Source organism: Mus caroli, unplaced genomic scaffold (genome assembly GCF_978045245.1).
Source record: "Mus caroli unplaced genomic scaffold, Mus_caroli_1 scaffold_11, whole genome shotgun sequence".
Lineage (NCBI taxonomy): Eukaryota > Metazoa > Chordata > Mammalia > Rodentia > Muridae > Mus > Mus caroli.
Window position 1 is genome coordinate 87353090 of NW_028227266.1, and position 222413 is coordinate 87575502.

At 41.3% G+C, this 222413-nt stretch overlaps 4 protein-coding genes and 1 non-coding gene across 19 annotated transcripts; 1 reads left to right on the forward strand and 4 right to left on the reverse strand.

The window, feature by feature from the left end:
• Positions 1–12115: 12115 nt before the first annotated feature.
• On the reverse strand, positions 12116–104365 carry LOC147002090 (5-formyltetrahydrofolate cyclo-ligase-like). 5 transcript variants are annotated; one of them, XM_085827839.1, is made up of 4 exons: positions 104212–104343; positions 98997–99258; positions 37419–37475; positions 12116–12369 (listed from the first exon to the last, which is right to left on the reverse strand). In XM_085827839.1, exons 1-4 carry the CDS (start codon positions 104326–104328, stop codon positions 12257–12259), a joined length of 549 nt encoding a protein of 182 aa, XP_085683965.1. In that variant the 5' UTR covers positions 104329–104343; the 3' UTR covers positions 12116–12256. The 5 variants fall into 5 exon arrangements, with proteins under 5 accessions (XP_085683965.1, XP_085683966.1, XP_085683967.1 ...); XM_085827840.1 differs by lacking the exon at positions 12116–12369 and adding an exon at positions 35845–35962; XM_085827841.1 differs by lacking the exons at positions 12116–12369; positions 37419–37475 and adding an exon at positions 67429–69818 and having other exon boundaries at positions 104212–104365.
• A 450-nt stretch (positions 104366–104815) lies between these two features.
• LOC147002091 (uncharacterized) lies at positions 104816–191220 on the forward strand. 4 transcript variants are annotated; one of them, XM_085827847.1, is made up of 27 exons: positions 104816–105000; positions 128985–129055; positions 129893–129917; positions 132419–132532; positions 135987–136051; positions 136723–136830; positions 139714–139827; positions 142617–142687; positions 143237–143261; positions 148140–148253; positions 162042–162112; positions 162821–162845; positions 164627–164740; positions 171993–172063; positions 172800–172824; positions 174572–174685; positions 176930–176991; positions 177698–177719; positions 180310–180423; positions 184445–184512; positions 184969–184993; positions 186412–186452; positions 186872–186896; positions 187112–187183; positions 188060–188116; positions 189666–189793; positions 190686–191220. In XM_085827847.1, the coding sequence occupies exons 7-26, from the start codon at positions 139719–139721 to the stop codon at positions 189767–189769; spliced, it is 1329 nt and encodes a 442-aa protein (XP_085683973.1). In that variant the 5' UTR covers positions 104816–105000; positions 128985–129055; positions 129893–129917; positions 132419–132532; positions 135987–136051; positions 136723–136830; positions 139714–139718; the 3' UTR covers positions 189770–189793; positions 190686–191220. The 4 variants fall into 4 exon arrangements, with proteins under 4 accessions (XP_085683973.1, XP_085683972.1, XP_085683970.1 ...); XM_085827846.1 differs by having other exon boundaries at positions 136723–136747; XM_085827844.1 differs by lacking the exon at positions 104816–105000 and adding an exon at positions 126603–126677 and having other exon boundaries at positions 136723–136747.
• LOC147002092 (5-formyltetrahydrofolate cyclo-ligase-like) lies at positions 139768–197937 on the reverse strand. 8 transcript variants are annotated; one of them, XM_085827852.1, is made up of 6 exons: positions 197785–197935; positions 193737–193998; positions 183936–183991; positions 180664–180822; positions 180055–180201; positions 179241–179256 (listed from the first exon to the last, which is right to left on the reverse strand). In XM_085827852.1, the coding sequence occupies exons 1-4, from the start codon at positions 197899–197901 to the stop codon at positions 180811–180813; spliced, it is 447 nt and encodes a 148-aa protein (XP_085683978.1). In that variant the 5' UTR covers positions 197902–197935; the 3' UTR covers positions 179241–179256; positions 180055–180201; positions 180664–180810. The 8 variants fall into 8 exon arrangements, with proteins under 8 accessions (XP_085683980.1, XP_085683979.1, XP_085683976.1 ...); XM_085827855.1 differs by lacking the exons at positions 179241–179256; positions 183936–183991 and adding an exon at positions 182796–182909 and having other exon boundaries at positions 197785–197933; XM_085827853.1 differs by lacking the exon at positions 183936–183991 and having other exon boundaries at positions 175337–180201; positions 197785–197934.
• On the reverse strand, positions 146481–146606 carry LOC147002093 (small nucleolar RNA SNORA17). The gene has a single exon (XR_015044585.1). It is a non-coding gene; the product is annotated as a small nucleolar RNA SNORA17 (small nucleolar RNA).
• A 3697-nt stretch (positions 197938–201634) lies between the features above and the next one.
• Positions 201635–207831, reverse strand: Bcl2a1 (BCL2 related protein A1). Its single transcript, XM_085827863.1, has 2 exons — positions 207286–207831; positions 201635–201861 (listed from the first exon to the last, which is right to left on the reverse strand). The coding sequence occupies exons 1-2, from the start codon at positions 207703–207705 to the stop codon at positions 201763–201765; spliced, it is 519 nt and encodes a 172-aa protein (XP_085683989.1). The 5' UTR covers positions 207706–207831; the 3' UTR covers positions 201635–201762.
• Between the last annotated feature and the right edge of the window lie 14582 nt (positions 207832–222413).

Consider the following 222413-nt stretch of genomic DNA (forward strand, 5'->3'; position numbering starts at 1 on the left):
GTATGCTTTTGCCACTGTATGGAACAATATACAGACAAAGAAAGCTGTTGACATCAACTGAAAAATAGACTTTACTGAGAAAAAATATGTGTATGAATACCTTCTGGTTTTTGTGAACGTTCTCAAAATAGATAAAAGCTTTTCCCTGTAAAAATGAAACTGCTCACATAGTCATCAAGAAAAATTAAAGAAAATTTTTCCAAGGTTCAGAGTGCCAAAAGCAATAGTGTCAGATAATGGCCCTGCCTTTGTTGCCCAGGTAAGTCAGGGTGTGGCCAAGTATTTAGAGGTCAAATAAAAATTACATTGTGTATATAGACCTCAGAGCTCAGGACAGATAAAAAATTAGTTTAAAACTCTAAGACAGACCTTGACAAAATTAATCGTAGAGACTGGCACAGACTTGGTGTTCCTTCCCTATGCCCTATTTAAACGTACTAGAAATACTCCCTCTTGATTCAGTTTTAAGATCCTTTATGAGACTCCTATGCCCATCATAGTCTTAAATGATGTGTTTAAACCTATGTTGTTATAATAATGATCTGTATGTTAAGTTAAAAGGCTTGCAGGTGGTACAGAAAGAAGTCTGGTCACAACTGGCTACAGTGAACGAGCTGGGTACCCCAAGGACATCTCACCAGTTCCAGCCAGAGATCTGATCTACGTGCACCTACATCATGCCCAGACCCTCAAGCCTCGCTAAAAGGGCCCCTGCCTAGTTCTGTTTACTAATCCTTCTTGTTCTGTTTTTGTTCCCATGTTAGAGAAAGAATAAATGCAACAATATCGGGTCCTCCAAGAGGCCGAAAACTTGCTCTAAGATTAGAGCTATTTACTAGAAGGAGTGGGGAATGAAAGAGGAAAATTACTGGACACCTGAACTCTTTAACTCAGAATCCTCCTACCCCTCCCATCTAGAGATTGTTCCCGGAACACACCTGAACTTTTTACCCCAGAGTACATTCCTGAACTCTTCACCCCAGAGTCCGACCCCCTCCCAATTGAAAACTGTTCCGAGAACATTTTTTAGATAAGGGTCTCCTGGAACAAACCTAGTCCTACCCCTCCTAACTGAGGACTGTTCCAAGAACATTTTTGAGATAAGGGCCTCCTGGTACTACCCCAGAATGTTCCAATAGATCGGGTACATTGCCAAAATATAGGACACGACCCCTTGGTGACGTAAAACTTGTACTTTTCCCCTGGCTTTTTCCTATAAGAGCCTGTAAAAATTTGGGCCGGGCGTCGATTCTCCTCTACACCATGCTGGGTGTATGAGTTTCGACCCCAGAGCTCTGGTTTATGTGCTTTTTATGTGCTTTCTTGTTGTTGCTTTATTAAATCTTACTCTCTACATCTTAAGTTCGGTCTCAGTGTCTTCTTGGGTGCGCGGCTGTCCCGAGGCTTGAGTGTCTGCCCTCCGGGGGTCTTTCAGTAATAGCTGAGGAAAAATGTCCTCCTAGAGGTCAAAACTTGGAGTGCAGCTAAGTACTTACATAGGAGGAAACATGAATGTAAAGAATATAAAAGTTTGCCGGGCAGTGGTGGCGCATGCCTTTAATCCCAGCACTTGGGAGGCAGAGGCAGGCGGATTTCTGAGTTCAAGGCCAGCCTAGTCTACAAAGTGAGTTCCAGGACAGCCAGGGCTATACAGAGAAACCTGTTTCAAACAAACACACAAACAAAACAAAACAAAACTGTTTGGAAGTCACTCCTTGTTAAATATGAGATCATCCTGTGAAGAAAGTCTCTGTGAATGGAGTCACTGGGGAAATGCTCTGGGAGAAGTTTCACCTCAGAGACTAAAAGAAGTCTTAGTGTTGGTGAACATCGTTCAGAACCTTTCACCCCAGAATTTATCCTGTTTACAAGTAATGTGGCATACGGGAGGGAGCAGAGACTGAGGGAATGGCCAACTATTAACCAGCCTAACTTGAGACCCATCCCGTGGGCCAGCACCAATCCCTAACACTATTAATGATACTCTTAGGCTTGCAGACAGGAGTAAGTTATCCTCTGAGAGGCTCCACCCAGCAGCTGACTCAGATACAGACACCCACAGCCAAACAGTGGATGGAGCTTGGGGACTCTTATGGAAGAATAGGAGGAAGGATTATGGGGGCCGAAGGGGATAGGAATTCCACAGAAAGACCAACAGAGTTAACTAATCTGGGCCCTTGGGGTCCTCAGAGTCTGAACCATCAACCAAAGAACATACACAGGCTGGACCTAGGCCTCCCTGCTTATATGTAGCAGATGAGCATCTTGGTCTTCATGTGGGTCCCGAACACCTGGAGCAGGGGCAATCCCAAAAGCTGTAGCCTGTTCAGGATATGTTGTTCTAGTTGAGATGCCTTGTCTGACCTCGGTGGGAGAGGAAATGCCCAGCTGTGCAAAGGCTTGAAGTGCCAGGGTTTGGGGATGTATACCCAGGGGGCCACCCACCCTCTCAGAGGAGAAGGGGATGAGGTGATGGGAGAAGGATTGTGGGAGAAAGTGACTGGGAGGGGGTGGTGAGTGGGATGTAAAGTGAATAAGTTAAAAAATTAAAAACAAACAAAAGAAACCAATCATTGGCATATATCACAAAATGCACACAAAGAAATAATACTGGGTAGCAGAGTAATTATGTGGCCCCCAGAGACTATTTTCTTATCTCTGGAAATAGGTGACAACTTTCAGCCTCCACTTGTGGCTATTACAATTTAAATGAGCTCTGCTGGGAGACTCTGAACTCAATTGATGAGTAGTACTAGACTTGCCAGTCTGCGAGATGATAGCAGATAGTGGTCTTCAGGTTCTTTGTCAGGTCGGAGTGAATGCTCATGACCCGAAGGGCATCTTTGTAGAAGTGGGTAGGAGAAAGTTACTGCAGGTTAAGAATTGTTTGATGAAAATAGATCTCTAACCTTTATCTCTGTGCCATGTATCTGGTGCATTAGTGAGAAATAAATGTATAATGTTTAGTCTTCCCAACTGTGATCTGTTCTCATTATATTACCAAGAACTCATTATTGGTAATTCATTTTATAAATACAGAGAATCTTTCAGAGAGATGTGAGTAGCCCTTTATCAGCACATTCATACAGAAGAGAAGCCTCCCTTGAGTCCCAGGTTAATTGTAGAAAAATAAAATGTGGAAAAAAACCACAGTGAATCATTTTGGGGAATGCTTTTTATTATGTGAGTGTATCTCATTGAAAAAAGTAGATGTCGGGCTGGCGAGATGGCTCAGTGGGTAAGAGCACCCGACTGCTCTTCAGAAGGTCCAGAGTTCAAATCCCAGCAACCACATGGTGGCTCACAACCATCCGTACTGAGATCTGATGCCCTCTTCTGGTGCATCTGAAGACAGCTACAGTGTACTTACATATAATAAATAAATAAATAAATAAATCTTTAAAAAAAAAAGAAAAAAGTAGATGTCAAATGTTTTTATAGTATTTCCAGGTTTTTTTTTTGTTTTGTTTTGTTTTTTTTTGTTTTTTTTTTTTTTTTGGTGTTTTGAGACAGGGTTTCTCTGTATAGCCCTGGCTGTCCTGGAACTCACTTTGTAGACCAGGCTGGCCTCAACTCAGAAATCCGCCTGCCTCTGCCTCCTGAGTGCTGGGATTAAAGGTGTGTTCCACCATGCCAGGCATGTATCCAGTTTTATAAAAAATTATAATACATAGAGACATACCAACTCATGCATTATACATATGGATAGAGGTACTGTTAAATTTAACTTTAACAACAAATATTTGAATATTTACCAGACATAAAACACATGGAGTAGCTGGGCAGTGGTGGCACATGCTTTAATCCCAGCACTTGGGAGGCAGAGGGAGGCAGATTTCTGAATTCCAGGCCAGCCTGGTTTACAGAGTGAGTTCCAGGACAGCCAGGGCTACACAGAGAAATCCTGTCTCAAAAAAACAAAAACAAAACAAACCCCAAAACAACAAGCAAAAAAACCAAACAAATAAACAAAAAACCCCATGGAGCTGGGCAGTGGTGGCGCACGCCTTTAATCCCAGCACTCCAGAGGCAGAGGCAGGCGGATTTCTGAGTTCGAGGCCAGCCTGGTCTACAGAGTGAGTTCCAGGACAGCCAGGGCTATACAGAGAAACCCTATCTCGAAAAACCAAAAAAAAAAAAAAAAAAAAAAAACCAAAAAAAACCCAAAAACAAACAAACAAACAAAAAAAAACCCATGGAGTGATAATAGTCTGTGAGGATATGTGATGGCATTTTTTTTTTTAGGTTGAAAATCCAAGATCAGGTAGTTTCATCATTTTAGCTTCTTCTGTGGGCCTACTTGACTGTTTTAAACACATTAGAGGGTCAGAACGGGATCAAGCTAAGTACAGAAAGACAAAAACATGCTTTGCGTTGCATTAAAAATAATACAAGAAGCCAGTCATGGTGGCACATGCCTTTAATCCCAGCACTCCAGAGGCAGAGGCAGGCAGATTTCTAAGTTCGAGGCCAGCCTAGTCTACAGAGTGAGTTCCAGGACAGCCAGGGCTATACAGAGAAACCCTATCTCGACAAAACCAAATAATAATAATAATAATACAAGGGCTGGAGAGGTGGCTCAGTGGTTAAGAGCACTGACTGCTCTTCCAGAGGTCCTAAATTCAAATCCTCGCAGCCACATGGTGGCTCACAACCATCTGTAATGAGATCTGACACCCTCTTCTGGTGTGTCTTAAGACAGCTACAGTGTACTTACATATAGTAAATACATAAGATAAAATTTTTAAAAAATTACAAGAAGCCAGGCGTGGTGGCGCACACCTTTAATCCCAGCACTCTGGATGCAGAGGCAGGCAGATTTCTGAGTTCGAGGCCAGCCTAGTCTACAAAGTGAGTTCCAGGGCTACACAGAGAAACCCTGTCTCAAAAAACAAAAAAGAAAGAAAAAAGAAAGAAAGAAGGAAGGAAAGAAAGAAAGAAAGAAGGGAAGAGAAAAAGAAAAAAGAAAAAAAATACAAAATTTTGGGAGTAACCACATGAGCAGTACTCTCTTTTGTGGTATTTTCTAATGATCTGGTTAAGATCTTGGTTTCCTTATCATGGTATGGTAGGGATTCACTCACCTTTCAACTTTTACAACACAATTAGCCAAGTTTTACTTAGCATATGAATAAACTGGGCATTGATGGTAACACCTTTAATCCCAGCTCTTGGAGGCAGAGGCAGGCAAATTTCTGAATTCAAGGCCAGCCTGTTCTACAGAATGAGTTCCAGGACAGCCAGGGCTACACAGAGAAACCCTGTCTTAAAAAAAAAAAAGAACCTTTTGAAAGGAATTTTCACATTAAACACACAATAAACTCCATAGACTCAATGAAACAAAACTAGGAGGGAGGGAGGCCCAAGCAAGGATGTTTGAATCTCACTTAGAAGAGGGGATAAAGGGCTGGTGAGATGGCTCAGTGGGTAAGAGCACCCGACTGCTCTTAAAAACCACTCCCAGGATGCACCAGAGGTAGTTGGGGGAGGTTTTAGCGTTATTTATCTTTTTCACCTGTTGGCATGACTGAGTGTTCCTCAGACCTAGGGTGCCATTGTGAGAAGAAAGCAGAGGAGACTGGAAGCACCAAGGAGCCTCAATTAGTGTCACATGGGTGCAGATACAGTAGTTGGTGTGTAATGTGCTGGACAAGATAATGTCTGTCAGGGTCTAGTAAATGATCTGTCTGGGGCCTGGAGGAAGAAGTTAACTGCGGTTCTCCATTTTGCTTTGTTGGAGTTTGTCAAAAGACCCTCACTCACAAAAATCACAGAGACTGTTATTGCTGCAAACTGCAAGTGGATTTTTATTGATCCAACAAGTTGGGGACCCCCTCTAAGCACACGGGCCAGAGGAGAGACTGAGAGCAAAGAAAGAAGACACTTTTTATACCTTGTAAGGGGCAGATTTGGGCAACAGGGTAGCTGGCCTATTCTCATTGTTGTAGCAAGTAACCCTTTCAGGCATTGGTTGGTTTGCATAGTGACTACCTTTGGCCTAGTGACTCACTTTGACTGCCCCTATGGTCGGTTATTATGATTTGGTCAACAAAGCAATAGTGCATTTTGAACTTATGGGTCTGCTATTAACATCACAGCTATTAACATCACAGCTATCATCAAGGTCAGGGCGGTTTGTAATCTTTCTCAGAATTCAGTGTGGGGCAGGGTGGGGGAATTTCCCTAGGAACTGCTATCTTGTTATGGTTATTTTTCTGAGAACTGCTCATTTTGTTTTGGCAGCTGTAGATTTAGTCATTTTGACAGCTATGTTGCTGAGAGTCACTTCAGAGGGGAAGGCGCTAGGTGGTCTTCAACTTATTTTGGATATTATAGCTTCCCTTTGCTTTTGGGGGGATGTCAGAATGCCAGAAGCTATTGGAACGTCAAAGAGTTGATAGTGGGAGGTGGGGACTGGGAGCAAGATCTTTAATGGTTAAGGTAGCCTGATTGAGGAGGAGCCACGGGTATATATTGTGGAGGCTGAAAAGTGGTCCTGGGCTGCCTGGGGTTGCACTCTGCAGCTGTTGGATAGTCCTCCATTGACAAATGGATTGGTTGACTGAGGCTGTAGGATTACTCTGTTTGAGGGGCCTGAGGTAGGTCCCTCAAGCAGTTTCCCTTGTTTGCTAATATTCCTGTATCACTAGAGATTACAGTAGCACCTGATGAGAGGTTAAGGTGCATTATATAAGGATGGATCCTGTTTTCACATCCATTCTATTAGCCTGTGTCTTTCTATTGGGGAATTGAGTCCATTGATAGGGAGAGATATTAATGACCAGTCATTGTTTTGTCCTGTTATTTTGATGTTGATTGTGTTATTGTTTGTGTGTATGTGTGATTTTCTTGTTTTTGTTGATATGGAATTACATTTTGTGTTTTCTTGGATGTAGTTATACGTCATAGGTTGGAATTGTCCTTCTAGTATGTATGCTCTGTAGGCCTGGATTAGTGGATAGATATTGTCCAAATTTGGATTTGTCTTGAAATATTTAGTTCTCTCCATGTATGTTGATTGACTGTTTTGAGGGTATAGTCTAGGTTGACACCTGTGGTTTTATAAAGGTTGCAGGATTTCTGCCCAGACCTTTATAGTGTTTGGAGTCTCTTTTGAGAAGTCAGGTACAATTCTGATAGGTTTGCCTTCTATGCTATCTGGCCTTTTTCCCTTTCCACTTTTAATTTTTTTCATTTTTTATTAGATATTTTCTTTATTTACATTTCAAATGTTATCCCCTTTCTTGGCTTCCCCTCTGAAAAATCCCTATCCCACATCCCCTCCCCCTGCTCACCAACCCACCCACTCCCTCTTCCCTGTTCTGGCATTCTTTTACACTTGGGCATTGAGCCTTCACAGGACCAAGGGCCTCTTCTCCAATTAATGTCCGACAAGGCCATTCTCTGCTGCATATGCAGCTGGAGCCATGGGTTCCTCCATGTGTACTCTTTGTTTGGTGGTTTAGTCCCTGGGACCTCTGGAGGGTACTGGTTGGTTCATATTGTTGTTCTTCCTGTGGGGTTGCAAACCCTTTCAGGTCCTTTGGTCCTCCATTGGGGACCCTGTTCTCAATCCAATGGTTGGCTGAGAGTATCCACCTCTGTATCTGTCAGGCTCTGGCAGAGCTGCTCAGGAGACAGCTATATTAGGCTCCTGTCAGCAAGCACTTGATGGCATCCACAATAATATCTGGGTTTGGTGACTGTATATGGGGTGGATCCCCAGGTGGGGCAGACTCTGGATGGCCTTTCCTTCAGTCTCTGTTCCACACATTGTCTCTTTATCTCCTCCTGTGGGTATTTTGTCCCCCCTTCTAAGAAGGACTGAAGCATCCACACTTTGGTCTTCCTTCTTCGTGACCTTCATGTGCTCTGTGAATTGTATCTTGGGTATTCCAAGGTTCTGGGCTAATATCCACTTATCAGTGAGTGCATACCATGTGTGTTCTTTTGTGATTGGGCTACCTTACTCAGGATAATATTTTCTAGTTCCACCCATTTGTCGAAGAAGTTTATTGCCTAATGAATTCATTGTATTTAATAGCTTAGTAGTATTCCATTGTGTAAATATACCACATTTTCTGTATCCATTCCTCTGTTGAAGGACATCTGGGTTCTTTCCAGATTCTGGCTATTATAAATATAGCTGCTATGAACAGTGGAGCATGAGTCGTTGTGGTATGGTGGGCCATCTTTTGGGTATATACCCAGGAGTGGTATAGCTGGATCTTCAGGTAGAACTATTTTCAATTTTCTGTTTAATGGCCAGATTGATTTCTAAAGTGGTTTTATCAGCTAGCAATCCCACCAGTAATGGAAGAGTATTCCTTTTTTTTTTTTTTTTTTTTTTTTTTTTTTAGGTTTTTTGAGACAGGGTTTCTCTATATAGCCCTGGCTGTCCTGGAACTCACTTTGTAGACCAGGCTGGCCTCAAACTCAGAAATCAGCCTGCCTCTGTCTCCCAAGAGCTGGTATTAAAGGCAAGAGCCACCACTGCCAGGCAGCCATTTTCTACTAGAAACCTGAGCTGAGCACAAGGAGAAAAGATCCAAGAGGAGAAAATCAAATACTACACTGAAAACTAGGCCCCCCACTGAGATGCTATGAGAGTGGTACAGAAATAAATAAAAATCGAGAGAAATGGGGATGAAATTGATAAAATAAAATAATGGAGCTGAACTTTTAATTGTTCTTTTTAAAGAAAATGAAACTCTTTTATTATTTATTTATTTTAGATCTGAAAGGGAAAGAATAATCAAAGAAGTAGTAGTGACTTAATTAGGGTTTCTATTGCTGTCCGAAGGCACCATGACCACAGTAACTCTCATAAAGGGAAAAGATTTAACTAGGGGCTGACTTATAGTTCCATTATCATCATGGTGGGAAGCATGGTGATATTCACATAATATGGTGCTGGGGAAGATCTGAGAGTTCTACCTCTGGATCAGCAGGCAGCAGGAAGACAGAGAGATATGGATGTGGCTTGAGCAGCTGACACCTCAAAGCCCAACCCCAGTGACACACTTCCACCCAAAAGGATACAACTACTCCAACAAGGCCATATCTTCTAATAGTGCCACTCCCTATAGGACTATGGGGGCATTTTTGTTTTGTTGTTGTTGTTGTTGTTTTTAGATTTATATATTGTTATATGTAAGTACACAGTAGCTGTCTTCAGACACACCAGAAGTGGGCTTCAGATCTCATTACAGATGGTTGTGAGCCACCATGTGGTTGCTGGGATTTGAATTAAGGAAGTTTGTAAGAATAGTCAGTGCCCTTACCCACTTAGCCATCTCTCGAGCCCCAATGGGGGCATTTTCATTGAAGTTCATCCCAAAATAAGTCCCTGGGAAAGAAAAGAAGTGTCCAAAGTTTGTAGAAGAATGGACTTCTTAGTTGGTCCTTCCAGGAATGAAATTTATTCTCAAAACTGGATGTAAAATCTTATCCTCACACTGGCACCTAGAGGACCAGAGGTAGATGGGATCAGAGAATAGAAGGGGGACCAAATGCACACCTGCTGAATACTGGAGGCCGATGGCTTAGCTCTCCTCCATCCTACATAGTGCTCTTATCATAGGCTCCACCAACAGCTCCACCAACAATAGCATTTTCACCTCCAATCAACTTGCTTTGATTTTCATGGCTGGAAGAACTGGCGTCTGGGGTTTATTTGATTTCTTTTCTTTTTCTTTTTTCATTTTTTCCCCTTGTTCAAAGTCAATTTTATTTATTTTTCATTTATTTATTTATTTATTTATTTATTTTATATTTGCTTTATATCCTGATGGCAGATAAGCTGGATCACTTCCTATCCTTGTCTGAAACTCACCTAGCTCTGTATTAGTTTGACTTCTAGAGAGCAGATCTTGGATGTTTGTAGAATGTTCCTCTAACTTTAACTTGTATAAAAATGCCTGGGGAGAGTTGTCAAAATGCGTATTTCCAGTATCTTATCCCTCTGCATTCTACCTTAATGTGCAGTCTACAGAGAGCTGCTTGAAAACCATGTTTTAGAATACATGCTGCTGGGCAGAACTTTCTTCCATGAGTAAGTGTCCTATCCCTGGACTATTCAAGTGTGGGCCATAGTCACAGCTATTCTGTGGCTAACGGGGCCAAGGAAGATGGTTTTAAATGTAAAATTTATGAAATTAATTTTTTAAAATTTAAACTACCATTTAGGATAGGAGCAACCATACTGGTGATTATGTCTTGGAATCTAGCTAGTCAACTGTAAACTAAATGTCTGAAGTGCAGACTTTGAGGTCATACCTTGAGACAACAATTAGACTAGCAATCACATTTTAACCTGATTCCCATACCAATAAAGTCACTATCTAGTTTCTGGAATGTTTTGCTGCCTCTTTGATATTTTTATTCTGTTATATTTCTATTCTATTGTAGTAACATGAGCTCTTACAGTTCTCTTTTTTTAAGATATATTTATTTTATGTGTATGAGTACACTGTTGCTGTCTTCAGACCCACCAGAAGAGGGCATCACATCCCCATTACAGATGGTTGTGAGTCACCATGTGCTTGCTGGTAATTGAACTCAGGACCTCTGGAAGAGCAGGCTGAGGTAAGGCAGAGCTAGGGGACAGCTCAATCTGTAAAGTGTGTGCTGCACAAGAGCAGCCTTCTTGCATTGGAGGATCTGGGAAGGTAGAGACAGGCAGAGGCCTGGCGCTTGAGGTTAATTAGCCTAGCCTTCTTGTGAGCTCCTGGCCAGTGAGAGACCCTATAAAAAATGTGGATGGGCCGGTCGTGGTGGAGGCACACGCCTTTAATCCCAGCACTTGGGAGGCAGAGGCAGGTGGATTTCTGAGTTTGAGGCCAGCCTGGTTTACAAAGTGAGTTCCAGTATAGCCAGGGCTATACAGAGAAACCCTTTCTTGAAAAAACAAAACAAACAAACAAAAAAAGAAAACCAAACCCAGTCTATCAAACAAACAAAAAAACCGTGGATGGTTCCTGAGGAACAACAAACATCTGAAGTTGACCTCTGATGTCTACACACATGTACACACACATGCAAGTGTCCCATATGATCAACACACACACACACACACAGACACACACACACACACACAGATAAAATCGGTATATCTCAAAATACTGTAAAAGTTTCCAATCCCTGCTGGAGTGGCTTCTTTGACTGAACTCAGAGAGTGGCATTCATTCAATAAAGGACTAACATTTCCAGGGGAGAAATGCCGAATGAGGCAGGCTTCACTGATGTGCATTTTATAAAATCACATTTTAAAATAAGTAATATATTTACCTTTCTTTGTGATATGCTGAAAAATTTCTGACCTTTATGGACTATAATGGTAACTGGTCAATTGCTACTTAAGCAAACATTTTCCAAATATAAAGATATGCAATTTGACTCTTTCAGGTAAATAGCCAAGTTCCTTCAATGAAAACTACTTTCCAAAGAGGTTTTGTGACTGAGGATGTGGTTCTTGGAAAGAATGCTTGCCTTGCATGTGCAAGGCCCTGAACCATATTTCCACAATGCTGTGGCAGGGCCATGGCCCTTATCACCTTTGTGTGAGGACTGCGCATCTGGAGTGTACTCCCAGGACCAAGCCAGCTTTTGAAGAAGCACCCCTGAAGTTGGCTGTCTTAGACTACTCAGGTACCCAGTGGATTTATGAAGAGGCTCCAGAGGAATGGGACCAAAGGTCAGCTTCCAGAATTCAGGCATACTACATGGGATGCACTACATAGGATTCTCAGGGATGATGTCCCCCTCTTGTAGACAGTTTTCCTCTTCTCTTTGGTGTTGGAGATAGTCTGTGAAAGTACATTTAAACCTGTCTGAATCTGTGGCCAGATCCTATCTAAATATCAAATGGGCCTTCAAGATGGAGATGTAGGTGCTGAAACAGTGGCTCAGTAGCTAAGTATGTTGGCTGCTCTGGCAGAGAACTGAGTTCAGTTCTAAGTCATCACATTGGGAGGGGGGGGTCACAATTACCTATCAGAACAGCTATTTGATACTGTATTCTGGACTCCATAGGAATACTCAGACTTAAATAAAAAACAAAGGGACTCAATGTATAGACCTTTAATGAAGCTAAAAGCACATAGAAACACAAAGTTCTAAGCTATTAAAAGCACTTAGGAACATTAAAAAGAATATATTATAAAGAGATGTTAATTTGCCTAAATAGGCAGGGCAAATAGGGACCTGAAGTTGATCATGGAGATGTGCTTTGATCTATGCAGACAGCTGGTTGAAGTTACTCTGAGGCTGGTCCCATAGATTGTTGTTCATAAACAGACCAGGTAGCAGCATGTGTCACAGGTGCCCAGAGCCGGGAAGTCTGGTGTCTTCTACACGATACTATTAATACTAGAAAGGAAGAGAGAAAGTTGAGCTCAGGAAGGGAAAGATGGTGTTAATTCTGCCTTGGAAGGTTCAGTAATTTGCATCTGTCCTGTGTCTCCCACTGTTTATTTCCTCACACCCTGTGTTCCTGTGTGCTATCATATGCATGTGTGTACATCACCAACCCTATGCACTTGAGCATAAGGTATTAAATTTCTCATAATTAAGTTTTCTTAATGAACAAGTGGATGTCAAAGCCCCAGATATACAGCATTCTTTGAGAACACAGGAGTTGGACTGTATCATTGAGTTCTTAGCCATGTGACCCTCCAAAGACACACACTTTGGAAATTATTCACAATCACCACAAACTTACCTGAAATGGGACTGTGGCCAGACTAGAAGGTACAGTCTCCCTGTATTATACTCATAGTCAAGACCAGAAGAGTGAACTTAGATCATCTGAGTACTTTGAGTTATCAGTTCCAAACTCACTGAATTTACTATTTAACTAGCAGAGTTTTGTCTAGGAAGGCTAAATCTAATTTATTTTTATATGACATTTAACGACAATTATTAACAGGTTGTTGGACACTTACAACATCCAAAAATGCCAGGGCAATATGGTACCACTAGAGCCCAGCTATCCTACTATAGCAAGCCCTGGATACCCTAACCTAGCTAAAGCACTAGAAGATGACCTTAATTACAATCTTCTAAAGATTATAGAGGCCTTTAAAGAGTAAATGAATGAACCCCTTAAAGAAATACAGGATAATATATTCAAACAGATAAAGGAAATGAATAAAACTGTCTGAGAACAAAAAAATGGAAATAGAAGCAATAAAGAAAATAAAAACTGAGGGCAATCGTGGAGATGGGAAACCTAGAAAATACAACAGGAACAGTAGACACAGCATCACCAACAGAATACAAGAGATAGAAGAGAGAATCTCAGGTGTAGAAAATAAAATGGAAGAAAATGATATTTCAAAGAAAATGCAAAATCTAAAACGTTCATGACACAACGCTCGCATCAAGGAATTTTGGAATGCTATGAAAAGACCAAGCCTATGAATAATAGGAATAGAAGAAGGAGAAGATTCACAGCTCAAGGATTCAGAAAATATCTTCAACAAAATCTTAGAATAAAATTTCCCTAACCTAAAAGAGATTCATATAAATATAAAAGAAGGTTACAGAACACCAAATAGACTTGACCAGAAAAGAAATTCCTCCTGCCACATAATAATCAAAACACCAAATGTACAGAACAAAGAAAGAATATTAAAAGTTGCAAGGAAAAAGACCAAGTAACATATAAAAGCAGACATATAAGAAGCACACCTGATTTCTCAACAGAGACTCTAAAACCAGAAGCACCTGGGCAGATGTCTTGCAGACCCTAAGAGACTACAGATGTCAGTACAGACTAATATATCCAGCTAAACATTCAACCACCATAGATGGAGAAACCAAGAGATTGCATGTCAAAAGCATATTTAAACAATATTTTCCCATTAATAAAGCCCCACAGAAGACTTCCATCCTGATAAGGCTAACTACACCCAACAAAATACAAGAAATAATAATTTCATACCAGCAGAACCAAAAGTAAAGAATCCCACCACTTGTCTCTTTCTCTCTCTCTCTCTGTCCCTCGCCTGCCCTCCCTCTCTCCCCCTCTTCCCCCTTCTCTCTTTCACACACACACACAACCCACCACCAACATCAAAATAACAGGAATGAACAATTATTGGTTAGTAATATCTTCTAAAATCAATGCACTCAATTACCCAATAAAAAGAAATGGGCTAACAAAATGGATGTCAAAAGAGGATCCATCATTCTGCTGCTAACAGGAAACATACCTCAGTAAAAAATAGATATTACCTCAGAGTAAATGGCTAAAAAAGATTTTTTTCTAAGCAAACAGACCCAAGAAACAAGCTGTAGTAACCAAATATTATTTTAAAAAGACAGGGAAAGAGATTTTAAATTCATTAAAGGAAAAATCCACCAAAATGATGTCTCAAGTCTGAATATCTATGCCCCAAATGCAAGGGCACCCACAGCTGTAAAAGTAACATTACTAAGGCTTAAATCATACTTTGAAATACACACATTAATAGTGAGAGACTTCAACACTCCATTCTTGTGGAAAGCCGCTCCCACATTCGCCATTACAAGATGGCACATGAGCTGGGTGTTTGAACAAGTAAAAAGGCTTACTGCACATGTCTCTGGATAGTCCCTGTCCGCGAGGACATACATCCGTTAAGTACGTTATCTTGTCCGTTTGGAAATGGCCCTGTGAGGATGCGCCACGTCAGAGGCGGGACAAAAATTCTATATAAGGCACAGGGCTGGGTTCCTCAGGGTCTTCACATCCGTGTGTAAGCTTATGCTCTCCCTCTCAAGATGCATTAAAGCTTGGCTGCAGAAGGATCCTACTTGTGTGCTGTGTCGTTCTTGCTGGTCGAGTCGGACGCGCGCAAGAAGTGGTGCCGAAAACCCGGGACTTCGAGACATCGTTCGCACCACCGGAGACCCCTCAGCGTTGAGGTGGATTCAGAACTGCAGTGGACTCCACCCGGAGAGGTGTGTTGGATTTTTTTCTAATCTTGGTCTTCAACTGTCTCCACCTTGGGAGGGTTTGCCCGAGGCGGTGGTGTTAGTGATCGGAGTCTTCTTCCTTTTCTTCCTGGTGTTGTATTGTTGAGGGTTGCGGATAAGTCCGACGTAGATAAGCGGCCCTGCGACCGTTGACATTTCGGCCGTTGATCTCCTGCCAAATCTCCTGTCAAATCTCCTGTCAAATCTCCTGTCAGATCTCCTGTCAGACGGATGTAGATAAGCCGCGAGGAGGTAGAAATCTGCCGTGCTACGTAAGTCGGGTGTAGATAAACCGCAGGCACCATCTACAATGGGTTCGTCCCAATCTGTGGTTCAAGCCCTTGATAACCTTCTTAAACAAAGGGACATTAAGATTGCACCCCGCACACTTAAAAATTTTGTGAAGGAAGTTGACAGTGTGGCGCCATGGTACGCCTGCTCCGGATCACTTTCCCGCGCCTCGTGGAAAAAATTGGGAAAAGATCTAGATAGAAAACTGTTAGAGAACGATCTTCGCCCTGGGACCAAGGCCATTTGGAAGATGGTTAACAACTGTCTAGAGGATGAAACCTGCGGTCCAGTAAGACAGGAAGGCCAGCACACGTTAGAATCAGTCCAAGATAGCATGTCAGAAACCGAGCGGAGTGAGAGGTTGGGTGCTTGAGCACATACAAAAGGGATATCCAAGAAAAGAGAAAAGGGACCCCCCGGAAAAGGTAAAAAAGGGGGAGAGAAGCCTGATCAACCTATAAGGTTGGATCACCCTTCTAATAATGATAAGAAAAAAGGGGAGAGTATCTACCCAGTAAGGGAACTTCAAGAACTGAAAATTAGCTCAAGTTCGAGCGATGAACTTGACTCCTCTGAGGAAGAGGACTTAGAGGAAACTGCAGCTAGATATGAAGAAGAGAGGTATCACCCTGATGAAAGCATCCCAAGGTATAAAAATAAAAAACAGCCCCCACTCCAACAACGCATGCAGCTTACCCCTACTGCCCCACCCCCTTATGGGGCACGACCCGCATCTTCTTCACTTCTTTCTGAAAAAACCCGCCATAAAGTGACACAAGCCTTCCCCGTTTTCGATAATGGGGAAGGAGGTAGGGTTTATGCACCCGTAGAATATAATCAAATTAAGGAACTTGCGGAGTCGGTAAGGAAATATGGGGTGACGGGGAGCTTTACATTGATGCAACTAGATAGATTGGCCATAAATCCGCTCACTCCTTCAGATTGGCAGATGATTACCAAAGCTGTTTTACCAACCATGGGACAGTATATGGAATGGAAAGCCCTATGGCATGAGGCAGCCCAAAATCTAGCTAGGTTTAATGCGGCAGCACTCACCCCGGAACAACGCGATTGGACCTTCGACCTGTTAACAGGGCAGGGCCTGTATGCGGCTGATCAAAACAACTATGCATGGGGAGCTTATGCGCAAGTTGCACATTCTGCTATTAGGGCATGGAAAGCTCTATCAAACAAGGGTGAGGCCAATCAACAATTATCAAAAATTATTCAGGGCCCCCAAGAGCCCTTCTCCAATTTTGTGGCAAGAATGACAGAAGCGGCTGAGAGAATTTTTGGGGACTCTGAGGCCGCAAACCCCTTAATAGAACAGTTAATTTTTGAACAAGCCACACAGGAGTGCCGAGCAGCTATCGCCCCTAGAAAGAGCAAAGGCTTACAGGATTAGCTTAGAGTTTGTCGTGAGTTGGGGGGACCCCTTACTAATGCAGGCCTGGTGGCTGCAATTCTTCAGTCGCAAAAGCAAGCAACAAGACAAAAGGGACATAAAACATGTTATAATTGTGGCAAGCTTGGCCATCTCAAAAGAGACTGCAGGGCCCCTCCTCGTGAGAGGAGGGTCCTTACCCTATGCACCAAGTGCGGTAAGGGTTATCATAGGGCAGATCAATGTCGGTCTGTCAGAGATATCAATGGCAGGCTACTTGCACCACAGGAGGCTAATGATACTAAAGAGTTTCCTCGTGTAACAAAAAACGGGAAACCGGGCCCCCGGTCCCAGGGCCCCCAAAGATATGGGAACCGATTTGTCAGGACCCAGGAAGCAACCAGAGAGGAGGCCCAGGAAGACCCTCAAGGGTGGACCTGCGTGCCGCCACCGACTTCCTACTAATGCCCCAAATGAACATTCAACCGGTCCCGGTGGAGTCTGTATTATCTTTGCCCCTGGGGACCATGGGCCTTATTCTTGGTCGAGGTTCGCTCACCTTACAAGGCTTGGTGGTACACCCAGGAGTGGTGGATCGCCAACACTCTCCTGAGATTCAAGTCCTATGTTCCAGCCCTCGGGGCGTCTTCTCTATTAACAAAGGGGACAGGATTGCCCAGCTATTGCTCCTCCCTGATAACGCCAGAGAGGAGCCTGTGGGACAGGATGTGAAGAAAATGGGTTCCTCCGGAAGTGATTCGGCCTACTTAGTGGTATCGTTAAATAGCAGACCTAAGCTCCGCCTTAAGATAAATGGGAAAGAAGTCGAGGGCATTCTAGATACCGGAGCAGACAAAAGTATAATTTCCACACATTGGTGGCCCAAAACTTGGCCCACCACAGAATCATCTCATTCGTTACAAGGTCTGGGATACCAATCCTGTCCCACTATAAGTTCTGTTGCTTTAACCTGGAGATCCCCCGAAGGTCAGCAGGGAAAATTTGTACCCTATGTGCTCCCGCTCCCGGTTAACCTCTGGGGAAGGGATATCATGCAGCACATGAGTCTCGTCTTGTCTAATGAGACAGTTTCCTTAGAAGGCAACTATTCAGATAGAGCAAAGCATATCATGACCAAGATGGGTTATAGAGATGGGGAGGGACTGGGTGCACAAGGACAGGGATGAATAACGCCTATTGCACCAAAGGAAAATTATAGAAAACAGGGACTGGGTTTTTCCTAGGGGCCGCTGAGATAGCACAACCTATACCATGGAAAACAGAGGACCCGGTGTGGGTTCCTCAGTGGCCTTTATCCTCTGAAAAATTAGAGGCAGTAACACAATTAATAAAAGAACAGTTAAATTTAGGACACATCGAGCCGTCTGTCTCTCCTTGGAATACTCCCATATTTGTTATTAAAAAGAAATCTGGAAAATGGAGGTTGCTTCATGACTTAAGGGCCATTAATGCACAAATGAAGTTATTTGGCCCCGTGCAACGTGGTTTGCCGGTGTTATCTGCCCTGCCGTGAAAATGGAATTTAATTATTATAGATATTAAGGATTGCTTTTTTTTTATACCATTATGCCCTGAGGATAGGCCTCGTTTTGCCTTCACAGTTCCCTCATTCAATCATATGGAACCAGATAGAAGATATCAATGGAAAGTTTTGCCCCAGGGCATGTCCAATAGTCCCACCATGTGTCAGCTTTATGTACAAAGGGCTCTTAGCCCAATAAAGGAACAATTTCCTTCTTTAATTTTAATACATTATATGGATGATGTTCTTTTGTGTCACAAAGACCTGAGCCTATTAAAAAGGGCATACCCCTGTTTGTTGGACACTCTTCAACGGTGGGGTTTGCAAATAGCTGCAGAAAAGGTGCAGGTTTCTGATACAGGACAGTTTCTAGGGTCGATAATTACCCCAGACAGGATTGCACCCCAGAAAATAGAAATACGGAGGGACCATCTTCATACTTTAAATGATTTTCAAAAGTTGCTGGGAGATATTAATTGGCTTAGACCCTTTTTGAAAATCCCCTCGGTGGAGTTGAAACCTTTATTTGAAATATTGGAAGGGGATTCTCATATTTCCTCCCCTAGAGACCTTACTCCAGCTGCTGACCAGGCGTTGCGAGCAGTTGAGGGGGCTTTGCAGGAGGCCCAATTGCATCGCATTAATGATACTCAACCTTTTGATTTGTGTGTTTTTAAGACAACCCAATTGCCGACTGCAGTTTTATGGCAGGGTGGACCTCTACTGTGGGTCCACCCAAATGCTTCCCCTGCTAAAATAATAGAATGGTATCCTAATGCAGTTGCACAGCTTGCCCTTAGGGGCCTGAAAGCAGCTATTACCCACTTTGGAAAAAACCCAGATACCCTAATTGTGCCTTACACCGCTGTACAAGTTCAAACTCTGGCAGCCACCTCCAATGACTGGGCAGTCTTGGTTACCTCCTTTGAAGGACAGATAGATAATCATTATCCCAAGCATCCCATCTTACAGTTTGCCCAGAATCAGCCTGTTGTGTTTCCACGTGTGACATCTAAATCCCCACTTGAAGATGGGGCCGTGGTATATACTGATGGGTCAAAAACCGGCATAGGTGCCTATGTCCACAATGGGGAGGTCACCTCTAAACAGTTTGGTGAGAATTCTCCTCAAGTAGTGGAGTGTCTTGTGGTCCTGGAGGTTTTAAAAACCTTTTCAGGAGCCCTTAATATTGTGTCTGACTCTCATTATGTGGTTAATGCTGTAAATCTTTTAGAAGTGGCTGGGGTGATTAGGTCATCTAGCAAGGTTGCCCATATTTTTCAGCAAATACAGCTAGTCCTATTAGCCAGAAAATTTCCAGTCTATATTACTCATGTCAGGGCCCACTCGGGCCTGCCTGGGCCCATGGCTCAGGGAAATGATATGGCAGACAAAGCTACAAAAATGGTGGCTGCAGCCTTATTGTCTCCAATAGAAACTGCCAGGAGGTTTCACAACAAATTTCATGTGACGGCTGAAACTCTGCGTCGTCGCTTCTCCTTGACAAGAAAGGATGCCCGTGACATTGTCATTCAGTGTCAAAACTGTTGTGAGTTTCTGCCAGAACCCCACGTAGGAATTAACCCACGTGGCATTCGACCCCTACAGGTCTGGCAGATGGACGTTACCCATGTCCCCTCCTTTGGCAAACTTCAGTACCTCCACGTGTCCATTGACACGTGCTCGGGTATCATGTCTGCTTCTCCCCTAACTGGAGAAAAGGCCTCACATGTGATTCAACATTGCTTTGAGGCATGGAGTGCTTGGGGGAAACCCAAACTCCTTAAGACTGATAATGGTCCAGCTTATACATCTCAAAAATTCCAACAGTTCTGCCGTCAGATGGACGTGACCCACTTGACTGGACTTCCATACAACCCTCAAGGACAGGGTATTGTTGAGCGGGCGCACCGCACCCTCAAATCCTATCTAATAAAACAGAAAGGGGGAGTCGAGGAGGCTCTACCCCGAGTACCAAGAGTGTCTGTGTCTATGGCACTCTTTACACTCAATTTTTTAAATCTTGATGCTCATGGCCATACTGCGGCTGAACGTCATTACTCAGAGCCAGATAGGCCCAAAGAAAGGGTTAAATGGAAAGATGTTTTGAATAACAAATGGAAGGGCCCGGATCCCATATTGATCAGATCCAGGGGAGCCGTATGTGTCTTTCCACAGGATGAAGCCAATCCTTTTTGGATCCCTGCCCGCCTTACGAGAACAATCCATCAGGCGGAAGAAGAACCCATTGCGACGGAGCTGGACATGGATGATCCTACTTCTGGAAATGATGACACTGGGAGGAACTCAAAGATCAGGGAGTAACCCACATCAGATCTATAATGTGACTTGGACTAGTTCTAATTTGTTTTTTTTTTTTTTTTTTTTTTTTTGGTTTTTCGAGACAGGGTTTCTCTGTATAGCCCCGGCTGTCCTGGAACTCACTTTGTAGACCAGACTGGCCTCGAACTCAGAAATCCGCCTGCCTCTGCCTCCGGAGTGCTGGGATTAAAGGCGTGCGCCACCACGCCCGGCTCTTTTTTTTTTTTTTTTTTAGTTCTAATTTGTTAACAGGAGTTGTTGCTAATAAGACTGTTTTGCAGGGTGCCCTAAAAGAGGCTTTTCCAACCCTTTATGTAGATTTGTGTGATCTGGTTGGTAACGAATGGGATCCCTCTGATCATGATCCATCTGGAGATTATGGATGCCAATATATTAATCAAAGAGAATTTACCAGAGAATTTGACATCTATGTTTGCCCTGGTCATAAGGTGTCACCTCATTGTGGGGGTCCGGCAGAGGGCTATAGTAAAGTATGGGGGTGTGAGACCACGGGGCATGCCTATTGGAATCCCTCATCTACATGGGATTTCATTACTGTTAAGAGAGGAAATACACCTGGCTATACTTATGGGGGGAGAGGAAAATGGAAATGCACGAAGGATGGAAGGAGGGTTGATTGTGGCCCCTGCTATGATTCTTTAAAAACTAGCCATATCGGAGCCACCCCTGGGGGCCGATGTAATCCATTGGTAATTACCTTTACTGAGGCAGGAAAGAAAGCTAACTGGGATGGCCCAAAAAGTTGGGGTCTGAGATTGTACCGTACCGGTCATGATCCGGTCGCCATTTTTTCTATAAGTAGAAGTTATACAAATATATCTTCTCATTCCCAGTCCTCTGGCTATCTTGTCCCGCCAGAAGGGACTTATTGGGCCTGTAGTGCTGGCCTTACCCCCTGCGTTTCCCTTGCTACCTTAAATTTTACCAGTATTCTTTGTGTTATGGTAACCCTATGGCCTAGGATTATTTATCATCCCATAAGTCATGTTGTGGAAGCCTATGAGAATGCCGGCCCCCGACGTCTTAAGAGAGATCCTGCTTCTATTACCTTAGCGGAGTTATTGGGAGGCCTGGCCACAGGCGGCATCACTGCTGGTATAGGCACAGGGGCGGTAGCGCTTAATAATATTCATCAGCTCAAAATTTTGCAACAAGCTATGCATGAGGATATAAAGGAAATTGAAAAATCAATTACTAATTTAGAGACGAGTTTATCCTCTTTGGAAGTGTGCCACCCTAAAAGAAGAATGCTGTTTCTGGGTCGATAAGACCGGATTAGTGCGATACAGCATGGCAAAATTGAGAACTCACCTTGCACAGAGACAAAAAATCTTTGATGCCGATAAAGGATGGTTTGAGGGCTGGTTCAGTCAGTCCCCCTGGATGACAACTTTGATTTCCACACTCGTGGGATCAGTTGTGATGCTTCTTTTGATACTTATGATAGGATCTTGCCTGTTTAAAAAGGTGGTGTCTCTCCTGCGGGAACGTGTACAAGTGCTTGAGATAATGGCTATGTATGAACGCCTTTAAATGATGCTGTTTTATTTGTTGCTAAAATAGGATTGCTGCCTATGAGAGAGAGGATATTAAGAATAACCAGCATTGATTGCGAAATTGCTTGAGGCTGCAGAAACCTGGAATTACCTCAGAATGAAGACAGGAAAAACGAAGAAAGGGATTGTGGGAGGCAGGGTGGATTGAATAGGATTGTCCCGGTGGTTGAGCGTGGCCAATACTCACAGGGCATTCAAAATTTCAAGATTTGTCAGGAAAGAAAGAAAGATACTATTACCATATCTTATGAGGCTTGGATGGGGACCTTCTAGAGAAGTGTGGAGCCGAACTTGGACCCAGTATGTATAGTAAAAGGTCGCTGGCCACTCAGCTCTTGCACCCCACGAGGCTAGTCTCATTGCACGGGACAGAGTGAGTGTGCTTCAGCAGCCCAAGGAGAGTTGCGAGGCTAAGCACTGCAGTGGAAGGGGCAAAGCGGCTGTTAAAACCTCTTACAGGAGGGCGTGTCATCTATACGAAGGTTATATGTCCAAGTTTCCTTCTCCCAGGAAAAACGACATAGGGTCAGGCCAGGGTTCCTCTGGGCGAAGAGTCTAAGAGGAGGACCCTGTGTAAGACCTATCTTGCACACTGGGAATTTGACCTCCACCCTCACTCTCGATCGCTTGGGTGGCCTTAAAATTAAAACAAAAGGAGGAGATGTGGAAAGCCACTCCCACATTCGCCATTACAAGATGGCACATGAGCTGGGTGTTTGAACAAGTAAAAAGGCTTACTGCACATGTCTCTGGATAGTCCCTGTCCGCGAGGACATACATCCGTTAAGTACGTTATCTTGTCCATTTGGAAATGGCCCTGTGAGGATGCGCCACGTCAGAGGCGGGACAAAAATTCTATATAAGGCACAGGGCTGGGTTCCTCAGGGTCTTCGCATCCGTGTGTAAGCTTATGCTCTCCCTCTCAAGATGCATTAAAGCTTGGCTGCAGAAGGATCCTACTTGTGTGCCGTGTCGTTCTTGCTGGTCGAGTCGGACGCGCGCAAGACATTCTCACCAGTGGACAGGTGACTGAGACCGAAGCTAGACACAGAAATAATGGAACTACTAGACATTATGAATCAAATGAGTCTAACAGATATCTAAAGAACATTTCACACAAACACAAAAGGATATACCTTCTTCTCAGCAGCTCATGGAACCGTCTCCAAAACTGACCATACAACTAGACAAAAGCAATCAACAGATACAAGGGACTGGATAACTCAATCAGATCATGATGGATTTAGATGGATCAGATCAAACCTGAGACTTTAACAACAGAAACAGAAAGCATGCAAACTCATGGCAACTGAACAGCTCTCTATTCAATGACCACTGTGTCAAAACAGAAATAAAGAAATTAAAGACTTTTTAGAATTCAATGAAAATAAGGCACAATATACCAAACTTATGGAACATAATACAAGCCATGGTAAGAGGAAAGTTCATAGCACTAAGAGCCTTCATAAGGTGACCAGAGAGGTTTCATATTGGAACCTTAACAGCACATCTGACAGTTCTACAACCAAAAAGAAGCCAACCCACTCAAGAGGAATAGACTGCAGGAAATAATCATACTCAGGGATGAAAAAAATCTATAAATTAAAAACAAAGAGAATAATTTAAAAAATCAGTGACACAAAGAGCTGGTTCTTTGAAAAAATGAGATAGACAATGCTACCTCCACTCCAGTAGTGACTCATGTGACAGGCCTAGAAACCTGGAAGCAGTCCTAAAGCCAAGAGTTTCATGGAAACTTAGCCCCCTGGAACCTTGGCATTCCCATATCATGTATCCTCAGAACCTTTCCCCGCATTAGTCTGGTGTATGGATCTGTCTGCTCTCTTTCAGTATTGTTTTATTATAAGTGCCTTTTAGGATTGATTTTCACATATAGCTAAGTTAGATTAAGCCTCCACAGTGTTCCAATGTCCTGGGACATCCTTGAAGCCTACCCAGAGTTTGGAATTCAGTAAGAATGTTACCTATTCAGTAACATTCAAATTTACCTCTAGTAGAGGCAGTGAAAGTAATCAGGTATTACAATTTACTTGAATAAGAGCTAGGAAGCTCAGGGATTGTCTACATAGTAATTACTTAGAACAATAGCCGAGTCAAACCCATACACAGGAATACACAATGGCCTAGGAAATAGGTGGGTTGTAGTAGTATTTTTCCTGAAAGGCTTAGTAGAAAGAAAGTCCCCTGATGTGGGTTTTTTCACTAGGCCCAGAGGAATGGCATAATCAGGTATTTACTTTAGGACCCCTGGTGGTGGGTTTAACAATAGACTAGCATTGCATCAGAGCATTCACCTGGCTCCTGTGTTAGCTGATCTTAATTAAGGGTTGTTCCTATTCTCAGTGGTAAACACAGCCTGGCTCCCACCATCTTTTTATTTATGCATTTTCTTTGTTTTGTGTTGATGTACCTTGTCGATGTATCCATCTGTTTTTCTTGTTTTTCTTCTGAATTAAAAGTATGGTGTTTGCGTGGAAAAACTACATTCAAATAGACACACTCTTTGTGTCTGTGTCTGTTTGTCATCCACACCAACTCCTTGCTTGCCTGGAACTGGAACTCCTGATTTCTCCCACGGATTGAGGAAGGCCAACTGAGGCCAGTCCTAGGCAGACAAACCCTTAGCTAATCTAACTAAAAAGCTAAGAGGCATTATTTAAATTAACAGAATCAGAAATGAAAAGAGGGACATAACAACAAAAAGTGAGGGAATCCAGAGAATCATTAGCTCTTACTTCAAAAGCCTGACTACAAAATTGGAATATATAAAGGAACTGGATTATTTTCTTAATAGATTCCACTTCTAAAAGTTAATAAATATTAGGTAAACAATCTAAACTACCATATAACTCCTAAGGACCTAAGGAAATAGAAGCAGCCATTAAAATTCTTCTGATAAAAAACAAAAAGAAAAAAAAAAAGGCCAGGACCCAATAATTTTAGAACAGAATTCCACCAGACTTTCAAAGAAGAGCTACTGCTAATACTCTTCAAACTATTCCACAAAACGGAAATGGAAGGAACATTGCCAAACTCATTCTATGAGGCCATAGTCACACTGAAAGCTAAAACAAAAAGCCAACAAAGAGTATTTCCGACCAATTTCTCTTATGCAAATTGATGTAATGATAATCAATAAAATACTCTCAAACCAATGATAATCAATAAAATACTCTCAAACCAATGATAATCAATAAAATACTCTCAAACCAAATCCAAAAATACATCATGAACACCATCTACCCTGATCAAATAGGATTCATCACAGGGCTTAAAGGATAGTTTAATATATAAAAATCCAATCACATAATTCACCATATAAACAAACTGAAAGAAAAACCCCTACATGATCATCTGATTAGATGTTGAAAATACCCTTGACAAAATCCAACACCCATTCATGTTAAAGCCTTGAAGAGATCCCGGGATACAACACACAGAGCTTAACACAATAAAGACAATAATATAGGAAGCCAATAGTCAACATCAGATTAAATGGAGAAAAACTTAAAATATTTACACTAAAATAAGGGACAAAGCAAGGCGGTTCATTCTTTCCATCTCTGTTCAATATAGCACTTGAAGTTCTAGCTACAGCAGTAAGACATCTGAATGAGATCAAGTGAATTCAAATTGGAAGAGAAGTCAAAGTATTGTTAGTCACAGAGGATATGACAATATATGTAAGTGACTCTAAGAATTCTACCAGAGAATGCCTACAAATGATAAATGTCTTCAAAAAAGAGGCAAGATACAAAGTTAACTAAAAAACAGTATCCCTCCTTTATACAAACAATAAATTGGCTGAGCAAGACAATGTAGAAACACACTTAACAATAGCCACAAATAATATAAAATACTTTGATGTTGAAGAAGTAACAAAATTCTAGGCCTTTAGGATGAGGCTTGGGAATGTGACCTTTGTGACTCATTGCTCCAAGGTATGCTAATCATACCTTGATAGCGACATTCCTTCCTCCACCTACCTGCTTCCTGGGTTCAAAGAGTGTTCATTCAAAGAAAGTCACCCTGACCAACACCGGAAACTGCCATGCAAATGTGCTATTGTTAGGGGCTCTTAGAAACTGAGAGTTAACCAGAACAATTACCAGGTATTCTCTGTGACTCTTGTGACTTTGCGGAAGTGACTCTTAACTGGTACCTCCCCACTTCCTTGAGTTGTGGTTTCTTCCTTTAAATACCCCCTTATACAGCTACTCGGGGCGCCATGGTCCTCTACCCCTGTGTGGTGTATGACCATGGGCCCGAGAACGCTCTTGAATAAAAATCCTCTTGCAGTTGCAGCAAGACTGTTTCTTGTGTGATTTGGGGTGTCGCCTCTCCTGAGTCAGAACGTGGGGGAGTCCTCACGTTGTGGGTCTTTCATTTGGTGCGTTGGCCGGGAAACGCGACCACCCCTCACACCCAAGAACCGACTTGGAGGTATGGGGATCCCCTCTTGTGTGTGTGCCGGCCGGTGTCTCTGTTTTGAGTGTCTGTTTTCTGAAACGAACATTGGAACATGTGCTTGTTGTGTTGGGTTGTTTGTGTTTTGTCCTATGTTTCTGAAGCATGGCGAAATCTGAGTTCGGATCCATCTTAGTTTATTGAATTTGTGTCTTGGTTTTCGGGTTGCGAGATCGTGGGTTCGAGTCCCACCTCGTGCCTTGGTTTTACACCTGGCAGACTGAGGAACAAGTGTGCTTCTCTGGTTTTGGTCATCTAGGTAGAAATGGATGCTGGTGTTTGTAGACGATGGGGTGATGGGGTCTGAAATGCGCGCGGTCGGTATTTGCAGCTGTCCTTTTGGGCCGTAAGGACCGGAGAACTGTGGTCGGCAGACGTGCTAGGAGGACCACAGGCTGTGGCCCCCGGGGGACGCCCTGGGAGGTAAGGAGAGCCAGGGACGCCTGGCCGTCTCAGGATCGGTCAGAGAGACCGAGTTCTGTTGAAGCGGAAGCTTCCCCCTCCAAAATCGTCTAATTCTTTTGCCTGCTTGTGGAGGACAAGAAAGGGTCGAATGTGTCTGGATCTGTTGGTTTCTGTTTTATGTGTTTTTGTTTATGTGTTTAGAGCTATGTGAAAATCTAGAAAAGCAAAGGTAATTCTCATAGGTGCTTTATACCTATGTGTTTAGAGCTATGTGAAAATCTAGAAAAGCAAAGGTAATTCTCATAGGTGCTTTATACCCTGACTAGAGATAGTTTACACCTGAGATGTGAGAAAATGGGTTTTGAAAAAAGCAGTACTCTCCGACTATCTGGAGATAATTTGGTAAAAAATAAAATAAAATAAACAGTATTAATTGGTCTTTGGGGCCCTGCACCTGTAGTTAGGAATCTAGTGTGGCTAGAGAAGCCCTGCTAGGAGCTGATTATAAACGCTGCTCTTATAGGGACCACCAGCTTCTCAAGTTCTTAAGTTCTATGGTAAGGGAACAAATGGCTGTTTTTCCTACAAAAATCTCTGTGCTTGTGATTATTAGATTCATCAGGTGACAAGGTGCTCCTCTCTTGAAATTACAGCTAGAAAAATTAAGAATTTTGTTTGGTTTAAATGAACAAATGTATGCGGCCATTTCATTTTTGTTTCTAAATAGTTTCAAAAGTATAAATATGTTTTTATATGTCTTGGTTATAGATTAGTGGCTCATAAGTTATTAGTTATGATTAAAAATTTATAACATTGGTAACAAAAAGTTGACTTAAAACTGGTAACTCTGGGTTAGAGTAATTTAGAACTACAACATGCAGCATGAGACAACCCATGGGAACAGGTCTCTAAAGATACGCCTGAATTGGGTAATATTCTATGTAATTCTTATCCTAGAAATCTGATTTATAAAAGATAAGATTTAGGGTAGTGTCTTTTTGAAATATTGGCGGCTACACCTTCTTGTGTTTGTGTGCAGGAACAGGCAGCCAAAATTTATAGCAAGTAATGTTTTTAGAGTTCATTTTTAAAGAAAAAACTAGATTGTTTTCACTGTTAAAATTGGTTTTTGCTTCTCAAAATTGTGGTTGTACTCTTATGTTACAAGAGAAATTAAAGGTTTCTCCCAAATCGCAGCCACCAGCCAATTCGGCTCCTCCAAAATCTATGAAGCCTCCTGAGTGGCCTAGTCCACAACCTTCCCCTTATCCACAGCCTCAACCCCAGCTGCAGAGAGAACCCTAAACCCCTCGGGGTGTCGAGAGGCGGACCGCTGCGGGTACATGGAACTGCAGAGCACAGAGTCCGGGCGGACTCTGGTGGACCCGCCCAAACTTTAAACCCTTCAGTACTGGTCATTTTCCTCTGTTGGTATTTATAACTGGAAAACTAACCACCCCCTTTCTCAGGATCCCCAACGCCTCACAGGGTTGGTAGAGTTCCTTATGTTTTCTCATCAGCCTACTTGAGATGATTGTCAACAGCTGTTGCAGATGCTCTTAACAACCGAAGAGCAAGAGAGAATTCTGTTAGAGGCTAGAAAAATGGCCCAGAAGCCAACGGCGGTCTACACAGCTACAAAATGAGATCGACATGGGATTCCTTTTAACTCGCCCCAGTTGCGACTGCGACATGGCTGAAGGTAAGGAGAGCTTAAAAATCTAACGCCAGGCTCTGGTCTCCAAGGTGCCTCAAGATGGGCCCACTAATTTGGCTAAGGTAAGAGGTAATGCAGGGGCCGATCGAACCTCCCTCAATGTTCCTTGAAAGACTTATGGAAGCCTTCAGGCAGTTCACTCCCTTTAATCTTACCTCGGAAGCCCAGAAGGCCTCAGTGGCCTGGCTGGCCTTCATAAGGCAGTTGGCCCCCGATATCAGAAAGAAGCTTCAGAAAAAAGAGGGAGACAGTTAGGCGATCTAGTGAAAGAGGCAGAGAAAGTGTGTGTGTGTGAGAGAGAGAGGCGGGAGGCAGAAGAAAGAGAAAACAGGAGGGATCGTAGACAAGAGAGAAATTTGACTAGAATCTTGGCCACAGTGATAGGAGAGAAAGAAAAAGACAGGATCTAGACAGGAAATCTGGGCAACTGAAGACTGAGCCTCAGCTAAAAAGGCTCAGCTGTGTCAGACTGAAGGTACTTATTTGAGAGACACCCTTCGAGACGGGAAGTAGTGGCTAACTACACCAAGGCAAGTAAGAAAATTCTTGGGTACTGCTGGCTTCTACAGACTCTAGACACTTGGGTTGGCGACCTTAGCTGCCCTGTTGTACCCCCTAACCAAGAAAGGGGAGGTGTTTTGTGGATCCTGGATTGCCAGAAAGCCTTTAAAAAATTAAAAAGGCCCTCTTGATGGCCAGCCTTTGCCTGACCTAACCAAGCCTTTCACTCTTTATGTGGAAGAGAGATCAGGGGTCGCCAGAAGAGTCCTTGCTCAGACTTTGGGACTTTGAAAAAGGCCAGTGGCTTACCTATCCAAAAAGTTACACCCTGTTGCCAGCGGGTGGTTTTCTTGCCTGTAAGCTATTACTGCCATAATCTGCTTGTCAAAGATGCTGATAAGCTCACTCTGGGACAGCAACTAGCTATAATGGCATCCCACGCTCTTGAAAGCATTATCTGAAAGCCCCCTGACTGATGGATGACTACCAACGCTCCTGTGACACATCAGAACTTTTTGTTGACTGAACGAGTGACCTTCGCTTCATTCCACCTGCTGTCCCACTGTGTGAGACTGCACCTACTCACCACTGCGCTGAAATGATCTGAAGGATCAGATCAGCCTTGGCCTGAGGGTTCGAGCTGGTACACTGATGACAGCAGCCTCAAGGTTAAAGGTAAGCAGAAGGCGGGGACAGCAGTATGGTGGTGGACAGAAAGCAAGTGATCTAGGCCAGCAGCCTCCCTGAAGGGACGTCGGCCCAAAAAGCTGACCTTGTGACTTTGAGACAAGGTCCATAAATGGCAAAAGGAAAGTCTACACTGACAGCAGGTATGCTTTTGCCACTGTACGGAGCAATATACAAACAAAGAGGGCTGTTGACATCTGCAGAGAAAAACCTAAGATGCTATGGCTAAAGAAAATCAAATGGCAGATCTAACCACCAAACAGGTGGCCCAAAGAGCAATAATCCTGGCAGTCAAGGAGCCTAAAGATTATTATGACATCAGAGAGACCAGCTTTACATACACCCCTGAGCACTATCAAGTTTGGACAGTATTTGACCCACCTGGGGGCCAAGAAATTCAAAGGTGTGGTTAGGTCCTTTGACTACTATGTTACAGGATTCTTTGACTTGGCAGAAGAAATAGTCAAAAGCTGCAAGGCCTGTGCTATGACGAGGTAGAATTTACAGAAATTAAGCCAGCTAGATATTGCAACAAGTACTTATTAGTGTTTATAGATACCGTTTCAAGATGGATAAAAGCTTTTCCTACCAGGACTGAAGATCCTAAAAGAAATCTTCCCAAGGTAATAGATCTGCCTTTGTTGCCCAGGTAAATCAGGGACTGGCCAAGATATTAGAGATCGGTTAGAAGTTACATTGTGCATACAGGCCCAAAGCTCAGGACAGGTAGAGAGAATAAATAGAACCATTAAGAGACCCTTACCAAATTAACAGCGGAGACTGGCGCTAATGATTGGATAGCTCTCCTACCCTTTGCTCTTCAGGGTTAGAAACACCCCTGGACAGTTTAGACTGACCCCCTTATAAATTACTCTACAGGGGGCCCCCTCCACTAGTAAAAATAGCCTCTGTACATAGTGCTGACATGCTGCTTTCCCAGCCTTTGTTCTCTAGGCTCAAGGTGCTCCAGTGAGTGAGACAGCGAGCAAAAAAGCAGCTCCAGAAGGCCTGCTCCAGAAGACCTGCTAGACATCTCCACGCAGAAAACCTTGAGACTCGGGTGAAAAGGCCCTTATCTTGTACTCTTGACCACCCTACTTTCTACCTTTATGATACCCCTTTTGATTTTGCTTCTGCTTTTAATTATAGGTCCATGGGTGTTAAATAGACAAGTCACCTTTATTAGAACAAGAATTAGTGCAGTGCGGCTTTTAGTTTTGAGACAACAGTACTATGCCCTAAAGGATCAAGTATGTCAGAAAAAAGATAGTGTCTAGTTCTAAGATTAGAACTATTAACTAGAAGAAGGGGGGAATGAAGAAGTAACAAAATTCTAGGCCTTTAGGATGAGGCTTGGGAATGTGACCTTTGTGACTCATTGCTCCAAGGTATGCTAATCATACCTTGATAGTGACATTCCTTCCTCCACCTACCTGCTTCCTGGGTTCAAAGAGTGTTCATTCAAAGAAAGTCACCCTGACCAACACCGGAAACTGCCATGCAAATGTGCTATTGTTAGGGGCTCTTAGAAACTGAGAGTTAACCAGAACAATTACCAGGTATTCTCTGTGACTCTTGTGACTTTGCGGAAGTGACTCTTAACTGGTACCTCCCCACTTCCTTGAGTTGTGGTTTCTTCCTTTAAATACCCCCTTATACAGCTACTCGGGGCGCCATGGTCCTCTACCCCTGCGTGGTGTATGACCATGGGCCCGAGAACGCTCTTGAATAAAAATCCTCTTGCAGTTGCAGCAAGACTGTTTCTTGTGTGATTTGGGGTGTCGCCTCTCCTGAGTCAGAACGTGGGGGAGTCCTCACGTTGTGGGTCTTTCAATGTAACTCTAACTAAACAATTGAAAGACATGTATGACAAGAACTTCAAGTCTCTGAAGAAAGAAACTGAAGACATCAGAAGATGGAAAGATCTCCCATGCTCATAGATCCATAGAATTAACAATAAAATGGTCATCTTTCCAAAAGCAGCCTACAAATTCAATGGAATTCCTATAAATATTCTAACAAAATTCTTTACAGACCTTGAAAAAAAATTAGCAACTTCATATGGAAAAAGGAAAAACCCAGTATACCTAAAACAATCCAGTATAATACAATATCATCCGGAGGTATCACCATCCCTGATTTCAAGCTGTACTACAAAGCAATAGAAATAAAAACTCCATGATATTTTGTATAGAAACTGACAGGCTAATCAAAAGAATCAAAGTCCCTGAAATAAACCCTCACAATTACTGACATTTAATTTTTGAGAAAGAAGCCAAGACCATACAGTGGAGAAAAGGAAAGCATATTCAACAAGTATTACTGGTCTACCTGGATGTCTGCATGTAGAAGAATGCAAATAGATCCATGTTTATTACTCTGAACAAAACTCAAGTCCAGGTGGATCAAAGACCTTAACATTAAATCAGATAAGATAAATCTAATAGAGGAAAGTGGACAATAGCTTTGGATACAGTGGTAGAAAAGACAGTTTCCTGAACAGAATACCAATGGCCCAGGCACTACAATCAACATTTCATAAATGGAACCTCATGAAATTGAAAAGTTTCACAATTGGAAAAATCTCACCAACTCTACATCTGAGAGTGGTAAAATATCCAAAATATCTATGGAACCTAGGAAGTTAGACACCAACCTAATAACCCAAATAAAAAAAATGGAGTTCAGAGCTAAACAGAATTCTTAATAGAGGTATCTTGGATGGCCAAGAAACACTTAAAGAAATGATTCATGACCTTCATCACCAGGGAAATGCAAATCAAAACAACTCTGAGATTCCATCTTATACCCATTAGAAAGGCTAAAATTCAAAACTCAAGAGACATCACATGCTAGCAATGATGTGGAGCAAGGGAAACACTCCTCCACTGCTAGTGGGAGTGCAAAAAGCTACTCTGGAAATCAATTTGGCAGTTCTCAGAGTAGTTCTAAATAAATATGCAGCTGTATCACTCCTGGGTAAATACTGAAAAGATGCTCCACCATCTGGCAAGGACACTTGCTGAACTGTATCCATAGCTGCTTTATTTGTTACAGTTAGAAACTAGAAACAACCCAGATGTGCTTCAACCAAAGAATGGAAAAAGAAAATGTGGTTTATGAACATAATGGAATACTACTCAGTTATTAAAAACAAGAACATCTTAAAATTTGCAAGCAGATGTGTGGAACTAGAAGATATCATGCTCTGTAAGGTAACCCAGACTCAAAGGGACATGCATGACATATACTCACTTATCAGTGGATTCTAGCCATAAAGTACAGGATACCCATACTATAATCCACAGACCCTAAGAAGCCAAGTAACAAGGTGGGCCTGAGAGAGGATGCTTCAATCTCACTCAGAAGGGGAGAAAATTTGTGATTGGGGATGGATGGATTGAGGAAGCAGGGTGGGAAAGAGGGTGAGAGAGTGAACAGAAAACAGAGGTAGATGGGATAGCATGATGTGGGGCAGGGATCTCTAGGAGGTGCCAGAGACCTGGGGTGGAGGAGACTCCAGGAAGTATATGAGGGTGACTCTAGCTGAGACTCCTAGCACTGGGGCATATAGAGCCTGAAGTGGCCATTTCATAGCTAGGCAGGACTCCTAGTGAAGAGATAAGAACACCAAACTACCCACAAATCATTTCACCTAAAATTTGTCTTGTGTACAAAAAGTTTAGGGATAAAGATGTCACAGAGACTGAGGGAATGACTGGCCCAAATTGAGAACCATCCCATGGGCAAGAGCTAATCCCTGAAACTCTTAATGATACTCTGCTATACTTGGAGAGGCAGGAGCATAACATAAGTGTCCTCTGAGAAGCTCCACCCAAAGACTCACAGCCTAAGGATGCTGATAATGGAGATTCAAGACCAGCTCAGGATCTTGTGGAAGATTTGTGGGAAGGATTGAGGTACCTGTAGGGGATATGGACTCGAAATTAAAACCAGCAAAGTCAATTAACCTGGAACCTTGGCGGCTTCCAGAGACTGAACCACCAACCAAAGAGCATACAAGTACTGGGTCTAGCCTCCCTGCACAGATGTACTTAGTGGTCTTCATACAAATGCACCAACAACTGGAGTGGTGGCTTACCAGGACTCTGCTATCTACCTCTGGATCCTGCTCTCCTAACTAGGCTGTCCTGTCTGACCTCAGTGGAAGAATATATACCGAGTCCTGCAGTGACTTGAGGTGCCAGAATGGGTTGGTTCCTGTCGAGGGAACTCCCCCTTCTGAGAGGACAAGGGGAGTGGGGAGTGGGGTAAGGGGCCATGTGAGCCAGCGAGGGAGGACTAGAAGAAGCTGAAGCTGAGATTGGGTTGTAAGGTGAATATATAAATTAGTGGAAAAAAAAATAAAGAAAGAAAATGCTCTATGGGTGGATCTTATGCAATCATTTTCTCAATTGAGATTTCCACCTATCAGATAACTCTAGATTGTGATACAAGCTGACAAAATGAGCCAACACACCTCTGCATTTTTATAATTATGTTTGAAATGACAGAATAACCTCGGAAGCACAGTATCAGTAGGATTAGGGGTCTAAGGAGGCTGGCTAATAGTGGAAATTCAAGAGTAAAGCAAGGACCTAAATCTTACCAGATGCTTTACAGGTGACAAAGCCATTGTCCCTGGATTCAGAGACCTGGAAGAAGCTTTGTACTAAGGTTGTTCTGGCCATTGCTAGCACCTCTCTGATTCCAGCTACCAACCCCTCCCCCCATTCATAACTAGGCCTGGAGCTTATGAACAGAGAAATAAAGGGTTATATCAAAAGACACGAAACTCTGCAGTGGCTGGACAGCCCTTTCCTAGGCCGCCCATCTGTCATAGTTGTGAATATCCACTTTCCTATGTTCAAGGTCTCTTTCCTGTCTGTTCCAACTCTCCATGCCTCCAGTAACTCATACCTAGAGAAAACCCTGGCAAGGTAGAGTTGTGGTTTCTAGCTGAATGGCACCACAGATCTTTGAGACTTTGCTACCTTGAAGTGGAAAGAGCTCCTGAACAGTCACCTTTTTCATTCCATCAAATCTCTTCACCCCTGTACTGGGTGTTATTGAGTCTGGCCTGGCGAGGTTTGTCCACTCTCACCTCTCAGCCTTACTTCCCAACTCTGACTCTTGATGCTATTTATACATTCTTTGACATGATTAGTACCACCAACCTTATGGTACTTCATGGCTTATGTATTTGCCTTTCACTCTCATGACCTTAGTCTTCGCTATTTTAACATCAACATGACACAAGCTAAAGTCATCTGAGAGGAGGGCGCCTCAGTGGAGAAATTGCTTCTACAAGACCAGGCTGGAGGCAAGCTTACAGATCATTTTCTTAATTAGTGATTTATGTGATAGGCCTCAGCCTATTGTGTGTGGGACCATCCGTAGAGTCATGATCCTGTATTCTATATGAAAGTGTAATGGCTGTAAAGCCATTAAGGAGTAGTAAGCAGGAGTCCTCTATGGCCTCTGCATCGATGGTGCTCCCAGGTTCCATCACTGTTTGAGTTCCTTAATGAGCTTCTCTCAACGGTCTGTGATTAAGGATATGTAAGCCAAATAAACCCTATCCTTCCCAAGTTTTGGATGGTGTTTCATCACAGCAATAGTAACCCTAAGTAAGAAACCCTCCATAGGGACTTTCCATGTTCTGTTGGTTTCCTTCGATGTCAGATTCCTTTCCACCTTGGGATTTGTACCTCAGATTGCTGTTCTATCTTGTTAACATTGTCCTTCCAAACCCCAAACCCCTCACCATCAGCCCCCCTGCATCCATCATTCTTTTCTTAATATCTCCTGAGAAATCTACAAGGTTTTGATATAAAATTTCTTTATCCTGGTAAACTGGAGGCTCAGAATGTCTGTCTCTGTTTCTGTTTCTCTGTGCCCTGCCCCTCAACCCCTTCAATGTTTTTTAAGTTCCTGAAGCCTCTGGGTGTGCTGTACTCACTGGAGCAATATGGAGGCTTTTAATTAGTAATTGCACCTCCTCTATTTCCTTCTCTTCTCCCTCTTTATCGGGACATAATCTTCATCTTCTGATGTATTTTCTGGTGGTAATAAAATGTTGACCACTGGAAATAGAGTAGAAATAGGTTCAAAATAGTAAATGACTTGTGGCACAAAGCTCTGGGACCCGGTTGGGGATTTCTTGCAAGGATCAAGTTGACCTTACTAGGTAAGTGACTTCAAACACATACCCTACCTTTCTTATATAAACATTGTCTGGGAAAAAAAATCTTTTGGTTGTTATTTTTTTGTTTGCAACTTTTGGATGTTCCCTTTGGGTCTCCTCTTACATCAGAAACAAAGCTTTGCTTTCTGACTGTGCTGTGCTCAGCAACCCTGTCCCCAGTCTGTTCAGCTCCCCTGCTTTCCCCAGTGGGGCAAATACAACCCTTCCCCACTGTTCCACAAGGGAAGGCATGAACCAGATGATCCGGTAAGATTCAACTATGTCTTACTGAGCATGTTCCTAAGCAATGTCCCATTGTATACACTTCCCTTTTGTGTTTTTGGCTGTCCTATGAACTTTTTATGGGATTCAAGTGAGCCCAGATTTCAAGGGAAGAGTACAACTGAATAAACTTAGGCACAAAATATAAGGGAATGCAGGGAACCACATATTAGATGGTTAGGTCACATCCGGTGGCAGTACAATCCAGTTAGCAAAATCAGTAACAAGGTAGAAGGGTTTTTATGGATTACTAGGCAAAAAGTATAGAGTCACCATTTTACTACAGGAAATAGGGAAGAAGCTGGGAAAGGCTGTGGATAAGAGACAGAATCATGGTCAGACAATGTGGCCTATGAGGTGGGCTCCTGCATCTCTGTGGACACATTGATCAGAAAGATGAGTCCTTGAGTTTACACAAGGCAGAATCAGTGCATCCAAAGTAGAATACAGGACAGTCAGATAGACAAACATATATACATACATACATACATACATACATACATACATATATACATACATACTTCCCAATAAAGTAAAACCTGACCCCACTGCATGGTATTCACAGAAGACTTTGGGGAATATACTCTCCATTGATTCATACTCTAGACGAGAGAAGACTGGTGAGAAATGTACTAAGCATGAAGTACACAAAAGCCCCAGAGAGCTCAGAGGAAAGTTGTGACACACAGGAAGACAAAGCAAGGAGATCTGATGAGACAAGGCAGGAAAATGAGGTTCAGACTCAGGCAGGAGGACAAAGCCAGAAAGGACACTGGAAATATAATACAAGTGGCCATGCCTTTTAAATCCTGGAAACGTATGTGCCCACTCTGAACTAGGAATGTCTGAAAAGGAGGTCATAGCTGGACCAGAGTTCTAGATTCACTGTCAATTACTAGGCCACAGTTTCCAATACAGGTGTCAACATGTTCTTTGACCCATTCACCCTACAGGTCAGTTCAGTGTGAAGAGAACAGGCTGGTAATGAGCTCACATATAGCCTTCCCTCTATGCTTTTCCCCTTCTGACACCTTCCCCATATGACAGTATAGATTGAGAATGCAGTTACCTACCAGGAGCAACAGTTTTTGATGTCTTTCTTATCTCCCACTGCTGTACTTCAATGGCATCTGCAAGAAAATAAACAGAGTGGCTCACTCATTTCTGGCTGCAGAAGATATAGCCACATTGGTTCACACCAGATTAGCTTCAGCTTTCCACTGGCTCATTGACTCCTCATGTTACAGAGGGTGCTGCAGTGAGGCCAGACCACTCACTCTGCCATCCACCCACAAAGTGCCCTTTATAGAGAGACTTAACAGGCAAGAGAGGACCATAGAGGTGCTGTGATAAATCCTGCAGGACCAGCTGGAAGAGGATATCCTTCTTTGGCATTATTGGGCCTGCACTTCATGACCTTTGTATTCAGGTTCATATCAGTGACTATAGAGAGTTGTACTCCACTGATAATTCTATCATAAATCAGCAATCAGAAGTGAATGCCAGATGTCAAACAAGCAGTGCACAAGGAGATCTCTGACTTACAATCAAAGGCATGGAGCTTTGGCATCGTCAGAGGCAGGGGGAATGCTTTTATTTCTGAGTTTATTTCAGCTGTATTGCCTGCACATGAGTACCTGTGTACCATATGCATGCAGTGCAAATCAACATCAGAGGAGGACATCAGATATGCTGGAACTGGCCTTTCAGATGGTTGTAAGAAGCAATGTGGGGTGCTGAGATTAGAATCTCATTCCTGTGGTAGAGCAGTCAGTGCTCTTGCTTAAAAAGCCATTCCCCAACCTCCCCTGCCTCATCTTTAATTGCCAGTGGGGTTTGCTGTGCTTCTATACATTATCATTACGACTGGAAGGAGAATCAAACAAACCTATATCTCACTGATGCCCTTCCCACTGCCATGGCCTGGCAAGCAGAACCAACCCGACTGCTTCACGAGCCCTTTCCTGTTGATCTCCACACGAAAATTACTTACCAGGAAAATTCTCTTTACTATCTAGAGCTTTTTGTTGTCGTTCAATATCTATGTCTTTCACCTCGGCTATATCTGTAAGAAAATCAGAACAGTGGGTGCTACATGAAGTCACACTGGCTTGCATGAAATTAACCCCAGTTCTTCTTGGGATTTTCTATGGAGCTTCTGTAAGCTGTAGGCCGGCCTCTGTGTCCTAAACCAGGGATCTGGAAACGGCGGGAAAACACTGAGGGATCGCTGTCTTATGTGTGGGGCCTCACAAGAAGGAAAGAAAAAGATGATTGCTTCGGGCACAGTGAGCAACAGGTATTTATGCCAGTGCTGGTTTTAAACTTCATTTTTAAAGTGTTGCTGGAGGTGCGGTAGGATATGGACTTCGTTGGAACAGTGCTGACCCAGCACTGATTCCACTTAGGGTTTGGCAGAGAAGGACTAGAAACTTCAAAACAGGCGGTTGTCTGCAGCTTTTAAGAGCTGCTTCAGGCGAGAGGAATAGGGTTTAAAATAATAAAACAGACGGTTGTCCACAGTCAAGAACTGCATCAGGCTAGAGGAATAGGGTTTAAAATAATAAAATAAAATAAAATAAAATAAAATAAAATAAAGGAAAATGGATTTTGAAATTCTCCCAGAGATAAAGAGAAATAGGTGGATGCCCTGTGTTATTCTCTCTGGCCCCTACAGCAGAAGTTCTCTGCCCTCTTTGTGTTGTCTAATATCTGGTGCATCAATCCGTTTGTGTGTCAAATCAGGTGTGTTTTGTCTCATTGTCTGAATGACTGAATGTTCTGTGTTTCATGTTGGAAAATAAAAATGGCTAAAACTTTATCTGCTGGTTCAGCAAAGCCTGAGAGTGGCCCACACTTTAGCCAAGAATCAAGCACAGCAGGAGAGCGCCTGCTGAAAAAAAACTGCTTTTAAAGAAAAGGAGTCTGCACCTTCTTAGTTTTAAGGTAAACAAACAAACAAACCCCAAAACCAAACAACAAAAAAACCCCTGATAGTTGGTTTTTTTCTAGAAAATTCTCTGCGATCATAATTTTGTGTTTAGCAAGTGGCAAAGTGCTTTTTATCTTATAGCTAGAAAAAGTAAAATTCTTTGATTGGTCTAAATTTATAGGATTCCTGTAGCCTCTTAATTTGTGGTTTTTTTTTTACTGGTCTTAAAGGTATAATATGCTCTGTGTTGTCTTCATCACAGAATATTAGCTTATAAGTTATTGGGTATGATTTAAAAGGTGTAACATTGGTAGTAAGACAGCTTTAAATTGGTAACTCAGGTTTGGAGTCTTTCAAACATGTGGCATAAAGCAGGCCAAAAAACTAGGCCTCTAAGGATTCTTCTAGTTGAGATAATATTTAATGAGATTCTTATCCTAAAAGGTAAACTTAAAGATAAGATTTAAAACAATGTCTCTTTAATGAAGCATTAAAATTTGCACTGTTATGCATTCATAGGTATAAGTTGGCAGCTAAACTTCATAACACGATAGTGATGTTTCTAATATTGATTTTAAAGATGATAAATTGTTTTGAAATTGGGTTGTGCTTTCCCAAGGTTGTAGATATTATCCTGATGTTGCAAAAGAAACTTAAAAATTATGAGTAAAATTGCCAATGTTCCATTGACTGCAGCTTGCAGTTTGATCGCAAATTTAAGAATTTCTACTCACCCATATATTGTTAATTAAGATGAGTAGAAGAGTAATCATCTTATGAGAGCAGTAGTACAGCTCTCTGTGGCCATACAGCTATACAGTGCTCAGAGCAGCCTCAGTGAAGCTTGTGTGGCTTTCTTTTGTTTTGCAAACAGTGCCTAGGGGAAGTTCTTGCCTGCCTTCAGGGGAATTTCTTTTTAGCTAAAAGAACATTGTTGCAGATCTATCCAGATGTTGTTCTAAATAAAGTTCAAACTCAAAGTTTATAAAAGGTCAATCAGACTGTAGAACTTATAAAGACATTACAATCTGGCTTGCCTTCTTCATGTAAAAGTTATTATAGATTTAAAGGTTTGGTTTTTCCTTTGCATCCTGATAATTGTAAAGGGTTTGCTTCTAGTTATCTGGTGATCACTGGAAAAATTTTGCCTCTAGGTATGGCTAATATAGCTTTACATTATGTAAGCAAAATTTTTATTGTCTCTGCTTCAATACAAGAAGGTGAGATTTTGAATCTTTCAGAGTTTGAAATTTTCAGTGTATATTGTTTCCTAAGTGGAAAATATTTTATTAGCTAATGCCTCTAAAGGGAAGCTTACTTCAAATCTTTGCTCTCACACAATGAGCTTTAAAGTTCTGGGGGGTAGCTGTTGCACCAGAAAAGATTCAGAGGCAATATCTTTACAATATTTAGGGTTTTAGTTATACTAGAAAATTATGGTACAGAAAATCTAAGAACAAAAAATTGATTTGCTTCAAAATTTTATTTTCAAAAGCTTCCAGGAAATGTTAATAGGCTAAGACCTCACCTTAAGGTCTTAAAGTATCTTAAACCTTTGTTGGATGTTATCAAGAGAGATACAAATTAATTGGTAAAGAACAAAAGGCTTTTCAGAAAATAAAGGAATCTTTTATAATTGTTATCAATTATAATCAATGGTAATTAAATATTAGCTGCTTATCTTATTTATGGATATTAAATGTGCCCACAGCAATTCTTTGGAAGGAGAAAACATTAATGTAAAATCATCTTTCTTCACCTCAAAGTAAAGTCTTAACATCCTATTAAGGGTGCTGTGGTGCTAATTAAGAATTGTAATGAAAGATCCAGACAGAATATAAAGGTCATAGAAGTCCTGAAATTGGCAAAATAGATTTCATTGTTAGCAGAACTAGCTTCACTGATTTAGAAAAATAGAGGTGCACAATGCTCTGGTCACTCCTTGAACCCTTGTGTCTCCCAATGTTTTGACCGTTTCTTGAACCCATGTGTGTGCCCACTGATGAAGCCCATTGCCAGGTGTTTGTGATATTGGTTGCTGGGCAAGAGTTGGAAAATCTCCCCAGCAACCACAGCCGGACCAATTCTGTGTTGTTACACCTGCACCAGACTCTTTCCTTGTACCCCTCCCATACCCATTTCTTGAGAATAGACATTGTTTAGATCTGGAAATCCCCTACTCCCCCCCCTTCCCCTTTCCCCCATGAGGGCCTATAAAAACTGGGACCTCTTTCCCCTCGAGGTCGACTCCTCTACCCCTGTGTGGGATATGAGTCATCCCCAGAGCTCTGGCTTTCCCTAAAGAAGCCTCATGTGGTTTGCATTAAGCTTGGTCTCTTGTGAGTTCTTGGGTGTCTGCTATTGTCCTGAGGCCTGAGCAAGGGGTTCCTCTCAGAGTCTTTCATTTGGGGGCTCATCCCGGGATTGGTGAGACCACCCACATCTCTGAAGACCCACCTGGATGTGAAATTTTTTTTGTCTAAAAATATTTCTGTGAGCCAGGGAGGTTCAGTGTTGAAATTTGCAGCCACTCCTTTCGTGAGAAATAGAGACCTCTGCTTCGGGATGAGGCACTGAGTGTGAACAGCAGACATGCTGGAATTACCAGCTGCTGCTCGCTCTGGGGGATGCCCTGAGCCAGGGGAAGGACTCCAGGAGTCCGTCTGGGGCAGGAAGTGAAGAGTTGGTAGTCTTCCTAGATTGGAAGACTTATGTACTTCCCCGACTTTTTTGCATTTCTGAATTGGTTTTGGTTGTCCATTAGAAGATGGGCATTGGTCAGTGTGTGTTTGTTTTTTGTGTCTGTTTCCAGGCATTCATCAGTGTGTGTGTGTTGTGTCTGTTTTGTGTTTTCCGTGATATTGGATGATAGTACAGACTGTAACGACCCCCCCCCCCAAGTTTGACTTTAGACCACTGGACTGAAGTTAGATCAAGGGCCTCCCGAGTGGCCAGTGTCCCCTCCCCCTCCGCCCTATCTTCTGCCTCTGCAGGTCCCTGTCCTCGGCTCTGGGATTGCTGGTGCTGGCGGTGCAATCAGATGACTGAGCGAAGCCAATGAGCCCAGACTCCCCCAGCAGAGGGAGCTCCTGACACCACTTCTGCCTTTTCCTTTGCGAGCTGTGCGCAGCCAGCTCACAGACCCGCAGTCTCTGCAGACCCTCCAATATTGGCCTTTCTCATTGCCTGATCTATATAATTGGAATGCTGGGTTCCCTCTAGACCGGCCAAATTACAACTACAACATGGCTCAAGGTAAGGAGAGGTTGGCAGTTTACGCCGGGCTCTAGTCCAAGGGAGCAACAAGACACCCCACCTATTTGGCTAAGATAAGAGAGGGAGAATAAGAGAGAGACAGAAGGAAAAGGGATAGAAGACAGGAGAGGAACTTAAGCAAGATTTTGGCCGCAGTAGTAGGAGAGTGTAAAGGAAGGAACAGGCCAGAAAATAGACAGACAGGGTACCTGGGCAACAGGGAACCTAGACCTGAAAGAAGAAGACCAGTCCAGAAGACTTTAGAGAAGGACCAATGTGCCTATTGCAAAGAAAAAGGACTGTGACTCAAATACTGGCACCGGCTACTCCAAGACAGGTGAAAGAATTCTTGGGCACCACTGGGTTCTGCAGACTTTGGATACCTGGGTTTACAACACTGGCTGCCCCCTTGTACCCTCTGACCAAAGAAAGTGGAGAATTCAGATGGATATCAGAACATCAGAGAGCCTTTAAAGAGGCCCTGTTGACTGTGCCAGCCTTGGCATTGACAGATCTAACCAAACCATTCATCCTCTATGTTAATGAGTGGGCGGGGGTGGCCAGAGGAGTTCTTACTCAGGCTCTAGGGCCATAGAAGAGGCCCGTGACATATATGGTTAAGAAGCTAGAACCAGTGGCCAGCGGATAGCCCACATGTTTAAAGGCCATTGCTGCAGTAGCCTTACTTTTTAAGATGCCAACAAATTAACTTTGGGACAGCAAATAACTGTGGTAGCCCCCTCCCTCCCACTCTCTTGAAAATATTATTCACCAGTCCCTAGACCGATGGATGACAAATGCCCAGATGACTCACTACAAGAGTCTGTTGCTGACTGAATGGTCGTGTTTGCTCCTCCTGCTATCCTCAATCCTGCTATCTTCCTGCCTGAAACGGATGACTCCTTGCCTGTTTACTGCTGTGCAGACATCCTTGCGGAAGAAACTGGGATCCATAGTGATTTACACAACCAGCCATGCCCAGGCATCCCAAAATGGTACACAGAAGCAGCTTCCTAGAAAGCCGTTCAGATGGCTGAGGGGCGGCCCATCAACGTCTACACCGATAGCAGTTTTTATAGATACCTTTTCAAAGTGGGTAGAGGCCTACCAAATGAAAAAGGAAACTGTCAATGTTGTGGTTAAGAAGATCCTAGAAATTTTTCCATGGAATATCTAAGGTAATAGGGTCTCACAGCCTTTGTTGCCCAGGTAAGTCAGGGAATGGCCATCCAACTGGAGATTAATTAAATTTTACATTGTGTTTATAGACCCCAGAGTTCAGGATAGGTAGAAAGTATAAATAGAACTCTAAAAGAGACCTTGACTAAATTGACCTTAGAGACCGGCGAGAATGACTGTACAGCCCTCCTTCCCTTTGCCTTGTTCTGAGTCAGGAACACACTGAGATAATTTAATAAGCTCATTCCATATGAAATCCTGTATGGTGTGGGGGCTCCCCAGCTCACTGAAATGGGGAAAATGTTAGATCCTCTAGAATTTAACCCTGGTCCTTCATTGTTTACACACATGAAAGCCCTAGAAGTGGTCAGAAACACTGCCTGAGAGCAGCTCAAAGAGGCCTATGAACCAAGAGATTTAATGGTACCACACCAGTTCCAGGTGGGAGATGCAGTTCTCGTCCAATGATATTGAGCTGGGAATCTAAAACCTTCTTAAAAAGGCCCTTACATCATGCTGCTGACCACCCCCACTGCTGTCAAAGTAGAAGGCATCTCTGCTTAGATTCATGCCTCTCACGTAAAGCGAGCTCCTGAAGAATAAATCCCCTTAGTTGACCACCCTCATTTCTACTCTGATGGGCCCTCTAATAATTTTGCTCTTACTGCTGAAATGTGGCCCGCTAATTCTTAATAAATTGATTAAGAATTTTAGACCTCTTTGTTAGAAAAAAGATTGGTGCCATCCAGCTGTTGGTACAAAGACAAAACCAGTCTCTGCAGAACCTTGAAAAAGAAATTGCAGTTTAGTTCTAAGATTAGAACTAGTAACTAGAAGAAGTAGGAAATGAAAGATCCTGACAGAATATAAAAGGTCACAGAAGCCCTGATATTGGCAAAATAGATTTCATTGTTAGCAGAACTAGCTTCACTAATTTAGAAAAATAGAGGTGCACAATGCTCTGGTCACTCCTTGAACCCGTGTGTCTGCCAATGTTTTGATCGTTCCTTGAACCCATGTGTGTGCCCACTGATAAAGCCCATTGCCAGGTGTTTGTGATATTGGTTTCTGGGCAAGAGTAGGAAAATCTCCCAGCAACCACATCCGGGCCAATCCTGTGTTGTTACACCTGCACCAGACTCTTTCCTTGTACCCCTCCCATACCCATTTCTTGAGAATAGACATTGTTTAGATCTGGAAATCCCCTACTCCCCCCCCCTTCCCCTTTCCCCCATGAGGGCCTATAAAAACTGGGACCTCTTTCCCCTCGAGGTCGACTCCTCTACCCCTGCGTGGGATATGAGTCGTCCCCAGAGCTCAGGCTTTCCCTGAATAAAGAAGCCTCATGTGGTTTGCATTAAGCTTGGTCTCTCGTGAGTTCTTGGGTGTCTGCTATTGTCCTGAGGCCTGAGCAAGGGGCTCCTCTCGGAGTCTTTCAGTAAGATAAATTCATATATTTTAGAAAAACTATAACAAAAACATTTGTCTTAAAAACCTGATAAAGTGTCTGTTCCTTGTTCCAAACAGCAATTAAATTGGTTATTGCAGAATATTGATATTATTTGGCCTATTGCATACCATCATTTTAAATAAAATTAATAATCACTAAAGATAAGTTAAAGATTGTTTTTATGCATGCTTTTCTATCTTCTATAAATTCATGCATGCATGCATCCCATTTACTGTGTTTAAAAACAATCCTTCTATGGGAGAAAAGTATATGTGAATTGGATCACATGCTTATTCTTTTGAGTTTCCTCCTGCTTCAGCACAGATAATTAAATTGTGTGCTGTAGATGGTGTTTTAAAATATTGAATAATCAAGCTTTGTTTTGTTATTTATCAATATATATCTCAGAGCCTACAATTACTTAAAATTGTTCATCCCTCAGATACTATACATTCTCTAATTTGCAATGGTTTATGCATATAAAACTCATAAGAAAAAATGCTGTCCTTTTTAGAAGACTGTTTTTGGACATTTAAAAGTTTGTTCTAGATTGCCTGGAGAAGACCCCTTAAGGAAATGCCATGCTAGATTTATATCTCAGGCAGATTACAGGCCTTACATAAGAATAATCTCCTTCTTTATTTCTTTTTCTTTTTGTTTTTTTTTGAGACATGGTTTCTCTGTATAGCTCTGGCTGTCCTGGAACTCACTGTGTAGATCAGGCTGGCCTCGAACTCAGAAATCTGCCTGCCTCTGCCTCCTGAGTGCTGGGATTGAAGGTGTGCACCACCATGCCTGGCTGAAAAAAATTGTTCTTAATGTCCTCAGTTCCTACCTGTTTCCACATAATGGTTTTAACCCTTGAGGACTTATACTTAATCAATTGCTGGCCTTACAAGTGGAAAGAGCTATTGAAGAATGATTTGTCACTTAAATAGATTACTCTTTGCCTTTACATCTGTTAATTTTTAATACGATTCATATGCCTACAGGATTGTTTTGGCAAAAGGCTCCTCTAATGTGGATACATTTGAGGATTTCTCCTAAATGTAATATCCTGCCATATTATGAAGCAGTATCTCAGATGATCATACTTGGAAGGAAACAGACACTATCTTATTTTGGCAAAGAGCCAGATATCATTGTTCAGCCTTACAGCGCAGAACAAGATACTTGGCTGAAGCAGAACAGTATGGATTGTTTGATTGCTCAAATAGGATTTATAGGAACTATAGATAATTATTATCCTCAAGATAGGTTGATAAAAATGTTAAGTGTACATGAGGTGATATTTCCTAAAATGACTTCCTTACAGCCTTTATATAATGCTCTATTGATTTTTACTGACGGCTCCTCTAAAGGGTGAGCTGGATATCTAATGAATAATCAACAAATAGTCATAGAGACTCCTGGCCTCTCAGCTCAGTTATCAGAACTGACAGCAGTACTGAATGTCTTTGAGTTTGTAAGTGATGCTTTTAATATTTTTACTGATAGTTTATATGTTGCACAATCAATTCCCTTATTGGAGACGTGGTACGTTTAATATGCCAGTGGGATCTCTGTTTGCAAAATTGCAAAACATCATTCTTGCCTGAAAACATCTGTTTTATATTGGTCATATACGAGCTCATTCTGGTCTTCCTGGACCTTTAGCTGCAGGCAATGATTACATCGACAGGCACTCACAAGGTGCATACACATAAACATAGGTAGGCAAATGATTAATACACATAAGAAAAATAAAGCTAAAATATGTTTAAGGTCCAGTGTCTGTGAGTCCATGTGTACATGAGCACGCAAGTATCCTCAGCTTGTGGTATATGCCTTTGAGTGAGTACATGTCTGTGCCCATATTCTTGGAGGCCACAAGAGAGTATCCACTAGTCTGCTCTGTTGTTCACTTCTCTGATTTCTTCCCTTCAGCAGGGTCTCTCACTGAAGCTCAAGTTAGGCTGGCAGAGATGTGCTCTTGTCCCTACCACAGGCAGTGCTATGGTATAAGCACAGACATATATGTCTGGATTTTTCTATATGTGTCTTATTGAGTTAGACTCAGGTCCGATTGATTTCATATCAAAAGTTCTTTCAAGACATTATATGGCCATGCAGTGGTGATGCACTCCTTTAATCCTTGAACTTGAGAGGCAGAGACAGGTGGATTTCTGAGTCTGAGGCCAGCCTGTTCTACAAAGTGAGTTCCAGGACAGCCAGGATTATACAGAGAAACCCTGCCTCAAAAAAAAAAAAAAAAAAAAAAAAAAAGAAAGAAAGAAAGAAAGAAAGAAAGAAAGAAAGAAAAGATATTTCTGCATACAGAATGATGGTGTCATATATTTCTAATGTTAAACACCACATATCCAGGGTGTTTGTAAATAGAAAAATATTTTGATTTTTAATATTCTACATACTTATCCATTTTATTTATTTATAATAAACATGTTTCTGGTTGCTATAGTATTTCTAGGATATCCAGTATACTTTTGAGTTCTTTGGATTAGTTTTTGTTTTCCTTCTCTTTTTTTATTGTCCTTTTAAGGCAGGATTTCTCTGTGTAGCTGTCCTGGAATTCGGTCTGCAGTCCAGGCTGGCCTTGAACTCAGAGAAACACCTGCCTCTGCCTCCCAAGTGCTGGGATGAAAAGTTGAAAAGTGTGTGCCACTACACCAGGCCATTCTATTCTTTCTCTCATCTGTCTTCTCTCTCTCTCTCTCTCTCTCTCTCTCTCTCTCTCTCTCTCTCTCTCTCTCTTCTGTCTCTGTTTCTGCCTCTCTTTCTCTCTGTCTCTCTCCAGATGCTAAGGAAGCCCAAGATCCCATGTATTGCCAGGCATAGTAGAGCTCAGAGTCAAGGTGGTATTGATCAGGAGGAAGATGTTGTAGAAGGACAAGAGAAAGAGCTTATAAGGTGTCAGGAGAGTGAAGAGCGTCGGCTGGAGGAGAGGCCTGGGTCTTTATGGAGCACACTGCTTAGAAGCAGGAGCCACTGAGATTACAGTGAAGACAGAATCTATTCAAATTACACAGATGGCAAAAGCTAGCAGTACACAATGAGAATGCAGGAGAACCAGATATACCTCATTACACCTACTGAAGTCATTTGAAGAAAATGGACTTCTTATTTGAAGAGTGAAATATACAAGTACACTAAAGCATAGAGGATAGACAGGCAATGTCCAGATAGGTCCTAGGAGGGTTGAAATAATGTTCCTAAGCCCATGGATACTAGTTCATGGGAACTATCAAATCCACCCTCTGCATCTTATAGATTGATCTCAGAATGCATGAAAAAAAATGCCCAAAGCTGGGCCAAAGTCAAGGTTCTTCCTCATGTACTAGATCAGTGGTTGTAAGACAGGGCCAGCTCTCTAATCTCCATTGACTTTGTCATGTCACATGCCAGTCAGTGCATGGTGAGAAAAGAGACTGCAAATGAGTTAAAAATCACACAATTGACATTTATTTCCCAGGCCAAACTCAAAAGTCTTTCTCCCGGTTAAGCTGTGCCATTCTCTGGGTGCTCTTGAAACAGGTCTAAACATTGACCCGTAATTATAACATGACACCACTTTGGACTTCTCTCTCTTTATAGATACTCAGCATTCTCAAGCTAAGGGGCAAATTAATCCTTTCATCCCTAGGTTGTTTTTCTTAAAGTATTTTGTTAAAGGGGGTGGAAAATAATTTAGGTATCATTTTCATAGACAGCTACTGCTTATCCTTATGCCTCTGAAAGAGGAAAATCAAAGAAACTTTCTGTTTTCCTTGTCCTTATGATTTCTTTCCCACTCTCTCATTCTCCCAAACACAGAGTGTAACATGACCACTGCTGGGACCCTCTCCCACTCAATCTGACCAAGAAGGATTTTTATATAATTCACCTCTACTCTGGAGATTCTTCAGATCTAATCCACATGGATCACCCACATGTGGGGGCAATCAGTACCAAGAGTGGCTCACCTTGTCCTGCCTACATTAGGTGAAGCACACTGGCTTATCCAACATGTGATCCATCCAATAGCTGACTGTGAGCATCCACTTCTGTGTTTGCTAGGCCCCGGCATAGTCTCACAAGAGACAGGAATATCTGGGTCCTTTCAGCAAAATCTTGCTAGTGTATGCAATGGTGTCAGCATTTGGAAGCTGATTATGGGATGGGTCCCTGGATATGGCAGTCTCTAGATGGTACATCCTTTAATCACAGCTCCAAACTTTGTCTCTGTAACTCCTTCCATGGGTGTTTTGTTCCCAATTCTAAGAAGGGGCACAGTGTCCACACTTTGGTCTTCATTCTTCTTGAGTTTCATGCGTTTATCAAATTGTATCTTATATCTTGGGTATCCTAAGTTTCTGGGCTAATATCCACTTATCAGTGAATACATATTGTGTGAGTTCCTTTGTGATTGGGTTACCTCACTCAGGATGATGCCCTCCAGGTCCATCCATTTGCCTAGGAATTTCATAAATTCATTCTTTTTAATAGCTGAGTAGTACTCCATTGTGTAAATGTACCACATTTTCTGTATCCATTCCTCTGTTGAGGGGCATCTGGGTTCTTTCCAGCTTCTGGCTATTATAAATAAGGCTGCTATGAACATAGTGGAGCATGTGTCCTTCTTACCGGTTTGGACATCTTCTGGATATATGCACAGGAGAGGTATTGCTGGATCCTCCGGTAGTACTATGTCCAATTTTCTGAGGAACCGCCAGACTGATTTCCAGAGTGGTTGTACAAGCTTGCAATCCCACCAACAATGGAGGAGTGTTCCTCTTTCTCCACATCCTCGCCAGCATCTGCTGTCACCTGAATTTTTGATCTTAGCCATTCTGACTGGTGTGAGGTGGAATCTCAGGGTTGTTTTGATTTGCATTTCCCTGATGATTAAGGATGTTGGACATTTTTTCAGGTGCTTCTCTGCCATTCGGTATTCCTCAGGTGAGAATTCTTTGTTCAGTTCTGAGCCCCATTTTTTAATGGGGTTATTTGATTTTCTGGAGTCCACCTTCTTGAGTTCTTTATATATATTGGATATTAGTCCCCTATCTGATTTAGGATAGGTAAAGATCCTTTCCCAATCTATTGATGGTCTTTTTGTCTTATTGACGGTGTCTTTTGCCTTGCAGAAGCTTTGCAATTTTATGAGGTCCCATTTATCGATTCTCAATCTTACAGCACAAACCATTGCTGTTCTATTCAGGAATGTTTCCCCTGTATCCATATCTTCGAGTCTTTTCCCTACTTTCTCCTCTATAAGTTTCAGTGTCTCTGGTTTTATGTGAAGTTCCTTGATCCACTTAGACTTGACCTTAGTACAAGGAGATAGGAATGGATTGATTCGCATTCTTCTACATGATAACAACCAGTTGTGCCAGCACCATTTGTTGAAAATGCTGTCTTTCTTCCACTGGATGGTTTTAGCTCCCTTGTCGAAGATCAAGTGACCATAGGTGTGTGGGTTCATTTCTGGGTCTTCAATTCTTTTCCATTGGTCTACTTGTCTGTCACTATACCAGTACCACACAGTTTTTATCACAATTGCTCTGTAGTAAAGCTTTAGGTCTGGCATGGTCATTCCACCAGAGGTTCTTTTATCCTTGAGAAGAGTTTTTCCTATCCTAGGTTTTTTGTTATTCCAGATGAATTTGCAGATTGCACTTTCTAATTCGTTGAAGAATTGAGTTGGAATTTTGATGGGGATTGCATTGAATCTGTAGATTGCTTTTGGCAAGATAGCCATTTTTACAATGTTGATCCTGCCAATCCATGAGCATGGAGATCTTTCCATCTTCTGAGATCTTCTATAATTTCTTTCTTCAGAGACTTGAAGTTCTTATTATACAGATCTTTCACTTCCTTAGTTAGAGTCACGCCAAGATATTTTATATTATTTGTGACTATTGAGAAGGGTGTTGTTTCCCTAATTTCTTTCTCAGCCTGTTTATTCTTTGTGTAGAGAAAGGCCATTGATTTGTTTGAGTTAATTTTATATCCAGCTACTTCACCGAAGCTGTTTATCAGGTTTAGGAGTTCTCTGGTGAAATTTTTAGGGTCACTTATATATACTATCATATCATCTGCAAAAAGTGATATTTTGACTTCATCTTTTCCAATTTGTATCCCTTTGATCTCCTTTTGTTGTCGAATTGCTCTGGCTAGGACTTCAAGTACAATGTTGAATAGGTATGGAGAATGTGGACAGCCTTGTCTAGTCCCTGATTTTAGAGGGATTGCTTTAAGCTTCTCACCATTTACTTTGATGATGGCTACTGGTTTGCTGTAGATTGCTTTTATCATGTTTAGGTATGGGCCTCGAGTTCCTGATCTTTCCAAGACTTTTATCATGAATGGGTGTTGGATCTATATGAGACAAAATAATTATCAACCACTATACCCAATTAGAAATCCCACAGTACCTTTATCATTCTTTACTGCTGTTTTAGCTGAAGGAACGCTACTTGTGGTCCCTTGACCTCCGAAGGGCCCATACCCTACTTCTTTTTAATTCTTTTTAATAGCGCAGAAGCTAGGAATACATTTAAAAGGAGGAAGTTGCATCAGCCTTTTGGTAGAAAACTCAAGCAAACTAACAACTACTGAGTATTTGTGCATTTGATCTGACAGCTTTTTCCAGGTGCAGTCATTAGAGTGAGACTGGTGCTTCAGGAGGATCACTGTATATTGTGTACAATGAGTTAGGCATTGAAAGGACTTCACAGGAATCTCAGTTAAAGCCTAAACATAGATGGATATGAAAACACAGAGGGAAGAGTCATATGACTGAGCATGCTGTGTGAGTGTGCTGCCCAATGGGCTTCACTCTAACCCTTCTTAGAGCCACAAGCACACAGCGACACCCATGCAATGCCTTCAGCCACCAACTCTTCACTATAACACAAAGACTTCCTTCTTAGTTGGTGGAGAAGGACTTCTCATGAGACTCACTAGACTAGAACAGATCAATCTCTTTAGTGTATACTGTAGGAAAAGCACAGGCATTGCTGGAGTGCCCTGTGATGTCTGTGACATGCCAGAGGACCTCAGCTACATAGGAGTAACTGTACCTGGACTCAGGGATGCATTTATTTCAGAACATTGTAGAACACTTCATTCTTACCAACTACATCTCAAGGGCAATGTATGGCATAGCCATAGTGGGATGTAGGGGAGGTAAGAAGCTGTGAGACCCTGTGACTTTTTACCCAAGGTTACAATGATAGCTGCATTCATGCATCAGTGGCCATCTTCCCTGACAGATCCAACTGAAGGTACACATACCTTTCTACCTTTCAGCCCAAAAGAAGTTGTGGGTTTCCTGGATCAGTAAACAGGTCCTTCCTTCACCACCCTCACACTGTCAACTGGCTCTCAGTGACTGAATCTGGTCACTGAGGAACAGAATCGGGAGGTACCAAAGCCTGCAGATGTCCCACTGATGACTCAGACTCCAAGTTAGGGCAACCCCGTTCTCACATGAAGGTGTGCAAAAGGGAGTTTCTTGTTATCTGGTCACACCTAGATAAACCCTCAACTGGAGGAGACTGGAAAGGCAGCTTGGTGTCATTGTAGATTACAAACGTCACCACATGCAGTGTTGGGATCCCATCGTCAGAATCTGTGGTCAGACTAGAAGTGTGTGGGATTTCTATCTCTCATGCTTGTGGATGTATGTCTGCAGGCAGATGGAGAGCAATGCCCTGGCTGTGCCCACTGTGGTAATCATGGCAGAGTCTGCACTCTCTGTGATTCTGACCTACTGAAGGAAGATGCTGGGAATATGGAATATAGGCATCACTAAGTCCTTGCTCCACAAAGTGTCTGTTGATCTGCATGGAGAGCCTCGTCACTCACCTCTGTGCCCTGGTTTACTCCTCACTAGACTACCACCATAAAGAGAGAAATGTGATAAACTTTCAACTCATATTTTTTGATAAAATGTGTATCCTATTATGGTAATTCAATAGCTTCTCACTAGAGATTGGAGTGGATAATCTGGATGACTATCTTGGAAAAAACAGGTTTAGATGCAACCTGGTAAAAAACCATTCCAAACTAATTACAGGGAGCATAGATGGATCCAGTGAGTCTACACAAATGCCTTTAGCCTAATTTTTTTTAACTTAGGAAACTACTATTTTTCAAAACAAAATCCAAATTCTTCTCAAGAGGTAACTTAGATTATAGTGTTGCATTCACATCTAAGTTTACCCAATATTAATACAATTTGTTTCTAAAACGTGTCTTAAGACACTTGGCAATACATACTGCGTCTGCGTTTTCTATCTTCCACCTGAAATTTAAAGGAGAGAAAAGGGTATGCAGTGCAGGTCACACTAGTTTCTGTTTGCATGGGTCTTTGAAAAATATATCAACATGTTCATAATGCCAATCAGCATAGGTAAGTATCTTTAAGTGACAGATTATGTATTAGTATATTCTGTGATGGTACCACAGAAGACTGGAATTTCTTAGTTGTGCCACTTCCCACTTTTCCTATTTCAAAGGCCACATTAACTACCACTATCTGTTTGTCCTCTGCTCAGTGTTCTGTAAGTCACACTGTAACATTCTTGAGCAGCTTTAGAAGTCAGCTGTGGAATTAATCCCTTCTGCAATATGGTCTCAATTATTTATAGTAATGCTTATGTGTTAAGTCTTACCACTTAGCATCCCCACCTGGACATATGAAGCTTCCTCCACACTGACCTTTGTGGGACATACTGCATGTACGTCAAGGGAACTTGACATGATTGTCAACTTATAAATGAAATTTATACATTTTTCCAAAATAGGAACATTTTTCTCCAGAATAAAAGGTCCTATCACACAGACTGTGACACTTGACACTGGGTGCTTTGGTGCTCTGTTCAGTCAGGACCAGGCTACTACAATCCCACTTTTCCCTTGCTTAAGCTAAGTCTCCCAAGACCTAAGATAACTCTGCTCAACATTGTTGTTAAAATGGGATTTTGACTGAAGAATAAGATCATTAAGTAACATTTCTATCTTAAAGAAAGGCCTTCTTACCGACTCCATACTCTCTCATGTGCTTTCTGGGGCATCTTGTGCAAGTGTGTTGTCAGTATTCTCCGGTATGTCTAAGAGGACAGAAAGTGACCGTCAGCTCATGGAACTGCTTACAACTTATGCAGCATTCTTGCTTGGTGTGGGGAAAAGTGTAGGCAAATGCATGTGATTAGACCTAATGAGCAAGTTGATTGGTTTGCTGCTAGCTTGTCTTCCCTTGAAGGCAAATTAAAGAAAGACCTAGAGAGATATGAGTAACAGAAATACTACATTTCAAGTCGGGGGAACCCAAAGTAACATAATAATCCATCTTTGATTGTGTATTATTCAATTACGTTTTCACACATATTTTGTTTGGTGGGACACTTTTGCATTTCAGAGAACAACTTGTAGATCTCATTCTCCTCTTTTGTCATATATGTTCTAGAGATTTCAATTTCAGGTCATTGGGCGTAGTGGCGTCATCCATTTTCCTGGAGAGGACAACTCTTCTTCATAAGTGTAACCTAGGATACTCACATTACCCTGGGCAACTCTGCCCATCCATTCAGACCATGTAGATTCAGAGACAGGAGGAGTCTACAGTCTTGGGCTGTCCTGTTTGCTCTCATCTAGAACCCTTACCCCATCTCACTTCTCAGTTTCAGATCCACGTAGTAGCCAGATCCATTTGCATTTAGGACTTGTCTGAAACAGGATTGTTACCACATATCTCTGTATCCACAAATTCCTCAAGAGCCAGGTAGAAGTTGGATCTGCTATTTCGCTTGGTAAATCTGACTCCATTTCCTCTGTCCCTGTTCCCTACTCCCAAACGCAGGTCAGGGATAGCAATGATATATGCATTCTGACTTACTGAAGTTAAACCAGAACCTTCACCCAAGTGTATAAAAATAGAAAAACTAAAATTATCCCTATTGTAAGTTGATGTTTTGTAAGTATAGATCTCAAAAACCCCAACAGATATAAGCAACATTTTCAGTAAAGTGTTAGAATACAAATTCAACTTTAAAAAATCAGAAATCTTTCTATATACCAATACAAAGAAGGTGAAAAAGAGATCAAGGAAACATTCGTATTCATGGTAGCCTCCAAAATTAAATATTTAGAAGTAAATTTAAAAAGGGAAGAGAAAAATATCTACAGTGAAAATTTTATATCCCTCAAGGAGACACAATAAAGAGGAAACACCATTATGCTCTTGGATTGGTAGAATTAACAATGATCATCCGACAAAAGAAATTCCAATAGTCAATGCAATGAAATTCAAACTCCATGTGACATTCTTCACAAAAATACAAAAGTCCTAAAAACTCGTGTGGAAGCACAAAACGATCAAGAATAGCCAAACGATCAAGGTTTGCCTGTGCAAGTGACCATGTTGGAGGAATTAACATCCCAGATATTCTGCTATATTGCAGTTTTAGTAAGAAAGATAGCATAGTCATGGCACAAAATAGATATGTATATCAATAACACACAAAACTCATGCACACAATTAAAACTTTTCATAGTTGGTCATTATTCCAAATAATCACAAGCCTACATCTTCAACGAATAGTGAGGGGAAAGCAGGGAAAGTGGGGAAAGCACATGTACAGTCATGAAATTAGAGCTTTGACTATCACCCCGCCCCAAATCAATTCTAAATGGATCAAAGGTATGTACTCACTGATAAGTGGATATTAGCCCAGAAACTTACAATACCCAAGATACAAGATACAAAGCACATGAAACTCAAGAAGAACGAAGACCAAAGTGTGGACACTTTGCCTCTTCTTAGAATTGGGAACAAAACACCCATGGAAGGAGTTACAGAGACAAAGTTTGGAGCTGAGACAAAAGGATGGACCATCTAGAGACTGCCATATCCAGGCATCCATCCCATAATCAGCCACCAAACGCAGACACCATTGCATACACTAGCAAGATTTTGCTGAAAGGACCCAGATATAGCTGTTTCTTGTGAGACTATGCCAGGGCCTAACAAACACAGAAGTGGATGCTCACAGTCAGCTAGTGGATAGATCACAGGGTCCCCAATGGAGGAGCTAGAGAAACTATCCAAGGAGCTAAAGCGATCTGCAACCCTATAGGTGGAACAATAATATGAACTAACCAGTACCCCATGGAGCTCGTGTCTCTAGCTGCATATGTATCATAAGATGGCCTAGCTGGCCATCAGTGAAAAGAGAGGCCCATTGGTGGTGCAAACTTTATATGCCTCAGTTCAGGGGAATGCCAGAGCCAAGAAGTGAGAGTGGGTGGGTAGGGGAGTGCGGGGGAGGGTATGGGGGATTTTTGGGATAGCACTGGAAATGTAAATGAGGAAAGTACCCAATAAAAATATTTAAAAAAAAAAAAAAGCTAAAACAGTAAAACAAACACAGAGGCAGCCCCCAAAGTCTTTCTGAATAGGACTTCATTTACTCAGTAATTAAGGCTGAAATGGACAATTTAACCCATAAAACAACAAAAAGGGCTGTATAACAACAACAAAAATCAACCCTGAAGATGAAAATAGGAGAGAAAGGGTATTTGCCAGCTGCATCTCGGATACAACATTCATAGCCAGAATATACAAAAAAAAAAACTATAAAAATAAAGTGATTAGTATACAAATGATCTAAGCAAAAGACATGACAAAGATGATAAGGCCATAAAATCTCAACCGTATAGTTGCTTAAACAGGACCAGTATCAAGACAACCTCTATTGATATGCCACTATATAACAAGAGCTACAGGTAATCAATGTGTAGAGAGAATTAGTTTTCTCCAGGAGTGGGCCCCCTCACAGATGATCTAATTCCAAACTAACAGCACTAAACACGCATATATACATAAGAGCAACATTAAATGGAGTAATCTTAATGTAACAATAGTTATAACAGAAGAGATAATATATTTGAAGGGAGAATATGGGATGAGTTGCATTAGGGAGAAGAAGGAATAGAGTGATGTAAAGTGGACCCAGAAAACTCAGCAGCAGCAAGTTCCACTGTGTCCCTTTTGAACTTTATTACCTGGACTATAGTTAGGACAAGGACTTAAGGAGCTGAAGGGGTTTGCAACTCCATAGGCAGAACAACAATATTAGCCAACCAGACCCCCCAAATCTCCCAGGGACTAAATCACCAACCAAAGAGTATATATGGAGAGACCCACGTCTCCAGCTGCACATGTAGCAGAGGACTGCCTTATCTGGCATCAATGTCAGAGGAGGCCTTTGGTCCTGTGGAAGTTTGATGCCCCAGCATACGGAAATGCTAGGCTGCTAGAATGAGGCAGGAGTGGGTGGATGGATGGGGGAGCAACCTCACAGAAGCATGGGGTAGGGTTAAATAAATTAAATAACCGAAAAATAAATAAAATTTTAAATTGATTTTATTCCTTTGTATTCACAACATGAATATTCACCTGAAATGGTTGTCTAAAGTTAGCTACAAGGTACACAGAGGCTCAGCATGTGGAAACACTTGCTGTACACACATTAGTAATTTGTTTTGGAACCCTAGGACACATCAAAATAAAAGGAATTGCCATGTGAGTGCATACCCCAGCATAGGCAGTTGCAGAGAAAGGAGAATGTGGGGACTGGTTGCCTCAAACCTTGGTCCAGCTTCAGTGAGCAGACCTTGATTAAAGGCTAAGAGCAAGAGAATCTAAAGAGCAAGAGTTGTTTTAATTTACTTTTTTAATACTTTGAGAATTGATTATGATTACCTTTTTCCCATTAATTTATTTATTCACTTCACATCCTGATCACAGAAACCCTGATACCAGTCCTCTCTTCATACAGCTCCTCTCTTCAAAGGCCCCTTCTACTCTGAGAAAGAGGAGCTCCTGCACCCTTTGCTGTACCAACCCACCCTGGCACATCAAGTCACTGCAGGACTGGGTATATCCTCTCCCACTGTGGCCAAACAACGTAGGCCAGTTAGGAGAACAGGATCCACATCAGGCAACAGTCAGGTACAACCCTCAATCCAATTCTTGGGGTACTCACATGAAGACTAAGTTGCACATATGCTATATATGTGCAGGGTCCCTGAGCTTGCTCTTTGGTTGGTGGTTCAGTCTTGGGGAGCCCCCAAGTGTCCAGGTTAGTTGACTCTGTTGGTTTTCTTGTTGAGTTTGTATCCCCTCTGAATCTCTCAATTCTTTCCCCAACTTTCCAAGATCGTTTCAACAAGATTCCTAAGCTCTGTCTAATATTTGGCTATGGGTCTCTACTTCAGTCAGCTGCTGAGTAGAGTCTCTCAGAGGACAGTTATGCTAGAGTCCTGTCTACAAATATTGCAAAGTATCATTAATAGTATCAGGGATTGGTGTTTGCCTATGGGGAGAGTCTTAAGTTGGTCCCGTTATTGGTTGGATATTAGTCCAGTCTCTGTTCCAACTTTGTCCCTGTATTTCTTGTTGGTAGGACAAATCTTGGGTTGAATATTTTGTGAATAGATTGGTGTCTTTATCCCATCACTGGGAATCCAACCTGGCTACAGGGGGTAGCCACTTCAGTCTCCCTATGCCCCACTTCTAGGAGTCTCAACTAGGGTCACCTTCATAGACTTCCTGTAGCCTCTCCCAAACCACATCTCAGGTCTCTGACACCTCCTAGAGATGTACTGTTGCACCTAATTTTAAAAATACACGCTTAATCCAGCAAGGGACTAGCAGACACTCCCCTGATACATACTGAGCTCCCACAGTATCTAACACTTCTAGAGATCCTGGCTATCCTCTGAGAACAGTCACCTGTATTGGTGAAAGTGCTGCCCATTCCTCCTTGACTGGTGCCAGAAATGGCCATCTCACCCAGCTCCCACAGATACCTTCACTAAGCTGCTCCAGTCTTTCTTTGTTTCCTGCCTGGTGCCAGCAATGGCCATCTCACCCAGCTTCGTGGAAGGAAAACTGTAGGAAGCCAACTCTAAGATGGCGCCAGTTTCCGGTGTGCCATTGTAGTAAACAACACCACTGCGCAGGCATAACCCCGAGTCTGGCACCAACCCCTCAGGAGCAGGTACATGCTAAATAGGTGACAGTGGTTCATCCTATCACAGGAGGACACAAAGCCTTTCCCTGTGCTGGGGTGCATATAAGCAAACCTCCCTGGGTGCCCGGGGGTCCCCATAGCAGCATTAAGGCGTTCCTGCAATAAAGGCTGTTGAGAAGAATCTGACCGTGTTGTGTCTTCCTTGCCGGCCAAGGTGGGCACGACAGAAAACACTAGACACTTTTATTTTAAAACCACCAGATAACTCAAAGGCTGGGAAAAGAATATCCTGCCCCATCCCCTGGTGGCTGTAGAGGCTACAATCCATCAGTGCCTCCAGAGAACTACATGTCTGAAGCTTCCTATCCATCCAACTGCCTGGTGTGACTCCCAATCCTTTCACCCCCCTTCTCTTCCTGTCCAGCTCAGAAATTGCCTTATCCTTCACCCAGCAATTAGCTTCTGCCATCTTTAATGACCCAATCAACAATTAGGCAACCCTCCTGTCTACTACCTATTTCTAGTATTATTATTATTATTATTATTATTATTATTATTTTCTAGTATAGGCTCTGCCTATACTTTATCCTATACCCTGTTCCCCTCCTTATCCCCTCTCACACAGTTCCCACCCTCCCTCCACCTCCAGTGATTACTTTATCTACCTTCTGAATGAAATTCAAAGATTCCCCCCTATGCCCTTCTTGTTATTTAGCTTCTTAGGGTCTGTGTATTAGAACATCGCTATCCTGCAGTTTATGGCTAATATCTACTTCTAGCTGAGTACATACCATGTATGTCCTTTTGAGTCTGGGTTACCTCACTGAGCATGATAGTACTTCTATCCATTTGCATGAGAAGTTCAAGATACCTTTGTTTTTAATGGCTGAGTAGTATTCCATTGTGTAGATACACCCCATTTTCTGTATCCATTTTCAGGTGAGAAACATCTAGATTGTTTCCAGTTTCTGGTTATTACAAATAAAGCTGCGATGAACATAGTTCAGCAAGTGCGCTTGTGGGATAGGGGAGTACCTTTTGAATATATGTCCAGGAGTTATGGTATAGCTGGGTCTTGAGGTAGAACTAATCCCAGTCTTCTGAGAAACTGCCAAATTGATTTCCAGAATGGTTGTATAAGTGTACACTCTACTAGCAATGGAAGAATATTTCCCTTGCAATGGAAGAATGTTTCCCTTGTTTCACATGCTCACCAGCATCTGCTATCAGTTGAGATTTTGATCTTAACCCTTCTGATGGGTATAATGTGTAATCTCAGAGCTATTTTAATTTTCATTTCCCTGATGAATAGAAACATTGAACATTTCTTTAAATGTTTCATGGCCAGTAGAGGTTCCTCTGTTAAGTGTTCTCTGTTTACCTTTGTACCTCATTTTTAATTGGGTTATTTGGTTTATTCATATATAACTTCTTGAGTTCTTTACATATTTTGTATATTAGTCCACTGTCAGATACAGAGTTAGTGAAACTCTTTTCCCATTCTGTATGCTGCTGTTTTGTCCTACTGACAGTGTCCTTTGCCTTTACAGAAGCTTTTCAGTTTCATGAAGTCCTGTTTATTAATTGTTGATCTTAGTATGTGAGCTGTCGGTGTTCTGTTGAGGAAATTCTCTCCTGTGCCAATGCATTCAAGACTGTTCTCCTCTTTCTCTTATAGTAGATTTGGTGTACATTATTTTATGTTGAGGTCTTTGATCCACTTCAACTTGAGTTTTGTGCAGGGAGATAAATATGGATCTATTTGCTTTGTTCTACATGCAGATATCCAGGTAGACCAGCACCATTTGTTGAAGATGTCCTCTCTTTTCCACTGCATGGTCTTGGTTTCTTTGTCAAAATTGTCAGTAGGTGTTATAGGTTTATTTCAGGGTCTTCCATTCCATTCCATTGACTAATTTGTCTGTTTCTATACCAATACCATGAAGTTTTTATTTTTACTGATCTCTAGTACAGCTTGAAATCAGGGATGGTGATACCTTCAGAAGTTCTTTTATTATACAGGAGGGTTTAGCTATCCTGGAGTTCTGTTGCTCCATATGAAGGTGAGAGTTGTTTTTTCAAGGTCTGTAAAGAGTTGTGTTGTGCTTGGCAGTGGTGGCACATGCCTGTAATCTCAGCACTTGGGAGGCAGTGGCAGTTGGATTTCTGAGTTTGAGGCTAGCCTCGTCTACACAGTGAGTTCCAGGACAGCCAAGACTGCACAGAGAAACCCTGTCTCGAAAAACAAAAAACAAAACAAAACAAAACAGAAACAGAAAACAAAAAACCAACCAACCAAACAAACAAAAGAGTTGTGTTGGAATTTTAATGGGAATTGCATTGAATCTGTAGATTGTTTTGGTAAGATGGCTATTTCCACTATGTTAACCCTACTAATCCATGAGTATGGGAGATCTTTCTGTCCCTTGATATCTTCAATTGCTTTCTTCAGTGACTTGAAGTTCTTGTCATAAAGGTCTTTTACTTGGTTGGTTAGAGCTACACCAAATTATTTTATACCATTTGTGGCTATTAAAAAGTGTTGTTTCTTTGATTTTTTTTCTAAACTTGTTTTTTTTTTTTTAAATTTGTACAAAGGAGAGCTACTGAATTTTTTAGTTACATCCTGCCACTTTGCTCAAGGTGTTTATCATCTATAGGAGATCTCTGGTAGAATTTTTGGAGTCATTTATGTATACTATCATATAATCTACTATGAGCAATTCTTTGACTTCTTTTCCAATTTGTATTCCCTTGGTCTGTTTTAGTTGTCTTATTGCTCTAGCTGGGGCTTCAAAGACTATATTAAAGACATATTGGGAGAGCAAACAGCCTTTTCTTGTGCCTAATTTTAGTGGAATTGCTTTAAGTTTCTCTCCATTTGTTTTGATGTTAGCTGTGGCTTCTTGAATATTGCTTACTTAAATTTAAACTACCATTTGGGATTGCATCCAGCTACTCAGACGCAAACCAACTGTGCAGCAGCATTTGGGATCTTGTACAAGATGCAGACTTTCAGGTCACACCTGAGACAATTCACATTTTATCCTGATTCCCATATGACCCTCATACCAATAAAGTCACTATTCACTTTCTGGAATATTGAGGTGCCTCTTTGAATGTCTCTGTTTTGTTCAATTCCTATTCTATTATAGAGAATTGAGCTCTTAGAGTTCTTATCAAGCATACTAAATGTGAATGTAACTGGTCTTACTGGTCTTGAGTGGATGGTGTGATAATTGTAACCTGGTTGGAAAACACCCTTTGGGCCTTATTTTGTAATCAACAGAACTGCAGTAAAGGCTGCTAAGCAGGCAGGGGATGCTTTATGGGTGTAGTGCTCACAAGCACGGAAGAGAGCTTGAGGAGATAAGTAATAAGAAACAATAAAAAGCACTGATAAGTAATGTCTACATTCGACTGGCTCTAATTAGTATATATATTCCAATGTATACACATAAATATGTATTGGAAGCGAGGTTCATCTCATCTCATGCCAGATTTGAAGGACAGCAAATATTTAGGCAATACAGCAGTGCATTTATTCTGCAGTGAGCTTCCATGGACACATCAACCCAGATCTTCAGAAAAATTCAGTAGTCATAAGCTCTAGGCTTGAGGGGGAAAGACCACATCCTTGAATTATAATTCTAAAGAGGATTATTCTGTGATCAAACAAGTACTCCCCATTTACAGTATGGTCCTTGCATTTCCACTCACAACTGAAAGCTCTGAAAGTGTGCTTTTAAGTATATCACATTTATTTAAAAAGCATATCGCCGGCAAGTGAGCATATTTTGTCCAATTGCATTGGGGTAGTCTGTTGTCACAACAGACCAGAATGTTAAAACAGGAAGTACTTGTGACTGATGGTAGGAAAAAAGTGGGGAATTTCAAAGAAATTCCCGTTTCTATTACCCTACTCCTGAGAGTCCTTTGATGGAGTTCACAATTTAATTCAATTAAGTTTTCCTAGAAGTTAAATTAAGACCGACATCAGCCACTCACCCTGCGTTTTTGAAGGTTCCCTGTCTGGTGTAATTTAGGATTTGTGCTTCAAGGATACAGACATTGAAGGATTGTTTAGCCACTTTCAGCCCATTGAGACATAATGGTTTCTACATGGATTCCCAAGAACAAGGACTTACCCACTGTACTGTGTAGTCTCTACTAGATCAACCTTCCTAAAATAGACAAATGCCTTTAAAAGATTCCGATGAGACAACAGTAGACCAAACATCAGTCATCAATCACAAAGTCACAGAGAGCAGCAATTGCTGATGCCTCTGTTTCTGGAGTTCACAAGCAGTTCACAAGCTTCACAAGAAATAAACTTACGTTTTGCCAAGAAGTCAGCTCAAAAATTTGAAAGGATCACAATGATTTTTCCCAAGTGAGGGTTTGTGTATCTATGGTTCACGGAGGCTTTCACATCTAACACCCACAGTGAAAACTGTGACATCTACAACGCTGGAGAAGCTACAAGGGAAGACAATGAAGGCGAACTCACCTACTCAGCAGTGTATGGCATCCTGAGATGCCAACTTTAAAGGCTATGAAACATTGTTCACTAAATACAGTGGCAACTACTTATACATTTTAAAAGTGTTCTCCCTTAGAAGAAAAAGACAAAAATAGCATGCTGTTTAAATACTATAGATTCTTCATTTCAAAGAAATGTGAATGAAATAGAGACAAGACAATGGGGGAGAGACAGATGCATTCTTTGGTCAGTGAGCATCGCAGGAGGACACACAGAAAACACCGTTGACAGGCTGAAAACCTCAATGAAAGTATAAAGTGTCTAGGGTGGAAGGTTGAATGAAGGACAAAAACTTCCTCTGGTGGGGTGGCTAGCAGGAAGATGTTATGGCTGAGGTAAGGCAGAGCTCGGGAGGTAACTCAGTCTGTACAGTGTGTGCTGCACAAGAGCAGCCTTCTTGCAATGGAGGATCTGGGAAGGTAGAGACAGGCAGATGCCTGGTGCTTGAGGTTAACCAGCCTAGACTGCTGTGAGCTCCTGGCCAGTGAGAGACCCTGTCTGAATACAAAACATGGATGGTTCCTGAGGAACAACAAACATTTGAAGTTGACCTCTGATGTCTACATACATGTACACACACATGCAAGTGTACCCATATGATCATATGATTAACACACACACACACACACACACACACACACACACACACACAGAGAGAGAGAGAGAGAGAGAGAGAGAGAGAGAATCGGTATTTCTCAAAATACCTTAAAAGTTTCCAATCCCTGCTGGAGTGGTGTCTTTGATGTGACTCAGAGAGTGGCATTCATTCAATGAAGAACTAACATTTACATGGGAGAAATGCCCAAGTAAGGCAGGCTTCACTGATGTGCATTTTATAAAATCACATTTTAAAACAAGTAAAATATTCACAACTCTTTGTGATATCTTGAAAACTTTCTGACTTTTATAGACTATTGTGGTAACTGGCCAATTGCTACCTAAGCAAATGTTTTCAATATATTAAGAGATGCAATTTGAATCTTTCAGGTAAATGGCCATGTGTCATCAAAGACAGAGATGAAACCTACTTTCCGAAGAGGTGTTGTGACTGAAGGTGTGGTTCCTAGATAGAATCCTGGCCTGGCATGCATGGGGCCTTGAGCTTGATCCATGACAGGTAGAAGAAGGAAAGGAGAGGAGGGAAGGGAGAAGAGGAGTGAGGTAAAGAAGTAAGGAAGAGAAAGGAAGAGAAGGAGGGAAGAAGGAAGGGAGGAGCAACAGGGTGTACTGAAAATGCCTTTTTGCCATGACTTTATATTGTGTAATTGAATTCTAAAACCCATGTGACGCACATACACTTTCATATTTACACAAGTACAATGGAAGCATGTTTTTTCTAACTTAGTTTAATACTTTTTAAATATTTTCAGTAATCTGTGATCTTAGTTATTAACAATGTGGATGGTTCACATTTAATTCCAGCAGGTAGAAGCATGTGGTTCTGTGAAAGTTCAAGGCCAGCCTGCTCTACACAGTGAGTTCTAGGCCAGCCTGGGCTCCATAGTGAGACCCTGCCAAAAAGGAGAAGGAAGAGGCAGAGAAGATGGAGAAGGAAGAGGAGGAGGAGATAGAGGAGGAAGAGGAGGAGAAGTAGTCATAGGTGTCCTGTGATATACAACATGGGCAAGCCTTGCCAGAAAAGGCTTGGATCCAAAAATACATTTGATTTTGAATCAACTTTCAGTCCTTGTACATTCAAAACACTTTAAACTTTGCTAATTTGTGTGTGTGTGTGTGTGTGTGTGCGTTTGTATGTATGTGTTGTGATCCCTAAACTCAGTTAACCAACTCCTATAGTTTAAAAAGCTTGTTGTGGTGAACATCTGCATAGATAGGAAGACCATAAGAAATGAGTGGCCATCTGGTCTGTTATGGAGAGTTTCTACACAGTAGAATGTAGTGTCTTAAAAATTCAAAGCCAGAGAGATGGTTTAACAATTTAGCAGCCTGTCATGCTCTTCCAGAGGAGCCAAGTTCAATGTGGCTCACAACTTCAAAACCACATATAAAGCCAACTCCAGGGGATGTGATGCCCTCTTTTGGGGTCTGGGTCTGCAGGCATATGTGCTCATGCATGCACACATCACACACACATATATGGTAAACAACACAGGCATGCACATACACACACATATGGTAAACACACACACATATGTATGGTACACCCCCCAGCCCCGCGACCTCATCAGAGAAGTTGATGCAGTAGATGATGATTAATACAGTCAGTCACAACTACTCAAAATAGGGAGAATGAATGCCAATGGGTTGCTCAGCAAATTTTTATATCTCACCTCCTCCCAAGGCCCAGACACCACTGCAAAAGAGAAGAAAGATGTAAGAGCCAGACGCCGGAGGGGCCCAGAGCAAACAGTGCCTTCTGGATGACAGGACAGCTGCACTCATGTACTCAAAGCAGCTGTGGGCAACTTCACCAGATGAAGCCAGTCAGCATTCTAGCATGGAGAAGTGACTGGTGAGCCTCTACCCATCCTTGCGGAGCTATGGGCAGTTGGGGGCTCATGTGGGAAGGAGAGTCAGTTTTCTTTCTGACATAGTAATTTAACTTCAACATGCCTCCTTTCCCTTTCCCCTCTGTACCCTCCCAATGGACACGGGGCAGCATTGAAGCAGGTCCATTCCCTCATCAGGAATTATTATTTTCTGGTGGGGTCTGTACTGGGTCTTGAAATGATTGTGAGCTTCTCAGAGAATGTACTTTCAAGAGCTATAGGCTGGAGGAAGACTTAAACATATACTTATTATTAAATACAATGTAAGCAACTGGAACTCAGAAGTCTCTACAAGAAACACATACATGCCCTCATCCCCCACTCTACCCCCATATACATACAAATTTTTAAAATCTGGGGCCAGGAACTGTTTCTGCATGAAGCTACCCATGTCTCAGTATATTTAGCCAGTTCTTTAGGCAGGGGAACACTGAGATTAAATGTGAGTTATTCTTAACCACTGACTACAACTTCATATGGTTCTAGTTCAATTAAGCACAGTTCTATAAAATATGTATCATGTACCTCTTTGTGGTTCTCATGGTTTCCAGCACTGGTTCCTCTCTGGTTAGTGGGTTCGGCTAGTATTTAATTACTAGTTCTCCTCTATATAGGTGGCTCCTTCTGAGACTCTCTTCATTCTGAAAGTGTAAACTTGTTACTTTTGCATTGCTGTGACAGAATATCTGCCAAAAACAAAAGAAGAGAGGAATGTCTTGGTTGGGCTCACAGTTTCAGAGGGTTCCAGCTCATGAAGGCAAGGAAGACATGCTATAGAGGTGTCACTCACAGCAGGAGGGGGCTTCATCACAGCAGATTAGGAAGCAGAAAGTCAGAAAGGAACCAGGGCAGATCTACCTCCAATGGCCTACTTCTGCCAGCTAGGCTCTGCCGCCATAGGCAAACAATGCCATCCCTGGGGGAAACTATTCAGAACATGAACCTGTGGGAGCACTGCAGATTCAAATCCTAATCCATGATGTCCTACCCTGTGCTGCTCACTCCCCGGGTCATAGATGTCCTAACCTACACACCTAATCTACCTACAGTGTCATTGTACCCTGTATCACCGGGGAGGGTGTGTAGACCTTCCAATACCTTCGCAGGAATTCCTCGGTGCAAGCTTGGTCACACAGAAATGGCTGTCTTTTTAGGGGTGTGTGTCAGGTGATATGCTCATTATTACCAAAATATTTGATAAGAAACAACTTAAGGAAGTATTTATTTTGGCAATATACAATCCATCAGAGCATCCAGAGGCACCCACCGTCGGGAAGCAGAGAGCAATGATCATTAGTACACAACTCATTTTTCCCTTCTCATTTGGTCCAGGATCCCACCCCATGAGACAGAGTTACCACATACTGGGTACGTCTTCACTGTTTGATTAAACCTTTCAGGAAGCACCCTCATAAACACACCCAGGGACATGTTTCTGTGGAAGTTCTGAATCCTGTCAGGTTTACAAGATTAACCACTACAGGGAGAGATCACATGGGTTTTGATTGTTCTGAATCTTGAGTGCCCAGCAATTTCTGGCAAGTCATTTGTCTATTCTAACTACACATGGCTCTTACATGCTCTCTTTCAATACAAGAATAACATAGGTTGAGAAAGCAAAGCTTTCTCGACCGTCAAGAGCCCTGTAATGTTAGGATTTAACTATTTCACGCCAACAGTCATGCCAGTTATAGTAACATTTACCTCATCCCTGCCGCTGAAGTAACTCTGAATAAGATTAACTAGTGTACTAATGGCATCATAGCTTGTAGTAATTCAATTTCTTTTTCATTTCTCTTTGCATATTCTAAATTGTACAGATCAACTCTTAGCCTTAATTGACATTTTAAAAATATATATATTTTTACCTTTGTGCACAAAATATCACTGTATATTATTATGTAAAAAAGTACATCTGTGTTTAAAGTGAAATAATTGTACATATATTCTCTTTACACTTTAAAAAATGTTATCAAACACTCTCTATCAGTCATCTACCGAAGACAAGAAGCTCTTTCGAACTTATAGCCTTGTGAAGGGACAAACATGGACATTAGTAACTGCTCCATAGGACAATGTGATAAATAGGCAATGGCCACAGAAAGAGAAGAAAGAGGATCTAGAGTTGGCAGGAGGGGAGACAAGGAAGACCTCCTGGAGAAAAAAAGCTAGGGCAGAGCCCTGAAGATACCCAGCAGTTCCCAGGACAAAAGAAGCCAGCAGTGAGATGCAGGAAAACAGGCTTGCACTGGGCAGAAGGCCTGCGGTGCTTGCAGCACATACAGAAAGACATACAGGGGAGAGGGAAGAGATGATAGAGGAAGGGGGGGCTTACAAGGGATTTCTCCCACATTGGAAGGCATCTACTTGTTAAAATGTCTCCGAAAGACTTCTATGCGGATTGTCCACACTAGATTTATGCCTTATCAGATCATCCCTGAAATAAATTGGAGGCAAAAGACACTAAGCACAAAACCTGCCTACTTGAGCTGAGAAATGCTGAGAGTTGAAGAAATTAGGAGCAGGAAGACAGGAAGGAGAGAGAAGATGTAGACTGCATCCCAGAGGCAATGCCAGCAGGAGCTAGTGACAGGCTACAGGTTGAAGCAAGCAAGCAGTCATGTCAAGGAAGACCCCTGAGTGTCCTGTGATAACCAAATCTTTCCCCTCAACAAAAGTACCTCTCCCTGGCTGTGAGGCCATCTGGCAATGTCCGGTCCATGGCAGCTTCCATTTCCAAATGGAGCCCACGAATTCATAGTAAAACTTCCTTATATAAGTCCTCAGGGCCAGAGACCAATCAACTGGATCAAAGTATATAAACCACAAAAGATTCCCATCCATTCACCACATGAAGCTACAAAATGTCACGCACAAAACTTCAAGGTGAGTAAATGAAGCCATGATTAGGTGGTATAATAATATTCTTGGGGAATATTTTATCCATACCAAGTACTGCCAAACCAATTAATAACAGCTGAGTCTCCATATGCCAGAGCAATCAGGCCTATGACTGCATATTAAGACACAGTGCCCCCATTCACACCCAATTTCTGTTTCTCGAATACTCATAAATATTTCATTTAAACTAGAAGACAGAAAGGTCAACTTACCATCTTGACACCAGAAAGCTAAGCTGAAAACCTTGCGGTTTCCACCTCCATTTGCATTAATATTCTAATAATTTCTATTGATTTCTAAAGAGGATTTTATATCATTTTATTTTTACACTTAAAATCACAATCCATATTCACTTTAATGTGCTGTTTTGATTCATTTTGACAAGAGAAAAATAGACATATGTTCATTACACCGGTACAGAGCAGTGAGTGTAGCCGTCGTGGTGTAACTTAGGATGCTGGGGAATCTTCATAAAGGACTTCATCTACCTTCATGTCATGCTCATCCATGGGGATCTGGGGACAGATCTGCTCTTTAAAAGCCAAGGCCATGGTGTAGGGCTTCACTTCCTGATGCTGTACACAGCGCTTCAGGTAGGTGTCATAGTACCCCTTACCCCGCCCCAGCCGGTTGCCATCTTTGTCAAACCCGAGGCCAGGAAGGAAGATGAGGTCAAGTCCACCTGTGGAAAACAGAAATGTACTTGGAGCATCAATGGTTACTTCATGACTGCTTCAGGATAGCATGTTATTTCTATTAACATCAATCATTTTCCCATTTTTAAAAAGAGTACATAATCCTTGTGAAATCATGAAAGAAAAAAAAAACAAGTTAGACAAAGGAAATAATTCTTCAGCAATGATGTTAGTCCTGCATCCATCCTTCTGCAGTCCTTTGGTGTGCCTCTATAGAAATGGCAGGTTCCTAGCCTTGTCCACATCAGTGAGAGGACTCTCTGTGGGCAGACCTCAAACCTTCCTTTAACTCTAGCATGTAGCTGATTCTCCACACCTGTCTGGTTTGGGAGCCAGTACCCTGGGATCATGACAGATGGAGGGATGTGAGAAGGCCAGGGAAGACAGAAAGGATGGAGCTATTCCACAGCTGTTAAGAGTATCATGCAGTCCACAAGGCCCACTCCTCTTCCATTCCCTCCCACTGACAGGCTAGGGTAGGCTCAGACTTAAAGCTTAGGTGTGGGGTGAGCACACTGACAGCACTGCTAGCATGGCAGACCACGGCTGGAAGCCAAAGACTCTCAGCTCAGGATGCTAGAAGTAGGATGTTCTGATAGAATAGTGCTGGCATCAAGCAGCTGATGACTTCCTATGAGGTGAACCCCATTTCCTGTTCCTGCCATGTACATGTCCGCCTTGCCTGCTGACATCCCACACTGAAGAGTTCAAGTGCAGTCAAAACCAACCCGCTAAGCCTGCCTGACTATTCCAAGGCCTGCTTGCTTAAAAAAAAATTAAGAAGGTGATGTCATTGATCTATCCTTTCTATCCCTGTCCCATTAATTTATCTCTATAGGATTGGACAGTGTCCTGTGCATTGGACCTTGCTGCCAAGGGTCTTCTTAACCTTTCCAGAGCAACTAACTTAAAGTTCCTGTCTTCTAAACTGTAACACACATATGTACTATGATTTCTGCCTCTCCACATGTGAATAGGTGTTTTGTAAAATCTTCAGAGAGGACACAGAGTCCTTGCCTTCAGGAGATGACAGCTCATTTAAAATAACATGTAACATGAGGCTAAGATGACATCTCTATCATTTGTCCCAAAGCTACAGAAGCAAAGGCTCTAGAGACTCTAGTAGAGAATAAGCAAATTTATCTGGGTGAGAAGTCCTGGTCATGGGGTATTTTGACTTGACATGGGATTTTTAAGAATGTGTCAAGAGTCAAGTTACATCCTGGAAGCCAAAAGAAGGATAGCAGGATGGTGTACAGGGAGGGGGCAAGTGGCAGTCTCATAGGGGGCAGAACGACCGGGGCAAGGAATAAGAGATGACAGGTGTGCACTTTTCTCCAACAGTAGAAGAACAAATGCCAGGACAATAGTACATGGAGTTCTCAAAAAATTAAAAGTAGAACTACCATAAGATCTAGAAACCTTACTCCTAGGTGTTTATCCAAAAACACTGAAATCAGGATCTCAGCAGATCTTTACACTTCCATCTTTATGTTGAAGTGTACCCAATAGCCCAAAGGTAGAACAGCCGAAATGTCCACCAGAGTAACAACTGATCAAAACAAACAAATAACCAAAACCATGCACATGCATGTGGTAATATATTAATCTGCCACAAAATTGAAGACAATTTTGTAATAGTGGACATGGATGAACCAAGAAAACACTGTGCTAGATAGAAAAAAAAATCATATAAACACACACTGTATAACTTCACTTATATTAGGTATCTAGAAGAGTAAAACTTTTATAAACAGGAAGTAGAATGCCATTTGTCAGGGACCAGGCGAAGATACTATTTGATAAGCAAAGCATCTCATCCAAGCAAGATGGACAAGTTCCAGCGGTCTGTTAGGACCCTGTGTTTATGGCCAAAATAAGTATACTCTAGACCTAAAATTTTAAGAGGTAACATCTCATATGGGTTACTAGTTAACATAATAAAAAACAAACTATACAAGCAAAGCAACAAAAAGGTATGGCAATAGCCGGGATATTCACCAGCGCCAACTCATATAGAAAAAAGGCAGAATTCTGGAGCCATCACATTCCTGCTGGTGGAGGAAGAGACCAGAGGAGAAAAACAGTCAAGGAAAGCCATTCTCAGTCCTCAGGTTGGGATCAAGTTTGCTGCTGCTCCTACTCCTCCCTGGGCTTGTTCTGCTTCTCCCTAGAGTCTGTCTTACAGAGCTGAGTATATATGTCTCTGTCGACTTGGCTGGACAGCAATTTTCCTTGCAGGCCATAATTTTTTCCAAGCCATCCTTCATGCTTAGATTTTAATAGACTGCTACAGCACAAAGACCCTGAAAGATGAGTACATTATCTTCAGACAGATCAATCCTGGCATGGCACCTCCGACTTCAATAAGTTTAAGGTAAATATATTTGGATTAAAGAAGTGACATTATGAGTAAGTCTATCCTCGCATGGACACTAGTTAAACGTGAAACTCTGTAGCTATTAAGCAGAGGTGAGAATGGCCTTTGGACCATTGAGTAACTCAGGGACCTGAAACTGCCCTGCAGAGGTCCTGGCATTCTACCTGGAACTCTGGCCTTTGAGTCCCTGCCCATAGAACTGCTACTGCTAAAGGAAGGAAGGAAGGAAGGAAGAAAGGAAGGAAGGAAGAAGGGAAGGAAGGAAGGAAGGAAGGAAGGAAAGAAGGAAGGAAGGAAACAAGCAAAAGAAAAGAAAAAAATCCAAAAAGTGCATTTAGTAAGTATATCACCTTTAATGATAACATCCAAGATGTCTTTACTTGTCTATGCAAAACCTACCCTAGTCTTCAGGTCATTACCCTCCACATCATTTCATTTCCCTTGTATTCCTGTGACATCAGTTATATCAATGAATCCATGTCTCACAAACCCACTTGTGACTGTCTGCCTGGGTATCTGTGTTACAATCCCAAGGCCACCTCATCTGATATAGCAATGGTCATATAACGAGCCTTACTTAAGCTGCCATGCAGTTCTTTTGTCAAATCACTATGCAGTTAGCAACTCTTGCCTTTGAGTCCAATAAGCAATGGGAATCCTTCCTTCCTTTCTTTTAGGATTCCTTATTGCTCAGCTCTCTCGAAAATGGAAGGATGAGAGTGAAGGACCTAATGACAACCTGTGGCTCCTGACCATATCCATGTAGTTATCTGCTTTAATCACTACAGGAGACACCTGACACTGAACTACAGAGCAGGGTCAAGAAGAGCAGAGTTCAGGAGCCAACATTGGAGCAGTGTCCACCAATGCCCAGCACTCTCCTCTCCCCTAGGAATAAAAGGGGTGAGAAAATTGCTACATCTATAGGCAGGCAGGAGGAAGGTGCAGCCTGCTCTTCACACAGGAAAAGCAATTCAGAGAGCTCAAAGGATTCTTTAGAGTCACTCAGTTCAAAGAGGGAGGTCAAGATTCAAGATCTAAGGGGTCTCCACTGCTAATGGGTTCAAGTGTGTCTGTGCAAAGGGATAGGAGAAACAGCCACAGGACAACTATGTTAGGGCCATGACGAATGCGAAAACACAGCTCTCTCCTCAAAGGGAATAAGGGATAAATTACTCCAAAGCCAAGTATCAGTGATCCTGAGCCAGGAATTTGGAGTCAAGCTATGCCAAACGCCATGTTCAGGGGTATGGAGGTAAGAGTTTTGTGGAGAATTTATTAATTACAGAACAAAAGAAGGTCATAAATCAAGGCATTTTCCAAATACATGGTGGGAGCATCAGATCGGCCAGTGACAGAAAAACTGGGGAATTAGGAATAGGCTTCAGGTGGTATCTGGTGGCACTCGTAGCCTTTGGGTTGGTGCAAGCTAGTAGTTTGTTAATACATTGTTACAAAAGGATTTCACTGGGCAATTATAATTTAGTTATAAATCTGCAGCATACCAACTCCCCGCAATCCCATAAACTCTAAGCTTTGTAGAATTCCTGATACAAGTGAGGCTCTTTGTAGAAGAACTTCACTCAGTCCCCACATTTTACTGAGAGATGGGCTGTGCAGGCTTCTAGACAGGCTACCAGGTTGAAATCTTAGCACTATCACATATCAACTATGAAACGTCAATCAAAACCACCTTCACCTAAAAACAAACACATTATGATGGAAAGTGTCCCTAACGTAGTAACATGAAATGTCAACTTAACGGCTGTATGCCTACTCTTGAAGTCATACAAGTGACTGCAGAGACTCAGACATGTCCATCAACCATGCTTTCAGGACACAAAGAGTTGGAAATCCCAAACAAGACACAGTGCCAGTACCTCATGACAGCTCTTGTGATGAACTCAGAAATCAATACTTTGAACTCATACTGGCTGTTGTTGAGCAGACTGACATAGGATGCTTGCTCCTCAAAGGGAAAACAATGAAACACACATGAGATAATAAACAAAACCAATTAAGGGTTGCAATAAGACACAGTCCACTTCTGATTTCAGGTATAAATGGTTTTGAAAAAAATTTTTCTGGTCTAGCAAGATGGTTTAGGTGCTTGCCATCAAGCCACATGGTAGAAAGGGAGAACTGACTCTCCCCAAAATTGTCCTCTGACTCCATACAACACACACACACAAATGTAATAAAAATTAAGAAAAAAGGAAACCCATAAACCCAGGAAGAACTAATCAACTAAATCACCTAATGAAAGCAGGTAATTAAAAATATTTACATCTCAAAGGCATTTTCTCTCTGTCTCAACATGTACCAGCCTTTGGAAATCTTAGTGTAGAATCATATACATCTGAAGACAGGATGGCCCCTGACTGCTCACTTTGACATTGTTAACTTAATATTCTTGCTTTGACACAGGCACCAAAGCTTGTATCAAAATACAGAATCAACATTCATCACCAGGGCACTAGGCCAACCATACAACACCAGGTAAAATGTACTCCTGGGTATAAGAGGACATTCTGCTAATGTCATGTGGATCACAGCATGAGACAGTCTATCTATGCCTTCCATGAAAGCCTAAGTACATTATGAATGCAAGGCTTTATTTAATCCCATGAACATTGTGTTTAAACGAAGGAAGTAGTTACAGTCATGGACTGGGATCCAGAGGGAACCCACTGAGATTTTCAGGGTTTTGTATCCCTGAAGAAATAATTAGATCAGGGCCATATATGCATAGTGGTAGAAATGGAGACCATGACTTAAGGCCAGCGAGCACCTGTCTTCACCCACTTTTGTGCATTTGTCTGTTATATGTCCCTTACAAGGGAAGAATTTCTGTGTTTCTGCCAAATCACTTCTCTCATGTAAACCCTGATGTCTCTCTGTGCCCTAACCTTCTTCTACAGTCAATGGAGACAAGGATTTAGATTCTTCTGGGCAGAACTGAAACACAGAAGAAACTTGACGTGCATATGGTATAAGTGCTGAGTGTTTCTGCACAACAGCTTCTACCCTAGCATAGCAGCCTAAAAATTTCCAAGGCCAAAAGTCAAACTAAGATGGCCTGTGAAAACAGTCCCCTTCTCTCTGTAATGCCTGTGCCTTCCTGTGAGTCTGCCCCAGGAAGGATACATAGAAAAGTAACAGCCTCTGAGATGAAGAACTGGGGAAAAGAAGGGCCTGTGTGAAAAGGGGACCATACACCTTCACATCACTCCTTGTGAATTTTTATCACATGGTACACAGAGCCAGAAATGTGAAATTCTCTTAAATATCAACCTTCTGTGTGAAGGCAAGAGCCTAGAAGACTAGCAACCAGTCAAGTGCCCTGGCCTCCATACAGATCACTGTGTGTAGACCCCACAACAACCAAGGGTTGTTAGAAACTTCTAAGTAACTGAAGCTCTCCTTGAAACCCAGCTTCTTCTTAAGATGGGACAAATACCAGCTTTACAGAGTGACTAAGTAAATACATAAGGAAAGAATGTCAAAACTTAATAATGTGTTCAAATAAATGAAGGCTTCTCTTATACTTATGGATATGAAAAAAATGCCTATTCTTTGTTGGCTCTTGATTTTTTTTTCTTAAAAGAATTAGACTTTTGCACAAACCCAGCCAAGAGCAAACCTAGCTCTCTACCACCACCTGCTGTCCCCTAGAAATGTAGACAGGAGCCATCTACAAGAAATGCTCCAGCCAGGAGCAGAGCATGAGCCATGCAGGCTCTCTGAAATGGTGGCTCTAGAAAGATGTGATGGGAAAGCATTGTGGCTACAAAGCACCTTTCCTTATACAGAGGATCCTCTGAGAAGTGTCTATAAGAAAATCAGGACCAATGGCACTGATACTTGATGCTCACTGTTAAGTTATACTGCCCACTTCATAGACACATCCTTACATCACTTGCCCACACACCCCACAAGACACATTATCATCTGCTTTCTCCAAATGGGAAATTCAAGATTCAAAGACAGAATGTAAATTGACAAAGTCATATAGCCAGTGATGTGGAGACTCCAGCGCTGGGAAGGATGAGAGCCTCTTGCTGGAGGATAAGGCAGACAAAGAATATATACTAAATCTTGCCATGGAAGCAAGCTCAGTCACATGGAATGCAGAATCTATACTAGTCAGGCTTGGGTCACAGTGTGAGCAGATGGCACACAAACTGAGAAAAGAAACTCAATGAAGGGGCCAGTAAAAGGACTGGCAACTTGTAAGTAGTAACTGGTAGGGAACACTGGCCATCTTAGGGTGTGGGAGTAGGGAGAGTATGTCTATGGTGCCAGGAGGATGGCAGCTGGAAGGGCTGCTGGGCAGGAGTGGGGGCACTGCACTAAAGTACAAAGGTTAACCCTCCAGCTCACCCTTCAGTCTGTAATGTGTCACCCTTTATAAGCTTGTAGCAATTGTTAAGTGAAAAAGACTGAGTCCAGTAGACGCTAATAAACACATCCAGCAATGTTTGAACATGGTATTAGTAGTTAGTTCTGGGCATGGAGATGGGTTGTTTTTAGTTTTTACTTTATGTCTCATCTTTATGATCAAAAAATACTGAGTTTTTGTTAGTTTTATCTGGACAAAAATGACTGTCCCAATGGTGTGATGGAATAGAGATGACTTTAGTCCATAGCCATGTTAGCAAAATAAGAACAAAAATATAATGAAAGCAGGTTTACGGTAATGGTAACAGCTATTCCCCTCCTTTCCTCATAGAAGGAGTAGAAGGAAGACTACAGGATTCTCATCTGGGATTCTGGCCATTACTCCTTCCCACAAATTGGCTGTGAGTGCTCTTAGGAGATGCTGCAGTATATAACAAGAGAGGAGGTTAACTGAAAGTGGAACTCGGTGACAGAGTCTGCACACCATCATCTGTGGTGGGGTAGGACTGCGCAGTGATGCAGCTGTTGCGTTTGGGGGCTACCCACTCTTCTGAAAGTAACCCCTTACCCACGTTCCTATAAACAAACTCATGGGTTTACCATGTTGGTCGAGGGTGGATTTGTTGTTAGGGCTACATCTGGGTTAAGTTATTGCTGTTTCACACCTTCCCAAGGAAAGCTAACACAAAACAGAGCACAGCTATTTCCTTTTAGTAAATGTCTCTGTATATGTATGTATGTATGTATAGTGTGCATGCATGTAATATATGTGTGTGTATGTATGTATGTATGTATAGTTTGCATGCATGTAATATATGTGTGTGTATGAATGCTTTAAAATTCTAGTCTTCAGGAGACAAACTTCAAAGCATGTTATTTTCTTAAGCACTTAAAAATCTAATTATATCTTGGCTAACACATTATCTGAAAATATGATATAGATATTAAGATAACAAGTAACAATAATCCAACATTATTTGATTAGACAGCATGACCATCTCTGCTATGCCTCTGAACAGCAATTGTAACTATATATGAAAGATACAAGGTGGTTGCCAAGAGCCAAAATGGGAAGAGGTGAACCAATTCTATGTGAGTGTGGGGCAAAAACAGTGTACAGCTATTTTCTTTTAGTAAATGCATATACGTATGTATGTATGTATGTATGTATGTATGTATGTATGTGCATGCATTTTGTGAGCCTATGGGTATGCCCGAGAAGGACATCTAATGTTCTCTCACTCTCTGCTTGATTCTTCTGAGGTAGAGTCAAGCACGAGGGATCCTCTGGTCTCCACATTCCCACAGCACTCCAATGGCATGCCTGGCTTTTTGCTTGGGTGCTGGGAGGTTATACTTGGGACCTGAGGCTTGGGAAGTGTAAGGAGCCGCCTTCACATTCGCCATTACAAGATGGCGCTGATGGCACTGACACCCGTGTTCTAAGTAGTAAACAAGCAAGCTGCGCATGTGCTGGGGTAGCTTTCCACGCCATGTGCTCTGCCTTTCCCGTGACGACAACTCTGGCTGATGGGCTGCAGCCAATCAGGGAGTGACACGTCCGAGGCGGAGGACAGTCCTCCATAAAAGGGAGGGGGCTCCGCCATCTCTCTCTGGCTCTCTCTCTGGCTCCTTTCTCCACTGGCTCCTGATGGGGTAAGCAATAAAGTTTGTACTGCAGAAGATTCCGGTTGCCCTGAGCGTGTTCTTACCAGGGGAACAAAAGCGCGGGCAATAAATGGTGCCTGAACCCGCGAGCTACTGCATCACGGTTAATGAAGTGTTCCCGGAAACAGACTGTTGAGAAGGATCCAGTGTGGATTCAGAACTCATCAGCTGGGGAACTGTGGTTAATGAAGTGTTCCCACAAAACAGACTGTTGAGAAGGATCCGGCATGGGTTCAGAACTCTTCAGCTGGGGAACGGAGCGGAACCAGAACTGTGGGGACGGGACGCGTGTTACAGCTTTACAAGGTATGTCTAGTCTTGAACTTTCTCTAGTGTTAAAAGCCCTTTTATTTCTTTTCACATGTCAACAAATGGTTAAGGCAGGGTGGAGAATTCTGGACAAAATTCAAGACAGTCTATCAGAAGTAAAGCGGGGAGAGAGAGCAGGAAAAAAGAGAAAGCATGGCGCGCCAAATAAGTATACAGGCCTTTCCACGGGTCTTGAACCCAAGGAAAAGTTAATGTCAGGGAAGAATACCTGGGGAGAGACTAGAAGGAAAGAGGAGAAAAAACAAAGGAAAAAAGAAAAGTTAATGTCAGGGAAAAATACCTGGGGAGAGATTAGAAGGAAAGAGGAGAAAAGAGATGAGTTTAAAGAGCCAGTTCTTAGTAGCTGTGAATCAGATAAAGAAATTAGCCCTTCTGAGAAAACAGACTTGGAGGAGGGAGCAGCTCATTATGAGAGAGAAATTCGAGCTTTTAAGTCAAGAAAAAAGCCAAAAGCGGCTGGCAAAGGCCAGTTTGCTGCTTGGCCTCAGGGCAGTTGGCTTCAAGGTCATAGTGCACCTCCGCCCTATGTGGAGCCCCCGCCCTGCGTAGTGCGTCAGCCCTGCGCAGAGAAGCAGTGCGCAGACTCGTTCATTCCAAGAGAGGCACAAAGGAAGATACAACAGGCATTTCCGGTCTTTGAAGGAGCCGAGGGTGGGCGTGTCCACGCTCCAGTAGAGTATATACAGATGAAAGAGCTTGCTGAATTGGTCCGTAAATATGGAGCCAATGCTAATTTTACTTTGGTGCAGTTAGACAGGCTTGCCGGCATGGCACTAACTCCTGCCGACTGGCAAATGATTGCAAAAGCCGCTCTCCCCAATATGGGCAAATATATGGAATGGAGAGCTCTATGGCAAGAGGCTGCACAAACGCAGGTCCGAGCAAACGCTGCTGCTTTGACTCCAGAGCAGAGAGATTGGACTTTTGACAGGTTCAAACCTTGGCAGCCACATCCAATGATTGGGCAGTTTTAGTTACCTCCTTTTCAGGACAAATAGATAACCATTATCCAAAACATCCAGTTTTACAGTTTGCCCAAAATCAATCTGTTGTGTGTCCACAAATAACAGTAAGAAACCCACTTAAAAATGGGGTTGTGGTATATACTGATGGATCAAAAACTGGCATAGGTGCCTATGTGGCTAATGGTAAAGTAGTATCCAAACAATATAATGAAAATTCACCTCAAGTGGTAAAATGTTTAGTGGTTTTAGAAGTTTTAAAAACCTTTTTAGAACCCCTTAATATTGTGTCAGATTCCTGTTATATGGTTAATGCTGTAAATCTTTTAGAAGTGGCTGGAGTGATTAAGCCTTCCAGTAAAGTTGCCAATATTTTTCAGCAGATACAATTAGTTTTGTTATCTAGAAGATTTCCTGTTTATATTACTCATGTTAGAGCCCATTCAGGCCTACCTGGCCCCATGGCTCTGGGGAATGATCTGGCAGATAAAGCCACTAAAGTGGTGGCTGCTGCCCTAATATCCCCGATAGAGGCTGCAAGAAATTTTCATAACAATTTTCATGTGACGGCTGAAACATTACGCCGCCGTTTCTCCTTGACGAGAAAAGAAGCCCGTGACATTGTTACTCAATGTCAAAGCTGCTGTGAGTTCTTGCCAGTTCCTCATGTGGGAATTAACCCACGCGGTATTCGACCTCTACAGGTCTGGCAAATGGATGTTACACATGTTTCTTCCTTTGGAAAACTTCAATATCTCCATGTGTCCATTGACACATGCTCTGGCATCATGTTTGCCTCTCCTTTAACCGGAGAAAAGGCCTCACATGTGATTCAACATTGCCTTGAGGCATGGAGTGCTTGGGGAAAACCCAAACTCCTTAAGACTGATAATGGACCAGCTTATACATCTCAAAAATTCCAACAGTTCTGCCGTCAGATGGACGTGACCCACCTGACTGGACTTCCATCTAATAAAACAGAAAGGGGGAGTCAAGGAGGCTCTACCCCGAGTACCAAGAGTGTCTGTGTCTACAGCACTTTTTACACTCAATTTTTTAAATCTTGATTCTCATGGCCATACCAAGGCTGAACGACATTGTTCAGAGCCAGATAGGCCCAAAGAGATGGTTAAATGGAAAGATGTTTTAAATAACAAATGGAAAGGCCCGGATCCTATTTTGATAAGATCCAGGGGAGCTGTTTGTGTTTTTCCACAGAATGAAGACAACCCATTTTGGATACCAGAAAGACTCACCCGAAAAATCCAGACTGACCAAGGGAATACTGATGTCCCTCGTCTTGGTGATGTCCAGTGCGATAACAAAGGGAGAGCAGCATTGGGAGATACAGAATTGGACGGCTAAATTTGAACAGACCCTTTGAAAATTGAGACTTGCCCCACGCACTTGGACCTGTCCCTGACCTAAGGACTATCTTTTCAACATTTTCCTTCTTTAAAGAATGGGTGGGGGTGGAATTATTTGGAGCTGTTCTTTGCTGTGGATTAGTGTTGCTTTTCTGATTGGTCTGTAAGCTTAAGGCCCAAACTAGGAGAAACATGGTGATTATTTCCCAGGTGCTTGCAGCACTAGAACATGGTGCTTCCCCTGATATATGGTTATCTATGCTTAAGCAATAGGTCGCTGGCCACTCAGCTCTTGCACCCCACGAGGCTAGTCTCATTGCACGGGATAGAGTGAGTGTGCTTCAGCAGCCCGAGAGAGTTGCACGGCTAAGCACTGCAGTAGAAGGGCTCTGTGGCATATATGAGCCTATTCTAGGGAGACATGTCATCTTTCAAGAAGGTTGAGTGTCCAAGTGTCCTTCCCCCAGGAAAAACAACACGGGACCAGACCAAGACCCCTTTGGGTGATGAGCCTGGGAGGAGGTTTTGTGTAAAGCCCCTATTTTACACACTGGGGATTTGACCTCTATCTCCACTCTCATTATTATGGGTGGCCTATTGCTCTTATATAAAAGAAAAGGGGGAGATGTAAGGAGCCGCCTTCACATTCGCCATTACAAGGCTGGCTCTCTCTCTGGCTCCTTTCTCCACTGGCTCCTGATGGGGTAAGCAATAAAGTTTGTACTGCAGAAGATTCCGGTTGCCCTGAGCGTGTTCTTACCAGGGGAACAAAAGCGCGGGCAATAGGGAAGCAAGCACTCTCTCCCACTGAGCCATCTCCCCAGCCATCTCCTCAGATTCTTCAACTACACCTGTTTGCAACCCACAGCCTCCCCACCAAATACGGCTATAAAGATTCACTGGAACCCAGCCACACTTTACTTTGGCCACTAAAATGGAACAGCCAGTCCCTGAACATGCATATCAGCCACTAAGGCCCATATCCTTACTACCTGCTCTTTCACAGTGAAGAGTGCCAGCCCTTGCCTTGGGCATCTCCCTTAGGGCTTAAGGACAGAGAAAAATCAATCCTTCAGTTCATCCTATCTTAGAAGATTTAAAAAGAATATTAAGGAAGGGGGAGTGTGATGGTTTGTATATCCTTGGACCAGGGAGTGGCACCATCTGAAGGTGTGGCCTTGTTGGAATAGGTGTGGCCTGGTTGGAATGGGTGTGTCACTGTGGTTGTGGGTATAAGATCCTCACCCTAGTTGCCTGGAAGTCAGTCTTCCCCTAGCAGCCTTTGGATGAAGACAGAACTCTCAGCTCCTCCTGCCTGCCTGGATACTGCCATGCTCCCACCTTGATGATAATGGACTGAACCTCGGAACTGTAAGCCAGCCCCAATTAAATGTTGTTTTTTATAAGACTTGCCTTAGTCATGGTGTCTGTTCACAGCAGTAAAACCCTAACTAAGACAGAAGTTGGTACTGAGAGTTGGGTATTGCTGTGATAAGCCTGGCCATGCTTTTATTTGAAAGAATGTGGATTTTTGGACTTTGGATTTGGAACTCAGTGGAATGCTTTAAATGGGGCTTAATGGATCATCCTAGTAGGAATATGGAAGACTTTGTTGCTGGGAGTAATTTGAACTGTGTTGACCTGGCCCAAGAGATTTCAAAGGAGAAGAATTTCAGTATGTGGCATAAAGACTATTTTTGTGGTAATTTGGTGAAGAATGTGGCTACTTTTTACCCTTGTCTGAAAAGTCTGCCTGAGGCTAAAGTGAAGAGACTTGGATTAATTGCATTAATTGCATTGACAAAGGAAGTTTCAAAAAGCCCAGCAGAGACTTTGTTCTCTGGTTAAGTCTCACAAAGAGAAGTTTGAACAAGCATAGCAACCTTAGAAAGGCAAAATACAAAATATATGGTTCCAGTATTAAAGGCATACCAGGAAGTGAAATGGAGCAAAATCCTGTGTTCTAGGAAATAACAGATTAAGGGAGTGGGATCTTGGGGCAAGACCCTACCCAGCTGAATTTAGAACCAGGCATGTGGTACACACCTTTAATCCCATGAGACAGGCATGCTGATCTCTGCATTCAAGGCCAATCTACAAGGAGTAAGAACCAGGATAGCCAAACTTAGGCAGTGAAGGATTTAGTAAACATAAAGCTAGTGATAATGTAATAGTACAAGGGGATCATGTTCTAGTTCCTGTAAGCAGCAGAACTCAGCAGCTTCAGCCATGTGGCTCTGGCTCTAGACTTAAGAATGAAAGGAACTACTGGGAAAATTGATGCTGGTTAGCTGGAGCTAAGGAATTAGCAGTGATTAAGAAGAGACCAGCATCACTGAGGTGAAATCTTCTGGAAATTGTTTTCTGGGAGCACAAAGAAGCTGTGTTCCAGAGATACCCAAGGTTGTACCTCATGCTGCAGCTGGACTTGGTAATATGTAAGAGTCACTCAGGTGGTACTGCTTGTGAAGGAATGAAGGGATCATGGAGAGAAGCTGAGGCTTAGCACTGTGAGAGGCCAGGGAAGGCCATTGGAAAAGGTGAAGCCTCAGCTGTAGTTGATGGCCCAGGACTGAAGGGGTCATGCAAAGGATTTGAGGCTTGGCACCCTGTAGAGAACCTATGAGAGGCTATTGGTGAAGCCTAGTTGGAGTGGAACACCCCAGTGTATTGGAGACGTCAGTACCATGGGATGATCACCAAGAACAGCAGCCGTAGTGGAGTGGATCAAACTGAGCTTAGAGTGCTACAGAGGGCAGAGCTGGAAAAGTGATGCCAGCCCTTAGGAGGAGTCCAAAAGATCAAGAGGAATCCCAGACACTGAAACAAGAAGCTGTAACATTGAAATTGCCTTGGAGACTCAAAGATGTTAAAGATGCCAGAGCCATGGGATATATGCTGAGGAAAGCTGCTAACAGGGAGAGGAACCAGCCCAGGAGAAAGCAGTTTATTGCAGTCAACAACAATGAAAAAATAGTGGAGATCTGAAGACCGCTTTGACATCAGCCATGGAGGTAGATGCAAAGTTTGGAGTTTGCCCAGCTGGTTTCTTGCCTCGCTTTGGGGATTACAGTTAATTAAGTTGAATGAATCTCAGAAGAGACCTTGAACTTTGGACTTTTAACATTGTTGTGACTGTTATAGACTATGAGGACTTTGAAAGTTGAACTAAATGCATTTTGTATTATTCTATGTTTAAGTATGGCCCCCATAGACTCATGTTTTTGAACAAGTCTATGGGGACCAGGGAGTGGAATGTGATGGTTTATATATCCTTGGACCAGGGAGTGGCACCATCTGAAGGTGTGGCCTTGTTGGAATAGGTGTGGCCTGGTTGGAATGGGTGTGTCACTGTGGTTGTGGGTATAAGATCCTCACCCTAGTTGCCTGGAAGTCAGTCTTCCCCTAGCAGCCTTTGGATGAAGACATAGAACTCTCAGCTCCTCCTGCCTGCCTGGATACTGCCATGCTCCCACGTTGATGATAATGGACTGAACCTCAGAACTGTAAACCAGCCCCATTTAAATGTTGTTTTTTATAAGACTTGCCTTGGTCACGGTGTCTGTTCACAGCAGTAAAACCCTAACTAAGACAGGGAGATCAAATTATTTTCAGGACAAAAAAAAAAAAATTCAGAGATGGTATTATCTTAATCCAAATGGCATTCCTTTGTGTTATTTTGGCACTGAGTTTGGGGGAGATGCACTACCATTCATAGTCAAATGAATGATATTCATGTATTTTATGTTCTAAACAGGAAAATAAAAGTGGGAAGAAGTGAAAGATTTTCCTATGCTTTTTCCCTAACTTGAGTCTCCTCTGGTTATGTAACATTATAAAACAAAAGGAAAGAAAGAAGAAAGGAAGGGAGGGAGGAATAGAGGGAGGGAAGGTGTGAGGAACGGAGGGAGAGAGGGAAGGAGAGAAAGAGAAAGAGGGAAAGAAAGAGAAAGAAAAGGAGAGAAAAAGAGAGAGAAAAAACTTCAATTTCTCAGATGTATTTCAAATCTACGTTAAATTCTTAAAACTTTAAGGTTAACCTTTTCTGTGTGACATAATCGAGAAATAAGCAGAGAACCACAAAAAGGTAAGTTCTGTACAACCCGACTTATGCATATGCATAGCAGTCAAATTCAGAAAGGAAAGATCACTTCTCAGCCCTTTGGCTAAGATCAAGTGCAGAAAGGAAAGAAGAACTGTGGGTGCCTTGGGGCTGGGGCAAGAGTGTCATCTCTCAGTGCACAGTTTCAGGTCCCCAAATGGAAATCTTAAGAGAGCTGTTGCACAACAGAATGTACTTAACACTGTTGGACTGGATGTTTCAGAAACGTAAATTTGGACTTTATACTACATGCTTCTTTACAATAAAAAAGAGAAACAACTACGATAGGAGAGGAAGAGAAGAACTGGGGCTCTGGCAGAGTGAGTGGTTCCCTGGCATGTGTAAAAGCACCAGCATCAGCCACAGGCATCAGGAATGAATCAATTAAAATGTGCCTTACTCTATAGCAGTGGTTCTCAACCCATGGGTTGCAACCCCTTGAGATGAATGGAATGACCCTTTCACAAGAGTTGCCTAGGGCCGTTGGAAAACAGAATATTATGATTCATAACAGTAGCAAAACTGCAGTTTCGAAGGAGCAATGAAAATAATCTATGGTTGGTGTCAGCACTGCATGAGGAACTGTATCAGAGGGACTCAGCATAGGATAGCTGAGAAGCTCTGCTGTAGAGTAATGGAGAGCATCTCTCGTAGGTGCAGGGTAAATAAGGGTGCCTTTGCAGCTCTATCTATCTACATTGTACACAAGGAGCTCAGAAAGTCCTTATCCTAATCAGTTACAGTGCTGCCCAGTTCCCCAGCCTCAGAGTTAAGCAAGAACCTGCTCGCTGGCTTCCACCACTTCTTTTACCCAGATGTTTGACACTTGAAAGCTGGGCAGTCTCTCTAGGTAAGCCAATGCAACTAAACTCACAGTCTGTTTCTCCTGCTTGCCCTTCTCTTGCATGTATAGGAGGCCTCAGAGCTTACTGACAAGAGCTGTGTGCCATCACAACTTCAACTGCTGTAAATCCAAGAAAAAGGAAGTCAGTGCTTTGACATAGTATCACCTAGGTCTCTATCATCCTTTCCCATGATTCATGTGTGTTATTTTCACTCCAGCTAGTCTTGCTATCTGTTTCAATACACCTTCTTCTGGTGGGTAAAAAACCTTCATCTCGAAACCCTTAAGCACCATGAGAGCAGCTGACAAGAAATGAAGGAGAAAAAAAATTCACAAAGCTTTTTTATTTATCAGAAGTTCAATACAATCAAGTCAATAACTAGCCATTATTAATAATTCTATGAATATGCTAGCCTCATCCAAGGAACTATAAGAACATGGGACAGGTTTGTGCCAACAAAGTACTAACAACTTGCTTAGCTAAAACCACACCCAAGAAGTTGAGTGTAAGGAACTCCTAAACCATAATAGATGGAGTAGTGCATGTGCCAAGGCAAAAACAGAAAGGAGATCGTGGTACCCCACTGGCAAGGGCTTAAGTCCAGGAAAATGACATTAAGGAAGTGGGTGCTGGAATAACAGAACTTCCAGTGATCTGGAAGAGGGGCTGCAATGGTCTGTGCATCAAAATAAAATAAACAAAAGCACAGATTTGGGGAGATTGCCATATGTTTGGGGACAGTGATAACTGCCTCTCAAAAAGAAGAAAGAACTAAATAGTTTGTATGATTTTGCTCCAAAGCACTGGATGAGCCTATGAGCAGGCAGAATGTGGGAATCATTCTAGTGTCACACAAGTACTGGCACTGGTGTCACACGCGCTCTATGCTCAAAGCAAGCGCAAGATGGTTTTCAAAGGTCACTTTCACATGTAGCAACTCCTGCTCCAGCTAGCTGCTTTCAGATACTGCCAGCACCTTATTCATCATGATGAACTGCTGTCTGCACACCCAAACAAATAGAACAGCATTTGTGGGGCATCTACTCTGGACTATCCTTTTTTGTTCTCCATGATTTGGGTACCTATTTTTAATCAGTTCTGAAAATGGAGAGTCTTAGAAACAAAAACACCTGGCTTAGCTTCACCGTTCACTGTGTGATGTTGATGAATCGTTGCCCACAGAGGCCCATTCCCTTACCTCCAGGTAAAAACCTGACTTGGGTGGTCTCCAGTTGACCCCACTTCAGTGATTAAATGACTAAGGGACACACACATGTGGAGACTGTGGACAAAGGCACTGCTTTAGTCTGTACATCTGTGAAACACTGACATCTGCTGGGCTTGGAGAAAGGTATGCAGTTCATCTAACACAGCCTCGAGAAATCCAGTTTGCACACCTCCTTTTGAAAACTGTTAATCAAGGATAAACATTTTTAATAAAACCAGAGCGTCAAGGTTTGTTTTCATGAAATTTAAGAAATAATGTGCAATTGTAATAATTCTGAAATTCTTTCAGAGATTTCTGATTCTATTTAAAAACTTGAGACTAAGCTGGTATGTTTCTCTATACAATAGGGGAAATACACTTTATAATATAATGGAGTAATCAGCTATGGTGGCATGTGTTTAATCACAGCTCTGGGGAGCCTAGGGTAAAAAGAATGGTGACTTCCAAACTAATCAGAGCTATCTAGTAAAAAATAAACAAACAAACAAACAAACAAACCTAATATTCTCTCTGTCTCTCTCTCTGTTTCTCTCTCTCTCCCTGAATATATGTGTGTGTTTGTGTGTGTGTGTGTATACACTACATAAGAGGTATATACGCACTATATAAGAAGGAAAAGCCCACCTATAGTAATAACAAGTATAAGCTGGCTAAAATCACTTAACAATACACTAAAGGAAGTGTGCACAGTAAGGTGAGAGGCACATGGACACATGGAAGATACTATGCTAAGAATTCTATGACTCTTTGGACCTGTTTTTATCTTACTATCCAGTAATCCTATTCGATATACCATCTTTACAATAAAAATTAAAAAAAGTTTCTGACAGAAGAACAAATATACCAAAACATTCTTACTAACTCTTTAAAACTCTTTAAAAATTGAAAATGTAAAAATTTATTTTATTATTTTTAGTTATGTGTAGGCATGTGCACATGAGCACAGATGCCCAGGTAGGCCAGAAGAGGGGGTCAGATCCTCTGGAGCCAGAGCTGTCGATGCAGACAGGTACTGGAAACTGAGCTCAGAGCTTCTACAATAATATTACCTTCTCTTAACTGCCAAGCCAGTTCTCCAGACCCAGAAAAATGTAGCTTTCAAATCTACCAGAATGTTCACACAGCTATGCTGAGACATTTTGGGACAACTCTCCATTGGGATGCCCATGGCTACACTTGGGTATACACTGTCTTTGTCCTAAGCAGATCTGTCTCTGTCTCTCTCTCTCCCCTTCTCCCGCTCCACTCCACTCTTTCAATACTAGTGTTTAAATGTATATTAAATTTTTTCTTAATAAATTCCAACTCTGTTTCGAATTGTTCATCCTACCCCTATTTTCATTGATGAAGTCATGCATCCTGACTTCAGTGGAGGGGAGATCCCTGAGAAGGAAGCCACAGACGGAGCCAGAACAGAGCTTTGTCTTCTTCCTCCTGTGGCTGCTGCCGGATGAGGTGATGTCATTTACAAGCCCAGGAAGGAAATTCATCTGAATATACAGCAACAGAGCTTGCTTTGTCCCTTAGACAACAAGCAAACAAACAAACAAAACAAAAAACAAAAAACCCACAGAGTATTTTGCAAGTCTACAGAACTCTAACAGGAACTGACCCACCCTACACTGGCCCAGCACCACCCTAGAATCTGCATAGTTATAAATAAGCAAAGGTAAATTCCAGATTTCCCTTATATATATAGGTTTTGTTACCATTAAAGCCAATGAGAGGTAAGAGTTTCCAGAAGTTTCTTGCAGTAGGGACAGCTAACATTCAACCACTGCCATCAGCTCCATTTCCCTTCTTGCTTACCTCAGATGTGATGGCAGGATCTGCAGAAGCCATTTCACAAGTAGAAAAGAAATACCAAGGAAATGGTAGCCCACACTCTCATGCATAAAAATAGGTAATAAATAAGCCCCCTCCTCCTTCAAACTGGATTTCACAGGATTTATGTTCCTGTTAGAATAAAATGTCATTACCAGCAAAACTGTAATAATCAAATATATTAACCTACAAAGAAAGCTTTAATAAATTCCAAAAGTTCTAAACTATTTGTGTTCAATCTTCTTAATGTTGTGACCCTTTAATACATTTGCTCACGTTATGATGACCCATAGTCATAAAATTATTTTTGGTGCAACCTCATAACTGTAATTTTGCTACTGTTATGAATTATAATGTAAATATCTGTGTTTTCCAGTGGTCTTAGGTGGCCCCTGTGAAAGAGTCATTGAATCCCCAAAGAAGTCTGACCCACAGGTTGGGAACTGCTTCCTGAGGGCAACAGATAAGAAAATGGTTAGGATGTTTAATAACAGTTAATAACTTTAAATATTGCTTGGACCAATGAAGCATTTAATACCATTAAGATAAAACAGATAACAATGAGTCTAAAACATTTTATATTAAAATATTAACTATTTTTATATTTGTGCTAATATACAGGGAGGAATGAAAATAAAAGAATAAGGAATCAGAAAGATGTTACACTCTAATAGCAAACTAACCAAAAGCAACAATATTGACTGCTTGCATGATTAAAACAGAGTAGGAAGGGCATGGTGGAGCACGCCTTTAATCCCAGCACTCAGGAGGCAGAGGCAGGCGGATTTCTGAGTTCGAGGCCAGCTTGGTCTACAAAGTGAGTTCCAGGACAGCCAGGGATACACAGAGAAACCCTGTCTCGAAAAACCAAAAAAAAAAAAAAAAAAAAAAAAAAAAAAAAAAAAAAACAAACAAAACAAAAAACAAAAAACCAAAGAGTAGGAAAAGGGTAGACAATAAGGAGATGAAGGAAAAAGTTGGGGGAGACACGGGGAAGGCAGATAGTAGGAGAGAGGAATGGAAAGGGAAACGAAGGTCTCTGGGGAGGGGAAGAAGCACTGGAATTCCCTCTGTGCCCTTCTACATCTCTGTCCACAGGAGAAGTTTTTCGTAGCTCCCTGGCCCTAGCTCTGAGTGTTCAGAGCCTAAATATTTCACCCAGCCAGTCCTTAAGCAGCCCTTTCCTCCTCAACCAATCACCCTTGTCAACAACGATACTCCCCATCCCACCTACTCACTGGACCGCTGGCCCTCTGCATCCTTAGCCTGTCAGCACACTGACCACTGCAGGAAGTTAAGAAAATAAATCTACTGAACAAAGCACAGATGTTTCAAAGCTCTTTAGAGTTAGCATCACTGGACTAGGTTATTTTCCTATTATACTATGTTAGGAATAAAACCTAACTGTGAGTCTACCAGGAGAGATCATTCAGTGAACATCATAGATGGTTAGGACTTTATTACAACAACTAATAGCCTTTTTAAAAAAAAGTATTGAGCTGGGATCCAGTTAGACAAGGGCTTGCCTAGAATGCCTTGAAGACCTGAGTTCGATCCCCAGTATAGCATAAACAAGGAATAGTTGTAGATACCTAAAATCAAAGTACTTGCTAGGATCAGAAATAAAGAATCAGAAGCTCACAAGGTCAAGGACATCTTCAGCTACTTGGTAATTTCAGGCCAGCATGGAGTATAAGAGACTCCATCTTAAAAACAAAACAACCCACTAAAGTAAATAAAATGAAAAAAAAAAAGAAACTGAAAAGTATCTAAAAATTAGAAAATATAAACATGAAATCCTTCTAAATCTGTCCACCTTAGCCTTTCTTTTTCTTCATCTATGTAGTCAAAAGAAGAATTTGTGTGTGTGTGTGTGTTGTTTCAGAGGAGACATACAGTCTCACTATGTAACTCAGGCTGGCCACAAACTCACAAGGATCCTCCTGCCGTAGTTTCCAGAATGCTAGAAAAGCAGGCAGTTGCAGGCATGTCCCATCAACCCAGCTTCCTTTCCTCTCTTAACTCTTTCCTAAAACATATAAATATTTAAAGCAATAATCATACTGTACTGATGGATGAATAGTATATTGAGATATAATTTATGTGATACAAAAGGGAGAGGGACTCATACAGAAGCAAACTCACTGTATTTTATTGGAATTTAGTAAACACAGATCTGAAACAGACTGAGCTATATTATAAGCCATATTACATTCTTTAAGAAACAGCACTTGGGAGGCAGAGGCAGGTGGATTTCTGAGTTCAAGGCCGGCCTGGTCTACAGAGTGAGTTCCAGGACAGCCAGGGCTACACAGAGAAACCCTGTCTCAAAAAAACAAAACAAAAACAAACAAACAAAAAACTCCAAAAGAAAACACTAAATTTCTTTTAGACAGAATTTAAAAATCAACAGGGGCATTAAGGGAGAGTTTACACACACAAACTCCCTCACTTTGTATGCTACGCTGTTTACATGACCAGTATTTCCAAACACCTGCATTAGTGGAACTGCAGAGAAGGCTGAGACCCCTGGCAGGGGTGAGACCTGACCCTGCACAGATACAAAATCACTTCTATTTAAATATTTTTTGGTTTTCCTTTAAATTAGTATCCTTATGGTCCATGAATTGCTTTTATTTTCAACCATGTATTTCACGTGTGACTATGTTGATATATATAAAAAGTCATGTGAGTTTCTGTTTGTGTAATTGTTTTGCTAGGTAGGTCTACATCAAAATTAGCAAATGTACCTGTTAGTGTTATTGCTTTATAAGGTCACCAGATAATGAATGCCCTTTTGAGAAAGACATCTAAGCCAATAGCTTTACAGTGTTTTAGAACTTACTGAAAGAAAAATATCAGATCCATTTCATGATCAGCACACCTAAATAAACATTGCTTCCCAATTTCTTTCTGGTTTGGTTTTTAGTGCTTCTTAAGGAAATTAAAGCCCACTGATGCCAGGTATAGAACTGCACATCCTGGTACCCAACCCTCCAAAGGCTGAGGATAAAGCATCATAAATGTAAGGACACTCTGGGCAACCTAGGAAGACTCTGTCTCAAAACTAACAAGTGTAGTGACTGACGAGGAAGCTGTTGGTATAATGCTTACCAAGCAAGCACAGTGCCCCGGTTTGATCTCCAGCACTAAATACATGGGGATAGTGGCATGCATTGTGGCCTCAGCATCGGAAAGGTACAAGCAAGTTAAAAAGTTCAAAGTCATCACACTCAGTGATGTAGCAAGTAAGGCCAGACTGGGCTACATGAAATTCTGTCTCAAAATCAAATAGAGCCATTAATGAGTCATGGATTGAAGTTACAAAACTCTGCCCTATATAATACGATAAATGGCTTCATGCCAGAGTTTTGGTAAATGGTCCTGGCTAGCTGAGCCACTATACTCTGAGAATTCTAAATTTCACAAAGTGAACTTCACTGCTTAGCCCGAAATAATGAGACAGGTAATCACAAGATACATTTCACTTTCCACTGCATCTCATAGCTTGTTGCCCACTTCATTCAGTAATACCACAGTGGTCTATTGGCTGTGCTCTGTTCTTGGTTCGTATACTTTCTGTGAAATGGTAGCTTTCAGGCTGTGCCTTATCTACCTCATACATACCTTTGACTCCTTTTAGAGTATGGTAAGCCCCAGTTCCACCTCCAGCACTGCATAAACTGGGTAAGGTGGCAGATACCACCATGTGTCTGGAGAGTAGCCACCAAAGTCATCCTCGGCTACACGTGAGCTCTAGGCCAGCCTGGGCTATGAGACCTCAAGACCAAGGGGCTGGGGATGGCACTAGAGTAGAAAACTAGAGAACAGGATGGCCTCCCACTCTCGTTAACTGCCTGTGTGTCTTCTAAAAAGTCACTTCACCTCTCTGTGCTACAGCTAACTCATCGGAATAAGGGAGAGACTGTATAAGGACAGTAAGAATTTGTTCTGCTTTCTGCAATGCCTACATGGAAGGAAATTTTCTCTATAATCCAAAGAAGGAAGCCACTCCAACAGCCATCACAATAGATAAATGTGCAAAAGCACATATGAAAATGACAACAGCTTTGATTTACTTTTAGCTAAAACAAGACATTTCAAAACATCAGTAAAATCAACAATGTTTCTGTTGTGTGAAGGAGATGTGGTTAAAGGTTTGCTAAAACACTTCCTGTAAGAGCAGTGCTGCTACAAATCACACTGAAAACACCAAATCATGACGGATATTTAGCAACTCTCTTCTTTGCTTAGTATAAACTAAACCAAAACCAAGTGTTCTCTCCTGAGCATGTGACAGTCATCTGTGTGGCAGTGTCCCTGAGTCACTGCTTAGTATGTGACTCTTAGAACAAAACCAAGAGTTCTCTTGAGTATACGGCAGTCGTCTGTGTGGTGGTGTCCCTGAGTTTCTGCAAGTAGCTGAGACAGTATGGCCTGGCCCCCAGGACTATGGACATCCCTGGCTTCCAGTCTAATAATTAACACATTTGTTCAGCCTACAAGAGAGGAGATATAGCAGAAGTATTAACTTCATCTGACCTGAGGCATAACAACGATCTCAACGTACCCGAGGGCACAGAAAGAACCATGGTGCAGTAGGTCAAGATCTGCCATCTGGCAGGAGTGACATAGTCTAAAGCGTGACAGTTGTGATCATCCAGTGGCTATTAGGATACAGAAGCACTTACTGACAGGGAATTAGAATTTCCTAGTAATATCATGCTGCAAGGAGGGAAAGGTTAAAGCCTGGTGCCAGTCAGTGAGGAACCTCTTTTCTGCTTTTCACATGAAGGAACTGGGGATGGGGGGACGGGGCAAGCCTGGCTTGTTGTGCTTCTAGAACCCAAGCTTTTTTTTTTTTTTAAAGATTTATTTATTTATTATATGTAAGTACACTGTAGCTGTCTTCAGACACTCCAGGGCGCCAGGTCTCGTTGCGGATGGTTGTGAGCCACCATGTGGTTGCTGGGATTTGAACTCTGGACCTTCGGAAGAGCAGTCGGGTGCTCTTACCCACTGAGCCATCTCACCAGCCCGAACCCAAGCTTTTGATCCTAAATACTCCATTAACAAAATTGCAATTTCTGCTTCTTACCAACCTTTAACACAATACCCATCACAAGTACACAAGGCCTCCAAGCCAATACTCAGCCTCCACTGCAAGTGTGGCAACATCAGCAGCCAGGCAGCATCCCATGATTCTCAATGACTTTCCCAAAACCAGCCCTGAGAGAAGGAAAATTCCAGGACCATCATGCAGGAAGGCCCTGACCAAAGCCAGAGATAATGTTGACATTTTACATATGATATAAATAAAAAAAATCATAGCATCAATTAAATAATTCCCATGTATTGTTTGTAAGTTTTTAAATTCAGGTTTTCTTCATGTATAAAGGACTGATCATCTATTCATCTATATTAGTATTGTCTGAACTTATAATAAATTCAGATTTACTTTGAGAACTTTCCAGTATGAATCAACATGTTGACAAAGTTATTAGGGTCAGAGCATAGACCCTGGCAAGCAAAACAAGCCAGGCTCAGCCACTGCCCTCAAAAGGTCAATTACACAGACAACAGTACAAAACAGAGAGAGGAGATCAATCCAATGTGGCCACATTGGAAGGAGGAATCAATAAAGAGGTGCAATGAACGCCGCCCCAGCCAACCCTCTGCTGGTCTGGCCACAATGTTTACTTTTTGAGTATGCCTCTATTTACTCATTTGGTTGGGTATTCTGTAAGTTACTGGGCAAGGAATCACATGTTACCAAACATGTAGGAAATCAGAAGTCAAGTTGCTGGAGTCCGTTTTCTCCTACCATTTGGGTTCCAGGATCAAACTCAAGTCCTCAGCTTGGTGAGGAGGAACCGTTACCTACTGAGCCATCTTGCCAGCCCCAAGGTTTACATTTCAATAGCAGGCAGGCACTGTGAAAAATAGCAGGCAAGGGTTGTATGTAAATAAGCAGTCCCACTCCCTGGGTGGTCACTGTCCATCACTGTTCCCACTCCAGTTTCTCCTGCCAGGTGGTCTGGAAAGGTATCAGAATTGTGTGAAATCTCTCCGTGGGAGACAAATCCCTCCCCTGGGTGGCACCAGCCTTCAGCTTTTTCCATCTCTTGGCATGGGGTTTTTGAAAAAGGTCCTTATGACCACTGCTTCAATAATCTGATAACTGAAGGAAAAGGCACCTTGTCTCTCTCCTTAGCCTGTCTTCCTTCCTGCTTGGATGACTATATGTACTATGAACCAAATGATAGGAGGTACCAGGGATACAGTATCTTAGACCAAAATCTTAGCCCCTATAGAGACTAAGTCTATTAGAACAAAAAGACATATGCTCTGAAGAAGAATTAATAAAACGTGGGGATTAATTCTAAGTGCCAAGGACTTAAGAATCACAGAAGAAAAAGACTAGGGTGTTGGGAGCAGCCAGGGAAAATATTTAGTACTCAATGATGATGGAAACGTTCTACTGATCCCTCCTGACAACACACTGTGTAGTATTTAACTGTATATCATCCGACTTTGCTCTCACTACAAAATGGCTTTATTAGTGCCAACTCTTGGGGCCTTTCAGCTTTTTAGTCATTTGCCAAATTCGTAAGGAATTGAACCCAGATTACAATTTGAGGGCCAGGGATCTCAGACCCTGGACTACAATATTTTAGCCTGAAGAAACACATGACACATTCCAGCCTAGAAAACAGCAAGCCTCATTTTCACAGAAGGCTGTGTACATTATAACACAACTCTAGCAAAACAGAAGGCACAGAAGCAAGGGCACTTTCACAGAGCACTGACATCATCTCACTGAATCTCGACAATAGCCTATGGGTAGGCTTCATGAGTTCCACCTCTGGGTGAGATATCTGGACTTCACAAGAGCTCAGGAACAGAGGTCATAGTTAGAAAGGAGGAAAACTATAGAGATCAGTCCTGAATCCCTCACCTATAACAGCGATGAAATGCTATCCTCCAGCTGAGTACTGTGGGAGACGGAGAGGAACCACACTGGGGAGAAGCAGAAAGCAAGGGGAAACAGTGGCTCATTCAGTGGCCTGGACTTTAGAGTTAGCCAAAGTCCCAGCTTTTGTCCACAACAGATCAGCAGGAAGTACTGTTGGCCAGAGACAGAGATCATTACAGTATCCAGGAAAAAAATCTAACAGATGGGTGAGCTGTATAAAAAGGCATCTGAGGGAAACCAATATGATCAGGAAACAAGTTTGAAAGTCATTCTAGGGGAATAGTCAGTGTGACCAGTCAACTGGGGATAAAAGGTCACTGGGATCAGAAGCAGGTGATAAAAATTGTACAAAGCTGGATTGGGGAAATATCTGAATGGCTATGAAGGCTTGCTGCTTAAGCATGAGGTTCAATCCAGGTGCAGTTGTGTCTGTAACCCAGCATTATAATGTGGAAGAAAGAGAAGGATACATTGGGGCTTTGTCACTGCCAGCCTAGCTCCGAACTCACTGAGAGACCCTTGTTCAAAGCCATAAGGTAGAGGGTGATAGAGCAGGGCACCCAAAACCCTCCTTTGGCTTCTACATGCATCTGTGCACACACATACATAGAGCACACACATGCACTGCACATAAATATATACCAAAGAAATATCCAGTAATACCTGATAATTGGATGGTTAAAAAAGAGAGACAAGGATAATTTTATGGGTACATGCCAGCTACAAACAGAAATATATAAAAAGAATAAATTTATGAATGTGAAATCAAGGAATGGTTGAACACCTTGATGTTTAACACAAAGCTTAAAGGGACAGCTCATAGGAGAGGGCCTGTGTCATGCTAGCAGAAGCCCACCTCTATGAAAACCACAGCTAGTTAAGTCTACCCCTGTGGGAAGCAGGTCTCCATCACTTCTCACAGACACTCAGTGACTTCCCCATCCCTGTGAGGGCTGAATGACCCTTTTACATGGGTTCCCTACCAGATATCCTGCATATTAAGATATCATGCTATAATTCATGACAGTAGCCAAATTACAGTTATGAAGTAGTAGAACGAAATAATTTTATGGGTCACCACGACATGAGGGACTGTATTAGAGGGTCACACAGCATTAGGAAGATTGAGAACCATTGAACTAAGTGCTTAATAACTATTTACCAGCCAGATGGCTGTGTAGGTCTATAAGCCTTGGAGGCTGAGACATATGGATTGTGAGATCAAGACCAGCCTGGGCTTTGTACTGAGATCCCATCTCAACCAACCAACAAACAAACAAAAAACCACTTTCAAATTTGTGACACAATTAAATTTTCTTTGGCCTGCTCTCATGCATATCACGACTCTGTGGTAGTTCTCTATAATAAAGTTTTCATTAAATATATATATAAGGACTTTGTGAGAGATGTTGATAAACCCATGCGTACTCTCTGCTATAATTCTACAGGAAACATACAGTCTTAGTAAAGAAACAGGGGTTGAGGAGGGCTGAAGAGGTGGCTACAGGTATTTTCCACAGTCACAGAAAACAGTCAGGAACGGTTGTATACAACCCAGGCTTGAGCCAATAAACTAATTTTGTGTCTATGCATAGTGATTAACTCAGGGACGACCACTTCAGGCAATAAGAGCTAGGACCAGAATTTTATTGGGATTATTAGAAAACCAGACTTGCTCTTTTCTGCTGGGAATTCTAGCTCGAAGGGTGTTATAAGTCCAAGCTGCCATGAGCCACAGTGAACACAAAACCAACGTAGACACAAAAAGAGTCTCAACAAAGACAGACTGACGACTAAGGACACTAATCCAGAGACACTGAAGCTGCCTTGCCTGTGTAGTCTTCAGTTTCTGGACCAATGTTAACCCCTTGTGCTTATGCCAAGTTGATAGTGGTTGAACCAGATTACACACTCTCAATGGAAAAACTCCCGGCTAATCAAATTGTCTAAGCAGCCCTCACTTTAAGGATAAATTCAGTAAAGAGACAGCCCCTCTATTTTCACTTACCAGCTGGTTTAGTACCCTGTAAACCTAAGACAAGAATACCTTACAGGAAAGTTTTGCTTGAGAATCTGTAACTGCAACTCTGGCTACAAGTTCACTCTTTTCTAAGGTGAGATAACAAAGGCAAACCAGGAAGATGAGTAGACAGCAAAGGTGAGATGATGAGATGATCTGCAGAGACTTAGAGATGCAGAGATGATCTGCGCTCCAACTGGCTCGCCTCCATCACTGTGAGGCTTGATTTAGGCTTTAGCATTGAACTTGCCACTTTTTAAACTGCTGATGCAAGGAAAACTGCACACTGAGTGTGATATGAAGAGATAACAGAAAGTGTGCCTGCTCAGCAGACTTTTCTGCAAACAACAGTGCAGGGTGAGGGCTTGGGGGGGGGGGGTGGGCGGGGGTGGGGGTGGGGGAGTGTTCCCTGCCTCATAGCACAGCTGAAAGACTCTAAAGCCTCATACTCTACTCCACAGCAACTTGGGTTATATCACAGGAGCAAAAGCCACAACTGCTGCCACAAACATGGTATGGATGGAGAGAAGAGGATGATGATGAAGAAACCCATGCTGGGGGTGAACATTTGCAAGATCAACCTATGATCTGATTGAATGTCTTTTTTAATTTGACGCTTATATTTAATGTAGAGTACAAGTTGAGATACTTTTATTAACATAAAATTTCTGTCTTCCCAGCTTCAGGGTGAGTCCTTCCAGGCACTGGGCCTTAGCTTCCTAGGCATACAATAGATCTGACCAAGAAATAGATAAAGATATCTGGTAGAAGCCAGAGAGGTGGTGTATGCCCATAAGCGCAGCACTGGGGAGGTAGGACTTTGAGAGTTTGAAGCCAGCCTCACCTACATAGTGACACCCTGTCTCACAAAATACACAAAAGGGGTGAGGGAGAAAAGATTTTTATGAGAAGAAAAACAAATCCAATGAAACCATCAAAACATACAAAGATATCAGTTCTCCCAAGCTAGCCAAGTATGACCATGCTAGCTTCTGAGATCAGAGGAAAGAGGATGCACCAAGGTAAGTGTTTGGATGTGAGAAAAGAGAAAAGATGCCTTACCAGTGGATAAGGCCTCCTCCCGAACATCTCCCTCACCAGGCTGATGAATATTCCAAGATGTCTTGGGAAGTAAAGCGATTTCTTCAGGTGACGTTAATCTCACCATGTCCATGTGATTGCTCTGGAATTGGTACCGAGGGATGAAGCAGATTTTGCCTTGTTTGAAAATGTCCTTGATGATTTCTTCCGTCTCAACTTCATCTTGCATGCTCAGAAAGATGGAAATTCTTTTGGAATTTTGATACTGACTGTGGGCAATCACCTAAGTGGGAAATGATGGCAATTTTAATTCTTCATAAACTAGTAACTTCTCTTACCAATTCCTCCCTTTTGTCTCGGCCTTCTTCAAGGATTGGCGCCGTGAGCTGACACTGCATCCTGATACCTGGCTTTTATTTCAAGACTCAAGAATTGCATACTTGACTCCTTCCTCTCTCCACTATGCCTATGCTTGACCCTATAGAAATTCCTTAAGAAGTCATGGAATGAAAAGCTGTCTATCTTCAGATCCCAGATAAGAACCCAGTTTCCGGTTCCTGACAGTACACCTCAGGGACTTACTCGAGGATTTGGGGGGTATTTTTTTCTATGAAGTTGGGATCTCACAAAATTTCCAGTCCTTGGATCATTGGACATTTCTCCCATTGATTTTCCTCATTTAAGTCCCACTGAGACCTAACCTTACTGGGCTCTGCAGAACCTTTGCTACATCTGTAGGGATGCACATCAACACTTCAGTCTATATGGTGAGTCCCGGGTCAGTCAGTGCCTATGTATCCTAAAGGGCGGTTCTGAATCCGTCCACAAGCTCCCACAGAGAACACGCTGGTAACGGTTTCTTTTTTTTTTTTTTTTTTAAAGATTTATTTATTTATTACATGTAAGCACACTGTAGCTGTCTTCAGACACTCCAGAAGAGGGCACCAGATCTCGTTACGGATGGTTGTGAGCCACCATGTGGTTGCTGGGATTTGAACTCTGGACCTTTGGAAGAGCAGTCGGGTGCTCTTACCCACTGAGCCATCTCACCAGCCCCTGGTAACGGTTTCTTAGCTCAACCAGTGCCATTCCATTCAATTAGGTGCTCACAGAGCTCATTAAAATGGGGGCAAAGGGCTCCTGGTGCAAGAATCTACATTTAGTGGAATCGCTCATCTGACAGTGGGAGCTAAGCTGTGCTCATGAAGTCCTAAGCACTTACCCAGACTCAGAAGTAGGCCCCTTACTCCCTTTCTGTTCCCCCCTGTCCTTCATGCTAAGGAAAGAAGGATAAAGCAAGGGCAGCTTACAAAGATGGCTGACAGAGAGATTTAGGGAAAGAAAGCAAAGTTACATCTAATACCAAGGGGAGAGGGAAGTTAAGCAAAGCATAGCAAAGCGAGGCCAGGGAAGGAAGTCCACCCTGCGAAGCTGTCAGAAGCTGTTGGCAGAAATGAAGCAAATGGAAACCCGGATTTGGAGCAGGCCTGAGGCTTTTGACACCGCTTACCATATAAGAAAGTACTTTTCTTAGTCTCTTTACAGCAGAGTGTAGAAAACCAAGAGCTAAATAAGCAATAAGACACACAGGTAAAATCAGTGTGAGACTATGCACATGCATTTGCCTTTCCTCCTCAGCCCATTTACATGCTATCTGTTAGGAAGGGAGGATGAAGATAATAATTCCTATAAGACAGAGGGAAGATGAGCCAGTATTTATAGACACAGCCGCACTAAAACATGGACACAGGAGGTGGGCAGACTCCATTCTTCCCTTAGAATTCCAAACAGTATCTGCAAAAACAGAGGAAAGCTTGTAGCTAACACACTTTCATTCATAAATGCATATTTATGAATACCAAGGGCCAGGGGTTTCATCCACTATCATGTACAAGGTCCTCAGTTAAGGCTCACTACTCCCAAAAGACAGAAATATGCATGGCCGATCAATGATTTTCATCTATTTTGTAAAACCACACAAAATACAAAATAGAAGAATTTTTTTAAACATAAAAAAATAGAATGGAAAAATGATTTAGTGACAAACAGGTAATTCAAAAGATGGGGATGATTTTTAAATTCTAATTAGTCTTCACAGACAAACTGAAAACAATAACTGAATCTATAAAACATTAATAGACTGCTAGGGAAAGGAATCAGTAAGAGACCTAAGGAGTACTCATTAGACATTAAAACTGTGATTGGCCAAATGAAAACAATCTAGGAGGCCCTGTGAGGGAGAAAGATTAAGAAAAAAATAAGAAAAGTAGTTAAGAGACACAAAAGATTAATCTAGAGTTTTTATTATCTAATTAAAAAGAATTTCTGAAAGATACAAAGGAAAACCAGTTATCAAGATGTAACAGTTTGAATGACAATGAGCATGATAGGTTCACACATTTGTTTCTTCAAAGGGAAAGATATATTACCTGTTTTACATCCAGAAGGCTGGGAATAAATTTAGTTAATAGCCTGATGACCTCTGAACTGTCTGTATGGCCAAGCCACACATGCATGGCTCCTCCAGATTCTTCTGTTTGTCTCAGTTATCCTCCCTAGACCTCTATCTTGAGCATTGTTTCTCAGTCAGTAGAGCCCATCTTTATGGGAGATGTCATGTGTACTTACAAATGAGAGCAGAGGTGGTTAATAACCTGGTGACCTTAGCACTATCTGTATGACGGAGACTACACCGAGACCTTAACTTGTCACATGTAGTCAATCTATAGAATTCATCTCTACCGGAGAAGACACATGTCCCTTGTATGGCTTAAGCCTATTATTTAGAAACTCTTTTGAATTTGAATTAAGTTAATTATAATGAGATTTTCTCCCAAAATGTGCTATGTTTAAATATGCCTAAAATAAGTTTAAGACTCTAGAAGTTTGAACCAACACCAGCTACCAAGTGATGTTGAGCCAGACTTCCTTTGCCCACAGCCTATGGCAGACCCAGGACTCTCACTACCTCCATCTTGTGGATAAGATGTAAGTGCTCCATGCTCCACTATGTTCATAGCAGCCTTATTTATAATAGCCAGAAGCTGGAAAGAACCCAGATGCCCCTCAACAGAGGAATGGATACAGAAATTATGGTACATTTACAAAATGGAGTACTACTCAGCTATTAAAAAGAATGAATTTATGAAATTCCTAGTCAAATGGATGGACCTGGAGGGCATCATCTTGAGTGAGGTAACACAATCACAAAGGAACTCACACAATATGTATTCACTGATAAGTGGATATTAGCCCAGAAACTTAGGATACCCAAGATATAAGATACAATTTGCTAAACACATGAAACTCAAGAAGAATGAAGACCAAAGTGTGGACACTATGCCCCTTCTTAGAATTGGGAACAAAACACCCATGGAAGGAGTTACAGAGACAAAGTTTGGAGCTGTGATGAAAGGATGGACTATCTAGAGACTGCCATATCCAGGGATCCATCCCATAATCAGCTTCCAAATGCTGACACCATTGCATACACTAGCAAGATTTTGCTGAAAGGACCCAGATATAGCTGTCTCTTGTGAGACAATGCCGGGGCCTAGCAAACACAGAAGTGGATGCTCACAGTCAGCTATTGGATGGATCACAGGGCTCCCAATGGAGAAGCTGGAGAAAATACCCAAGGAGTTAAAGGGATCTGCAACCCTATAGGGGGAACAACATGATGAACTAATCAGTACCCTGGAGCTCTTGTCTCTAGCTGCATATGTATCAAAAGATGGCCTAGTCGACCATCACTGGAAAGAGAGGCCCATTGGACTTGCAAACTTTATATGCCCCAATACAGGGGAATGCCAGGGCCAAAAGAAGGGGAATGGGTGGGTAGGGAAGTGGGGGGGGGTATGGGGGACTTTTGGGATAGCATTCGAAATGTAATTGAGGAAAATACGTAATAAAAAAAATTAAAAATTAAAAAAAAAAAAAAAGATGTAAGTGCTCAGCACCATGCTGGCCCACCTGCCTGCCTGCTTCCATGCTTCCCACCAAGATGATCACAGAGCAAGCAGCCTTCTGAACCTGTAAGCAAGCCCAAATGAAATGCTTCCTTTTATAACTTGCTATTGTTATGGTGTCTCTTCACAGCAATAGAACAATAACTAAACCACAAGATATAATGCATAAATGAAAACATTGGTCTCTAGATTGGAACCCATAGGTACTGAGCAGAATGACAATAAAGTAAATAAAATTCGACTAATATGGACCAACTTGGAGTTGAATATACAATATATTTAAAGGTTGTGACTAGAGAGATGGCTCAGCAGTTTAAGATCACCTGCTGCTTTTGCAGACAACCTGGGTTCAATTTCCAGCACCCACATGGGGACTTACAACCTTCCTGAACTCTGTCTAGTTCCAAAGGATCTGGCACCCACTTCTAACGTAAGACACCAGGCACACACACACAATGGTCTTACATACGTGCAAGCAAAACACGAATACATTTCAACTACAAATAGTGCCAATCGTATAGGTATTTTCTTTAAAATAATTCCGTTGAGGATATACTCTTAAGAAAGCTGAGGAAAACTAAGTAAGGAAAGAGACAAAACCAGAAAATAAGCACCAGAAACAACCCCAACTCAGAAGCAGCAACCCAAGGTGTAATGAATGCTGTGCAGAGAACGCAGAAGTCACAGCAACAACAGTTATCTCCCCGTAGATAAAACTCCAGTCGAGTTTTGCCAAAATAAAGGTAAAGGCGATTTAAAACTGCTAGAAAAACAGAGCCAAATTCCATGTATGTTCTAAGTATGGACAAATAAAATACAGCGCATTTTTGAACAGTTGTATCACTGAGCCATATTCCCAGCCCTACAATGGTTCCATTTGTCTCCTTCCTCTGCTAGATCCTCTGATCCCTTAGGGACGACAATCATGTTTGTCATCTCTATTAACCAACACATTAAAAAAAAAAAAAGGTTTACTAGGTGTTCAACACATGAGAATGGATTTCAATTAAACCGGAGAGTGATCCCACAGTCTCTACAGCTCCTAATGGCTGCAATGCCTTTCCTAGCAATAACAAAATAGCTCTGTGAATGACCAAACCTGCCCGGAAGCTCAGCTTGGCTCCCTCAGAAGCTCCAGGGCCAGCCAGAGCCGCCCTCGCTGGCTGAGCGCGCGCCCCGACAACGCGCACGCGCCCCGGGGAGGTGCGCCTGCGCAGACTCGCGAGCCCACCCTTCCCGGAGTTTAACTCCGGGCAGTCTTCTCGCACCTTCTGCGTGAGGAGGTGAGACTGCCTCAGCCGTTCCTCCGCGCTCAAGGCCCTCAAGCGCTGCTTCAGCTCGGCCCGCAGGCCCCTCTTGGCACTGTTAACTGCGACCGCCGCCATTCCTGGCAAGCACCGCCCTGGCCACGCCCATCACCCTCGGAGCTTATGGGGCGGGACTCCAAATCCCCTGCCTCAGTTAACCTGCAGTGGTGCACAGGCCACTTAGGCATCTGAGCAGACTCCTATCCTGTGGCAGCAGATAACAGCGTGCTGTGGCGTCCTTGACCCTTAGTGCTTGATAGCTGGGGATTGTGCACGCAGCCCAGTATACTTGCCCTCTCTCACAGACCACAGAAGGTCGCCATGCTTCTGCAGAGGGTCTAACAAAGGCTGTCAACTATAGTCCAGGACTCCATATTCATCTAATTGTGGAGTACAGGGCTCGAGAAGCTTCAGAAGGGCAAAGCAAGCCAGACATGCGAATACATCACACGGGAAGGCTCTTGGTTCCTCCTGGTCAATGGATCAAACATTCTCCTTTACCACCAAGTGCCTTCCTCTCCTTTTCAGCCAGTTGGCTCCTTATGATAGATTTTGGGGCCGCTTTTATAACATATGGCAGGCCCTTTCTGGAGATGGATGTTCCCTCTCTGGAGAGCTCAGGACTCAGTCAGACTGTTCGTTGTTCTAGAAGTATTTAACCACTGTTGCCACTGTTGGAATCTGCTGTTCAGAGACAGATAATGCCTTTCTCTAACAGGACATTTGACTGAGAATGGAGCAGAGAATAAAGTAACTAGATTTGAGAAGCACTGACTCAGATTTATAACACCACCCCATGTCACCGTGCAATACCCGAGGACTGATTTTTGAGAGTTAATTTTTCAGAGCTGCGGAGATAGTTTAGTCGGTAAAAAGACCAAGTACACCAGCACGATAGAGCTGGCACCCGTGTTAAGGTTATGTAGTTCAGTTCTGTAAGATCTAAGTGCCTGTAGACAAAGCAAAGTGGGGGAGAGAGAATATAGATGAATAGAATCTTATCATGAACAGTAAAAAAACGCTGGGTTCACTTACATCTGGGATTGCATCCTTATGCTTATAGACCATGTCAGTGTGCCAATGTAATATCCATTCACCAATAGTTGAACATGAGTGTGGTGTATGAATCAGTTTCGACTGAAAACATGTGAGACATGGAGAATCCTGAGCCATCCTCAGACCTAGGGAGTCCAAATGGTTATCTTAACATCGTCCTCAGGTGATCCCTACCCATAATAATGTTTGAGAATCACCACCATAAATCAATGAATTCACCAACTATTAATTAGCAGGAATAAATAGAACTTAGCATGGATATAGTCCTGGGTGTTATCACCAGCACTACCAATAATAATAATAATAAGTGTACATGTTAAATTGTTGCTGTTAAATTCTGAAGGCAGAGCTTTTTTGGATATCCATGACAATTACATGTGGCTCCCTACATAGACACATCCCTTCATCAATAAATACAGGTAGTCTAGCAGCATAACCCAGGGGTAAAGTATGTACAAGGCTTTTGATCACCAGGGCTGCAAAAATGATAGCTTTGATAAAAGTATATGAGTTACATACGTACATTTTCTTCGAGGATATATTTGTACCTATAACTGCATGTGATCTTAGTGTGTAAAGCTCTCTAGAGTCATAAATCTGCATATTCTATCACAGGTAATGATATATTTTGTAAAATGCAGTGTAGTGCCCATGCTGAGACACCCCCTCCAGATACCAGCCATAAAACAGGTGTAGTATAAAATGAAGCTTTTGGGAATGGAAAGAAAGGGTTGAGAAGGAGAGAGAGAGAGAGAGAGAGAGAGAGAGAGAGAGAGAGAGAGAGAGAGAGAGAGAAGAAGAAGAAGAAGAAGGAGGAGGAGGAGGAGGAGGAGGAGGAGGAGGAGGAGGAGGTGGAGGTGGAGGAGAGAAGAGAGCAAAGAGGAAAGAGAGGAAAGAAAGAGAAGAAAGAGAGGAAAAAGAGAAGAAGCTGGCCAGGAATGCATGGGGGGTGTGGGGGGGTGGGGGGGTGGGGAGACAGAGAGGCCAGAGGCAAGGTCCTCAGAGAGAAAGCAGAAAGGGTCACAGGGAGCCCCTAGAGGCCAAACAGTCCTTTTATAGCAAGCCAGGCTCCTGACATGAGACCCTGACTCAAAACAAAAGCAAAGAAACCTTGCATAAAATATCTTGACCTTGGTGGCATACACCTCTCCTCTCAGCACTCAGAAGACTGAGGCAGGAAGACTGTGCTGATAGGATCCTGCTGAGCTACACCGTGAGAAGTGTGTCTTGAAACACACAGTTTCAAGGTTTGAAGGTGAAATTCCCCCAACCACAGTCTCATGTCTGAACATTTGGTCCCCTATCTGGTGGCACTGTTTCGGGGTGTTGTGGAACATTTCTAACAAGTGACTGACTCACTGTGGGCATCAGAGCTCAAAAGTCATTACTGGGTCTGACTCACCTCAGTAAGATTCTAATTAACTTCCTACCTGGTCTTCTTGCTTATTCCTTCCCACTTCTCCACTTTAAAGGTGGCAATAAAATAGAAGACCATGCTATTTAGGATATGGTGGCATTGCTATGTACAAAGCCTGGAGGCTTGAACTCCAGCACCACACAAACTGAATGTGGCAATACCATATCTGTAATCCTAGCCCTGATGATGTGGAGACAGAAAGACCAGAAGTTAAGTTCATTACTGACTTGCCGGTGTCTTCTTCCCTTCAGTGAGGAATCACCTCCAAGGTACTGTTCATAATTGAGATTCCTTGTAAAGATATACCTGGCCTTGGAAAGAGGGGATCTTTCTTCACAGGAGCTACCAATAGCCTCAAGGGAAACATAATGCAAGTGATCTAGAGGAAAATAGAGGATTTCTATATATTGCCATCAAATTTGATCTAAAAATGGGAACAGGGTCTTAACAAAAGATAGTTTTCTCTGTGTGTTTTTCTCTGTCTCTCTCTCTCTCTGTCTCTCTCTCTCTCTCAGTCTCTCTCTCTCTCTCTCTCTCTCTCACTCACACGAACAAATCGAGTTTAATAATGGCTTAATATTCCTTCATTTAGCTGCTTTTGTTCAAACCTCTCCAGTTTCTTGCTATAGGAGCAGAAAGAACAGTGATCCCTTCTTGACTATTAGAAAGGCAGACTGATGACATATAACCTGATTGTTGACTATGACTTGACTTGGGGAAAATGAATTCTACTTTTTGCGTCTTGCCATGGGAGAAAATGTGGATTGGAGAGAGAAAGAAGGCAAGAGAAGGTCAGAGAGGACTATGACTTGAGGCCTTCCTTTTAGCCCCAACATTGCTTATCTGACTGTCCTATCTATGAACCCCAAATTAAAGGCCAAAGAGTAAAGATTCAGGAGAGGGCATCAATAGGAAACTGTAAAAAGCTAGGAAAAGGTAGGAAGAAGATTTTAGCCTCTGTAAGGTTTAGCTTAGTAACCCATCCTTTTAGATCATGAGCACACCCTTATGGAAAAGTCTCTACCTCATGGTAGAGGTACAAAAAGGACCCTTCCAGGTCATCATCTGTCCTTCCTTCAATACCTGTCCCTTGTATTGAGTGACAGACTCAAAACTGAAATCATGAAACATGTACAGAAACAAATATTAGTAATTTATTCATTAAAGTTGAACCAAAATATCTGCAACTCTGGAAAGTCAAGTTTCATGTGTGTAAATGGAAATGCCAAGTGCTGATAACCATTCTCGTGGGAGCCAAGGTTCTCTCTGGTTAGTAGTGTTGCTTGAGGAGAAAGCATTTCCCAGATCTGTCCTGTCATCTGCAGAAAAGTCAGCCAGCCAGATTTGGGTTCAGACTTTTTGAAGAAGCCATTTTCCTATGAGAACAAATTGAACATTTAAAAATCGGTGGGATAATCTCTCTGCTCTCACTACCTGTAATCATTACATTGTCAACATGTTCTCTACTCCAAGGCTACACTCCTTTAGAAACCTTTAGAAACACTGCCCAATAGAAATACAGTTTCAGCTACATATGCTAATTTGACTTCTTTTGTTTTGTAGCCACATATTGAGAAATATCTTATTCAATCTTCTTTTGCCGTAGAGATACCATGACCAAGGCAGCTCTAATGAAAGGAAGCAATTAATTGGGGGCTTGCTTTGGGTCTCAGAGGTTAGTCTATTATCATCATGGCATGATGCATGGTGGCACACAGGCTGCTAAGAGCCATATCCTGATCTGAGCCATAGGCAGAAACAGAGACAGACAGACAGACAGACAGACAGACAGACACAGGTTTTGGAATTGGCCTGGACTTTTGGGAAACCTCAAAGCCCACCCCTTCTGACACACTTCCTCCAACAAAGCCACACCTCTTAATCCTTCTAATCCTTTTGAATACTGCCACTCCCTGATATCTAAGCATTCAAATATGAGCCCATGGGGACCATTCTGATTCAAACCACCAGAAGAGAAAAAGAAAAAAGGTAATAATTTGAAAACAATATGAAACTGAACATATATTAAGTATTTGAATATTCTTTCAGTGTGTAGACAGTATGAAATCATGTTTGAGATGTTATATTCTGTTTTGCCTATCAGATATTCAAAGTCCAAAGAGTGGTATTTCTTCTTCACTCAAAGTAGCTTTGTTTCTGGTGCTCATTGGCTATAAGCTCTAGGGAAAGGAATTTTCTCTCTCTCTCTCTTTTTTTTTTTTGTCTTTATGTTTCAATTGCTTTTCACTGAAAATATATTTATATTCATATTTATTTCTATAAACTGTATTTCCCTGAGAATTATAAGGACTCATAATAAATCCAAAGTAAATCAATGTATTGAGACTTTAAAAATGTTGATTATTTCCACTATAATTACTTTTGAGACTACCCTTTTTCTTTTAACTACGAAAACCGGAGCCGGTAGAAATAATTCAAGCCTTACAACACACACACACACACACACACACACACACACAAACACACACATATACATACCAATAAATTGTAGCACACTGTAAAAACATTTTTAGAACTTAAAATCTATAATTCTATGTTGGTTGGAAATTACTTCCACCTTATACTAATTCCTACTTTATCTAATGAGTACACTGAGGCTCAGGGAGGCAAAGTTACCTAAGTTAACAAAACTCATTGTGTGGTAGCATACTGTGATTTGGGTACTTGTGAGACAGACAGGGGGATTGCTGTAAGCAAGTCTTGACCACACAGTGAATTCTGAGCCAGCCTGGGATACAAAGCTAACTGTGCCACAAATTTAAAAAAGATAACATAATTCTTTGCCTGGATGGAGTCTGGGATGCAAATATTATACTCCTTTTCATTCCCTATATTCGAAAACAAATAGGAGAAAGACTACAAACACTTATTTAGTTTTGTCGTTTTGAGACAGGATCATATGTAGCCCAGGCCATCCTAGAACTCACCAAGTAGCAAGAAATGACCTTCGATGTTTGAATCTTCTGTCTCTACCTCCTAGCTCTGGGATTACAGCCATGTCCCATTGTGCTGGATTCAGGCAGTGATAGACACTAAGACCTTGTGCATGGTAAGCAAGTACTCTCCCAACTGAGGTTTATCCCCAGACTGTTCTTGTACATTCTCTGCATCACCACCCTGATATTTTTTAGGTTTATCTAGCAAAAAAATTGCTCTGCATCTTATAAGCTCCCAGACTAAAAGGTCCCCAAATATCTATACTGTAATGGGACTAATACAGAAACAGTGAATCAGATGCAGCTCCTTGAAAGTCAGAGGACTCTGGAAATCTCTGAAGATCTTGAAATTAATAGTTGTGGAATCATCAGCAAACCAGGGGAATCATCACCAGTTAGGGGAATTTCCATGTGAATAATTGACCAAGAAAGTGTCTGCGTGCTGTGCTCAGGGTCAGCTGTGCCACACATAATGTCATGTCATGTCATGTTTCTCATTCTCCCGTTTCCTCTTCTCCTAACCTTACTTTCTCACATATTTCCCACAGTCTTGGGTACTAAGACTTTTCTTGTTCCCCTTCCAGGAATATTCATATTCTTGTAGCCAATAGATAAAGTGGTAACCTCTAACATGATCTATTAACAGGACAGCTAATCATTGGGCATTTAACGTGCTAACTTGTTAAATATGTTCAACTTCTAAGGTAAAGGAAAAGAAAAAGCTAAATGAAGATAAAAATAGTTGAAATATATAACTATATGTACATAGGTAGATAGATAGATAGATAGATAGATAGATAGATAGATAGATAGATAGATAGATGATAGATAATAAAAAGAACTGCAAGCCAGGAAAAAATGATTTATCAGGAAACAGTTTATTCATTCAAATGTAAAAAAAAAGTAATCAGGACTTAATAGTTGAAAGAGAATTTCACTGAAGCTTAAATCATTAAGTATATGGGGAAACATTTTAAATTAAAAGCAAATAAGGGATTTTGTATTTCAATACATTGAGGTAAAAATATTGTTCAAATAGGTTCTTCTAAAACTATTTTCTTTAGCAATATTATTATATAAAAATAAATATACAAATAAGGATTTATTGTTACAATAGTAATGTAGTAATAAGCAAGAAATGCCCAGGTCTGATTATTTCTTGGAATAGTGATAATTTGTTAAATTGGGCTCCTCTGGTTTTGAGAAAACATAAAACATAAAATAATACACTAAGCTGCTGTGGTTTAACTACCTTCCAAAGCTCATGTTGAGTCTTAATTGCTATTTTGATAATATTGAGTTGGAATCTTTAAGAGATACTTTGGTCATGGGAGTACCCCCTCCATAGCCAAATCAAGTCTATTAACTGAAGAATGATTTTGTTAGGAAAGGTGTGGTCAGCCCTGTATCTTTCCTCTCCCATCCCTTCCTTTTCTTCCTACCTCATTTCCTGGGTACTTCTCCCATATTTCAGCAAGAAGGCTCTTAATAGATGCAGCCCATCAATGCTGGTGCCCTTGGATGCCAGCACTCTAAGACTCCCTAAATAATTTCTTTTTTTTTTCTTATAATTTACTGAGTGAGATATTATAGCCTTACAAAGCAGACTGGCATATAGTACACCAATAATCAAAAAATTTAAAACCTCTGGATTTTTTGAAAGATATAAGCAGATATACAATCACTTCTCTAGAGATAATTCATTCTAGAGCTGTTTTTGGTGATCTGGGGCTAGAGGTCAATGGTGGAGCATGTGCTTAGCAGCCACAGGTCCTGACTACGGATACCGTTAGAAATACCTTTACTGAGATGGATGGTTAATCAGTCATCTGTACACCTCTGTATATTCACTCTGCCCATTCACTTTGTCACTAACAACACTATTATTTAAAGCAAGAAGAAAGAAAATGGGAGGGGAGGGAGGGAAGGAAAAGAGAATAGGACCTCTTAGCTCAACTCTTAAAACTCTTAGTATTCTGCTTACTTGCAAGGGACCAATTTGCTGTCTCCTACTTCTAAAAGGGATTTCTGTTTGTACCTAGGGTAGTTTTAAAAATTATATTTAAACTTCTTGGGACTTCCCATGTGGTCCCCATACTTACGCAATTCTATTTATACAGTCACAAACTACTTTGATGAGAAAGTATTCTAGTTCTTTTAGTACAGGTATTATTGTCTTCATTTTATTGTGTTTATACTATAGTATTACATCATGCTATATTATGTTAGACACATTACATAGGAAGTCTGAATCTTGGAGTACTTCCTAGGTAATTTTCCTCAGGATATGCCTCTAATAAGTAGGAAAATTCAGAGTTCAAGTCTCAGATTTCTATGTCAGTTCTTGAGAGCAATAGCTATGTGCCAGGTACTTTCTGTACAATGGGGCCTATGCTGAGCATGAAGGATACAGTGTTGTGTATAAAAGTATAGCCCCTCACCTCTGTGGAGCTAATGACCAAGAACTCTTCTTTATTCCATAAAAGACACAGAAAAAGTGTTTCATTGAAGAGTATGGAAGTAGGAAAGTCACTTGAATCAAACTAAAGCATGGTTTTCAAAGGCTGAGAACCTGAGTTTCATCTTAGATGCATTCTTAGTTTTTGTGATAGGTCTTACCCACACTTGGTCTTGAAATGACCCTGTCCTCAGGCAATGTTCCTCTAGTCTTTCCCTTTGAGTAGCTGAGACTACAGACACCCAGCTACTAAAATATTTCCCAGTAGCTTTAAGAACTCTCTTTTCCTCTCAAATGCTGACATTAGGGGAAAATCATATTAAACTTCTACCAGACATTATGAGTTCAACCATGCACTTCAAACTGGTAGAGGAGACTGGAGAGAATAATAATAAATGTAGAAGATTAAGAAAAACAGAGATGACAGATTGAAACTGAAGGGACTATGTAAGACAAGGAAAGAACAGAGGAGGAGGAGAGAGAAGAAAGAGAAGGACTGGAAAAATGAAGAGAGGGATGGAAGGAGTGAGATTATCCATCCCATTACAGATAATAATCTCATGTTTATCCCCTTAGTGCAGCTGAGGTCCATGCTGACTAATTACTAACTCAAGTGCACCACACAAGTTTTGGACTCTAAATGTACTTAAATTTGCTAAGTGCGAGTTAGGCAGCATTAGTATTGGTGTTAGTATTAATGTTAGCATTTATTAGTAATAACAATAGTATTAAAGTTGTACTGAGTGCTCATTTGTAGGAATTGCTCTGGATCCTTTGTGTGTGAGTAACATATGTGATCCTTGTGCCAACCCTAGTAGATAGGCTTCAGTATGGCTTATTTTTACTGAGGAGGAAACAAAGTATAGAGAAGTTACCAAAGTTGTTTCTTTTTTTTTTTTTTGTTCTCAGATATTTATTTTTTATTTTTTTTATATTTTTATTACATATTTTCCTCAATTACATTTCCAATACTATCCCAAAAGTCCCCCATAGCGCCCCCCACTTCCCTACCCACCCATTCCCATTCTTTTGGCCCTGGCATTCCCCTATATTGGGGCATATAAAGTTTGCAAGTCCAATGGGCCTCTCTTTCCATTGATGGCCGACGAGGCCATCTTTCGATACATATGCAGCTAGAGACAAGAGCTCCAGGGTTCTGGTTAGTACATCATGTTGTTCCAACAATAGGGTTGCAGATCCCTTTAGCTCCTTGGGTACTTTCTCTAGCTTCTCCATTGGGAGCCCTGTGATACATCCAATAGCTGACTGTGAACATCCACTCCTGTGTTTGCTAGGCCCCGGCATCGTCTCACAAGAGACAGCTATATTTGGGTCCTTTCAGCAAAATCTTGCTAGTGTATGCAATGGTGTCAGCATTTAGAAGCTGATTATGGGACGGATCCCTGGATACAGCAGTCTCTAAATGGTCCATCCTTTCATCCCAGCTACGAACTTTGTCTCTGTAACTCCTTCCCTGGGTGTTTTGTTCCCAATTCTAAGAAGGTGCACAGTGTCCACACTTTGGTCTTCATTCTTCTTGAGTTTCATGCGTTTAGCAAATTGTATCATATCTTGGGTATCCTAAGTTTTGGGCTAATATCCACTTATCAATGAATACATATTGTGTGAGTTCTTTTGTGATTGTGTTACTTCACTCAAGATGATGCCCTCCAGGTCCATCCATTTGGCTAGGAATTTCATAAATTCATTCTTTTTAATAGCTGAGTAGTACTCCATTGTGTAAATGTACCATAATTTCTGTATCCATTCCTCTGTTGAGGGACATCTGGGTTCTTTCCAGCTTCTGGCTATTATAAATAGGGCTGCTATGAACATAGTGGAGCATGTGTCCTTTTTACCGGTTGGGACATCTTCTGGATATATGCCCAGGAGAGGTATTGCTGGATCCTCCGGTAGTACTATGTCCAATTTTCTGAGGAACCGCCAAACTGATTTCCAGAGTGGTTGTAAAAGCTTGCAATCCCACCAACAATGGAGGAGTGTTCCTCTTTCTCCACATCCTCACCAGCATCTGCTGTCACCTGAATTTTTGATCTTAGCCATTCTGACTGGTGTGAGGTGGAATCTCAGGGTTGTTTTGATTTGCATTTCCCTGATGATTAAGGATGTTGAACATTTTTTCAGGTGCTTCTCTGCCATTCGGTATTCCTCAGGTGAGAATTCTTTGTTCAGTTCTGAGCCCCATTTTTTAATGGGGTTATTTGACTTTCTGGAGTCCACCTTCTTGAGTTCTTTATATATATTGGATATTAGTCCCTTATCTGATTTAGGATAGGTGAAGATCCTTTCCCAATCTGTTGGTGGTTTTTTTGTCTTATTGATGGTGTCTTTAGCCTTGCAGAAGCTTTGTAGTTTCATGAGGTCCCACTTGTCAATTCTCGATCTTACAGCACAAGCCATTACTGTTCTATTCAGGAATTTTTCCCCTGTGCCCATATCTTCAAGGCTTTTCCCCACTTTCTCCTCTATAAGTTTCAGTGTCTCTGGTTTTATGTGAAGTTCCTTGATCCACTTAGACTTGACCTTAGTACAAGGAGATAGGAATGGATCGATTCGCATTCTTCTACATGTTAACAACCAGTTGTGCCAGCACCATTTGTTGAAAATGCTGTCTTTCTTCCACTGGATGTTTTTAGCTCCCTTGTCGAAGATCAAGTGGCCATAGGTGTGTGGGTTCATTTCTGGGTCTTCAATTCTATTCCATTGGTCTATTTGTCTGTCACTATACCAGTACCATGCAGTTTTTATCACAATTGCTCTGTAGTAGAGCTTTAGGTCCGGCATGGTGATTCCACCAGAGGTTCTTTTATCCTTGAGAAGAGTTTTTGCTATCCTAGGTTTTTTGTTATTCCAGATGAATTTGCAGATTGCACTTTCTAATTCGTTGAAGAATTGATTTGGAATTTTGATGGGGATTGCATTGAATCTGTAGATTGCTTTTGGCAAGATAGCCATTTTTACAGTGTTGATCCTGCCAATCCATGAGCATGGGAGATCTTTCCATCTTCTGAGATCTTCTAGAATTTCTTTCTTCAGAGACTTGAAGTTTTTATTATACAGATCTTTCACTTCCTTAGTTAGAGTCACGCCAAGATATTTTATATTATTTGTGACTATTGAGAAGGGTGTTGTTTCCCTAATTTCTTTCTCAGCCTGTTTATTCTTTGTGTAGAGAAAGGCCATTGATTTGTTTGAGTTAATTTTATATCCAGCTACTTCACCGAAGCTGTTTATCAGGCTTAGGAGTTCTCTGGTGGAATTTTTAGGGTCACTTATATATACTATCATATCATCTGCAAAAAGTGATATTTTGACTTCATCTTTTCCAATTTGTATCCCTTTGATCTCCTTTTGTTGTCGAATTGCTCTGGCTAGGACTTCATGTACAATGTTGAATAGGTATGGAGAAAGTGGACAGCCTTGTCTAGTCCCTGATTTTAGAGGGATTGCTTCAAGCTTCTCACCATTTACTTTGATGTTGGCTACTGGTTTGCTGTAGATTGCTTTTATAATGTTTAGGTATGGGCCTTGAATTCCTGATCTTTCCAAGACTTTTATCATGAATGGGTGTTGGATCTTGTCAAATGCTTTTTCCGCATCTAACGAGATGACCATGTGGTTTTTGTCTTTGAGTTTGTTTATATACTGGATTACATTGATGGATTTCCGTATATTGAACCATCCCTGCATCCCTGGGATGAAACCTACTTGGTCAGGATGGATGATTGTTTTGATGTGTTCTTGGATTCGGTTAGCAAGAACTTTATTGAGGATTTTTGCATCAATATTCATAAGGGATATTGGTCTGAAGTTTTCTATCTTTGTTGGGTCTTTTTGTGGTTTAGGTATCAGAGTAATTGTGGCTTCATAGAATGAGTTGGGTAGAGTACCTTCTGTTTCTATTTTGTGGAATAGTTTGTGAAGAACTGGGATTAGATCTTCTTTGAAGGTCTGATAGAACTCTGCACTAAACCCATCTGGTCCTGGGCTTTTTTTAGTTGGGAGACTATTAATGACTGCTTCTATTTCTTTGGGGGATATAGGGCTGTTTAGATCATTAACCTGATCTTGATTCAACTTTGGTACCTGGTATCTGTCTAGGAACTTCTCCATTTCATCCAGGTTCTCCAGTTTTGTTGAGTATAGCCTTTGGTAGAAGGATCTGATGGTGTTTTGGATGTCTTCAGGATCTGTTGTTATGTCTCCTTTTTCATTTCTGATTTTGTTAATTAGGATGCTTTCCCTGTGCCCTCTAGTGAGTCTGGCTAAGGGTTTATCTATCTTGTTGATTTTCTCAAAGAACCAGCTCCTTGATTGGTTGATTCTTTGAATAGTTTTTCTTGTTTCCACTTGGTTGATTTCACCCCTGAGTTTGATTATTTCCTGCCGTCTACTCCTCTTGGGTGAATTTGCTTCCTTTTGTTCTAGTGCTTTTAGGTGTGTTGTCAAGCTGCTAATGTGTGCTCTCTCTAGTTTCCTTTTGGAGGCACTCAGAGCTATGAGTTTTCCTCTTAGAAATGCTTTCATTGCGTCCCATAAGTTTGGGTATGTTGTGGCTTCATTTTCATTGAACTCTAAAAAGTCCTTAATTTCTTTCTTTATTCCTTCCTTGACCAAGGTATCATTGAGAAGAGTGTTGTTCAGTTTCCACGTGAAGGTTGGCTTTCTATTATTTATTTTGTTATTGAAGATCAGCCTTAGTCCATGGTGATCTGATAGGATGCATGGGACAATTTCAATATTTTTATATCTGTTGAGGCCTGTTTTGTGACCAATTATGTGGTCAATTTTGGAGAAGGTCCCATGAGGTGCTGAGAAGAAGGTATATCCTTTTGTTTTAGGATAGAATGTTCTGTAGATATCTGCCAGATCCATTTGATTCATAATTTCTCTTAGTTTCACTGTGTCCCTGTTTAGTTTCTGTTTCCATGATCTGTCCATTGGTGAAAGTGGTGTGTTGAAGTCTCCCACTATTATTGTATGAGGTGCAATGTGTGCTTTGAGCTTTACTAAAGTTTCTTTAATGAATGTGGCTGCCATTGTGTTTGGAGCATAGATATTCAGGATTGATAGTTCCTCTTGGAGGATTTTACCTTTGATGAGTATGAAGTGTCTCTCCCTGTCTTTTTTAATGACTTTGGGTTGGAAGTCAATCTTATCAGATATTAGAATGGCTACTCCAGCTTGTTTCTTCTTGCCATTTGCTTGGAAAATTGTTTTCCAGCCTTTCATTCTGAGGTAGTGTCTGTCCTTTTCTCTGAGATGAGTTTCCTGTAAGCAGCAAAATGTTGGGTCTTGTTTGTGTAGCCAGTTTGTTAGTCTATGACTTTTTATCGGGGAGTTGAGTCCATTGATATTAAGAGATATTAAGGAAAAGTAATTGTTGTTTCCTGTTATTATTGTTGTTAAAGTTGGCATTTTGTTCTTGTGGCTGTCTTCTTTTAGGTTTGTTGAGGGATTACCTTCTTGTTGTTTCTAGGGCGTGGTTCCTGTCCTTGTATTGGTTTTTTTCTGTTATTATCCTTTGAAGGGCTGGATTCATGGAGAGATAATGTGTGAATTTGGTTTTGTCGTGGAATATTTTGGTTTCTCCATCTATGTTAATTGAGAGTTTGGCTGGGTATAGTAGCCTGGGCTGGAATTTGTGTTCTTTTAGTGTCTGTATAACATCCGTCCAGGATCTTCTGGCTTTCATAGTCTCTGGTGAAAAATCTGGTGTAATTCTGATAGGCTTGCCTTTATATGTTACTTGGCCTTTTTCTCTTACTGCTTTTAGTATTCTATCTTTATTTAGAGCATTTGTTGCTCTGATTATTATGTGCCGGGAGGTATTTCTTTTCTGGTCCAGTCTATTTGGAGTTCTGTAGGCTTCTTGTATGTTCATGGGCATCTCTTTCTTTAGATTTGGGAAGTTTTCTTCTATAATTTTGTTGAAGATGTTTGCTGGTCCTTTGAGTTGAAAATCTTCATTCTCATCCACTCCTATTATCCGTAGGTTTGGTCTTCTCATTGCGTCCTGTATTTCTTGGATGTTTTGAGTTAGGATCTTTTTGCATTTTACATTTTCCTTGATTGTTGTGCCGATGTTCTCTATGGAATCTTCTGCACCTGAGATTCTCTCTTCCATCTCTTGTATTCTGTTGCTGATGCTCGTATCTATGGTTCCAGATTTCTTTCCTAGGGTTTCTATCTCCAGTGTTGCCTCATTTTGGGTTTTCTTTATTGTGTCTACTTCCCTTTTTAGGTCTAGTATGGTTTTGTTCATTTCCATCATCTGTTTGGATGTGTTTTCCTGTTTTTCATTAAGGACTTCTACCTGTTTGATTATGTTATCGTGTTTTTCTTTAAGGATTTGTAACTCTTTAGCAGTGTTCTCCTGCAATTCTTTAAGGGATTTTTGTGCTTTCTCTTTATTGTCTTCTGCCTGTTTAGCAGTGTTCTCCTGCATTTCTTTAAGTGTGTTATTAAAGTCCTTCTTGAAGTTCTCTATCATCATCAGGAGATATGCTTTTAAATCCGTGTCTAGCTTTTCCGGTGTGTTGGGGTGCCCTGGACTGGGCAAAGTGGGGGTGCTGGGTTCTGATGATGGTGAGTGGTCTTGGTTTCTGTTAGTAAGATTATTACGTTTACCTTTCGCCATCTGGTAATCTCTGGGGTTAGTTGTTATCATTGTCACTGTTTAAAGATTGGAGCAGAAGCTGTGTTCCACTCACCAGCAGTCTCTAAATCCTGCGGTGGGGGTCGTGGGTAGCTGACGGTACCCCGGTGCTGGTCCAGCCGGAAGAGGCCTGTGGTCCTACGCAGGCCGTTTTTCTGCTTCCCTAACTAATGCAGTCTCTGGTCCCGCGTGCAATTGGATTGGAGCAGAAGCTGTGTTCCACTCTCCAGAAGTCTTAAGATCCTGTGGTGGGTGTTGTGGGTAGCTGGTGAGTGTCAGCCGACCCTGCGCCCCAGCTGCCCCGGTGCTTTTCTGACCGGAAGAGGAAGAGGGTTGTGGCCCTATGTAGGCCGGATTTCTCTCTCCCCAACCAGAGCAGTCTCAGGTCCCGCGTGATTGGACTGGAACAGAAGCTGTGTTCCACTCACCAGCAGTCCCAAAATCCTGCGGCGGGGGTCGTGGGTAGCTGGCGGGTGTCAGGCAACCCTGTGCTCCCGCTACCCCGGCGCTGATCCGGCTGGATGAGGCCTGTGGCCCTACTCAGGCCGGTTTCTGCTTCCCTAACTAATGCAGTCTCAGGTCCCGCGCAATTGGATTGGAGCAGAAGCTGTGTTCCGCTCACCAGCAGTCCCAAAATCCTGCGGCGGGGGTCGTGGGTAGCTGGCGGGTGTCAGGCAACCCTGTGCTCCCGCTACCCCGGTGATGATCCGGCCGGATGAGGCCTGTGGCCCTACTCAGGCCGGTTTCTGCTTCCCTAACTCATGCAGTCTCAGGTCCCACGCAATTGGATTGGAGCAGAAGCTGTGCTCCACTCACCAGAAGTCTTAAGATCCTGTGGCGGGTGTTGTGGGTAGCTGGCGAGTGTCAGCAGACCCTGCGCCCCAGCTGCCCCGGTGCTTTTCTGACCGGAAGAGGGTTGTGGCCCTATGTAGGCCGGATTTCTCTCTCCCCAACCAGAGCAGTCTCAGGTCCCGCGTGATTGGACTGGAGCAGAAGCTGTGTTCCGCTCACCAGCAGTCCCAAAATCCTGCGGCGGGGGTCGTGGGTAGCTGGCGGGTGTCAGGCAACCCTGCGCTCCCGCTACCCCGGCGCTGATCCGGCCGGATGAGGCCTGTGGCCCTACTCAGGCCGGTTTCTGCTTCCCTAACTAATGCAGTCTCAGGTCCCGCGCAATTGGATTGGAGCAGAAGCTGTGTTCCACTCACCAGCAGTCCCAAAATCCTGCGGCGGGGGTCGTGGGTAGCTGGCGGGTGTCAGGCAACCCTGTGCTCCCGCTACCCCGGTGATGATCCGGCCGGATGAGGCCTGTGGCCCTACTCAGGCCGGTTTCTGCTTCCCTAACTAATGCAGTCTGAGGTCCCACGCAATTGGATTGGAGCAGAAGCTGTGCTCCACTCACCAGAAGTCTTAAGATCCTGTGGCGGGTGTTGTGGGTAGCTGGCGAGTGTCCCCAAAGTTGTTTCATTCACATGGATAAAAGCACTGAACCCTGAAATGAAGCCAGCCCGGTTTTAATTGGAATTAGTGCTCTTCATATCTGTGCTGTGCTCCTGTACCACATCTGGCTCTGAAATTCTCATAGTATTTCCTTGCATGGTTCCAATGTAATGCAACCAGAGGTTTTATGTTTTTTTAATTTTTTTTTTATCAGTTTGGTAGTTTCCCTTTTAGAAAAGGAAGAAGGAAAACATGTAAAGTATCCATTTCCCCTTCCTATTGGACCACCTGACCATTGACATAGACATGGGGCTGTATGTTTTCTTCAAAATGAGCCATTCAAAGTAATCTAAATCATCAGAGCAGATTTGCCAGTGGCACTGTGAAAAAAAAGAAAAGTTACCATTTTTCCATGCCTGTGTCTAGGGGCTCACTAGATAGCACTGTTTGCCATTAGCAGAATAAGTGATTTCTTTTAGCTGGAATACAGTATTGAGATTGCTTTAAAATGATCTCAAACAATTCTTCTATCATGTTGACAACATAATCTCCCAGCTGTAAAAGGGAAGATTTGACACCCTGCATAGGAGCTATGTACAAGGTGTGTGTGTGTGTGTGTGTGTGTGTGTGTGTGTGACAGAGAGAGACAGACAGAGAGAGAGAGAGAGATGGAGGGAGAGAGGGGGGTCTTTCATACCTCTAGTAAGGTAGAGTTTCCCTACTATATATATGCTAATATCTCTGCTACTCCCAGATAATGAATACATATGAAAAGAAAAGTATGGCATCTGACTTTCTAAGTTCAAGTTATTCCACTACACATAATGATTTCAGTTGCATCTATTTCCATAACAAATGTCATAATTCCACTTTTTATTTACAGGTTCATAAGATTCTGGCTATGTATCATGTTTCCTTTATCCATTTTATTGTTGATGGAGATCTAGGCTAGATCTTTTTTAGTCAAGTATAAGTATTGTAACAATAAACATGACATGTAGGTATTTCTGTGCTATGTTGACTTAACTTCCTTCAAATATATATGTAAGAGTTACATAGGAGGTTGATATGGTCTTGCTAATTGATTTCTGAGGAGTCTCCATACTTATTTCCATAGTGGCTGCACGGGTTTGCTTTCCTGCCAGCAATGAATAAGGGTTCCCCACATCCTCTCCTGTATTTGTTCTCCTTTGTTTTTTTGATCATAGCCATTCTGACAAGGATGAAATGGAATTCCAAAACTGTTTTTGTGTCTCCCTGATGATACTGAACACTTTCCCAATTACTCATTATCCTGTTGTATTTCTTCACTGGGAATGGCCCATTCAGCTTGCTGTCCCATTTACTTATTGGAGTGCTCTGTTTTTTATGTGTTTCATTTTTTCACGTCCTTATATATCCTAGATATTAATGACCTGTCTTATAGGAGGGATTTCTCATTCAGTAGATGTCTCTTGATTTTTCAATTCATGCAATCTCTCATTTGTCAATTTTTAGAACTATTTCTTGTTGTATTAGAGTCCGTTTCTGAAAATGCTTGCCTGTGCCTGTATCTTCAAGTGCTTTACTTAGATTTTCTTCTAACAATTGCAAAGTTCCTGGTCAAAGACTTTAATGTCTTTAGTTCATTTGAATTGATTCTTGTGGAGGGTGAGAAATAGAAATCTAGTTGTGTTCTTTTATATGTAAATCATTTCCCCAGAACTATTTGTAAAAGAGACTATTTTGTCTCCAATTTATATTTTGGACAGCTTTTTCCAAAACAAGATGACTGTAACTAAATGGCTTTATTTCTGAGTCATCTATTCTAGCCTAACAGGCTTTGTTACAGTACCATCCTGTATTGTTTTGTTTTGTTTTTACAATAACTATGTAATACAATTTGAGTTGGAATATGTGTCATATCCCACACTGTTGTCTCTACTAAGGACTGCATAAGTTATTAAGAGCATTGTGCTTCCATATGAGGCTTAAGATTTCCTTTTCTTACCATAAAAATTCCTTTCCTTATACCCATGGGAAGAGATACAGAGACAAAGTGTGAGCAGACACTAAAGGAAAGGCCATCCAGAGACTGCCCCACCTGGAGATTCATCTCACATCCAGTCACCAAACCCAGACAATATTGTGGATGCTAATAAGTGCTTGCTGACAGGAGCTGTGTCCTGAGAGGCTCTGCCAGTACCTGACAAATACAGAGGTAGATGCTCTCAGCCAACCACTGGACTGAGCACAGTGTCCCCAATGGAGGAGCTAGAGAAAGGACCCATAGAGCTGAAGGGGTTTGTAGCCCCATAGGAGGAACAACAATATGAACCAACCAGTCCCCCGCAGAGGTCCCAGGAACTAACCACCAACCAAAGAGTACACATGGAGGGACCCATGGCTCCAGCCACATATGTAGCAGAGGATAGCCTAGTCGGTCATCAATGGGAGGAGAGGCTCTTGGTCCTGTGAGGGCTCTATGCCTCAGTAAGGGACTGCCGGGTCCAGGAAGCAGGAGTGGGTGGGTTGGTGAACAAGACCAGGAAAGGTGATAACATTTGACATTTAAACAAAGAAATTATCTAATAAATACACAAACAAGATTTAAAAAACCTCTAATCATGTCATACAGCAATGTAGATTTCCTTTTCTTGTTCTGTGAGGAATGTCATTGACGTTTTGATGAGGATTACTTTAAATATGTAGATTGCTTTCAGTTACATAGCAATATACACAATATTCTGCCTATTTACGTATAAGAGGTAGTTCTATCTTCTCATGTATTCCTCAATTTCTTTTATCAGTTTCTTACATTTTCATTGTAGAGATCTTTTACCTCCATGGGTAAGCTCATTCACAACAATTTTTTAAACAATTTTTATTAGATATTTTCTTCATTTACATTGCAAATTCTATCCCAAAAGGCCCCTATACACTCCCCCCACCCTGCTCCCTGCTCCTGCTACCAACTTCAGTTCCTTGGGTACTTTCTCTAGCTCCTCCATTGGGGGCCCTGGATTCCATCCAGTAGATGACTGTGAGAATCCACTTTTGTATTTGCCAGGCACTGGCATAGCCTCACAAGAGACAGCTATAACAGGGTCCTGTCAGCAAATTCTTGCTTGTATATGCAATAGTGTTAGTGTCTGCTAACATTATTATGGTATGGATCTCTGGGTGAGGCAGTCTATGGATGGTCCTTCCTTCTGTCTCAGCTCCAAACTTTATTCACAACAATTTAAAAAATCTATAATGAGTGGGATTTCCCCCAACTTTGTTTCCAGTGAGTTTGCTATTGATAAATAGGAAGATGATTTATTTTGTATGGTGATTTTTATGTCCTGCTACTCTGCTTAGAGTGTTTGTACTTTGCTGGTGGAATCCTTGAATCTAGTAATCTGCCTTCTTTCCCCCCTTCCTATTTGTATCCCCTTTAATTCTCAGAGTCCTTCCAGTAAATTCTTTTGTCACTGCTGAATAACCAGATCAAATCAAATATAACAGATTCATATTGGGTGCTATTGGAGGAATAAGCTTTGGCTCCACTGAGGAAAGTCCTGAAAGATGGAACAACAGTGAAGAAACCACTGCTCCCTGTTGAACATCAAGATGAGAGGTGCAGCATGCTGGCTAAGTTGACAGTGTTTTCTCCATCCAATCCTCCTGCTCTCTTCTGTTGGTGGATAAACCAAACTGCACCTTGAATTGCAATTCTGTATGGCCTTGGTATTACTTCCCTTAGAATTCCTTCTTATTCCTCACAACATAATACAACAAATCCTTTCTTTTTAAGCCTCACTGCTGAGACGTCTTCATTAGCAAAATAGTTTATAATTCATCTCATGTTTAAAAAAGAAATAATCCCCCCTTGATTTGTACCCTCCTGTAGCTTCACCACATTCTAATACTTGTCCCAAGAATTTACTATATTATTAAATCCTTATGCTCCCATTTCCTTTACATTCTCCTTTAAATTCAGTCTGAAGGTTTCATATCCACCTATTACTAAAATTCTGCTCAGGAAGATGTGGCTGGTCAAGAGAGAAGTGAGAGGCAAAAAGGAAAGTTGATAACTTCTATCTGTGGAGATGAAACACTCATCCAAAGCTTGGGCTTGGAAAAATGAGATGGAGAGTGAGGTCTCAGAAAATTGCATTCCCCTCTGGCTAGAATAAGGGCCTCAGCCATTTCTTTATCCCTGCCATGATATTCCAGAGAAAATTCCAATTTATAGGGAACCATTATTTTAATGATCTGATAGCCAAAGGGAAGAAAATAAGTAGTTTTATTGAGAATACTTTTACTCTTGTCAGTACAGTTATACATAAAACCTTTGGGAGGCATTTATCTATCTAGTCAAGGGTAACTTCCAAAGGAAATCCCCTTCCTTTGTCATCTCAGGCACCAACCCTAGTTGTAGGTAGATTTAATAGCCATATGTCTCTACCATTATTAAATCTTTGGGGGTTTCCAGAACCCTTTCTTCCCACCTCTCATTTCTCATGCCACTTTAGGTATCACATATTTTTAAGGAGCAGGGGTTGGACATAAAGCAGAAGTCCTAAACACTTAGCCAAGTCTCCCACTGAGGGGACATTTCTATCCTTAGAACTGAGTTTCACTTGCAGATCTTAGTTTATATGTGAAGAATTAATGATGAGTGGTAAATTCTATCATTTCATTGTGACTATTCTATTCTGCCACCCCTGGAAACTATAGAGGAAAGAGGAAGTGTAACGGCTCAAGCAATGGTTCTAAGTGCGCAAAGCATCTACTTCTCTAACCATCCTGACATGTATGAAATATTATGAAGAGATGCTTGGGTTACCCCCTTTGGCACTGAACAGCTTAGCCAGAGGATGCCAAGAATCTCATGCCTCGAGAAGGAACAAGCTAGGACCCTTGTGCAAACCAGAAGAGGACTAATTTTCTGCCAAGAAATGTACAATCTATCATAACACTTTTCAGGAGAGGTTGAAGCTCAAAAGGAGGAAATGACTTGACCAGCACTGCCCAGCTCTAGATACTTCTTGACTTTGTTAAAAACTAAACCTCATAGGATTCTGAGGATGGTCTTGGTGGAGGAGTCAATAGACCTTTGTTCCTCTTCCCAATGTACCACCACATCCAACATCAACAGGCTTTCATAGGGTGCCATCTTGTGGTGCTCAGTGGGAATAAAGAAGAGAAGCCCGGGCAACCTGTCCAGTTTGGTTGAAGCTGAAAAAAGAAAAGAATAAAAAAAAATTAAAAAGAATTTATTAATCTTTCTATTCTGCTTTTCAGTATTAATTGTGTGTTGATGTTTGGTCTGTTGCTAGGCATTGTAGTGATAAATGCTGGTCCCCAAGATCTGGCTGCCTGCAATGAGGAGATCCTTGGTCATGAGGAAATCATCACATATACCAAGTTTTCTATGTAAACTTGCTCCTTAATTTAAAGCTTTGGTTAAATAAACATGTTGACAGCTTGTAGCTGGGCAGAAGAGAGGAAGGCAAGGCTTCAGGTGCAGGGCTCGGTGTCTGAGGCTGAGAATACCAGGAGAGAAAAGAGAAGAGGAAGGAAGAAGATGCAAGGGGTAGGTGGAAAGTGAGAACATGGCAATGAGGGCCAGACATTTGAAAAGGAGTGGGCCATGAGAAACATGGCAAGTTGTCCCTGAGGGTCATTGACTGGAAAGTAGACTGACTCACATAAAGGGTGAATATCTGCCCAGCTCTAGTGCTTTTGAGGTTTATAAAAAGTTTTGTGTCTTTATTTGGGAGGTAAATGATCAAAAGTGGGATAAAAACCTCCATTTAATTTTTTTTACATTAATTATGTCTTTAATTGAACTATTAAGGACAGATAGACAAACATGGTTAGGGGCTGTCTTAGTTAGTTTTCTATTTTTTTGTGATAAAATACCATGACCATGTCAACTTGTTAAAGAAAATATTTAACTCAGAGTTTAAAGTTTCAGGGTGTTAGAATCCATGGCCATCATAGCAGGTAGCAAGGCAGCAGACAGGCAAAAATGGCACTGGAGCAGTAGCTGACAGCTCACATTTTGATGTGTGAGAAAGAGATCGAAAAAGACCTTTGTGAAGTAGGCATTTAAACAGGGTTCTTTAGAACCATGTAAGCAGATGAGAGAAAAACAACTTTGTAGTTGATCGTTCTTAGCTCAAGAACATTGGCATTTATAATGACCCACACTGTAGTCCTGAACTTGTATGAGCAGACTTGCCTAAGTAGCAGATGTTGGCTGTCATGGTATGATTATGAGTTCACTATGCAGACTCTGTGACTTATGGCTGACCCGTACCTAGTTATGTTCAGGCTTGAGTGCTGAGTGCCAGTATACTTTGAGACTTTGTTCAAAGTACACGTCTATAACTACAGAGCGATAGTAGTGTTCGAATCTGAGTATAATGGGAAACTGTTGTGATACCAAAGGTATGATATTACTAGCCAATTAGTGCTTTTGCTTCAACTAGACTGGTTAATATTTCTCAAAATATTTTGTGTAAATTCTTATAACTGCTGTATTATTAGAATTATGTTTTATTTTATGTAATTTTTGAGACAGGGTTTCTCTGTGTAGTGCTGCCTATCCTGGAACTCACTTTGTAGACCAGGCTGGCATCAAATTCAGAAATACGCCTGCCTCAGCCTCCCGAGTGCTGGGATTAAAGGTATGTGCCACCACGCCTGGCTCTAGAATTATGTTTTATTATATACTATATTTTACTACAAAATATTTTGACCTTAGAGTTTAATGTGTTTGTATGTACATATGTGTCTATATATGTCTGTATTTCCTCCCTCAAGATTGTGCTTCATAGACATTCCTGTATATAAATACTGTAACACTATATCATAAACATACCAAGAAATAACTAAGGTTCTCTGTTTTGAAATTATTAACCTCAGAAAATTGGAGTGGCTTCACAGTGGTGGGGATAAATTATAAGATAAATCTCCCACTACAATGTGTGCCTATTTTCATTTTTAACAAATATTACCTGTCATTTTCTTACTAGGTGTATTTATTCACTAAAATGTAGGTATGTCTTTTCCACATATGTGACGGTTTAGAGTGTGTACCTTCTCCATATTGAATAATTTAAATACGTAATTTATGATTTATCCTGAATTGTAGACATCACAAATAGGTAACATCATTACCCACATGTCTTTGGAGTGAGGTATCACCCAATAAGTTGATTATTTTGTTCTGAATGACTGGTCACTATTTCAACAAATGAAGTAGAGAATCAGATGAATTAGACTGGTGAACTAACTAGAGAGTCAGTAACTATTTACAGTAATCCGTGAGCATAGTGTTCCTATATGGTGAACAAAAAGAATAGTATGCAGAGGTAATGGTTCTTCTGTGCGTGTAGAAACATGGTGCTGAAAAGCTGTATTAACTCTTACTGCTGTTTTCACGAGTGATGTGGTTTATTTATCCTGACACTCCATCAGAGGGCTATAGCTTTCTTGATGAATTGGGCAAAACCTAAATATAAGGAGGTTCATATTTGTGAAAAGCTAATTAACCAAGATGGTAAGTTTCCAGTGTACAGTCAGGGTATCTCAACTCTGCAGAAGTCCTAGGCATTATCTACTTTATGACATCAAATCCATGGTCACTTTATCACAGGACAGATGCTGCTACATCACTCACATTTCAGTCTAGTCATTGCAAGGAAGTACCAGCACTTCTCCTCAGCTCACAGATGCTTAGGACTGGGATCCTTATCCTCACACCTGGTCTAAAGCCAACTACAAATAGGGAGATCTTTAATTGATATCTGGTGGAAATGCAAATGTTGCCCTCAAAAGTGCAGAGACCTTGTGAGCCACACACCCTGGGAGAGGGACGCATAAGTACTCAGAATATCTACCCGGTTTTTAGAGGCCCCATTACCCTTGCAGCATCTATCACATGGAGCTGAGTTAAAGGACTTGAATGGCCAGCACGATCCAGATGCTCCGCTTCCTTATCACTGTTCTTTTTCATCTGGATGCTACAAAGCACAGGAGTACAAAAGGAGAAACAAGGCACAGGGTACTTATTATTGTTTTCCAGGAGTCAGTAAATCAGTGAATGTCAAAGGATGAATGGATCAATATAGTTACATCATGTCCCTTATATTAAGTTCACTTCCCCAGTAAAATGTATGTGTTAAAAAGCTCAAATTCTGTGTTCTTCCTGATGAATGCAGAATCAGAATGTGTCAACTGATGGAGGTTGAAATACACTTGTGAGATGTGATGAAGAGATTCTTCAGTCCTTTTGGGCTTCAAAATGCTTAAAGGAATGATGATCATATGTGGTTTTATCGTGACATTTATTTTAATGAGGAGAATGAGATGTCTTGATAGTATAGGTGCTTGTCATTGCACTTGATATTCTGATTCTAACCCCAGAACCCCAAATCATGGAAGGCAGAAACTAGATACCAACAGTTGCCCTCGGATGTGCTCCCTCCCAAACTGAATACATACACTAGGTAGTTACATTTTAAACCATAGACTCTTATGTTGCTTTATATTCCCGTCCTCTGGAAAGCAAAAGGGAAAAAAAGCCTTTTAGTTTTCTAATCTTTGCCTATACTCAACATCAGGAAAGACAGCCCAGTAGTAGCCTAACTAAATCTAATCACATGTACTGATTCAGTACACTTTTATCGATGTCAAAATTGCTTGTGTAAATAAATGGTGCCATGAGCTGACAGCTACTTTCTGTCCCTCTAGTTTTACCTCAAGAATGTACTGACACACCCTTCTCAACTGAAGACCATCCTCGTACAAAATCCTCACTGACCGTAAGAAGCCCTCTTCCTTTATATAAGAGAAAATTACTTTAATGGTTCCTGCATGTGTTTATGACTATAGCACACTTGAAAAAGTAAAGTTGATTAAATGTTTCATGTATTAAATATTTTATTTAGAAGGAAAAGGAAATGTAATTATATCAGATCGGTGATTTAATAGAAATGTATCAGGTAGTGACTTTGAGTCAGGGCAGACTGTCTTCTGGACAATAATATTCTGCCTTCGATACCAGTATGTAAATTTCACTCAGAAGGTGGCAGGCAAATCATTCATGTAGACTTGAATGTTTATATAAGCATTTACTCTTTTTATGGTACCTGTGGTTTAGGTTGAATCTGATTATGCTCCCCCAAGATGGATGTAGGGGAAGCATCCTATGTCCTAGCATGGCATGTTCAGGTGCCAAGAACTTAAGACATAAGGATGCATGCAAATTAGTGGAGTGCTTCACAAAAGGGGTTAGTATCACTAAATAGGTTTTAGGTTCACCATATTGTAATGTATGTAACTCAGCTATCCTTCAGTAGAAGCCAATGCATAAGGTTGCCTGATGTGGCATTTAGTCAGTAAACATGGGAAACACTCTAGTTTTTGTCACAAAGTAGGCATCTTGAGGTATTCTGTGTCAGTATCACATAATATACTAATACGGAACATTTCCCCTGAGTCTCTAATAGGCAGTAAGAGTCAGTAGATTAGTAAGAGATTAGATCAGCTCGCCAGACTTGGTACAATTATGTCCTGTCAAGAGGTGGAACAAAGAGTTGTACAAACAGGATTCAGCATCATCTAAGTCTCTTAAGCGTTTTCTTTCCTGTATGTTACAGGTGGGCTCCAGAAAACGCCGGAACAGTATGTATCCTGCAGTCGCTGAAGACATGTGTTAGATATGAATTGTGTTAATACTGGATGTCTTTTGTCTGGTTGTACCACAGTGAGCAAATCAGCTTGTATTGATTGAAAGATCAGATGTTTGTTCTAAAAAAAAAAAAAAAGTGGTGCCTGCAGTGAGAAATTGTAGCCCTGTGTGTACAGCTGCTGCTTCCAGCTGTGACCTCTTTAGTTTGGTGTTTTGTGCACGAGGCTGCATCTAAACCTATCATATCTACACAGATATCCAAGTTACTCAACTCAATTTACAGGGAAAAAGTTTTGAAAAAAATCAGAATAGACAATTTACTTATGTGTTTAAAGTTTGCCACAGTCACATTTGGTAGCTTGATTTGCATTTTTCTAGGCAGATGAATAAACCAAGATTCAGAGTAAGTGACAGAGATCTTTAGATATGCAGTGCAGCATTAGATTTAACATGACAGAGGCCATAAAAAATAAAAACAGGGAAGAATTTCCAGTTTTCTAGCATCAGCCTGTAATAACTCAAAGCTACAGGAATCCCAAAGACTGCTGTGACTACCACAGTGCTCAGAAGACCTGGGCAGTGTAATTCACCTGCCTACAGACATTAACAAGGATGAAAGAAAAGCCCATTTTTTGTGCAGATTACTGACTGTGTGCTACATTGAAATTGGCTATATGTATATGAACTGAGGTCGTGCTAGACTTGGTTGGTTCCTTCTAGTAAAACCTGGTGAAAAGCTTTAAAGGATTGACAATATTTAGCATGAACACAAAGAACAAAACAGCTAAGGCAAAGTATTCACTAAGAACTCTGGTCACCACCGAGATACTGATCTTTGCTATTGAATTTTTAAACAAATATATAGGATATTTCGTTTTGGTTTATTTGTTTCTTTGTTTGTTTCTCTTTTTGAGAAGGGTTACTGTGTATCCATGACTCTCCTGGAACTATCTCTCTCTCTCTCTCTCTCTCTCTCTCTCTCTCTCTCTCTCTCTCTCTCTCTCTCTCTCTCTCTTTTTCTGGCCTGGAACTCACATAGTTCCATCTGCCACTGACTACAGGAGTAAACTATCACTTCCATGGAATACACATACAAAAGTGAGGTACATTCTATGCTCCAAGAGACTTTCCTCTCAGTACTGGTCAGTCTCCACATTTTAAGTGTGAATACTGAGAAGATATATTCAGCAGCGAAACACATGACTCAATATCATTATTTCAAGTGTTTTCTGCATAGTTTATCTATAGTGTTAGCACTTTGCTACACTGTGGTTTGATTAAGGGAAACTAGTGTGAGAATATGAACTAGCCCAGTTGTGTCAGTGTCAGAACATGCTTAGAATGTCCAGGACCCAAAGTCTGTATCCTAGTTCTATATAAAATGTTCTCAGGATAGCTTCATCCTATTAATACTTATCCTAGAGAAGTGAAGGAAGGAGAAACACAAGTTCAAGTTCATTCTTTTCTGTAGAGTGAATTACATGCTAGACCAGAATAGACACCTTTCCGGAAAAAAAAATTAAAAAAACAGAGAAGGTCAGACTGGTGACAGAGGCATGGCCAGGTATGGTGCCCTCTCACTGCCCTGGAGTCAGTACCAATATCTAAGCAGAAACTAAGAAAGGCCATACAGATGGGCAGTGAGGATGTCACCTACAACGTGATGTGAACACACACTGCCTATTATATTACCAATGCCCCAGGGTGCTGTTCTTCTCAGTTCATGTTGAGGACATGTCCAGGCTTGGCTAATTGAAAGGAAGTTTCTATTCAGCCTAACCATCATGTGACAACTTGGTCTTGAGTAACTTTGAAACTGAGCAGTTTTTAGAAAATATCTCAATGTGGTCATCTGAACAACAAATCACTCACTGAGAGGCACCAGTCAGGTTGAAGTTCTTAGAGAAAGACCACATATAGCTTCTTAGGTAAATAGGGACAATAAATAAGTTCTCTGTTGCCCATGTGAAACCAAATGAAACCTCATGCTCCCTAGATGCATTCATATGTAGATAAGTCTTCTGTCATTTAAAAGACACTACAAAGCAATTCTATGTGCTTTTCCTTGAGGGCTAGCCCTGTGTGTGTGTGTGTGTGTGTGTGTGTGTGTGTGTGTGTATGTGTGTGTAATTGTATATCCATATACAATTTTGTTTTGAACTAAGATTAATAGGGTATCAAATATATAGCATTGTAGTAAACATAACAGAGACCTGGTGCTCTTCTCTGTACATTGTCACACTGACATGAAGTTATGACTTACCAACACCATCAGTGTAATGCATGCTGGTGTACACAGTGACTGAGTGATCTTCCAAAAGCTCCACTGTAACTCTGATGATGGTGCCTGAGGAATGGTCATGAGACAGAACGTACAAACATAAACCCATTAATGGGTTTTTGCTGGGTTTTCGGTATGGTTACTGATTGTTTGTTGTTGTTTGTTTGTTTGTTTTTGCCATGAAGCTAACATAACTTGTTAATGCATTCCAAGTATTTAGAATCATAAGAAATATCCATCACAAGAATCCTGCTGTTCCCGTGGAGGCTGAAGAACATCAAGCCCCAACGTCATCATCTATACAAAATCCACAAAATGAAACACAAGGTACTGAGGAAATAGAATAATTTTATTACATTATATCTAGTTGTTGTAGATCATAAGGTATGATACAAGGAAAACAAAGATGACCAGCTTAGATACATTTTCTTATGTACATGATGTTAATTTGCATATTTCACTAGGTTAAATTCAACCACAGAATTTAAAAACGGATTTCAAATGTGCCACTTGTTCTCATTGAGTAAGGAGAGAGGAAAAATGAGGTCAGTCCTGTCTGCGTCACTGTCACTTCATCTGCTGCAGACAGGAACAGTTGAGCCACCCTCTCTATTACCTGTTCACAGACACCTGAAATGTGGATGGATTGAATGTCACCCATAACAAGAGTGACCCTGTGATTATCAAAAGTGTCGGGCAGTGGTGGCGCACACCTTTAGTCCCAGCACTTGGGAGGCAGAGGCAGGTGGATTTCTGAGTTCAAGGCCAACCTGGTTTCTACACAGTGAGTTCCAGGACAGCCAGAACTGCACAGAGAAACCCTGTCTCAAACAAACAAACAAAACAAAACAAAAGTGTCAAGAATGAAGATAGACTAGGAATTAGATCACAGCATTTCTGGTCTGACCCCTTGGCAGTGGGTCCCTGGAGTGGTGTGTTACACCCTGTGCTTGGGAGGCTTAACGGAATGGGAAAGAACAGTAGAAACAGGGAAATGGCAGGAGGGGTAGGAGGTTTCTGTGGGATACTTTTACTTTCAATAGCATCGAGGTGACCACTGTCAGGTTGTGTATTGTTGGCTTCTGGCTCTGTGATTTGAAGGCAATCTTTCACACTTAGCACTTTTCAGCCTATGTCAGTTCTTGCCAAATGCCCGAGCCTGGCTGCCTCTGTGGTTAATAGCTTTCCATGGAAGCTGTGCCAAAGGCACTTTCCCAGTTGGTAGTAAAAAGGAATGTCTGTTTCAGCACTGCAGTTTGAGTATGGAGTGCATACTTGCTGAGAACCATAGATGTAGGGGTTTCAGGCAGAGATTCAGTGCAACAGGAGGAAAGAAACAGAGTGCTCATATCCAGCTCACCTTCATGGACAGTCATGGATCTCAGCCCGAAGAATGGTGGCACTAACAGTGGCCCAGTTTGCTGCCTCAGTTTATCACCACAAGATAAAATTCCACAGGCATAACCAGGAGATCTCCATCTTATTCAATTGAGATAAGATTCAGATCAGATCCAACTAAGATAAAATGTCACCACATACAAACTGTTAAGGTCTCTTTGGGTTTTTATCTTAGGGTAAACCGGTATTGATGGTGAGATATAATCCTCTCCTGTGCATTCAAATGACCTATAGATAAAGGCCTTCATTGTGATCCCGAAGATTTAGGATTTAGATCCAGTTCCTGTGGTCTTTTGGGTATTTTGTTTTTTTTAGTAGTAATTCATTCATGGTACCCATGTGACCATTTAGCCCCACTTTAAAGGACAACTACAGATTAGACTGCCAAATAGCTAATAATGTTCTCTGCCATGACCTCCCTGAAACACTAGCAGTGCCCTGACAAAGACCTAATGTATGTCTTTAGCTTGTAGCAGCCTAGACTCCTCCATTTGACTAGCATATAAAGTGACTGAGTCAAGGGAGATTAGAGGCCGACATTCATCTAGGACCCTTTGACTTAATGCAGGAGAAAAGGTATACAATTGGCCAGTTCTTGGAGTTTTAAGTGGCATCCTTGGTTTCGCCTCCAAGATGCAGAGGCTGGGTTTAAGTGTTCTAACATACTGCCAATGTCCCTCAGGATAAAAGATGCCGACTCTTGCAGATCAGTTCTTCAGGAACCCATCTTGCTGTAGGATATTTCTTTCCTCTCTGCTGTCACTACTCAAGTCTTTCATTCTTAACATGGTCTGACCTGTCCCATCTTTTCTGGGGAGATGAGATTAAAATCTAAGGGATGTCTGTCCTCTTAGTAGTTTCACTATAACTTTTTTTGTAGGTGTACATCCTAGGCTCCTCAGAAGTATGTTTGCTTTTTTTGTATTCTCCCATTTCACAGTTGGTTTTGGCCTTCTTTTATAGACTATCTGCATATCGCCTATCTGCTTCTGAACCCTGAGTCAGAGATACAGGATTCTGCTTCTAGTCCCACCTTTTCGGTCTTCCCTCTTATTACCTCTTACCTCATCCTTCTCCAGCCACTTCTCATTTTTCCTGGTTGCCATGTTGACTCTGGTCTATATGTCTGCCAACCATGGAAGCATCTGTGATCCCTTTCCACTGTTGGATTATTGTTGATGCTGCAAACTTTGTCCACACAGTGTGGCCTACCTCCTAGCCATGTTTCCAGCCTTGGCCCGAGGTATATTTTAGGTCTTTCTCTATTCACTAAATGTTTCTTCTTCACAAAGCTCATGAGATTGACAAGATCACTGGAAGAGCACAGAAAAGAACCTTTCTCAAGGAAAGCATTGCCAGGAAAGGCAGTGTCAGTAGGTCATCTGGGTTAGACGTTTACTCTATGAACAGAGGTAAAGGACTGCTGGTGGGCAGCAGAGGCTGAAGAGGGAATAGTGATTATCCTGTGCTCAAAAGTCATCTCAGGAGCTGTTATCTCTGATTCTTATCATAAGATTTGTTTTGTGGGACCAGTAAGGTACTTGCTGTAAGACTGAAGACAGGAATTTGAGCCCAGAACCTATACGGTTTACTGAAAGAACTGGGTACAAAAGGTTCACCTCTGCTGGATGGACAGACAGTTACTGAGCCTCCCAAATATAAGAAATATTAAAAAAAGCTTTTGAAAGATTTATTTCATTGTTACATTATGTAACAGATTCTTTCAAGTTGCTTTAGATTATCATTTCCTAGAGAGCAAATTCTGTTCCTCATTTTACTATAGGGTCTGCTTAGATCTATCACAACTCAAAAACCAGGTCAATGGCTGATGACAAATACTTTTTGTAATCAAGCTGCTATTCATTGATCAGGGACACAGAACAGACTTGTGAGTTGAACTGTGACCCCAAAGCCAGAATATCAGAGTATTTGAGGTTGCAAATGAAGAGCTTCTGTGTTAAGTTATTGTTACATTTTCCACCAATAAGGATTTAGGGATAAAGGCTTTCCTTATGTAAACTGATACAGAATATAGGTTTTGCAGTATAACCAATCAAATCCACTTGTTACTCTGTAGTTAGAAACAGCCGTTGTGTTTTGGAGAACAAAGGATGAAAAATGGGTGTTGTGGTATAGAAAAATCATTATCTTCTGAAAAAAAAAATGACAGTACTTGGGGCACGTTTCTTTTGCTTGTTCCCAACAATTTTTCCCAAATCCATTCTTTGCCTCTACTTACCTTCCGAGAAAACAGTCCAGCTTTATCCAAACCACCTTGTTTCCTCTATTTAGTTACATATACTAAGTCCATTCACTTTTACCCACATCAAGTAAATAAGCAGTGCCATGAGCTGACAGTTACTCTGTGTTCCCTTACTGTCAGCTAAATGTGGTAACGCTACAACTTCAGAAGAGGACGAGGAAAAGTCACCACTGCGGAGGGTTAAGGTAAGATGGACTTTCCTTCCTGTAAGGTAGAAAGGTTATCTCAGTGGTTCCCTTTTGTTTCAGTGGGTATCACATTTGAGTCATGACACTAGCCAGAAGCATCATAGGTATGAGAGCATTTACTTAGGAAGAGGATGGAATGGAGGAAGTGTACCAACTTGGTCTTAGTTCAATACATCACAATGTGGTGCAACGTTATGTCCTGAATTATAAGGCTAATCGCTTTCAAGTGGGTTTCTCCAGTTTATCCTAATCCTCATGTTTGAAAGAATACATGAACTGAGCACTCTCCACCCACATGCTAGATACCATAAGTTTCTTATGCACCAAACGTCGGGTCATGTACTCAAGTTAGCTCTAAACCCTGGGCAGTAGAAATAGAATATGGATTACTGAAAATACAAGTTTTCATATGTGATATAGGTTTTGGGACCCTCTAGAGGCCAGACATGTTTGTTTGATCTACCTATGAATCGTAAAAAGTATGAAAGATACTGGTTTTGTCACAAGTACAATGCTCTATATAATTTATGGCAACCACAAATAATGTATCCATTAATATAGTCATCACTTGACTGTGATTTTTCATCCTTACTGCAATTACAACACCATTTGCATATATTACCCTGCATGATTGTGGAATATAATGTATTTTTCCTTCTCAATTGCAGGTCGCTTCTAAAAGAAGCAGACATAGTACGTATTGTGGAATTACTAAAATAAGAATTGTTGTAAACAGTAGTTGTGTTTTGTCTGATGCAACACTGTGATCTAAGATGGTAACTAATAATTAAAAATTTGGTTCCTGTGTGTGTGTGTGTGTGTGTGTGTGTGTGAGAGAGAGAGAGAGAGAGAGAGAGAGAGAGAGAGAGAGAGAGAGACAGAGAGAGAGACAGAGAGAGACAGAGACAGAGACAGAGACAGAGACAGAGACAGAGAGAGAATGTTTTTACAAAACGGAGAAGAAAAAAACTTATGGAGATATCTGTGGTCATTGAGTTCATCAAGGTACAATAATCCCTATGAAAGAGTTACTGCTTTTAGGATTTTCCTGCAAGATATCAAATTTATAAAGATCTCAAGTACTATCCTGACTGCTATAGTGAGGAGAAGTCTTAGACTGTGTCATTTACCCTGCAGCAGAAAGTCAGTTTTGAAAGGTAGAGAAGCACACATACTTATTTTCAGGTGACAGGGCCTAAAAATGAAACACAGTGCATGAGAACAGAAATGTAGAGCGGATGTGTCCCAACTGAGTTTCCCATGGTTCATTCTAATAAGGTCAAGAGAAAGGCTTAAGGGATAGACCTTATTAGCATGGACAAAGGACAAACCATTTTAGGCACATGGTCAAGTAAAACTCTAGTCACCACCTAGAGATTGATCAGTGCTATCTCATTCTTTAGGGAATTTAGGAAATTTTAGTTTATGATGTGTGTGTGTGTGTGTGTGTGTGTGTAAGTTTCTGGCCCACATCTCACACAGCTCCACCTGCCTTTACTTATTGAGTGCTGTTACTTATTACGGGATTATACTACCACACCTAAAGGGAATATACCTTTAACAGTCAGGTACACTTTATGCTCCAAGAGTTTTATCTCTGAGTGATAGTCAGTCTCCACATTCTGAGTGTTAATACTGAGTAGATACATATTTTTAGCAGTGAAGCATGAAACTCAATATTATTTCAAGTGTTTTCTGCATAGTGCAACTACAGTTTCAGTACTTTGGTATGCTGTGGTTTGATTAAAAGGAGCTATTGTACTAATATGGACTGGAGCTTCAGCCCAGTTGTCTCAGTACCTATTTAGCATGTCAGGACCCAAAGTTTGTATCCTAATTCTGCATAAAATGTGCCCAAGATGGCTCAATTCTATTAATACTTATCCTAGTAAAGTGAAGGAAAGAGAAACACAAGTTCAAGAACATTCTTTTCTGTAGACTGAATTACATGCTATACTAGAATAGACACCTTTCTCCCCCCAAAAATTAGAAAACAGAGAAGGTCAGACTGGTGAGGGAGGCATGACCAGGTATGGTGCACTCTCACTGCCCTGGAGTCAGTACCAATATCTAAGCAGAAACTAAGAAAGGCCACATAGATGGGCAATGAAAATGTCACCTACAAAGTGATATGAACACACATCGCCTATTATATTACCAATGCACAAGGCTGCTGTTTGTGTCAGTTCATGTGGAGGACATGTCCAGGTTAGGCTAGTTGAAAGGAAGTTTCTATTCATCCCAACCATCATGTGACAACTTGGTCTTGAGTAACTTTGAAACTGAGCAGTTTTTAGAAAATATCTCAATGTGGTCATCTGATCAACAAATCACTCACTGAGAGGCACCAGTCAGGTTGAAGTTCTTAGAGGAAGACCACATATTTCTACTAAGCTAGGGCCCTCCTATAGCTTCTTAGGTAAACAGGGAAGATAAATACATTAAAAAAAAAAGAATTGGAATCACAAGACTTGAGTCATCAAAGCTTAATCCTTCCTTGCTTCATAACATATAAAATGAGTATCAAATTCTTTTAACAATTTTCTGTACTGTCCCACATGGAATATGTATAAAGTATACAAATGTATGGAAAGCTAGATAGAAATAAATATATTTACCTTACATGAAAAAAGATACATTCTCTATTTCCATTTGTAAGTAACTGAAACCTCACCCTACCTAGATTCATTCATATGTAGATGACTCTTCTTTCATTTAACAGACACCACAAGACAATTTTATAATACAAGTGCTTCTTTGAGGGCTAGCTTATTGGAGTGTGTGTCTGTAGATATATACTTGTAAATGAGTAACCAATTAAAACCTCACCCTACCTAGATGTACTCATATGCAACTCATTCTTCTGTCATATAGCAGTGTTTTTCCTTGAGGGCTAGCTTGTATAATTGTGTGTGTGTGTGTGTGTGTGTGTGTGTACACTTGTGTACCAGTAACCAGCTGGAACCTCATACTACCTAGATTTATTCATATGTAGCTGGCTTTTCTATCATTTAACAGACACCACAAATCAATATATACTTGCATATCCATATCCTTTTAACTGAGAATTGTCATAGGATGTATAACTATGTATAACATCATAGTGAACACAACTCAGAAATGAGTGAGAGCATAAATTACACTAAAGATAAATAAAATATACTATATAAATTTCCTTATATATATGAACAAAATATACTATATAAATTACATTCTATATTATATATATATATATTATAGTGCATATGTATTTTGCACTCATATATTTTGCAATGAAGCCTCATAGGGAGTCAAATATTAAGCATCCTAGTGAAAACCACACAGGAGTGAATGAGTATATAAATTTCACTTTGTTTATATTGCCCTAAGAGTGATATGGATTCTGTTTACCAGGTACAGCACTAACATAAGAGAGCACTGGTTCTCTTCTCTGTACATTGTCACACTGACATGAAGTTTTGACTTACCTACACCATCAGTGTAATGCATGCTGGTGTGTATAATGCACTCTGTGATCTTCCCAAAATACCACTGTAGCTCTGATGATGGTGCATGAAGAATGGTCATGACATGGAACGTACAAACACAAAACCATTGCTGATTTCCTCTGTTTTTCTGCCATGAAGATGACATCATTGTCTCTGTGAATGCATTCCCAGGGTTTATGTTTCTGAGAAACAAGCGTCGGAGCAGCAGTCTTCTCCCAGTTGATGCTCAGGAATGTGACTTTATAAATAAACATTGTGAAGGAAAACCACAAGACAACCTAGAAGGTACAGTGGAAATGAAAGACTGAATCATGTTTCATAGTTATACAGCATACTGTTATGATACATGTAAAACTGTGAATATATTAGTACTTTTCTATGTACATATTGTTAATTTGCATATTCCATTAGTTGAGATACAACCACTAATTTAAAAATGGATATAAGACTCACTGTTTGTTCTCATTGAATAATGAGAAAGAGAGGAAAAATGAGCTCAGTCCTGTCTGTGTCACTGTCACTTCATCTGCTGCAGACAGGAACAGTTGAGCCACCCTCTCTGTTACCTGTTCACAGACACCTGAAATGTGGATGGATTTAATCTCAACTGTCTCAAGAGCGACCCTGTGATCCATCCCATAATCAGCTTCTAAACGCTGACACCATTGCATACACTAGCAAGATTTTGCTGAAAGGACCCAAATATAGCTGTCTCTTGTGAGACGATGCCGGGGCCTAGCAAACACAGGAGTGGATGTTCACAGTCAGCTATTGGATGTATCACAGGGCTCCCAATGGAGAAGCTAGAGAAAGTACCCAAGGAGCTAAAGGGATCTGCAACCCTATTGTTGGAACAACATGATGTACTAACCAGAACCCCGGAGCTCTTGTCTCTAGCTGCATATGTATCGAAAGATGGCCTAGTCGGCCATCAATGGAAAGAGAGGCCCATTGGACTTGCAAACTTTATATGCCCCAATATAGGGGAATGCCAGGGCCAAAAGAATGGGAATGGGTGGGTAGGGAAGTGGGGGGCGCTATGGGGGACTTTTGGGATAGCATTGGAAATGTAATTGAGGAAAATATGTAATAAAAATATTAAAATAAAAAAAAAACAAAAAAAAAACCAAAATTGTCAAGAATGAAGACAGACTTGGAATTAGATCACAGCATTTCTAGTCTGACCCCTTGGCAGTGGGTCCCTGGAGTGATGTGTTACACCCTGTGCTTTGGAGGCTTAAGGAAATGGGAAAGAACAGTAGAAACAGGGAAATGGCAGGAGGAATAGAAGGGTTTCTTTTACTTTCAACGGCATCAAGGTGATCCCTGTCAGGTTGTGTATTCTTGGCTTCTGTCTCTGTCATTTGAAGGCAGTCTTTCAGTCTATGTCAGTTCTTGCCAAATGGCCAAGCCTGGCTGCCACTGTGGTTAGTAGCTCTCCATGGAAGCTGTGCCAAAGGCACTTTCCCAGTTTGTAGTGAAAAGGAATGTCTGTTTCAGCACAGTAGATTGAGTATGGAGTGCATACTTGCTGAGAACCATAGTTGTAGGAGTTTCAGGCAGAGATTCAGTGTAACAGGAGGAAAGAAACAGAGTGCTCATATCCAGCTCACCTTCATGGACAGTCATGGATCTCTCAGCCCAGAGAACAGTGACACTAACAATGGCACAGTTTGCTACCTCAGTTTATCACCTCAAGATAACGTCCTGCAGAGGTGTTTGGGGATCTGGATCTTGTCAGCTTGAATAGTGAGATTAATGGTCACAAGTGCCCACAAACATTTATGGTCATTTTGTGGTTTTATTCTATGGTAGAGCCAATCTCTCTGCTGGTGGATAGCGTTCTGTGCACACTAATGACCACTTCTACTATGGTCCTAATGATGCAAAAAAAGCAAATTCTGTCCCCGTAGTTCCTTGGTTTTATCAGAGTAGTGTCTTCTTGGTATGTATATCTTTAGATTGGAACAGCCTATACTCCTTAATTTGACTAGCATACTAACTGATTGAGTCAAAGGAAGTTAGAGGTAGACATCTATCTTAAAGCCTGCGACTTCATGGGAGAGAAAATATCTGTATTCTGACCCATCTTTGTTGCTTTCTGAGGTATTCTAGGTTAATCCTCCAAGATGCACAGGGTGGATTCAAGAGTTCCCTTACATTACTGCCTATGTCCCTCAAGATAAAGGACATTGACTCCTGGGATTCAGCTCTCCAGGCACCTATCTGACCAGAGGATGTGCCTGTCTGTGTGCTGTCACTTCTTGAGTGTCTCCCTCTTGGCATGGTCTGACCCATGTGTACATGTGGGTTATAATCTAAGAAGTCTTTTTCCTCAAAATGGGTTCACTATAGTTTTTCAGTAGGCTTATAGCCTAACCCCCTCAGGATATGTGCTTCTCCTGGATTCTCTCAGTATGCAGATTGGTTTGGTACCAAATTTCAGTAATACTTATCGACTTAATGAACATTGTCTATCAACAGATTGTGAACCATGTGTGTCTGAGACACAGGATTCTGCTTCTACCTCCCTCCCTTTTCAGTCTTTCCTCTTATTACTTCTTGCCCCCATCCTTCTTTAGCCACTTCCTTCTCTTTTGTAATTGCCATGTTGTCCTGTGATCCAGTTCCCTGTTACCTTATTGTTGATGCTGTGTACTAGAACACACTGTCTACACAGTGAGGCCTAACCCCAGCCATGTCCCCATCCTCAGCCCTGGGATAACTAGGTCTTTTTGTATTCACTAAATGTCTCTCCCTCACAAAGCTCATGAGACTGACAAGATCACTGGGAGAGAACTGAACAGAACCCTTCTCAGATACAATATGAGAGGAAAAGCTGTTAAGTCTTAGTATGGCATCTGAATCCGACCTTTACCACATGGACAGGTACATCCTCGTTTGTCTTTAGGTCTTCCCTCTGTTTAACTTGCCGTATGAGCAAACAGTCCAGCAGCAGCAGAACCATATTGTTCATCAGGTTTAGGAACATGAACTAAATTCCTACACTTTTACCCACATCAAGTAAAGCCCAGTGTAACAATAAGCAGTACTGTTCACTTCTTGTCCCCTAGTGGTAGATGAATGTTCTGATGGTGCAACTTTGCCAGTGGACAAGGGGAAAGGACCAGTGAAAATGTCAGAGGTAAGAAGGCCTTTCCTTTCTCTCATCTAGAAAACTTACTTTAATGGTCCCCTTATGGTTCAGTGGGTATCACAATTGAATCCTGACAGTGATCAGGTATATGACTTTTTAAAGCTTCTCAAGTTTTAAAGATCTCACTGGCTGAGCATTTAATATGTACATCCTGGGCACATGGAGCTTTCTTTCAACACATCAAACCCTGGAGCATACACTTCAATTATTTCTAGCATAGTTCACAGAAACAGAAAACTTCTTAATGGAAAATACAAGTTTTCACAGATGATATGCGATATAGTTTAGGGAATTTTCCATAGAGGCCAGACTCTGCCTTCGAAGCATGAAAAAGCATGTGAAAGGTCTTTTCCACGAAGTACAGAGCTCCAGCTCTTCTGTTACATCACTAAATAATGGATCCATTAACATAATCTCCACTTGACTGCTCCTTCCTATCTTGACTGCAACTAGAAAATGTCAATGGAAAGACCAAAGACTTTAGCAGGCACTACTTAACAGGATCTAAGCTTTATAATATTCCATTTTCAATTGCAGATAACATCGAAAAAACGAAGATGTGGTATGTATTATGGAATCACTCTCTAAGACACAATTTAGATGGTAATTGTGTAATACTTTGTCTTTTGTGTGATGGAAAACTGTGATCTAAGCTGCTTACTGATGATGTCGTTGTTGTTGTTGTTGTGTTTTTTTTAAAGGAAGCAGCATTCTAAGTCATAAATAATGGCCATGTGTCTGTGCTTTCTGTGTTCAACAGTGATTCCTTTATTTTAAAAGGAGACTTTGTTCACCAAGGCATGTCTACATCTTTTTTCCCAAGAAAAAGACCCCAATTATCGAGACCACTTTCTAGTCAAAAATTTATAAATTAAGAAATCATAATACAGCTTAGCTACAAGACTGTGCTCAAACTTCATCAGGGCCATGCAAGGCCAGGCTATGTGCTTGTATTTCTTCATAGATGAATAAACCAGAGTTCAGAGATGATTCTGAGACTCCTTAGCTATACATCTCAAGAGACACTTATTATCTCATCAAGAAAAGTTCCATCTTCTGGCATCTGCCTTGCCATAAGACAAATTGATAGGGCTTTGAAACTCTACCCTGGCTGCTGCAGAGGTCAGAAGCCCATGGTAGTGTGTCACTCAGCAGACAGACAACAGGCACAAGTATGAAAGGTAGAGAAACACACGCTGCTTTTAAGGTGACCAAGCCTGGAAATTAAATGCTATACATGGAAAAGTGGGGGTGGCTATGTCCCAAGTGGGATTCTCATAGTCGGGGCTCACTCCAGTAAGCTCTGTAGAAATGCTTTAGCAGACTAGATAACATCAGAATGGGCACAAAGAGCCACAGAGTTTAGGAGCAGTGTCCACTAAGAACTCCAGTCTTCATTTGCTTGATCTATGCTGGATCATTATTTCAGCAATACATTTCATTTTTTATTTTGTATTTGATTGTTAATATAATTTCATTAATTTTGATAAGATAATGCAATGTGTTTTGTCATATTTATCTCTTATAACTCTCTACACATACTCACTCTCCCTTTTCAATTTTTCATAAATGCATATCCTTAAAAAACCTTTCTAGACCAATTTATGCTAAACATGTATAGGGGCATCCATTGACACATTGGTTAACCTTCAGGGGCAATATGTTTAAAACTGGCCCTCAGTCAGACAAAAGCCATAAACTATCAATAAGTTCTTAACTAGGTATGAGAAGGGCTTCTGAACCTCTCCCCTTCATGCCACAATATTGTCTTCCTTGACTTTGTGAAGGTCCTATATGAGCATCCAGCGATATACATTTAAAGGAGAGCTAGACTCTGAACATCAAGGATACTTTGTCATGGGTAGTTAAATTCCATGTTGCCTTTTCTATTTTCCTCTCCATGGGTTTACATAGTCATCAGAGAAGAGTGTCACCAGATATCCTCTTGTCCACGTTTGTATGTCTGCATGCTCACGCTTTCACCAGTAAGGTGATGGGTTAAGAGGATCTATTATGGGTAAGAACAGGTAGCTTCATTGGCTTAGTTCATACCTATCATATCCAAACCCCTGAGTTTCATCCCAAATATTCCATATAATGAATCCATGATGGCACAATCTGCAATCCTTGGTTTAGAGTTTTGGATGCAGTGAAGTCTAAGTTCAAGGTTCTCTCTCTCTCTCTCTCTCTCTCTCTCTCTCTCTCTCTCTCTCTCTCTCTCTCTCTCTCTCAATTTTGTTATTGGTTCTTTATGAACTTCACATCATACACCCAAATCTTACTTATCTCCTTCTCCCCTTGTACCTTCCCTCCACTCTTGCTCTAACACCCAACAAAGAAAAAATATTGTGGAAGTTGTAAGGTGTCAGTGTGTCCCACAGACTTTTGTCTATACTTCTTTGCTTACAAATAATCATTGTAATGGCTTGTTGATCTGATACATGCTCCTGGCTTCTGATACTCTATCTGAGGTTCCAGTACTGGAACATACTGGGTATCCTCTGGGATAATCTATTGTTGCCAAGTGTCATGGAGATCCTGATGTTTTGTATGTATAGGACCAGACCCTTCATGCACCTCAGCAGGTCATTGATGGGTTAGATGTTGGGTTGAGCCAATTCTAAATCCTGAAGGCCTGGCAGGTCACTAATCTGTTCAGCCTCCCAGCTCTCTCACTCTCCCACACCCAGGGACAGCTCACCAGAAAACCCTGCAACCAGAGCTAGCTCTATTCTGTTGCCCAGGCAAGGTACAAAACCCCCTCTCCCAAGTGTTGCAGTTAGTGAGGGACATGGTCAGTTCTCCCACTGTCATGACTCGGGGTTTGGGCATCTTTCCCACCTGCTATAGATGGCAGAGGAGCAGAGAGGGGGGAGGGTGGCATCTCTCCTCTTTCTACACCACAGTCCATCAGACAAGAGAGCAGGGCTGGCTCTCCTGCATTCACACGTTCCAGGCTGTCTTACCTGCAAGCCCCTCATGCAGGGCCAGCTCTACTGTACTGTCCAGGCAAGGTACATGATCTGCTCTCCCAAGTGCTGCAGCAAATGTAGGGGCAGGGATAGATCTTCTGCTTTCATGACCCCAGGGTCAGCTCTCCCACCTGCCATAGATGATAAGGAGGGAGAGGGAGGAAGGGTATCTCTCCCTCATCCACACCACTATATAGGAGATGAGTAGAGCCAGCTCTCTAATGCTCCTGTCCGCAGCAGTGGTTCACAGTCTTCAGCCATCAACATGTCCCCGGGCAGTGACCCACACCAGAGACATTTGCCTGGCTTTTGGTGGTAACAGATCCCTGATGCCGCAGGGCCAATGTGGCAGCATGGACCAGGACCCCACCATGTTCCCAGGTAGCATCTCTGACTACTCACATCAGGCTGATCCTCACTACCCTCAAGTCTCTGGTTCAGCCTCTTTTCATTGTGCCCTCATCCTTCTGTTTCTCGTTCTCTTCCACTTCTCCACTACTAACTAGCTCCTCTTAGTGGTGCCCAGTGTCTCTGAATGTCTGGGATTATTTCATGAGTGGTCCCTAGAGTGTATGTCCCACTTGTGTGTAATGGCACTGAGATTAGCTCCCAGTCCAGGCTTCATGGCACTGGTCTGGTGCTCATCACCAGCTGGTTCTTGCCCAGCTGCCTGAGTGGCCCAATTTGAAGGTCATCTATCTCGGGCTCACACCAGCCCAGGCCCGCAGTCCCACAGGGAGTTCTGTCTGGGCCTGAGCAGTGGTGCTGGCACTAGAAGAATGCTCGTCTCAGGCTCACTGTTTTCAGTGAATGTTAGACTACTAATCATTCACATGTTCATAAGTCAAAACACTGAGTATAGACGTAGCTTCTCTCTTCTCTGCCACCCACTGACACACGTGTGACATAGCAGTCACATCTGCAGTGCCTCCATCTTCCTTTTTTCATAATGAATTTTAAGCCTGCCTAGCCTAGAGACCTTTTTCTTCATCATCGTTGTCATCATCATCATCAATAGCAATGCCTAATGATAACAACAACAACAACAACAACATGGCCCCAAAAGTCTATTGATGGAATGAGAGTTTGTAGAAACTAATCTTCCCCTTGGTAGGATGATCAAATTCCTGGATAGACACATGTCCATGAATATATGATTTGCACTAACTGAACTTGGTAGGTTATTAAAATAAAATGAAAAGGACTTGAAGTAGGTAAGGAGTGGAGAGATCGAAATGGAACCAGGAGGAGTTGGGATGTAGGGTGGGAATAAATAGGAACAAAATACATTTTATGGAGTCCTCCATTAAGAAAATATTTTATTAAAAATTTTGATGAGGAAACAATAAGCAGACCCAATGGTCACTCATTCCTTGTGTAGCCACGTACACATCTCACGTCAACTCATGTTGAGGGTTCATAAAAGTTTGACTAGCTTTCTTTGTCCAACCTTCACGTGACAACTTGATTTAGAATGACTTGGAGTCTGAGGCATCACAGAAGACATGCAAGCATAAATTGCCTCTCGGTGTGGGTATTTGATGGTCACTGGCTGAGAGGAACCTGACAGGCAGAAGACACTGGAGAAAGGATCTATTTTATTTGCTGGTTCAGAACCCTTCTACAACTTGGAAATTTATATATTGAGTCAGAAATTAAAGGCAGAGTATCTATTTCTTTGTTTATTTCTGTCAGGGAGTATGGCCAGAGCATCATGGCTAAAACTTACACAGTGCCCAGGCATTGAAAAACCAGAGGAGATGTATTCTCCTTACCTTCCAAACTACAGTGATATAATATATTCTGCATAAGCTGTCAAATAATCTGGATAGACAAAAATTGTAAAGCACACAGCCACTGGCACTGTCGATGTCACAGTCACTTCCTGCAAACAGCCACTGGCACTGTCATACGTCAGTCACTTCCTGCTCAGGACTCATCCTTGCTGTCTAGTGGGACTATCCTCACATTCCACACACCACAGAGCACATGTGCAGTCGTGTGCTTTTCACTGTGATTTAGCACTATATGCTTATCTTGTACACCAGAAAGGTTTCTGTGGGTCTTTATGAAACTTCAAGTTTACTGGCACAGCGATGTGATCAGAGAGGGAATGCAGGAATATATGACTCTGTGTTGTGATGCTCTAAATGGGATTTGAATGCTGCCTATCCAGCACTATACCAACAACATGTAATCAGGTTGTGCCTCTTTCTCTGTTGATGCACCTGAATTAATTTAGACTTTACCTACAACATCATGTAGGTAAACATAGTAGACTTTATCTACATAGTTATGTGATGTACAGTAAATTGTACACTAAATTCAGTGATCTTCCTGCAGCGCCATTCTAATTACAGTGACTTACCTAATGAGAAATACGATCAAATGTACACTCAACTCTTCTCAGTTTCCTCTGTTTGTTCGCCATGAAGCTGGCATAACTCTTCCTATGAATGTATTCCCAGTTTCTGCAATCTTAAAGAAATTTTCTCGAAGGCGAGTTGTGGCCCCCATTAAACTGAGAAGACCTGAAGTCCTCCCTGGCACCTCCAAAGAAACAGCACCCGTTACAACAAAAGGTACTGTGGGAATTCACGACTCTGTTCAATTACATAAATCTATGTAAAAGTTTTGCTGTAGTTTTTAATATGTGAATATTGTTAATTTATCTAGCTCATCAGTAGAAATACAAACACGGAATTTAAAGATGCAGTTAACTGTCATCTTTGCTTTTCATTAACTAATGGCAAACCAGAGGAAAGCTGAGACTTACCTTGTACGACTACTCTTGGCTTCTCCCGCAGTAGACATGAATGACTGAGCTGCATGTCAGCCAGTTTGTTCCAGGCATGGATGACACAGATGTGGAAAGCCTCAAGAATGAGGATGAAATTTGAATTAGATAAAGGCATTCCCAGTCAGGTCCACTGAGGGACAGCCCTAGGAGTAGTCATTTTACAACTTGTGCTTGGGAGACAAAGGAAGTGGGAAAGATCATTAAGGACAGAGAAATATGTGAAGTTTCTGGGCATTTTCTCTTTCAAATGTATACTAGTTAACAGTGGCGAGGTTGAGTGCGCTGAGCTTCTGGCTCTGTTATTTAGAGGCTGTATTTCCCGGAACACTTAGACCTTCCTTCCTCTGCCACGCCTAACACCCAAGTGTGGGACTCTTGTTAGTTTGGTTTTTTTAATTAATTAATTATTTTTACACTCCATATTTTATTCCCTGTCCACCCTCCGACTGTTCCACATCCCATATTTCCTCCCCACCCCACCCCTGTGCCTCCATGGGGATGTCCCCACCCCCACTCCACCTGATCTCTAAACTCCCTGGGATCTCCAGCCTCTTGAGGGTTAGGTGCATCATCTCTGAATGAACACACACCCGGAAGTCCTCTAGTGTATGTATGTGTGTTGGTGGCCTCATATCACCTGGTGTATGCTGTCTGTTTGGTGGTCCAGGGTTTGAGAGATCTCGGGAGTCCAGATTAATTAAGACTGCCCATCCTCCTACAGGATCACCGTTCTCCTCAGCTTCTTTCAGGCTTGCCTAATTTAACAACAGGGGTCATCTTGCTATTTATCAATTCTTTTTTTTTGATTTTTAATATTTTTATTACATATTTTCCTCAATTACATTTCCAATGCTATCCCAAAAGTCCCCCATAGCGCCCCCCACTTCCCTACCCACCCATTCCCATTCTTTTGGCCCTGGCATTCCCCTATAATGGGGCATATAAAGTTTGCAAGTCCAATGGGCCTCTCTTTCCATTGATGGCCGACTAGGCCATCTTTCGATACATATGCAGCTAGAGACAAGAGCTCCGGGGTTCTGGTTAGTACATCATGTTGTTCCAACAATAGGGTTGCAGATCCCTTTAGCTCCTTGGGTACTTTCTCTAGCTTCTCCATTGGGAGCCCTGTGATACATCCAATAGCTGACTGTGAACATCCACTCCTGTGTTTGCTAGGCCCCGGCATCGTCTCACAAGAGACAGCTATATTTGGGTCCTTTCAGCAAAATCTTGCTAGTGTATGCAATGGTGTCAGCGTTTAGAAGCTGATTATGGGATGGATCCCTGGATACGGCAGTCTCTAAATGGTCCATCCTTTCATCACAGCTACGAACTTTGTCTCTGTAACTCCTTCCCTGGGTGTTTTGTTCCCAATTCTAAGAAGGTGCACAGTGTCCACACTTTGGTCTTCATTCTTCTTGAGTTTCATGCGTTTATCAAATTGTATCTTATATCTTGGGTATCCTAAGTTTTGGGCTAATATCCACTTATCAGTGAATACATATTGTGTGAGTTCTTTTGTGATTGTGTTACTTCACTCAAGATGATGCCCTCCAGGTCCATCCATTTGGCTAGGAATTTCATAAATTCATTCTTTTTAATAGCTGAGTAGTACTCCATTGTGTAAATGTACCATAATTTCTGTATCCATTCCTCTGTTGAGGGACATCTGGGTTCTTTCCAGCTTCTGGCTATTATAAATAGGGCTGCTATGAACATAGTGGAGCATGTGTCCTTTTTACCGGTTGGGACATCTTCTGGATATATGCCCAGGAGAGGTATTGCTGGATCCTCCGGTAGTACTATGTCCAATTTTCTGAGGAACCGCCAGACTGATTTCCAGAGTGGTTGTACAAGCTTGCAATCCCACCAACAATGGAGGAGTGTTCCTCTTTCTCCACATCCTCGCCAGCATCTGCTGTCACCTGAATTTTTGACCTTAGCCATTCTGACTGGTGTGAGGTGGAATCTCAGGGTTGTTTTGATTTGCATTTCCCTGATGATTAAGGATGTTGAACATTTTTTCAGGTGTTTCTCTGCCATTCGGTATTCCTCAGGTGAGAATTCTTTGTTCAGTTCTGAGCCCCATTTTTTAATGGGGTTATTTGACTTTCTGGAGTCCACCTTCTTGAGTTCTTTATATATATTGGATATTAGTCCCTTATCTGATTTAGGATAGGTGAAGATCCTTTCCCAATCTGTTGGTGGTTTTTTTGTCTTTTTGATGGTGTCTTTAGCCTTGCAGAAGCTTTGTAGTTTCATGAGGTCCCACTTGTCAATTCTCGATCTTACAGCACAAGCCATTACTGTTCTATTCAGGAATTTTTCCCCTGTGCCCATATCTTCAAGGCTTTTCCCCACTTTCTCCTCTATAAGTTTCAGTGTCTCTGGTTTTATGTGAAGTTCCTTGATCCACTTAGACTTGACCTTAGTACAAGGAGATAGGAATGGATTGATTCGCATTCTTCTACATGTTAACAACCAGTTGTGCCAGCACCATTTGTTGAAAATGCTGTCTTTCTTCCACTGGATGTTTTTAGCTCCCTTGTCGAAGATCAAGTGACCATAGGTGTGTGGGTTCATTTCTGGGTCTTCAATTCTATTCCATTGGTCTATTTGTCTGTCACTATACCAGTACCATGCAGTTTTTATCACAATTGCTCTGTAGTAGAGCTTTAGGTCCGGCATGGTGATTCCACCAGAGGTTCTTTTATCCTTGAGAAGAGTTTTTGCTATCCTAGGTTTTTTGTTATTCCAGATGAATTTGCAGATTGCACTTTCTAATTCGTTGAAGAATTGATTTGGAATTTTGATGGGGATTGCATTGAATCTGTAGATTGCTTTTGGCAAGATAGCCATTTTTACAATGTTGATCCTGCCAATCCATGAGCATGGGAGATCTTTCCATCTTCTGAGATCTTCTAGAATTTCTTTCTTCAGAGACTTGAAGTTTTTATTATACAGATCTTTCACTTCCTTAGTTAGAGTCACGCCAAGATATTTTATATTATTCGTGACTATTGAGAAGGGTGTTGTTTCCCTAATTTCTTTCTCAGCCTGTTTATTCTTTGTGTAGAGAAAGGCCATTGATTTGTTTGAGTTAATTTTATATCTAGCTACTTCACCGAAGCTGTTTATCAGGCTTAGGAGTTCTCTGGTGGAATTTTTAGGGTCACTTATATATACTATCATATCATCTGCAAAGAGTGATATTTTGACTTCATCTTTTCCAATTTGTATCCCTTTGATCTCCTTTTGTTGTCGAATTGCTCTGGCTAGGACTTCAAGTACAATGTTGAATAGGTATGGAGAAAGTGGACATCCTTGTCTAGTCCCTGATTTTAGAGGGATTGCTTCAAGCTTCTGACCATTTACTTTGATGTTGGCTACTGGTTTGCTGTAGATTGCTTTTATAATGTTTAGGTATGGGCCTTGAATTCCTGATCTTTCCAAGACTTTTATCATGAATGGGTGTTGGATCTTGTCAAATGCTTTTTCCGCATCTAACGAGATGACCATGTGGTTTTTGTCTTTGAGTTTGTTTATATACTGGATTACATTGATGGATTTCCGTATATTGAACCATCCCTGCATCCCTGGGATGAAACCTACTTGGTCAGGATGGATGATTGTTTTGATGTGTTCTTGGATTCGGTTAGCAAGAACTTTATTGAGGATTTTTGCATCAATATTCATAAGGGATATTGGTCTGAAGTTTTCTATCTTTGTTGGGTCTTTTTGTGGTTTAGGTATCAGAGTAATTGTGGCTTCATAGAATTAGTTGGGTAGAGTACCTTCTGTTTCTATTTTGTGGAATAGTTTGTGAAGAACTGGGATTAGATCTTCTTTGAAGGTCTGATAGAACTCTGCACTAAACCCATCTGGTCCTGGGCTTTTTTTAGTTGGGAGACTATTAATGACTGCTTCTATTTCTTTGGGGGATATAGGGCTGTTTAGATCATTAACCTGATCTTGATTCAACTTTGGTACCTGGTATCTGTCTAGGAACTTCTCCATTTCATCCAGGTTCTCCAGTTTTGTTGAGTATAGCCTTTGGTAGAAGGATCTGATGGTGTTTTGGATGTCTTCAGGATCTGTTGTTATGTCTCCTTTTTCATTTCTGATTTTGTTAATTAGGATGCTTTCCCTGTGCCCTCTAGTGAGTCTGGCTAAGGGTTTATCTATCTTGTTGATTTTCTCAAAGAACCAGCTCCTTGATTGGTTGATTCTTTGAATAGTTTTTCTTGTTTCCACTTGGTTGATTTCACCCCTGAGTTTGATTATTTCCTGCCGTCTACTCCTCTTGGGTGAATTTGCTTCCTTTTGTTCTAGTGCTTTTAGGTGTGTTGTCAAGCTGCTAATGTGTGCTCTCTCTAGTTTCCTTTTGGAGGCACTCAGAGCTATGAGTTTTCCTCTTAGAAATGCTTTCATTGCGTCCCATAAGTTTGGGTATGTTGTGGCTTCATTTTCATTGAACTCTAAAAAGTCCTTAATTTCTTTCTTTATTCCTTCCTTGACCAAGGTATCATTGAGAAGAGTGTTGTTCAGTTTCCACGTGAAGGTTGGCTTTCTATTATTTATTTTGTTATTGAAGATCAGCCTTAGTCCATGGTGATCTGATAGGATGCATGGGACAATTTCAATATTTTTGTATCTGTTGAAGCCTGTTTTGTGACCAATTATGTGGTCAATTTTGGAGAAGGTACCATGAGGTGCTGAGAAGAAGGTATATCCTTTTGTTTTAGGATAGAATGTTCTGTAGATATCTGCCAGATCCATTTGATTCATAATTTCTGTTAGTTTCACTGTGTCCCTGTTTAGTTTCTGTTTCCATGATCTGTCCATTGGTGAAAGTGGTGTGTTGAAGTCTCCCACTATTATTGTATGAGGTGCAATGTGTGCTTTGAGATTTACTAAAGTTTCTTTAATGAATGTGGCTGCCTTTGTGTTTGGAGCATAGATATTCAGGATTGATAGTTCCTCTTGGAGGATTTTACCTTTGATGAGTATGAAGTGTCTCTCCCTGTCTTTTTTAATGACTTTGGGTTGGAAGTCAATCTTATCAGATATTAGAATGGCTACTCCAGCTTGTTTCTTCTTGCCATTTGCTTGGAAAATTGTTTTCCAGCCTTTCATTCTGAGGTAGTGTCTGTCCTTTTCTCTGAGATGAGTTTCCTGTAAGCAGCAAAATGTTGGGTCTTGTTTGTGTAGCCAGTTTGTTAGTCTATGTCTTTTTATCAGAGAGTTGAGTCCATTGATATTAAGAGATATTAAGGAAAAGTAATTGATGTTTCCTGTTATTTTTGTTGTTAAAGTTGGCATTCTGTTCTTGTGGCTGTCTTCTTTTAGGTTTGTTGAGGGATTACCTTCTTGTTGTTTCTAGGGCGTGGTTCCTGTCCTTGTATTGGTTTTTTTCTGTTATTATCCTTTGAAGGGCTGGATTCATGGAGAGATAATGTGTGAATTTGGTTTTGTCGTGGAATATTTTGGTTTCTCCATCTATGTTAATTGAGAGTTTGGCTGGGTATAGTAGCCTGGGCTGGAATTTGTGTTCTTTTAGTGTCTGTATAACATCCGTCCAGGATCTTCTGGCTTTCATAGTCTCTGGTGAAAAATCTGGTGTAATTCTGATAGGCTTGCCTTTATATGTTACTTGGCCTTTTTCTCTTACTGCTTTTAGTATTCTATCTTTATTTAGAGCATTTGTTGCTCTGATTATTATGTGCCGGGAGGTATTTCTTTTCTGGTCCAGTCTATTTGGAGTTCTGTAGGCTTCTTGTATGTTCATGGGCATCTCTTTCTTTAGATTTGGGAAGTTTTCTTCTATAATTTTGTTGAAGATGTTTGCTGGTCCTTTGAGTTGAAAATCTTCATTCTCATCCACTCCTATTATCCGTAGGTTTGGTCTTCTCATTGCGTCCTGTATTTCTTGGATGTTTTGAGTTAGGATCTTTTTGCATTTTACATTTTCCTTGATTGTTGTGCCGATGTTCTCTATGGAATCTTCTGCACCTGAGATTCTCTCTTCCATCTCTTGTATTCTGTTGCTGATGCTCGTATCTATGGTTCCAGATTTCTTTCCTAGGGTTTCTATCTCCAGTGTTGCCTCATTTTGGGTTTTCTTTATTGTGTCTACTTCCCTTTTTAGGTCTAGTATGGTTTTGTTCATTTCCATCATCTGTTTGGATGTGTTTTCCTGTTTTTCATTAAGGACTTCTACCTGTTTGATTATGTTATCGTGTTTTTCTTTAAGGATTTGTAACTCTTTAGCAGTGTTCTCCTGCAATTCTTTAAGGGATTTTTGTGCTTTCTCTTTATTGTCTTCTGCCTGTTTAGCAGTGTTCTCCTGCATTTCTTTAAGTGTGTTATTAAAGTCCTTCTTGAAGTTCTCTATCATCATCAGGAGATATGCTTTTAAATCCGTGTCTAGCTTTTCCGGTGTGTTGGGGTGCCCTGGACTGGGCAAAGTGGGGGTGCTGGGTTCTGATGATGGTGAGTGGTCTTGGTTTCTGTTAGTAAGATTATTACGTTTACCTTTCGCCATCTGGTAATCTCTGGGGTTAGTTGTTATCGTTGTCACTGTTTAAAGATTGGAGCAGAAGCTGTGTTCCACTCACCAGCAGTCCCAAAATCCTGCGGCGGGGGTCGTGGGTAGCTGGCGGGTGTCAGGCCACCCTGCTCTCCCGCTACCCCGGCGCTGATCCGGCCGGATGAGGCCTGTGGCCCTACTCAGGCCGGTTTCTGCTTCCCTAACTAATGCAGTCTCAGGTCCCGAGCACTTGGATTGGAGCAGAAGCTGTGCTCCACTCACCAGAAGTCTTAAGCTCCTGTGGCAGGTGTTGTGGGTAGCTGGGGAGTGTCAGCGGACCCTGCGCCCCAGCTGCCCTGGTGCTTTTCTGACCGGAAGAGGGTTGTGGCCCTATGTAGGCCGGATTTCTCTCTCCCCAACCAGAGCAGTCTCAGGTCCCGCGTGATTGGACTGGAGCAGAAGCTGTGTTCCACTCACCAGCAGTCCCAAAATCCTGCGGCGGGGGTCATGGGTAGCTGGCGGGTGTCAGGCAACCCTGCGCTCCTGCTACCCCAGTGCTGATCTGTCCGGATGAGGCCTGTGGCCCTACTCAGGCCGGTTTCTGCTTCCCTAACTTATTTATCAATTCTTAATCTTAGAGCATGAGCCATTGGAGTTCTGTTTATGAAATTTCCCCCTATTCCAAGAGTTCAAGGGTCTTTCCCACTTTCTGTTCTATTAGATACAGTATATCTGGTTTTATGTTGAGGTCCTTGATCCACCTGGACTTGAGTTTTGTGCATGGGTCTGTTTTCATTTTTCAACAGACAGACAGACAGACAGACAGGCAGACAGACAGACAGTTAAACCAGAACCATTTATTGAAGATGGTTTCTTTTTTCCATTGTATATTTTTGGCTTCTTTGTCAAAGATCAGGTGTCTGTAAGTGTGTGGTTTTATTTCTGGGTCTTCAATTCTATTCCATTGATCAACATGATTGTCTCTGTACCAATACTATGCAGTTTTTTATCACTTTTGCTCTGTAGTAAAGCTTGAGGTCAGGGATGGTGATTCTACCAGCTGTTCTTTTATTGTTAAGATTTGTTTTCATTATTCTGGTTTTTTTTTTTTTTTTTTTTGCCTATCCAGATGAATTTGAGAATTGCTCTTTCCATGTCTTTGAAGAATTGTGTTGGGATTTTGATGGGGATTGCATTGAATTTATAGATTACCTTTGGTGGGATGGCCATTTCTACTATGTTAATCCTGCCAATCTATGAGCTTGGGAGAGCTCTCTATTTTCTGAGATATTTTTCAGTTTCTTTCTTGAGAGACTTGAAGTTATTGTCATACAGGTCTTTCACTTGCTTCGTTAGATTTACCCCAATATATTTTATATTATTTGTGGCTATTGTGAAGGGACTTGTTTCCCTAATTTCTTTATCAGCCTGTTTATTATTTGTATAAAGGAAGGCTACTGATTTATTCAAGTTAATTTTATATCTGGCCACTTTGCTGAAGCTGTTTATCAGCTGGAGAATTTCTCTGGTAGAGTATTTGGGGTCCCTTATGTATAATATCTTATCATCTGCAAATAGTGATACCTTTATTTCTTCTTTGCCAATTTGTATCCCCTTGATCTTTTTGTTGTCTTATTGTTCTAGCTAACACTTTGAGTACTATATTTAATAGATATAGGGAGAGTGGGCATCCTTGTCTTGTCCCCGATTTCAGTGGGATTGCTTTCAGTATGTCTCCATTTAATTTGATATTGGCTGTTGGTTTGCAGTAAATTGCTTTTATTATGCTTAGGTATGGGCCTTAAATTCCTGATCTCTCCAATACTTTATTATAACTCTCCTTGGAAATTTTGTTGGGCTGATATTCCAAAAGGAGTAGTGATAAAGTACTCTTAAAAAAAACCCACCGTGTAAGCCAGCCCCAGTGACATGTTTTGCTTATAAGAGTTGCCATGGTTGTGGTGTCCCTTCACAGCAATATAACCCCTAGTTAAGACACATCTTTAGCAACAGAAGGTTGACTTTGCCATGAAAATTGAGTTTGGAGCCCATAATTAGGAAGTAGCAGATGGATGCAGAAAATAAGGGAGAGTGATATTGCAGCCAAACCTTAGAGGCAAAGGAAAATGAGTGAATGTCCTTTGTTGACTTTTCTTCCTCTTATATGGCCCAGGATTCCATCCAAGAGAATGATTGTACCTATAGGAAACAGGTCTTCCCAACCTGAGTTAATCTAATCAAAATAAACCCCAAGGCCATGCCTGGAGGACTCAGATCTCATTAGTTGATCTCTGATGAGCTGTCCATCATTCAGATGGACAACTCATGCCTCCAACATTCAGAACATGGGCTTTGGAGTTCTAGTAAATTACACCTATTCCCAAGACTAATGAACCATAGCATAGGTGTTTGGACATCAGTTCTCTCTTAGCACCTCTCTGGGAATAGGGCTGTGTCTGTCCTCCATGCTGTCACTATTTGTGTCTTTCCCTTGTTGCAGCCTTACCCATCTTGCCATTTTTAGGGGAATAAGTTCATAATCTCAGAAATGTGTTTTCTGCAAGTGTCTTCCCTGAAGCTTCTTCATTATGCTCAAGGCCTTTGCTCATCACAAGTGTGTCAGCTTCTCCTGCATCCTCTCATCATTTAGGTGTGTTGGTTCTACTGGGATAGGCAGTATTAGTAGGGTTAATGGACTGTGTTAGTCACTGCAAACACAGGGCCTCCTGCTTGCATGTAGTAGGTCCTACAGAGCCCCATGCCCCCTCCCCTCTAACCTCATACACCTCAATTGTCCTCCTTACAGTTCCTTGCCTTTATCCTTCTACAGATGCTTCTCCATGTTCCAAGTGCCATAGTGGTTTTACAATCTGTAATAGACTATCCATAGAGTCTTGGAGGTTTCTTCCCACAAATTACCTTGTTCTTGATACTGCATAAAAGAATACACTGTCCATAGAATATAGCTTAACCCTCTGGCATGCCCCCACCCTCACCCTGAGAGATCTTTTCTTTCTGTGTTACGTCTTTCTCACCAAATTCACTGGGCAGATAAGACCACGAAGAAAATAGAGGATAGAAACCTTCTTAGGGGGGCTGGTGAGATGGCTTAGTGGGTAAGAGCACCCGACTGCTCTTCAGAAGGTCCAGAGTTCAAATCCTAGCAACCACATGGTGGCTCACAACCATCCGCAACGAGATCTGGCGCCCTCTTCTGGAGTGTCTGAAGACAGCTACAGTGTATTTACATATAATAAATAATAAATAAATCTTTAAAAAAAAAAAAGAAACTTTCTTAGGGACAGTACACCCAGAAATAAAGGCTTTCAAATCTTACGAGTTTATCCCTTATCTGGTGGACCAAGCTAAGGGGATCCTGGTGACTAGTTATGGTATGGCTATTGTGAACAGCAAAGACAATGCCATCCAGAAGTCTCATACACAGAGCAAGACTATACATATTAGAAGAAAAACAAACCCAGAAAAAGTTGTTCCAAACTATATGGATAGTAAGGAAGAAGGGCAGGGAGTGACTGACAGGGGGCAGTCACATTAGTCCTTATTGAAATTGCCAGTGCTTTGAACCAAATTGGAGCAGTATCTGGTCCCAAACTAGTTTCAGTGCTTCACTCTGTCTCCACCAGTAACTGTGGTCAAGGCAGCATCTCATGTACAAAACTCCTGTTTTCCATGGGATGACAGAAATCCCAGTTAGATTTATCCATCCTTCTAGCCTTCTATAAATGAAGTCAAATTAAAGTATATGTTCTTCACATTGGCCTTCTGGGGGGAAAAATCCCCATTTAAATGTGTTATATTTGGACTTTCTTTTGAAATTTTTGTCAACTCTACAAAGCTTATATGTGTACTGCATGGCCTAGAAACAATATAAACTGAAGATAAATGTGCATATATAAATTGTAATTTATATCTTACATTTTATTTCCACAAAATTTATACACAGTATCATCAAAATATTAAACTATCATTTACATATTTACAAGCCATATATAGTGATTCCATTTAAAAGATTTGCAAACAAAATCAGCACACCCTTTCTAATAGCTTTATAAGATTAGCTTCACAGTAAGTTAAGGGCTCTGTGGGGAAGAGCAATTGCTGGGAAAGCAGGAGAGCTCAGTTGGAATCTCCTCACACACATAAAAAAGCTGGTCAGAGCTATTCATATTTGTAATCCTACACTGCTGGGGGACTTGGCAAAGGCATTTCTGATGTTTGCTGCCTGTCAGCCTAGCTCCAGACGCTGTGAGAGAGCCTGTTTTAAAGAAAGGGGATTGATAGGTCACGTTATTCCATGCACTCTTTTAACCTTCATGTCTTATTGTTCCACTTGACAGGCACACACACACACACACACACACACACACACACACACACACACATGACAAGTATATGTTAAGTTCATTATATACAATTATAACAATCTCATAACCAATGTTCATTTCTGTTGTAATAAGGTCAAGAATTTCAAACATATTGTAACATCCTTGGGATTCTAATCCCAAAAGTTGTAATCAATTGTGGCTTTCTCATATAGTTCCCTGCTTATAATATATGTTTTGTTTCAGTTACTAGATTTAACCCTTCACTTGATAAATCAAGCTGCCAGACAACAAAAAGCCTAGTATTTGCAGAAGTATTCACAGAAAAGATTTTTAAGACATCAAATATTCTATGTAAAATGTTTATTTCATTAAAGGTTGCATTCCTAGCATCTTGAATTTTCAGGTTACTGATATTTTGCTTAATTTATATATCTGTTCCAAAAGAGAAGAGAAAAATGTTGTAACTATATTATAATTTCAAAAGTTACAATGGGGTGTGAGGAATCCCCTTCCCTCTAAAGCTAAGTATTCTGGATAGTTTTGTTTTGTTTTTAAGTTGTCACAACCAGAGTGATTTGGGAAGAGGAAACTTTCATTCAGAAATCAGTTACACCAGATTAACTTGTAGGCAAGCCCATGGTGCATTTACTTCATGGATGATTGATGTGTGAGGACCCAGCTCACTGTGGGCAGTGCCAAATCTAAGTTGGTGGTTCTGGGTACTAGAAGAAGTAGGCTGAGTGAGCTACGCTGAGCAAGCCAGTAAACAGCACTCCATGATCTTTGCGTCTGCTCCTGGTTCCAGGGTCTTACTCTGTTTACTTCCTATCCTGACTTACCTCAGGAACTGAGTGTAAAGAGAGAGTTGTATCCTGAGATAACCTCTTCCGTCCACAACTTGTTTATGATCATAGTGCTTTGTCACAGCAATAGACACCTTAAATTCAGACACCATGTAAACCATTCAGGAATATAGGATTATGTCATTTTCAGGAAATAGATGTAAGTGCATATAATTGTCATATTAAATGTCTTACATTGATAAAGACAAGGACAAGGTCCTTTTGTTTCATTTGAAGGTCTAGGGTTTTTATGTAAAAATAAAGTTACGTGTGTATATGAACAAAGTAAAGGTTTCCTTGGTCAATAAGGACGACAAATGAGAAGTGGGATGTGAGAAGGAAGTGGGAGGTGCAGGGACAGTACACATGTACTGTATTCTTGAAATCATGTGTCTTTGTGAAGCAGCGCACTGTGTGATGATGTGAGTGCACTATGCCTATTGAAAAGATTATGTTCTCAAGCTGAGCAGTGAGGGTACATACACCTTGAATCTCAGCACTCAGGAGGCAGGACTGGATCTCTGAGTCTGAGGCAAGCTGACTCTATAAGAGTGAGTTGCAACACAAAGTGCCAAGGCTATACAGAGAAAACCTGTCTCAAAACGCCCCTCCCCCAAAGATAAGGACATATTTTCTTATTGTGAACCCTGTCCAGTGATACCCCTGAATTTGAGACATGAAGTTCATTTTGCTCTTTTATGTGTGGTAATTCCATACATGTTGGTACTTAATACTTGATTATATCATTGTTGTCAGCTATACTCAAATTTATTGTCTCCCAGCTTGTTCTGCTAACTCAATATTGGACTTAAGATTTTGGAATTTATGATTTGTTCTCTCTCATTATACATTGGATAAATTCTGACAGTGTGAATTTAAGAAAGTGATGCCATGCCTCCTTCCTTTCCTTCTTTATATAGAGCTTACAGAGTTGTATTATTATGTGCTGTTGCTTGAGTATTTGGTCAGAATTTTTCCCAGACCCTCCTGTTCACCAATATCTGAAACTAAGCAAGAACTTATATTACACTGTGTCCAATAGGGCTGTAACCCATACATCTTCTCCATGTGCCTTAAAATCCCTATAAAAGACTGACAATACTCAGCACAGTATAAAAATTACATGAAATGATCATCTTTAGGGGGTAATGCACACATAATTTAGGCAAAAATAATTTCAGAAATGCTCATTTTAATAAAATTTCCAAAGCAAAATGACTACATTAGCATAGAGGAAAGGCTCCATATTCAATTATAAATTCCAAATCAGCATATGTAGAGTATAAACATGCCACAAGAAACAGTGTCAGTTGTTCCCTGCTTCAAGACAGGAAGTGACAGTATTCTGAGGCTTAATCATAAAGCTCATTATATTAGAAAAAGATGGGTTGAATTAGTGTGGAATGGCATCTTCAGCAAAGCCTGACGACCTACCTGCAGTTAGTCCTCAGAACTCACATGGTGGACAGAGACACCAGACCCTGAAGATCTCCTCTAAACACCATGTGCACAGAGGCACAACCATGGTTCCTTTAACCAGAAAAATGCAATGCACATTTTGAAAGATTTCTTTATTCTTTACACAATGAGATCCTTCTTCCTCATTGAATCAGATTTTGTTGTCAAGAAATCCAAATGCTCTGCTCCTCATTGGTCCTCCGTGCTTCTCTTTGCAACACTTTGTTTTCAACAATATAATTCACAGTTCTGAAATGAGCAGCAAGCAACCTCTGCCTAATAATTCGACTGAGCCACACATACCAGCCTCATAGACATCTATACACATCAAGCAAAGTCTCTTAGGGTAATTAAAAACAGAACCACAAATTGACAGTTACTTCCTCTCCTTTCAGTGTTACCTGGAAAAGCTGAAACTGTACCTTCAGCAAGGGGACAGGAAGAGACACCAGTAGGGATGGTGAAGGTAAGATGACCTTTTCCCCATCTAATATAGAAGGCTTTCACTATCCCCGTATGTTATAATTATGTTGATTAACAAAAGAAATGTGTATCATGGGTATTAAAGGGTTTGCTTAGGAAGAACAGGAAATGGAATTGTACCAGCTTATTCCTAATACAACTGAACATAGAAGCCTGCAGTGTCTTTTAGCACAGTTTATATGAGGGAGCCATTTCTCCTGGAGATAAAAGTTCCTCTTTACATCAATGTACAATTTTAACTCAGAAGTTGACAACTGCTTCTGGTTCCTATAATTTGAATGAAGTCTCTGTGTGTTCCTCAGACATCACTGTGAGGGAAGTTTCCAGTGTATGGGTGTTGAGTGCTAGAACATGAGTATTGGTGTAAACCATTGAGGCAGGCTCTGGTGTAGAAAGGGTTAATCTCACAATCAGATTATAAAGGTGCTTATGCATGCTGCAGTGTGCCTTAGGAAATACTCAGAAGAGACCAAACAGGTTGTTTACTCTGGCCTTCAGACCAACAAAAGTGGTGGGAAGTGCCACAAACTATAAGCCCCAGCTGTTCTGTAACACCATCATAAAACGTACTAATATATAGGACTTTTGCCCATTTTCCTTGACATCGTACCATGTTGACATGCATTCCAAAGACCCATGCAAATAGAATTCAGCATGGCCTTTGCCTCATACTGTTTCCTTTAAATTTCAGGAGGAGACTAAAAACCGTAGACACAGTATGTACTATAGAATTTCTTAAGATACATTTTAGAAAGGAATTGCATAAAGACCGGATATCCTTTTGTCAAGTGTACAGTGGTGCTCTAGCTCACCTACTAGGAAGAACTTGTATTCAATTGTTTGTTTGATTTGTTTGTTTGTTTTGTTTATTTGTTAGTGTTCATTTTTTTCTTAAGTATTACCTTAACTTAAAAGAAAAACTGGAGGTATATGTCTACCATAACTGGATTTAAGTATGATATCTCTAAGTTGTTTAAGATGTGATATACCAGGCAGTGTCTAAATCTGTTTTCCCTCAAGATAAGTACTGTAATTACACTGTTCAATCTCCATTGACAAAGTATTGAAGTAACAAGTTAGAGTATAGAGTTTAACCTAAAAATATGAGTTGAAAGTTCATGACATGTGGTGCATTCATTTCTTTATGGTGTTACTCTGTGAGGTGAACGAGGAGGCTCTCCATGCAGATCAACAGACACTTTGTGGAACAAGGACTTAGTGATGCCTATATTACATATTCCCAGCATCTTCCTTCAGTAGGTCCAAATCACAGAGAGCCCAGACTCTGCCATGACTACCTCAGTGGGCAGAGCCAGGGCATTGCTGTCCAACGGCCTGCAGACATACATCCACAATCATGAGAGGTAGAAAAGCTCACACACTTCTAGGCAGACCACAGATTCTGACAATTGGAGCCCAACACTGCATGAGGGGACATTTGTCAGCTACATTGACACCAAGCTGCCTTTCCAGTCTCTTCCAGTTGAGGGTTTATCTAGGTGTGACCAGATAAAAAGATGCTCTCTTTTTTTTTGCACAGCTTCATGTGAGAACTGGGTTGCACTGATTTGGAGTCTGAGTCATCAGTGGGACTCTGCAGGCTTTGGTACCCTCCCAATTCTGTTCCTCAGTGATCAGACTCAGTTTCTGATAGCTAGTTGACAGTGTGAGGATGGTGGAGGAAGGCCCTGTTTACTGATCCTGGAATCCCACAACGTATTTTGGGTAGAAAGGTACAACATGTGTACCTTCAGTTGTATCTGTCAGAGAAGATGGTCACTGATGCATGAATGCAGCTATCATTGTAAGCTTGGGTGAAAAGTCAGAGGGTCTCATAGCTTGTTACCTCTCTACATCCCACTAAGGCAATACCATACATTGCCCATGAGATGTAGTCGATAACAGTAAAGAGTAAACAAGTGTTGTACAATGTTCTGGAATAAATGCATTCCTGACTCCAGGTACAGTTACTCCTATGCAGCTGAGGTCTTCTGGCATGTCACAGACATCACAGGGCACTCCAGCAATGCCTGTGCTTTTCCTACAGTATACACTAAAGAGATTGATCTGTTCTAGCCTAGTGAGTCTCATGGGAAGTCCTTCTCAACCAACTAAGGAGGAAGTCTTTGTGTTGTAGTGAAGAGTTGGTGGCTGAAGGCAATGCATGGTGTCACTGTGTGCTTGTGGCTCTAAGAAGGGTTAGAGTGATGCCCATTGGATAGCACACTCACACAGCATGCTCATTCGTGTGGCTCTTCCTTCTGTGTTTTCATATCCATCTATATTTAGGCTTTATCTTGGATTTCTGTGATGTCCATTCAAAGCCTAACTCCTTGTACATAACATGCAGTTATCCTCCTGAAACACCAGTCTCACTCTGATGACTGCACCTGGAGCAAGCAGTCAGATCAAAGGCACAAATACTCAGTTGTCGTTAGTTTGCTTGAGTTTTCTGCCAAGAAGCTGACATGATTCCCTATTATAACTGCATTCTCAGTTTTTTCTATCTTAAGAGGAATTTGTCATAAGACAACTGTAGTCCCTCAGGACACGCAGAGACCTTCAGTCTCTAAGGCTACATCTACAAGAACAACTGAAATAAAAGCAAAAGGTACTGTGGGAATTTTATAATTTTGTCCAAATATATTTAGTAGCTAAAAATTATTTTGTTTAACATGTAAATCTATAGATAAGTTAATACTATATTTACACATGAATATATATACAAATGAATAATGTTCATTTATATATGTATCATAATATGTGTGTATATAAATATATATAAAATATTAATGTAAATATAACCCCAGAATTTTAAATGCATTTAATGTCACCTCGCACTCTAATTCAATGGCATGAACCAGTCTGAAGCTGAGGCTTACCTTATGTGAGTCATTGGGGCATCCCGTGGTATAGACAGGAATGGGTGAATTACCCTCTCATACTTTCTCTCTCAGTTCCTTGATGTAGTAATTCTTGAATATCTCATGATTGAGGGTAGATTTCAAGTGAAGTACTAGAATTTCTGGTGTGATCTGAGTGGCTAGGATCCTAGGAATGGTCATGTTACACATTGGACTTGAAGAGAGTAAGAATGTGGGAAAGATATCAGTAAAGGGAAGGGAAATGGCTGCTTTTGAGGTCAGGAAGTGCATTTTGTTATTTGAATATGGTTTTTCCCAAGACACTTGCTCTTTTCAGCCAGTGTCACTGCCTAACGTCCAAGCTTTTGCTTACAGTAGCTACACTTTAATGTCTGCCTCACCTATTTTTCCCAGTTGTAGCAAGATACTGTATATAAAACAACCTAAAGAGGAATGGCTTTGTTTTTCAATGAAATTTAATCTTATAGACCATAAACAGGGTAAAGCTATACCCAGAAACTGATATTTATGACAGAGACACAGTACAACCCAGTCCAAGAGAAAGAAACAAAAAACCCAAAATAATGAATGCCTGTTTTCAGCACACTTTCTTCCTTTTATATAGTCTTGATTCTTTCCTAAGTAATAATGTCACACAGTTTATTTGGCTTCCCACCTCAGCTAGACTAAATGCTATAATCTAACACTTTCATGTCCAGTATCCGAATATCATCTATTTGAGAGCTGAGATTAACCATGACAATGTCCGTGATATATTGTGTGTATATAACCTGGATAGAGGCAGTCTATCTGATGGGGGACAATGTTTTTTACCTGCACTCACAGAATTCTGTAGGTAATAATCTGGCAGTGTAGACCCAGTGCCCCTTCCTGTCATCCTTCAGGACTTATAGCAGCCCATATATGATCTTCTGTTCACTGCTAACTCTTGCTTCATGTGGTACCAACATAGTATAGTTGTTAGATTGCCAAAATGGCTGTTTACACGGACAGAAGTACTATATCTGCAATATCCTGTTAAGTAAAGGCCTAGTGTTAAGATGTGCTCATTTCCAACATATGCTCCTCAACCTGGACTGCCATTTGAGATGATTGAAGTATTCAACATATCTGAGTCTCTAATCTATCAAGTGAGGAGAGACCTGCTCTCTGGCCCCAGCATTGACTCTTTTTAAATGAATTTTTGGTTCAGGCTCCTAGATGCAGAGGGTAGCTTAAGGAATTCCCTTAAAGAACTGTCCATATTCCATGAGCAATGGGGTTCACCTCCTCTGGAACCCATCTTACTATAGGCTGCATCTGTCCTCTGTGTTGGCCATATTTGTCGTCTTCTCATGTGATCATCTGGCCTGCTTCCCTTTGAAGGGACATGAATTTATAACTTGAGGAGTGTGGTTTTTTCCAGTGTCTTCCCTCTTCACTAGGTTCAAGGCCTTTGTCTTCACAAGTGTGTCTGATTTTTCTGCATTCCATCATTGTACAACTAGGCGTAGCTCCTCTTTATAGGCAGTCTCTCTGGTGTTAATGCATTGTGTCTCCTCACAATAAACTTGAGAGCTCTTATTTCTGAGCAAAGTGTCCCTAGCATCTACCCCATAATCATCCATCTCCTTTCTCTAGTCCCTTCCTCTGGGTGCCACGTTGTCTCTAGACCCTGTCCTTAGAAACGTATCAAAGTATGGATATTGTTTCTACCTGGTAACAATGAAACGTGGCTCAAAGGAGTCACCATGTTGAGTTTCCATGTGCCTGGTCTTTTTTTCCACATTTTTCTCTTCCTTAATAATTTCATCAGAGTCAGAAAACTACCAAAAGGGAAGAGGACAGAACAGAAAACATCTTGGAGAGTACATGCCCAGAAAGATGGTTGAATCTTAATAGGTCACTTGACTCATTGCATTTCCTGGTAGACAGAAGTGAAAGGCTGCTGTGGAACACCTGAGGCACTCGAATATGAGAAACAAGAGGGAGGAATTGAGTCTAAAATCAGTTAGATGTTTTATAAACAGTGTGATAGAACACAATAAGAGAACATCTAAATAAACAAAAATGTCAAAGAAGCCTGAAAAACGATTCCCCAAACTATGGAGAGTAACAAAGATAAGTCACGGATCTGTGGTCATCTATTTGGACCCCTTTGAATCATCTGAGCCTTTGACACCAATTAGTGCAATGTCTGCTCCTAACTTGACCCTGTGGAGCCTTCCATGTACACACTTTTTGTATGTGACTTCATCTTGCATAGAAAGGCAGAACCCTCTAAGATTTGTCTACCTTTGAGCTTTATCTAGGAAAAGTCACATGTCCTTGCAAAAAGGCTTCTTTTCATATTTTGAATTGTATCATTTAAAAGGCTTTCAAATATACTTTACAAATCAGAAATGTCATAATTACAGAATACTGTATATTCATAAGCACTCAGAACACAGGTAGATCACCCATTTTTCAGTGTACTTCCATAAAATGTAAAATGTGTGATGAAATATTGTGCTTTACTGGAGCATGATATAGCTGTCTCCTGAGAGGCTCTTCCAGAGCCTGACCAATACAGATGTTGATGCATGCAGCCAACCAACAGACTGACCACAGAGACCCCAGTGGAGGAGTTAGGGGACAAACTGAAGGAGCTGAAGTGGTTTGCAACTCTATAGGCAGAACAACAATATTAGCCAACCAGACCCCCCAAATCTCCCAGGGACTAAACCACCAACCAAAGAGTACACACGGAGGGACCCATGTCTCCAGCTGCACATGTAGCAGAGGGTTGCCTTATCTGGCATCAATGTGAGAGGAAGCCTTTGGTCCTATGGAGGCTTGATGCCCCAGCATAGGGGAATGCTAGGCTGCTGAGGCAGGAGTGTGTGGATAGATAGGGGAGTTCCCCCATAGAAGCTGGGGTAAGGGTAAATTAATGAAATAACCAATAAAATAAATAAATAAAATTTTAAATTGATTTTTTTCTTTTTTTATTTCTTTTTGTTTGTTTGGTTTTGTTTTTGTTTGTTTGTTTGTTTGTTTGTTTGTTTGAGACAGGGTTTCTCAGTATAGCCCTGGCTGTCCTGGAACTCACTTTGTAGACCAGGCTGGCCTTGAACTCTAGCTCCTCCATTGGGGGCCCTGTGATCCATCCAATAGCTGACTGTGAGCTTCCACTTATGTGTTTGCTAGTCCCCGGCATAGCCTCACTAGAGACTGCTATATCAGGGTCCTATCAGCACAATCTTGCTAGTGTATGCAATGGTGTCAGCGTTTGGAGGCTGATTATGGGATGGATCCCTGGATATGGCAGTCTCTAGATGGTCCATCCTTTTGTCTCAGCTCCAAACTTTGTCTCTGTAACTCCTTCCATGGGTGTTTTGTTCCCAATTCTAAGAAGGGGCAAAGTGTCCATACTTGGTCTTCGTTCTTCTTGAGTTTCATGTGTTTTGCAAATTGTAACTTATATCTTGGGTATTCTAAGTTTCTGGGCTAATATCCATTTATCAGTGAGTACATATCATTTGAGTTCTTTTGTGATTGGGTTACCTCACTCAGGATAATGCCCTCCAGGTCCAACCCATTTGCCTAGGAATTTCATAAATTCATTCTTTTTAATAGCTGAGTAGTACTCCATTGTGTAAATGTACCCCTTTTTGTGTATCCATTCCTCTGTTGAGGGGCATCTGGGTTCTTTCCAGCTTCTGGCTATTATAAATAAGGCTGCTATGAACATAGTGGAGCATGTTTCTTTCTTACTAGTTGGAACATCTTCTGGATATATGCCCAGGAGAGGTATTGCGGGATCCTCCGGTAGTACTATGTCCAATTTTCTGAGAAACCGCCAGACTGATTTCCAGAGTGGTTGTACAAGCTTGCAATCCCACCAACAGTGGAGGAGTGTTCCTCTTTCTCCACATCCTCGCCAGCATCTGCTGTCACCTGAATTTTTCATCTTAGCCATTCTGACTGGTGTGAGGTGGAATCTCAGGGTTGTTTTGAGTTGCATTTCCCTGATGATTAAGGATGTTGAACATTTTTTCAGGTGCTTCTCTGCCATTCGGTATTCCTCAGGTGAGAATTCTTTGTTTACCTCTGAGCCCCATTTTTTAATGGGGTTATTTGATTTTCTGGAGTCCACCTTCTTGAGTTCTTTATAGATATTGGATATTAGTCCTCTGTCTGATTTAGGATAGGTAAAGATCCTTTCCCAATCTGTTGGTGGCCTTTTTGTCTTATTGACGGTGTCTTTTGCCTTACAGAACCTTTGCAGTTTCATGAGGTCCCATTTATCAATTCTCGATCTTACAGCACAAGCCATTGCTGTTCTATTCAGGAATTTTTCCCCTGTGCCAATATCTTCGAGGCTTCTCCCCACTTTTCTCTGCCTCTACCATCTTCATTGGATTAGATTTTGCTTGTGTTACAAGTGTGTTAGGATATTCATAGCTTACTTAGTAGCATTGCTGGGTTTTTGTGGTGCCATATTGCCCTGTTTTGTTTTGTTGTGTTTTGTTTCTTTTTGTTTTGTTTTGTTTAAAGATTTATTTATTTGTTATTTGTAGGTACACTGCAACTGTCTTCAGACACTGCAGAAGAGGGTGTCAGATCTTATTGTTCATGGTTGTGAGCCACCATGTGGTTGCTGGTATTTGAACAAAGGACCTTCAGAAGAGCAGTCAGTACTCTTCACCGCTGAGCCATCTCTCCAGCATGTTTTTTGGTTTTTTGGTTGCTGTTGGTTCGTGTTTGTTTTATGTTTATTTCTGTTGTTGTTGTTGTTGTTCTTAAGCTGACCTTTAGTTTTGTTATCCTTTGTTTTGTTAGGCCTAATAGACCCTGATGCCAGTAGGCTTCTGGGGTAGCAGATAGAGCTGGTTGGCCGAGATGGCACTAGGCCTCCTAGGACGTTGACAGAGCTGGTCATCTCTGATGGCATCAAGCCTCTGACTGTCTGAGTGACAGCGGGCCTGTAGGGATACAGTCAGAACTTATGGTTCCTGATGGCTACAAGCCTCGGAGATTGCAGGTACCTGTAGCTCTTGCTATACTGTGGCATATCAATAGAGTTGGTCTTGATGCTGGTCCTGTTTAAGCAACTATACGGTTGAGATTTCATAGCCTTATCTTTGTCATATCTTTTCATTAGATCATTTTTATACTAAGCACTTTCTTTTTATAGTTTTTTGGATATTCTGGATATGAATGCTGTATCAGAGATGCAGCGGGCAAAGACTTTCTCTTCTATTTTCATCTTCAGGGTTGATTTTTGTTGTTGTTAAACAGCCCTTTTTGTTGTTTTATAAGTTATATTTGTCCATTCCGGCCTTAATTACTGAGTAAATGAAGTCGTATTCAGAAAGCCTTTGGGTGCTGCCTCTGTGTTTGTTTGACTGTTTCAGCTTTTAAGCTTTCACTTTTAGTGCTTTGATCCATTTAGAGTTGATTTGGGGCAGAGTAATAGACAAAGCTCTAATTTCATGACTGCACATGTGCTTTCCCCACTTTCCCTGCTTTCCCCTCACCATTAGTTGTAGATGCTGGATATGTTTAGTTAGAATAATGACCAAGTATGAAAAGTTTTAATTGTGTGCATGAGTTGTCTGTGTTATTGATATACATATATATTTTGTGCCATGACTATGCTATCTTTGTTACTAAAACTGCAATATAGCATAATATCAGGGATGTTAATCGCTCCAACATGGTCACTTGCACAGGATTGCTTTGGCTACTCTGGATCTTTTTGTGCTTCCACATGAGATTTTAGGACTTTTATATTTTTGTGAAGAATGTCACATGAATTTTGAATTTCATTGCATTGACTATTGGAATTTCTTTGGTAGGATGATCATTGTTAATTCTACCAATCCAAGAGCATAACGGGGATTCCAGTTTCTAGTGTCTCCTTCAGGGATATAACGTTTTCGCTGTAGAGATCTTTCACTTCCCTTTTTAAATTTACTTCTAAATATTTAATTTTGGAGGCTACCATGAATATGTTTCCTTGATCTCTCTTTCAGCTTGCTTTGTATTGGTATAGAGAAAGTTTTCTGATTTTTAAATTTGAATTTGTATTCTAGCATTTTATTGATAATGTTGCTTATTTCTGTTGGGATTTTGGAAATCTATACTTACATAAAACATCACCTTACAATAGGGATACTTTTAGTTTTTCTATTTTTATACACTTGGGTGAAGGCTCTGGGTTAGTTTCAGTAAGTCAGAATGCATCTATCATTGCTATCCCTGGCCTAGGTCTGGGGATGGCAGCAGGGACAGAGGGAATAGAGTCAGATTTACCAAGAGAAATAGCAGATCCAACTTATACATGGATCTTGAGGAATTTGTGGATACAGAGACATGTGGTAACAATTCTGTTTCAGACTAGTTCAAAAAGCAAATGGATCTGGCTACTACTTGGATCTAAAACTGAGAAGTGAGATGGGGTAAGGGTTCTAGATGAGAGCTAAAAGGACAGCCCAAGTCTGTAGACTCCCCCTGTCTCTGACTCTACATGGTCTGAATGGATGGTCAGAGATGCCCAGGGTAATGTGAGTATCCTAGGCTACACTTAGGAAGAAGAGTCATCCTTTCCAAGAAAATGGATGCCTCCACCATGCCCAATGACCTGAAATTGAAAACTCCAGAACATATATGACAAATGAAGAGAAAGGGATCTACAAGTTGTTCTCTGAAATGCAAAAGTGTCCCACCAAACAAAATATGTGTGAAAACTTAATTTCATAATACACAATCAAAGATGGATTATTATGTTACTTTGGGTTCCCCCGACTTGAAATGTAGCATTTCTGTTACTCATATCTCTCTAGGTCTTTCTTTAATGTGCCTTCAAGGGAAGACAAGCTAGCAGCAACCCAAGCAACTTGCTCATTAGGTCTAATCACCTGCATTTGCCCACACTTTTCCCCACAGCAAGCAAGGATGCTGTGTAAGTTGTAAGCAGTTCCATGAGCTGACTGTCACTTTCTGTCCTCTTAGACATACTGGAGAATAATGACAACATACATGCACAAGATGCCCCCAAAAATACATCAGAGACTATGGAGTCGGTAAGAAGGCCTTTCTTTAAGAGAGAAATGTTACTTTAGTGATCTTATTCTTCAGTCAAAGGCCCATTTTAAGAACAACATTGAGCAGGGTTTTCTTGGGTCTTGAGAGACTTAGCTTAAGCAAGGGAAAAATGGGATTGTAGTAGCCTGGTCCCGATCTTGAGCTAAACAAAGAGCACCAAAGCACCCAGTGTCAAGTGTCACAGTCTGTATGATGGGACTTTTTACTTTGGAGAAATATGTTCCTCTTTTGGGAAATGTATAAATTTCATTTAGAAGTTGACAAGCATGTCAGGTTCCCTTGACTTATATGCAGTATGTCCCACAAAAGTCAGTGTGGAGGAAGCTTCATATGTCCAGGTGGGGATGCTAAGTGGTAAGACTTACCACAAGCATTAATATAAATAATTGAGAACATATTACAGAAGGGATTAATTCCACAGCTGACTGCTCAAGCATGTTGCAGTGTGACTTTCAGAACACTGGGCAGAGGACAAACAGTTAGTGGTAGTTAATGAGGCCTTTGAAATAGGAAAAGTGGGAAGTGGCACAACTAAGAAATTCCAGTCTTCTGTGATACCATCACAGAATATACTAATACATAATCTTTCACTTAAAGATACTTACCTATGTTGATTGGCATTAAGAACATGTTGATATACTTTTCAAAGACCCATGCAAACAGAAACTGGCATGACCTGCACTGCATACTCTTTTTCTCTCCTTTAAATTTCAGGTGGAAAATAAAAACCGCAGACGCAGTATGTATTGCCAAGTCTCTTACGACATATTTTAGAAACAAATTGTGTCAATTTTGCGTAAACTTATATGTGAATGCAACACTATGATCTAAGTTACCTCATGAGAACAACTTGGATTTTGGTTTTAAAAATGGTAGTTTCCTAAGTTAAAAAAAAAAAAAATTAGGCTAAAGCCATTTGTGTAGATTCACTGGATCCATCTAGGATCTCTGTAGTTAGTTTACAATGGTGTATATCAGGTTGCATCTAAATCTGTTTTTGTCCAAGATAGTCATCCAGATTATCCACTCCAATCTCTTGTGAGAATCTATTGAATTACCATAATAGGATACACATTTTACCTACAAAACACGAATTGAAAGTTCATGACATGTGGTGCATTCATTTCTTTATGGTGTTACTCTATGAGGTGAAAGAGGAGGCTCTCCATGCAGATCAACAGACACTTTGTGGAACAAGGACTTAGTGATGCCTATATTACATATTCCCAGTATCTTCCTTCAGTAGGTCCAAATCACAGAGAGCCCAGACTCTGCCATGACTACCTCAGAGGGCAGAGCCAGGGCATTGCTCTCCATCTGCCCACAGACATACATCCACAAGCATGAGAGGTAGAAAAGCTCACATACTTCTAGGCAGACCACAGATTCTGACAATTGGAGCCCAACACTGCATGAGGGGACATTTGTCACCTACAATGACACCAAGCTGCCTTTCCAGTCTCTTCCAGTTGAGGGTATATCTAGATGTGACCAGATAAAAAGAAGCTCCCCCTTTTTCTTTGCACAGCTTCATGTGAGAACTGGGTTGCACTGATTTGGAGTCTGAGTCATCAGTGGGACTCTGCAGGCTTTGGTACCCTCCCAAATCTGTTCCTCAGTGATCAGATTCAGTTTCTGAGAGCCAGGTGACAGTGTGAGGATGGTGGAGCAAGGCCCTGTTTACTGATCCAGGGATCCCACAACTTCTTTTGGATTGAAAGGTACATCATGTGTACCTTCAGTTGTATCTGTCAGGGAAGATGGCCACTGATGCATGAATGCAGCTATCATTGTAAGCTTGGGTGAAAAGTCAGAGGGTCTCACAGCTTGTTACCTCTCTACATCCCACTAAGGCAATACCATACATTGCCCATGACATGTAGTCGATAAGAATGAAGAGTAAACAAGTGTTGTACAATGTTCTGGAATAAATGCATTCCTGACTCCAGGTACAGTTACTCCTATGCAGCTGAGGTCTTCTGACATGTCACAGACATCACAGGGCACTCCAGCAATGCCTGTGCTTTTCCTATAGTATACACTAAAGAGATTGATCTGTTCTAGCCTAGTGAGTCTCATGGGAAGTCCTTCTCAACCACCTAAGAAGGAAGTCTTTGTGTTGTAGTGAAGAGTTGGTGGCTGAAGGCATTGCATGGGTGTGGCTGTGTGCTTGTGGCTCTAAGAAGGGTTAGAGTTATACCCATTGGGCAGGACACTCATGACAGCATGCTCAGTCGTGTGGCTCTTCCTTCTGTGTTTTCATATCCATCTATATTTAGGCTTTATCTGGGATTCCTGTGACGTCCATTCAATGCCTAACTCCTTGTACATGACATGCAGTGATCCTCCTGAAGCACCAATCTCACTCTGATGACTGCATCTGGAACAAGCAGTCAGATCAAAGGCACAAATACTCAGTAGTTGTTAGTTTGCTTGAGTTTTCTACCAAAAGGTGACAAAACTTCCTCTTTTTAATGTATTCCTAGTTTCTGCACTATTAAAAAGAGTTGAAGAGAAGCAAGCTATGGGTCCTCTAGAGGTTTGTGGACCACAAGTCTGTAATATTCCGTCACCTAAAACAAATGTAAAGAATGATAAAGGTACTGTGGGAATTGTAATTGTTTATAGTGGTTGATAACTTTTTTATCTCATGTGTCAATTTATAGAAAAGTTTAAGGCTATTTTTCCCATGGAAACAATGCCATATATCTATATCTTTGATTGAAATACAACCACAGAATTTCAAAATGCATTCAGTTTTTGGTCTCTCATTCAATAGCATGAACCAGTGCAAAGCTGAAGCACATCTTCCCTGAGTCAGGAGGTTTTCCCCTGTAGAGACAGGATTTGGTGAACTGCCCTCTAGTGCTTTCTCTCCTATGAGAGTGATGTAAATTAATTGTAGCAGATCTTTCTAAAGAGTGACCTGGTATATGTCCAGTGACCCATGATTGAGGGTTAAAGTCAAACCAGGTACCAGAATGCCTCATCTTAATCAAGTGGCAAAGATCCCAGAAATGGTCAGGTTACACCTGTGTTTGGAGATGAGAGTGTGGGGACAATATCTGTAAGGATGGGGAAAGGAGAGGTTCGTGTGCTTTTCCACTTACCGGTGCACACTGCTCATGGTGCCTGGGGTGCTCTGCTTTACTTGCCATTGTGTTGCTTGTACACAGTTTCCCCCAGACTACTGTGATACTACCAAACACCCAGGATTTCAAGTTCAGTGAATAGCAGTACATTTCCATTGTGTTGTGCCCTATCTAAATAATTGTTGCAGTTGTTAAAAATACCAAGAAGGAAACACCGTAAAGAAGTAATATTTTATTTTTCAGTGTAATATAAGCTTACAGATCATTTACATAGGGAAGTTATGTAAATGGAAGTTTGTGGCAGAGTCACATAACAACTTTCCAAAAACGGGGTGGGTAGGTTGCAGATATATACATCACAAAGAAGAAATGTTATAAAGGCTAGAAAACTGCATGTTTATAAACACATAAATGACATATAGATTATCAAATTTGCCATGTACTTCTATAAAATGTGCACCATATATGACAAATTATTACAATATACCTCTTTTTAGTCACACTTTCCAAGATTGTATCATTCTTTACCTTTGAGGGATAATTTCTTGTAATACAAGCCTCCACTTTAAAATAGTTGTGTACAGAAAACTACAGACTGTGCAGATGGCCCCATGGGTAAGAACACTTGCTGTGAACACTAGCTGTGAACTACTAGTTTGAATCCCCAGCACACACACACACACAAACACACACACACACACATACACCCCAAGAGTGGGATACTTCTGTACACACCTGTTACCCCAGCAGAGTCAGGGCCAAAAAATGGAAAATTCTGGGTTTTGCAGGCTTCTAGTCTAAGTCCAGCATCTACACCTTGATTGAAGGAAGGAAGTAGGGAGACATGGAAAAGCAAGATTGTTTTAATTTACACTTAGAGAATTAAATGCGACTACTTTATTTATATAATTCTACCCCCCCTTCTCCCCAGTCCAACATATCCCATGTTCCCCTTCAAATATATGACCTCTTCTATGATAAATATTATTGCTACATAAACACTTGAGTTTATTTAATGTTGCTCTTAAGTATACATGTTTAGTGCCGCTAATTTGAAATCAAGCTATCAGGGGGGTTCACCCCTAGAGAAAACTGATTCATATTCCATATTCTCTCTCTCTCTCTCTCTCTCTCTCTCTCTCTCATCACTGATTAGCCATAGTTCTTGATCCAAGGTGGTCAGTCAATAGATGCTGGCATGATGCAGGCCCTGTTTGAACAACTGTATTGAGATCTCATGTGTTTATCATCCCTTTCATGTCTAGAAGACACTATCTAGCAGCATCTATCCTATCCCGCCATCTCTTAGAATCATTCCACTCATCTTCCAAAATGTTTCCTGAGCATTTTGACATGTAGGGGTTAGCTTTTCCATGTACAGATTTAGGAACCCACAGTTTGTCCTCTGACCTCAACAGGCAAACTGAGGCACAGTGGTCCCTCCAAATGGAATACATGTGAAGACTTGTGTTTCATCTTACACGGCAAAGACCGGTTATTTTATGCTGATTTGGGTCCCTCCTCTCTGGAAATGGAACAATTCTGTTACTAATACCTCTCCATGTCTTTCTTTACTTTAATTTACCTTCAAGGGAAAGCAGTTCAGCAGCAGCCCAGCCATCCTGTTCATTAGGTCTAGTCACATGTGCTAAGTCCTTGTACTTTTATCCTCACCAAGCAAAGATGCTGCCTAAGTAGTAGTAGTAGGCAGTACCATGAGCTGACTGTCAATGTCTGTCCCCCTCATCTTAGCAGAGAATGTCACTACAGCTTCACCAGTTAGCGAAGCCCATATATCAGAGTTCGTGACAAAGGTAAGAAGGCCTTTCTTTTCTATAAGATAGAAAAGTTACTTTGGTGATCTTTAGCTTAGGGAAGAAGAAGAAATAGAGTTGGATGAGCTTGTTCCTGCCTGAATAGAGCATAAAACTTCCAGTGTCGGGCAACATAGTTTGTGGACAGAAACCTTTTTATCTGAATAAAAAGTTCCTCATTAGACAAATGGTATATAATATTTATTCAAAAGTTATCAAGCATACCATCTATAAGAATGTGTGTTTTTCCTTAAGGGTCCGCTCCTGCTTGTTTCTTGAGTCTGTCATCTAGAATGAGTTTGAGTCATTCCCTAAAACTATGTAGTGGGAAGCTTCATGCAATGGATATTTGAATGCTGAGGGTGTAATACATTTAAAACATGATCATTCATTGCAACTAATTGGAGCCCCCATAGAGGAATTAATCTCACAAAAGGGATTATTAAGTTGGTCTGCCAACCAAAGGTGGTTTGATCTTACCTTGAGTCAATGTAAGTGTGCAACATAATAGTTTCTGCCACTAAGTGCATAGCCTGGGTTTTCTGTGACATCATCACATAAAGTATCATGCAAGCCCTTTTTACGTCTTTTTCCTATTGTACTTTACTCTGTGCTGTGTCACAAGTGTAAACCAAAGAACTATGCAGACAAAACTTAGCATGTTTTCTCATGAGCCTCAAAGTGTTTTCTTTCCTTTTAATTACAGGTGGAACCCAAACGATTTAAATGTATGTATTATGGAATTTCTTTCTCAGGACACATTTTAGATAAGAATTGTAGAAATACTAGCTGTCTTTTGTCTGGTGCACTACAGTGATATAAGATTTCTAGTGGGAGTGAAAATTGGGAGTTAAAAGGGGGAAAAGTGATACCTGAAGTACCCAGTCACGGCCCTGTGTCTACAGTAACTGCTTTCAACTCTAATGCCTTTAGTTTAGGAGGGGCGTGGGTTTTGTGCACCAGGCAGTGACTGCATAGGTTTTTCCCCAAGACAGTTATCCCCATTACACAATCCACCTCCCAGTGACAAATGTGTCAATTCAAAAAGGAAGATACACATTTTACCTACAAAAATGTGTTTTAACCTTGCCATACCGATGGGCAGCAGATTTCTTTCTTTGTGCAGTTCTCAGGAAAATCATAACCCAAAGTGGAGAGGTAATTCATCAGCCTCTGTAGCCATAGAGCTTAAGGAATACTTCATTAAGGGTTCAGCAATCCCTGTTCGAGTGTTCCAGCTTCCTAGCATCTGTCTCCAGTAACCCCACCTAGTGAGATCCCATGCACTGACAAGCACCAACAGTCAGCAGAAGACTGGGCAGTGCTCTTTATCTCCCTGAAGACGTTCACAAGTATAGAAGATGAGAAAGTCCACATGCTTGATCAGATCAGAGGGTTTGAGTGTAGGAAGACACTACATTAAAATAAATAGAATGAGTGTGTTTGATAACTAGACTTACAATAGAAATGTCTCATTACAGTTAGAACTGATGAAAAGGCTTAACAGACTAGACAACATTAACAGGATCTCAAAGAGCAATGTCATGGACAATTTATGGGCAATGTCCACTAAGAACTCCAGTCAGCCCTTGGTTATTGGGCAGTGCTGGATCAGTCTTTTGTTATATATACTTCTTTAAATGTAAGCTCAATTTTGAGTTCCAATATTACTTCTATCACTGGTGGTCAGTCTTCATGCTGCCTGTTGAGTCTGAGCACTCAGTGCAACATTATAGGCAACTCTGAGTTATATAGGCAACTCTGACTTATATAGGCAGCGTTTGGCTGGGATGCTGGATGTCTTAAAGTACCTTCACAGTCAGGCCTTTGACTTGAAAAGAATTTGTCATAGAGAGCTAAAGTGGGCAGGATGTATAGTCCAGTTGGTTTAGTGTATTCCTAGTATGTAAACGGTCCTAGTTTTGATCCCACGGACTATAATATGTGCCCATGGGGGCACACTGTGTGAACCCAGATCTCCTGAACTAGAGTAAAGAGAATCATAAATTTCAAACTCATCCTTTTATACATTGGTATTCTAAGCCTAATCTTGTATCAAAGGCATTCTGGAAATTAAAAAAGTACATATAAAGAGTGGGCTTGAGGCAAATGCTCCCTGGAAAAGGAGGTTTTAGAAACTGGAATTTGAAGAGTCAGAATAGAGAAGGTATGGTATAAACTTAATGTACCACTTAATGTCCCACACTGTCCTTCCAGCTTCACTTTATCTGGGTTGTCCATGTAGTGGCTGAGGATGTTTGTCATCTAGAAAGCAACATGCATACATATCATCCAAATGCCAGATCACCTTTCATGCCTTGTCATGTTGCAGACATCAAGGTTTAGTCAATAGAAGAGAAATTTTGTTTTTGCCAAAACATCTCATGTGACAACTTGATTTAAAATAATTTAAGTCTAAGTATTTCTGAGAAATATACAAGAATCTATAATTCCTGTTGATACAAATCATTCACTGCCAGGCATGTCATAGGCAGAAGAAGTAGAAGGAATGCCACATAGTTGTACTAAGCCAGGGTTCTCCACTCCTTTTGGATAAAACTCCAATTTTGAGTCAGTGATTGAAATATAGAGACCATCTCTCTCTCTCTCTCAAGCTGCTTCTGTCAGAATTTGATCCCAATGAAAAGAATATAGTATAGTAGCTAAAGATGAAAAATAAGATGTTATACAATATTCTATATTTCCCAGCTCTCTTAATGCACTACCATATGTTCTCCATGACTTGTAAATGCCATGATTAAGTAAAAAATGAAAACTCAACAACAGTCATGTTCTCCGACCTGGATCCAGTGGAATACTCACTCTGAATTCAGTCACCAGAGTCTAGCTTAATTCCTCTGGTTTTTAACAAACCTCATTTCTGACAAACATCTGATATTTAACAAACAAAGAGCATTTCTGCTATACATGAGCATTTCCTTATGGTTTACCATGTAGAGTTATCTTTGAAACCTGAAATCCTCATGGGAAATCCTTCTGAAACTTACATTGTTTGAAAGAAAGAATGGAGAAAAGAACAATTATACGAGCAACGTTGCATACTTGTGTTTCTCAGATGGATATGGCTCCCATCTTGTTCCATGCCCATAACACACTCAAGTCCTGCTGCTCTTGCTGTATTGTCATAGCCACACAAGTGTAGATATTGAAGTGACCTTCCTGAAGCACCATCCTGACGCTGATGATTAACTGGAAACAGGGAATGAGGTCATTTTTACAAACACACAAGCATAATTTATTTTCTGTTTTGCTGCCATAAAGCTAATCTAACTCTCCCTGTTGTGAATGTGTTCCCAGTTTCTTCATTCTTTAGAAAATTTTATAGGAAGGACTCAAGTCCCTCCCAGGCTCCGGAGAAACCTTCAGCCCTTAAAGGTACATCCAAAGAAACCCAACCAACTATTAAAACAGGTACTGTAAATACTGAGGATTTGCTTCAGTAATCTGTAGTAGTTGAATATCTGTGTACCTTATGTAAAACTGAACAGATTTAGCATATTTTAATACGTGAAAATGCTAATGTATCTATCTCATCAGTAGAAATGCAACCCTAAAATGTACAAATGTACCTAAAGCTCACTTCAGCTCTCATTGAATAACATGAACTAGAGGAAAGCCAAGGCACATGTTGGATAAGCCAGTGTGCTTCACCTGATGTAGGCAGGACGAGGTGAGCCACTCTCGGTTCTGCTTGCCCCCACGTGTGAGTGATCCATGTGGATTAGCTCTGAAGAGTAAAGGTGAATTATATAAAAATCCTTCTTGGTCAGATTGAGTGGGAGAGGGTCCCAGCAGTGGTCATGTTACACTCTGTGTTGGGAGAATGAGAGAGTGGAAAAGAAATCGTAAGGACAAGGAAAACGGAAAGTTTCTCTGATTTTCCTCTTTCAGAGGCATAAGGATAAGCAGTAGCTGTCTATGGAGATGATACCTAAATTATTTTCCATCCCCTTTAAAAAATACTTTGAGAAAAACAACCTAGAGATGAAAGGTTTATTTTGCGCCTTAGCTTGAGAATGTGGAGCATCTATAAAGAGAGAGGAGCCCAAAGTGGTGTCACGTTATAGCCACAGGTCAATGTTTAGACCTGTTTCAAGGGCACCCAGAGAATGGCATGGCTAAAGTGGCAGAAAGACTTTTGAGCTTGGCCAGGGAAATAAAGGTCAACTGTGTGATTTTTAGTTCATTTGTAGTCTCTTCTCCTCACCCTGCAGTAACTGGCATGTAACATGACTAAGACAATGGAGATTAGAGAGCTGGCCCTGTCTTACAACCACTGATCTAGTGGGTGGGGAAGAACCTTGACTTGGCCCAGCATTGGGCATTTTTTTTCATGCATTCTGAGATCAATGTATAAGATGCAGAGGGTGGACTTGATAGTTCCCATGAACTAGTAGTATCCATGTACTAGGGCTTAGGAACATGATTTCAGCCCTCCTAGGATCTATCTGGACACTGCCTGTCTATCTTCTATGCTTTAGTGTACTTGTATATTTCACTCTTAGAATAAGAAGTCTTTTTCCTCCAAACATCTTCAATAGGTTTAAGGAGATATACCTGGTTCTCCTGCATTCTTATTGTGTACTGCTAGCTTTGGTCATCTGTGTAATTTGAATAGATTCTGTCTTCACTGTAATCTCGGGGGCTCCTGCTTCTAAGCAGTGTGCTCCATAAAGACCCAGGCCTCTCCTTCAGCCCACCCTCTTCACTCTCCTAATACCTTATAACCTCTTTCTCTTGTCATTCTCTAACATCTTCCTCCTGATCAGTACCACCTTAACTCTGACCTCTGCGCCTGGCAATACATGGGATCTTTGACTTCCTTAGCATCTGGAGAGAGACAGAGAGACAGGGACAGAGACAGAGATAGAGAAATGAGAGGGGGGGAGTGAGAGAGAGAGAGGAAAAGAAGAGAAGAGAAGAGAAGAGAAGAGAAGAGAAGAGAAGAGAAGAGAAGAGAAGAGAAGAGAAGAGAAGAGAAAGAAGAGAAGAGAAGAGAGAATGGTCTGGTGTAGTGGCACACACTGCACTTGGGAGGCAGATGCAGGTGTATCTCTGAGTCCAAGACCAGCCTGGTTTACAGACCAAGTTCCAGGACAGCTACACAGAAAAATCCTGCCTTGAAAGGACATTAAGAAAAGAAAAACAAAAACTAATCCAAAGAACTCAAAAGTATACTAGATGTCCTAGAAATACTATAGCATCCAGAAACATGTTTATTATAAAAAAATAAAATGGATAATGATTCATTTTTTAATTCCATAAAATGTATGTAGAATGTTAAAAATCAAAATATTTCTCTATTTACAAACACCCTGGATATGTGGTGTTTGACATTAGAAATATGACACCATCATTCTGTATGCAGATAATGTTCTGAAAGAAGAACATTTGATATGAAAGCAATGGGACCTGAGTCTGAATCAATAAGACACACATAGAAAGACCAGACATATATGTCTGTGCTTATAAACATAGCACTGTCTGTGGTAGGGACAAGAGCACATCTCTGCCAGCCTAACTTGAGCTTCAGTGAGAGACCCTGCTGAAGGGAAGAAATCAGAGAAGTGAACAACACAGCAGACTAGTGGATACTCTCTTGTGGTCTCCAGGAAAATGGGCACAGGCAGGTACTCACTCAAAGGCATGGATATGCCACAAGCTGAGGATACTTACATGCCCACGTACACATGGACTCACAGACACTGGACTTTAAACATATTTTAGCTTTAGTTTTCTGTGGTGTATAAACCCTTTGCCTACCTATGTTTATGTGTATGTACCTTGTGAGTGCCTTGTGCAGACAGAGGTCAGAGGACAGGTCAGATCCTCTAGAACTAAAGTTGCAGATGAACATGCAGCCACCATCAGGATTCTGGGAATCAAAACCAGCTAACCTGCAAAAGCAACAGTTGTTCGTAACCTCTGAGCCATCTCTCCAGCTCCTAGCACTTGGTTGCTTATATGGCAACACATGGCTTCTGAGATACTCTATTCCCTGTATAGAGTAACTCAAAAGTATACTCTTTTCTATGAACATTTGTGTGTACATTTAAACTTATAATTTTTGATTTAGCCTTTCTACACATCTTTTGTAAACAAGACATTGCTATAAAATGAATGGTTTTTGTCTACTTTGAAATTATTGTTTGAAATCTTACTTTTTTAGTGACTTTCTGAATGAATTTAGAATAATTATGCTATTTCACGAAGTGTGTCCAGGGTTTTCGAATAAGTTTTAACTGTATAGAAACAAGGGTATCCTAGACTTCGTTCTGGAACTCTGTTGCTCTGTTGGGGGGTAGCTTCAATACACCAGAGAATATAGAATTCTAAGCACTACCTTCCTATTTGAACAGAGCTTCAATATCAATGGGAAAGACATAAAGCTTCATGTCTTGGTTGTACTTAGAAGAGTCTCTCTCTCTCTCTCTCTCTCTGTGTGTGTGTGTGTGTGTGTGTGTGTGTGTGTGTGTGTATGTGTGTGCATGTGTGCGTGTGTGTGTATGTACATTGTCCTCCATGAGTGTGGGTTTTAAGATTGTCAGAAGAATGTGGGAAGCATGTAGATCATCTACAATATTCATTTCATTGTGATTTCATTCTATGGAATGTTTGCCTCTGAGGAAACCACCAGAAAAACATTGTCAGTCCATACTTTCAGCAGCAGATTACTTGGGAAAATTCTTTTCTTGTCCAAGGACAGAAATTATGTAGCTCTATTGGTCCACTCTAAAAATAATGTCTGTTCCAGAGAAAAGCTATGCAATAACCCCACCTCGGTCCTGCTCAACACAATTTCTGAGGCAGTCCTTTCCATGATTATATGACTGTCCTTTGTAGTCCATGCACTGAGCTGAGGAGTGGAGCATGACACCACTGAAGGTTAAATGCCATGTAGTTCATTGTACTTGAGTACTCACCTTCTGGTTTGCTGTGAGCCTCAATGGTTGCCAGTATTCTGGGGTATCCAGATGTACTGCAGAGGGGAGACATTTTCATAGTCTTTACTTTCTTATGTTCACCGCTGCTACTCTATAAGCCATATTCCATTGGGTACCCTGGATTATCTGATCCTTGAGAGATTATCCTTCAGAGTTCATACTAGATGCAACCTAGCATAAGTTTAAACTCATATTTCTTGGTCTTAGAAGACCAACGCTCTGGTCTAAAAGTGATTGATATGAGTAAGAGACTTGAAACATTGGAAGACTTTCTTGCTGTCATCTTTTGCTCTCATCATAGTGTAAGTGTTCCATTTTCCTTCTCTACCTTGCTCTTCACTGACTCAGTGCATTCACTGAGGATGCTCCAGTAGCCACTCAATCTAGCCTTTACAGCGCAGACATCCTGTTGTATAAGTTAAGCAGTGTTCTCTAAGGAAGCCATGGCCCAAAGCCACCAGCGGTTAACAGTTACTCTGTCTTCCTAGAAAGTCAGAGTGCACCTGACATTAAAGAAATATTTTGTAGAAAAGAAGAGTTTGAATACCATGATGAGGTAAGGTGACTTTTCTTTGACTAAAATAGAAATGTTGCTGTCTGAATTTCCTATTTCATTTGAGTTTGGCTCTCAAAATATGGTAGCATTGTTATGCATACTATGCTCTGTTTTCTGGAATGATAGATTAGTCCCTTACCAATAAAAGCCTTATGGGGAAAGATCTTTTGTGAATGGCACAGTCAGGTCCAGGATGGATGCTAGCACCCATCCCTCTTGGAAATGATGTACTTTCTTGAATTGACTACTTTGCAGTTGATGACTGAATGGGACTTAAAGATGCATCATTCACGAAAAGATGTGGGTTTGTCACAGATATATCTTATCTCTTCTGCCATCTATTAATGTTGGCAGAACCATGCCTTTTCAGTACCAAGGAAGAGAAATAAAGACATGTGCCTACAAGTCACATGGAGTGGTCCTCATAATGTCTTTTTTTTTTTTCTGTAATTTCAGGGGTCCTGGGAAGAATACCAAAGCTGTAAGTATTATTTAACTCCTTGCTGAGAAAGAAAATGTAAGTGCTAAGATAGGTCTGGCATCTCTTACTGGCTTCTCTTTGATGGGCCAACCAACTTGTTATTTCTGGAAGCAAGTCAACATGTTGTTTTTTGGGTTTTTGTTTTGTTTTGTTTTTTTAAGGTTCTTCTAGATATACTTTTATAGTCAAGTTTCTGCATAGGTTTCCGTGAGACTGTGTACACAGAGAATGCTGGGGGTTGTGTGCTTCAGTGGTCTGTGATTTTGAATGTATGAGATTCTGTGTGGTGTTATGGTTTATGGGAGACATAGTTCACACTTTAATTGAAATTTATAGTCTATTATCTCATTGGTCTCCTTGGCATTTGTGCCTGGATATTGTTATCATCCTTGCTTCAGAAAACAACCTAAGAATTCCTGGCTCTCAAAACTGTATACAGAGAGAAAGTGAAAATGAGTCCGTTCATGCTCTGGAATGCCCTTGCTTCCTTCATTTAAGAAGACCTGAAGACAATAGCATCATGGCTGAGAGTGCAGCATGTAGTTCAGAGGTGCTGCCCATCCATAAAGAGTTGTGTCTGTTGTCCAGTTAACTGCATATGTAAACTAAGATGTTGCCACAGATGCTTGAAAGCATTCATGTGAAAAGTCCGAAGACTCCCTGCTGTGTCTGGTCTTTTTACACAGTCCTTTGAAGTTAAAAGCAATCATGAAGGACCCTAAGGTGGCTATATCAGTAGGTTTTGGACTTGTTTTAGAAGCTGACTTGAAACATAAAAATAAAATTACTGAAGTACTATAGTACACTTGATAATAGCACTGTGAGAAATAAGATTTTCCAAGCTTGCTTGCCAATCACCAAGGAAAGATTTAGTTGAAAAGTCCTGGGCAATTCTGAAAACCACCTGCTAGTGGCACAGATCTAGTGTAAACAATTACACACACTGAGCTTTAAAATTTTTTTTAAATTAAATCATGTCCTATTTCTTTTTTCTCTTTCTGACCATCCTCATACCGCCTACCTTGTTCTCTCTCAAATTCATATCTTCTGAGCACCATTCGTGTGTGCATATGTGTGTGTGTGTGTGTGTCTGTGTGTAATGTATGTATGTATGGGTCTCCTGTTTGGTTTTAAAACACCAACTAATCAGCTCTGAAAACTTACATGCAAATAACGCAAAGTGTGGATCAGCTGGATTTCTTTTGTATTGTTTAAAGGGGTTTTAGTTAAGGAACAAGGATCCTAGGTATCTTTTTGTTCTGGTTTTCCCCCTCTTTTGAACATCCTTCTACAGTGGAGAATGGACTCAAAGCAGCCCAAGCTATCTCCATATACTCATGTGCAAATTGAGAATGTTCCTTGAGGCTTTTATAATCACTAGTTATTAACAACCTGACAGATACTCTGTTTTATCCTAGATTTCCCACATGGTATCCGTGTTCCAGAATCAAGACAAACCGTAAGAATGCCTTTGTTCATCTTCTATAGAAATGCAGGTCTAACTGTATTCCAATTGTGTTGCTTTTTGAAAGTTGGTTTTCTCTGTGGAATTCAGAGAATTGTTTGTTTATTTGTCTGTTTTACCAGTGGATCTCCAGCTCTCTGGTGTGATTGCCATCACCATATTCATTAAAATTGAACCACAGAGGCAGTTCCCTCAAAAATGACTTTTGATGATCTATTAAGGATTGTGTGCCTGCAATATAAATGGGCTGGAAAGTTCCCTGTTGGAAAGACTCTTTCCATCTTTACCTGTGTCATTTGCAGCACCATACGATATATGTCTATTGTTCTCTAAATCATCCAGAGAAAGCCAGGCCATTGTGACATATATAATATGAGCCAATCCTGATAATACTTTCTTTTTTATGATTGCAGATGGCTTCCACCCTGATAGGGAGTTGTAAGTATCTGAAATCCCTCCCTTGTTCAGGAAATATCTTAGGGTTTCATTTCTGAGAGACCTCACTCCAGGCCCCTTTTGGGAAGAAGGGCTGAAAGTTAAATGAGAGCTACTGGTTCTGCCATAGACACTCCATGGAAAATCCCAAGCAGAACTGGGCTTAATTTCAAGCCAGTGTGACTTCATGTGGCACACTCTGTTCTGATTTTCTTCAGGTATAGCCGAGGTGGGAGACACGGATATGGAAAAGGAACAAAAGGCTCTGGATACTACAGAGAATTTTCCTGGTAAGTAACAGAATGCCCTGTGGAGATCAACAGGAAAGGGGCTCATGAAGCAGTCGGGTTGTACATTCTGCTTGCCAGGCTGAGGCAGTAGGAAAGGCATCAGTGAGATGTAGGTTTGTTTGATTCTCCTTCCAGCTGTAATGGTAATGTATAGAAGCAAAGCACAGCAAACCCCACTGGCAATTAAAGATGAGGCAGGGGAGTTGGGGGAATAGCTTTTTAAGCAAGAACAGTGACTGCTCTACCAGAGGACTGAGATTCTAATCTCAGCACCCCACATTGCTTCTTACATCCATCCATAAAGCCAGTTCCAGTGTATCTGATGCCCTCCTCTGGTCTTGATTTGCACTGCATGCATATGGTACACAGGCACTCATATGCAGGCAATACAGCTGAAATAAATTTAAAAATTAAAGCATTCTCCCTGCCTCTGATGATGCCAAAGCTCCAATCCTTTGACTGTAATTAGGAGACCTCCTTGTGCACTGCTTGTTTGACATCTGGCGTTCACTTCTGATTGTTGATTTAGGATAGAACTATCAGTCGAGTACAACTCTCTATAGTCACTGATATGAACCTGAATACAAAGGTCATGAAGTGTGGGCCCAATAATGCCGAAGAAGGAAATCCTCTTCCAGCTGGTCCTGCAGGATTTATCACAGCACCTCTATGGTCCTCTCTTGCCTGTTAAGTCTCTCTATAAAGGGCACTCTATGGGTGGATGGCAGAGTGAGTGGTCTGGCCTCACTGCAGCACCCTCTGTAACATGAGGAGTCGAGGAGCCAGTGGAAAGTTGAAGCTAATCTGGTGTGAACCAATGTGGCTATATCCTCTGCAGGCAGAAGTGAGTGAGCCACTCTGTTTATTTTCTTGCAGAAGCGATGGAGGTACAGGAGTGGGAGTTCAGAAAAATGTCGAACAGTGTTGCTCCTGGTAGGTAACTGCATTCTCAGTCTATACTGACATATGGGGAAGGTATCAGAAGGGGAAAAGCATAGAGGGAAGGATATATGTGAACTCATTTCCAGCTTGTGCTTTTCAAACTAAACTGACCTGTAGGGTGAATGGGTCACAGAACATGTTGACACCTGCATTGGAAACTCTAGCCTAGTACTTGACAGTGAATCTAGAACTCTGGTCCATCTATGACCTCCTCTTCAGATATCCCTAGTTCAGAGTGTGCACATATGTTCCCAGGATTTAAAAGGCATGGCCACTCGTATTTTCTTTCCAGTGTCCTTTCTGGCTTTGTCCTCCTACCTGAGTCTGAACCTTATTTTCCTGCCTTGTCTCATCAGATCTCCTTGCTTTGTCTTCCTGTGTGTCACAACTTTCCTCTGAGCTCTCTGGGACTTTTGTGTACTTCATGCTTAGTATATTTCTCACCAGTCTTCTCTCGTCTAGAGTATGAATCAATGGAGAGTATATTCCCCAAAGTCTTCTGTGAATACCATGCAGTGGGGTCAGGTTTTCCTTTATTGAAAAGTATGTATGTATGTATGTATGTATGTATGTATGTATGGATGGATGGATGTTTGTCTGTCTGAAATACTGTCCTGTATTCTACTTTGGATGCATTGATTCTGCCTTGTGTAATCTCAAGGACTCCTCCTCTTTCTGATCCCTGTGTCCACAGAGATGCCGGAGCCCACCTCATAGGCCACATTGTCTGAACACCCTAATTCTGTCTCTTATCCACAGTCTTGCCCACCCTCTTCCCTATTTTCTGAGTAAAATGGTGACTCTGTACTTGGTGCTTAGTAACCCATAAAACCCTTCTACCTTGTTACTGATTCTGCCAACTGGGTTACACTGGCCACCAGATGTGACCTAACCATCTAATATGTGGTTCCCTGCATTCCTTCCCATTTTGTGCCTAAGTTGATTCAGTTGTACTCTTCCCTTGAAATTTGGCCTCACTTGAATCCCATAAAAATTTCATAGGACAGCCAAAAAACAAATGGGAAGTGTATACAATGGGACATTGCTTAGGGACATGCCCAGTAAGATATAGTTGAATCTTACCAGATCATCTGGTTCATGCCTTCCCTTGTGGAACTGTGGGGAAGGGTTGTATTTGCCCCACTGGGGAAAGCAGGGGAGCTGAACAGAGTGGGGACAGTCTGGTTCATGCCTTCCCTTGTGGAACTGTGGGGAAGGGTTGTATTTGCCCCACTGGGGAAAGCAGGGGAGCTGAACAGAGTGGGGACAGGGTTGCTGGTCACAGCACAGACAGCAAGAAAAGCTTTGTTTCTGATGTAAGAGGAGACCCAAAGGGAACGTCCAAAAGTTGCAACCAACAAAATAAAAACCAATAGAATTTTTTCCCAGACAATGTTGATATAAGAAAGGTAGGGCATGTGTTTGAAGTCACTCACCTAGTAAGGTCAACTTGATCCTTGCAAGAAATACCCAACAGGGTCCCAGAGCTTTGTGCCACAACTTATTTCCTATTTTGAACCTATTTCTACTCTATTTCCAGCGGTCGATCTATTATTTTTAGCGCCACCAACATCTTCGGATGATGAAGAGTCTTATACACCCATAAAAAGAAAGAAGAGGAAAAAGAGGAGGCGCTATTACTAGTCAAAACCCTCCATTTTTGCTCCAGTAAGTACAGCACACCCAGAGGCTTCAGGAACTTCAAAAGCATTGAAAGGGGTTAGGGAGAGTGCACAGAGAAACAGAAACAGAGGCAGACGTTCTGAGCCTCCAGTTTACCAGGATAAAGAATTGCTGTATCAAAACCTTGTAGAGTTGTCAGGAGATATTGAGAAAAAAACGATGGATGCAGGGGGGCGGATGGTGAGGGGGTTGTGGTTTGGAAGGACAATGTTAACAAGATAGAACAATACTCTGAGGTACAAATCCCAAGGTGGGAAGGAATCTGGCATCCAAGGAAACCATCAGGACATGGAAAGTCCCCATGGAGGGTTTCTTACTTAGGGTAACTATTGCTGTGATGAAACACCATACAGAACTTGGGAAGGATAGGGTTTATTTGGCTTACATATCCTTAATCACAGACCGTTGAGAGAAGCCAAACAGGAACTCAAACAGCGAAGGAACCTGGGGGCAACACTGATGCAGAGGCCATAGAGGTCTTCTGCTTATTGCTCCTGAATGGCTTATACAGCCCACTTTCTTATAGAATACAGGATCATGAGTCTATGGATGGCCCCACACACAATAGGCTGAGCCCTCTCACATCAATCACTAAGAAAATGACCTGTAAGCTTGCCTCCAGCCTGGTCTTGTAGAGGCAATTTCTCCACTGAGGCACACTCCTCTCAAATGACTTTACTTTGTGTCAAGTTGATGTTAAAATAGCCAAGACTAAGGTCATGAAGTACAATGAGGTTGGTGGTACTAATCATGTCAAAGAATATATAAATGGCATCAAGAGTCAGAGTCGGGAAGTAAGGCTGAAAGGTGAGAGTGGAGAAACCTCACCATGCAAGACTCAATAACACTCAGTACAGTGTACCCTTCTTCATTCTAGGCAGGCTGGTTCAGACCATTCGCCACTGAGGCGGGACCACCTGCTGTGCTGCTTCTCATCCCTCTCCTTTGATGTGACACTGCCTGCCACCTGCCTGAGGCCTAACCAGTTCTCTGAGATTTTCCTGAGTTATCAGCAAACTGTGAATTTGGCGAGTTTCTGCTAAAAGGCTGTTCTGCAACATCACAGGAAACTTGGTGTGACTGGGGACTGGCTTCCCTCTTTATAAAGTCCAGACTATTATTAAACATTTGAGCCCTGATCAGAATCTTGTCTTGGTTCCATCTCTCTCTCACACATCCACCTAGTTTCCCTTTCTTTCAGCTCCAGGTTGTCTTCCCAGGCTCGAACCCAGACATGAGAGCCACAGGCTGGCCTCAACAATTTGGCATCCACACAGGGACTGGGTAAGGCAGAGGACACTGGAAGAAACACTGCTGTTTTGGAGCTCCATGGAAGAAGAAAAGAAAGAAAATTCGTACCGGAGAAGCAACAGGCAAAAGGTTGCTGTATTAGTCACAGAACTTATGGATAGTCTCTATATAGTAAAAGAATTTATTGATGACTTACAGTCGGCAGCCCAATTCCCAACAATGGTTCAGTCGCAGCTGTGAATGGAAGTTCAAGGATCTAGCAGTTACTCAGTCTCACAGGGCAAGCAGGCGAAGGAGCAAGAGCTAGACTCCCTTCTTCCAGTGTCCTTATATTGTCTCCAGCAGAAGGTGTAGCCCAGATTAAAGGTGTGTTCCACCACACCTTTAATCCCAGATGAAAGGTGTAGCCCAGATTAAATCTCCTTAAACTCGGAGATTTAATCTTCTGGAATCCATAGCCACTATGTCTCAAGATCTCCATACCAAGATCCAGATAAGGATCTCCAAGCCTCCAGATAAGGGTCACTGGTGAGCCTTCCAATTCTGGATTGTAGTTCATTCCAAATATAGTCAAGTTGACAACCAAGAATAGCCACTACAGTTGCTAAGGTGTGGTATGGGCTAAGCTGAAACAGCACTAAACTAAAGTAGCCAAATTACAGTTATGAAGTAGTAGAAACGAAATAATTTTATGGGTCACCACGACATGAGGGACTGTATTAGAGGGTCACACAGCATTAGGAAGATTGAGAACCACTGAACTAAGTGCTTAATAACTATTTACCAGCCAGATGGCTGTGTAGGTCTATAAGCCTTGGAGGCTGAGACATATGGATTGTGAGATCAAGACCAGCCTGGGCTTTGTACTGAGATCCCCTCTCAACCAACCAACAAACAAACAAAAAACCACTTTCAAATTTGTGACACCATTAAATTTTCTTTGGCCTGCTCTCATGCATATCACGACTCTGTGGTAGTTCTCTATAATAAAGTTTTCATTAAAATATATATATAAGGACTTTGTGAGAGATGTTGATAAACCCATGCCTACTCTCTGCTATAATTCTACAGGAAACACACAGTCTTAGTAAAGAAACAGGGGTTGAGGAGGGCTGAAGAGGTGGCTACAGGTATTTTCCACAGTCACAGAAAAAAGTCAGGAACGGTTGTATACAACCCAGGCTTGAGCCAATAAACTAATTTTGTGTCTATCCATAGTGATTAACTCAGGGACGACCACTTCAGGCAATAAGAGCTAGGACCAGAATTTTATTGGGATTATTAGAAAATCAGACTTGCTCTTTTCTGCTGGGAATTCTAGCTCGAAGGGTGTTATAAGTCCAAGCTGCCATGAGCCACAGTGAACACAAAACCAACATAGACACAAAAAGAGTCTCAACAAAGACAGACTGACGTCTAAGGACACTAATCCAGAGACACTGAAGCTGCCTTGCCTGTGTAGTCTTCAGTTTCTGGACCAATGTTAACCCCTTGTGCTTATGCCAAGTTGATAGTGGTTGAACCAGATTACACACTCTCAATGGAAAAACTCCCAGCTAGTCAAATTGTCTAAGCAGCCCTCACTTTAAGGATAAATTCAGTAAAGAGACAGCCACTCTATTTTCACTTACCAGCTTGTTTAGTATCCTGTAAACCTAAGACAAGAATACCTTACAAGAATTTTTTGCTTGAGAACCTATAACTGCAACTCTGGCTACAAGTTCACTCTTTTCTAAGGTGAGATAACAAAGGCAAACCAGGAAGATGAGTAGACAGCAAAGGTGAGATGATGAGATGATCTGCAGAGACGCAGAGATGCAGAGATGATCTGCGCTCCCACTGGCTCACCTCCAACATTGTGAGGCTTTATTTAGGCTTTAGCACTGAACTTGCCACTTTCTAAACTGCTGATGCAAGGAAAACTGCACACTGAATGTGATGTGAAGAGATAACAGAAAGTGTGCCTGCTCAGCAGACTTTTCTGCAAACAACAGTGCAGGGTGGGGGCTTGGCGCAGGGAGTGTTCGCTGCCTCATACCACAGCTGAAAGACTCTAAAGCCTCATACTCTACTCCACAGCAACTTGGGTTATATCACAGGAGCAAAAGCCACTGCTGCCACAAACATGGTATGGATGGAGAGAAGAGGATGATGATGAAGAAACCCATGCTGGGGGTGCACATTTGCAAGACCAACCCCTGATCTGATTGAATGTCTTTTTTAATTTGACGCTTATATTTAATGTAGAGTACAAGTTGAGATACTTTTATTAACATAAAATTTCTGTCTTTCCAGCTTCAGGGTGAGTCCTTCCCGGCACTGGGCTTTAGCTTTTTAGGCATACAAAAGATCTGACCAAGAAATAGATAAAGATATCTGGTAGAAGCCAGAGAGGTGGTGTATGCCCATGAGCGCAGCACTGGGGAGGTAGGACTTTGAGAGTTTGAAGCCAGCCTCACCTACATAGTGACACCCTGTCTCACAAAATACACAAAAGGGGTGAGGGAGAAAAGATTTTTATGAGAAGAAAAACAAATCCAATGAAACCATCAAAACATACAAAGATATCAGTTCTCCCAAGCTAGCCAAGTATGACCATGCTAGCTTCTGAGATCAGAGGAAAGAGGATGCACCAAGGTAAGTGTTTGGATGTGAGAAAAGAGAAAAGATGCCTTACCAGTGGATAAGGCCTCCTCCCGAACATCTCCCTCACCAGGCTGATGAATATTCCAAGATGTCTTGGGAAGTAAAGCGATTTCTTCAGGTGACGTTAATCTCACCATGTCCATGTGATTGCTCTGGAATTGGTACCGAGGGATGAAGCAGATTTTGCCTTGTTTGAAAATGTCCTTGATGATTTCTTCCGTCTCAACTTCATCTTGCATGCTCAGAAAGATGGAAATTCTTTTGGAATTTTGATACTGACTGTGGGCAATCACCTAAGTGGGAAATGATGGCAATTTTAATTCTTCATAAACTAGTAACTTCTCTTACCAATTCCTCCCTTTTGTCTCGGCCTTCTTCAAGGATTGGCATGGTGAGCTGACACTGCATCCTGATACCTGGCTTTTATTTCAAGACTCAAGAATTGCATACTTGACTCCTTCCTCTCTCCACTATGCCTATGCTTGACCCTATAGAAATTCCTTAAGAAGTCATGGAATGAAAAGCTGTCTATCTTCAGATCCCAGATAAGAACCCAGTTTCCGGTTCCTGACAGTACACCTCAGGGACTTACTCGAGGATTTGGGGGGTATTTTTTTCTATGAAGTTGGGATCTCACAAAATTTCCAGTCCTTGGATCATTGGACACTTCTCCCATTGATTTTCCTCATTTAAGTCCCACTGAGACCTAACCTTACTGGGCTCTGCAGAACCTTTGCTACATCTGTAGGGATGCACATCAACACTTCAGTCTATATGGTGAGTCCCGGGTCAGTCAGTGCCTATGTATCCTAAAGGGCGGTTCTGAATCCGTCCACAAGCTCCCACAGAGAACACGCTGGTAACGGTTTCTTAGCTCAACCAGTGCCATTCCATTCAATTAGGTGCTCACAGAGCTCATTAAAATGGGGGCAAAGGGCTCCTGCTGCAAGAATCTACATTTAGTGGAATCGCTCATCTGACAGTGGGAGCTAAGCTGTGCTCATGAAGTCCTAAGCACTTACCCAGACTCAGAAGTAGGCCCCTTACTCCCTTTCTGTTCCCCCCTGTCCTTCATGCTAAGGAAAGAAGGATAAAGCAAGGGCAGCTTACAAAGATGGCTGACAGAGAGATTTAGGGAAAGAAAGCAAAGTTACATCTAAAGCAAGGGGAGAGGGAAGTTAAGCAAAGCATAGCAAAGCGAGGCCAGGGAAGGAAGTCCACCCTGCGAAGCTGTCAGAAGCTGTTGGCAGAAATGAAGCAAATGGAAACCCGGATTTGGAGCAGGCCTGAGGGTTTTGACACCGCTTACCATATAAGAAAGTACTTTTCTTAGTCTCTTTACAGCAGAGTGTAGAAAAACAAGAGCTAAATAAGCAATAAGACACACAGGTAAAATCAGTGTGAGACTATGCACATGCATTTGCCTTTCCTCCTCAGCCCATTTACATGCTATCTGTTAGGAAGGGAGGATGAAGATAATAATTCCTATAAGACAGAGGAAGATGAGCCAGTATTTATAGACACAGCCGTACTAAAACATGGACACAGGAGGTGGGCAGACTCCATTCTTCCCTTAGAATTCCAAACAGTATCTGCAAAAACAGAGGAAAGCTTGTAGCTAACATACTTTCATTCATAAATGCATATTTATGAATATCAAGGGCCAGGGGTTTCATCCACTATCATGTACAAGGTCCTCAGTTAAGGCTCACTACTCCCAAAAGACAGAAATATGCATGGCCGATCAATGATTTTCATCTATTTTGAAAAACCACACAAAATACAAAATAGAAGAATTTTTTTAAACATAAAAAAATAGAATGGAAAAATGATTTAGTGACAATCAGGTAATTCAAAAGATGGGGATGATTTTTAAATTCTAATTAGTCTTCACAGACAAACTGAAAACAATAACTGAATCTATAAAACATTAATAGACTGCTAGGGAAAGGAATCAGTAAGAGACCTAAGGAGTACTCATTAGACATTAAAACTATGATTGGCCAAATGAAAACAATCTAGGAGGCCCTGTGAGGGAGAAAGATTAAGAAAAAAATAAGAAAAGTAGTTAAGAGACACAAAAGATTAATCTAGAGTTTTTATTATCCAATTAAAAAGAATTTCTGAAAGATACAAAGGAAGACCAGTAATCAAGATGTAACAGTTTGAATGACAATGAACATAATAGGTTCACACATTTGTTTCTTCAAAGGGAAAGATATATTACCTGTTTTACATCCAGAAGGCTGGGAATAAATTTAGTTAATAGCCTGATGACCTCTGAACTGTCTGGATGGCCAAGCCACACATGCATGGCTCCTCCAGATTTATGTTTGTCTCAGTTATCCTCCCTAGACCTCTATCTTGAGCATTGTTTCTCAGTCAGTAGAGCCCATCTTTATGGGAGATGTCATGTGTACTTACAAATGAGAGCAGAGGTGGTTAATAACCTGGTGACCTTAGCACTATCTGTATGACAGAGACTACACCGAGACCTTAACTTGTCACATGGAGTCAATCTATAGAATTCATCTCTACAGGAGAAGACACATGTCCCTTGTATGGCTTAAGCCTATTATTTAGAAACTCTTGAATTTGAATTAAGTTAATTATAATGAGGAGATTTTCTCCCAAAATGTGCTATGTTTAAATATGCCTAAAATAAGTGTAAGACTCTAGAAGTTTGAACCAACACCAGCTACCAAGTCATGTTGAGCCAGACTTCCTTTGCCCACAGCCTATGGCAGACCCAGGACTCTCACTACCTCCACCTTGTGGATAAGATGTAAGTGCTCAGCACCATGCTGGCCCACCTGCCTGCCTGCTTCCCTGCTTCCCACCAAGATGATCACAGAGCAAGCAGCCTTCTGAACCTGTAAGTAAGCCCAAATGAAATTCTTCCTTTTATAACTTGCTATTGTTATGGTGTCTCTTCACAGCAATAGAACAATAACTAAACCACAAGATATAATGCATAAATGAAAACATTGGTCTCTAGATTGGAACCCATAGGTACTGAGCAGAATGACAATAAAGTAAATAAAATTCGACTAATATGGACCAAATTGGAGTTGAATATACAATATATTTAAAGGTTGTGACTAGAGAGATGGCTCAGCAGTTTAAGATCACCTGCTGCTCTTGCAGACAACCTGGGTTCAATTTCCAGCACCCACATGGGGACTTACAACCTTCCTGAACTCTGTCTAGTTCCAAAGGATCTGGCACCCACTTCTAACCTAAGACACCAGGCACACACACACACACAATGGGCTTACATACGTGGAAGCAAAACACGAATACATTTCAACTACAAATAGTGCCAATCGTATAGGTATTTTCTTTAAAATAATTCCGTTGAGGATATACTCTTAAGAAAGCTGAGGAAAACTAAGTAAGGAAAGAGACAAAACCAGAAAATAAGCACCAGAAACAACCCCAACTCAGAAGCAGCAACCCAAGGTGTAATGAATGCTGTGCAGAGAACGCAGAAGTCACAGCAACAACAGTTATCTCCCCGTAGATAAAACTCCAGTCGAGTTTTGCCAAAATAAAGGTAAAGGCGATTTAAAACTGCTAGAAAAACAGACCCAAATTCCATGTATGTTCTAAGTATGGACAAATAAAATACAGCGCATTTTTGAACAGTTGTATCACTGAGCCATATTCCCAGCCCTACAATGGTTCCATTTGTCTCCTTCCTCTGCTAGATCCTCTGATCCCTTAGGGACGACAATCTTGTTTGTCATCTCTATTAACCAACACATTAAAAAAAAAAATGGTTTACTAGGTGTTCAACACATGCGAATGGATTTCAATTAAACCGGAGAGTGATTCCACAGTCTCTACAGCTCCTAATGGCTGCAATGCCTTTCTCAGCAATAACAAAATAGCTCTGTGAATGACCAAACCTGCCCGGAAGCTCAGCTCACTCCCTCAGAAGCTCCAGGACCAGCCAGAGCCGCCCTTGCCGGCGGAGCGCGCGCCCGGACAACGCGCACGCGCCCCGGGGAGGTGCGCCTGCGCAGACTCGCGAGCCCACCCTTCCCGGAGTTTAACTCCGGGCAGTCTTCTCGCACCTTCTGCGTGAGGAGGTGAGACTGGCGCAGCCGTTCCTCTGCGCTCAAGGCCCTCAAGCGCTGCTTCAGCTCGGCCCGCAGGCCCCTCTTGGCACTGTTTACCGCGACCGCCGCCATTCCTGGCAAGCACCGCCCCGGCCACGCCCATCACTCTCGGAGCTTATGGGGCGGGACTCCAAATCCCCTGCCTCAGTTAACCTGCAGAGGTGCACAGGCCACTTAGGCATCTGAGCAGACTCCTATCCTGTGGCAGCAGATAACAGCGTGCTGTGGCGTCCTGGACCCTTCGTGCTTGATAGCTGGGGATTGTGCACGCAGCCCAGTATGCTTGCCCTCTCTCACAGACCACAGAAGGTCCCCATGCTTCTGCAGAGGGTCTAACAAAGGCTGTCAACTATAGTCCAGGACTCCATATTCATCTAATTGTGGAGTACAGGGCTTGAGAAGCTTCAGAAGGGCAAAGCAAGCCAGACATGCGAATACATCATACCGGAAGGCTCTTGGTTCCTCCTGGTCAATGTATAAAACATTCTCCTTTACCACCAAGTGCCTTCCTCTCCTTTTCAGCCAGTTGGCTCCTTACTGATAGATTTTGGGGCCGCTTTTATAACATATGGCAGGCCCTTTCTGGAGATGGATGTTCCCTCTCTGGAGAGCTCAGGAGTCAGTCAGACTGTTCGTTGTTCTAGAAGTATTTAACCGCTGTTGCCACTGTTGGAATCTGCTGTTCAGAGACAGATAATGCCTTTCTCTAACAGGACATTTGACTGAGAATGGAGCAAAGAATAAAGTAAGTAGATTTGAGAAGCACTGACTCAGATTTATAACACCACCCCATGTCACCGTGCAATACCCGAGGACTGATTTTTTTTTTTTTTTTTTTCTTTTCGAGACAGGGTTTTTCTGTATAGCTCTTGGCTGCCCTGGAACTCACTTTGTAGACCAGGCTGGCCTTAACTGAGATATCCGCCTGCCTCTGCCTCCAAGGTGCTGGGATTAAAGGCGTGCGCCACTACGCCCGGCTAAGATTTATTTATTTATTTATAATATGTAAGTACACTGTAGCTGTTTTCTCACCAGCCTTTAATTTTTCAGAGCTGTGGAGATAGTTTAGTCGGTAAAAAGACCAACTACACCAGCACGAGAGAGCTGAGTTCTGATCTCTGGCACCCGTGTTAAGGGATATGTAGTTCAGTTCCATAAGATCTAAGTGCCTGGAGACAAAGCAAGGTGGCAGAGAGAGAACATAGATGAATAGAATCTTATCATGAATAGTAAACAAACGCTGGATTCACTTACATCTGGGATTTTCTCCTTATGCTTACAGACCATGTCAGTGTGCCAATGTAATATCCATTCACCAATAGTTAAACATGAGTGTGGTGTATGAATCACTTTCGACTGAAAATATGTGAGACATGGAGAATCCTGAGCCATCCTCAGACCTAGGGAGTCCAAATGGTTATCTTAACATCGTCCTCAGGTGATCCCTACCCATAATAATGTTTGAGAATCACCACCATAAACCAATGAATTTACCAACTATTAATTAGCAGGAATAAATAGAACTTAGCATGGATATAGTCCTGGGCTTTATCACCAGCACTACCAATAATAATAATAATAATAATAATAATAATAATAATAATAATAAGTGTACATGTTAAATTGTTGCTGTTAAATTCTGAAGGCAGGGCTTTTCTGGATATTCATGACAATTACATGTGGCTCCCTACATAGACACATCCCTTCATCAATAAATACAGGTAGTCTAGCAGCATAACCCAGGGGTAAAGTATGTACAAGGCTTTTTGATCACCAGGGCTGCAAAAATGATAGCTTTGATAAAAATGTATGTTATATACGTACATTTTCTTCGAAGATATATTTGTACCTATAACTGCGTGAGATCTTAGCATGTAAAGCTCTCTAGGGTCATAAATCTGCACATTCTATCACAGTAATTATATATTTTGTAAAATGCAGTTTAGTGCCCATGCTGAGACACCCCCTGCAGATACCAGCCATAAGACAGGTCTAGTATAAAATGAAGCTTTTGGGAATGGAAAGGACAGGTTGAGAAGGGAAGAGAGAGAGAGAGAGAGAGAGAGAGAGAGAGAGAGAGAGAGAGAGAGAGAGAAAGAGAGAGAAGAGAAGAGAAGAGAAGAGAAGAGAAGAGAAGAGAAGAGAAGAGAAGAGAAGAGAAGAGAAGAGAAGAAGCTGATCAGGAATGCAGAGGGGGGAGGGGGGAGACAGAGAGGCCAGAGGCAAGGTCCTCACAGAGAAAGCAGAAAGGATCAGAGGGAGCCCCTAGAGGCCAAACAGCCCTTTTATAGCAAGCCAGGCTCTTGACTTGAGACCCTGACTCAAAACAAAAGCAAAGAAACCTTGCATAAAATATCTTGACCTTGGTGGCACACACCTCTCCTCTCAGCACTCAGAAGGCTGAGGCAGGAAGACTGTGCTGATAGGATCCTGCTGAGCTACACCATGAGAAAATGTGTCTTGAAACACACACAGTTTCAAGGTTTGAAGTTGAAATTCCCCCAACCACAATCTCATGTCTGAACACTTGGTCCCCTATCTGGTGGCACTGTTTCAGGGTGTTGTGGAACATTTCTAACAAGTGACTGACTCACTGTGGGCATCAGAGCTCAAAAGTGATTACTGGGTCTGACTCACCTCTGTATGATTCTAATTAACTTCCTACCTGGTCTTCATGCTTATTCCTTCCCACTTCTCCAGTTTAAAGGTGGCAATAAAATAGAAGTCCATGATGTTTATGATATGGTGGCATTGCTATGCACAAAGCCTGGAGGCTCGACCTCCAGCACCACACAAACTGAATGTGGCAATAACATGTCTGTAATCCTAGCCCTCAGGATGTGGAGACAGAAAGATCAGAACTTAAATAAGTTCATTACTAACTTGCACAGTGTCTTCTTCCCTTCAGTGAGGAATCACCTCCAAGGTACTGTTCATAATTGAGATTCCTTGTAAAGATATACCTTGCCTTAGAAAGAGGGGATCTTTCTTCACAGGAGCTACCAGTAATCTCAAGGGAAACATAATGCAAGTGATCTAGACCAAAATAGAGGATTTCTATATATTGCCATCAAATTTGATCTAAAAATTGGAGTAGTGTCTGAACAAAAAATAGTTTTCTCTGTGTGTCTTTTTCTGTCTCTGTCTCTCATTCTCTCTGTCTCTCTGTCTCTGTCTCTGTCTCTCTCTCTCTCTCACACACACACACACACAAATTGAGTTTAATAATGGCTGATATCTTTTCATTTATCTTCTTTTGTTCAAACCTCTCCAGTTTCTTCCTCTAGGAACAGAAAGAACAGTGATCCCTTCTTGACTATTAGAAAGTCAGACTGATGACATATAACCTGATTGTTGACTATGACTTGACTTTGGGAAAATGAATTCCACTTTTTGTGTCTTGCCATGGGAGAAAATGTGGGTTGGAGAGAGAAAGAAGGCAAGAGAAGGTCAGAGAGGACTATGACTTGAGGCCTTCCTTTTAGCCCCAACATTGCTTATCTGACTGTCCTATCCATGAACCCCAAATTAACGGCCAAAGAGTAAAGATTCAGGAGAGGGCATCAATAAGAAACTGTAAAAATCCAGGAAAAGGTAGGAAGAAGATTTTAGCCTCTGTAAGGTTTAGCTTAGTAACTCAGCCTTTTGGATCATGAGCACACCCTTATGGAAAAGTCTTTACCTCATGCTAGAGGTACAAAAAGGATCCTTCCAGGTCATCATCTGTCCTTACTTCAATACCTGTCCCTTGAATGACAGACTCAAAACTGAAATCATAAAACATGTACAGAAACAAATGTTAGTAATTTATTCATTAAAGTTTAAACAAAGTATCTGCAACTCTGGAAAGACAAGTTTCATGTCTGTAAATTGGAAATGCCAAGTGCTGATAACCATTCTCTTGGGAGCCAAGGTTCTCTCTGGTCCGTAGTGTTACTTGAGGAGAAAGAGCATTTCCCAGATCTGTCCTGTCATCTGCAGAAAAGTCAGCCAGCCAGATTTGGGTTCAAACTTCTTTATGAAGCCATCTTCCTATGAGAACAAATTGAACATTTAAAAATCGGTGGGATAATCTCTCTGCTCTCACTACCTGTAGTCATTACATTTTCTTTCTTTTTTTTTTATTTTTTATTAGGTATTTTCCTCATTTACATTTCCAATGCTATCCCTAAAGCCCCCCCCCCTCCCCTATCCACCCACTCCCACTTTTTGGCCCTGGCGTTCCCCTGTACTGGGGCATATAAAGTTTGCACGACCAATGGGCCTCTCTTTCCAGTGATGGCCGACTAGGCCATCTTTTGATACAGATGCAGCTAGAGTCAAGAGCTCCGGGGTACTGGTTAGTTCATAATGTTGTTCCACCTATAGGGTTGCATATCCCTTTAGCTCCTTGGGTACTTTCTCTAGCTCCTCCATTGGGGGCCCTGTGATCCATCCAATAGCTGACTGTGAGCATCCACTTCTGTGTTTGCTAGGCCCCGGCATAGTCTCACAAGAGACAGCTATATCTTGCTAGTTTATGCAATGTTGTCAGCATTTGGAAGCTGATTATGGGATGGATCCCTGGATATGGCAGTCTCTAGATGGTCCATCCTTTCGTCACACCTCCAAACTTTGTCTCTGTAATTCCTTCCATGGGTGTTTTGTTCCCAATTCTAAGAAGGGGCACAGTGTCCACACTTTGGTCTTCGTTCTTCTTGAGTTTCATGTGTTTAGCAAATTGTAACTTATATCTTGGGTATCCTAAGTTTCTGGGCTAATATCCACTTATCAGTGAGTACATTATATTTTCAATATGTTCTCTACTCCAAGGCTACACTCCTTGAGAAACCTTTAGAAACACTGCCCAATAGAAATATAGTTTCAGCTACATATGTTAATTTTACTTCTTTTGTTTTGTAGCCACATATTGAGAAATGTCTTAGTCAATGTTCTTTTGCTGTAAAGAGACATCATGACCAAGGCAGCTCTTATGAAAGGAAGCAATTAATTGGGGGCTTGCTTTTGGTCCCAGAGGTTAGTCCATCATCATCATGTCATGAAGCATGGTGGCACACAGACTACTAAGACCTATATCCTGATCTGATCCATAGGCAGAGACAGAGACAGACAAACAGACAGACAGACAGACAGACAGACAGACAGATACAGATTTTAAAATTGGCCTGGTATTTTGGGAAACCCCAAAGCCCAACCCTTACTGACACACTTCCTCCAACAAGGCCACACCTCTTAATCCTTCTAATAATTTTGAATGCTGCCACTCCCTGATATCTAAGCATTCAAATATGAGCCTATGGGGACCATTCTGATTCAAACCACCAGAAGAGAAAAAGAAAAAAAGTAATAATTTGAAAACAATATGAAACTGAATGTATATTAAGTATGTGAATATTCTTTCAGTGTGTAGACAGTATGAAATCATGTTTGAGATGTTATATTCTGTTTTGCCTATCAGATATTCAAAATCCAAAGAGTAGTGTTTCCTCTTCACTCAAAGTAGCTTTGTTTTTTGTGCTCATTGGTTATAAGTTCTAGGGAATGGAATTTTCTCTTTTTCTTCTCTTTATCTTTCAATTGCTTAGCGCTGAAAAATATACTTATATTCATATTTATATCTATAAACTGTATTCCCCTGAGAATTATAAGGACTCATAGTAAATCCAAACTAAACCAATGTACTTGAGCCTTAAAAAATGTTGATCATTTCCACTATAATTACTTTTGAGACTAGCCTTTTTGTTTTAACTAGGAAAACCCAAGCTGGTAGAAATAATTCAAGCCTTTGAACACACACACATACACACACAAACACACACACACACACACACAAACACACAATATACATACCGATAAATTGTAGCACACTGTAAAAACATTTTTAGAACTTAAAATCTATAATTCTATGTTAGGTGGAAATTACTTCCACCTTATACTAATTCCTATTTTATCTAATGAGTACACTGAGGCTTAGGGGGCAAAGTTACCTAAGTTAACAGAACTCATTGTGTGGTAGCATAGTGTGATTTGGGTACTTGTGAGACAGACAGGGGGCTTTCTGTAAGCAAGTCTTGACCACACAGTGAATTCTGAGCCAGCCTGGGATACAAAGCTAACTGCCACAAATTAAAAAAGATAACATAATTCTTTGCCTGGATGGAGTCTGGGATGCAAATATTATACTCCTTATCACTCCCTATATTCCCAAACGAACACAAGAAAGACTACAAACACTTATTTATTTTTGTTGTTTTCAGACAGGATCTTATGTAGCCCAGGCCAGCCTAGAAGTCACCAAGTAGCAAGAAGTGACCTTCCACGTTTGAATCTTCTGTCTCTACCTCCTAGCCCTGGGATTACAACCAGTGCTGGATTCAGGCAGTGATAGACCCTAAGACCTTGTACACGGTAAGCAAGTATTCTACCAACTGAGGTTTATCCCCAGACTGTTCTTGCACATTCTCTGCATCACCACCCTGATATTTTTATGTTTATCTAGCAAAATATTGCTCTGCATCTTGTAAGCTCCCAGATTAAAAGGTCCGCAAATATCTATAATGTAACGGGAGTAATACAGAAACAGTGAATCAGATGCAGCTCCTTGAAAATCAGAGGACTCTGGAAATCTCTGAAGATCTTGAAATTAATAGTTGTGGAATCATCAGCAAACCAGGGGAATCATCACCAGTCAGGGGAATTTCCCATGTGAATAATTGACAAAGAAAGTGTCTGCCTGCTGAGCTCAGGGTCAGCTGTGGCACACATGATGCTGTGTCCCAACAGAAAGAAGACATTGCTCATTCTCCCGTTTCCTCTTCTCCTAACCTTACAGTCTCACGTATTTTCCACAGTCTCTGGTATTTAGACATTTCTTTTTCACTTTCCAGGAATATTAATATTCTTATAGCCAATAGGTAAAGTGGTAGCCTCTAAAATGATCTATTAACAGGACAGCTAATTATTGGGCAGTTAACATGCTAACTTTTTAAGTATGTTCAACTTCTAAGGTAAAGGAAAAGAAAAATCTAAGTGAAGATAAAAATAGTTGAAATATATGCATATATATACATTGGTAGATAGATAGATAGATAGATAGATAGATAGATAGATAGATAGATAGATAGACAGACAGACAAATAGATGACAGATAATAAAAAGAACTGCAAGCCCGGAAAAAATGATTTATTGGGAAACAGTTTATTCATTCAAATGTAAGAAAAAGTAATCAGGCCTTAATAGTTGAAAGAGAATTTCACTAAAGCTTAAATCATTAAGTATATGGGGAAACATTTTAAATTAAAAGCAAATAAGGAATTTTGTATTGCAATATATTGAGGTAAAAATATTTTTCAATTAGTTTCTTCTAAAACTATTTTCTTTAGCAATGCTATTATATAAAAATAAGTATACAGATAAGGATTTATTGTTACAATAGTAATGTAGCAATAAGCAAGAAATGCCCAGGTCTGATTATTTCTTGGAATAGTGATAATTTGTTAAATTGGGCTCCTCTGGTTTTGAGAAAACATAAAACATAAAATAATACACAAACCTGCTGTGGCTTAACTACCTTCCAAAGCTCATGTTGAGTCTTAATTGCTATTTTGATAATATTGAGTTGGAATCTTTAAGAGATACTTTGGTCATGGGAGTACCCCCTCCATAGCCAAATCAAGACTATTAACTGAAGAATGATTTTGTTAGGAAAGGTGTGGTCAGCCCTCTATCTTCCCTCCCCCATCCCTTCCTTTTCTTCCTACCTCATTTCCTGGGTACTTCTCCCATATTTCAGCAAGAAGGCTCTTAACAGATGCAGCCCATCAGTGCTGGTGCCCTTGGATGCCAGCACTCTCAGACTCTCTAAACAACTTCTTTTTTTTTGTTGTTATAATTTACTGTGTGAGATATTATAGCCTTACAAAGCAGACTGGCACATAGTACACCAATAATCCAAAAAATTTAAAACCTCTGGATTTTTTTTGAAAGATATAAGCAGATATACCATCACTTCTCTAGAGATAATTCATTCAAGAACTGTTTCTGGTGATCTGGGGCTAGAGGTCAATGGTGGAGCATGTGCTTAGTAGCCACAGGGCCTGACTATGGATACCGTTAGAAATACCTTTACTGAGATGGATGGTTAATCAGTCATCTGTACACCTCTGTATATTCACTCTGCCCGTTCACTTTGTCACTAACAACACTATTATTTAAAGCAAGACGAAAGAAAATAGGAGGAGAGGGAGGGAAGGAAAAGGGAATAGGACCTCTTAGCTCAACTCTTACAACTCTTAGTATTCTGCTTACCTGCAAGGGACCAATTTGCTGTCTCCTACTTCTAAAAGGGATTTCTGTTTGTACCTAGGGTAGTTTTAAAAATTATATTTAAACTTCTTGGGACTTCCCATGTGGTCCCCATACTTACACAATTCTATTTACATAGTCACAAACTACTTTGATGAGAAAGTATTCTAGTTCTTTTAGTACAGGTATTATTGTCTTCATTTTATTGAGTTTATACTATATTATTACCTCATGCTTTATTATGTTAGACACATTACATAGGAAGTCTGAATCTTGGAGTACTTCCTAGATAATTTACCTTAGGATATGCCTCTAATAAGTAGGAAAATCACAGTTCAAGCCTCAGATTTCTATGTCAATTCCTGAGAGCATTAGCTATGTGCCGGGTACTTTCTGTACAACAGGGCCTATGCTGAGCATGAAGGATTCAGTGTTGTGTATAAAAGTATAGCCCCTCACCCCTGTGGAGCTAATGACCAAGAACTCTTCTTTAGTCCATAAAAGACACAGAAAAAGTGTTTCAGTAAAGAGTATGGAAGTAGGAAAGTCACTTGAATCAAACTAAAGCATGGTTTCCAAAGGGTGAGACACTGAGTTTCATATTTGGTGCATTCTTAGTTTTTGTGATAGGTCTTACCCACACTTAGTCTTGAAATTATCCTGTGCTCAAGCAGTGTTCCTCTAGTCTTTGCCTTTGAGCAGCTGAGACTACAGACACCCAGCTACTAAAATGTATCCCAGTAGCTTTAGGAATTATCTTTTCCTCTGAAATGCTGAGGATAGGGTGAAAATCATATTAATCTTCTACCAGACATTATGATTTCAACCATGTACTTCAAACTGGTAGAGAAGACTGGAGAAAATAATAGTAAATGTAGAAGATTAAGAAAAACAGTGTACTCACATACATAAAATAAATGTATAAATCTTATTTTAAAAAGCCTTAAAAAACATTTCAAGTAGAGGCCATTGGAAATGACCCAGGGGATTTTTGTTTTGTTTAATTTTAACTCAGAGTATCTAAAAATAAGGCATACAAACAGACTGAAGTCCTTTGATTGTTACTTTCTTGTTTGTTTTAATTAGTAAAGAAACTCTTCATTCCTATTCTTCACTAGGAAAAAAAAATATATATATAGTCATCACACATACCCAACCTCCATTCTGCCGTATCCATTCTCCTGTGTTATTCATTATGAATTCTGCCACAAAACTGGAAACTTGTTTGTAAGCACCTACATCCAGGACATTCTTCTCTTGTGGAAGTTTTTTGAGGAGAACACCCCCAAAGGCAAATATAGTCACAATCCTTCCCCAGTTAATGATGCCATCTTCAAACTCTTTTTCCATCACTTGGTTGAATATTATTCTGGCAGTATCTATGGATTCCACGTGAAAGTCATCCAAGTATGACTTCAGATTCTTTTCAACTTCCTTCTGAACGGAGAAAGCAACTCTTTGTAGCACTCTGGATGTTTTGCTTGGAGCCGACTCAAAGGCAGGTACCTGTAGGACATACTGAAGATAGTTCTCAGCCAGGGAGTGGATATACATGAACTCATACTCAGTCATCTTCCCTGGCAGAGCTGACTGGAGCTGTCCACCTAGAGGCCAAGGAGTCAAAGACTACAAAGATAGGTCTTGTCAGGGGAGGAACCCTAATCATATCTGGAGGTTGTTGGAATTTCTGTTTGCATCATGTCACAACGTCCTTCCTTCTCGTCACTTATGTGCGTGGGCTGTCTGTGAAAACCAAAGTTCAGACTGTGAAGGAGGAAAATGTTTCAGAGCAACACACCACTTCCTCTTCCTCTTCTGATTCAGTTTAAAAGTCAAAAATGAGAGGATGTGGAGAAACAAGATCCCTGTAAGTAGCTGGGAACTAGAGGCCCTTCAAAGTCACTCTGGCAGTAGTACACTTGAGAAGTAGATAGACCAGGTTGAGAGGAGAAAAAGTTAGCTCTTTTCTTCAATTTAGAATTTCTGATAGAAAACGATCTGACTTTAAACCCAACTCAGTACATACTTCATTTTAACTATTCGTTTATTTTTTTCTTTGTATTTGCCTGAGAGTATGTATATGTATCACATGCATGAATACCCACAGAACTTAGAAGAGGGTGTAGGATCTCTTAGAACATGAGTAACAGGCAGCCTGGTGCAGGTGCTGGGACGAAACCTGGGATCCCCTGAAACAGCAGCAAGTGTTCTTAATTCCTGAGTCACTCACCTCTCTAGTCCTTAAAACATTTTCTTATATCACATAATTATCCATTATCTGGGTTAGAAATCATGGGAGAAATTAGGAGTACTGACATAAGAGTCATAGTGCCTTGTCTCTGTTGTAGACAAATCCTTCTTCCTGTTTATTGTGGCTTTGGCTTGAACTTGAAAAACGAAGCCATCTAGACTGACTGTAGAGGCTTGGGGTGAAGCTAAAGGAGATGACCTGCTCCTGTTACTGTGTCTGGTGAGATGTAGGTGCTTCATGATGCTCCTCTTCATTCTGTCATGAATGAGGATTTGGCTTCTCACTTACTCCCTGACCCAGTGAGTACAGAACTTCCAGAGTCCACAATTTGAAGTTAAGAGAAAATATATCATTTTGTTGAGCTTTGATAAGCAACTCTGAGAGCTTAGTGGAGATGGTGAAATCAGTGGTTAAGGCAACATTGAAACTTTGAATTGCATCTTAAGTCCCCTCACCTAAGTACGTAGCAGTGAAGGCAGCTGCTGAATGCATGGAGATGAGGAGCTATGTTTGCCTGAAGAGTCAGTGGTGGAGAAATAGAAACAATTCACAACCTTAGAAATATCAACGGTTTCCTCCTTCTGTTTCTCTCCTTCATACATGCAATGACTTCGATTCTTTGCATCAGCATCTTATGAGCAATGGCAAACACAGAAGAGAAATTCATTTACAACTTGTATTTATGAACCATTACTATAAAGTTGAGAAGGGAGGGAGAGAGGCTGCTCAGAGTGCTAGGAAATAGAAACTTGTGGTAGATGTGGAAACACACAACAGTCATTGATTCAAAGCTAGCTGATCTGTCTTAAACCTATCACCAACTGCATTAGAGGCCACAGGCCCCACTGCCTGTTTCCATTCAGTGATAGCAAGGCAGGACTCTAAAGCCACACTCCTATACAAGCCAATGTCCTCAGAAGGAAACCGGTTATACAACTTTATGCAACATGTAGATTATATTAACCTGCTTTTTGAGTGCTCTCCAACCCCACTTCCCCCCACTTCTTTTCCTCACAAGGGTCTGTCCTGAGTTACTCACTTGCAGCTTGCCAGTTTCTTCTGGCTCCCTCCCTCCTGCCCTCCCCTCGGCTCTTCTTCTCATATCTACTTAACACAGAGTTTTCTTTTTGGAGTATCCATACAGAACAGACAGCTCATGGTTCTAGAGCCACTGCAGTTCTCTAATATTTTACCATGCAAAAGTCCTCTATGACTATTTCTGTTAGCTCAAAGATCACAAGGCCAGAACTCCTTTCTGGCCTCTAATGGTATTTGAGCATCCTATGATAGGAGGATGGTTTTCCCCATCTCACAGTCCTATGATGCTCAGAGTTACTGACAAAGTAATCAAAGAATGTGGCTTAAGAATTTCAATAGTCTTCTGTGGTCAGGGGTGCCTTTTCCATATCTTCTTCGCGCTCTACCTATTGCCTTAAGTCTGGACCCAGGAAAGGCAATAGCTGGTATTTGTTGAATAGTTGAAGTACACTAAAGTGAAAACTAGGTCCAATTATATCTTGATTTTATATTTCTGAAATATTTGTCCAAGAAGGAGCTACCTTTAATTAAAAAAATACCTTGGCCTTACTTAATTTATTTTGGAGAGTTTACAAATAATTGTATTTTAAAGATATATGAAAGAGAAAAAGAAAAATACCACATACATAGTAGCATTAAAAAATTATTTATCAATAAAGCGCAAAAGGTCTGGGTCAGAATAGTACCCAGAGGGCAATGTGGATAAGAAGCAAAAAGCTGATAAGAAAGTGTGTTTGAAGACATGGAAAATATCCCCCACTATGCCTGCAGGCAGTGGCCATGAATCTTCATTTCTGGATAAGTTGATATGTAGAATTTTGTATAAAATAGAATCTATATCAATACACTCTGAGCACGTCTACCATAATATGTGGGAACTGAAAATCATGTTTATTATATCACTTTATAATTGCACACTAAAGAACAATGTACCAGAACTATGTTGTATACTAGATAGATAGATAGACCACCAACACCAATATCAACAAAAAAAATCTTACAAATTTTTTCAGTCCAGAAAAATACTATAGTTATTATACATACTACACTATAGTCCAAGGATTTGCTGAATGAAATAATTAGAAGAGGTCTCTCTAGAAGGTTCAAATATAGAGATACTTCCTGAATGACAAACTATGATGGTCCTAGACTGAGGCCGTGCAACTGTTCTGAAGCTTTGAGTTGTGTCCATTGTAAATTAAGTGGGGCAGGCTGATTGGAGAGAGAGATGATGGGAGAAGAATTGTCAATGTTTCCATATTTTAAAAGTCGTTTGGCCTAGGGTCTGGGATTTATCATAGCATGCTTGCCTGGGGTCAATCTCATTAACACAAACACAGAATGAAAATGACTGTGGCCTGTCCAAGCCTTTCTTTGTGGTTATTTTATCCAAAGGTTTCTAGTGAAGAAGCATGACAGCCTAGCCAAGACTGAAGGAGCTGCTTGTGACTGCCATGAGGACAAGAATAATTTGTGTTGTCATAATAATGAATTAATTTTTTGCTGTCAACATTTTTATTAGTGTGTATATTCTTGTGTATTTCCATTGCAGTTGCAAAAGTACTCCTATGTTCAGTTATCTATCCGTATAATAAGCCACCCTCTCAATATTCAAGGTTTAAAATAGTAAGTGTGTGTGTGTGTGTGTGTGTTCTTGACATTTGAAAGGATTCAATAGTTCTAACTGCTGTTTGTTCCTTAATGTCTAGGATTTGACTGAAATGACTCAAAACAGTTTGACCTCTTTTGTGTTCTGAACAAGAAGAAGCAATAGATGTAGAAAACAAGAGAACAGAAAGAACTCCAAGACTGAAAGAACTCCATCCCGTATGCAGAGTGATGCAAGCTGCAGCACAACATAAGTAACTTTCAAGAGAAACTACTGAGGTCAACTTCTCTTTTCCCCAAAGGAGGAACCTGAAATTTTGCTGGGCTTTCTGCTGCTTCCTCAGAGGTGGCATAGCATGGGGGGGGGGGGGAGGGAGGGGGGTTCGAGGGAGCTCTCACCCTGCTTGGCTCTTTCACTCTTCTGATTTTAGCATAACCACTTCCCTATTCTGAAGCCCTAAACAATGCAAATTATCTGTTGAGAAGAATAATTTTTACTTATATAAAAAGAGGACATGGCCACTCCAAAATGTAGTTGAGAAGTTTTCAATTGTAGATTCAAGGGAAGAGTACAACCAGAGGTATCTGGAAGAGTCCAAAGCAGGAAAGTAATTGACTAAACAGGATCAGTAGACAGAACTGGACCATAATGGGATGGGAATTGAGAAAAAAGAGAGCAAAGACAAGAGAGGATCATGCGAGGGGACCAAGAACCAAGAGAGCAAAAAGAGAGTGTGTGAATGAAATGACAGGGCTATATAGCAGTGAGAAGCTGGGGAGAGGGAAGCCCATGAGCTGGAGAGGTTTAGGGTGAGGGGTGGGAAGCTTAGGGTAATGAGCTGAGAATCATGGGGTGAGCCATGAACTCTGTAACAAATACTTGCAATGCTGAGAGAGGCTGGAGGCCAGAATGGTCTTTGGTACGCTAATGGTTAGCCATTTGTCCTCAGTTTCCTTTGGACCTGACATATTAACATAGATGGAGCACAAAAGAGTGAGATGAATAAGCAATAAGGGCATCTATGTGTCCTCTGTGACCTCTTTCAGTCTTGTGGGGTCAGGTCTTCATGGTCAAAAAAATTCACTGAAGACAAACCAAATCTCCCAGTATCCTGTTTGTTTGTTTGTTTTCTTTTTGCTTAAAAAAACAAACAAAATGTAGATGCTCACTATGACAAGGTTCCTACATTTCTCAAGAAGGAGACTAAGCTCCAAGTTATCCTATGACCCAAATACAAGCAGTTCCCCTAATTTCCTTCCTATATTCAGGAGAAGGCTCCAGAGGATTCCAGAGAGACCCAACTAGGTGTGAAGTCAGTGGATGGATGGATGGATGGATGGATGGATGAATAGATGTCCTAAAAGCAGAGATGTGCCAAACAACCTGATTAGTGGGTGGTCTAAGGATAGAGAGGCACTAGGAGATGAAAGGAGAAAGGATGGGGGAAGTGAACCAAGGAACAGAAAGCCAGGGGAGAGAATATCATTAAGGATAGCCCATGAATGCTACAGTGTCAGGACCCATTCAGGAAGAAGTTAAAAACCAGCAGGTGACCTTCCTGAGATGGGTCCACCTTGGATTATAATTCAGGATAGATTTGCTCTGGTAGGCAAAGCCCAGGAGAAATCCATTTTAGGAAAGATTCTTGCTATTGGTGTGGTTTTCCTGTTATTATTAAGTATATATAACAATCACTAGGTATTAACCCACCCTTTTGAGCAGATCTCTGCAGAAAAACAAAGATGCACTGTCTTCTAGTGATGCTATATAGACAAATAGATGATTTCATAATCCTTAGTTGTGATCCTATAAGAATTTCTAAAATTATATTAGTAATTATTAAGCTCTTTTATAGTGGGACTAAGGCATCTACTACTCAGAGCATGTTCTAAAAGGTTGTAAAACCATTAACCAGAAGTCATAAAAAGGGAACTAATGATTTACTATAGATGCTAGGGCAGAAGATAAAATATTGACTGAACTTAATAACTTAACACAAAACTTTAATAATACCTTGGTCACAAACGTTGTGGTTTTTAGCTCTCTGTGAATCTGCGAAGCTGGTGACAAGTGATGTATGATGTAGCCAGATAATATTTCCTAATGGATATGCATGTAAACATTCTGTGTTGTAAACTTTGTGCCCAGTTTATGATTGGAATTTATGTGTAAACTTGTGATGAAATGTTTACCTTGTGATCATATATTCTGAAAGTTGTGTAAGTGCTGAGGACAAAGAGAGGGGAGCATTCTCTTTATCCCCCCTTTCTTAGCATTCTCCTTGTCCCACTTTTCTTAGCATTATTCTTATCCCTTTTTCTTAACACTCCTTATCCTGTTTTTCTTAGATTCCCTTATCCCCTTTTCCTTAGAGATCCCTATGTCCCTTTTCTTAGAGAGCTTTTTTTTTCTTTTTTTATTGGGTATTTTCTTCATTTACATTTCAAATGCTATCTCAAAAGTCCCCTATTACCCCCCCCCGCCCCCGCCCCCGCCCTGCTCCCCTACCCACTTACTCCCACTTCTTGGCCCTGGCTTTCCCCTGTACTGGGGATTATAAAGTTTGTTAGACCAAGGGTCCTCTCTTCCCAGTGATGGCCAATTAGGCCATCTTCTGCTACATATGCAACTAGAGACACGAGTTCTGGGGGTATTGATTAGTTCATATTGTTGTTCCATCTATAGTGTTGCAGACCCCTTCATCTCTTGGGTACTTTCTCTAGCTCCTACATTGGGGGCCCTGTGTTCCATCCTATAGATGACTGTGAGCATCCTTTTCTGTATTTGCCAGGCACTGGCAAAGCCTCACATGAGACAGCTATATCAGGGTCCTTTCAGCAAAATCTTGCTGGCATATGCAATACTGTCTGCGTTTGGTGGCTGATTATGGTATGGATCCTAGGTGGGGCAGTCTCTGGATGGTCCATCGTTTCGTCTTAGCTCAAACTTTGTCTCTGCAACTCCTTCCATGGATATTTTATTGCCTATTCTAGGGAGGAATGAAGTATCCACACGTTGGTCTTCCTTCTTGATTTTCTTGTGTTTTGTAAGTTGTATCTTGGGTATTCTAGGTTTCTGGGCTAATATCCACTTATCAGTGAGTGCATATCAAGTGACTTCTTTGGTGATTGGGTTACCTCACTCAGGATGATATCCTCCAGATACATCCGTTTGCCCAAGAATTTCATAATTTAATTGTTTTTAATAGCTGAGTAGTACTCCATTGTGGAAATGTACCACATTTTCTGTATCCATTCTTCTGTTAAGGGACATCTGGGTTCTTTCCAGCTTCTGGCTATTATAAATATGGCTGCTATGAACATAGTGGAGCATGTGTCCTTATTACCAGTTGGAACATCTTCTGGGTATATGCCCATGAGGGGTATTGCTGGATCTACAGGTAGTACTATGTCCAGTTTTCTGAGGAACCGGCAGACTGATTTCCAGAGTAGTTGTACAAGTTTGCAATCCCACCAGGCAGGGAGGAGTGTTCCTTTCTCCACATCCTCTCCAGCATCTGCTGTCACCTGAATTTTTGATCCTAGCCATTCTGACTGGTGTGAGGTGGAATCTCAAGGTTGTTTTGATTTGCATTTCCCTGATGATTAAGGATGTTGAACATTTTTTTCAAGTGCTTCTCAGCCCTTCAGTATTCCTAGGTTGAGAATTCTTTATTTAGCCTTAGAGAGCTTTCATAGGAAACTATTTAGAATTCAGAAATAAAAGCTAAAATCCCTTTTCCAAAAATCCTTTTTCTTCCTGAGACTTCAACTAGCAGACTGGAAGTTAGAGCTGAGCAGTTCCTACAGAGATAGAACAAAGGAGACTTTATTTAATCCTCTGCCTTTAGGCTACAAGTGTTAATCACCCTCGCCAGCAGTTTTTAACCCTCAGAAAGAGCAAGAAAGTTTTTAGGACCTTATAGAAACTATCAAAAGCATTTAGTTTAGTTAGAGATCTAGACTGTCTGGAGACCATCAGTCTTTAAAGCCACATCTGAGTCCAACTCTGAGTCTCATTTAACTTGCTCCAGGCCAAGAGGCTCCCAGCATTACAGTATTTGAGTTTAACATATGATAATATTTTAATTAGTTCTTTATTGAGTCCTCCTATAAACTTGTGCATGTACATATGGTGAGAAAGGTTTTTCTTTATTTTTTTTTGTCCATACATCTTATTTTTCTAATTATTTAATTTTCCGTACAATATAGTTGATAATATTCTTTTCTTTTTCCCACTTACTCCCAGATCCTCCCCACCCAACTTCATGTTCTGTTTCTCTCAAAATGATATCAAAACCAAACAAGCAAAATATAATAAGCCAAAAACAACACAAAATAAAACAAAACAAAACCAAGAAAACTTACAGTCCCCCTCTCCTACTCTGTGTAGGATCTTTGATTTGAACCTGTACAGGTCCAGTGCATGCTGTTGCAGTCTCTGTGAGTTCATATGTATCAGTCTTTCATATCCACTTTTTACTCACAGTCAACTAACTTCCCGGGGTTTCCTAATGTCAGTGAAGAGGAGTCCAAAATTAGAAAAAGCTTCTTGTGTTACAACCCATGCCTCCCCTTGTCTACCTAGATTCGTCCCACCACCATCCCATGGAACATCTGCTATACCCTTGGCACTGTTATTCTGTTCTAGAAATTTATTCTTCCTATTTTCCCTGGCTGATAGGGAAATGGCCCTCCTTCTTCATTTGTGTGTCTCCAGATCTTTGTTCATGTTTAATTTCCAGTCAGATAAAACCTTCTGCATCACTCCAGTCAGTAAACTTCTTTGGGTGTGCTAGACAGGAATAGGTATGCAGATAGCAAGTGTCATGCCAAAGCTTATGCTGTAGTTACTGTGCATTGTGAGCTGAGCTGCAAGCTCATAGCTCTCTAAGTGAGAGTAACACGATCTCACCTCTTATTTCTCTGGAAGGCATGGCGTAGTGACTGGAACACATAAAGCACATGATAAACATTCGCTGAATTCTGTAGTTTTGTTAAGTATTTCATATATGTCAAGATACATAATCAGGTTGATATTGTATCCAAAACTGTATTAGCTTTTCTCTTAAGTTTAGCTCAACAAAACAAAAGGAAAATGTTATTTTCCTTCAAATGTCATCTCAGGGGATGTACAAGAGGAAGGCCTGTTTAAGCAAGATCTTTAAATCATTGTGGGAGAGAACCTTGGGATTTCCACCGCCTAGAATGGAATGGCAAAAGCCATATTTAAACCAAGCAGAAGTACTTATGATAGCAAGTGGAACTGGGTCTCTAAAATGCAATTTTCTACAAATGCCAAGGCCTAACCATTCACTAGGGAGCAAAGAATAGAGAATTGACATCTATGCACCAAGCCAATAGCTCAACAAGCTCTACTGAACACTTGCCACAGCCAGGTCCTAAATAATGGAGTCTTGGGTCATTAACACATCTCTCAGGGTATAAACCAACAAAAGAAAAATGGTCTTTTCTGAGAAGACTGACACAAAAGTTGGCTTTTACAGATAAACAAAATGTCGCCAATGAGAAAGTGTACCCTTGTGAGGTGCACCAGTGTGCCTCAAGTATGTTTTGTGATGAGCTAAACTGTGGACTGTAGTGTATGGATGTGTTAGGAGAGGGGAATCCAAATCATGGTAGCCTTGAATATCAGGCTCTGAGTACTAACTAGGTTGTGAGCTGAAAATACGAGGGACATTTGAAAGGTCTAAAATAGGACTGCAACATGGTTAAATCTGTATTTCAGGACTGCTATTTGCACAACACTATTTCTAGTAGGTTGGATCCTAGGAAAACTGGTATTATGAGGAATAGACTTATATAAACCCTACATATGAAAAGAAAAGTATGAGGCCGGGCGTGGTGGCGCACGCCTTTAATCCCAGCACTCGGGAGGCAGAGGCAGGCGGATTTCTGAGTTCGAGGCCAGCCTGGTCTACAAAGTGAGTGCCAGGACAGCCAGGGCTACACAGAGAAACCCTGTCTTGAAAAACCAAAAAAAAAAAAAAAAAAAAAAAAAAAAAAAAAAAAGAAAAGAAAAGAAAAGAAAAGTATGGCATCTGACTTTCTAAGTTCAAGTTATTCCACTACACATAATGATTTCAGTTGCATCTATTTCCCTAACAAATGTCATAATTCCACTTTTTATTTACAGGTTCATAACATTCTGGCTATGTATCAGGTTTCCTTGATCCATTTTATTGTTGATGGAGAGCTAGGCTAGGTCTATTTTAGTCAAGTATAGGTATTGTAACAATAAACATGACATGTAGGTATTTCTGTGCTATGTTGACTTAACTTACTTCAAATATATATGTAAGAGTTACATAGGAGGTTGATATGGTCTTTCTAATTAATTTCTGAGGAACCTCCATACTTATTTCTATAGTGGCTGCACGGGTTTGCTTTCCTGCCAGCAATGAATAAGGGTTCCCCACATCCTCTCCTGTATTTGTTCTCATTTGTTTTCTTGATCATAGCCATTCTAACAAGGATGAAATGGAATTCCAAAACAGTTTTTGTGTCTCCCTGATGATACTGAACACTTTCCCAAGTACTCATTATCCTTTGGTATTTCTTCATTGGGAATGGCCCATTCAGCTTGCTGTCCCATTTACTTATTGGAGTGCTCTGTTTTTTATGTGTTTCCTTTTTTTTCAGGTTCTTATATATCCTAGATATTAATGACCTGTCTTATACGAGAGTTTTCCCATTCAGTAGATGTCTCTTCATTCTAGTGTTGCTTCCTTTGCTGTGCTGAAGATATTTCATTTCATATAATCTCTCATTTGTCAATTTTTGAACTATTTCTTGTTGTATTATATCTCCTTTCTGAAAATGCTTGCCTGTGCCTGTATCTTCAAGTGCTTTAGATTTTCTTCTAACAATTGCAAAGTTTCTTGTCAAAGACTTTAATGTCTTTAGTTCATTTTGAATTGATTCTTGTGGAGGGTGAGAAATAGAAATCTAGTTGTGGTCTTTTATATGTAAATTGTTTCCCCAGAACTATTTGTAAATGAGACTATTTTGTCTCCAATTTATATTTTGGACAGCATTTTCCAAAACAAGATGACTGTAACTAAATGGCTTTATTTCTGACTCATCTATTCTAGCCTAACTACTTTGTTAGTACCATGCTGTTTTTTGTTTTTATCCAATAACTATGTAATGCAATTCGAGGTGGAATATGTGTCATATCCCACACTGTTGTCTCTACTAAGGACTGCATAAGTTATTAAGAGCATTGTGCTTCCATATGAGGCTTAAGATTTCCTTTTCTTACCATAAAAAAATTCCTTTCCTTATACCCATGGGAAGAGATACAGAGACAAAGTGTGGAGCAGACACTAAAGGAAAGGCCATCCAGAGACTGCCCCACCTGGGAATTCATCTCACATACAGTCACCAAACCCAGACAATATTGTGGATGCCAATAAGTGCTTGCTGACAGGAGCTGTGTCCTGAGAGGCTCTGCCAGTGCCTGACAAATACAGAGGTAGATGCTCTCAGCCAACCATTGGACTGAGCACAGGGTCCCCAATGAAGGAGCTAGAGAAAGGACCCAAGTAGCTGAAGGGGTTTGCAGCCCCATAGGAGGAACAACAATATGAACCAACCAGTACCCCCCAGAGGTCCCAGGGACTAAACCACCAACCAAAGAGTACACATGGAAGGACCCATGGCTCCAGCTACATATGTAGCAGAGGATGGCCTATTCGGTCAACAATGGGAGGAGAGGTCCTTGGTCCTGTGAGGGCTCTATGCCCCAGTAGGGGACTGCCAGGGCCAGGAGGCAGGAGTGGGTGGGTTGGTGAACAGGACCAGGAAAGGGGAAAACATTTGAAAAGTAAACAAAGAAACTATCTAATAAATACAAAAACAAAATTTAAAAAACCTCTATTCAGGTCATACAGCAATGTAGATTTCCTTTTCTTATTCTGTGAGGAATGTCATTGCCATTTTGATGATGATTTCTTTAAATATGAAGATTGCTTTCAGTGACATAGCAATATACACAATATTCTGTCTATTAACGAATAAGAGGTAGTTCTGTCTTCTCCTGTCTTTCTCAATTTGTTTTTTTATTTTCTTACATTTTCACTGTAGAGATCTTTTACCTCCATGGGTAAGCTCATTCACAACAATTTTAAACAATTTTTTATTAGATATTTTCTTCATTTACATTTCAAAAGGCTATCCCAAAAGTCCACTATACACTCCCCCCTACCCTGTGCCCCGCTCCTGCTGCCATCTTCAGCTCCTTGGGTACTTTCTCTAGCTCCTCCATTGGGGGCCTGTGTTCCATCCAGTAGATGACTGTCAGCATCCACTTCTGTATTTGCCAGGCACTGGTATAGCCTCATAAGAGACAGCTATAACAGGGTCCTCTCAGCAAATTCTTGCTTGTATATGCAATAGTGTTAGTCTCTGCTAACATTATTATGGTATGGATCTCTGGGTGAGGCAGTCTATGGATGGTCCTTCCTTCTGTCTCAGCTCCAAACTTTATTCATGATAATTTAAAAACTCTATAATGAGTGGGATTTCCCCCAACTTTGTTTCCAGTGAGTTTGCTATTGATCAATAGGAAGATGATTTATTTTGTATGGTGATTTTTATGTCCTGCTACTCTGCTGAGAGTGTTTGTACTTTGCTGGTGGAATCCTTGAATCTAGTAATCTGCCTTTTTTTCCCTTCCTATTTGTATCCCCTTTAATTCTCAGAGTCTTTCCAGTAAATTCTTTTGTCACTGCTGAATAACCAGATCAAATCAAATATAACAGATTCATATTGGGTGCTATTGGAGGAATAAGCTTTGTCTCCACTGAGAAAAGTCTTGAAAGAGGGAACAACAGTGAAGAAACCACTGCTCCCTGTTGAACATCAAGATGAGAGGTGCAGCATGCTGGCTAAGTTGACAGTGTTTTCTCCATCCAATCCTCCTGCTCTCTTCTGTTGGTGGATAAACCAAACTGCACCTTGAATTGCAATTCTGTATGGCCTGGGTATTACTTCCCTTAGAATTCCTTCTTATTCCTATGTTCACAACATAAGACAACAAATCCTTTCTTTTTTAGCCTCACTGCTGAGACATCTTCATTAGCAAGATAGTTTAGAATTCGTCTCATTTAAAAAAGAAATATTCCCTCCTCGATTTGTACCCTCCTGTAGCTTCACCACATTCTAATACTTGTCCCAAGAATTTACTATATTATTAAATCCTTATGCTCCCATTTCCTTTAAATTCTCCTTTAAATTCAGTTTGGAGGTTTTATATCCACCTATTACTAAAATTCTGCTCAGGAAGATGTGGCTGGTCAAGAGAGAAGTGAGAGGCAAAAAGGAAAGTTGATAACTTCTATCTGTGGAGATGAAACACTCATCCAAAGCTTGGGCTTGGAAAAATGAGATGGAGAGTGAAGTCTCAGAAAATAGCATACCCCTCTGGCTAGAATAAGGGCCTCAGCCATTTCTTTATCCCTGCCATGATATTCCAGAGAAAATTCCAATTTATAGGGAACCATTATTTTAATGATCTGATCGCCAAAGGGAAGAAAATAAGTAGTTTTATTGAGAATACTTTTACTCTTGTCAGTACAGTTATACATAAAACCTTTGGGAGGCATTTATCTATCTAGTCAAGGGTAACTTCCAAAGGAAATCCCCTTCCTTTGTCATCTCAGGCACCAACCCTAGTTGTAGGTAGATTTAATAGCCATATGTCTCTACCATTATTAAATATTTGGGGGTTTCCAGAACCCTTTCTTCCAACTTCTCATTTCTCATGCCACTTTAGGTATCACATATTTTTAAGGAGCAGGGGTTGGACATAAAGCAGAAGTCCTAAACACTTAGCCAAGCCTCCCACTGAGCGGAAATTTCTATCCTTAGAACTGAGTTTCACTTGCAGATCTTAGTTTAGATGTGAAGAATTAATGATGAGTGGTAAATTCTATCATTTCATTGTGACTATTCTATTCTGCCACCCCTGGAAACTATAGAGGATGGAGGAAGTGTAAATGCTCAAGGCAATGAATGTTCCAAGTGCTTAAGCATCTACTTCTCTAACTATCCTGGCATGTGTGAAATATTATGAAGAGATGCTTGTGTTACTCCCTTTGGCACTGGAAAGCTTAGACAGAGGATGCCAAGAATCTCATGCTGGGAGAAGGAACAAGCTAGGATCATTGGTCAAACCAGAAGAAGGACTAATTTTCTGGCATATCACTTTTAAGGAGAGATTGAAGCTCAGAAGGAGGAAATAACTTGACCAGCACTGCCCAGCTATAGATACTTCCTGACTTTGTTTAAAACTAAACCTCATAGGATTCTGAGGATGGTCTTGGTGGAGGAGTCAATAGACCTTTGTTCCTCTTCCCAATGTACCACCACATCCAACATCAACATCCATGACCAACCTATCATAGGGTGCCATCTTGTGGTGCTCAGTGGGAATGCAGAAGAGAAGCCAGGACAACCTTCATGGAAACAGTCAAGCAGGGTTGAAGCTGAAAAAAAAAATAAATAAAAAGAATTTATTAATCTTTCTATTCTGCTTTTCAGTATTAATTGTGTGTTGACTATGCATTGTAGTGATCAATGCTAGTCCCCAATATCTGGCTGCCCGCAATGAGGAGGTCCTTGGTGATGAGGAAATCATCACATATACCAAGTGATGCTATGTAAACTTGCTCCTTAATTTAAAGCTATTGGTTAAATAAACAGGTTGGCAGCTTGTAGCTGGGCAGAAGAGAGGTAGGGAAGGCTTCAGGTGAGGGGCTCATGGTCTGAGGCAGAGAATACCAGGAGAGAAAAAAGAAGAGGAAGGAAGAAGATGCAAGGGGTAGGTGGAAAGTGAGAACACGGCAATGAGGGCCAGTCATTTGAAAAGGAGTGGGCCATGAGAAACATGGCAAGTTGTCCCTGAGGGTCATTGACTGGAAAGTAGACTAGCATAAAGGGTGGATATCTGCCCAGCACTAGTGCTTTTAAGGCTTATTATAAATTTAAAAGTTTTGTGTCTTTATTTGTGAGGTAAATGATCAAAAGTGGGGTAGAAACCTCCAATTAATTTTTCTACATTAATTATGTCTTTTATTGAACTATTAGATAAACATGACTGGTTAGGGGCTGTCTTAGTTACCTATTTTTTGTGATAAAACACCATGACCAAGTCAACTTGTTAAAGAAAATATTTAACTTAGAGGATAAAGTTTCAGGGAGTTAGAATCCATGGCCATCATAGCAGGGAGCAAGGAAGCAGACAGGCAAAAATGGCACTGGAGCAGTAGCTGACAGCTCAGATTTTGATGTGTGAGAAAGAGATTGAAAAAGACCTCTGTGAAGTAGGCATTTAAACAGGGTTCTTTAGAACCATGTA

Bases quoted from the DNA above. Each gene is read 5' to 3' on its own strand.
- LOC147002090 (XM_085827841.1), bottom strand. From the start codon at position 104,328: ATGGCGGCGGTCGCAGTTAACAGTGCCAAGAGGGGCCTGCGGGCCGAG. The intron at 99,259-104,211 runs GTGCGAGAAGAC...TTTCCCACTTAG, and splicing joins CTCACCTCCTCACGCAGAAG to GTGATTGCCCACAGTCAGTA. The intron at 69,819-98,996 runs GTAAGGCATCTT...TGTTTTCCACAG, and splicing joins GGAGGAGGCCTTATCCACTG to GTGGACTTGACCTCATCTTC.
- LOC147002092 (XM_085827849.1), bottom strand. From the start codon at position 197,901: ATGGCGGCGGTCGCGGTAAACAGTGCCAAGAGGGGCCTGCGGGCCGAG. The intron at 193,999-197,784 runs GTGCGAGAAGAC...TTTCCCACTTAG, and splicing joins CTCACCTCCTCACGCAGAAG to GTGATTGCCCACAGTCAGTA. The intron at 180,202-193,736 runs GTAAGGCATCTT...CCCTGTTTCCAG, and splicing joins GGAGGAGGCCTTATCCACTG to TTAATCATCAGCGTCAGGAT.
- Bcl2a1 (XM_085827863.1), bottom strand. From the start codon at position 207,705: ATGACTGAGTATGAGTTCATGTATATCCACTCCCTGGCTGAGAACTAT. The intron at 201,862-207,285 runs GTATGTGTGATG...TTGTTCTCATAG, and splicing joins TACGGCAGAATGGAGGTTGG to GAAGATGGCTTCATAAAGAA.
- LOC147002091 (XM_085827844.1), top strand. From the start codon at position 126,653: ATGGGAAACTGTTGTGATACCAAAG. The intron at 142,688-143,236 runs GTAAGAAGGCCT...TTTCAATTGCAG, and splicing joins GACCAGTGAAAATGTCAGAG to ATAACATCGAAAAAACGAAG. The intron at 186,453-186,871 runs GTAAGAATGCCT...TTATGATTGCAG, and splicing joins TTCCAGAATCAAGACAAACC to ATGGCTTCCACCCTGATAGG.